The 227,800-nt window shown below is 38.4% G+C and overlaps 1 protein-coding gene and 1 pseudogene across 5 annotated transcripts; both read left to right on the forward strand.

The window, feature by feature from the left end:
* Nucleotides 1-31,709: 31,709 nt before the first annotated feature.
* LOC105496834 (lebercilin LCA5) lies at nucleotides 31,710-150,456 on the forward strand. 5 transcript variants are annotated; one of them, XM_011767446.3, is made up of 9 exons: nucleotides 96,845-96,968; nucleotides 113,039-113,166; nucleotides 115,798-116,178; nucleotides 121,483-122,012; nucleotides 141,864-142,001; nucleotides 142,964-143,060; nucleotides 143,889-144,031; nucleotides 146,242-146,374; nucleotides 147,589-150,456. In XM_011767446.3, the coding sequence occupies exons 3-9, from the start codon at nucleotides 115,989-115,991 to the stop codon at nucleotides 148,449-148,451; spliced, it is 2,094 nt and encodes a 697-aa protein (XP_011765748.2). In that variant the 5' UTR covers nucleotides 96,845-96,968; nucleotides 113,039-113,166; nucleotides 115,798-115,988; the 3' UTR covers nucleotides 148,452-150,456. The 5 variants fall into 5 exon arrangements, with proteins under 5 accessions (XP_070952918.1, XP_070952917.1, XP_011765749.2 ...); XM_071096817.1 differs by lacking the exons at nucleotides 96,845-96,968; nucleotides 113,039-113,166 and adding an exon at nucleotides 31,710-31,728; XM_071096816.1 differs by lacking the exons at nucleotides 96,845-96,968; nucleotides 113,039-113,166 and adding an exon at nucleotides 89,873-89,894.
* Nucleotides 150,457-185,148: 34,692 nt separating this feature from the next.
* Nucleotides 185,149-197,203, forward strand: LOC139363364 (acyl-CoA-binding protein pseudogene; annotated as a pseudogene).
* The last annotated feature ends 30,597 nt before the right edge of the window (nucleotides 197,204-227,800 follow it).

Genomic DNA, 227,800 nt, shown 5'->3' on the forward strand with positions numbered 1-227,800 from the left:
TTTCACTGGGTTATCTGCTCAGCTCCTTGGGATTTCTGCTCCTTTCCTCTGATCCTAGAAGTTGTAAGGGTCCCCAAAGCCCTGGACATACAGCAGGACCTAACCCTCTGACCACAGCTTATTGATCTAGGAGTGAGCACCTGAGCCAAGCAAGGCCAAGCAACATTTCTACCCTAAAGATTCAGAATTGGAACTGGGAAAACAAGAGAGCTTGAATTTGTGACATGGAAGCTCAGAGCTTCCAACATGAGAATCAGAGAAGCTGAAGAAGCTAGTCGGTAGAAAGAGAACAACAGATAATTTGTAAAAAAGAGTTGGAGATAATAGCTCTAAGTTTTAGAAAGAGTCCTGACAATACTGTCATCTAAGGGTCCGCAAACTATGACCTGCGTATCAAATGCACATGGCTGCCTGTTTTGTAAATAAAGTTTTACTGAAACACGTTCCTCTTGGTATTGTCTATGGTAGACTGACAGAGGTCATATGGCCCACAAAGCCTAATACATTTACATCTGGCCTTTACAGAAAAAGTTTGCCAATCTCTGATCCTGTTCAACCTGTTCCTATATCCCTGCTCTTGAGGGCTGTGTAATATCTCTGTATCTGTAAGTTCCTCATCTTGCTTAAGCCACCTGAAATAGGTTTTGTTTCATGGAACAAAAAGTGCCCTGAGAAGTTCATAAGCAGTCTGTGTCCAAATGTATTCTGAGGAACAGAAGGATATTGTCGGAACTATACTTCAAGAAGAATCCTCTATTTTTTCCACCCTGAATGAAAAGGTTCACCTTTCGACCTTGTATGCAGGAGAAAATGTGTTAGCAATCCAGTAAAACAGCAAGGCCATTATGGAGGTGAGACCCAGAGTCAGTAAACAAAGTGGAAGAGTAACTGAGAGCAGAACGCAATCTAGGATGTAGGCTAGAGGTCCAAGATCAACACCAGGTTATCAGACCACAGAGAGTATTAGATGCCAATCTTACACATAAGGTCTACAGATAGAGCGGGTAGTCAAAACTGAAAGATAAGACTAAGAAAATCGAGCAGGTCATTAGGCTTGAAGAAAGTGGCTCCTGTGTTGCCTAGGACTTTATCGCCTTTCCAAGTCCTGATAGACCACATGGCTAGAATGTTTTAAAGTAGGGGTTCTTGACCATTTTTTTGTGTGGGAGTAAGAGGAGTGCCAAGGACCCTTTAGTAGTCTGATGAAATCTATCGGTGGTTTCTCAAAAAAAAAGTTTCTAAATATAGAAAATTTGAAAGTATAAGATTACAAAGGAACTGTATTGCAAAACAATTACCAAAATGTTAAAATTTTGACATGATAATGTGTATGATTCTTTATTAATGTATTAAATATTAAGATTGAGTGGTGGATCAAATGGCCGTCGTGATTTTGAAGTAGTAAAGGGAAAAGATAAAATTTTGAGATATTTCCAATAATTGGAAAATATGAAAATGCCTATGATTTCTATTGGTAGCAAAGTCACAGTGTTACTGCTCTTACAAAGGCTTATTAACTACATTCATAATTGAAGGAATTGGTAAATTTCAGTTAGAGTTTAGTGAAAAGATAAAGATGTGAATTTTTTTTCTCATTCAAGTCCATGAACCCCCTAAATTCTATCAAGTCCCTTTAGGCTGGGGGTGAGGGGAGATCCAAGAACCCCAAGTTAAGAAATCATGAGGCCGGGCGCGATGGCTCAAGCCTGTAATCCCAGCACTTTGGGAGGCCGAGACGGGCGGATCACGAGGTCAGGAGATTGAGACCAGCCTGGCTAACACGGTGAAACCCCATCTCTACTAAAAAATACAAAAAACTAGCCGGGCGAGCTGGCGGACGCCTGTAGTCCCAGCTACTCGGGAGGCTGAGGCAGGAGAATGGCGTAAACCCGGGAGGCGGAGCTTGCAGTGAGCTGAGATCCGGCCACTGCACTCTAGCCTGGGCGACAGAGCGAGACTCCGTCTCAAAAAAAAAAAAAAAAAAAAAAGAAATCATGATGTCGGCCGGGCACGGTGGCTCAAGCCTGTAATCCCAGCACTTTGGGAGGCCGAGACGGGCGGATCACGAGGTCACAAGATCAAGACCATCCTAGCTAACATGGTGAAACCCCGTCTCTACTAAAAAAATACAAAAAACTAGCCGGGCGAGGTGGCGGGCGCCTGTAGTCCCAGCTACTCCGGAGGCTGAGGCAGGAGAATGGCGTGAACCCGGGAGGCGGAGCTTGCAGTGAGCTGAAATCTGGCCACTGCACTCCAGCCTGGGCGACAGAGCAAGACTCCGTCTCAAAAAAAAAAAAAAAAAAAAAAAGAAATCATGATGTCTGACTATATCTAAATCTACAGAAGCCTATTATTTTGCCTAAGAAGAAAATATGGAAAGAGACAAGGAGCCATGAAGAGTCCCTTGGAGATCTCCTACATTTAAGAATTGGAAGAAGAACAAGGAATTAAAAATAGTAGAGGAGCAACCAGAACAGTACAAAACTGAAAGAGTATACTGTCACAGAAACCAAGAGAAGAATTTTAAGTTTCAAAATGTAGAGACTATCTAAGAATGTTAGCCTGAAAGTCAAGAAAGATTATATTGAAAATAGAGACTTTCCTTGGGCAAATTTCATCACCTCCATAAGCCTCAAGTTTCTTGTCTATAAACTGGGTATAAATAATGGCTATCAATCAATATTCTAATGAGAATTAACTACCCTTGGGATATTATTTAAGTTATGCTGTATAGTGCCTGTCAACCCACAGCCCTTCTAGAGGGAAGTCTCAGGCTACCTGGTCACAGATATTTGGAATATTTGGACCATATTTGTGTACTTCCCCCGGCATGACCTATTGCAGCTTGTAATTTGCAACATATGTGACCAGGTTGGAAAATACATGCAGGTCCTTCAAATTCCTCTTTTAGGAATTTATAGTTAGAAAATTTAAAGACTAAGGCAGTTAGCAATAGAACAAAGGGAGATGGTGTGAGGCTGGGATAGGGTTGGGATGAGAAGCTTTGAGCAAGTTAAGGCAATTAAGGGACTGAAATGAGTAAAAAGAGGAAGCTAGTCTGTGGCCCAGGGAAATGGAGTCATTATGTGGTGAGAAGCTGAGACACTAACAAGGAGGATCACAGTTGTCTTGCTTCCAGTCTTAGTTTTCATGAATTCAAGTCTGCCGTGGTTCCTGCCCTTGAGTTGCTGTTTCATAATCCCCCTCCTTTATCTTGAGCTACTTTAAGTGGGTCTATTTTCTTTCAACTATTAAATCCTGACCAGAATACCTATGTAAAGCGTGGGTAGTAAATCATGCTTCTTTTATTTTATTTTATTTTATTTATTTTTTTTTTTTTTGAGACGGAGTCTCGCTCTGTCGCCCAGGCTGGAGTGCAGTGGCCGGATCTCAGCTCACTGCAAGCTCCGCCTCCCGGGTTCACGCCATTCTCCTGCCTCAGCCTCCCGAGTAGCTGGGACTACAGGCGCCCACAACCGCGCCCGGCTAATTTTTTGTATTTTTAGTAGAGACGGGGTTTCACCGTGGTCTCGATCTCCTGACCTTGTGATCCGCCCGCCTCGGCCTCCCAAAGTGCTGGGATTACAGGCGTGAGCCACCGCGCCCGGCCAAATCATGCTTCTTTAGGGGTCAGGCAGGTGACACTGATTAGGGAGGTGAGGAAGATCCAAGTGCAAATATATTCACTTCATGCAAAGGGTGGGCACCATGAGGACTGTAGCTGAAGTATTCTGGTTTTTGAATGCTGGCTTGATTTTTAAAAACTGAGCCCAGTAAACTCAGGTTTGCTCACTAAACTCACCATCTACAGGCACAGCCCTGTGGTCCTCCAGGTTTCTCTCTCCATTGTAAAGCACTGAGCCCAGAGTTTGGCACCCAATAAATCCACAAGAAGCACTAGCTGTTATCATGGTAATAGTTTATTATCATTGCTGACCTTTGTGAGAGCACTTCCATTAGAGAAGTGGAGACAGAAGCCAGATTGCAGTGTCTTGAGGACTGGAACCTGATGAGGTAATAGAGGCAATGATACATCTTTCATCTCTCCTCTTTGGAAATTTGATGGTAGAGGGAGAGAGCAAGGGCAGAAGCTATAAAGGAAATCAGGTAACATAAATATCCTTCATTAAGGTTTATCTACAAATTAAATAAAGAGTTCTTTTAAACAGTTTGAAGTCTCAACCATCCCAATTCTATTTTTATTTATTTACTTATTTAGAGACAGAGTGTTGCTATGTTGCCCAGGCTGTTCTTGAACTCCTGGCCTCAAGCAATCCTCCTGCCTCAGCCTCCCAAAGTGCTAGGATTACAGGTGTCAGCCAGCACATCTGGCCCAGATTTTAATTTTAGAATAGAATTGAATCTGACCAATAATTTTGTTCTGTTAGGGCTGCCCCGTTCTTAACAGCTCTTAAACTAATATTACCTGGCTTCCCAAGGATTTAACTTTTTAAGGGACTTCACAGTGCCCACACCATGCTTGTCACAATCACTTTCCAATTCAAAGTGGTTGTTCCTTCAAAAACTGAGTCAGCACCTTTGGCTGTCAGTGGGTGATAGATTTGTGGGAGAGGAGGTTAAGGGAAGGGGTAGGCCAGAGGGGTTAAAGAATGGGAAGCTATACCTGCGTTAATGTCACAGCTATATGACATTAGGCAGCTGGTTTAACTTGCCAATACCTCATCTTCCTTACCTTCCTGGTTGTTGCAGGGCTTAATAGAGATGATGTATGTACAGTGCTTTTTGACACCATGCCTGGCACATAGTTAGGACTCCATAAATGTTATCTATTATTAATCATGCAAAGTAAATCAGGAAAGGGCCTGCATTTGCACAAAGCATATAAATCCTATAAATATTCGTTTCATGTGTGTGATTTTAACTTTCTAAATAACAAGTATCTGGTTTTGTATAAGCCTCTTTATACAGTGCTATGTTCAATTAAAGTACTTAACAAATTCTTTTCGATGTTATTGAAGTTTAGAGGCCATAATTAAGATAAAAAGAATATTTGTGAAATGAAGCAGCAATAAAGTCAAATAATGCAGCTTGAATTTCATAAAAAGAGAACTTATCTACTGTTTTATGTTGTTTCATCAGGCCAATTCTGTCTATTCTTGATCAAATAAAATTTTAATTATCAGGAACCATACTAACCAATTCCTGAATTAAATGGAACTTTCAACATTCATGATTAAGGAATGGAGGTAAATTGTGTGTGTGTGTGCGTGGGTGTGTGTATGTATATGTGTGTATATATGTGTGTGTGTGTATATATGTGCGTGTGTGTGTGTGTGTGTGCGCGCGCGTATATGTATTTTAATAGAGACAGGGTCTTGCTCTGTTGCTCAGTTTGGAGTGTAGCGGTGCGAACACAGATCACTACAGCCTTGACCTTCAGGGCTCAAGAGATCCTCCCACCTCAGCTCCCTGAGTAGCTGGAAATACAAGCATGCGCCAGCACACCTGGCTAGTTTATTCATTTAATTTTCTTGTAGACACAGAGTCTGCGTTGCCCAGGCTGGTTTGGAACCCTGGGCTTAAGCAGTCCTCCCGTCTTGGCTTCCCAAAGTGCTGGGATTACAGGCATGAGCCATGGAGCCCACCCAGGACATATTCTTGAATCAGTTCACATTGCCCTCAACCAATAGGGTTCTTTATCCTATCTGACAGGAAAAAATACCCAAAAACCAAAAAGCACTTTCATTCCCTTAGCACCTTATTCCTACTGAAAACTCAGCAAACTGAAAAAGAGAAGAGATGGAAGGGTGATGACTTGTACAGCTGCCATCCTGCAGCAATAACAAGGAAGCTTTGAGATCTGCTGGTAGGGTAACCGCTGGATAAACTGAAGCCCTTGTGTGCAGTTCATTTCTTGCAGCTATATTCACTCAGTTTCTGCCAGATGCTATACTAGATGCTGGGGATTCAGCAGTAAATTAAACACAGTCCCTACCTTCATGGAAATTATGGCCTAATTGGGGAAGATGATACTGAACATATTACAAGTATGCTTTGTGCTTAAAGGAAAAGATCAAATATTGTTTTGTGTTCTTTATTTTTATTTCATTTTTTAATCTTGTAGGACTCTCCTAGTCATCTTTTTCTGGTTAATATATCATCTATATGTTAATCAAAAATATTAACTATAGATATTTTTATGTTTTTGATTAATACATAGATGTTATATATTAACCGTTATAATAATATATATGATATATATGATATTATATATAGTATAGATGATATATATATGATATACTGTATATAGTATAGACGATATATTTATGTTTTTCCCAGATTGCATTCCAGGTCAGGAGATGACAACACTATAACAAAATAAAGGTTCAATGTTGATTATTGCTGAAATAGTTCTAGGCAACACAAGTTACAGGGATTTCCAATACTCTGTATTTGGTTTTATTAGTTCACCACTTTTAAATGATTACCATGTTATAATAAACATAAAATTTGCATTTAGGTTATTGTTGAATTCAGAAACTATTTTGATTTCTCATAAATACACTGCTAATGAGTTTTTATAATTCATTATAATTTCTCATTATGCTAGGCATAAAGGCCATTTAAAATAATTGCAATAGAAGAAGTATAAGAAAATGTTTACATATAGATACAATTAGAGAAAATGGAAAAGTCAGGTTAAACAAACATAAAGTGTTATTGTTTGTGTAGCATACATATTTTTATTATTCTTTTTCCTGTGATTTTGAAGGGCCTACTGAATGGAAATTAAGAACATTTGCCTTTAGTGCTTTTTAACACCTTAAGCCATAAAGAGTTTAAAAAGAACAATTAAGTCTTCACCTTCAAATTTCTCTAATTTTTCCTGAAAGTAAAATCAGAGATGAGAAAAACCAGACACTTTAACATTAGCTTACCACTTCTTTTCCTCAGTTCTTTGTGTCCATCTCCATCTAATATATTCAAAGGCAACTCAAACTGCAGATATCACTCTGGTCTGTACTGCAATGAGAGTCTTTGTGTTTAAATAGCAGCTTTCAAGGGGAAAGCATTTTTGCATTAAATGGAAATAGATTTAACACTGATGTCAGGGAACACTTTCCTATAAATTCAGCCTACTCAGAAGCCCTTATCCGACCCAGGTATCATGAAGTTTGGGACAAAACGAAGCACTCAATGACAGCATTTAGTCTTTCCCATGTTAATTGCCCCCGATTGTAAATCAGACTTTTTTTTTGAGGCGGAGTCTCACTGTATTGCCCAGGCCAGAGTGCAGTGGCACGATCTCGGCTCACTGCAACCTCCGCCCCTCAGGTTCAAACAGTTTTCCCACCTCAGGTTTTTGAGTAGCTGGGATTACAGGTGCGCACTACCATGCCCGCCTAATTTTTGTATTTTTAGTAGAAATGAGGTTTCATTATGTTGGCCAGGCTGATCTTGAACTCCTGACCTCAAGTGATCCGCCCGCCTCAGCCTCCCAAAGTGCTGGGATTACAGGCGTGAGCCACCATGTCCGGCAATCAGGCATATTTTTAAAGCTCATTAAGTTTTTTATGCCCAAAGAACAATGTAGTGAAATGCCTTACTTTTAACCAGTTTACATTTGCCCAGAACACATAGCTTTTTAAAAGAGCATGCTGCTCAATTCAGTTTATTTGTTGAACACTTGCTCTTTATCGGTAACTTATCAAACTTCCTCTCTTCAGCAATTTGCAATTCTTTAAATTGGATATAATTAGTTTTAAAAAATCATCTCTCAAAACCAGAAAAAATGTTAATATGCCCTGGTAATTCCTAAAAACCCAATGACTCAAGTAGCTATTCAATACAGAAGGTATCAGACAATTTTAATTTCATTCACCAAGTTGCTAATATATCTAGACACTGTATTAGGTGCTGGAAATATGAAGATTAATAAAGCAGAGAGGTGTGTGTTGGGGGATGGAGTGAAACAGTTTTAGCTAGCACAAACTGGAATCCTGGGTAGAAGCACAAAGGGCATGAGTGAGTGGTTGTGTGAGAACCATGCAAAGAGACACAGAATCCGGGGCCTTTGAAAGGAATCTTTGAGGTATGATCTAAAGTTTACTTGCAATACGTATCATTATTGTTCTAGTTTTAGATAGTAAAGTAGAATAAGTAATAGTTTAGGAAATTAAAATCTCATCAGTGCCTATTTTCTTATAATTTGCTACATTTTGCCACTGTTCCTCAGTTAAGAGTAACAATTGTCTTTGTAGTCAAGGTTGTGGGTGGGGGAGGTGCTGGAGGAAATGAATTCTGCAGCACTAAATAGCAGCCTATCAACCTAAAATGAAGACAGGCTTCCTGTTTCCAAAATCTGCTTCAGTTCCCATATTAATTGATATATATGCAGCTGCCAGTTTGGTCAAATCTGACAAATTTCCAACAGCAATAGTGACATTTGATTCTTTCACATAACAAGATGTGTACCGGGAGGTTAAACCAGGTTTATTACATCAGTCTAACAATGTCCTCAAAGCCCACAACACTCCACTTTCCATTCTGCCATCTTCAGCATGATGCTCTTCCTTGGGCTTCTTACCACCTCATGGTTGCAAGGTGATTGCCACAACCTCAAATATGGCATCTTCATACCATCATCCCAAATAGGAAGAAAGAAGACGACAAGCAGAAAATATGATTTCCTTTTATTAGGGAGGAAGAGCTTCCCCAGAAGTACTCCAGCAGACTTCTTATACCTCACTGGTCAGATCTGGGTCACATGGCCATCTGCAAGTTGAGGCTGGGAAAGTGCATATCAAAAAGGAGAATGAGAGAGCCAGGACGGGTTAAGGTCTGTTATCATTCATCCCCTGGGACTGAAACTACTGGGGTTCTGCTAGCAAGAAAGACAACAGGGGATTAGTGGCAACGAATGGTGACTGCCACAATTATTTGCTTGGTGCAGTCTTGGGTGAATTACTCAGCATCTGTCTTGGTCAGCTTGGGCTGGTATAATGAAATACCATAAGTTGGGTAACTTACAAACAACATGAGCTTATTTCTAACAGTGCTGAAAGCTGGGAAGTCCAAGATCAAGGCAGATTCAGTGTCTAGTGAGGGCTTCTTTCCTGGTTCATAGATGGCACCTTCTTGCTGTGTCCTCACATGGTAGAAGGGGCTAGCTAGCTCTCCAGGTCTCTTTTATATGGGCACTAATCTCATTCATGAGAGCTATACCTTCATGACCTAATCATCCAGAAGCCCCCACCTCTTAACACTATCACATTAGTGATTAGGTGTCAATATATAATTTTGGGGTGGGGAAGACACAAACATTCAGACCATAGCAGTATCTGTGCCTTGATTTCCATATCAGCAAAATTGAGATAGTGATGACACCTAACTCCTAGGCTTGGGATGAGAATTAAATGACATAATCCATGCCAAGTGTTTGAGTAAGTGCCAGGTACAAGGTCAACACTCACAACTATTGGTTACTAATAAAAAGAGACATGGCTGGGCTCAGTAGCTCACACCTGTAATCCCAGCATTTTGGGAGGCTAAGATGGGAGAATCATTTGAGACCAGAAGTTCAAGACCAGCCTGGCCAACGTAGCGAGACTCCAACTCTAAAAATTTTTAAAAAGTTTTAAAAGTCACTATATTTCCCAAAGTGCTTGATTTACACCAAATTCCTTAGATTCCCTGGATAGCAAGATGTGCAGAAACAAAATTGGAAAACGTGACTTCCAACTCTCAGCAGATAATTCTTTCCATCAGACTTGTGTCTCTAACATAGTTTAGATCCTTTTTATTCTTCTCTGTGCTATCCCCCAATCCTCTCCCTTTCTCCCATTCTCTTCTTTCCCTCTTCCCCACTTTTCTTTCACATCTACTCTTTTATCTCCTTTCCCCATACAGGTTCTTTTTCTCTCTAAGGACCCCTTCCCCGTTTTTTCAGGCTGGGAAATTATCATTGCTTCACCTTCTGCTTGACTTAAAGGCTAAAAAGGATGCCAACCCTCACACAGGACTCTCCAAAGTCCCATGAAACAGTTATCCTCCGAAGACCAATGGGTGATATATTGAGAGCATGGTTAATTTATTCCGCATGTGCTAAAGCATAAGTAATTCACAAGCCAGGCAATAATAATGCACCTAACATGCATCAATTGTCTGATACACATGCCTCATTGCATTATTTTCTTTTTGCCATTTCACTCATAAAGGTCGGAAGGAAATCAGGCCAAAAAAAAAAAAATCTTTAAATTTAGCCAAATGAATTTATCCACCATTTTTAATTTTTTTTTTTTTTTTTGAGACGGAGTCTCGCTCTGTCACCCGAGCTGGAGTGCAGTGGCCGGATCTCAGCTCACTGCAAGCTCCGCCTCCCGGGTTTACGCCGTTCTCCTGCCTCAGCCTCCCGAGTAGCTGGGACTACAGGCGCCCGCCACCTCGCCCGGCTAGTTTTTTTTTGTATTTTTGAGTAGAGACGGGGTTTCACCGTGTTAGCCAGGATGGTCTCCATCTCCTGACCTCGTGATCCGCCCGTCTCGGCCTCCCAAAGTGCTGGAATTACAGGCTTGAGCCACCGCGCCCGGCCTATCCACCATTTTTTAAAAGAGTAAGACAGAAATAGGACAAACAACCTAAAAAATGAGCTTTGTAAAAGAGATTTGCAAAATAATTATCCAGCAAGAAAGAACATTAGTTTATAATTCCAGGGGGGAAAAAGGGCAGAACCAGGCTTCTATGAGAATGGTAAATGGAACACAGCAGGAGAGAAAAACAACAACAACTGGAGAATATGTGTGGTATGACCTTTGGAGATGAGCAAGGAGAAAAATCAATGTAAAGAGAATTCGCATACACACATTTAAAGCTATTCTGAGAGATCAGACACATTTGTTTTTGAAAAGGGAGGCTCTAGCTTCATTGTGCAATATTTTTCTTTGCTTCCCATTAAAAACAAATGGTGTGACTTCTAAGTGTTAGTAAAATCTCAGGTCTCTTTTTTAAAATTGCCTTTAAATTAGCACAAGAGGGAAGTGATTCCCACTTACGTCTACTATAGAAAGGAAAAGGAATAGATGTGGAAGCTAAAACCAAGGTGTATTAAAGCCACACACTTCCCCTCATTCATCCCTCTCCATCTTTTCACCTAAAGTTGAAAAAGCTCAGGGTGATGGGGCTGGAAATGGGGGAAACAGCAGCAATGAGGGTCCTGCTTATCCTCATCTCCTCCAAAGACAAGTGGAGTTAATGCGATGAATTCTCTAGGAGTCAGCTGTACCTGGCATTCTCTGCCTCTGCCCATCTGGAAAGCCTTAGCAGAAACCTCAAATGCCGATGAGGACCAGGAGGGTATAAACAAAGGCAACAAAGACAAGTAAGAAAATATAAACTAAACCACTTGTTTTGAGGCTAAATAGCAACAACAACAGCATAGGACTGCTGACTGAAGTATACAGTGACAATAAAGAATAAGGAAGGTATGTGTGTACTACATGGATTTTCCAGGATAGATTGCTAATATTGTTAGGGAGGAAAATAACAAAGCACAGAGCAGGGAAGACAGTTTGATGTCTTTTGTGTAAGAAGGGAAGGAAATTATACACACAGATATGTAATAAAACATCAAACAAAAAGACAAAATAAGTGGTTACCTAGAGGGGTCAGGAGGTGGAGAGGTAGGGAGACAAGGTGGAGGGGATATGAATGGATATGGTAGATTTTCCTAATCATGTTTTTTATATAGTTTCGAATTTGAGCTATATAGCCCAAATTCATATAATGGCTCAAACATGTTTTACCTGTTAAAAATTAAAAGTTATTACAGGGAAAAATTAAAGCAAACTAAATTTGAAATCAAACTGAAGCAAGTTATCTTAACTGCATTACACATGGGTGACTTTCGAGTGACTTTGCAACACAGCACTTTTACTGTTTATCTTTTTTTTTTTTTTTTTTTGAGACAGAGTCTCACTCTGTCACCCAGGCTGGAGTCCAGTGGGGCATTCTCAGATCACTGCAACCTGTCTTCCAGGTTCACGCAATTCTCCTGCCTCAGCCTCCCAGGTAGCTGGGACTATAGGCACATACCACCATGCATGGCTCATTTTTGTATTTGTAGTAGAGACAGGGTTTCTCCATGTTGGTCAGGCTGGTCTCGAACTCTTGACTTCAAGTGATGCACCCGCCTCAGCCTCCCAAAGTGGTGGGATTACAGGCGTGAACCATGGTGCCTGGTCTTACTATTTATCCATTTTTTTTTTTTTTTTTTTTTTTGAGACGGAGTCTCGCTCTGTCGCCCAGGCTGGAGTGCAGTGGCGCGATCTCGGCTCACTGCAAGCTCCGCCTCCTGGGTTTACGCCATTCTCCTGCCTCAGCCTCCTGAGTAGCTGGGACTACAGGCGCCCGCCACCGCGCCTGGCTAGTTTTTTGTATTTTTAGTAGAGACGGGGTTTCACCGTGGTCTCGATCTCCTGACCTTGTGATCCGCCCGCCTCGGCCTCCCAAAGTGCTGGGATTACAGGCGTGAGCCACCGCGCCCGGCTTTTTTTTTTTTTTTTTTTGAGTCGGAGTCTCTCCCTGTTGCCCAGGCTGCAGTGCAATGGCGTGATCTCAGCTCACTGCAAGCTCTGCCTCCCTGAAGGAGGTTCAAACGATTCTCCTCAGCCTCCTGAGTAGCTGGGACTACTGGCGCATGCCATTATGCCCGACTAATTTTTGTACTTTTAGTAGAGATGGGGTTTCACCATGTTGGCCAGGCTGGTCTCAAACTCCTGACCTCGTGATCCGCCCGCCTTGGCCTCCCAAAGTGCAGGAATTACAGACGTGAGCCACCGCGCCTGGCCCAGCCTGGCCATTTTCTTGTGCCAAGAAAAGCCCAGAGAATGATGGGGATATCTCAAAAGGACATAGGAGGAAGCCAGTTTGAAGAGCTCCCTCTGGCCAAATTTGGGTCAATTTGAATACCAAGATCAGTGACTGCAACTGATTATAAAAATTTAATAAGTAAAAATCGACATAGTTCATAGAACTGTTGAAAGAGAGACAAAAAAACTAATTTGCAACCGTTGAAAGTGACTGTTGCAGCAAGTCCTTATTCTGAAAATTAGCAAAGAGAAAGAATTAAGCACTTAGCCTGCCTTTTTAAAAGGAAATATAATTCATCCCCAATAGGTAAGAAGCTCTTCTTTACATAGATATGCTTGCAGATAAATAAAGGAGAAATAATAATTTAGAAAATTAGCATGTTACATTTATTAATTAAATAATCTACATAATTACATAAATATCAATGAGTGCTAATACCATCAAATATAAGGTTCCTATGGAACCGATTATTTACCAATTGCTGGCTGCTTTCCAGGAAATTCCATACTTTTACAATGGAAGGACCTGTGTGTCATCACTGTAGCCAAGTGATCATATTTCATGTCACCACTGTGGGACAGTCTGGCGTTAAGTGCCTCCTGATTGTTGCAATTTGAAGTACAAATCACCTATGAAGTATCCCTGCCAAAATAGCTAACCTAATTCCAATTCAGCCTCTAGATTGAGCTTCCAGTTTACAGGAGAAATTGGGAGAGAGTGGGGAGAACTAACATTACAAGAAAACAATCAGACAAATCCAGAATATGGCTTAATCTACCAAGCTTTGGTTTGGACTCTTCTAAAAGTCAATGTCATGAAACAAAACAAACACACCAAAGTTTGAGGGACCGATCTTGTTTAACTTGCTTCACCAAACACAACAGGTAAAACTTGATTGGGTTTTGATTCAAAAAACAAAAGTATAAAGGACCTTTTGAAGAGAAGAAAATGCTAACCTGAACAGGATATTAAACTTCAATATAAATAGGGAGCGATTGTTCATTCTCTTAGGTGTGATAATAATATTGTGATTATGTAAGAAAATGTCCATATTCTTAGGAGATGCAGAATAAAATATTTAGGGATAAAGTTTCAAGGTTTCTACTACTTAATTTCAAAAATCCAGATAGAAGTACATATAGATAAATGCAGAGTAATCAAATATGATAAAATGTTAATAATCGTTGAATGAAAGTGTTTTCTTTTTTCTTTTCTTTTCTTTTCTTTTTTTCTTTTTTTTTTTTTTTTTTGAGATGGAGTTTTGCTCTTGTTGCCCAGGCTGGAGTGCAGTGATGCGATCTCAGCTCACTGCAACCTCTGCCTCCTGGGTTCAAGCGATTCTCCTCCCTCAGCCTCCTGAGTAGCTGGGATTACGGGCATGCGCCACCACACCTGGCTAATTTTTTATTTTTAGTAGAGATAGGGTTTCTCCATTGTCGTGGCTGGTCTCGAACTCCCAACCTCAGGTGATCTGCCTGCCTCGGCCTCCCAAAGTGCTGGGATTACAGGCGTGAGCCACCGTGACCAGCCCCGTTTTTTTCATAATCAAAAGTTGAGTGGAAATTTGTATATGAATTACTAACCACTCCATGCACTTTCTTTTTGCTTCCCTGAACCCCTGAGCAGAGCTTCCCAAAACAAAAAGGGCAGTATGTGACAGGTTGAGGGACCGTGGAGGTCATCTTGTCCTACCCCTGAATGGAACCATAAAGAACAAGAGGTATGGTCCTAACTTGGTGAGTGCTGACTCCGGACCAGCCTCCTTGAGGCATTGTTATTCTTCCCAGTAAAAGAATGAGCTCTGAAGTCAGAAAAATCTGGATGCAGAGCCTGCCTGTGTGACCTCAGGCAAGTCACTTGACATCTCTGAAATGTATCTTCGTAATCAGTGAACAAGGATAATAAGCCACCTCTCACATAGTCATTATTAGGATGAAGTGAGAAAAATGTGTACAAAGGGCCGGGAACAGAACCGCCACATAACCAAGAATCTCAATGAATATTGATTCTTATTACTCCTGCCTCCAGATCCTCGCCTCCCTTTATTTTTCTGCCTTTCCTACAGTCACCCCTTTCAGCATCCACTTCATATGGGCATGTATTTAAAATGCCACATGCAGGATTATAATGCAAATGGGTTCCTGTTTCTCCTTGTGGGTGTTCTTGCCCTGCCATCTGATGTGAGTCATGCTGTGCCACTCTGCTGAGGAAGTGTCATTAATAGCTGTTCAAGGCCTCACTGCCTCCTGAACACAACAGAAGAAGGTGACTTCAGCCCACATTATTACAAAATAAGACCCTTAAGAAAGCAGGAGTGGTTTAGGCCGGGCGCGGTGGCTCACGCCTGTAATCCCAGCACTTTGGGAGGTCAAGGTGGGCGGATCACCTGAGGTTGGGAGTTTGAGACCAAGCCTGACCAACATGGAGAAACACTGTCTCCACTAAAAGTAGAAAATTAGCTGGGCATGATGGCACATGCCTGTAATCCCAGCCACTCGGGAGGCTGAAGCAGGAGAATCGCTTGAACCTGGTGGGAGGCGGAGGTTGCGCCATTGCACTACAGCCTGGGCAACAATAGCAAAACTCTGTCTAAAAAAAAAAAAAAAAAAAAAAACAGGAGTGGTTTAAAAGCAGATTTTTAAAATAAACAAATACACAATGTTAGAAAAAATATATAAAACTAGAAACTATTTGTCATTTAGATGGGTATAGTGTACTGTGTGCTACAACTCATATACAGAAAGAACCAAAGACCCTTAAAGTAAAAGCAATAATTTGTGGAGTATTTAATACCTATGAAGTAGTACACTAGGCACTTCATAGGTGTGCTGAAATCAATCCTTATAGCAAATCTGTGAGGGAGGTATTCCCCTTTTATACATGAGAACACTGAAGCTTAGAGAGGTTTGTCTAGTAAGTGCTTTATCTTGTACGGTGTAGAACCACATTTGCATCTGGGTGCCCCTCCAAAGCTTGCATGTTTATTAACCAGTAAGGTGCATCAAGCTATAGAGTTACCCTGAGCAGAAGAGGCTTCACAGAAATCACTGTGGTGACAATGGTCCAGCTGAACTCTTGTTATTTTTTTCAAACAATATCAGCCTGGAAGTTCAGTCAAGGCTGTAAACTTATGGTGTAGTCCGGCCCCACTCACTGATTGGCTGAAACAGAATCTCCTTTTGATCACTCCCACCCTCAGAAGTGTGATCTGTTGTGAGTCTCCCAAACTTAAAAATAACCAAGGGACCTTATGGCCTCCCAAGCAGTGGGATGCTTCCAACCAATCAATCCAAGACTGCGTGAGTGCTGGTGTCAAGGTTATTGTCCATTGCAGGATGTTGACCGTGAGTCCTCCGGCTGCCTCTGCTTAGTGCCTGTATCAGTCACTTACTCAAGCAACCTTTGGGCTGAGTCCTGAGAAGGAACTCAGATGTGCTTATCTGCAGCAGAACCCCCTCCAAGGGAGTAAACTTCTAGGTCACCTTGGGCCAATTCCACAGCTCTTTCTGTTTCTACTCCCCGGGTCTCACCAAATCAGAAAGTGGCTTTTGGCCCTCCTCTTCTCTGTGTACCTGGCTTCTGTCTGTCCTGGGTTTCAGTCTCAGTCCTTTCTGAAACTACCCCTTTCCTCTGCTGTGGCCACTGGCCTCTATGACCCACAAAACATACACTTTTTTCCACCAATAAGCCTGACTCAGAGTTTGTCTCAGCTTGAATCAGAGGCTCCTAATACTAGCAATTAGGAGTGAGGGCTTCAACATAGGAATTTGGGAGGACACCTTTAGTCTATAATACTGTGCCGGCACCACATCGGGGAAGTCTAATGATTCTGCATCTGCCATATCTGCCTCCCAAGCTGTGTACTCAAGGCCCAAGGGTGTCCTCCTTAGGAGCACCCTGCAGCTAAAGTCTGAAGTCTAGTCCCTCCTCAGAGCAGGGCCCAGTCTTGTAGAGATCCCAGCAGGGTCCACAGTGTACTCTCTCCTCCTGGACACTGCCCTGGGGAAATCCCTTTTGTAATCCAGAGGGAGGCTTGCTCTCCTTCTCCTCTCCCCCAGGCCTCTGCCTCTTCCTCAAACTGTGTCCTCTTCCTTGGGTTTGGTTCTTGGACGACCAAACCCAGGAGAATCTAAAAACTCTTCTGCTACCCATCATGCCCTGGACCTCTCCTGAGGCAGTGAAACAAGAATGAGAAGTGGGCAGGGATAGAGAACAGAAAACGTTTTGGAAAAAAACATAAGCGGATGGTTCAGACTATCACTCAGCCACAATATTATGCAAAGAATATCTGCTCAATACACAGTACAGCAGGGGGCTCCTCCTCTCTCACTGCCCCATGGCAGGGGCACTGGGACTGGGGCCGGAAACTCAGGTCAAAGTCGCCCCTGCTGCACACCACTTAATGCCCCAAACTCACCTTCCTTCAGGGAAAATACGGAATGTCTTTAAAAGAATCAGGTCAAAAAATGTTGCTTTTCAGGCCGGGCATGGTGACTAACGCCTGTAATCCCAGCCCTTTGGGAGGCCTAGGCAGGTGGATCTCCTGAGTTTAAGAGTTCAAGACCAGCCTGGCTAACATGGTGAAACCCCATCTCTACTAAAAAATACAAAAATTAGCCAGGCATGTTGGTGGGCACCTGTAATCCCAGCTACTTGGGAGGCTGAGGCAGGGAGAATTGCTTTGATGCAGGAGATGGAGGTTGCAGTGAGCCGAATGGCGCCATTGCACTCCAGCCTTGGTGACAAAGTGAGACTCTGTCTCAAAAAAAAAAAAAAAAAGAAAAAGAAAAAGAAAAAAGTTCCTTTTCAGGAGTAACTGAAGTCGAATTATCTGACAGGTGGGGTTTTCAAAGTTCACACAAACATTGTTTCTGAAGTTTATACAAAAGCCTTATCTCTAGAGTATGAACACTATCAGGTGTTGAGAAAGGGTATAACTCTACTCATTTCCCTAAAATGTCCCCAGAAACTATGGACTATAAGATAGTACATACTCTAACCTATAATATTCAAAAGTGAGTCCATTTCACTAAAATAAATGTAGCTCTTTCTTCACTTGGTCATGACCTCCCTATTTCAGACATTTGAGGCACAAAGGCCTGCTTCAGGCACTTGAACAGTTGGATTTTGATGCAGGTTTTGATGCTTGAATAAGAATGAAGAGATGCCCTTCAAAACTTCTCTCCTTTTGAGCTGCAGATTCTTTTCATTTCTGATTCTAAAAAGGACAGCCTGGTAAAGTTGTTTATCAGCTGTGATCTAAACAGAATGTTGCTTGTCTTTGGGTCTAACCAGCCTGTAGAGGTGTCCCCACACCCGCCCTCAGGGAATGAAAGTCCTAGGAAGACTAGCCTTCCACAGTGGACAACCCGAGGAGCCCTGGGGAAAGCCTCCTTCCACAAGCTGCTGGAGGCAGGGTCAGCAGTCGAGTGTCTCTGAGGGCTGCTCCCTGACCTTTATGCGGCCAGGAAGGATGCAGATGCATGTGAATGAGATTGGGCAGTGCCTGCTGAATTCGTTAAATCAATATTCTGTGCACATCCCACTTAATCAGTAGACATAGTCTGGTTCTGTGCATTTTGTGGATAGCTGAAGGATTTTTGTGGCAAATACTAAACATTGAGCAAAGTGGGCTTCTCTGAAACCAAGTAGGTTTTTGAGCTGCGTCTTTCTGCTTTCAGTTGACGTGAGCTCAGGAAATGGGAATTGATTTTAATCCTAGGCAGAACTTAATTAGAGAGGAAGATTGTTGCCAAAACACCCCAAGCTTCATTTCAAAGTCAAATCAAAATGATTTTTGTATTAGTCACTAGTTCGGATTGCATAGATGCTCCAGGTTTGTATTTTAGCAGCACTGTATCAGAAAGTAGGTAGCCTTAACTATTCTTATCTTTGGAATCCGTTAAAATTTTCTTATCCACTTATTGTCAGATCTGTGATAATAATCTGGAAGTTCCCAGATAAAGGTAAGGTAGGGAAAATAAAACCATCATGGGGAATGCTGGCAGAAATCAGTGTAGGCTATAATTGAGATAATAGAATTTAATAGACTGCACATGTTTGTTCTCTCCCATGCATGGTGAAGTTTTTGGTTTTTGTTTTTTGTTTTGAGATGGAGTCTCACGCCGTTACCTGGGCTGGAGTGCAGTGGTGCCGTCTCAGCTCACTGCAACCTCCGCCTCCCGGGTTCAAGCGATTCTTCTGCCTTAGCTTCCCAAGTAGCTGGGATTACAGGCACCTCCCACTGCGCCCAGCTAATTTTTAGTATTTTTAGTAGAGACAGGGTTTCACCATGTTGGCCAGGCTGGTCTCGAACTCCTGACCTCATGATTATCCCGCCTTGGCCTTCCAAAGTGCTGAGATTACAGATGTGAGCCACTGCGCCTGGCAGTGAAGTTTTAAAAGTCTGGGTCCAGCCTTGTCTAACATCACGGACTTGCCATTATAGCTGGTATTTATCAAGCCATTCCTAAACCAGGCTCTTTACATACAATTAATCCTCATAGAAAACCAGTAAGAGAGGCTTAGTGTTACCTGTTTTACAGACAAGAAGACTGAGGTTCTAAGTGATTAAGTGACCCATCCAAGGTAACACAGCTAGTTAATGGCTGAGCTGCTACTGGAATCTGGATTTGCCCAACACTGGAGTCTATGACTGAAAATTTTCAAACTAGAGACTTCAGTTATATACGTAGGGTCAGGCGTGGTGGCTCACGCCTGTAATCCCAGCACTTTGGGAGGCCGAGGCAGGCGGATCACTTGAGGTCAAGAGTTCAAGACCAGCCTGGCCAACATGGCGAAACCCCACCTCTACTAAAAAATACAGAAATTAGGCCGGGCGCGGTGGCTCAAGCCTGTAATCCCAGCACTTTGGGAGGCCGAGGCGGGCGGATCACAAGGTCAGGAGATCGAGACCACAGTGAAACCCCGTCTCTACTAAAAAAAATACAAAAAATTAGCCGGGCGCGGTGGCGGGCGCCTGTAGTCCCAGCTACTCAGGAGGCTGAGGCAGGAGAATGGCGTGAACCCGGGAGGCGGAGCTTGCAGTGAGCCAAGATCGCGCCACTGCACTCCAGCCTGGGCAACAGCGTGAGACTCCGTCTCAAAAAAAAAAAAAAAAATACAGAAATTAGCTGTGCATGGTGGTGGGCTCCTGTAATCCCAGCTACTCAGGAGGCTGAGGCAGGGAGAATTGCTTGAACCCAGGAGGCGGAGTTTGCTGCAGTGAGCTGAGATTGCGCCATTGCACTCCAGCCTGGGCAACAGAGTGAGACCCCACCTCAAAAAAAAAAAAAAAAAAGTTATATACTGTAGTTAACTTAAGACCAATTGATTTAACCTTCATTAGCTAAAAGGAAAAGCTGTCATTAACACTGAAAATAGCAACAACTATCATTTTTTGGGTACCTTCCTCGTGTCAGAAATATTGCTAGGCACCTACATTCTTATTTCATTTAAGCCACAAAACATCCCTATATACTATACATGTTTATAAATGACAACAAAACTCCAAGAGTTTCACTTTTATGGAGCAGTTCAGGGTATACTGGGTCCCACATAGGAAGATTAGAGTATGGATCCAAGTTTAGGGTAAAGCTGGTGTATAAAAATAATAAAATCATAGAATTTTAGAGCCAAAAGGGATAGTCAAAATGATAAAGTCTAACTTTCTTACTTTTATATGTGGCAAAACTGAGGTTTAGACCCCTGCCTCCCCCAAACCACACACCAAATCCAAGACTGGAATACAGGCTCAATTCAATGAATCAATTTTGTCTTGAGTTCCTACTATGTGCCATACATGACCGTGTCTCTATCTCCCAAACGCAGGGCTTTTTTTTCTGTCAGAGGTTGTGCAACAGGAAGGACAAGGATGGGGACTGTGCAGCCAGGACGTTCAACGTAAGTTATGGGACTGACCACAGTTATGGACCAAAATGTTCAACCTGCTCTGCGGCAAGTGGGGAGGAGCCAGAGCCAGAGCATCAGGTATAACTTGATCCTAAATGTGAATGTTGAAACTACCGTTTTGAATTACTTTTGGAGTGGCTTGTCTTCCATGAAGTGAAGTCCAAGCTTTTTGATTTGATCCTCACTGAACCCTAGGGTGATTTATTTTAATGCAGCTAATAAGAATAATGAGAAACATCTGTTTCTATAACAAAGGGCCATATTCATCATGTTAGTGACTTATGAACTGCTATGAGTATTTATGAAGATAAGAGCAGGCCATGTTGTGCGTAACGCAGGCACATGTGCAGCTTCCTTTTGGCTTCAAGGGTATGAGACCTCTCTGTCTTTCCAAGCCGAAAGCATGAGCTCCTGAAGCAATTTGTTTATGAGACTCTTTTGACTCTACTCTAAACATTGGCACATAATTCCAAAAATTATGTTGAACAAAAAAAAAAGTATGACTGAGAAAAAGTGAGCTCAATGAGTTCAGAGGCTATGCAAGGTTATATGACTAATTAGTGGGAACCACGGACTTGAGGCCTCCATCTAATTTCTATTTCATTCTCCCAATTTGCCTTTTTGGAATCTTTCACCACTATCAAATAGGATAGTAATAGTGTGCCTTCCTTTTCTCCAGATAAGAATGTCAGCAAAATGTCTTGCAATATTTGAAGAAGCAAATGTAAAGTCAGTGTGTGGAAAAGCAGTTATTATCTCAAGCAGCATATCTCTAAAACTATAACAGGTTGAAGAATGATATTTCTAAAATTTTTCAATTTGACATTAGAAATATGCCTTCCATATGCAAAAATGCCATAATAAATCTATTTGTTAGGATACATGAAAAATGAGATTTGAATGGCCTGCCTTCTTTGGTCAGTTAAACGCAATGGCTCTTAGCCAGCCTCATCTAACTCTGTGTTCACAAGCCTATTTTCTGCATTAGTTAAAAATATGACTGTCTTTATAATAAAGGTAACCAGGCTGAAACAGGACTGATTCGGTGTTTTAGAATCCTGACAACTAATGGGAATATAGCTATGTATTGCTTGGATCAGTATGGCTATTGTATCTACTGTGTATGAATAAATAAAAATTGCTACTGGATAAGAACTATGGCAGTACTTCTTTTGAACTCAAAACTGTCTGAGCTCAACAGAACTCAGATAGTTCTATTGACTTACACATGCTGTGGGGCTGGGGATGAGTGAGGCCAGACACACAAGGAGCTGAGGAATGAAAGAAAGACACTTCTCTAATTGAGAGAGCCCCCTGTGAGCAGGGAAGAGGGCAGGGCTGGTGCAGGTCAGGACCCTGAGTCTGGAAAGATAGGGTACATTCTTGCATCAAAGCCAACATCAGGCATGATCATCCCTCCTTTTCCAGTCAAATTCATCTGGATGTTTGTCTAATAGATAGGCAAACATAGATCTTTCAAATAGTACATTCTTACTTCCCTTTACATACATTTTCCTCTTAAGAAAAATTCATTTTGCAGCCAATGATACCTAATTACTTTGACTATCAGCACGCCAGCCTCAAATACATATCTCAGTGTCCAATGTCATGCATGGAAAAGGAGCTTATCACACAAGGGAAAATTATGTTGCTTACCAATGAGGAGGCACCTCTAACACCAACAGTCAATGTATGTTTAGTGTAAATGATCAACTTTAATCTCCACCCTGCCTAGTTCCAGTTCTGCTGTGAGGCAATGTGTTAAGACCATGGAGTGCTACACCCACAGCCTCCCAGCAATTTTGCAGGGTGTGGAAGGATTGGTTTTGCCACACTGTTAGTATAGAGCTCTGCATTTCAGCATTCTGTGGGGGCAGTGTACCCAGAGTACTCTTGCTAGGCATTAGACAGTCACTTGGGCAACTTAATTGCATAGTTTCCAACTGTGTCCTGTATCTAATGAATCAAAATTGGTGGTAAGGGGAATGAAGCAGGTGGGACACGTGTAGTTTCAGAAAACACGCCAGGGGGTTCTCATCTACAGGCAGGATGAGAAGCCAGCTTCCTGGATTGAAGTCTGAAAAACATGCAACAAAGATTTCATATGTCACTTTTGCCTCTGAATAATAATCGCTGAGGCATTCTAAGAATCTTTATAAAACTATAATGCCCCATGTTACTGCCCTCAGTTGAATTGTAATCTTTTTGGAGGAAGTTCTGTATCCTATTAAGTCAGAACTTCTTGGAACAGTTACCATGTGCCAAGCCCTTTGTACAACACAGTGGGTTAAACATGTTTCTTGTCTACAGAAAGCTAATGCTGAATCTACACTGTGGAAAATACCACTTTCATATATGAACAATTAGATAGGAATCTAGATTAAAGGAGCAAGATGTACTGAAGGGATGATCCTGGTACATCTTGGTCCAGGTGCTGTTGGGGACTGTCCCTCTAGGAGGCCAGGGAGGCCTCTCCTGCTACTTCTCTTCCTCCCAATTGAAGAAACACCTGAGGGTGCTGATATGGTTTGGCTCTGTGTCCCCACCCAAGTCTCATGTTAAATTGTAATCCTAAATGTTGGAGGAGGGGAGTGGATCACGGGGGCTGACTACCACCTTGCAGTTTTCATGATAGTGAGTGAGTTCTCACAAGACCTAGTTGTCTAAAAGTGTGTAGCACTTTCCCCTTAGCTCTCTTCCTCCTGTTCCTGCCATGTAAGACGTGCCTGCTTCCCCTTCACCTTCCTCCATGATTGTGTTTCCTGAGGCCTCACCAGCCATGCTTCCTGTACAGCCTGAGGAACCATGAGCTGATTAAACCTCTTTTCTTTTTCTTATTTTGAGATGGAGTCTCGCTCTGTCGTCCAGGCTGGAGTGCAATGGCACGATCTCGGCTCACTGCAACCTCCATCTCCTGAGGTTCAAGCAATTCTCCTACCTCAGTCTCTGGAGTAGCTGGGATTACAGATGCCCACCACCATGCGTGACTAATTTTTGTATATTTGGTAGAGATGGGGTTTCCCCATGTCAGCAAGGCTGGTCTTGAACTCCTGACCTCAGGTGATCTGCCCTCCTCAGCCTCCCAAAGTGCTGGGATTACAGTCATGAGCCACTGCATCTGGCCTCTTTTCTTTATAAATTACCCCGTCTCAAGTAGTTATAGCAACATGAGAACAGACTAATACAGGCGCAGTGCATCTGCAGTGGGTACGGCTGTCCCCATAAGATTAGGATGTGGCAGCATGGAAGGGAAGAATTGAAGAAAGGCTGGAACATCTAAGAAGGCCATAGATCTATGGGGTAAGTACGCAATAGGACTGTAGGTTAAAAGAAGGGAGGGAGATGGTGATAATGAAAATAGAAGAAAAGGAAGTAACAAGAGCCCAGAATTCTGCCTTCTGCCTGGTACATTGGGAGCTCAGCATGTGTGGTTTCCCCAGCTGTGCGTTTTGAGTGTAATAGTCCAGGGCTCTGCTATCCATCCCTGGATCTGGCCACTACACTGCTAGTTTTCTTATTTGTTCATTCTCTATTGCAAGGCTGTGGTTTTGAAGCTACAGGGAATCAGTGGGAGATAGGAAGCTCCAAACTGCAGAAAATTGTAGGACCAGCTGAACCAAACTACATTTACTGAAATCACAATGACCTGGGAAGCAACCAAGGCTTATGTGGGAAAGGGTACGTTGTGAAACAGGTTATTTATATTCTCATAAAACCATTGCTGGGGGAAAAGGCGAATGGGGTTCTGGTAGTAAAGTCAGCAGTAACATCCCTTAAAAGGTCTGAAGAATTCTAAAAATGTACTGGGAGGAGTGTTTCTATTCTAATAAAGAAGCAAAATGTGTTTTCCTTTTAAACAACCAGGAGAAAAATATTTATGCCTATCTCAAAATTGGAGCCCAAAGTTTAGTTTTGAAAATAATGAATGTCTAAAGCTGAAATTGTCTTCTAAAAAAAAAAAAAAAAAAAAAAAAGAAAGAATGCACTGGTAAGTAATAGCATTACTCATACAATGTATATTATTAGCAGGACTTTCCATCCAGATCTTAGTGTATGAATAAATCACAAAAGTTGTGAATTTATATAAACTCACCTGAAAAAGGAAATTATCCTGAATTTACATGACAAAAAATACTGTGTCAAGTACGAATGTGGGTTTTTGATTTCTAAAATGCCAAAGATCAAATTTCCTTGGCACATTTAACTGGCACATTTGGTTAACCTGTGACATTTTAACCAAAAAGCACGCGGCTTCTAAAGGGTGTGCCAGCCAGCCAGGCAGACACCAAGGGCTCAACAGTTTTTCTGAGGTCCCTGTGTTAGTCCCAGTTGTAACTACCCAGCAGTGTTCACCATAGTACGAGAAATTTAATGTAAGCATAGTTGAATAATCTAAATTCTTCCAGGAAGGGTATCTAACTCTCAATAGGGAGAAAATACATTTTTCAGAGGCATGAGAATACAAAAGAAGGTAGCTATAGGTGTGTTTATGACTAAGAAGAGTTAGTCATGCATGCCCCACCACCCCAAACCTATGCATGTCCCACCACCCAAACCTAAAAATCTCATGTAAGTATTGCCCTAAGACTTCAGGCATTCACAAAGCCTAAGCAGGGCCAACTAGTCCTTTTCCGCTGGATGCCTTGCAATTCCCACCAGAGATCAACAGGGTGCCAGGTGGCTTGGGAGCGCTTCCTTAATCAGTCACTTCATCTGGCCATGTCCCACCTCTGGAAAGAGCCCTTTTGCCCCTTAGTGTCAGTTTCCCAACTTGCAGAGCCAGGTTTAGATGACTAATCTACTAGTACTGTAAAATTTCTGTCAGGCCTCTGAGCCCAAGCCAAGCCATCACATCCCCTGTGACTTGCACGTATATGCCCAGATGGCCTGAAGAAACTGAAGAATCACAAAAGAAGTGCAAATGCCCTGCCCCGCCTTAACTGTTTTATTCGGACCTTGTATCTTCCATTTAGTTTCTCAATTCATCCAAAACCGTATCCAGGCCATCACCAATCATTCTATACGACAAATGTTTCTTCTAACAACCCCACAATATCACCCCTTACCACAAAATCTTCCTTCAGCTTAATCTGTCCCACTCTAGGTTCCCACACTGCCCCTAATCCCGCTTGAAGCAGCCCTGAGAAACATCGCCCATTCTCTCTCCATACCACCCCCCAAAAAATTTTCGCCGCCCCAACACTTCACACTATTTTGTTTTATTTTTCTTATTAATATAAGAAGGCAGGAATGTCAGGCCTCTGAGCCCAAGCCAAGCCATCGCATCCCCTGTGACTTGCACGTATACGCCCAGATGGCCTGAAGTAACTGAAGAATCACAAAAGAAGTGCAAATGCCCTGCCCCGCCTTAACCGATGACATTCCACCACAAAAGAAGTGAAAATGGCCGGTCCTTGCCTTAAGTGACGATATTATCTTGTGAAATTCCTTTTCCTGGCTCATTCTGGCTCAGAAAGCTCCCCCACTGAGCACCTTGTGACCCCTACTCCTGCCCGCCAGAGAACAACCGCCCTTTGACTGTAATTTTCCTTTGCCTACCCAAATCCTATAAAACGGCCCCACCCTTATCTCCCTTCGCTGACTCTCTTTTCGGACTCAGCCCGCCTGCACCCAGGTGATTAAAAAGCTTTATTGCTCACACAAAGCCTATTTGGTGGTCTCTTCACACGGACGTGCATGACAATTTCATTATATTATTTTAAGTTAGAAACCTCTGGATTATTTTCACTGGAAATTAAAATGTAATTAAGTTGACAATTGAATGCTCAGAAAGAAATGAGCAAAGTAAAAATTCCTACCAAGATTGTTATTTTCCAGACAAAATTTGCTTCCTGGTATCTAACTCTGCCATAATGCCTTCAGTCGCTTGTGTTTGTTTCCTGATACACTCAGCAGGGATAATTTCTCTTTTGAATGCGTTTAATCAAACTGACTAGAGCGACAGCACATGTTCAAAGTTTTCTTTGCAAAACTCACATTTTGACTCTCACATATGGAATACTGCACTAGCAGTCAATTGATAATAAAAATGTTTGTCCAACTTCTTGAATTCCCATGCTACAGATTTCATATTGGCACTTAAAATCTGAATTCTACTCATTCATTGAATTCATTCTCCACATTTAAAAATGTACTATAAATTTACCACAACTTTAAAAATTCAAGATAGTTTTGGATAATACTCTGAAGAAACTTATGATCTTAATCTTTGTCTAAATAGTTCCTGAAGCAACTTCAAGAACAGGGAGTGGGAAACTAAACTGCAATAAAACCCAATTATGAAGGTATTCATTTATATGATTAATAGTTCAATAATTTATTTTTTTTCCTCACAATTGTGTGGGTTGCCTGGGTGGTTCTTCTGTGATCTCTTCTGACATCACTCAAGTGGCTACACACCTAGAGCAGATGGGCTGCGGGCTGGGTTCACCTGGAGCTGTCAACCATAGCACATTGGTCTTACAGCCTGTGGCTACTCCGCATAGCCAGCTTGGGCTTTCTTACAGTGTGGTAGTCTCAAGGCAGCATTCTTAGAGGCAGCATTTCAAGAATGTGAAAACAGAACTTTAAAACCTTTAAGCAGAAGCTATAAGACCTGCCATATTTTATTGGTCAAAACAAGTAACAAGGTCACCCCAAATTCAAGGGGAGAGGAATTAGACTCCACCTCTTAAGGACAGAAGTGGCAAAATCACCTTGCAAAGAGTTGTGGGATGGGAGATACTGATGCAGCCATTTTTGGAAACCATCTAGTACACTCCACCTCCTACCTAAAATAATTTGCATTCCTCTCACATGTAAATTGTACTAATCATCACCTGCCTCCACGGGTACAACCTATTATGGCGTCTACTCAAAGTCCAAGGTCTAGTCATCTCAGTCAGCTGCTAGTGTAGCGGGATGCGGTTCCCTGTGTTCCTGTGTGTGCTCAGATGTGCCTTCTCTCCATCTGGAAACCAGTGAACTAAAAAGACAAGTTATCTGCCCCCCACCCCACACTCAACACACGATGATGAGGCAAGGACAGGAAAACTTCTGCAGACAAGTGATTATATACTGTGCACAACTGGGGCCCTGAAGAGAGAAGAAAATAACCATGGGGAAAGAATGGGGAGGTACCGCCCTCAGAAAGATGGATTAGGAGTTCATGCAATCTTCTGGCAAGGGATCATCATGAAATCGCCACCATTTCCTGAGCGTTTGCTCCTGTCAAGGCCCTGGTTTGGAACACTCTCCACATGCTTTCTCATTTGACCTTCACCACAAATTTAAAGAAAGGTACCTACCTGATAATTGAGAGAAAAGCAAGCTAAAGTTAGACAACTCACATAAGCTACATGGCTAAAATGTTTGGAGGTGAGAAAGTGGAAGGTGGCTTTGAACTTCCTAGCTTGGGTTTTAACTGTAGTAGGGAAAGCAGAACATGTAATAGAATGTGGGAAAGGTGAATTAATCTTTGTCCATGTGGATTTTGAGGTGCCTGCAGGCTATTTACAGAGAAGAACTGAAAATACAGACTTAGATTGGCATTCAGGGGACTCTAACAGTATTTCTCTACAAACATTGAAAAGTGGTCAGGCCAGGCATGGTGGCTCACACCTGTAATCCCAGCACTTTGGGAGGCTGAGGCAGGTGGAACACCTGAGGTCAGGAGTTCAGACCAGCCTGACCAACATGGCAATAATCCATCTCTACTAAAAATACAAAAATTGGCCAGATGTGGTGATACACACCTGTAATCCCGACTACTCGGGAAGGTGAGGCAGGAGAATCGCTTGAACCCAGGAGGTGGAGGCTGCAGTGAGCCGAAATTGTACTACTGTACTCCAGCCTGGGCAACAGAGCAAGACTCTGTCTCAAAAAAAGAAAAAGAAAAAACAAAAGTGGTTTGGGAATGAAATGCTGGCAAAACCCAGTACCTGCCTAATTCTTGCTTGTCGTAGTTCAAAGTTGCTTATCTATGACCTGGCATTTCTAATGTATCATTGTGGCCCACAGGTAGGTGGGAAGATTCAGGGCTGATTTTTCTGCCAGTTGCGATACCACAATTCTTATGCCAGATCCCGTGACGTTACACAAGAAAGCTCTACTTCTGGTGAGTGATATGAGTTTAGAATATTCTCACCTCTGTGCGAGGGAGATTGCAAAGGCCTACACTTGAGAAAAATTAGATTTATTTTTGGTAAGTGAAAAGTCTCTGTGAAGGACAGACCTTGTGTTTTAGTCTACCTTTGGTTTAATTGTAAATCGATTGCAATTGAAAGCATATATCAACTGCTGTGACACTGCCTAGTTATAAATTAAATAAAAACAATAGCCTCTCGAGGATTAAAAATCAGGGCAATTGCAGTTCTTCAGATATTTCTTGATACCCTCAAAGGAAATTGTTCTTGCATCCTAGAAAGCTTCTCCTGGAGGTAGATATAAAGAACAGTTGTGCAGTGTTTTATTTTTACTTAGAGTCACCCTTTTAAAAAATAATAAAAATAACTGGTTTCACTGTAAGGTCCATTTTAATTTTTAGCTGGTTACTAGGTTATATAACCCTTTGGTGTAGGGTAGGCAAGAACACAGATGGTACAGTGTTTCCATAGCAACAGCACTTAGACTTGTTTTCTGCCTGTCAGTTTTTTTCAACATCATATTCCTTTTAAGCAGAAGCTCTCTGTCTCTCACCCTTCTCCCTCTCCCATTTTTCCTCCTTTTCTGCCTCTCCTCTTGCAATCTCCTCTTCTAAGCAGTCTGTCTCAGAAGACTAGAAAAGAATAAAGACATTTCAGAAAACTTTCTTCTGGGTTTTCAGTCTTTAAATTATTCAAAGTTTAAATATGATTCTGAATAAACTATGTTTCCAACATAAAACTGCATTACTTATATGTCTCTCCTTTACTTATATAGGAGGATGAGGCAATTATAAGGCTGAAAGTTACCAAAATGAGACCATTTTTCTTAACCTTTGAATTGAGACAAGATCACATAAGCCCAAATAGGTAGGCATGTATCCTTAAGGACTCCTGGAACAGATTCTGATACTTCTTTAGGTAAAACTAACTTTAGCCACTCTCACATTAAGTGCCTTCCTTGACTCTATCTCGGTGGGCTCTTACTTAAGCACAGTAATTACAAATCTGGAGCCTGCATTCCAATTTGCCCCTCTGTAACATTCCTAAGCAGATTATCTGACAAGCGCACTTTGGATTTCTGCACTTGAAAATCAGATCTTTTGTTCTCTCTGAATCTTATCTATGGGCAGAAACTACATTTTATCTGTTGTTTTCAGAATGTCACCCCCTCAGGGAGGTCTTCCTGGACCCTGGTTATTCTCTTAGCTCCCTGTACACTCCTATAATTGTAAATTATATATTTTTTATTTGATGACTTGTTTATTCCCTGTCTCATCCAGTAGACTCTAAGGTCTATGAGGGCACAGACCATTTTTGAAATGTTTAATATTGTGTTCCTAGTATTTTATAAACAATTTGGCTCATTGTAAGCATTAAAGAGATTTTCAAATGAATGAATGTTTCCTTTTTAATAAACTCATTTTAGAATTTTGTTGCAAAATAAAACCGAATTGGTTTTTTAAATTCGAAGTGTTGGTATGGTTTCTGTTTCCCTTTTTACTTTGGAGGCTAGGAAGCTCAGAGCTAAAGCTATTGCTCAGTGTAGCTACTAAGCTAGCATATTTGTTTCCTGTTTTTTTTTGGTGGGGGGTGGGGAACTTGATTTTTTTCTTTACTATTGTAGTTGCATTTTTTTAAGCCATCTAAACTACTTCTTAAAAGCAAGCAATGCATAATAAATAAAATAAATATAATAACCTTCATAGTAAAAATGAATTTTCAGGGATTCCCCCTGAGAGAATGATGTATATTATGAGAGGTTAACTCTGTTAAATACAGACATGAATGGTGACCAAATAAACTTTAAGTGGTAGGAAATTAAAAGGGTTTTTTCCTCTTTAGCTGAACCAACTGAAGAATGTATCAAGTGAGAATAAGTATGTATTATACGTTAAACTGATCACATTTACCAACAAAATGGTTTAACTTTGTTTTAAAGAGTGAAATCCACTTGAATTGCTGAAGCATTACTTTACTAGATTAAAAATACATATTTCTGCAGACACACTTAAAAGTCCTTCTCACCAGGCAAGGTTGCTCATGCCTGTAATCCCAGCACTTTGGGAGGCCAAGGCAGGTGGATCACTTGAGCCCAGGAGTGGGAGACCAGCCAGGGCAGCATGGTGAAACCCTGTCTCTACAAAAACATTTTTAAAAAAAATATTAGCTGGGTGTGGTGGTGCATGCCCATAGTCCCAGCTACTTGGGAGGCTGAGGCAGGAGGATCACCTGGGCCTGGGGACATCAAGGCTGCAGTGAGCCATGATTGTGCCACTGCCCTCCAGCCTAGGGCACAGAATAAGATTTAGTTTCCAAAAACAAAAAACTCCTTCCATCTGTGGTCTGTAGCGTTCCCTGCTGCCTTTTTATAAGGAAGAAAAACTTGTATAAAAATCATGATTCATGGGTTTAACCACTTTAGGTAAACAGTGCTGCCAGATGATCCTGGTTTGCAGACTGAGGACATGAAATCCTTCAACTGACAGTGAGAGTTGTTTAGAGTTGATGGTGAGAAAAGAGAGAGAGCTTGAGGGGGGACTCCTGAGACGATTTTAAGTATCACGGCTAGAAGAGGAAGCTGTAGTGAGGGAGCAAATCAATGACATCAGTGTCACCTGGGAAGATGGTGCCACAGTGAGGATTTATTAATAGAAAGGGCAACTGGGTAAATGTCACACTTAAAAAATAAATGATTTAGTGGCAAAAGAAGCTGGGAACCTACTTCAGGTGAAGGAAAGAAGTGCTTTTCTCAGCAGTAAGGAAGATAGACAGTGTCTATATTCTGTGCCTAAAGGGACGGGAATGAAAATGAGAAGAATCAGTTTGGTTTTCTCCCAACTTCCAGGTAAGCTGGTGGGGGCTGGTTAATGTGGATAATGCAGGTTCTGAACCAGATTGAGAATGGAGCGTCCAGTGGCTTCCTCTGTCCCTATGCCTGGTTCTGTGGGGCAGGAGACTGTAGTGAGGGGCAAGTGGAGACTGATCTGCCTTCTGCCTACTGTGACGTTTTCCTCTCTGCAGAGCAAGGGGCAGAGTGTTCACCACACAGAGTCACATGCTGTACCTGGAAAACACTCAACTGTCAAGCCCCTATTTTGCCCTACCTTCACTTTCTTTCTGTGAATCTGGGCTCATGGCTAAGCTAATAATAGGGTGCATTGGTTTTTTGTTTTTGTTTTTGTTTTGAGACGGAGTCTCACTCTGTCGCCCAGGCTGGAGTGCAGTGGAGCGATCTCGGCTAACTGCAAGCTCCGCCTTCCGGGTTCACGCCATGGTCCTGCCTCAGCCTCCGAGTAGCTGGGACTACAGGCACTCGGCTAATTTTTTGCATTTTTAGTAGAGACGGGGTTTCACCGTGGTCTCAATCTCCTGACTTCGTGATCCGCCCGCCTCGGCCTCCCAAAGTGCTGGGATTACAGGCGTGAGCCACCGTGCCCGGCCAGGGTGCATTGTTTTTCAGGAGTTAAATATTGCGGGTGAATGGCAATTATCTGGGCCAGTGGCAAGAGAGTTAAAAAATTTTAAAAAGGCCGGGCGCGGTGGCTCAAGCCTGTAATCCCAGCACTTTGGGAGGCCGAGGCGGGCGGATCACGAGGTCAGGAGATCGAGACCATCCTAACTAACCCGGTGAAACCCCGTCTCTACTAAAAAATACAAAAAACTAGCCGGGCGAGGTGGCGGGCGCCTGTAGTCCCAGCTACTCGGGAGGCTGAGGCAGGAGAATGGTGTGAACCCGGGAGGCGGAGCTTGCAATGAGCTGAGATCCGGCCACTGCACTCCAGCCCGGGCGACAGAGCGAGACTCCATCTCCAAAAAAAAAAAAAAAAAAATTACAAGACAGTTGTAGGTAAAGAAAGGCAGATTCATTAGTGAAAGTAAGAAAATATGTTGCAAGGTTGCAATGGGCAGAATCAGCACAAGAGGAGCAGACTGCAAAGAAACCAAGGCTTGCTGGTGATTTTATAGAACAGTGCTTGTGCTGAGGAGAGCTTTCAGCAGTACTGTTAGTGCCAAGGTTGCAGTGAGCTAACTTGCAGGTGTCTGGTGATAAGATGGGTGCAGGACGACAGTGAGTTATTTGCTGAGGAGGGCCATGTGTCCTGGGCCGTGAAGAAAGGCGGACATAGCTTGTCTGCTTTCTCTTTTTGCTTTCTCCTCAGTCCCACCAGCCTAACTCCTTTTCCCTAATTAGGACTCCATACTAAGTATATAATATACCCATATTTCCTGTGGATTCTGAACCAACTAAGTGAAAACAAAAGCTGGTGTGTAAAGAGTATTTGGTTTGTTGTGGTGGTGTTTCTTTCCAGCCATTGCCCTGCGTGAATAGCATTCAATTTCTATTTGCAGAATGTCCTCTCCCCTGTTGTAGGCAGTTTTGATGGAACAATTAATGAGATGTCTTCCCTGTCCTAGCCAATTGGATCCCTTCCACAGCTGACAGACATTTGGGTTGTACTCAGTGTTTTGCTGTCATTAAAAGAGCTGCTATAGGGCCGATCACCTGAGGCCAGGAGTTTGAGACCAGCCTGGCCAACATGGTGAAACTATATCTCTACTAAAAATACAAAAATTAGCCAGGCATGGCAGCAGGCGCCTGTAATCCCAGCTACTGGGGAGGCAGGAGAATCCCTTGACCCGGGAGGTGGAGGTTTCAGTGAGCTGATATCGCGCCACTGCACTCCAGCCTGGGTGACAAGAGCGAGACTCCATCTCAAAAAAAAAAAAAAACCCACAGATCTGTTATAAATATTATTACATGTCTCTTCATGTTTAGTGCAAGAGAGGGTATTTGCTGGGTCACAGAGTATACAAGTTGTTACTAAAGTATTTTCCATAGTGGTGTTTCTAATTTGCACTTCCCTAAGAAGTGGATGAGAGTTCTCATTGTTCTGTGATCATGCTAACACTTAGTATTTTCCAAAATCTTAATTGTTTCCACCTGTCTACAGTAAAATAATACATCGTTGTTTTTAATTTGCATTTATCTGATATTGAATGAGGTTGAGCACTTTTTATTTTTTATTTTTATAACTTCATTAAGATATAATTAATCTACCTTATAATTCACTCATTTCAAGCATACAGTTCAATGACTTTTAGTTTATGCAGAGCTGTGCAACCATCACAAACAATTTTAGAATATTTTTGTCATGCCCAAAAGCAACACTGTACCCATTAGCAGTTATTTCTCAGTCCCCCTCAAGTTCCTCTGCCCTGATGACTTTATGTCTCTATAGATTACTTACTGTGGACAATTCCTATAACTGGAATCATATCAGATATGATTGTTTGTAAATGGCTCCTTCAACTTACTATAAAGTTTTTAAAGTTTATTCGTGTTTTAGCACATACCATTACTTCCTTCCTCTTTACTGCTGAATAATCTTCCATTGTACAGATATGTCACATTTTATTTATCCATTCATCATTTGAATGTTGTAAAGAAATACAACATATAGATTGTTTCTTCTTTTAGCTATAATGAATAATGTTGCCATGAACACTCGTGTACATATTTTTGTGTGGATGTATATTTTTATTCCTTCTGGCTATATACTTAGGAATGGAATTGCTGAGTCATGTCATGACTCTATGTTTAACCTTTCGGGGAACTGCCGGACTATTTTCCAAAGTCGCTGCACCACTTCATATACCCACCAGTGGTATATGAGGGCTTCAGTTTCTCCATATCTTTACCAATTTATCTGTCTTTTGATTATAGTAATTCCATGTGAAGTGATAGCTCAGTTTGGTTTTGATTTACATTTCCTTTATGGCTAGTGATGTTGAGCATCCTTTTATGTGATTATGGGCCATTTATACATCTTCTTTGGAAATATGCCTATTCAGATCCTTTGCCCATTTTTAAATTGGGTTGTCTCTTTATTGTCAAATAGAGTTTGTAATATGTCCTACATACATGTCTCATCAGATACAGAATTTGCAAACATTTTCTGCCATTTGGTGGGTTGTCTTTACACTTTCTTGATGGTATTCTTTGAAAGACAAAAGTTTTAAATTTCCAGGATGTCCAATTTATCTCTTCTCTTCTGGTGCTTGTCGTTTTGGTGTCATATCTAAGAAATCATTGCCATCTTCAAAGTCATGAAGATTTTTGCTTATGTTTTCTTTCTAGAATTTTGTAATTTCAGCTCTCAGGTTAGATTTATTTTGACTTAAATTTTGTATATAGTGTTAGGTATGAACTTCATTCTTCTGCATATGGATCTCCAGTTGTCCCAGCACCATTTCTTGAAAAGACTATTTTTTTCTTGTTGAATTATCTTAGCACATTTGTTGAAAATCAATTGACCCTAAACTTGAGGACTTATTTCTGGACTCTCAATTCCATTCTACTGATCTATATGTCTTTCTTTTCCCTCCCTCCCTCCCTCCCTCCCTCCCTTCCTCCCTTCCTTCCTTCCTTCTCTCCCTCCTTCCTTCCCTTCCTTCCCTCCCTCCTTCCGTCCTTCCCTCTTTCCTTCCTTCCTTCCCTCCCTTCCTTCCCTCCGTCCCTCCCTTCCTTCCTCTTTCCTTCCTTCCTTCCTTCCTTCCTTCCTTCCTTCCTTCCTTCCTTCCTTCCTTCCTTCCTTCCTTCCTTCCTTCCTTCCTTCCTTCCTTCCTTCCTTCCTTCCTTCCTTCCTTCCTTCCTTCCTCTTCTTTCTTTTTTCACAGAGTCTTGCTCTGTGCCCAGGCTGGATCACAGTGGTGTGATCTTGGCTCACTGCAACCTCCACTTACCTGGTTCAAGCAATTCTTTTTTTTTTTTTTTTTTTTTGAGACCGAGTCTCGCTCTGTAGCCCAGGCTGGAGTGCAGTGGCGCAATCTCGGCTCACTGCAAGCTCCGCCTCCCGGGTTCACGCCATTCTCCTGCCTCAGCCTCCCGAGTAGCTGGGACTACAGGCGCCCACAACCGCGCCCAGCTAATTTTTTGTATTTTTAGTAGAGACGGGGTTTCACCGTGGTCTCGATCTCCTGACCTCGTGATCCGCCCGTCTCGGCCTCCCAAAGTGCTGGGATTACAGGCTTGAGCCACCGCGCCCGGCCGGTTCAAGCAATTCTTGTGCCTCAGCTTTCTGAGAAGCTGGGATTATAGGCACCCACCACCACACTTGGCTAATTTTTGTATTTTTAGTAAAGACGGGGTTTCGCCATGTTGGCTAGGCTGGTCTCAAATTCCTGACCTCAGATGATCCACTTGCCTTGGCCTCGCAAAGTTCTGGGATTACACACATGAGGCACTGCGCCTGCCCTATATGTTTTTCTTTATGCCAGTACCAAACTGTTTTGACTACTGCAGCATTGTAGTAAGTTTTGTAATTGGGAGGTATGAATTTTCCAGATTTCCATTTTCATCTGGAATCTTCTTTTTCAAGATTGTTTTGACTATCCAAGGTCCTTTGAATTTCCATATGAATTTTAGGTTCAGCTTGTCAATTTCTGTAAAGAAACCAGCTGGAATTTTGATAAGGATTGCACTGAATCTGTAAATCAATTTGGGAATACAGTCTGCCACCTTTACAATATTAAGTCTTCCATTCTGTGAACACAGAATGTCTTTTCTTTTATTTAGATATTCTTTAATGTTTTTCAATAAGGTTTTGTGGCACATTGCAATGGTCCATGCCTTTGGGAGTTCAAGGTGGGAGGATTGCTTGAGCCCAGGGGTTCAAGACCAGCCTGGGCAATATAGTGAGAACCCATCTCTACAAAAAATTTTTTTAACACATCAGCATAGTGGCACGTGCCTGTAGTCCCAGCTACTTGGAGGTGCTGAGGTGGGAGGATCGTTTGAGCCCAGCAAGTCGAAGCTGCAGTAATCTGTGATCACACCACTGCATTCTAGCCTGGGTGACAGAGCGAGATCTTGGCCACCTTTCCACCAAAAAACTCCCCAAGGTTTTGTAATATCAGAGTATAAATTTTGTACTTCTATTAATGTACAAGTATTTTCATCTTAAATATTTTGTTCTTTTGATGCTATTTTAAATGGAATTGTTCACTTAATTTTATTTTGTTTATTATTACTATATATAAATATAGTTGATTTTTGTATGTTGATCTATGTCCTGCAACCTAGCTGAACTCACTTATTATTAGTTCTAATAGTTTTTTAGTGGAACCCATAGGATTTTCTAAATACAAGATTATGTCATCTGCAAATAGAGCTAGTTTTACTTCTTCCTTTTCCAACTGGATGCCTTTTATTTTATTTTCTTGCCTAACTGACCTGGCTAGAACATCCAGTACAAAGTTAAATAGAAGTAGCAAAAACAGACATTCTTTTCTTGTTCCTGATGTTAAGGGGAATACAACCAATCTTTTATCATTAAGTATGACGAAAGCTGTTTTTCATAGATGCCCTTAATCAGACTGAGGAATTTGCCTTCTACTTCTAGTTGATTGAGAGTTTTTATCATAAAGGGTGTTGAATTTTGTCAAATGCATTTTCTGTGTCTATTGAAATGATCATATGGTTTTTCTTTGGTCTCTTCTATTAATGGATTTCAGATATTGTTTGGTCATTTTAAAATACATTCACAGGCCATTTGTTTTCTTCTCTGAAATACTGTTAATGTCATTTTCCCATTTTCTACTGGATTATTTGTCTTTTTCTAACTGACTTGTAAAAACTTTTAATATAGCCGAGTATCTTTATCAGTTACTTCCTCCAAATTTGTAGTTCGTTCTTTCTCTCTTTTAATGACGTCTCCTGATGAACAGTAGATTCTTTTTATTTTTTTTTAAGATGAAGTTTCTCTCTTGTTGCCCAGGCTGGAGTGCAATGGCGTGATCTTGGCTCACCGCAACCTCCACCTCCTGGGTTCAAGCCATTCTCCTGCCTCGGCCTCCTGAGTAGCTGGGATTACAGGCATGAGCTACCATGCCCGGCTAATTTTTGTGTTTTAGTAGAGACAGGGTTTCTCCCTGTTCATGAGGCTGGTCTCAAATTCCTGATCTCAAGTGATCTGCCTGCTTCAGCCTCCCAAAATGCTGGAATTACAGGCATGGGCCACCATGCCTGGCCTGAACAGTAGATTCTTAACCTCAGTCTTATAAAATTTTGAAATCTTTGCTCTGTGGTTTGTATCTTGGAGATCTATTTACAAAATCCTTCACTTCCCAAGATAAGCACATGATCCTAAATTGTCTTGTAAAGTTTTGCCGTTCATGGTTAGACCTCTACTTAATCTGGAATTAATTTTTTTATGTTAAGATGTGAGGTAGGATCAGATGTCCTGTTTTCCCATGTGAGTATCCAGTTGTTTTGGACACGATTAATGTAGTCCCTCAGATTTGCTAAGACTCCTCCAGGGTCCTCAGTTGATGGCTCTTGGGGAGCTCCTGATAACTCCATGGCTACCGAAGCTGCTGCCTCATCTACCAACACTGCCAACTGTCTTGACCTTTCCCATAGAGAGTACCAGCTCCTGCATAGCCCCCATCTACCCATTGCTGTGGGAGCACCAGTGGATCTGGCACCCACGCCCAAGTGAAAGGAACACATAGTGTCTCTGGCTCCCTATGCCACTGCCCACTGTAGGGGAGGCAGAAATTTACATGTAACTCTCTTAGTACTTAGTTGGGACAGAACCTCATGGTAAAAGACAGATTCACAAGATAATTAATTATCATTATTATTAATACTTGCAGTGCATATCATGCAGGAGAAGCCTCAACAAAGAGTAACTCTAAGCAATAGCTTAAAACTCCTGCTCATATAGCATCTTCAACCAAGAACAATAACTTTGTAGAGAAATGACAGGACAAAGGAAAGCAGTTCTAAATAACATCTTGAAATTTGTCTTCTAATTCAACAGTATAGTTTTCAGCTTTACTAAATTCTATATTTTATTCCAAAATGAAGACATTTTAAATTATAATATTTACTATTTCTGTTAACATAGTCAAGCTTCTCTATTCTTTGAATACATTAAACATTATTTTATCATCTGTGTTTGATAATTCCAGTGTCTGAAGATTTTGGGTTTTGTTTTGTTTTGTTTTGTTTTTGAGACAGAGTCTGGCTCTTGTCACCCAGGCTGGAGTGCAGTGGCACTATGTCAGCTCACTGCAACTCCGCCTCCTGGGTTAAAGCTATTCTTCTGCCTCAGCCTCCTGATGAAGTTTTAAGGCCTAATTCTGCCATCTCTTGTCACTGTTTGCTGTCATGTCTTTTTTTTTTTTTTTTTTTTTTTGAGACGGAGTCTCGCTGTGTCGCCCAGGCTGGAGTGCAGTGGCCGGATCTCAGCTCACTGCAAGCTCTGCCTCCCGGGTTTTTACGCCATTCTCCTGCCTCAGCCTCCCGAGTAGCCGGGACTACAGGCGCCCGCCACCTCGCCCGGCTAGTTTTTTGTATTTTTTAGTAGAGACGGGGTTTCACCGTGTTAGCCAGGATGGTCTCGAACTCCTGACCTCGTGATCCACCCGTCTCGGCCTCCCAAAGTGCTGGGATTATAGGCTTGAGCCACCGCGCCCGGCCTGCTGTCATGTCTTAATTTCATTGGCATTTGAGATGGTTAATTGTAAATGGCTTTGTCTATATTGAATATTTTGAGATTTTGTTGAAGGATTTGTGTTTATATCTGCTAGTTACCTGGGGCAATGTAAATTGGCACTACTTTAAACTTTCCTCTTGAGGTTTTTCAGAACATACAGCTTCCATGAAAAATGACTACAAACCTCCCTGAAGACTGAACTGTATTTTCTAATATGCAATGTATTTTTTCCCTCCCCACACCAGGATGGAAATTGACTGGTTTCCTCATGGTCTCCTGCTATCTTATTGCCTACTCACCATTCAATGAAGGGTCCTTAGAGGTCCCATGTTTATGCAGGTGTCTCTTTTTAGACTCTTCATCCAAATAGACTAGGCTTTACCTTCTGTTTCCTCAGCCCTGCCTCTGAAGCTGTCAAGGTAGAATTTCAAAATATCTGGGACTGGGCAGAATCCTATAGAGAAAAGCTGGCCCATGTTACCTTGTCCCTCACCCCTGACACCACTGGGTAGGGTTTCTGCTTTAATTTCATTTTTGGCCTCTATGAGTTTCTGCTTCTTGTATAAACACACATGTACCATAAACGATAGTTCTTGTATGTCTCTAGCATTTTCACTGTTTTAATTGGAAAAGTCATGTATTGTTTGTAGTCCGCCACACTGCCTTCAATGAAGGTATACAGTTGTTTAAAAATTGTCATTAGTTAACAACATTTTAAACGAAGATTTCCATGATAATACAGATTTTCCAACTTCTCTTGAAAAATCATAATGTCTGGCAACACTGGGCTCTCATTTGCCCAAAGAGCTGGAATAAAGTAGTATCTGGTACCCATTGAGAGGGTTTAAATTCACCCATTTGTAAACATCTCAATCACTGTTTATTGTTCTGCACCCAGCAGAAGGTATTTGAGTTTGTGATCCATGCAATTGAGAGAGTGGTCTAGACCTCGACATACTGAATTTTATTCTGAGCTCTGCTGCTTACTGGCTACATAAGCTCAGAAAATTCACGTAACTCTTGGAATCTCAGTGTCCTCATATCTAAAATGGAAATAGTAATAGTACCTACCTCATATAATGTAAGGTAAGTATTAAAGGACGTTATGCATGTCTTTCAATTCTAAGTTTGAAATTTTTAAATTGGCTTATATGGTATCCCCACAATCTGATCCTGCCAACTTCTCCAGCCTCATTTCTATGCTCTCCCTTTTATTCTATGCTCAAGCAAATGATAAATCTTTTCATTTTTATCTTGACTTTTTGTATTTATATATGCTGTCACCTCTGCCTAGAATACTGCCTCCTCCCACACCCCAGGCTAATATCCATTCATACTTCAAGATTCCACTTAACTTTAATTCCTTATGGGTACCTCCTCACTGTCTTAAGAGTAGGCTAAATCCCCTATATATAAGCTCCTACTTTCACTTTGTAATATATATCACACTCACAGTTTCTTGTTGTACATCTATTTCTCCTGTTGAAATGTGAGCTTTTTGAATACAGGATCCCTATTTGTCTTGTTCATCCTTTTATTACTGAGGCCCAGTCAAGGACTGGCACAAAGTAGGTCGTCAATAAAGGTTTATGGGATTGAATCAGATAAATGGAGCTGATATTATCACACTGCCTTGTCAACGCTCCTCTTCAAGCACAACATCAAAATAAAGTACAATCATTCAGATATGACCTTCTGGCATCGAAAGCCTCTTAATGTGTTCATATTAATGGATATATGTACACCAAGATTGTGCTAACATTTTTGTTTTCATATCTTTTATCATCTCTATTAGAGAGGTAACTGAAGGAAAAAAGTAGAATCAGTGTTGTTATCTTTATCTCTGAAAGGCAGCACTTTCTCGGGCTGTGCGTAAAAAAATACTTAGAGACATGAAAGACCTATGAGGTCATGAGTTTCTCTTCTTAAATGTATATTTTTAAATCTTTCAGCATCATCATTATATAATAATACCAGTGTGAGGATTAGACAGGTATCAGCAGGGTGTTTAGTTGTGTTGTTATTTTGGTTGTTCATGAATCTGAGATAGAATTCTGAACAGTAGCTCTTGGCTAAAGTGAAGTATATGTACATCTGCTCAAATAGATTAAATCTCCAATTTCAACCACCTCCTTTGGTATGAAAAAATTCAGATGATAGGGCCGGGCGCAGTGGCTCACTCCTGTTAATCTCAGCACTTCGGGAAGTCAAGGTGGGCGGATCACAAAGTCAGATCGAGACCATCCTGGCCAATATGGTGAAACCCCGTCTCCACTAAAATACAAAAAATTAGCAAGGCATGGTGGTGCATGCCTGTAGTCCCAGCTGCTAGGAAGGCTGAGGCAGGGGAATCGCTTGAACCCGGGAGGCGGAGGTTGCAATGAGCCAGATTGCACCACTGCACTCCAGCCTGGCGCAGAGCTAGACTCCGTCTCAAAAAAAAAAAAAAAATCAGAAGATAATTTGAATAAAAAGAAGAGAAGGTAGAATAGGAAAGTATAGAAAGTGTGGGGCACAGTGGTACACGCCTGTAGTACCAGCCACTTGGAAGGCTGAGGTTGGAGGATCACTTGAGCCAGGAGGTTGAGGCTGCAGTAAGCTGAGATTGCCACTGCACTCCAGTCTGGCAACAGAGCAAGACCCTGTCCTAAAAACAAACAAACAAAAAACAAAACAAAATAAATATATATTATTCCAATGTTGTAGTTCTTTTTCATTCCACTCTTTTGTACTACAATTATGCTTTCCATCATAAACGCACTAAACAATATTGAACCTAGCATGGCCATTTTAAGTTCTCTGGGGACCCAGGCACTCTTTCTCTGAAGACCCAATCTCTTCAACTTAGCAAATATATTTAAATGAACCTATTGCATCCATAAATCATAATAAACACTTTTTTCTTTAAATTTGGAACATTAATAAATTTTGCTCTTAAATGATCTGATTATGATTGGTACTGTAGAATGATTGACTAATTTATCACACATCATCAAACATACTTGGAAATTTTTGCCAAGTAACTAAATCTAAGTTACAAATGGAATGAAATTTTGTTAATAGTAAATTAATAAAATCAGTGTATTTTATATTTTGTAACCATTAAATGAATCGTTCATTAGTTTATCTTTAGTAGTTTGTTTTTCTGTTTTGGAATCAATTATACTTGGCCTCTCATAACCATGGGTTTCACATCCACAGATTCAACCAACCATGAATCAAAAAAAAAAAAAAAAGTGTGCGTGTGTGTGTATATATATATATATATTATATATAGGATAATTTCATCTGTACTGAACATGTATGGACCTTTTTTCTTGTCATTATTCCCTAAACAATAGAGTAAAACAACTATCTACATAACATTTACATTGTATTAGATATTTTAAGTAATCTACAGATGATTTAAAGTACAGGTTATATGAAAATACTACATCATTTTATATAAGGAACTTGAATATCCTTGGATTTTGGTATCTGCAGGGGGTCCTGAAACCAAACCCCTAGAGATACTGAGGGATGACTATAATTCTTTTTAAATTCTCAAACATTTCTGAATCCTGTGAGCAGCTAATCAGCCCTTGGTACAGTGGCTATATGACTTTGGACATAAGAATTAATACCTAATTGCTTCAGCTGCCAAATTCTGATCCTGGTTCCATCCCAAATATACTCCTGGGAAGTGCTCAGGTTCGATGTCATAATCTTTTCTTTATTTATGATACAGTCACTTTATTAATTGTTGTTAATAATACCTATGTGGAAGCAAATCATTTGTTCTTTTCTTCCTTAAATAAGGACATATCATTGATAATTTTATACACTTTAAATAATTAATAAATGGTTAAGGGGATCAGAACATGCTGCCTCCAATTATGACACTTTGGTGTATTAGTTATTTTGAGCTGAAGGCAATTGAGAAGCAGCAGATGCAGGAAGGGCTCTCTGAACTTCCCTTTTCTACCTAAAAGCAGGGCATACATTTCCCAGAATGAAAGTGCCTTTCCTGTACCAGGAAGAGCAGAACATTTTTATCAGCTGAGATGGGGAGTTAACAGCAAGATGAATCTGTACCAACTTACTAAAATAACCCTTCTCTTCCATTAGTTTCCTCCATATATTTCCTAGTTGCTTTCCCATGATTTACTGCTCTAGCCCAAACTTCTTTTTTTTTTTTTTCCGAGACAGAGTCTTGCTCTGTCACGCAGGCTGGAGTGCAGTGGTGCAATCTCAGCTCATTGCAACCTGTCTCCTGAGTTCAAGCGATTCTCCTGCCTCAGCCTCCCAAGTAGCTGGGACTACAGGCGTGTGCTATCACGCCCAGCTAATTTTTTTTTATTTTTAGTACAGACAGGGTTTCACTGTGTTAGCCAGAATGGGCTCGATCTCCTGACCTTGTGATCCACCTGCCTTGGCCTCCCAAAGTGCTGGGATTACAGGGATGAGCCACCATGCCCAGCCAGTAGACAGGGTTTCATCATATTGGCCAGGCTGGTCTTGAACTCCTGTTCTCAGGTGATCCGCCTGCCTCAGCCTCCCAAAGTGCTGGGATTATAGGCATGAGCCACCACACTCAGCCCAAACTTCTTATTTCTTTGTCTTATTGCAACTCCAAAATTTATCATTCTTTGTTAAAATTGCATATAGGCTATCAGATCTAACTGCTTTTTCAGATCCTCATTTCTGACACACAAAGCCCTCTATATACACATAAAAATATTGACATCAAATAAAATGTGTATGCTTTTCTCCTGTTAATTTATCTTTTATCAGTTTAATTCTCAGACCAGCCATAGAACTTAAGAGAGTAGAAGAAAGTCTTTCCTGCCCTACAATGGTAATATCTAATACAAAGAATACCCTTTTATTAACACACATTTATCAACAAATTCTAGAATTTCTTTCCTCCAAAATTTTGGCAGGGTAAATTGTTCTACTTTGTTGAAATTAACATATGTATTAAAAATGTATCATTTTCCCATGCTTATTTTGTACTTTTTGTCTTCACTGACCCTTGCAGCCTCATGATTAGGCTTTTTGGACTCCAGAGATAGGTTCTTAGGGGCACCAGAACTGTCCTCAGTGTCCATTGGAGTAACAGCTTCAGGACTGTCATTCTAAGATCCACAGTTACTTCACATCTTCAGGTTCTCTGTGGTGGCTAGGCACCCTCTACTTTCTATTTCTGCATTATCTTTTTTTCTGAATATTTTCAAATGAGTAACTCCTTTTATATAAAAAATTCTCCAAGTTTTGGAAAAAATATAGAGAAAAAAGTTCTGATTTTATAATTTTCTGCCAGATAAGCTAAAATTGGAAAGAGATTACTATAATCATAATACAGTTGAATATGTAGGAAAATGTTGAAAACAGGTAGAAAGTACAATGACAACACATTGCGGGGGGTTCATTCAGCCACCTATGTCAGGACCACCTGGGGGTCTAGATTAAAAATGTGTCTTTTGGATTATCCCCTAGAACTGAGTCAGATTTAAGTTACATTTTTAATCTGCTCCCTGGCATTTCTGAAACATTCTATAATTTGAGAACTGGTAGAACTTGCAGTTATAGACACCATTGGCCCACACCACACCTTTTTTGCCCTGCACCCTTTCAAAAGCATAAAACTGTTTCTGCATGGACTCTATTCCAAGTCACATTTGCAGTGTGAAGAAGGGTGATGGAAGAGAGCATTTCCTCCTTCTGACCACAAAGGAGAATTTCCTTTTGAGGCTTCCAGGCCTATGATTCCAGACGATGGGCCTTAGTGGAGAAGGGCAGAGAACAGCCAGTCTATTCATGTGGAAAGAAAAGTGTAATAATTCCATATGGTTTCCTCTTCTCATGACATTACTTCATTGTCAGAGTCGCTGTAGACATAGAAATGATTACAAATTTGTATTGCCTTAAGTGTTAATCTGTTTTATAATCTCAGAAAGCCATTCTATTTATTTTAATGCAAAAAGAGATTAATGCATATTAGAACTTGTTAAAAGTATGACTTATAAATTCTATGTTTTATTTAGTAAACCTATTCATATGTAAAAGGTAAAGATAATAATTTTCAAAATAAATGATGATTCTGATACGAATGTCTTTAGAGCAGAAGTGTGTCTGCTTTTGGCTTCCCTGGGCCATATTGGAAGAAGAATTGTCTTGGGTCACATGTAAAATACACTAACATTAACAATAGCTAACGAGCGAAAAAAAAAAAAAAAGTCCATACAAAAATCTTATAATTATTTATTTATTTATTTATTTTTTGAGACAGCGTTTTGCTCTTGTTGCCCAGGCTGGAGTGCAATGGCGCAATCTTGGCTAACCACAACTTCCACCTCCCGGGTTCAAGCAATTCTCCTGCCTCAGCCTCCCGAGTAGCTGGGATTACAGGCATGCACCACCACGCCCGGCTAATTTTGTATTTTTTAGTAGAGATGGGGTTTTTCCATTTTGGTCAGGCTGGTCTCGAACTCCTGAGATCAGGTGATCTGCCTGCCTCAGCCTCCCAAAGTGCTGGGATTACAGGCGTGAACCACGGTGCCTGGCCAAATCTTATAACATTTTAAGAAAGTTTATGAATTTGTGTTGGGCTGCATTCAGAGCTGTCCTGGGCCACATGTGGCTTGTGGGCCACAGGTCGGACAAACTTGCTTTACAGCTATATCTTGATTAAAAGAAAAAGGAAAAAAAGAAAAAAGCAAAAAATCAAATTACATCTTTCCCAATGATACAAGGTAGGAAGAGATGAATGTGAAGTATAACACTTAAGAAATACTTCTTAGGGACTTAGCCTAGACCTTAGAGAGTGAGCAATATTTGAATTCATAGAAAATAGGGCACAGATCACTGACATAGAAACACAGGTCTGGCGTACTAGAGAGTCATCGGGAAACTGAACTGCAAGGGTAAGTGTGAGTGTGATTGTATTGGGAAACAAAGATCAGAATTAAGAAAAAACTTCAGGAAAACAACACATCAGGGATTTTATCTCCAATTTTAATCTCAATGCCTCTTATTTTATTTACAAAATATTTTATTTACAAATTTTATGTACATTTCATAAATGTTAGAGATACAAAGTAAATGAAGAAGACTATTTAGACAAATGTTTTCCTGACTTGCTAAGAGTTTGCCATTTATCTTTTTTTTTTTTTTTTTTTTTTTTTTTTTTGAGACGGAGTCTTGCTCTGTCGCCCAGGCTGGAGTGCAGTGGCGCGATCTCGGCTCACTGCAAGCTCCGCCTCCTGGGTTTACGCCATTCTCCTGCCTCAGCCTCCTGAGTAGCTGGGACTACAGGCGCCCGCCACCTCGCCCGGCTAATTTTTTTTTTTCTATTTTTAGTAGAGACGGGGTTTCACCGTGGTCTCGATCTCCTGACCTTGTGATCCGCCCGCCTCGGCCTCCCAAAGTGCTGGGATTACAGGCGTGAGCCACCGCGCCCGGCCGAGTTTGCCATTTATCTTGAAATACATAATCAATTTTTTTAAATTTAAAAATTTGTTCACCATTTAAAACATGAACAATCTAGTGGTGTACAAAATGGAAGGAGAAGAAATAAGGCTATAGGCTTGAAAAATCATATACTGTGCAAATTTTCAGACTAAATTGATGGGAAAAATATCCAAGTTTGAAGAAACTATTCATTGTGGCCCCTCTGACTGTCAAACATGTTCCTTGGATAATAAATCATATAACGACCCTTTATATAATGTGTTTTTATTTAAAATTATCCTTTGTTTAGATTTAAAAAAAAAAACGGTGGGTAGATTTGATGAAATTTGATGAAATATGGTATATTTGTTCACAAGTATGGGTATATCTGTAAGAGAGAATCCTATAGAAACTGCTGGGTTGAAAGACACATGCATTTAAAACATTGACAGATTCTGCTAAACTATCTTAAAAACAAAGCCAACTGAAGAGTATCCATTTCCCCACACTCTCATCAACACTGGACATTACCAGTCCTTAAAATTTTTCTCATCTGACAGGCTCTCACCACTTCTTCAATTCGGTGTCAATCCAGATGATTTGATGGGATCACTCAAATTATCATATGTTCCTCTCTATGTGTAATTGGCTCAAATCTGCATCACACTTCCCTAGAACATGGGCCTTGGGACCTACACATCTTTCTCCTCCTAAGGGAAAATAAGGGGTCATTTTCCCAGGGGATGCAGGTGAGCATCATGGACTATCAGGACAGGAGGGGACCTCTGACACTGCCAAATGGAGGGGGTTCTGAAAGGCATTCAGGAAGGTCCACAGTGTTGCATTCATGTGGCAGTGGCATCTTTTATATTTCCATTTGGAAATATAACAATTAAAATAATCCTTTAGGATCCCCCACTACCCATTAAAATGCAAACACTTTGGAAGCCTCTGAATGCATGCTCACCGGTACATGAAGCATTCATTCCTTGAACACAAGATATGCGTTCATATGACAGCTGCTTGGGTGGCTTCTCATGTGGGCTTTGACTACTCTACAGCAATATTTTTAAAAGTCATGTGGTGCTTAATATATACCCATAATGAAATGCTGACTAAAAATAGAAAATAGGAAACGTTTGCTTGAAAAAAGTAAAAATAAAATAAAGTTAAATGAAGACCATAAAATGATAATTCTACAATTTTGAACCAAGACAATTTTCTTTCACTAGACCTACAAATTGCATTCAGCCCATCAGATTGTTTACATGGCTCATCATGATGTCTCTTGTATCTCTGAAACCAAAGTCAAAAAGAGAAAATTTAATGACCATTAGATCTGATTTGGACTCTTGTTATTAGAAATGAAGACCAGCCATTACCCACATCATGCTCTTTGCACTTGCATACAGCAGTCTGAACCCTTCTGTTTTATCTCATCATTTAGACATAAAAAATGAAAGTAATAAAAATAAACCAATTTTTTTAAAAAAATGCAAAAGGCATAAATTCCAAACATTCTAGGCTACATGTGCACGACGTGCAGGTTTCATACATAGGTATACATGTGCCATGTTGGTTTGCTGCACCCATCAGCTCATCATTTACATTAGGTGTTTCTCCTAATGCTATCCCTCCCCAAGCCCCCCACTCCCCAACAGGCCCTGGTGTGTGATGTTCTCTGCCCTGTGTCCAAGGGATCTCATTGTTCAATTCTCACCTATGAGTGAGAACGTGCGGTGTTTAGTTTTCTGTCCTTGTGATAGTTTGCTGAGAATGATGGTTTCCAGCTTCATCCGTGTCCCTGCAAAGGACATGAACTCATCTTTTTTATGGCTGCATAGTATTCCATGGTGTATATGTGCCACATTTTCTTAATCCAGTCTATCATCGATGACCATTTGGGTTGGTTCCAAGTGTTTCTGTTGTAAATAGTGCTGCAATAAACATACGTGTGCATGTGTCTTTATAGTAGCATGATTTATAATCCTTTGGGTATATACCCAGTACTGGGATTGCTGGATCAAATGGTAATTCTAGTTCTAGATCCTTGAGGAATCGCCACACTGTCTTCCACAATGGTTGAACTAATTTACACTCCCACCAACAGTGTAAAAGCATTCCTATTTCTCCACATCCTCTCCAGCATCTGTTGTTTCCTGACTTTTTAATGATTGCCATTCTAACTGACGTGAGATGGTATCTCATGATGGTTTTAATTTGCATTTCTCTGATGACCAGTGATGATGAGCATTTTTTCATGTGTCTCTTGGCTGTGTAGATGTCTTTTTTTGAGAAGTGTCTGTTCATATCCTTCCCCCAGTTTTTGTTGGGGTTGTTTGTTTTTTTCTTGTAAATTTGTTTGAGTTCTTTGTAGATTCTGGATTCTAGCCCTTTGTCGGATGGGTAGATTGCAAAAATTTTCTCCCATTCTGTAGGCTTCCTGTTCATGCTGATGGTAGTTTCTTTTGCCATGCAGAAGCCCTTTAGTTTAATTAGATCCCATTTGTCAATTTTTACTTTTGTTGCCATTGCTTTTCTTGTTTCAGTCATGAAGTCCTTGTCCATGCCTATGTCCTGAATGGTATTGCCTAGGTTTTCCTCTTGGGTTTTTATGGTTTTAGGTCTAACATTTAAATCTTTAATCCATCTGGAATTAATTTTTGTATAGGGTGTAAGGTAGGGAATCCAGTTTCAGCTTTCTACACATGGCTAGCCAGTTTTCCCAACACCATTTATTGAATAGGAAACCCTTTCCCATTTCTTGTTTTTGTCAGGTTTGTCAAAGATCAGATGGCTGTAGATGTGTGGCATTATTTCTGAGGCCTCTGTTCTGTTCCATTGGTCTATATCTCTGTTTTGGTACCAGTACCATGCTGTTTTGGTTGTAGTATAGTTTGAAGTCAGGTAGCGTGATGCCTCCAGCTTTGTTCTTTTTGCTTAGGATTGTCTTGGCTATGAGAACTCTTTTTTTGGTTCCATACGAACTTTAAAGAGGTTTTGTCCAATTCTGTGAAGAAAGTCATTGGTAGCTTGATGGGGATGGCATTGAATCTATGAATTACTTTGGGCAGTGTGACCATTTTCATGATATTGATTCTTCCTATCTATGAGCATGGAATATGCTTCTATTTGTGTCCTCTTTTATTTCGTTGAGCAGTGGTTTGTAGTTCTCCTTGAAGAGGTCCTTCACATCCCTTGTGAGTTGGATTCCTAGGTATTTTATTATCATAGTAGCAATTGTGAATGGGATTCACTTATGATTTGGCTCTCTGTTTGTCTGTTAATGGTGTATAGGATTGTTTGTGATTTTTGCACATTGATTTTGTAATCTGAGACTTTGCTGAAGTTGCTTATCAGCTTAAGGAGATTTTGGGCTGAGACGATGGGGTTTTCTACATATACAATCATGTTATCTGCAAACAGGGACAATTTGAGTTCCTCATTTTTTCCTAATTGAATACCCTTTATTTCTTTAGCTTGCCTGATTGCCCTGGCCAGAACTTCCAACACTATGTTGCATAGGAGTGGTGAGAGAGGGCATCCTTGTTCTGTGCCAGTTTTCAAAGGGAATGCTTCCAGTTTTTGCCCATTCAGTATGATATTGGCTGTGGGTTTGTCATAAATAGCTCTTATTAGTTTGAGATACGTTCCATCAGTACCTAATTTATTGAGAGTTTTTAGCATGAAGTGCTGTTGAATTTTGTCAAAGGCCTTTTCTGCATCTATTGAGATAATCATGTGGTTTTTGTCATTGCTTCTGTTTATGTGATGGATTACATTTATTGACTTGCATATGTTGAACCAGCCTTGCATCCAAGGGATGAAGGCGACTTGATCGTGGTGGATAAGCTTTTTCAATTTTGTTGATCTTTTCAAAAAACCAGCTCCCGGGTTCATTGATTTTTTTGAAGGGTTTTTTCTGTCTTTATCTCCTTCAGTTCTGCTCTGATCTTAGTTATTTCTTGCCTTCTGCTAGCTTTTTATTTTTATTTTATTTTTTTTTATTTTTTTTTTTTTTTGAGACGGAGTCTCGCTGTGTCTCCCAGGCTGGAGTGCAGTGGCGTGATCTCGGCTCACTGCAAGCTCCGCCTCCCGGGTTCACGCCATTCTCCCGCCTCAGCCTCCCAAGTAGCTGAGACTACAGGTGCCCGCCACCACGCCCGGCTAGTTTTTTGTATTTTTTTTTTTTAGTAGAGACGGGGTTTCACCATGTTAGCCAGGATAGTCTCAATCTCCTGACCTCGTGATCCACCCGCCTCGGCCTCCCAAAGTGTTGGGATTACAGGCTTGAGCCACCGCGCCCGGCCTCTGCTAGCTTTTTAATGTGTTTTCTCTTGCTTCTCTAGTTTTTTTTTTTTTTTTTTTTTTGAGGCGGAGTCTCGCTCTGTAGCCCGGGCTGGAGTGCAGTGGCCGGATCTCAGCTCACTGCAAGCTCCGCCTCCCAGGTTTACGCCATTCTCCTGCCTCAGCCTCCTGAGTAGCTGGGACTACAGGCGCCCGCCACCTCGCCTGGCTAGTTTTTTGTATTTTTTAGTAGAGACGGGGTTTCACGGTGTTCGCCAGGATGGTCTCGATCTCCTGACCTCGTGATCCACCCGTCTCGGCCTCCCAAAGTGCTGGGATTACAGGCTTGAGCCACCACGCCCGGCCCCCAACTCTCTTCTAGCTTGTATGGTTTCTGCTGAGAGATCCGCTGTTAGTCTAATGGGCTTCCCTTTGTGGGTAACTCAACCTTTGTCTCTGGCTGCCATTAACACTTTTTCCTTCATTTCAACCTTGGTGAATCTGACAATTATGTGTCTTGGAGTTGCTCTTCTTGAGGAGTATCTTTGTGGTGTTCTCTGTATTTCCTGAATTTGAATGTTGGCCTGCCTTACTAGGTTAGGGAAGTTCTGGATAATATCCTGAAGAGTGTTTTCCAACTTGGTTCCATTCTCCCCATCACTTTCAGGTACACCAATCAAATGTAGATTTGGTCTTTTCACATAGTTCCATATTTCTTGGAGGCTTTGTTCATTTCTTTTTACTCTTTTTTCTCTAACCTTGTCTTCTTACTTTATTTCAGTAATTTTATCTTCAGTCACTGATACCCTTTCTCCCACTTGATCTAATCAGCTATTGAAGCTTGTGCATGCGTCACGAAGTTCTTGTCCCATGGTTTTCAGCTCCATCAGGTCATTTAAGGTCTTCTCTACACTGTTTATTCTAGTTAGCTAGTCATCTCATCTTTTTTCAAGGTTTTTAGCTTCTTTGCAATGAGTTTGAACATCCTCCTTTAGCTCAGAGAAGTTTGTTATTACTTACCTTCTGAAACCTACTTCTGTCAGCTCATCAAAGTCAATCTCCATCCATCTTTGTTCTGCTGCTGGTGAGGAGTTGCAATCCTTTGGAGGAGAAGAGGCACTCTGATTCTTAGAATTTTCAGCTTTTCTGCTCTGGCTTCTCCCCATTTCTGTGGTTTTATCTACCTTTGGTCTTTGATGTTGGTGACCTACAGATGGGGTTTTGGTGTAGATGACCTTTTTGTTGCTGTTGATGCTATTCTTTTCTGTTTGTTAGTTTTCCTTCTAACAGTCAGGTCCCTTAGCTGCAGATCTGTTGAAGTTTGCTGGAGTTCCACTCCAGACCCTGTTTGCCTGGGTATCACCAGCAAAGGCTGCAGAATACCAAATATTGCTGCCTGATCAGAACAGCAAATATTGCTGCCTGATCCTTCCTCTGAAAGCTTCATCCCAGAGGGGCACCCGCCTATATGAGGTGTCTGTCGGCCCCTACTGGGAGGTGTCTCCCAGTTAGGCTACATGGGGGTCAGGGCTCCACTTGAGGAGGCAGTCTGTCCATTCTCAGAGCTCAAAAGTCATGCTGGGAGAACCACTGCTCTCTTCAGAGCTGTCAGACAGGGACATTTAAGTCTGCTGAAGTTGTCTGCTGCCTTTTGTTCAGCTATGCCCTGCCCACAGAGGTGGAATCCAGAGGCAGTAGGCCTTGTTGAGCTGCGGTGGGCTCTGCCCAGTTTGAGCTTTGTTTACCTACTCAAACCTCAGTAATAGCAGACGCCCCTCTCCCAGCCAGGCTGCCACCTCACAGATTGATCTCAGACTGCTGCTTCATGGTGTGGGACCCGCTGAGCCAGGCACAGGAGAGAATCACCTTGCCTGCCAGCTGCTAAGACCTTGGGAAAAGCTCAGTATTTGCGTGGGTGTGCCCCGTTTTCCCAGTTAGTCTGTCACAGCTTCCCTTGGCTAGGAAAGGGAAATCCCCTGACCCTGACCCCTTGCACATCCCAGGTGAGGCAATGCCCTGCCCTGCTTCAGCTTGCCCTCCATGGGCTGCACCCGCTTTCCAGCCAGTCCCAATGAGATGAACCAGGTACCTCAGTTGGAAATGCAGAAATCACCTGTCTTCTGCGTTGATCACACTGGGAGCTGCAGACCAGAGCTCTTCCTATTTGGCCATCTTCACCTTACATCCTTTGTTTAGATTTTAATGTAGATATAGCAGCTTTACTTTTTTGTCTTTATTCATTTTTAATTTTTAATGTCACTTTACCTTTCTAGTATGTTAAACTAGATCAATGGACGAAATGCTAACAATACCTTGATTTCCTTGGAAATTTTATTGGTTAGTCTAAGGATAAATATCTAGAAAATTTACCTGAGCATAGTATAGTAAAGGGTTTAGTATATATGTCTATATATCTTAAATTTGCCAAGAGTTTAATACTAAGGTTTTATCCCTTTATATTTTAAATAGCTCATTGTGCCATGAAAGGGAATTGGAGGAAGAGGAGAAAAAAGGAGAAGAAGAACTTACACTACCTGATTTCAAGACTTACTATAAGGCTGCAGTAAACAAGGCAGTGTGGTATTGGCATAACGCTAAACGTATAGATCACTGAAACAAAATAGAAAGTTCAAAAACATACACACACATATATGGTCAATTAATTCCAAGGCAATTCAATTGGACAAGATAGTTTTGTTTTGTTTTTGTTTTTTTTCTTCAACAAATGATGCCAGACAACTAACAACAAGTTACTTTTTTAAAAAGAGAGACAGAGAGAGGAAAGAGAACCTCCACTTTTACCTTGTAGTATGCACAAAAAATAACTCTAAAATGGATACTAAATTTATAAATATAAAAGCTAAAACTACAAACCTTGTGAAAAAATGTACACTGAGACATGCAACACATGGATGATTCTCAAAAACATTATGCTGAGCAAAATAAGCCAGACATCAGAGAGTATGTAAGGTTCAGTTATAGAAAATTCTAGAAAAAACAATTCTGATCTATAGTGACTGAAAGGAGGAGCCAGGTTTGGGATGGGGAATGCCTTAGAAGGGGAATCAAAGAAACATTTGGGGTTATGAACATGTTATCGAGCTTAATTATAGTGGTGGTTTCATGGGTTTATAAATTTTTCTTTTTTTTTTTTTTTTTTTTTTTTGAGACGGAGTCTTGCTCTGCTGCCCAGGCTGGGGTGCAGTGGCCGGTTCTCAGCTCACTGCAAGCTCCGCCTCCCAGGTTTACGCCATTCTCCTGCCTCAGTCTCCCGAGTAGCTGGGACTACAGGCGCCCGCCACCTCACCCGGCTACTTTTTTTTGTATTTTTTAGTAGAGACGGGGTTTCACCGTGTTAGCCAGGATGGTCTCGATCTCCTGACCTCGTGATCCGCCCGTCTCGGCCTCCCAAAGTGCTGGGATTACAGGCTTGAGCCACCGCACCCGGCCCGGGTTTATAAATTTTTCAAAACTTATCGACGTGTGCACTTTAAATGAATACATTTTACTGTATGTAAATTTCAATAAAGTTGATTTAGCAACAATATAGAAAACCAGATTTAGAGTATAAGTGCAAAACACAGATAAATATAAGACCTTAAAAAGAATCAAGAAAAAAATAAAGTATTGATTAGACCCAAAGCTGACTTTTCAACAGCAACAAAAAAAGGAGGACAATAAACTATCTCTCGAATGCTACGAGGAAATGACTGCTAATCAATCCTTGTATGGCTGACTTAAGATTACCATACAAGAAGAATGATGAAATGTAGCCATTTTCAAATGAACAAAATCTAAGAGCTTTTACCACTAACAAATTATTACTGAAGCACTTCTGAAGAAGGAAACCACAGGAAGAAGGAAAGTGAACACAGAGAAACACAGTGAGATTCAAGAAGTATTTGTGTTCAAATATAGTCTTAAAATGTGCTTATGCCCAAAAAGATTTCATAAAATGATATTATTCATAATATTGAATTTGGGAAGTTTTACTAAAATTATGTAATCATAAAGCAGGACAAAAATAACTAGTATGATAGGGTTTGGAATTAAGATATTTTAAGATCCTTGCATTGTTTCAGGAATAGGCTATTATGGTGATTAACTTTGGCTTTGTTAGTTACACAGCAATGTTTTAAAACAATAAAGGGTAATTACTAAAAGGGCAAAAATAGAATTTCTAACTTCCTTTGGGAAAAAAAACTTATAACCTTTTAATATATCCCTAAGAAAATAAAAAATAAACAGCAAATGCAAGACAGGGAGCAAAAAGGAAGATGCTAAAAACATGACCAAATATCAGTAATCACAACCAATGAAAATAGACTGAACACACCAGTTAAAGACTCAATTTGAGAACAGATAAAATATTTTTAAAAATTTAGCTATATGGGAATTTTCTGAAACAAAGAGTTAAATAACATGAAAGTTTAAAATGGAAAAGGATATAACAAAGCTCAGCTGCTATATCTATGTTAATATCTGAAAAAAATAACTTTAAGTAAAAAAAAATTATTTGAAGGGTTATTTGATCTATTATCCAAAGGATATGTTTGACAATGAGAAAGGCCACTCAATAATTTATCAGGGGCACAGCATAAACCAGGACTGTCCTTGGAAAATAATTATTATTGGGCCTAAATAGCATCATTATATGACATGAGAAGGTACAATTCACAGGAACATTTTAAAAATTTTAAATGTGTATAAACCTATCTTCTTAACTTAAAAATTGACAAAATTATAAACGATATTAATAGTAGACCCATCAATGTAGTATGGGAAATTTTAACTCAGTTCTCATAGAAACTGATAAATCATTCAGACAAACAATCCAGGATTTTAACAAACAAGAGATACCGGTCAAAGGACACAAAATTTCAGTTAGGTGGGAGGAATAAGTTCAAAAGTTCTATTATACATCATGGTGACTATAGTTTTTAAAAAAAGAATTGAAAACTTCATCTAAATGGATATTGTGGTTGATGAGAGATGGCTGTAGTTCTTTGATATTCTTCCCATTGAGAGGTGGGTCTTCTTCCTTCCCCTTGACTGCTTAGATCAATAAAGTACAGTGGAATTGATGTCATACTCCTTTAGGGACAAATCTGTAGGACTGTCAGCTTTCATTTTGATTTTTGGTTGACCTGAGATGCCATGTAAGAAGTCCAACTACCCTGAGACCGCTATGCTATGAAAAAATCCAAGTTAGCCACCTAGAGGGGCTGTGTGGAGAGAAGAGAGGGATGTCCAGCCAGTCCTTAGCTGTGCCAACCCCCAACCACCTGAGTGATCCCAGCTGGGCCCCAGATATCAAAGACCTGTATTTGCTGTGCTTTGAATAAATTTCTAATGCCAGAGTCATAAGATATACTACTAACAAATTGTTGTTACATCACTGATTTGTTATTGTAGTAAAATGTACATAACATTAAATTGTACCATTTTAGCCATTTTTAAGTGTACATTTCAGTGGCATTAAGTAAACTCACATTGTTTTATAACAATCACCACCATCTATCTCCAAAACCTTTTCTTCTTCCCAAACTGAAGGACCACTAGATTTTAGAATAGTTTGTTATACAGAGAAGAAAACCAGGATATCTTACCCCCCAAATGTTTCCTTGACATAAAAATTATTTTTGAGCTGAAGGCAATTAAATAGCAACAAAGAAAGGAAAATCTCTCTCTATCCCCCGCTGTTCTGCCCAAAGACAGGATGTAAATTCTCCTTTACTGGAGATAACTTAGCAACTTGTTGAGGAATTGATTTTCTGGCGAGAAGACACCAGAGAATCTGCAAACAAACCTCATTCCATTAGTTTCTCCCTATATATTCCCTTCCCACAGTTTCCCACCTGTGGAAGGCTAAAACCACTTGCCTTTGTCCTGTCATTTCTCCACAAATTTGTTGTTCTTTGTTGAAGATGCTGTTAATAATTTAAGTTAGAGTTCTAAATAACTGCTTTGAATTACTTTTCAGGCAGGTTCCTCCCACATGATATGCTCTGCAAGCATGAATAAACTCGTTTTTCTCCTTTTAATCTGCTTTTTGCTAGAGATGTCCTAGCTAAGAATTATAACGAGTTCAAGAGAAAAATTATTTTTCTTATTCAACAACAGCAATAGATGACTCAAACAGACACATATAGAATCTTGTACCTAGTAATTAGAGAATTCAAGAGGAAATACACAAATAAAACATACAAAGGTTGCAAATGAAGAGCTGAAACTGTTATTTGCAAATAATTAATTTCCAGAGAAAACCCAAAAGAAACTAATGACAAATTGTTAAACGTAATAACACATTCAGCAAGTTTAAATGCATGAAAATCAATTGCATTCCTCTACATCAACAATAGTTATACAATATAATTTTTAAAGTAACATTTAAAAACAAAAATAAGGTATAAAAAATGTATCGATAGTTGTGCAGACTTTAAGAGAAATTTATAAGCCTTTATTGATACTTTAAAAGAGACCTACTAATATATCATGTATGTGGATACAAATACTCGGAACATAAAGATATCAATTTTCCTTCAAATTCATCACAATTCCAGATTCCACCAAGTTTTTGTTTTGCTTTGTGGACTTTAACAAGGAAGGAGTCATTGGAATCCTTCCAAAGAAATGAGAGAACAAAGGGCAAAAATAACCAGGTCACTCTTGAAGAAAAACTACAAAATGGGACCTCGTCCTGATATTAAGACTTAATAATAAAAATATGATAATTACAATAGTGCGGTATTAGCAAAAGAATAAGAAAAAAGAGAACAGTGGAAGGAACAAAGAATCCAGAAACAGATCCAGGCCCATATGGAAACTTGAGATTTAACATCAGTGGCACTGCAGATCAGTAGGGAAAGAGAAACTCTTTAATAAATACTGCTGAGATGATGGGTTCTATACAGAGGGAAAAATAAAATTGGATTTGTACCTCACATGATGTACAAAATCTGCCTAAAGTAAAGACCAAAATATACAAAGTAAAATCTTCAAACTTTTGGAATAAAGAATAGATGGATATTTTTGTGCTTTCAGAGTTCGGAAAGATTTTGATATCAATAAATAGAAAATGAAACCTTTAAGGAAAAGATTATGAATCAATTAGACCACATTAACATTTAAAATGTCTGTGGATCTAAAGACACTGTTTTAGAAAGTGAGAAAAGACAAACTAACTAGAGAAGACATTTGCAATGCATATTGGCAACAAATATTTAGTATACAGTATGTGTATATACATATAAAATGTCTACAAATCCCTACCAAAAAATCAAGTAGCAATTAACATGAACACACATGAAAATGCTCAATCTCGCTAGTAACAGAATAATTGTAAACAAAAATAGGCCAGGCGCGGTGGCTCACGCCTGTAATCCCAGCACTTTGGGAGGCCGAGGCGGGCGGATCACAAGGACAGGAGATCCAGACCATTCTGGCTAACTCGGTGAAACTCCGTCTCTACTAAAAATACAAAAACATTAGCCGGGCGTGGTGGCGGGCGCCTGTAGTCCCAGCTACTCGGGAGGCTGAGGCAGGAGAATGGCGTGAACCCGGGAGGCGGGGCTTGCAGCGAGCCGAGATCGTGCCACTGCACTCCAGTCTGGGCAACAGAGTGAGACTCTGTCTCAAAAATAAATAAATAAATAAAATAAAATAAAAATAGATGCCATTTTATACCCATAGAGTTGGCAGAAATGCAATCTGATGATACCAAGAGTTGGAAAGAATTTGGAGCAGCAAGAACTTTAATATATTTGTGAGAGTGTAGATAAATTGATATTACTACTCTGAAGAGCATGCATTACATACTGCGTGCACAAAGATACCATATGTGTACACAACGACATCATCAGGTGTATTAACGAAAGCCTAATGAAATCTAAACATCTATCAACATAATGAAGAAATAAATTGTAGTGTAATCATACAGCAGAAAAAAAATGAGCTAATACTAAATGCAATGTGGTATTCTAGATTGAACTCTGGAACAGAAAAAGGACACCAGTGGAAAAACTGGTGATATCCAAATAAAGTTTGTGGTTTAGGTAATTACAACATACCAATGTGAATTTCTTAGTATGGACAAATGTACCATTGTTGTGTGGGATGTTAACATTGGAGGAAGTTGGAGGAATGGTGTATGGGAGCTCTCTGTATTCTGCAACTTTTCTGAAAGTCTGAAATTATTTTTTAAAAAGTTTATTTTTTAAGAAATGAATAGAGCTTCTTAGATCATTATGGGTAAATCTCATAAACATAATGTTGAGGAAATAAATTAATTGCAGAAGACACATATAGTATGTAACCAACTATATAAATTTAGAAGTATTGATACATTATGTTTTATTTAATGATACATATGTATATAGTACAATTTTATACATATACTTAAATGATAAACACCAAATTAACTATGCCACAAAGGTAAAGGGACTTGGTTATGATCAAAGGGTGTTACCAATAGATTTTAAATTTTTGCATTGTTTAATTTCTTAGGTTGGGTGATGGATATGTTAATTAATTTGACTGTGGTAATCATTTTACAGTGTGTATATATATCCAATCATCATGTTGTACACATTGCATATATACAATTTCTATTTGCCAACTGTACCTCAATAAAGCTGGAAAGAAAAACCTGGTAAGTCTGTCTAGGTTATTTGTCAGTGGTGACAAAGCAAAGCAGAACAAAACAAAACCAGAAAAAAGTAATTTTGACTTCTTACAGGTTCTGTGTTTATAATCTAACAAAAGCAAGTCATCTTAAAAATAATACTGATTATTTCTTTTACAATGTAAGATGATTTTACTGTATGTAAATAGATAAACAAGTGGCAATGTCTTATAAGGAGAAAGGAGAGACGTTCGTTCAGGAGAATGTGCTAAGGTTAGGGACAGTTCTCTACCATACACAAGGCCTTGTAGAAACTCCATCAGAGACAGAATATCAGCATTAATGTGCTTTCATTCTTGATTATAGAACAAAGCTCTTTTAAGGTTTATTCTGAACTAACAAGGCATAAATTTTTATATCCAGCAGTTTCCTATGCGGGAGAAACAACAATAACAACAAACAGGTTAGTTCTACAAAATGCAGTTATTCCTTACGTAATTTTTGGAGGGCTTTGATTTATTTTCAATTTGTTCTTCCATTTGTTGCCACCAGTACTGAGGCTCCACCTAGGGCCCTTTTCTATAATTACATTCATATTCGTTAAAGCTAATCTCCTCCTTTACGATAGCAATATGTAAAACAGTTATGCAAGTAAAACAGACTGCTTGAGTCTTTGTGTTTTTTTCCCTGAATCTAATATATAAAAATTAGATTTTCTCATTCCCAGGAACTGACCCACTGCTAAGGCAGTGAACCACCACGGGTTCTTGCCAGGCAAGGAAGTGGTTAACATCTTATCTCTAGCCTTGGAACATTGCCCTTCAGGAATGCAGCCTGGTTACCTTTGAAACAGGTGGTCCCCGCTCCGGCTCCGGCAGGGGTGGTAAAGTGGAGAAACAATTACCTTCTTGTGAATCACAAGGAACTGTCAGCCAGGACAGATAGAGGAGGCTTAAATTATATGGAGGCAGAGAAAGATCACAGGGCAGACCTAAAGAATTTGCTTTAGAAGTTACAACATGACATTTAAAATTGTGGTTGTCTTCTTTACCCTTTATATTTCTGTGAGTTGAGTTTTCAGTATTTTACTCCCAGTCCAATGTGCAATTTGTTTCTTGATTCCATATCTTTCCAGCAGTGAGTAATGCAAAATGATTTGAGCTAGCACTCCAGAGTGTTTTGACTCACACCTGCCATCTGCCTGCTTAGTCACCGTGCAACCATCCCTGCCCTAGATGATGATTTTTATTTGATATAAAAACTGGCAGGCAACAGTTGTTGTGTTAGGAGATTTCAGGATTCCCAGTTTTCTTTATTCTTGTAATGATAGCAGCATGGCACATTAATGTTTGAGATATTCACTTGGCTTTTCCTTGTAACTACCATATGTTCCTAAAGATATTTAGTGTGGGGAGAGTTGTGAAAAAGGAAGGAGAAAGGGATTATTTTTTAATGTTATTTAAAAATTGTAGACATGAAAACCATTTCTACTCAGTACAAAGCAAAGTAGAAATCTCTCAATTTATCCATAATCTCAGCCCTCAATTTCAACAAAACTATCCTGACTTTCTGCATGTTCCCACTGCCAGTCTTACTCTATACAGTTTGGGTGTAAATTCTCTACAAAGGAAAATACAGGTATAAAGAGAGAATTCCCTTTACATACAGTCATTGGAACCAAGCAGACACTGGGGTTAAAGAGACTACTGTAGATATGCATTCAGACAAGTTAGGCAAAGAAACCCACTTTAGAATCAGGATACAAACCGGAAGCGAGGTTATTTAGCTTAACACATATGTAAACCAAAAATAAAATTCTAAGCCCCCTAGACTCAAGGGCATTTCAAAGTTAACCTGAAAAAAGTTGTTGGCCTGAAAAAGTTCAGGCCAAGATGGGATGGGAGCGACATGCCTTATTTTACCCTTCCCCCTTTGGAATTCAGGCACGACTGACCAGCATTAACATTAACACAGAGACCTTAAGACTAACAAAACGGACTCTTCAACATAACTGATAGCAGGCCGTGAAAGAAAATTAAAGTACTTTACCCCAAAATATATTTCTTTGAAATGCCCTTGCAAAGTTGTCTCTTGGGAGAATCTCCTTCCATTACCAGGTCTTTTTCCTGACCCAGGAGAGAATTAAGTAAGAGTCTGGCACCTTTTAAAGTCTGATAAGAAACATTTACAATCTATTCTCTCTGAAGCCTGCCACCTGGATAAGAATAAGAACCTTGTTCTCCGCAACCCCATATCTTAACCCAGACACTCCCTTCTATTCATTCCAGGTCTTTGGGTAATCATTCTTTCAACCAATTGCCAATCAGAAATTATTTGAATTGACTTATGACCTTGAACTATCCACCCCAAGTTTCAAATTGTCCCACCTTTCTGGACAGAACCAATGTACATCGTACATCTTATGTGTATTGATTGATGTCTTAAGTCTCCCTAAAATGCATGAAACCAAGCTGTAGCTGGACCACCTTGGGCACATGTTCTCAGAATCTCTTGGGCTGTGTCACAGGCCATGCTTACTCATATTTGGCTTAGAATAAATCTCTTAAAATTTTCTACAGTTTGACTCTTTTCATTGACACATATTATACATAGTAATGAAAAAAATCATTTTTAATTATATTTCATACATACTAAGAATATAAAATAAGCATGTACACTATAGATAAGAAAAATAAAATAAGCCTGCTTCTACCTACCACTCAGCTTGAGTGAAAACTCTTACCACAATAAAATTCTTAGCACAAAAAGATAAAAAGTTAATTTAAAAAGAGTGAAAAACGAGACAAGAATGAAGACTCTAACATATTTGTGAAGTGTCCTTCTGTGTATCCACCTAGCATCACCACTCCTCTCAACTTACTCCACTCCTTGCTTCCTGGGTAATCGTTATCTTGAGTTATGGGTTATCATTCCTTTAATTTTTTTTGTTGTAGTTATAAAAATGTATGTATTCCTGAATAATGTGTTTGTTGGGTTTTGCATGTTTTTGAATTTCATATAAATGAAACTGCAATCTGTATATTCTGTCACTTTCATTTTCATCAGCTTTATGTCTGAGAGAGTCATTCACGTGGACACATGAAGCTATAGTATATTCATTTTCACTGCTATATTTTAAATATTTCATTGGATAAATATACCACAGTTTATTTCTCCAGTCTCCTGTCAGTGGTCCTTTGTGTTGCTTCCAATTTTCTACTGTTAAAAACAGTGCTGCAATAAATATTTTAATACCTGTGTCCTTTTGCACATATGTGAGAGTTTCTATAGTCTGGGATGTATACCTACATGTGGAATTGCTGGGTGTTAGGTGTGTGCATCTTCAGCTTTACTAAATACAATCAAATTATTCTCAAAGGGGGTTGGACCATTTATCCCCTTATTAGCAGTATTAGCAGTTCCTGTTGTCCCTAACCTTCACAAGCAAGCTGATTTGTCAACTTTAAAAATTTTGCCAAAGTTTTGGGTACAAAATGACATTTCAGCCTTTTTCTGAGTATGAATGAGGTTGGACATCTTTTCATGTTACTAGTCACTGGTTTTCCCTCTTCTGTGAAATGTGTATCCATAGTCATTGCCCATTTCCTATTGGTTTCTGTGTCTTTACTGGGGTTATAAAAATATACAGAATATTAGCATTTTATTCTAATTAACATGTGTTAGAAATGTATTCTCCTAGTCTATGGCTTGTCTTTTGTATTTTCACATTTTTTATGGTGTCTTTCAATAAACAAGTTTTAATTTTGATAGTTATATTTATCTCTTTTACTTTGCAGATTCTGCCTCTTTTTTGTCTTAAATCTTTTTGTAACATACAGTTGCAAAAATAATCTACTTTCTTCAGCAACTTTTAAAAAGTATAAATAAATTCCTGTCAGAAATTTATTTTTTGGTTATGATGTGGGTCCTTGTGGAAAATGAATTTTCCAGGCATTATTTATTAAATTGTCCATTTCTTCTGCACCTCTCTAAAATTGCAGCCCAGTCTTCCTTCACATATGTAAAGGCCTGTCTCTGAGGTTCCTGTTTTTGTCTCACTGGTATATTTACCTATCCTGTACCAGTAACACACTAGTGAAACTTTAAATAATACTGGAAATATTACTGGCAAATTATCTCTACTTCTATATGTACATTTCTTCTTCAATAGTGTATCGGCTAACTTTTTTCTCCCTAGATATTCTTGACCTTTTGCTTTTTTTTTTTTTTTTTTTTTTTTTTTTGAGACGGAGTCTCGCTCTGTCACCCAGGCTGGAGTACAGTGGCCGGATGTCAGCTCACTGCAAGCTCTGTCTCCCAGGTTTATGCCATTCTCCTGCCTCAGCCTCCCGAGTAGCTGGGACTACAGGCGCCCGCCACCTCGCCCGGCTAGTTTTTTTGTATTTTGTAGTAGAGACGGGGTTTCACCGTGTTAGCCAGGATGGTCTCGATCTCCTGACCTCGTGATCCGCCCGTCTCGGCCTCCCAAAGTGCTGGGATTACAGGCTTGAGCCACCGCGCCCGGCGACCTTTTGCTTTTTTGAATAAATTTTAGAATTAGTTTATCAGATTCCACAAAAATGATTTAATAAACTTTTTCTGAAGATTTAGTTTCATTCGTTATAATTTTTCTATAACATAGACTGAATCTACACAAGTAAGAGGTAAATAATTTTAAAGGAGTGTGGAGAGATTAAGGAATGAGTTAACTTGGTGACCTAAATCCTAAAAAATTTAATTAGTGAGATTTCATTTTGCTTAAAAAACATGAAACATCACAGCCTATAGGAAACCAGCTAAAATCAATGAATCTTTTTTTTTTTTTTGAGACGGAGTCTCACTCTGTCCCCCTTGCTGGAGTGCAGTGGCCGGATCTCAGCTCACTGCAAGCTCCGCCTCCCGGGTTCAGGCCATTCTCCTGCCTCAGCCTCCCAAGTAGCTGGGACTACAGGCGCCTGCCACCTTGCCCGGCTAGTTTTTTTGTATTTTTTAGTAGAGACGGGGTTTCACTGTGTTAGCCAGGATGGTCTCGATCTCCTGACCTCGTGATCCACCCGTCTCGGCCTCCCAAAGTGCTGGGATTACAGGCTTGAGCCACCGCGCCCGGCCAAATCAATGAATCTTAAATATTTTATCCCAGCTTCCCAGCTAGCTCATTTAAAAATCATGCCTATCGTGGGAGAATTTAAGTTCCAATAAAACTAATGAACAAGTATTTATTCGTAAGCAATTTGTTTCTTTCTTTTTTTCTTTTTTCTTCTTTCTTTTTTTCTTTTTTTTAGAGACAGAGTCTTGCTCTGTCACCCAGGCTAGAGTGCAGTGGCACAATCATAGCTTACTGCAATCTTGAACTCCTGGGCTCAAGGGATCCTTCCACTTCAGCATTTTGAGTAGCCACTGTGCCCAGCCAGTTTTTAAATTTTTAGTAAAGATGGGGTCTCACTATGTTGATCGAGCTGTTCTTAAATTCCTGACCTCAAGCAATCTTCCTGCACTGGCCTCCCAAAGTGCCACCACACCTGGTCCCATAAGCGATTTTTATGTACCTGGCCCTGTTCTAGATACTATGGAAAATATATAAATGGAGTAAAATATAATTTTGGTTTTCCAAAGACTTATAATTTATCATGGAAACAACTGACAAACGATAAAATTCCAAACTTTGTAGTTCTGATTATGAGCTATTGTGGAATAAGGTATTATTTTTGTTCTGGACATATTACTTTTGGGACAATAGAATAATATATATAACTGGAAGCATGAAGTGAGAACGTACTTGATATGTCAACTAAGTTTTTAAAAACTGAAATTATAGTGGGGTATCAGCCTGAGAACTTGAAGGCGGCCCTATTTGAAAGGGGCATGTTTGAGTGTAACTCGAGGTCCAGTAGGGACTGCTGCTCAATTAAGGAGGTTTAGTGTATGAATTTGAGTACCGATAATAAGCCAGGTATCATTCTTCAGAATTCCATGCTGTCGGCCAGGTGCTGTAGCTCACGCCTGTAATCACAGCACTTTGGGAGGCCGAGGCAGGTGGATCACAAGGTCAGGAGATCGAGACCATCCTGGCGAACATGGTGAAACCCCGTCTCTACTAAAAAAAAAAAAAAAAAAAAAAAAAGCTGGGCGTGGTGGCTGGCACCTGTAGTCCCAGCTACTCAGGAGGCTGAGGCAGGAGAATGGCATGAACCCGGGAGGCGGAGCTTGCAGTGAGCTGAGATCACGCCACTGCACTCCAGCCTGGGCAACAGAGCAAGATTCCATCTCAAAAAAAACAAAAAAAAGAAGTCCATGCTTTCCTAGAACTCAGAATCTGGTAGGTACTGAGATACTCTTGGGAAATAACTATTCTAAGGTAGAAGAATATTGAACACAGGTTCTGGGCTGAAAGAAGCAAGCTCTCAGCTTCATTTCTGCTCTACTTTCCACCCTCCTCTACCCTCTATTCTCCTCACCCCAAGACTAACCTTGACATACCACTCATGTCAGTTAATACTAGAACTGTAGAAATGTGAAGGGAATAGGTAAGTTCTGAGAAGTAAGTTGCACTAGTCTGCTTCTGGAAAGAAATGTAGCAGGAAAAAGCACCAGTAATGATCAGCTGGATAGAAGGAAATGAGTGGCTGCCTTGTGGCAGTTGAGAGGATTATTTCATGAGCATGAGTGACATGCCCCATACAGACTCCCATAATTTGTTGGGGGAAGTTTAGAGAAGAGAAGTAGAGAATTTTGGATTTCTCAAATATGCACTGTATCCGTGAATCTCCCTCTATTGGTAACAATACCATATCCCCAAAGGGTGTTTGTAAATGTATGTAGGCATTATTGTTTACCACAGTGATTGTGGAACCATATAGGCATTCAATGTGTTGGGACTGGGATAATAAGCTAATGCAATGCTCAGAACAATCCCACACAAGGAATTACTTTTCTGCCTAAAATGATAATAAACAGTGTCTTTATTGAGAAAGCGTGCATTGTAACGATACCAAATAACAGGATAAACTATAAGGTTGTACTCCAATTCTCTCTTTGTAATATTTAGATGTGTGATAAATAACAAAACGTCAACTCCATTTATTATTAATTTTTAAATAAAATATCATGGCAGTAAATAATAGTAAAAAAACACAGAATTTGCAAACTCAAGAAAGCACAAACTAGTATTAAATTTAAAATTTAAAAATTAAATAAAATGCAGTACTATTATATATCCTTAAAATTTCTCCTGCCAGGAATAAAGGTCATTGAGGGAGCCTAGTTGTTATTGAATTCACGTTCTGAAAAGAAGGGAATTTTCTCTTTTCCAAATCCCAAGAGAATGGAGATTAATACAGAAATTCAGAGAATAAAGTATTTAAATTTATGTGATCTGTGCTCTCTAATTCCAGAGAAAATAATCTTTAAATCACTCCAAGAGGAGCATTCTCTTTCTCTTGTGGAGGGAGAGAAAAAAGAGCAATTATCTCAACTGAACATATTCCTTCCTTCCTAAGTAGGTTTGATATTATAGCCTCCTGTTGTTGAAAATCCATTTCTTCCTCGTTCTTCTGCCAGGGGAAATTCCATTTCATTAATCTAAATGGGAATTTTCAGAATAAAAATAGAGAAAAAAACTTATCCAGAAAAAGGGGAAGATACTAAGCCAGAAGCAGCGGCAGATGTACCAGGAGAATATTATGGGTCAGATATCAAAGAGAAAGTTCACCTTTAACAGCAAAAACCATAATTTCCAACCTATTTTAATTGCAAAAGTGGAATGCATATTCTAGCCCTTCATACATAATGTATCATTTTATCAACCATCTTGAATGTTAAAAAGATTCAGACCTGTAAAACTCTTGTGTATTTTCTGAGAAGTTTTTAAAATGAAAATATAGTATATATTTTAAGTTAAATAACGTATAAATTGGAAGTCTCTCCTTGCTGAAATAATTTGGAGAAAAGGGAAGAGGGAAAGGTATTTTGGAAAGCATACTAACTTGGAAGCCAGATAGCTCAGGATCAAATCCTGGCTTTACCACTTGCTGTGTAACTGGGCAAATTTCTTAGCATTAATTTTCTAATGAAGCATCATAGCAGAAGTAGTAAAAGACACAGAATTTGCAAACCCAAGGAAAAAAGTACAAACTGCTGTTGAATTTTTAAAAATCTAAAAATTGAATAAAATACAATCAGTTTTATATTCTTAACATTTCTTCTGCCAGGCATAAAGTCATTGTCTTTTAAATTCTATTTACAAATGTAATAGTTCATTTTTCACCTCATTTATTTTATTACACTACTTTCTGATATTCAGCTAGCAGCAAAATTGGTACTGCCCAGAAGTCTTGTTTTTTTTCTTCAGACACACAAGTCATTAGATATATTTTTTGTTTTCCAAGTTACCACAGGTGACAGTTTTATTTTCTTTCACTACTATTCAATATGAGTTACCAGCTTTCCAGCCTGCCATAGCAATCTACTTACTTCTGTTCCAGCCTCTGCAAATCATTTGCTTAACATTTTTCCAGTCTTTGCTAACGGTTTTTTTTAAAAATAATTATTCTAGTCTTTGCTTGTAGCCTTATTGCACAGCTTTTCCAGCTTCAGCATCAGCTGCCTAGTCCTAAAGCCACTGTCACACATTTTAGACATTTGTCGTGGCAAAACCCCATTTACAGACACAAAATTTTAATATTAGTTAATTTTTGCTTATATCACTCCAATATATAGTCCCTTAAAAGCATAATCATTGATTAGCTCACAATTCTGTAGACTGGCAATTTTGGTTGGATATGTGGATATTCTTTTTTTGGTCTCACCTAGACTCACTCATGCAGCTGCATTTTGCTGTCATCTGGGGTCTGACTTTTCATGAATGGCCTCACTCACATATTTGGTGCGTGGCTGAAGCTACAGGGGCAATTGGGCTACATGTCTCCAACCTGTGGCAGACTAACCTGGGCTACTTTACAGTTTCAAAACCAGCAAGAGAAAAGTTTCTATGTGTAATCACTTTTCTAGTCTCTGCTTGTGTCACATTTTCTATTTTTCCATTGGTCAAACAAGTCACTTCACTAAGCCAAGAGTCAGTGAGGGAGGTGGCTGAGGGATGGGTGGTAGGGACTTAATATAGACCAAGCTAGGCCGGGCGCAGTGGCTCACGCCTGCAATCCTAGCACTTTAGGGAGGCAGAGACGGGGAGTTAAGGAGGTCAGGAGTTCCAGATCAGCCTGACCAACATGGTGAAACCCCGTCTCTGTTAAAAATACAAAAATTAGGCTGGGCGCGGTGGCTCAAGCCTGTAATCCCAGCGCTTTGGGAGGCCAACGCGGGCGGATCACGAGGTCAGGAGATCGAGACCATCCTGGCTAACATGGGGAAACCCCGTCTCTACTTAAAAAAAAAAAAAAAAGAAAAAAAATTAGCCAGGCAAGGTGGTGGGCACCTGTAGTACCAGCTACTCAGGAGGCTGAGGCAGGAGAATGACGTGAACTCGGGAGGCGGAGCTTGCAGTGAGCCAACATCGTGCCACTGCACTCTAGCCTGGGCAACAGAGCTAGATGCCGTCTTAAAAAAATAAATAAATAAATCAGGCGTGGTGGCGCTTGCCTGTAATCCCAGCTACTCTGGAGGCTGAGGCAGGAGAACCCCTTGAACCCGGGAGGCGGAGGTTGCAGTGAACTGAGATCACGCCACTGTACTCCAGTCTGAGCGACAGAGCGAGACTCCATCTCAAAAAACAAACAAACAAACAAAAATATAGACCAAGCTTGTCCAACCCACAGCCAGTAGGCTGCATGCAGTCCAGGATGGCTTTGAATGCAGCCCAGCACAAATTTGTAAACTTTCTTAAAACATTATGAGTTTTTTTCGCTATTTTGTTTTGTTTTGTTTTGATTTTTGGTTTTATAAAAAACTTATCAGCTATAAGTTTAAAAAACGTATCAGGTTTTATAAAAAACGTATTAGTGTTAGTGTATTTTATGTATGGTCTGAGACAATTCTTCCAATGTTGCCCAGGGAAGCCAAAAGATCAGACATCCCGGTATAGACAGTATGAAAAGGCCTTCTGCTATCATTTCTTTCTGAATTCCTGTGCTTGAAAACGTAAGTGAATGAGTAGGTATGTGGTCAGTGTGTGTGTTTCTATTGGAAAAGGAGGATGAGGCATAATAAAGATTATCTTTTAAGAAATAGTGGGAAACCAACATTGATCTGGTTACTTACTCTCATCTCTATGCCCCTAAACACAGATTTTTTTTTTTTTTTTTTTTTTTTTTTTTTTTTTTTTTGAGAGGGAGTCTTGCTCAGTCGCCCAGGCTGGAGTGCAGTGGCGCCATCTCGGCTCACTGCAAGCTCCGCCTCCCAGGTTCACGCCATTCTCCTGCCTCAGCCTCCCAAGTAGCTGGGACTACAGGCACCCGCCGCCACGCCTGGCTCATTTTTTGCATTTTTAGTAGAGACGGGGGTTTCACTGTGTTAGCCAGGATGGTCTCGATCTCCTGACCTCGTGATCCACCCGCCTCGGCCTCCCAAAGTGCTGGGATTACAGGCGTGAGCCACCGCGCCCGGCCCTAAACACAGATTAAGTCTGAGAAGCTAAAGCAGTACATTTCCACCTAAAATATTCCAAATACCTGACCTAGGAGTTAGTTAGGGACCCATTTGTTTAATAGTTGCTAAACTTATTTAAGTGGATCTAAAGAGCACTCTTACATATTAATATTTTTGTGATCATATTTTTATTTTATTTTATTTTATTTTATTTTTTTTGAGACGGAGTCTTGCTCTGTCCCCCAAGCTGGAGTGCAGTGGCATGATGTTGGCTCACTGCAAGCTCTGCCTCCCGGGATCATGCCATTCTCCCGCCTCAGCCTCCTGAGTAGCTGGGACTACAGGCGCCCGCCACCGCGCCTGGCTCATTTTTTGTATTTTTAGTAGAGACAGGGTTTCACCATGGTCTTGATCTCCTGACCTTGTGATCCGCCCGCCTCGGCCTCCCAAAGTGCTGGGATTACAGGCGTGAGCCACCGCGCCCGGCCTGTGATCATATTTTTAAACTGATGCTTTATAATACTCGTAACTGTCTTGTAATATAGGAAGTATCATCTCCATTTCACAAATAAGGAAACTAAAATTATATATGTGTATACATATGTGTGTATGTGTGGTGTGTGTGTGTAATGGCTTCCCCTTACTTTTGAGAGTATTTCTACAAAACTGCACAACTGTCTTACTCTGAGTTTGTGAGAAGGTACAGAAACTCTAATAAACTTACTCTTCTAGTTCTAATAAAAAAATAGATTGTTGTAGAGATAGGAAGCAATACCACAGAAAGCAACTGCAGGAAGTAATCAGGCCTTGTAGACACTAGAGAGCTGTGGGCTAGCTTCTCCTTAATCTTGATCCTTTTCTGCAAGCATGTTAGTTTCTCCTTCCCCATGCCTTCTACTTCTACTTGCGTCTACGACTTGTCGTAAAACTCTGACCTCTACTCAAAGTTCAGTACTCCAGTTTAAACCATCTATGTCTTTTAGTTTACATTGTCTAGACAGACAGAATATGACTGGCTCAGCTTGAGTGAAGTTTCCACAGGTGATCCACTTAGATTAATGGAGGGGCAGGGTCACCGAAGCACAAACATGACTGCCCAGTTCCATCCCGTCAGCAGAGGTGTGCAAAGGGCAATTTCATGGCAGAGTATGCAGGTGGGGAGGCAGTGGCAGTCATCTCAAATGCAACCATGAAACAGATCTGAGAAGACATGTTGCTCAATCCAAGTTCAGTGTAGTAAAATCTTTATTTTAGTTTATTTAGATGCACGTTTGCTTTCCAGAATACAGGGTGAATTTCAACAGCTAGTCCCAAGATGTCTGGAATTTTACACTTAGTGGTACTACTTTTTATTTGCATGGCATGTTCACAAACTATTTTGTAATTGAAAGAATTGTGATAGTCAATTAATGATTACGACCATATTTTCAACCATATTTTCAATATATTACAACCATACATAGTTCTCTATTTTCCCAACTGTAACATGTACACAAAAGAAATACACCTTCTCCCACCAAATGCTAGGCTATACACATATTGATGACATGTTGAAAATATTTGAGTTATTATTAAATATTAAAATTATTTAATTTTAGTACTATTAAAATTATTCAATGTATTTAAAAATATGTATTACTTATTATTAAAGAATGTATTGCTAACATTAATTTTATTTCTTCCACTCTTCTTTTTAAACATGGCTACTAGAAAATGTTAAAGATATATGTGGCCTGCGTTCAATTTCTATTGGACAGTGCTAATTTAAGCCATTTTGAGTTGTATTTTCTGCTCCTTGCAATTAAAAAACAATACTCACACATATGCCATGTGAACTAAAATATTTTAAACATTTATTTCATCCAAAATTCCCACAAACTCAATAAATTAAATTTTTATGTCTGTTATTTTCCCATTTCACAAATATTGATGCCATAATCTTACAGGTGCTTCTAGTTGTTGTCTTTCTGGACAAGGTCTTGCTATATTGCCCAGTCTGTAGTGCAGTGGCTATTCACAGGCACGATCATAGTACATTACAACCTTGAACTTCTGGGCTCAAGGGATCCTCCTGTTTCAGCTTCCTAGTACCTGGGACTATAGGCACACACCACCACACCTGATTCCTGCTAGCTATCTTTATTCAGTCTGATGCTACTATATGTTTAATAACTCTACTGTTATTAGGTTACTAATCCTTCTACTGTTAGTAGGTTAATAATTCTTCTAGCCTCATTTCAGTTATGCTAACCTTTATTTTTCCTTTTTATTTGTATCTGTCCCCTTTCATTAATCACAATGTCTAAACTGCTTCCCTTACTGAATTTACACTTTGTTTAGGTCATATTTGAAGATTACTTCTTATTATTAGGTTTTAGTCCCCTCAGTTTCCCAGAATGGTCTATGCTTCCTCCCACTTTGATTCCCTTCCTGAACCACAGGCAAAACTGTTTCCTCTGAAGTTCCTTCTTCTTCTCTTCCTCTTCTCCTCCTTCTCCTCCTCCTTCTCCTCCTTTTCCTCCTCCTGCTCTGTCTTCTTCTCTTGCACACTCTTTCTCCTATTCTTACCTTTTATTTAGAAACAATTTCAAATCCAAAAAATTTACAAGAATAAGAAGAGTACAAATAACACAATATACCCATTACTCAGATTCACCTATTGTTTACATTTTACTCCATTTGTTTTACATTTGTGTAGTATACATCTATTATACATAAATCTTTTTTCTGAACCATTTAAGAGGAAGTTGCATACATAATGGTCTTTTACCCCTAAATATCTCCATGTGTATTCTCTAATAGGGGTATTCTCTTATATAACTGGAGTATAATTATCAACATCAGTACATTTGTCATTGATGTAACACCTTTACTTTTCCTTCTAACTTTGTCAATCTACTCAATCATGTCCTTTATAGCATTTTTATTTCCTCCAGTAAAGGATCTAGTCTAATATGAAGTATTGTGTTTAATTGTCATGTCCCTTTAGTCTCTATTCTTGGAAGAACATTTCCATAGTCTTTCTTTGTCTTTTATAATATTGACACTTTTAATAGACTATGTTTCATTTGGGGTTTGTCTAATGTTTACTCATTATTAGATTTGGATTATCCATTCCCAGCTGCAATGTTGCATGAGTGGTGTTGAGTCCTTTTCCAGGTACCACATCACACTGCGAGACACACAATGTCCACCAGTCTCACCAACCACTGTGCCCAGCTAATTAAAAAAAAATTTGCAGAGATGGATGGGGTCTCACCATGTTGCCCAGGCTGGTCTCAAACTCCTGGGCTTAAGCAATCCATTCGCCTCAGCCTCCCAAAGTGTTAGGATTATAGGCGTGAGACACTGTACCTGGTCTATCTGCAGGTCTTAAAGCATATTCTCACAGATTCCTTCATAGTTGTTAATGGAAAAAGTGGTAACTATACAGTGGAAAAATCGGAGAACACCTGGAATGGACAGGCCACTGTGCCTGGCCGTTTCAATAATTTATATACATTAATATACTTATTTCAGTGCTCAAATTGTCCCAGATTTGACCAGTGGGAGTTCCCTTCAGCCTGGCTTCTATGTCCTTGTGACATGTCCTCTTCTCTGTCTCCACCACCTCCTTCTTCTCCTCCTCCTGCTTCCTTTTGGTGCTGCTTACTTTCTGGCATATTCAAATGTTTCAGGTTCATTTTGTGCTTACTCTGCCCTAGCCCTAAAACCAGCCATTATTCCTAGAAGCCCTGATTCCTTCTGTGGGGAATGGCATCAGAAACCAACATCTGAGCACTAGGTATGCTTGGTGTTACTGGAATATCTTCCCCCAGCTATTTTTTGTATTTTTTTAATAGAGACAAGGTTTCACCATGTTGCCCAGTCTTGTCTCCAACTCCTGGGCTGAAGCGATCTGCCCTCCTCGGCCTCCCAAATTGCTAGGATTACAGGCGTGAGCCATCGCGCCGGGTCAGTCTTTCTTATTTCACAGAAAACTTATGTAGAGTTTTTATTTGTTCTAAGTAAAATATATGACTCTATATAGTGTATTCTGTTGTTTAAATGTCTTCAAATACATTGCTTCCTTTCAGAGCAGGATTTTAAAACCCTTTCCAATAGGATGTTAAAAATTATATTTATATGATATATTTATATAACTATAGAAAACTGGGCTTGATGCCAGGATCTAGTGCTATCCAATGTATACAACATCTTAAGCAATCACCTATTTATTTTACAGTGGTTGCTGGCCCTTCTGTGTATATATGACCTGTGCCCTAACTGTGCTGTCTCCAACAGTCCATCCATCTCTGGAGCCAAGCTGTCAATAGTTTAAGCAGCAGGTTCTGCACACATCCTCTTAATCTGTTATTCATTCCCCATGGTTATATCTTCTCCTTCCTTGCATGTATCACTTATTCAAGTGAAACTCATTTGACTGTCACAGCAAAATAATGTGCTAACGTATTTAAATTAGTTTTCTCTTTTAGGAGATTGTATTTATGATATTAATTTTTATGGTGAACATTTTCTTCCTTGATAGTTACAAGAAAAACAATAGCCCAGTTAGATATGAATGATCATAAGTTCTTGAATCAGTGAGGTTCACAATAATAAACTGTAAAATACTTCATAGTCTGTCCATTCCAGACTGATTAATTCCGAACTCCCTGCAATTAGGGAAACTTCTTCTGGGAGCATCTGGAAAAAGTTTTGCCTTCCAAGTGAGACATAAAAATGAGTAGCTATCTCATAAAATATTAAAATTTACTTAGAAAAAGTCATTCTCTGGACATCTAATATTTGCTGGCTGAGGCAAGGTTATATCCTAACAAGCATATTCACTACTAATTATAATGCACTTTCTTGTACTGCTCATTTAATCCAAATGTAAATACTCCAAACATAATTACCTTTGGAAGACTATTGCATAATATTGGGATGGGAACATTGCCAGTGGAATAGCTCCAGTTTTTTCATTTCTTTATTAATAGTTCCCCACATTTTTTTCCCACATTACTGATGTTTTTTAAAAACCTATACTGGATGCTTTTTGCTGCTCAATTAGTTTAAATCTTTTGTGTTTTAATAATAATTTCAAAAATTCAACATCTTCTTCATAGTCACAAATTAATTTTTCTTGTCATGAGCTACTCAAATTATCATGAATTAGGCAAAGGAATTATGGATAGGTTTTAATTTTAATAAAAATTAAAACGTGAACAATTATAATTCTGTATTTCCTTTTTCCAATAATCTTATTTATGATCTATAAAAATTATAAAAATATAAATTGTAGAAACTTTTAACATTTTCTGTTTAAAACCAAAAAATTTTTATTTTTTAAAATCAGTTTGTTGAAATATATATAATACCATTCTACTTGGTCACCTCGTAGTCTACAGTTGTGCATGTGGTCAGGGAAGAAATACAAATTGACGTTTTATCTTACATGTTTTTTCCCATAGGCAGAAAAGCATGAATTGTCATAAAAGTATATATATACGTTTTGGATTTCCAGAAGTACTTTATTTTTTCTTAAATCACATGTTTGACTTTTTAAAAGTGAAATATGTTCAGAATATACAAATCAGAACATATATTTTAAGAAGTTTTTTTTTTTATTTTTTTTTTTTGAGACGGAGTCTCGCTCTGTCGCCCAGGCTGGAGTGCAGTGGCCAGATCTCAGCTCACTGCAAGCTCCGCCTCCCGGGTTCACGCCATTCTCCTGCCTCAGCCTCCCGAGTAGCTGGGACAACAGGCGCCCGCCACCTCGCCCGGCTAGTTTTTTGTATTTTTTTTTAGTAGAGATGGGGTTTCACCATGTTAGCCAGGATGGTCTCGATCTCCTGACCTCGTGATCCACCGGTCTCGGCCTCCCAAAGTGCTGGGATTACAGGCTTGAGCCACCGCGCCCGGCCTTAAGAAGTTTTAAAATTCCCATATTCCATTCCATTATCCGAAGACAGTTAATGTTTTTGCATATTTATTATACTTTAATAGGTTTCTTTTTACAAGATGTTATAATATACTTATTTTCCCTCATTATTGTAATTTTTACAAACATTCTTAATATTTTCCCAAATTAAACCATATTTAGCATATTTAACCACATTACTACTCAAGATATCTTCACTTTTATAAATAATTCTGTGAGAATTGTGTGCTTGTATATTACAGGTTTTGTTTTTAGGAAGTTCCTTGAGGAAAATTCTAAAAGTGGAACTACTGGGTTAAGGGATACAGTGATTTTAAGACTTTTTGATATATTAATAACAAAAAGCTTAAATCAATTTATACTCTCAAAGAGTATAAGAATACCTGTTTTATTGCATCATTATCAGTATTCAGTATTTTTGTTCTTGAAATATGAGACAATTGGAGAAATAAAAGAGAGATCTGCTTTGATGTTGGTAAGTTTTTGAAGTTTTCTAATGATGTTAGACTTTCCTACTTTTGCTAACATATAGTAAATTATCTTTGGGTAATTGTTCATAACGTTAGTTAATGTGTTTAGTGGAGACTTCGTATATTTAATAACCAATTTATGTTATCTTTTTAGACTAACGTTTTGTCACATGTAGTGTATCTGTTTTCCTCAGTTTCTTGTCTTTTAGATGTGCTTGTATTTTTGTCATAAATTCTAATTTTTAAGATCAAATTTGTCAGCCTTTTTTGAGTGTAACATCTTTCACTACTTTAATTTTAGAACGTTTCCTTCTTGCAGAAATTTGATAAATATTTGCTTTTATTTTATCTTCCTTTTTATATTTTGAATTTTTATACTTCTTGAGTTCACTTGCTATGTGTCTGATAAAATGGTATGAGGTACAGATTATAAACAAAGTTGCCTAAGCCCATGACATGTCCCAGAATCATTTAGTGAATGATTTAGTGTCCCAGAATCATTTAGTGAATGATCTTTCTGTTTTCTTTGATTTGGGAAGTTTACTTTATCATATATTTTTATTTTTATGTTGTACTATTTTTAAAAATTTCATAGCACTATAATATTTTAATATTTGGATATGGTACATCTTTCTTCATAATTATTAATTTTCATTTTAAAAACATAGTTCTGGCCGGGCGCGGTGGCTCACGCCTGTAATCCCAGCACTTTGGGAGGCCAAGGCGGGAGGATCATGAGGGCAGGAAATCGAGACCATCCTGGCCAACATGTTGAAACCCTGTCTCTACTAAAAATACAAAAATTAGGTGGGCATGGTGGTACGCGCCTGTAATCCCAGCTACGCGGAAAGTGAGGCAGGAGAATCGCTTGAACCCGGGAGGCGGAGGTTGCAGTGAGCCAAGATCACACTACTACACTCCAGCCTGGTGACAGAGTTAGACTCTGTCTCAAAACAAAACAAAACATACCTTGCCAGTTTATGCGTCCAAGTTTATGCATCCAAGTACATTAAGATTTTTTTTTTCTTTTTTGAGATGGAGTCGTGCTCTGTCACCTAGGCTGGAGTGCAGTGGCACCATCTGGCTCACTGCAACCTCTACTTCCCGGGTTCAAGGGATTTTCCTGCCTCAGCCTCCTGAGTAGCTGGAATTACAGGTGCCCAACAACACGCCCAGATAATTTTTGAATTTTCAGTAGAGACGAGGTTTTGCCATGTTGGCTAGGCTTGTCTTGAACTCCTGACCTCAGGTGGTCCGCCTGCCTCAGCCTCCCAAAGTTCTGGGATTACAGGCGTGAACCACTGTCTGTGGTCTTAAGATCATTTTAAAAAGTTTAATAAGATGGTTTTTTTTTTTTTTTTTTTTTTTTTTTTTTGGAGACGGAGTCTCTCTCTGTCGCCCAGGCTGGAATGCAGTGGCCGGATCTCAGCTCACTGCAAGCTCCGCCTCCCGGGTTCACGCCATTCTCCTGCCTCAGCCTCCCGAGTAGCCGGGACTACAGGCGCCCGCCACCTCGCCCGGCTAGTTTTTTGTATTTTTTAGTAGAGACGGGGTTTCACCGTGTTAGCCAGGATGGTCTCGATCTCCTGACCTCGTGATCCGCCCGTCTCGGCCTCCCAAAGTGCTGGGATTACAGGCTTGAGCCACCGCGCCCGGCATAAGATGGTTTTTTAAATGCCAATTAGCCTATAAATCAGTTTGGGATGATTTAGCACCTTTATTCAGTTTTCCTTTCTAGGAATATGGTATAATTTTAGATTTTTTCTTTATGTAGGTCACAAAATATGACTGTTGTGAAGTAAATATCTTTTATTTTACATTACCCAGCTAGATATTGCCAGACATAAATAACAGTATCTGTAATAACAATATTTATGCATACAATACTATTGCCAAGTATATAATGATAATATAATAATATCCACATCCATTGGCCTTGGGGTTTATTAAGAAACTGTCTAGTTTAATTTTCAAAACAAACTGAGGAAGTAGTCATTATATTTTCCATTTTACAAACAGGGGAACTAAAACCTCGGGAGTTTAAGTAACTTGTACCAATTTTCAACTTCTGAGTGACAGACCCAGGTCTCTGACCCCTGACTTCAAAGTCTGTGCTCTTAGCAACACCAAACTGCAATATGAAAGCTATTGAATTTTATATTTTTAACTTATATTCCAATTGACTGGATTTTAGGATTTAGAGAAAAGTACATTAGAATTACAAATTTCAGATCAGCATTCTTTATTCTCTATTGCAGACTCCTCAATAAATCCTCTATTGAATTTCAAAGAATACTCCAGAAACAAGAACCCTCAAATGACTGTTAGTAGAATTTGTCAAGAGAAGCTTAGAAAGTCTTATTAATATTTTTGCATACATTATGTCCCTTAGCAAAAACTTTATGATTTGGAAATTATATCACCTCTACCCCCTGGAATTTCTTATATAAAAAGAACTCCTAGAAATTCCTACTTAATTTTTTAAATGCATTAGATAACCATCATAATGATATGGTATTAATACACCTACTGTGGTCACAACAGGAAAAATAAGAGGGAAGGACAAGCCACTGTTCTTCAAAGGCCATTGAGAATCATACTTGTGAGCTGAAATTTCTCAATAACATGGCTCGATTGACTACATAATTTTAAAAAGTGATCCTTAAGAAATAGATGGTGATATATATGATAGCTTATGAATAATACTGTAGTATTTATTCAGGATGAAGAGTCCTTAAAAAATGGGGTCAGACCATATAATTTTCTTTTTCTTTTCTTTTCTTTTTTTTTTTTTTTGAGACAGAATCTCACTTTGTCACCCAGACTGGAGATAAGTGGCACAATCTTGGCTTGCTGCAACCTCTGCCTCCCGGGTTCAAGCGATTCTCCTGCCTCTCAGTCTCCAGAATAGCTGGGATTACAGGGACGTGCCACCATGCTAATTTTTGGCGTTTTTTGTAGAGATGGGGTTTCATCATGTCAGCCAGGCTGGTTTTGAACTCCTGACCTCAAGTGATCCACCTACCTCGGCCTCCCCAAGTGCTAGGATTACAGGCATGAGCCACCACACCCGGCCCAGACCATATAATTTTCTCATAAAACTGTACATTATCAGAGATACTTCATAGAAAGGAGGAAAATGGCTCTCTCATAAAATTAAGTCTTCTGACTCTCTCTGGTGTTCTGATGGTGCCTGTTCATTAGGGCTGCAAGAATCACCCTTCTTGTTTTTCTGCATCGTTTACTTGCTCATGCAAGTGGTAAAAAATAAAGAAACTGAAACCAAAACGTACACTACCAAGTTTTGTGTTTCTTCACCGGAGCCACAAGTATGGATTATTTTTACTGAGATGATGAACTCTTTCTTCTAAACCCAGTTATCTGGACATGTGTATATCTTGCCTAAAGCTGAGCTTTTGTGATTTTGAAGAGGTTCACTGGAATCCAGTCTCGCAAATTATTTCCATATTAATTCTTACTAACAAAACATACAAATACCATTTTCCTTAACATCCTGCATTTTTGATCAGAATAACATTGGGATTGGCAAGTATAAGCTCAGAGGCCATGCAGATGAGATGTTAACTTTGTTCCTTAACTTACTCTGTCTTTTCTTTCTGCATTTGGTTGTGTAGATTATGTAAGTGATTCTCATATAGGAAAATTCCAGTGATGACTGAAAAGCAGCTTCCATACTAAAACTTGAATACTCTTTGGGAGATGGACTCCTTTCTAATCTACTGCAATCACAATTAAAAGGGTCTAATTCACCAAAGCAATGAAGGAGTTGGTTCCGAACCCTAGGACACAGGGTCTTATGCTTAGAGTAACTGTAATCTGAAGTACTGCTTAGCATGATGAGAACCATCTAACAACACGAAGACCAAATAACCAGTATAGTATGCTGAGAAGTTAATTGTGAAATTCTTAATATGCAGAGCCCCTATTTTGACATCTGAGAACTTTCCCAAAGGACACTTGGATTCTCCTAAACCAATGCTTTTTAAACTTTACTGTGCATACAAATCACCTGGAATCAAGATTCTTATTCTGTAGATCTGGATTAGGATCTGTAAACTAAAAATAAAGTCCTAAACCCCCTCACCGACTGAATGGACCCCCTTGTGTCCAAGAGGATCCCAGAAGAACCTTAAAACTGAGTTCCTGGCCATGACAGAATGGGAGGTCAGACACACCTCATTATACCCTCCCTCTTTTGTGGTTTAGACACAAAAACTGACCAAGATCAATGTTAAAGTAGAGATCATAAGACTTACAGAACAGAATCTTGTTAGCAATAAGATCCCAGATTATAAACAGGACCAAAGGCCATGCCAGTCAAGGGTTAAGTCACACTCCCCTAAACTTAAACTGTGTTCTAACTGCCACAAGGTTTTTCTTTTTATTTGGCAACTAAACAAGCACTGACCTAAAGATAAGCAATGTTAAAACAATTACAGCTCATCCAGTTCACAGACATGAATGGAACCCCTGTTCCATCAGCCATAACTACAGCTTTGATTGGACAAGAGACTGATTTCAGTAACTTTCTCCTCATAAGAGGACCACTGACCATGGACTGGCTCTCGACAGTTTACAGAGACTGCACGCTCACATGCCTTTGTCCTGAAAAGACTTTTATTTTTTTCTTTTGAGACAGAGTATCACTCTGTCACCCAGGCTGGAGTACAATGGTGCAATCTCAGCTCACTGCAACTTCCACCTCCTGGGTTCAAGCGATTTTGTGCCTCAGCTTCCCAGGCATCCAAGAATACAGGTGCTCACCACCACACCCGGCTAATTTTTTGTATTTTTAGTAGAGACAGGGTTTCTCCATGTTTGCCAGGCTGGTCTCAGACTCCTGACCTCAGGTGATCTACCCACCTTGGGCTCCCAAAGTGCTGGGATTCCAGGCGTGAGCCACCATGCTCGGCCTGAAAAGGCATTTTTACATATAGGGCCTAATTGTAATATATTTAAGTGTTAAGTCTCCACCACAAAGTAAACATGGGTGGTATGTTACATGTATGTTTGTTCAATTCTGTAGGACCACCTTCATGAATATTCACAGCTCCTCCTGTAACCAGTTGAGCATGTATGTTTAGCCAAACTCTTCAGCATAAAGCTCCTATCCCAACCCCTCCTCCTTCAACGTGCCTTGGTCTTGGCTGGAGGCATACCTCCTAGCCTGCAGGAGGGCCACCTTGCAGGCTGTAACTCTTTATAAGAAATAATCTCCTCCTCTCCTTTTCTAAAATTATAAAAATTATGCTATTTAAAAAAATTTTTCTGATATTATGAGTGATTCACATCATTGATGACACTGCTTGTTTGTGGATCTCACTTTAGTAAGTGAAGTCTTGACCAAAAAGATTCCAGCTGACTTTTAGACAGCCCACTGCAAAGTCAATCATGGCTCCCTGAATATTTCAATACTGTCTACTGCTCTTTATATATTAAATAATTTGGGAGTGAGGTTTTATAATTCCATAGAACTTTTACATTGATTAAAACGTCCTTGCAGCCGGGCGCGGTGGCTCAAGCCTGTAATCCCAGCACTTTGGGAGGCCGAGACGGGCGGATCACAAGGTCAGGAGATCGACACCATCCTGGCTAACATGGTGAAACCCCGTCTCTACTAAAAATACAAAAAAACTAGCCGGGCGAGGTGGCGGGCGCCTGTAGTCCCAGCTACTCGGGAGGCTGAGGCAGGAGAATGGCGTAAACCCGGGAGGCGGAGCTTGCAGTGAGCTGAGATCCGGCCACTGCACTCCAGCCTGGGCGACAGAGCGAGACTCCGTCTCAAAAAAAAACAAAAACAAAAACAAAAAAAACGTCCTTGCAGCTTGTAATGGAAAAAGTCCATCAGGGGTATTAGAAATATTCCTTCAAAATGTAACAAAAATATCCTTCAAAAGTAACTCTTTCAAATCTTGGAAACATTGCAAGAAAGTGGCCTTCACCTGGGATCCTTGAAATGGTGGATATTTCTTTATTTTATTTTCTTTTCTTTTTTTTTTCTTTTTCTTTTTTTTTTTTTTGAGACGGAGTCTCGCTCTGTCGCCCAGGCTAGAGTGCGGTGGCCGGATCTCAGCTCACTGCAAGCTCCGCCTTCCGGGTTCACGCCATTCTCCTGCGTCAGCCTCCCGAGTAGCTGGGACTACAGGTGCCCGCCACCTCGCCCGGCTAGTTTTTTGACTTTTTTTTGGTAGAGACGGGGTTTCACCGTGTTAGCCAGGATGGTCTTGATCTCCTGACCTCGTGATCCGCCCGTCTTGGCCTCCCAAAGTGCTGGGATTACAAGCTTGAGCCACCGCGCCCGGCCATTTTCTTTTCTTTTATTTAGCTTTCCCCATAGTAGACTGGCACACTGCTCTTTGATGTTCAACTAACATTGCACCCTTGACCATTGACTTTTGTAGGAAACCTTGGCTGGTTTTGTGAGAAAATATAGTTTTCTGGGGCATTGGTAGGAAAATATGAAAATAAAGGCACAGAGACAGATACCATGATTATGACACTGAAGTACAAGTGAGACAGGTTTGCTGGGGACATTAATAGTTCAGCGAGCACCAAGGCTGCTGTGCAAAGGCATCTCCTATGATGGCTATTACTTTCTGATCATACTCTGCACTAACCACACCATACTTGGTGATCATCCTGTAGAAGTAAGTACTCAATACCTTGACTCCTTGACCAAATAGGAATAGCAGTCAGGTGATCATGAAGCTAACTCTATAAGATCATGTCTAGTTGGTGGCAGACATGATTGGTGAGGTCAAAACCAGGAAGCAGTGATCTTTTTCTTTTCGTTTTAATCTCTGTGGTGGTCAGATTTTTATCTGGTTGTGATAAATAAGAGAGGAAAAAAGGATCTGAAGCTCTCATTATCTACCTAAGCAGAGGATTACATTAGGAAAAAATCCAGGAGTGGCTTAGTAAACTCTATGGCTGGCCAAACTTTCCATTCCAGCAGACAGTCAGAATTTATTCTTTCTGATATGGGCTCCAGTTTCTTTCCTCCAGTTCCAGTTTCTACTTTTTCCTGTTACCAGCAGCTGCAAAAGTCCAGCCTTTCCTCTTGACTTCTTTAATTCTCCTCCTTTCATCTAAATATTGCTTCAAATTATTTATTTATATGCATGAAACTTAATAGCAAACCCATGGTCATGACATTTTGTTAATAACTATTTATTTTCTTTTTTTTTTTTTTTTGTTTTGTTTTTTGAGACGGAGTCTCGCTCTGTCGCCCAGGCTGGAGTGCAGTGGCGCGATCTCGGCTCACTGCAAGCTCCGCCTCCTGGGTTTACGCCATTCTCCTGCCTCAGCCTCCTGAGTAGCTGGGACTACAGGCGCCCGCCACCGCGCCCGGCTAATTTTTTGTATTTTTAGTAGAGACGGGGTTTCACCGTGGTCTCTATCTCCTGACCTTGTGATCCGCCCACCTCGGCCTCCCAAAGTGCTGGGATTACAGGCGTGAGCCACCGCGCCCGGCAACTATTTTTTTCCTTACCGTGGAAGTAATTGAGATAGAGAACTTGGAAAATGCAGAACTGCAGAAAAACAAGAAAAATTTTTTTGGTCCATAATTCTTACTAATCAAAAAAATCACTATTAAGATTTTAGCGTATTTCCTCATGTTTTTCTCTTATTATGCATTTAAAAATTTGTTTTTAATCAAGGAAACATTAAAACACAGAAAAAATTAAATGGTACAAATGTGTCTGTGTAAAACTCTCCTTACTCCCACAGATAATCATTTTTGTCAGTAGCCCACTGAATGTTTTTAAAGAATTCTTATTTGTTTGCTTGTGGCGGTTACTCTTTAATCTAAAATAATGTATTTCAATTTTATTTTTTAACTTACTAATTTTAGACAGTATCTATTAACTCACTGTTATAAAAGATGAGGAGATTAGGATACTTATAGGTATTCCCCACCTTCCTCCTCCCTGATTTTTGTTATTTTTAAAAACAGTTGTTAGGCTTGCTTGGAGCATCTATTTAGCCCTACTACACACCTCAGCTATATGGTATAGCCTATTGCTCCTAGGCTACCACAACTTGTTAAGCATGTTATTACTATACTGAATACTTAGGCTACCAACTTGTTAAGCATGTTACTATACTGAATACTGTAGGCAATTGTAACACAGTGGTAAGCATTTGTGTATCTAAACATATCTAAACATAGAACACGTAGGGTAAAAATATGATATGAAAGATAAAAAGTGTTACACCTCCATTATAATCTTATGGGACCAGTGTTGACTCTGTGGTCCATTGACCAAAACATCATTATATGTTTACATTGGTGACAGCCTCATCTTGAACTGGCTTTTGCAAATGTTGCCTCTGAACTTGAATTTCTCTGGGCCTCTTTTGAAAAATGTTCCTCTTACCTATGAAATTTTGGGCTGTAAGTTTTTATTTCTTGGTTTGCTCCCTTAGTCTGATTTTATTTAGTTTGTACTTTCCAGAATTTCCTTGAACTTTTTGTGAACTGCTGTCTTCATTCCATGCCCCTCATCCTTAATGTTATGTTTTTAAACTTTACAAATGCTTTTTATTTATTTCATGGCGTTTCTGTCATTTCACGGAGACTTTGGGAAACAGAGGATTAGAAATGTGTTCAGTTGGCCGGGTGTGGTGGCTCAAGCCTGTAATCCCAGCACTTTGGGAGGCTGAGACGAATGGATCACGAGGTCAGGAGATTGAGACCATCCTGGCTAACCCCGTGAAACCCTGTCTCTACTAAAAAATACAAAAAACTAGCCGGGCGAGGTGGCGGGCGCCTGTAGTCCCAGCTACTTGGGAGGCTGAGGTAGGAGAATGGCGTAAACCCAGGAGGCAGAGCTTGCAGTGAGCTGAGATCCAGCCACTGCACTCTAGCCTGGGCCACAGAGCGAGACTCCGTTTCAAAAAAAAAGAGAAATGTGTTGTTTACCATTTGGTGACACTACAAATAATTTCCTCTATATGGCCATTGCTTGGTTTCAGTCATTTTGTTATAAGCTTGATATCTTATTCATTGGATTAATTTATATCTTAATAAGAACAAAGTCATAGGATCATATTGATATTGGCTCTGATGCCAGGGACCTGAAATCCCCTCATCCCCTTCATCTTTGTTTTCTATAGGCCCTTCCTTTTTTCATTGTTTCCCCTATTAGATCCAGACTTGCTCTAACCATCTACTTATGTGGTTTCCATAAACCACTGTGCAAAAGCTGACGATGAGGAGTAATTATGTCCCACCCCTAGTTTTTACTACTTTCACTTACTTATATTTAAAAGATATTTATTTGTGGCTATCCAGCATTGGACCCTGTTCTAGGTGCTAGCCATATGGTAGAGAACGAAAAAGAATTCCTGTCCTTGTGGTACCTACATTCTAGAAGGCAAGGACATGTTATTTCCTGTAGTACTACAGCCCTCAGCTCTGAACAAATTGGCAAACACTAGAAGGATAAAACATGCAGTGCTGCCAGCTTAGTAAACACACATAATCAAAACTCCCGCTGGCTGAGCAATACCTCAAACTGTCTCCTAATGAAAAACTAAGTAGTCAGAATCTCTTTGTCCAATGATCAGTCGATGTTTAATAATGAAAATAATAATCACATTTAAGGGAACAAATACTTTAAATCTTAAAATTTAAAAATAACACCAGTGTCCTATAATATAATAAAGATTAAAACATTTGGCATATATATATAATGGAACTATAAAACTATTATAAATGATACTTATGAAGTTTTTTTTAAGATGATAAAATTGTTAATTCGTAAGTGAAAATTCATGATACAAAATTATGTATGGCTGGGAGCAGCGGCTCAGACCTATAATCCCAGCACTTTGGGAGGCTGAGGCAGGAGGATAGCTTGAGCTCAAGAGTTTGAGGCCAGCCTAGGCAACATAGTAAGACCTCATCTCTACAAAAAATTAAAAGAAAAAATTAGCCAGGTGTGGTGGTGCACACCTGGTCCCAGCTACTTGAGACACTGGGGTGGGAGGATTGCTTGAGTCTAGGAAGTTAAGGCTGCAGTGAGCTGTGATTGTGCCCCTGCACTCCAGCCTGGGCAACAGGGCAAGACTTTGTCTCAAAAAATTATTATTATTATTATGTATATAGTTGGACTCTATATGTTAATTCAGCAGTCTCAGCTTCTTAGCGTATTAACAAAAATTACATTTCTCCCCCCAATCACTGCTTTCAACTATGCATGGGGAACTCCAGAGTCTCATCATTGAAACATTTCGGACACATTCTATAATATTCTGATTACTTTCAGTTTTTGAAGTATAGTCCAGTTTTAAAACTTCAGTCTAATTTCTAATTCAACCTCTTTTATTTCCGCCACAACCGACTGATGTTGGGGAGCAGTCTCTCGTGGAGGGAGAGGGAATGGATCCAGCTTCTTATGCAAATGGCCCTTGGTTCAGGGTTAGGGAGGCAACAAGGGCCTCACTCTGGTTTAGCATATTCAGGTCAGATGCCAGTGCATCAAGGCTTGAGATGTTCTCCAGACAGGTCAAGTGTGGTGGGTGCCTTTGGGCAATGCTCAGCTTTACCCAGCACCCCTCTGTCGCTGTGAGGAAAAGAAAGACTTCCCTCAGGTCTACACCAGTAGTGTACCTCCCAGTTTCATCTCTGGGTTGTGCTCTTTACCACCCAGCAGCCTCCTGGGGTGGATCATGCTCCTCTGCTTCTCCTCTAACTCATGGAACCATAAAACCTCAGCGGTCCTTGCCATGTCCTTTAAGGTCACAGAGAACCAGACTGTGGGTAGTCTGGTCTTATCCTCTTCTCAGGCATACTATGTCTTTAAGCCTTAATGGCAGTGGTTTTCCTACACCCATCTTCAGAAATTTCTAGAATAGAAACAGGGAATAGTCTCTATGGATGCCTCATGAACAATGGGAAACTCTCCCAAGAACTGTCTCAAATGCTTTAGTCCAATGGTAGCACAAAATTACAAAACGGTTTCAACTTAGGCTGGGCGCAGTGGCTCACACCTGTGGTCCCAGCACTTTGGGAGGCTGAGGCGAGTGGATCATGAGGTCAGAAGGTTGAGACCAGCCTGGCCAAGATAGTGAAACCCTGCCTCTACTAAAAATACAAAAAATTAGCCGGGCGTGGTGGCACGTGCCTGTAATCCCAGCTACTCAGGAGGCTGAGGCAGTGAACCCAGGTGGAGGCTGCAGTGAGCTGAGATCATCGTACTCCAGCCTGGCGGCAGAGCAGGACTCTATCTCGAGAAAAAAAAAGAGTTGCTAGTTAGCAGGCCTCAGGAAGGGAGATGCCAATCTCCTCTTCTTCAAAGCACCCTATGAATTGCTATGAATATTTTCTTGGACTTCCTACTCTCAGCCCCATCCACTCTCTCCTTGGGAGAACGAAAACCCTCTCCAAAAAGCCAAATATGGTTTCTTCCCTTCTTTCCCATACACAGACCTCTCTTACGGTGAAGTAAAAGTGAAGAGAGGAGTTTCCTACGGTGATGGTTGCTGGCAGTAAGGTTGGTTATACACTTTTTAATAAACCCTGGTGGGAGGTTTTGACTCCTAATTATTTATGGCTCCTTAGAGAATGTTCTCAGCTTTGGGTAGTAGCCACAATTCTGAGGCAGCAGGAAAAACCCCACTAAGCAGGAAGTAGGAGAAAGAAGACTGAAGACACTTTCAAGCTTAATCATTTTTACCCCCTTATTTGTATTATCTGGAAACAAAAGTTTTTAATTCATCCAAATATTATGGTTTTCCTAAATATCTTTGGCAACATCATAGTGTCATAATGTTAGGGTCTACGTGGGTTCTATTCCCAATAATTTATTTTTGTGTTATGGATTAGACCAAGGCATGTGAAATTGCTACCCTGTTCTTCCTTCCCTGTTGCGTGGTCCAGATATCATGATCTCAACTCTACTTGTTTCACTTGTACTATTGATTACTTTTTTATTTTTTTTGTTTTAATGGAAGGAAATTTTACATCCCTGGAAAGTTAGTGTTATTTATAAATAGAAATTTATATGAAAGTTGAGAAAATGGAAACATTTTAACTAGAAGCTATTGCTTACCAAGGTTGTATGCAAAGTCAGCCCTTTGTTGTTGTTGTTGTTTATTAAAAAAAACAATGACAGCATGATAGCAAGGTGCTAAGACTACCATCAGGCTTAGGTTTTCTCTTTCCTAAATGCAGAAAGATTTGAAGTCAATGTTATTTAATAATTTCAAGTACCATTAGTGTTAAGTGGCCAGCGTTTTGGACGACACAACTTTGTCAATGTTTTACAGTTTCCATTGTTTTCCCTAGTATTGTGCAGATCCTCCATGCTTTACTTAGCCTAATAGTTACTTATGTACATGTAGTGAGAGGGAACTAAACAACATCTTTTAGTTTCTTTTCTGTTGGAATCTTACTTCTGAAATTATCTTCCTATTAATTATGAAGACAAAATTTTCAGGTGATAAGATCAAAGATTATTTGAATTTACCAAGGCATAATAATGGTTAAAGAAGAAAAAGAAAAGAAAGGGTAAAAACATAAATATGTTAATTCCTCTTTAATAATTCAAGATTTCAGTGATCTGAAAGTATTGGGAAAAGTCACCTGAGTAATAAAGCATGCATCATTTGACTGGATTAAAGTTCAAATCACTGAAAAGCAGCTTATTTTTCATCCGTCACCATGGATACAAAAGGACAGCTGAAGTACAGGCATCTGACATCACAAGCATGCCCAAACAGGCCTGCAGGGGAGCTGCAGCAGCGCCACAAAGGACAAAAAGAAAAGCGGCCAGGGAAGGGGAGGAACTCGCAAAGGGAAACAGGTCATTGTTAAGATGATGAGTCAGAAGTTGGGTTGGGAAGATTAAATACAGGGAGACATGAGGCCAGCTGAGAAGCTTGACGACTTCAGCATTTGTTTACATTGACCTTTCAGTACCCTTCCTAGCCAGAAATAGAACTAGAGGGAGACCAAGACACTGTATCAGATCAGTTGCTACTCAAGCAGTAGTTTCTGTAGCTTCTTCTATTTTCTTCTTATTTTGTGCTTGGGCTTTAATTTTAAATAATTTAAAACATTTAAAATTTTAAACATTTAAAAATAAAGTTTTAGATATTTATTTGCCTGGCTCATCTAATGCTAAAAATAATCCCTAAAGTAGCTGAATACTCCAAATAACAGCTTAAAGAATCAAAGGAACAGTATGTGCTGCGCAACAGGAAACGGTAAATATTGAGAAAAATTGCTATTTTAGGTGTTGTTACTCATGAAGAGACACAATTTCTATTTTGGTTTATTTTTGATTTTTACTAACTTAAATTTTTTTTCTTATCAAAATGCAGCACATCTATTCTCAGGTTGCTGGGTAGTACATAAAGACCCAGACAGGAATGCTGGATTCGGAGGTGTGCTGGTAAAGGTTTAACAAGCGGCTCTGGGGAGGCTATGATTTGTAGCATTTGTTGGTTTCCATGGTGTAAATATTCTCACCATGGTTGATTTTGAGCTACCAGGGTGACATCAATTGGCTTGCAAAATTTCTGAAAATGTAACAATTGGCTTTTGCAAGCTGGAACCAGCTGGCTCCAGCACAGCAGTGATTATTCCAGCTCTGACACCAGCTTGGGGTGGAATTTTAAGCACCTCACTGGGCCTCGGTTTCCTTATCTGATGAAGGGGTTGGAGCTGGGCTTAATCTTTGGTTGTTAAAACTCCATTGGCTTGCTCTAGTTGTAAGCCGGTCCAACCCGCTTGATTTTGTCGTTGTTGTTGCTCTGTTTCATTTTAGGCTTTTAGCAGCCGGAAAAGCCATGGTTTTTAGTTTCTGTCTCTAGTGTTAGGCAGAAGAGGGATGAGGAAGGGGCTTTACTGGCCAAAACGGAAACAGGAACTGAGAACCCATGACTGTATTCTATCCCCTGGACACCCTTGCAGGGTGATTTGAAAGAGGATTCTTGGGGGCCACTTATGGAAGAGGGTATTTGAGAGATGCTGAGTTGTTAGGGTTCTAATTCCTCATAGACACTTCAACTTTGCAGGGCAATTCTGATTTTAACTAGCAGTTTTGTTTTATATTTATTTAAAAGGTACTGTTTGAAAAGAAGGGTCTCTTAGTAAGGAAAAAATGACATCAGAAGATAACTTGAATAATTGATCATAAAGGCCCTCTTATATTTATAAACAACTGACGATTCTATGAAACTAAAAATGTGAATCAAACACCAATATACTGATGTCTGTAGAGTACTTGAAGTGTTTGTCGGAGGCTCCTCAGATGAGGCCTATGAGTATGTATGTGTGCAGACTACACAGATTGTAATCCACTTGTGCCCCTCACCTCCCTGCTGCTATGCCTCCTTCAACAGAGAGACAATTACTATGTTTTAAATATGCTTCTTATGTTTTTAATATGGGGTTTCCATATAAGATTTTACTTGAGAAAGGGTTCTGCTGCAGAAAGTGGGTGGGGGATTAAAGACAACTGACTGATGCCATTTAACAAATCCAGACACCAAGCTTTAAGAAAGAATGCCTTATCCTGTGTTTCACAACTAGTAAGAGGCAGAGCCATGTATGGAATTCAGGACTCTGGATTTCCAGACCAGCAATATTTTCCTTTTTGGAAGCTTGCTACCTGGGACCATTACTTTCTATTATATACCTCTGGGTAAATAATCTAATCCTGTGTTGTCCAATAGGTTAGCTACCACCTACATGTGACTACTGAGTACTTGAAATGTGGCTGGCCTGAAATGAAATGTGTTGTAACTGCAAAATATATACTAGGTGTCAAAATCTTAGTATAAAAAAAGGTGAAATATCTCATCGATGACTTTAAAATACTGATTGCAAGTTGAAATAATTTGGATATTAAATATTAAATAAAACTAACCTTACTTTTTAAAAACTTATTTTATTTATTTTTGAGACGGAGTCTTGCTCTGTTGCCCAGGCTACAGCGCAGTGGCACGATCTCTGCTCTCTGCAAGCTCTGCCTCCTGGGTTCATGCCATTCTCCTGCCTCAGCCTCCCGAGTAGCTGGGACTACAGGCGCCTGCCACCACGCCCGGCTAATTTTTTGTATTTTTTTAGTAGAGACGGGGTTTCACCGTGTTAGCCAGGATGGTCTCCATCTCCTGACCTCATGATCCGCCCGCGTCGGCCTCCCAAAGTGCTGGGATTATAGGCGTAAGCCACCGCGCCCGGCCTAAAAACTTATTTTAATGTGATTGCTAGAGAATCTAAAATTAAGTGGGTGGATCACATTCTATTTCTATTAGACAAATCTGATTTATCCTCAGGGTCAGTTTCCTCATCTATATTCTATTTCTCAGGGCTGTTTAAGATCACAAGGTCATCTTCATGAAAGTACTCTGTAGAGTGCCAGGCAAATATAAGACCTTATTTCAACACATTTTAATTCTTGTGTGGTCATCAACTGTTAGTTGTTCTCTGTAAGATGGCAAAAGTTTTGTGGAGGATTTTTTTTCTTTTGCTGTTGTTTACATGGGTTTTTTGGGGGTGGGAGGAGAAGGAGGAGATAAAGTAATGGTGTACGTTGCAAACATAGTAACAAGCACATTCATTTAGTCTCCTCTTTTATATTCAGTGAGTAAAAGACACATTAGACTAGAGCCAATTGTTGCCTGACAGGAACAGAGACATTGAGAAGGAACTTCTCCCTAATGCCCACCTTCCAACCTCTCCCTAAGTGCCCCATTTTAGCAGAACCTGCTGATAAGCCAACTAGCAAGGGTGTCTGGGAAATGCAGTTTGTTGAGTCCTAGCTCCTGCACCTTAAAGTAGAATATAGAGGCCAGGTGTGGTGGCTCATGCCTGTAATCCCAGCACTTTGGGAGGCCAAGGTCGGTGGATCACCTGAGGTCAGGAGTTCGAGACCAGCCTGATCAACATGGTGAAACCCTGTCTCTACTAAAAACACAGTATTAGCTGGGTGTGGTGGTGCATGCCTGTAATCCCAGCTATTAGGGAGGCTGAGGCAAAAGAATCGCTTGAACCCAGGAGGCGGAGGTTGCATTGCAGTAGCTGAGATTGCGCCATTGCACTCCAGCCTGGGTAACAAGAGCGAAACTCTTTCTCAAAATAAATAAATAAATAAGTAAGTAGAATATAGAAAAGCCAGGCTAGGATCTGAAAAACAAAAGGCATATAACTGGCACAACTGCAGTTCAACTTTGGCACTGGTGTAAGTGGTGGTACTCAGTAACTTCACGATGGCCACCAGCAGGAGTTGCTTGGTCTTGGAGAGAAGAGGGATAGATAGACTGTTGCCTGGCAGAGCAGTGGTCCTGGTATCTTGCCTAGTGGGATGCCCAGTAGAGGTAGGTATGTTTGTAAGTATGAGACACTCTCTAGGAAGTCCCAGAAATTATTGGTGGGGAAGTCTTTGGAGGGGTCGGGTACTATAAAGCAGAAGCAGTCAAATAGTAACAAAATTTGGTTAATCTCATCTGTATTTACAGACTGGGGAACTTATAATTACAAGAGTTTTTCTTAAACAAAATGTGAAAACAGGCCCACCAGACTGATCTATGAACCTATTTGAATAAAATTATTATCACTTTTGGGGACATCTATTAGCTTTGTCCAGTATTTCTTCTTCTAGTAACAGCATTCCAGTTTTCCTTTGGAGAATCACCTCACTATTCTGAGTGAACATGAAAGATAAGGGGACTTTATCATATTCTTTCCCCAAGCAAACACTTGGCCACAGTAATTATTACTAGTTTATATTCAGGTGTGGGCAGTCAGAGTTAATACCATGATTTCTGCTGGACCAATCAGGAAAGAGATATTCTTTTTCCATTGGGGTTCCTAGGTAAATAGAATGTAAATCTGGAGCATTCGTGGTCATACCTGGAAGGGAAAGCCTGCCTTAAATGAGACCAACACATAGAAAGTACATCCAAGAGACAGAGAAGAAAAAATTGTAATGATATTGAGCACTTGGATCCAAACGTAAGTGGAACTAGGTCTACTAGATGTTTCTGTTATACAAGCCAATGCATTTTTTTTTAAGCCATTAAAAAATTGAGGTAAAATTTACATACAGTGAAAAGCACATGTATTTTTATATATTTTGATGAGTTTTGATAAAGGAAACTTTTTTTTTTGAGATTCTCATTCTGCCACTCAGGCTGGAGTGCAGTGGTGTGATCTCAGCTCACTGCAACCTTCGACTCCCAGGTTCAAGTGATTCTCCTGCCTCAGCCTCATGTGTAGCTGGGTCTACAGGTATGCACCACCACGTCTGGCTAATTTTGTATTTTTAGTAGAGATGGGGGTCTCACCATGTTGGCCAGACTGGTCTCAAACTCCTGACCTCAAGTGATCTGCCCGCTTCGGCCTCCCAAAGTGCTGGCATTACAGGCATGAGCTACCATGCCCGGCCGGAAACTGTCTTTAACTACCATGTCAGTCAAAACAGCATATTCACATGACTCCAAAAATAACTTTCAGTCCCTTCCACTCGATCCTACCTCCATCCCCACAGTGAATAACTGTTCTAATTTTTTCCATTTTAGATGATTTTTGCCTGTTTTTGAATTAAAATTTCCAAGCAACATGACATCAAGAAGTTAGATATAAAATTTTTGAATTTTATGTATCACATTTCTGTAAATTATATAAAATTGTGACGGTGCTTTTCTTTTTTTTGTAGAATGGTATGAAATAGACAACTGAACTTTAGCTAAGGATAATTATACTTACGTGCTTTCCAAAATACTATATATAGTATGTCCCCCCTTTACAAATGATGGTTATTGTAATTTCTCTGTCTACAGTTACGGAGTCTATTTATCTACCTTTACTTTTTTGAAACTTCTAACAATTCAAACTTGGCACTAGTTTCCCCAAAGGAAATGAAAATAATCCTACTAGTAAGCATTTGTGGGAGTATTTTAATTACATTATATCAGCTATATCATTGCCATATTGCGTTAAAGAGGCCAATCGAAGTCCTACAGAAAATGAACATTCAGTTAGCAATACAGCAAATCTGGAGATATAGCACTATCAATGACAGAAGGCCAGGCATATTAAAAATAAAACACCAAAGTGCTTAATGACCATTGCAGAATTTATTTCATAAGTAAAATCTTTAAAAACAAGAAGTCTGATTTCTGTTAACTATAATTTCAAGCGGCAGAAATATAAACGTGGTTTGGTTAACTTTGTTTCCTTTATTTCTGAAAAGCAGAATCCTGTGTGGCAGTGAAATAAAATGTCAAGTGGTATCTTAGAAAATTCTAGCCCTATCAAAAATAATATATAAAACCATATAATATCATAAAACTTTTACAATTGTTTTCTATTTTGGGGTAACCTTTTAAAACAGTAATTCAATAACTAGTTTTTCTGTAAATTTATAAATTTTCTGGTCTTTTTTCAAGGTCAAACTGATACTGTTATTTCGAATATGAGGGGGTGACTTTATTTACACTGTAAGAATCCTGAGAATATGTTACACACAACTAGACAATTTTTTGGACTCTCCCAGCGTTTTAAATATTTTCTTGCTTACCAACAACTTCTTAACCTGTAGGTGAAACACACTGAAGGCACTAAATCTGAAACCACGAAATTTGGAAGCAGACCTAGGCTTGTACTCTGGCATTGCTACTTACTACTTTAGTATCTTGTGGTAGATACGTTAACTTCTTTAAATCTGCTTTCTCAAGTATAAACAATGAATAACAATACCTGTCTGGAGTCATGAATGAAGATGGAATGAGATTATACTGCCTGGAGCATTCGGAGGGTTGAATAAATGGTGGTTTCATTCTCTGCTGTTCTTCAGCAATCCTGATTTGACGCTTCCGTGACAGGCATTTGTTTGTCCACGTAAATATGGCATGTTTCCTGATTCTTCCTAGCATCTTCCCTTATAAGTAATCCACCCATACATTTACATGTTAATTCTAACAGAGTCCATCAGTGAGCTATTTTAACAGAGTGTCAGCAGAGATAGATTAAAGAATTGATGAAAGGTAATTCAGTGCAATTTAGGGATTACTCATCTTATTTTCACTAACAGATGACTGCCATCTTGTACAGATATATTTCGCATACAGAAATTTACGTTTAATCACAATATTGTTTGGGTGGGTTAGTCTGTAACTTGAAGCATAATGTATTGACAGGATAAAATGAAAGCTTTGAAACAGTGCAAAGGTGGAAAAACGAGGTTAAGCAAGAAGTAGGAATTACCAATCTTCATGGTTAGAAGATTCATTGGGAAGCATTTGCCTTCAAATATTAGATTCTCTAAAGAATGGTGGTAAAGGCCAGTGAGCAATTAACCGCCAGAGTAAGTATTAAACCACCTTGATAATCAGATGGCTTGGAGCATTTAAAGCCCTCACGAAAGAGGATTTTTTTTTCACCTCCCCTGTCTCCAGCAATTAATGCCATTTTTAAAAGAGAAAATATGTCACACATCAGCTCTCAATAGGCTACTGACATGCTCCTCAAAACGTTCCTTAAAAACAAAACAAAACAAAAAACTTGTGTGCAGTATTTCAGATGCCATTCCACCCCAAACCCGTTCCAAAACCTAAAAATCACTTTCAAGCCAAACTCACGGCTCGTTGGTGATTCACGGCCAGGATCTCGAGGCAGGAACATTAGTGCACTCACCCCGTATCCTCCTGAATCAGCCATTTCGGTAAGAAGACCCAGAAGCACTTGCCGTTTGTTTGTAATTTGTTGACAATTTTAAAGCAAGTTATTTCCCAAAGGAAATCTAAGCAATTAAGTGTTTTACATTAAGCAGTCGCCAATTTTACAATTCATTTCATGAACCCACTTTGTCCTCCGCCCGCGTCCCTCTCAGAGCCCGCTACGCTCAGCAGTCAAGCCTTAGCACAGCACAACCCATAGGAGCCTGGCGCGCTCCGCGCTTTGCCCCAATTTCCCTACTTGGGGTCTCCGCTACAGCTAGAGCAGTCGGCCAATAGAGGCCTTTTCCCGCACTTGCCGTCCCGCCTTCCAGTTCCACTGAAGCCAATAAAAAGGGCCGTCTGGAGACAGAGGCCAATGGGAGCTCGAGTAGAGTCATCATGATTGGCTGCGGTCTCTTCGTAGTGCAGTCTAGGCCTCCACCTCCGTTACCCTGGAGCCCAGGTTACGGCCGCTGCCACCCAGGATCCGCGGTCCTCGCCCCTGTCCCATCCCTGTGTTCAAACCTCACGCAGCCTGGCAACCTCGGCACCCGCCCCGCAGCCTCCGCAGGAGCCAGGCACCCACTCTTTGGCGGCCAGACGCCGAGGCCCCAGGTGGGATTCGGTCCTAAGAGGGAAGGCAAGAGGCGGGACGCCGCATCGGCTCTGCGAAAGAGCTGGCGGGTTGGAGGTGGGCTTTGAAGTGGGCGTGGAGACGGCGGGGGAGGTGGAGGTGCGAGGTGATGCTGGGGTGAAGCGTCTGGGAGCTGGCGAAGGGGCGTTCTTGGATGGGGGCCTGCGGGTGGTTCTTAAAGCAGGGAAGATGAAAGGATTAGCGACGGGGAGGATTTAGGGACCGCGAGGAGAAGGAAGACCTTGGAAAATGAGTAAAGAGCTCGCCTCCTGAGAGGGTCCCGAGGAAGGGAGGTTGACCGGCACTGGGGGGACTGGGAAGTTAGGAGGAGAGGAGCTGGGAAAGGGTATTTACTTCCAGGGACCGGGAAGAGAAGGAAGGAAGCAGGCGGATCTAGAGAAGGGGTTAAGAGTTATTAAAACAAACAAAACGAAAACCTTGGAGGCCCGTGGAGACTCAAGACTAGAGAGGAGGGGCAGGGCCAAGGGCCAAGAAGGAAAAGGAGGCTTTGGTAGCTCTGGGATAATAATAGATGTGTTATTATTAGAGTGGAAGGCCGTACTTGTCCAGGCTGTGATATTTCTATACATCCTTCAGGGATGGGATGAGAGGAATAAAGATGGTTAGCAAATAAAAGAAAAAAAAAGTGCCTTTTTGGCACATTTGAGTTGGAGTGGGTACTCAGATACAGTATGTTTACGTTAGATAGACCGTGGGATAGTGTTTAACAGTGAAGAGCCCTGGTCCAGTTCATCTGATATAAACCCCTTTTTTGTTCACTTCGTTCTTTGGAAAGCGTACTTGGGCACATATTTATGCCCGTCCTTTATCTTCACGTTAAGAACTTGCATTAGCGATGTCTTTGGAATCAAAAGTCATTTAAATTAGTTTTTGGGAGTGGCTATATGTTTTTTAGAATGGTAAAACCGATGTTTCCAGTTCTTTACTCATTCCCTCTTTCTTTTGCGTGGTTATTTTATGTTTTTTTTTTCCAGTTGTTCCACATTTAAATTCTATATTACAATTTTAAATATTTCACTTTGTGATTTCCTGCATGTTAGCTAGTATCTTTATCCAAATAAGTTATAGGAAATAATTGTTTGTTTTGATTCTCTAAGTTGACAAAGTATCGTTTTAAATATCAAAAAGTAGTTTGTGACTTTGGAAAAGATATTTTTCTTCTTCTGTCAGTCATATCTCTTCCGTTAAACGTATTGTAGAACTATAATTCTGTAGGACACAATGGAAGCCCATTGAAATAAAGATGCTACCCTTCTCTTGGGTTCTTCTTCTGCCTGTCATTCTTCAACTCCTTTGTGGGATCTTCTTCCTCTGCCCACCATATTTCATTATTGTTTTTCCCCATAATCCAGTCTTCTGTCTTCTTTTTTTTATTCTGTGTTCTTGGCTGTGTTCTTCCTCTCCTTTGGGTTACACTATTTGTGTTTTATTAACACTCTCCCGATTTTTTATTTCTGATCTGGAACTTTTGAGTTACTGTCAAACTTTTGTAGCTAATTTTTGGTATTTCCACATAAATTTCCCATTCATAGGCATCCCAAACTCAATATGTCCAATATTGAACCCATCACCTTTCCCTGCCAAAACTGTCCTGCTTGAATACCACATTCTCCTAATTTTGCAAGCCCCAAACTTTGGAATTTACTCACGTTCTTCTCTATTCTCATACTTCATAATTTGTCACCAAGTGTAGCTTATCTTACTTGAAAAACATTTATGAATCAATTCTGTACTCTGTATCTCTAGTTATACTACCTTCAAAACACTATCTGTCAGTGATTATCGAGACCAATTGATATTCTTCCTCCAGCTTTCCTGCCCTCCAATTCTTGGATTGGAGATGGATCTTTGCAAATGTCAGATCTGATAATATTAACCCTACTGGAGAGCCTTGGTTACCAACCTTTTTTTTTTTTTTTTTTTTTTTTTTTGAGACGGAGTCTCGCTCTGTCGCCCAGGCTGGAGTGCAGTGGCCGGATCTCAGCTCACTGCAAGCTCCGCCTCCCGGGTTCACGCCATTCTCCTGCCTGAGCCTCCCGAGTAGCTGGGACTATAGGCGCCCGCCACCTCGCCCGGCTAGTTTTTTGTATTTTTTAGTAGAGACGGGGTTTCACCGTGTTAGCCAGGATGGTCTCGATCTCCTGACCTCGTGATCCGCCCGTCTGGGCCTCCCAAAGTGCTGGGATTACAGGCGTGAGCCACCGCGCCCGGCCACCAACCAACTTATTAATGACATAGAGATTCTTCTTGTGATATTATCTTCTACCCCATCCAGTCCCACTTATTATTACTTTAGCACTACTCCCCAGCCAATCCCATCCTTTTAAGCTAGCATTGTCCATTTGAAGTAGAATGTGAGGTATATCCATTTTTTCAGTAGACACAATAAAATACAGATGAAATTTTAATAGATTTTTAAACCACATATATCCAAAATATTATTTTAGCATATGTCAATATAAGAAAGATTATAGACGAGCTGTTTTATGGTCTGTTTTATGTACTAAGTTTTCAAAATTCCACATGTATTTTACACTTACCGCATATGCCAATTCTGAATAGCTACGTTTGAGGTGCTCAGGAGCCGCTGTGTTGGACAGCACAGTTTTAAAGTATTTGCTGTTTGGTGATATGCCATGCTTATCTAGTGCCTTTTACTTTTGCAGATGCTGCATCCTCTTATTGAAATAGGGTCGTACTTCACTGTCTTCTTTTTCTAACCTCATTTACCAACCCACTGTTCAAACACACACACTCAGGAAATTATAATTGTGCTTAACCTCTGCTAATACCGTAAGACTCAATTTAGGCATTATCTTCTATAGAAACCTTCTCAAACTCCCTCTGTCCTCTAATCTTAGTTTTGAGTTTACTAAGCTTCCTCTGCTTCCTTTTATCATTAGTACTTATAGACTGTCGTATTATTTTTTTTTCTCTCTTGGTTGGGAATCACTTAATGGTAAGGGATCAGTTGTATTTTACTCATTTTTGTATCTTCAGCTCCATCTATAATTCAGTGCCTGACACTTCGTAGGTGTTCAGTAAATGTCTTACAAATGAATGAATGAATGAATATTGTATGATGTTTTCATTTGACTAAACTTTGGGAATATATACTGTACTTAAGATGCTTTAATTTGATCTATTGTTTAAAGTGTTTAAAATAAGCTGGTTATGTCTTACATTTTAAGTGTAGCATTTACTGTGACCTGATTGATCATATTTGATCATACTTTAAATCCAAACTTTATTTTTTGGTTTTATTTATTTTTTGTTTTATTTTTAACTAAAAATAGTTTGGTTTTTAAGCAAGATTATGCAGATAAGTAGCAGAATAAGGAAAATGCTTATAAATACGTGGGGACATGTATTAGAAGAGTGGAGAAACTTATTTCTCCTTTGCGGAAGAGAAACAGTTGTAGTTTTCTACAAAAACTAACTGCTTCTCTTCCGCAAAGGAGAAAAACCAAATGTAGCAATATGGTTTTTACTTTTATCTCATCTTTTTTGGGGGGAGGAGAAATGTCCTTGTTTATCTTTCTTAAGTTTATTTCCATTTTATTTGCCTAGTTGTCTGTTGTGTGAACTCTTGCTGGCAGCAAAGGTAGCCAGTCAACAATGTTTTATACAAAGAAGCTGAGCACGGGGATATGTCAGGAAATTAACAGTTTATTGATTTTACCGTTTTTTCTTAAAACTAAGATTGTTTACTTAGAGTCAGATGAATTAGATACCATTATAATATTTATATACAATGGACTCAGTAGCTTAGATTTGTTTTCTGATTCATTTGTAATCGGAGATAAAAGAAACTTCTAGCACTCGAGGATCTTTAGGTTATCTTTTTTTTTTTTTTTTGACCTGTTATGTGTAATCTATACTGTTTGAGACTTTTTACTTTTTTTTTAAAGGAGAGTTTACTTTTGGATGAGCAATGTCAAGAATTAGATTTGGTAGCTTTCTATTATTGCTGTAGTAGCATGTTTAGCCAGCTTTAGGAAATAAACAATTCTTAGGAATTGAAATTGGGTGCAAGAATTATAATTTTCCTTTTTTGCTTTTATCTAGTTAATTCTTTGATTATCATTGAGAGGGAACTAATGGGATGCATACAAGTACTCTTCACTCCCCTACTCCCCCCCCACAACAAACAACTATTAACTGACTCATTCTTGGTTTAAATTAGTGCAGAACTACACATGGAGTATAAATCTTTAGTGTTCTGTTCATCTAAGATCACTTTTTTCATTTAAAAAAAAAGAATGGGCCGGGTGGGGTGGCTCACGCCTCTAATCCCAGCACTTTGGGAGGCCGAGGTGGGCGGATACGAGGTCAGGAGATGTAGACCATCCTGGCTAACACAGTGAAACCCTGACTCTATTGAAAAAACAAACAAATTAGCTGGGTGTGGTGGTAGGCACCTGTAGTCCCAGCCGCTTGGGAGGCTGAGGCAGGAGAATGGCGTGAACCCGGGAGGCGGAGCTTGCAGTGAGCTGAGATCGCACCACTGCACTCCCGCCTGGGCAACAGAGCGAGACTCCGTCTCAAAAAAAAAGAGAATAATTACATTCACTCAATAGTATTATGACTACATTACATTAGTCATTACATTAGTGAGAAATTATTGTTGTAATTGCAGGTGAAATTCATTTTGTTTGAAGCCTTATTAGGTTTTCAGTTATTTAAAATTAACCTGGAAAAAAATATTTCAGCTTTAAAATGGCAGTGACTCTGAGCAAAACTTTTTGATTTGCTGACTTTTCTCTCAGGAATTTTAGAGATTTAAGTTATTCATATGCAATTATTTTGAAAGAGGGAAGATTTAATTAACATTTTTTTTAAAACAAAAAGGAAAATTTTATAAAATGGAACTTAATATTCTATTTGAAATAACATTATAATCATTCATTTCACAAATAATGAATGGTGGGTGGTGTGTTTACTATGGTGAACTAAACAAACAAGATTTCTGTCTCACGGGTCATATTTAGTAGGAGAGGTAAGACAATAAATGTAAGATTATTTCCAGTAGTAACAAGGTCTGTGAAGAAAATAAAGCAGAGTGATAGGATAGAGTGACTGGGCTCACTTTAATAGAAGATTGTCAGGGAGTCATTTTTGAGAAAGTTATGTTTGTGCTGAGAACAGGAAGAAGAGAATGAACCACTTTTGTGAAGTTCTAGTTAGTGCAGCAAGTACGAAGGCTGTTGGCAAAAATGGTTTATGTTGAAGGCACAAAAGAAGGTTAGCTTACCTGAAAAAGGAAATTTGAGAGGAAGAGTCATGTAAGGATAGAGAAGTAGACAGAAGGGCACGACTTTGTATGAGTTTGCAGGCCTGGTTAAGGACTCTGACAGCCATAGGAGACCATTGAAGTGTATTAAGCAGGAGAGCAGTGCTGGTCTGATTTCTGTTTTGAGTTGCTTTTTCTCACTGCTTTGTGAAAAACTGACGTGAAGCAAGGATGAAAGTGGAATATCAGTTAGGAGGTTATTGCAGAAGTCCAACAGAGAAAACGTGGATGTGGATTAGATTCACATGACTTAGACTAGAGCAGTAGCACTGTGGATAGTAAGAAATGGTCAGATCTGGAATATAGTATGGAGATTTAAAGTGTCTGGTTTTACAGATGGTTTGGATGAGAGATGTAGGAAGAAGGAATCCAGGACGATCTTTAGATTTGTGTCATGAGTAATTTAGTGGATGGATTTACCATTTAATGAGATCAGAAACATAGGAAAGAGTTGAGGTGGAAAAGGGACAGATAATGATTTCAGTTTTGGACATGTAAATTTGAAATGATTTTTAGATATCCAAATAGAACTGTCAAGTAGGAAGGTGAATATATGAATGTGGAAGCCAGGGTAAATGAAGTCTAGATGAGATCACCTAAGGAGAGAGTATAGATAACATGTGCTACACTGTGTATTCCAACATTTAGAGATCAGGAAGAGGAGGCAAATTCAACAAAGGAGACTGACAGGAGACAGCCAGTGAGGTAGTAAGCAAACCAGGAAAAGCAAGTAAGAGAATTTTTAGGAGGGAAGGAATGGTTGGTTATGTCAAACACTGCTGTGAGGTTAAGGACCAGTAGGACAGAAAATTGGCTGATGGTGGGAGGAGATGTGCAAAAGACGAAATAAGAAACTTGGCTGATGGTTTTAGGAAGGTGAATGTCATTTGTGAGCTTGACAAAAGCTGTTTCAGTGGAGTGGTGGAGATGAAAACCTGACTAGTGTGGGTTCAAAAGGAAATGTTTGGAAAAGAAGTGATAGCATTCTAGGTTAAAGATTACTCTTCAAAAAACTATTGGAAAATTGGAGTAGAGAAATTGGGTTGTAGATGCAACAGAACATGGAATCAAGCATCAGCTTCATTAGCACCTCTTCGTTGATAGGAATGATCCTGTAGAGAGGGCACAATTGCAGAAACACAATCCTTGACATTGAGAGGTAGTATGGGAAAGAAGATGAGTAAAAGTTTAGCTTTAAAAAGGAGCAGAAATGCTTCTTCAGTTTTAGCAGAGTTGAGAGGGCAAAGAGGATGGGATAGATAGAGGTGGAGGTGGCTTCAAAGATGAGGTAGTTATCATCTGATTATTATCGAAATACTGAGTAGGTCACTCAACTAAGACTCAGAAAACTTATAGTCTGTTTCAAGTTTTACTAACTGAGCTTTCTGTCCTTGGACCAGTTGTGAACTGGGTAAGTCATTTTGTTTTTCTGGGCCTCAGTTTCCTAAATATTTGCAAAGGAAAGACTTGATTTCCTAGGGTCCTGTCCAGTGGTAAATTGTTATGTAATCCTGTTAAGCCGTAGTAGTTTTTATTGCTTTATACATTATAAGAAAACTTAATAATTATTTTCTTTACCTCATCTTTATCTATTTCTCTTTTTTTGGTCTAATTTTTTTATGTCTTTTCTTTTTTATTTAACTTATATTCTATTTGCCTGTTTGCTTAATTGAGCTATTTTTCTGAAGTGCTATTAGCCAGGCAGCTACAAGTTTCTAGAAGGACTAAGGACTAAGTTTTTACAAGTGAATTTTCACAAGTGTCTGAGTTTCCATTCTCTAGGAAAGCTAAGTTATTTGGGTTGTTATATTTCCTAAGGATGTACTTGCTTATTAAAGGCAATGGTGAATTGTGAGATGATATAAGTATTACACATAGGTTAGAAAAACCTACCTTATTTCACAATAGAACCTAACTAATCAGAAGTTTAGCAAAGAAAAGAATATATTCTCTAGTGCCCCTGGGGCTGTTCTTGTTATCACTGTGAGAAACATGCTCACCTGTTTAAACCCATCGAATGGAGTCAGAGGCACAAAGAACAGTGAAAGTGATACTTTTAATAGTTGATACTTTTATTTTTTATTTATTTATTTATTTTTTGAGACGGAGTCTCGCTTTGTCGCCCAGGCTGGAGTGCAGTGGCCGGATCTCAGCTCACTGCAAGCTCCGCCTCCCGGGTTTATGCCATTCTCCTGCCTCAGCCTCCCGAGTAGCTGGGACTACAGATACCCGCCACCTCGCTTGGCTAGTTTTTTGTATTTTTTAGTAGAGACTGGGTTTCACCTTGTTAGCCAGGGTGGTCTCGATCTCCTGACCTCGTGATCCACCCATCTTGGCCTCCCAAAGTGCTGGGATTACAGGCTTGAGCCACTGTGCCTGGCAAGTGTTGATTTTTAATAGTAGTTTTGCAGGATTGGGTGTCTGGTAGGCAGGCACACCCAGGGCAGCTACAGCAGGTAATTTATCTCCTAGCACACAAGTTCCTCCCCCAGTTCTTCACTGGTCGAGTACTATTGTGTCCGCAGTTGGTTCCTTCTAGTGGGTTTGTGGTCTCGCTGACTTCAGGAATGGAGCCATGACCTTCGTGGTGAGTGTTACAGCTCTTAAAGATGGCATGGACTCAAAGAGTGAGCAGTAGCAAGATTTATTGTGAAGAGGGAAAGAACAAAGCTTCCATAGCATGGAAGGGGACCTGAGCGGGTTGCTGCTGCTGGCTGGGGTGGCCAGCTTTTATTCCCTTCTTTGTCCCCTCCTATGTTCTGTTTCTGTCCCATCAGAATGCCCTTTTTTCGATCCTCCCTGTGATTGGCTAGTTTTAGGATCCTGCTGATTGGTGCGTTTTACAGAGTGCTGATTGGTGCATTTTACAATCCTCTTGCTAGCTACAGAGCTCTGATTGGTGCATTTTACAATTCCCTTGCTAGCTACAGAGAGCTGATTGGTGCATTTTACAGAGCTCTGATTGGTGCATTTTACAATCCTCTTGTAAGAAAAGTTCTGCAAGTCCCCACTTGGCCCAGGAAGTCCAGCTGGCTTCACCTCTCACTATGGGGTTACAATCTTCCTGGACATTGCGTAAGTTTTATACCTCTTATAAGGTTACCCTTATAAGGATACCTTATAAGGCTGATAGATTACACCATCCCCTTCCTTTCTTAAATTTCGATTTCCCAATAACTAAACTTTCTTCCCTTTTATTGGCTGACCCCTCCTCTACATTCTGTTCACTTATTGTGACCTTCTATGTGCATAAGCCCTGTGGTTTGTTACATTTGCAGGTTGGCTGCCAGTGCTTAGATTTATCATGCCTTGAAAGTGGACCATTTAAAATGTTTTCTCACTAATTCACTCCTCTTTTCTACTTACTTTCTTTGGTTTCATTTTTATTTAAACCCTTCTGGTCCTTGAATTGCTTTAGAAGTTTTTAACTTTTTTCTTTCTAGGAGAGTGAGTTTAATTTGGTTTCTAATAGTAGCAGGTTATTTTGCTGGTAAGTTATGGGCATTTGCTTATTAATAGCTGTTTTAATTAATCTCTGTGCTAGTCCCCTCACAAGGGATAATACAACATCCCACTGCTGTTAAGACTCCTGCCACAATTATGAGAGATGTAAGGATTAAAGCTACCATGCATTTCCATTTTTTAAACCAGCCTTCTAGCCAGCCCAAAAATGAGTTATTAATTCCAGCATTTTCTGCCAGTTTGTTGGCTAGAGTTGTTAGTCCTTGTAAAATTTTTGTGATGGTTACATTTGGGGCAGTATTGTTAGGAATGAAAGTATAACATTTCCCACCCAGCATAACACATATGCCCCCTTCTTTTGCTAGTATTATGTGTAGCGCAAGCCTATTTTCCCAGACCATTTGGCTGATGGCATTTAACTGGCTAGCTACCTCTTTGAGAGCGTCTGAGTATAATTGATGAATTTTTGTTGATTATAATCGATGTAGTTAATCTAATCCACATTCTTATTAATAGTTGACCACTAGAAGAGTGCTGACTTAAACCTAACAGGTATTTGGTTTCCAGCCTTAAGTTGATTAGGTATCTCCCTAGGGACTCCTGTTAACACATATATTGGGCTTAAAAGAATTTGTTACATCTTTTCGGTTTTTATGGCCATGTGTATTTTTGAAAATCTTATGGAATGTCAGGGTGAGGGGAATGGCCAGTTGGACTAAAGCACAAGTCCCGGTCCAATCAGATGGTAATGGGTTAACGGAGGTTCCTTTTCCCACAATATCACATGATGTTAGCACCGGGTATGTGGAGAGCTGAGTGATTGCCATTGCCTTACCACTGATGTTTAAGATGTGGGTGCAAGTTGAGGATTCTCCCATGGGCTTATTGAACTCTGTCCCCTGCCTAGAGAGACAAGAGGAGTGGTTTATATTCCCCATAGAGAATGAGGGAATTGCTCTGGGATTTGACTTCCGCAATGCAGGAAAGAGCAATAACAGACTTTTCTAAGTTTCATTTTCCTATGCATCCTTGTTCTGGTATAGAGCCAACATGCAACACATCCTTCAGGATTGATCTTTTATCCTAGGGGAAACAGAACCACCTTTGCCTGAGGTTGTTTTGCAGCACACTCTAGCAGTTACTCTTGTTGAGGGCTTGTACCGAAATTTTGACCCATTCGACCCAGGCATTCACATCCCTGTACCCTGTCTCAGTTTCTAAGGTTTGCCTTAAATTCTTTACCTCAATTATTTTTACCCTTTTAGGGTTATTACTTGGTGGATTAAAGTGTTTATTGGGGTTTGGAGTTGGAGTAGTCCCCGGCAAATGGGAGGTTGAGTTTTTGATTTTTGAGAACAAATTGCCCTGGGGGTCTTTCCCTGTGATATCTGCTCCTTGCCCATATACCCAAGACGCTTCCTTTGGTTCTTGGTTTAGAATGGCTGGATTGTTAATGGTGATGAGTATAGGATTGCATTTTAAATTCTGGCAGTTATTTGGTGGGGAGCCCTTGGGCAGATGTAGTTTATTCTTTAAGAGTCTCCAACTCGGAGTTACCCACCCCGTGTTTACTGTCCAACCCTGAAATTGGGTAGTTTACCATACATCATCCCAGCTGGGGCAGAGTCATGCACTACTGTAACCTGTATCTGGTTAAGGGCAGAGATATTTATTTGCCTATGAGAGCTGTCTCTGATTTTTCAAATTCCCACAAAGTAAGACCAGGCAGGCATTAAATCTTATAGTTTGGAGTGCTACCATCTTGGTTACATTAATTACCAACTTGATTGGGTAGGGAGGAGTTCCCTGCCAGTTTCCATTTTGACCTTCTGCTTTTTGTACAGTAGCCCATTTTAGCCATATTAACTTCCAGACATGGGGCCAGCCTATGTTTTCTTGTTAGATTTTTTTTTAGAGTTAACTTTAAGGGTTCCTTAGGTGACCGATGCACCTTTTACTGTTGTTTTCCCCTCCCCTCCCTTCTGGGGTCTGTTTTACGAGTGCCTTGATTGGAGTACAGTGAATCTGCTGGCGTTCAGCTGTTTGCATGGCTGTTTCAGTGCTTAGGAGCACTTGATGGGACCTTCCCAGCTTGGGTGGAGCTTACCTTCTTTCCAAGTTTTAGTCAGCATCAAATCACCAGGCTGGAAGTGGTGAACAGCAAACTTAAGAGGCGGAGTTTGAGTTAGAAGTCCTTTCAACCTAAGGGATGACAGGGTGGAGGATATGGCCAGTTTATAATTTCTTAAGAATTGATCCTTGGTTTCCATAGTAGGGAGATTTGTAGCTCTGCCAAAATATAGGAGCCCATATAATAACTTGTAGGGGGACAATCCCAAGTTTTTTCCTGGGGCTCTTCTAAGGAGTGCTATTGGGAGACATTTGGTTCCAGGCATTTTAGTTTTTAAGGTTAGTTTAGTGATAGCTTTTTGAGAGTTTGATTTATTCTTTTTATCTTTCCAGAGGAAGGGGGATGCCAAAGGGTGTGAGTATTCCATTTAATTTGTAAACCTTCCATAATTCCCTTTAACACCCTTGAGGTAAAGTGACTCCCATTGTCTGAATTAATATTTTTCACCAGGCCAAATGTAGGTAAAATTTGTTTTAATATTATTTTGACCACATTCCCGGCAGTGGCTATTGGAAGAGGAAAGGCTTCCACCCTGAGGGAAAGGTGATTTATGATTACCAGTAAATACTTTAGTTTTCCTGCTTTGGGCATTTCTGTGAAATTTACTTGAACGCTTTGAAATGGTCTTAGTTCGGGAGGCCTTCCTCCTGTGGCCTGTTTTCTAATCACCTTTTTGTTTACCCTTTGACAAGTTACACAACTTCCACATACTTGTTTACTGAGGGCATAAATCCCTGTACACCCATAATTCCTAAGTATTGCATCACACAGAGCCTGGAGTCCCCAGTGACTCCTTAAGTGTAATACAGACATTAGTTCTTTTATTAGAGGTTTACTCACACTAGCTTTCCAAAACTGTCTACTGTTATCTTGGCTGTCTGCTCCAGCTTGTGGCTCCTGCCGCCCCCACACCTGCAGCTGCACTCCCTGGCCTGCAAGGCCAGTTCTTAGTTACAAAGTTAACTTTCACGAGACCTTGCCCTACTGGGTCCTCCGGATCTAATCCGTAGTATTTTTTCATTTGATCGCTGAGCCTCTGCAGGAATGCAGAGGGAATTTCCTCTTTTCTTGTTGAATTTCAAATGCCTTTGAGACATTTTGTGTCCCAGGAGTGGACTCTTTGATCTCTTTAATTATTAGTTTCCTGAGGTTCTGCATTTGGGCCCAGTCCTGGGATTGTGATTATTCCAGTTGGGATTGACATTTGGAAATTTTTGTTTGGCTGGCAAGACTGTTTGCCTGGAAGGGTGTTGCCTCTCCCAGATGGCTATGACCGCTTTCCTAATTATTCCCTTTTCTTCTCCTGTGAACAGGATATTTATGATAGACATTGTTTTAGCCCAGGTGTGAAAGATGGGTCCTAGGAATTGGTCCAGCTGGTCTGCTAAACCGAGGGGATTTCCTAGGAGTGGTTTCATTTCTTTCTTTTTTCTCTTTTTTTAAGTATAAATGATCAACCAGAAATTATCTTCAAATAAATAAAACCAGAAGTATGGTTTTAAATAAAAACCCAAAATAAAGAAACAGAAAAGCTGACACTATATGAAGCAGAGGTAATTCTTGGACCAGAAGAGACTTTAAACAGAAAATGTTTATGTAGTGTTCTCAGAGAAAAAAAAATATTACCTCGGTAATGCAAGAACAGAATAATTATTTTAAAAATCGGAACAGGAAAGAGTTCTTAGAAATGAAGATATTGGCATAATTTTTTAAATGATGGTCTAGAAGATAAATTGAATAAAACTCTTTGAAAATAGAAGAAAAAAAGCAGGCTTATTAGGAGAAATTTCAAAAAGAAAATGGAAAAAAAGGTTAATTACCTGAAAAACAATATAAGAAAACCTCTGGTGCTTAAAGATACAGATTTCCAGATTGAAAGGAAGAGGGGGAGAAAGGGTCCCAACACAACGAAAAAGGCTCACTGGTATTCATGTTCTTGTGAAAAAGATAACCTATAAAGGAATGAGAATCTATTTTAGTATAACTAGAGTGTAAATTCCCTAAGGGCAGGGACTTTTTGTTCATTACTGCTACATAGAGCTCAAGAAATATATTTTGAATAAAAGAGTGACTGTAACATATGTGTCGCAAACAATGCTGATATATTTTGAATAAAAGAATGATTATAACATATGTCTCACAAACAATGCTGAGGGTTTAAAAGACAGTGAAGCAGTGTCTTCAAAGTTCTGAGAGAAAATAACCTAGAATTTGGAATGTATGAAAAGTAATAAGTGTGAGGTAAAATAACAACATTCTCAGGCATGCAAGGACTTATAACATTTACTTCCTAAACCATAAACTCTTTCTGAAGAAGTTATTTAAGGATGTGGACCAGTAAAATGATGATGGAAACTAATAAAGATGACATGATCTAAATGAAATAGTGCACTAACTCAGGAATTTAATAAAAGTAATTCCAGAATGACAGCAGTACAATAGGTCTAGAAAGTAGTTGGTTTAAATTAGAATAGGAAATTCAAGGAAAATGTCCTTAGGAGGAAGAATGGAATGGACTTAGGGCTATTGGTAGATTAAGAAGCTGGTAGGTATTAGTGATATAAGAAATGTTTTTTCCCCTTAATAGGAAAAAAAGACAATTAGGAATTCTAAGAGAAAAACCATGCATAACCAACACGTAGTTGCATGTTGCAACCGTATAAAATGAAGGGTGAGTTAAATCCTCATCTTTCATAGTCTAAAGTTGCTAACTCAAGATATAGTGCACACATAAAGGTATAAGCCATTAAAATGGTTGTTTCAGGGAGCAGGACTTGGATAGTGGGGCATTGGATATTTCCTTTATTTATTTATTTTTATGGAACTATGTGGATATATTTGGGGGCGGCAGGGAGAGGACACTGTTTGTGTGTTCTTCCCCTTGTCCATAGAAAGTTGGTGGGCCCCTCAGATTTAGATAGGATAGGTCATAGGAAGCTACTTCTGCTATGCAAATGTAAACAGAAATAATTTTCATCTTTACCATATAACCAACTTTTAATTATATTACTGGAATTTAAACTGAAAGTTGTTGACAAAGAACATCAGTTATAATTTACTGAGCATCTCATATGTATTGGAATTGCTAATATAATTGTTGATATTTACCAAGTTCTTACTGTGTAATAGTTATTGAATTATCCCATTTAATCCTCACAAGAATTCTCTAAAGTAGTTACTAGTAATATTATCTTTTTACATATTAAAAAATTAGACTTACATTGAGAGGTAAACTCTCCAGATTTACATAGCTAATGAGTACCAGAGCCAGTTACTTGCTGTTATCATTATCCTTTTCTTCTAGACAATTTTTTTTTCATGTATAAATATTTTTTCACATAATTGCAGAGTGAAAGATTCAGGCTGATTTATGTATATTTTTAATATTAGTACTTGCCATAGGAATTGTTGATTTTAGATACAGTAACTAATTTTGAGACTGAGATTGCTAGATACATCAGAGGTAAAATCAAAGTCAAGTGTTTTTTTGCTGTTTAAAATATTTTTCTAAAGAAAATATCAAATACAGAATTGGAAATATTAGAATAATGAATTCAAAAGTCTTCTATCAGTTTACATAATCGTCAACTCATGGTCAATTTTGTATCTCTACCCTTACCCATTTTCCTTTGGGTTATTTTGAAGCAAACCTCAGACAATTTTATTTGTAAATATTTCAACATATATCTCTAAAAGATAAAAATTCTTTTTTTTTTTTTTTTTTTTTTTTTTGAGACGGAGTCTTGCTCTGTCGCCCAGGCTGGAGTGCAGTGGCCGGATCTCAGCTCACTGCAAGCTCCGCCTCCCGGGTTCACGCCATTCTCCTGCCTCAGCCTCCCGAGTAGCTGGGACTACAGGCGCCCGCCACCGCGCCCGGCTAGTTTTTTGTATTTTTTAGTAGAGATGGGGTTTCACCGTGTTAGCCAGGATGGTCTCGATCTCCTGACCTCGTGATCCACCCGTCTCGGCCTCCCAAAGTGCTGGGATTACAGGCTTGAGCCACCGCGCCCGGCCCCAAGATAAAGATTCTTTAAAAAGATAATGACAGTATCAATGTCTCACCTAAAACACTATAATTCCTTAATATTAAATATGTGGTCAGGGCTGGGCATGGTGGCTCACATCTGTAGGTCTGGCTACTCAGGAGGTGGGAGGATTGCCTGAGCCCAGGAGTTCAAGGTTGCAGTAAGCCATGATTTTGCCACTGCACTCCAGTCTAGGCAACAGAGCAAAACCCTGTCTCTAATAACAATAAATAGTGTTTAAATTTTCTTGATTATAATTTTTTAATACAGCTTATTGTAATCAGGATTGAAATACTGTCCATGGATTGCACTTGGTGGTTGTTTCTTAAGCCTTTCTTATTAGATAAATACCCTCTTCTCTCCTCTCTTGTTCTGCTTGCAATTCGTTCATTAAAGAATCTAGTTTTTCCTGTAGAGTTTGCTACAGTCTGGATTTTTTTCTGATTGCTTCCTTGTACCTTGATCTCGTACTTTCAATGTCATTTACATTTAGAGGCTTCATTAGATTCAGATTCAGTTTTTGTGGGGAGGAGGGAACATTACTTCAGAGGTATTATTGTGTCCTATCAGAGACATGGTGTCTGGCTGTTACTTTTCTGGAGCAATACAGCCATTTATGATCATTATATAGCTTCATTATTTCTTTAGGAGTTGTGAAATGTCACTCGTCTAATTCTGTCATTTTAATACTTTGTTTTTTGTTTGTTAACTAGAATAATTCCATAAAGAAATACTTTCCCCTCATCTAATATTTTGTTATTTTCAGATAATAGCTTTTTAAGAGTATATTATAGCAAGATGCATGTGTGATTTTTTTTTAATGTATAAATTTTTAAATTAAATGAGATGGTTTCCTAAAATCTTCCAAAGGTGAATAATTAGGTTTTTGTAAAATATATGAACTCAAGGATTTAAATACTTTTGATATGTTTAAATCGTTTGCTGATTATAATTCGTATTGATGACAAATTTGCCTTGTCTTTGGCAAGTAGTTCCTTGAAGTTGGCTCCTGAGTCTATTTGACTGACACTCCATCAGTAGTGTCTGATAACTTCCTTGCTTTCTAGTATGACCAGACTGCTATATTCTTAGATTTATTTTGTGTGTTTCCTCCCTCAGAAATGGAATCAGGCGTTTCACGAGGAACTTTAGGTTCTTTCAATGGGAAGTGGCATATAGACACTACTTCTGGGTTCTAGGAATGTTCCTAGTTTTTTCCTTGTTTCTGGGATTTTTCAGTGAACAAAGTGAGTAAGTTTTTTAAAAATAAATAAAAGCCATCATAAATTCATGCTGTCACTCATAATTCAAATTTTGAATGTCAAAGTTTTAAAACTCACATTACTTTATATTTAATTCTTCCATGTTGAAAATTCTAGTGCCCAACTGCACCAATAATAATTACTCGTTTGTTTTATTTCACAGTACATGTGTATAAGTGTGAGAATAAAATATCTGAGTAGCAAAATATGATTCTTCGAATGGCTTTAAAATTTTTTTTACACTTTTTTTTGGTCATTATGTCTCACTAGGAATATAAAGTCAAGTTATTGTGTTTTAAAGTCATTCGAACTGGTTAATTTATGTAGTTTTACCACCAACCATGTATATAGATTGATTTATCTAATTTTATTTTGATTTATGGGAATTGCTTTTCAAAAATCTCATTTCTAAAAATTATAATTTCCAATGTTAAATTTACAAAAATTATATACAAGGAAGCCAAGCTTCTATCCCTTTCCCTAAACTCTGCTTCCTTCCTTCCCCTGTAGCTGTGTTTAGTAAGCTAACTACCAGCACATGGGGCTTCTTAAATTAAAATTAATTAAAATTAAATAAAATTAAAATTAGTTCTTCAGTTATACCAGCAACATCTCAAGTGCTTCATAGCCATATGTGGCCAGCCACCATCTTGAACAGCACAGATTATAGAACATTTCCATCCTGGCTGAAAGTTCTGTTGGACAGAACTACCCTAGCGAACCCATTCTATTTTTCTTAATTACTTGATTTCTCCTTCTACTTAAAAATATAAAAAATTACATATGTTACCCTTCTTCCTTGATAAATGGTAGCATACTACGTGCTTTGTTTCCATCTTTCTTTTCTCTGTATATCCTAGAGATTACATCATACTGTGAGCAATACACAGAGATAGTCTTCATTCCTTTAATAGCTTCATAGTATTACATATACTTCATTGTGTGGATGTTTATAATTTGTAAGACCAGTTCTTATTGGTCATTTTATTGTTTTAGTTTTCTACTTACATTAGTGCTACAATAAATAGTGCTGCCTTGTGCATGTCCTTTCATATGTTATTACTAGAAGAACAATACTTTTAATACTAATTTCATCAATGGGATTTTTGTTTCTTCTAAATTGGATTATAAAAGTAATCTAATTTTGTTGTGTTAGAAAACCAGAATATGTTAATGGAGAGAGAAAATTATCCAAAATCCATGTTGTCAGGCAGGCATTATTTTGGTGTTCGTGTATTCCTTGCTTTGGAAAATGTTTTCAGTTTCTGAATTCAGATAAGAATAATAGTGTTTTCAGTTTTTTTTTAAAATGAATATGTGTAGTTGAGATCATACTGTATGCACTGATTTGAATTTTTTCTTTGCGATAATAGTATAAGCATTTTCCTTAAATACAAACTTTTTGTAAACATTCTCAGTAGGTTCATGATATTATGCTGTATGGATTTGTACAATACTTAGTTATTCCTCAATGATTAGGCATTTAATTTGCTTTCATTAAAAAAATTGTACTGTATTGCATTAAATATTTGCACATAACTTTTCTCCTAATTTTAGCATTATTTTATTGGAATCCAGAAATTATTGTATTAAAGGTTAAAGCATAATTAAAGTGACAATACATTTTGCCAGTGTTTTTCCAGAAAACTCTGTGGATCTTTTTCTGATAGCAACTCTGACAGCATTGAGTGTTATTATTTTGAAAAATCTTTAATGATTTGTGTTGCCTTTTTGGAGTCTTATATATTTTGCCCATTTAATTTTTTATCTCATATTTTTCTCAAAGGATGATATATTTATGTATTGAAGATGATAATTTTTTTGTCATGTTTGCAAATGTTTCCAATCAAGTATTTTTTCTTTTAGTTTTTAAAAAATATACTTTAGTTTTACATTTTTGGTGTGGTCAATCTTGGATATTTTTATTTATTCTTTTTTCTTTTCCTTTGTCCTTTTTTTTTTTTTTTTTGAGCCAGACTCTCATTCTGTCACCAGGCTGGAATGCAGTGGCGCCATCTTGGCTCACTGCAACCTCTACCTCCTGGGTTTAAGCGATTCTCCTGCCTCAGCCTCCCGAGTAGCTGGGACTACAGGCATGCGCCACCACACCCAGCTAATTTTTGTATTTTTAGTAGAGATGGGGTTTCACCATGTTGGTCAGGCTGGTTTCGATCTCTTGACCTCATGATCCGCCTGCCTCAGCCTCCCAAAATGTATTTATTCTTATTAGCAGGTTTATCCTTTATTATCACCATTACCTCCACTCCCACTGCCTCCCTGCCTAAAAAAGAATAAACTGGTAATTTGATCATTATTGTCCATTAAAATTCAGCATTTGTCTCTAGTATAACTCTTAAAATTAAACAGTCAACTTCAGTTAACATTTATTCACAAGTAGTTGTATGTCAGGTACTTATTATCTGTCTAGGCTGTGACAGTCTGTAGTTCCTCCAAATACTGTAAATAACTTATCTGTGAAAATATAGATAAATTGTAGCCTCTTTTAAAAATTGTAAGCTATATATTATTTTGCTTTTAGTGTCTTTCATTGTAATTAATTGTAGAAATGACGTAGAGACTGTATGATAAGTCTCCTTTCCCCTTCCTTAATTTCAGGGCAAAAAAGTTTATCTTCTGGATGCTAATGTGAATTGTGGTCTACAAATACATTGTGGAGAAAATAGATTGCACAGAAATGAATATTATCAGGATCTGAAGACTGTGAAAATGTTTTTCAGTATTGTCATAGTCTCCTCTGGAGAAAATAATCTGTGAAACTATGTGAATAGAAACCATTTTTCAAAACAATGGGGGAAAGAGCAAGAAGTCCAGGTACTGATCAAGAAAGAAAGTCAGGCAAACACCATTGTTCTTATTCATCTGATTTTGAAACGCCACAGTCTTCTGGCCGATCATCACTGGTCAGTTCTTCACCTGCAAGTGTTAAGAGAAAAAATCCTAAAAGACAAACTTCAGATGGCCAAGTACATCACCAAGGTAAGTTTTCTTTAAAAGAGTCTGATGGACCTAGAAGACTCATTTTGAGTGCTTAAGGAAAACGTGTATGAATGAAACTCTTTTATTAGTATATATGTTGTTGTATACATGGAAGTGGGTTAATTTACATTTTATAGATTATATACTTATATATAAATGTTGCTTGATGGTACTATTAAATTTGTTATATTCAGAGTCATACAATATACAGAAGGAAACATACCTAAGCCTTCTCAGTTTGTTTTTTCTTTTTCCTAAAGAAATGCTTGTCTTGGGGTTTCCGAGATACTGTAAAGGCAAAAAAGTTTATAAATCATATGTACCTTTTTGTATCTTCATTTTTTGAAAGTAGAAAAAGCATTGATATAAAGTGGTTAAGGGACATTTTTAATAGATTGAGTAAAATTGCTTCCTCTATGTAATACAGTGTTTACTGTAAAAATTCAAATTAAACCTAGGAATGGAATTGGGGCCTTTGGTGTAATTTGCTTTCTTTTGAAGTGTGTTATAATGGAAACTGGATTAATCATTAGAAGTCATTTTTGTTATTAAAATATTACTAGAATGGAAATAGGCCTTCATACATATTTGACTATATAATATTCTACAAATATCTGCATCTCAATAAATCTCTGGTCAAGAAAACCCCACTGTAGTTAGTAACAAAATATGTAAGGTTTACAAGTACAGCGTAGACAAATAAGGCAAATGAGATAATTATAGTACCTATTAATAAAAGTAGCACAGCAGTAGCTTAAAATGGTGAGAGTTTAGATTGCAAGGCAGGGAGTGATAAAATTGTGGGTGGAAAAGGGAAACAAGGGACCACATTATGAAACACCTTGCATCCTGTGCTAATGTATTGACTATTTTTGTGGGGAATAGTTAGCCATTGAAAGGAGTTAAGCAAGGGCATAATGAAGTTTGCCTTTATAAAATTTTTATTTCAAAAAATAATATTTGCTCATTAAAAACTACAAAGAATGTGTATTCCTTTTGAAAAAAACCTTTCATGGACCCCCAGTCTAGCTCCTCAGGGATTTCCATACTTCTAACCATTTATAACAATTGGGAACCTTTTTCTTTTTCTTTTTTTGTGAGTACAATGCTTTGTTGTTGGTGGTATTTTGGTCTCTTTCTCTAAATCTGTCTCAGTGAGGGGCCTGTTATGATTTTGTAGTTGAGAGCATGATGTCTTTTTTTTTTTTTTTTTTTTTTTTTTGAGACGGAGTCTCGCTCTGCCGCCCAGGCTGGAGTGCAGTGGCCGGATCTCAGCTCACTGCAAGCTCCGCCTCCCGGGTTCACGCCATTCTCCTGCCTCAGCCTCCCGAGTAGCTGGGACTACAGGCGCCCGTCACCTCGCCCGGCTAGTTTTTTGTATTTTTTAGTAGAGACGGGGTTTCACCATGTCAGCCAGGATGGTCTCGATCTCCTGACCTCGTGATCCGCCCGCCTCGGCCTCCCAAAGTGCTGGGATTACAGGCTTGAGCCACCGCGCCCGGCCTGAGAGCATGATGTCTTATTAAACTTTTGCTGTATAATTAAGAACTAACAAAACAGATCTTAGGGTTGAACCTTAGAAAATGCCTGTTATTCTGAAGAAATACTTAGGGTATTATTGGTAAGGAATAGTTTAATTTTTTTCTTCATTCCCCGGAAACAACTTAGGAGGCCAATTAAGGAGTTAGAACTTTGTAAGCGTTACCTTATTTGAGAAGATAATTGAGAAAAGCTGTGAAAAGCAGTCCAGCATCAGCCAGAAATTTTCAATTATTGTCTTCAATTTGACTTGTACTGTTTTCTGTTTTACACTGTCCTTTGAATTAAAATCTGTGATAATTAGTCTGCCTTAGACCAAGTAACAAGACCAAACTGATATGTTTCCGTAAACACTAAGTTAATTTCTCTTGGTTTAATTTGCAATCAGTATAGACTAACCTAAGGACAAAACAAATGTGATTAAAACAGTATTTTAAACGAATTTTCGGGTTTGCATGTTCGATAGCATATTCTTCCTTCCCCTTCCTTAATTTTCAGCATACTTTGTTTTTTTGCATAAAATTCATGCTGCATCAGAATTTATCATGGCAAAATTTATTAAGTTTTAGTTTTACATGTTCGTTTACTATGTTTATTCTTTGTTTTTTCAATAATATAAACATATCTTGATTTTTTTGGTGGATGCATAATTTATTTTTACTACATTAAAAAAGTTAGTCATATTATTTTTAACACCTGAAGGAAGAAAAAGCAATTTTCTACCCACTTTTTAGGAGTGACTTAACAAGGAGAGATGAAGAATGATATACACAACAATCATCTTTCTTCTTACTCTTATTAACACTTGATAGTTTAAAATATTTTGTCTTGATAGTTTTAAAAATGAAAATAAAAAGGTAGATGAAAGCTGGAAATATTTGTGAGTTCCAGTTAATGGTCAGTTTGTAGTTATAGAATATGCTAAAAAATTTATACTCAGAGTTTTAGGATGTCAGAAAGTTGGTTGTGAAAACCGTTTTTTATCTGACTCAAAATTTTTATCCTGATTCTTATATTATTAGGCTTTAACTTTTCGTATAAAACAAGTTGCTCTGTGGGAAGTTTTGTTTTATAAGCAGTATAATAAAACCATATTTGGAACAACTGACATTCATCTTCATATATAATTATTTTTATGTATAAAGTTTCTGTCATTCCAAGAGCTGAGTACATATCCCATAATAGCGTATATATACCAAAATTCCATTAACTACATATCTTGGGAAAGAAAACTGAAATGATGGACATTTCAACTTTAAAATTATATTCTAAAGTAATGCTGCCCACTGGAAGTATAATGCAGGTCACAAATGCAAGCCACAAATGTAATTTTATATTTTCTAGTAACCAGGTTAAAAAAGAAAAACAAATGAAATTAATTTTAATAATGTGAGTATTATTTCTACATATAGTAAGTATAAAACATTGTGAAATATTTTGCATTATTTTTATTTTTGAATCAAGTGTTCAAAATCCAATGTGTGTTTCACAGTTATAGCATATCCCAATTTGAGCTATCCATATGTCAAGGTTCTCAAAAGCTGTGTGTGGCAGTGGCTACCATAATGGATAGCATAGTTTCAAAGTAGCAATAATTAAGTACTCCCTCATTTCTTTTTATTACTGCTTCCTTTCATGTATTCAGTCATTTATAGAGCTGGAATCCCAAATTGATACACATTCAGAACAGTTTCTATAAAATCTTTTATCTTTTTAATGAAACTTTGTAATGTTAAATTATGAAAATTACTTGTTATTCTTTACTTATTTACAAAATGGAATCAAGTATCCATGGCTGATGAAATGGGGAAGGAAAGGTTGGATCTTCTAGTGTTTCTCGAAACTTTTGCACTCTGGAATGCGTTTTCTCCTTGAAAAAAAAAATGCAGTCACCATGTAGATTAAAGATGATTATTCTTAGCAGACTTTCAAATGCCTCTTTTAAAGGGCTGGTGCTCTGAATATTGAGGCTTAAGTTTAATGAACTTTTAGTAAAAATAAAAACATTATTTCAAATTTTTGAGAAATGTGATTTAAAATGTATTCTTTAAAGATTTCATATACTTACATTTTTTAGGATGTGATTTTTTGTTTTCATCTCAAATTAGGTGTTTTTGATTTGAACATCACAGAAAAGATATCTTCTGAGAAAGCATTTAGAAACACACCTGTACTTCTGTTTTCCATTTTCAATCACCGATAAATGGAATATTCTTATTACTAACAGAGAATACGTAGAACATTTAACTCTCCCAACAACCTAGTTGTGTCGATGACATTGTCTTCTTTCTATGGGCTGGGTAAATAGACTTGGAAAGGTTTGATTGAATTGTCCAAATAGTTAAGTGATAAATTTGAGCCACAAATCTCACTGTATAATATGCTGTCATCCTGTCCCCAGATAAAGTTGTAATTAATGTAGAGAAAACATACATTTTCTTTTCCTTGTTTTTTTTTTTTTTTAGTTTTAAGTTCAAGGACACGTGCAGGATGTGCAGGTTTATAACATGGGTAAATGTGTGTTATGGGGGTTTGTTGTATGAATTATTTCATCACCCAGGTATTAAGTCTAGTATCCATTAGGTATTTTTCCTGATCTGCTCTCTCCGCTTGCCCTGCACCCTCTGATAGGCCCCAGTGTGTGTTGTTCCCCTCTATATGTCTATGTGTTCTCATCATTTAGCTTCCACTTATAAGTGAAATCATGTGTTACTGGTTTTCTGTTCCTGCGTTAGTTTGCTAAGGATAATGGCCTCCAGCTCCATTCATGAACCTGCAAAGAACATGATCTCATTTTTCTTATGGCTGCATAGTATTCCATGGTGTATATGTACCACATTTTCTTTATCCAGTCTATCATTGGTGAGCATTTTGGTTGATTCTATGTCTTTGCTATTGTCAATAGTGCTGCAATGAACATACATGTGCATGTCTTTATAAGAGAATGATTTCTTTTCCTTTGGGTATACCCAGTAATGGAATTGCTGGGTCATGTGGTGTTTCTGACTTTAGGTCTTAGGAATCGCCACACTGTCTTTCACAATGGTTGAACTAATTTTAACACTCCTACCAACAGTGTATATGTGATCCTTTTTCTCCACAACCTTGCCAGCATCTGTTATTTTTTTTTTACTTTTTAATAATAATTCTGACTGATGTGCGATGGTATCTCATTGAACCCCATTAAAAAGTGAGGAAAGGACATGAACAGACACTTTTCAAAAGAAGACATACATATGGCCAACAGGCTTATGAAAAAAAGCTCAACATCACTGATCATTAGAGAAATGCAAATTGAAAATATACATTTTCATATTTCAAATAATGATCCCAATATCTTGGCACGAATGACTTGAATATCACAATGTTTTGTCCAGTGTTTGTTATGTACCACGCTAATGCTGATGATGCTGATTACACTCATGTTTGAATTCTGACTTGCCGTCTTATCTAAAAAGTTAAAAATGGTTAAAGCTTGACACTGCTGTCTTTTAAAGCGATGTAAAATAATTCTGTATAAACTATTGGGATATCATTTTTGGTGGATCAGAATATTTTTTACCTTTCTTAAAATATTGCACACCTTTCTTAATAGAAACCTATTTAGAGCTCTAAATAAAACTTGATCTTTTACTAACATTGTAAAATCCTTTCTTAATGACAAAAATAACTAAAGAATGTTATGGACCCACTTGTGTTAGGATGAATAAATAACACTGCATTTGGTATAGCTTTCACTTTACATTATTCCTGTTTCTTTTTTAGCCCCTCGGAAACCAAGCCCTAAGGGTCTACCAAACAGAAAGGGAGTCCGAGTGGGATTTCGCTCCCAGAGCCTCAATAGAGAGCCACTTCGGAAAGATACTGATCTTGTTACAAAACGGATTCTGTCTGCAAGACTGCTAAAAATCAATGAGTTGCAGAATGAAGTATCTGAACTCCAGGTCAAGTTAGCTGAGCTGCTAAAAGAAAATAAATCTTTGAAAAGGCTTCAGTACAGACAGGAGAAAGCCCTGAATAAGTTTGAAGATGCTGAAAATGAAATCTCACAGCTTATATTTCGTCATAACAATGAGATTACAGCACTCAAAGAACGCTTAAGAAAATCTCAAGAGAAAGAACGGGCAACTGATAAAAGGGTAAAAGATACAGAAAGTGAACTATTTAGGACAAAATTTTCCTTACAGAAACTGAGAGAGATCTCTGAAGCTAGACACCTACCTGAACGAGATGATTTGGCAAAGAAACTAGTTTCAGCAGAGTTAAAGTTAGATGACACAGAGAGAAGAATTAAGGTACCATTTCTCCAGCTTCTAATTGTACTTTCTTGGGATGTTTCTTATTGGGCATTTTTTTTTTTTTTTTTTTTTTTTTTTTGCGACGGAGTCTCGCTCTGAAGCCCAGGCTGGAGTGCAGTGGCCGGATCTCAGCTCACTGCAAGCTCCGCCTCCCGGGTTCACGCCATTATCCTGCCTCAGCCTCCCGAGTAGCTGGGACTACAGGCGCTGCCACCTCGCCCGGCTATTTTTTGTATTTCTTAGTAGAGACGGGGTTTCACCGTGTTAGCCAGGATGGTCTCGATCTCCTGACCTCGTGATCCGCCCATCTCGGCCTCCCAAAGTGCTGGGATTACAGGCTTGAGCCACCGCACCCGGCCTTCTTATTGGGCATTTAATGTGCTCTTTTAAAATTGCTTATTGCAGTTTGATATTTGCTTGGAAATGAAAACTATTTTTAGTACTGTTTTCTAAGTAAAAGATTCGGGAAAATTTAGTATTTTATATTTAAGAGGAAGATGCAAAAGATTGTGTACATTAATGAGCTACATGTTGACTGATGGATCATAGTCATTTTGGGAAAATACTCTATTTGTTTATCTGATTGTTTCTCTAAAATTGGAAATGACACTGTAATAGCCATAGTATATAAAACTGACCTTTTGGGGCCACTGTGTAAGAAATGCCACATGAACAATGCCTTCTGTTTTTATATCTATGCACATTGTCTGTTAAAGATTAATTATAGTACATCTTTTTGGACATGATCTGCACCTACTCCCCAGAATGAAAAAACTGTTAGAGCGTGGGTGGGAGACTGTTAGGACTAACTAGTCTGAGAATACAGCAGCTCTTTTAAAAGTATTTCTTTCCTGAATGGAGAGAGGAAAAGAGTCCTATCCCATGACTTTTACACAGGGAACTCAGTTGCCACCTTCTGTGTATATGTATCAGACAGAAGCCCTGAGTCAGGTTCTGTTGCTTAAAATTGACAAGTAGTTTGGAAAGCAAAGGTAAGAAAAAGTATGGCAATAATGCTTGCTGTGAGAGTGAGCAAAGGAAGCTCAGAACTATAAATAAATTAGGTTTCTGCAGTATATTAATTAGATGTTTTTAATACATGGCATGTTGTGGTACTTAGTCTATATAATATGCCATGCCCATTATACCAGTGCCATGCCCAGGGACAGGGACTCATTAAATACATGCTGTACATCAGTGGCCAGAAAAAGCGCCTATTTTTTTCCTCCAAAATTTGCAATTATTGTCTTCTGTTTCAGTGCACAGAAGATATCCTATTATGTAGATTCCAGTAATGATCAGCTCACAGTGCAAAGCAAACAAACTATTTTTAAGAGCCACTTACCCATGAAGTAGGGTAGGAGTGGGGACTGAGAACAGTTACCATAAACAACCAATAACTGACATTTTAATTATTTTTAAAGGGAAGCATAAAATGTGCCACATAATGGATTTTAAAATTAGGAAGAGCACAGATTGCTAATTAATAAATATGATAAATAGCTGAGTGTGTATATAAAACTACATATAGAGAACATGAAATTGCAGTGCATACACACACATATACAACCATATACTGCAGTTTTCTCTTATGTGAAGGGGATTGACAGGTGGTGGCGGGGGAGAAGAAAGAGAGAAGAGATAAGAAATGGGACTGACCCTGTGGATTCTGAGTTATACATGGAGGTGAATTATATGACTGCTCACTTGGGAGCATGAAAATCAGTCACTTATAATGTTAAGTCTTTGAAGTAGTTAACCATATAGTGTCCTCATTTTTTTTCATATTGGAAGTTTTTTAAATTTTTATTTTGAGCTCATTGTAGATTGCCATGCAGTTGTAAAAAATATGTAGAATAACTATAATATTACAGCCAGGAAATTGGTCGTGATACATACAATTCATCAACTGCATTCAACTTTCCCTAGTTTTACATGTATGTGTATTTAGTTCTGTGCAGTTTTATCACATGTATAGATTCATGTGACTACCAACATAGTCAAGATATAGACCAATTCCATCATAAGAATCCCTTGTATTTTGCCCTTTTGCAGCCACAGCTACCTCCTGCCTTTCCCTCACTAACCTATGACATCAGCTAATTTGCTCATTATTTCTCTAATTTTGTCATTTCAAGAATGTTATATAAATGGAATCACACAGTATCTAACCTTTTGACATTGGCAGATTCCGCTTATACATTCACTCAAATGGTTGCATGTATCAATAGTTCCTTTTTTCCCTGAGTATTCCATGGTATGCACCACTAGGGAGTATTATGGTACATCCTGTTGAAGGACATTTGGTTTGTTTCCAGTTTTGGGCTCTTGACTAATAAAACTGCTATGACCATTTATGTGCATATTTTTGTTTGAATATACATTTTAATATCTCTGGGATATGTGCCTGAAAGTGTACTTGCTAGTTTTATGATAAATCTGTGTTTGATGATGTAAGAAACTGCCATTCCATTCTTTTTTTTATATATACTTTTTTTCTTTGCTGTTTTTTCCATTTGTAACAATCATCAGAACATTCTCTTTTCCAAAGTAGTGGTACCATTTTTTATTGTCCCTCCAGTAGTGTATAAGTGGTGCAGTTTCTCAGCGTCTTTGCCAGCATTTGATGTTAACACTTTTTAAAGTTTTAGCCATTTTGATAGCTATGTAGCATCATCTCATTGTGGTTTTACTTTGCCTTTCCCTAATGGCTAATGATGTTGAACATCTTTTCATGTGCTTATGTGCCATCTGTAGATCTGTGCATTTCATTCATATTTTCTGCCCATTTCCTAATTGGATTGTTTGCTTTATCTATTTTTGGAGAATTCTTTATTATAATCCAGATATAAGGTATTTGTCAGATATGTGGTTTACAAATGTTTTCTGCCATTCTGTAGCTTGTCTTGTCATCCTTTTCACAGTGTCTTTCAGAGGAGAAATTTTTAATTTTGATTTTTGATGTGGTTCAGTTTAGCAGATATATCTCTTGTGGATTGTGCTTTGGTGTCAAGTCTAACACGTCACCTATCCCTATTGTCCTTTGCCTGTTTGTCCCAAAGATTTTCTTCTATTTTTTCATCTCCCAGCTTTATCGAGGTGTAATTGACAAATAAAAATGGATTACTTTTAAGGTATACCACTTGGTGTTTTATAAAATTATGGTTATGGTTTTATGTTTTATACTTAAGTCCATGATTCATTTTGATTTAATTTTTGTATAGACTGTGAGGTTTAGGTTGAGGTTCTTTTTTGTTTGTTTGGCTTATGGATGTGTAGTTACTGCAGCACCATTTGTTAAAAAGATATCCCTCCTTCATTGAATTGCTTTGGCACTTTTGTCAGTTGGGCATATTTTTATGGGTTTATTTCTGTAGTCTCTATTCTGTTCTATTGATCTGTGTGTCTATTCCTTTGTTGTTACTACACACTCTTGATCACGTACAGCATCCATAATAAACCTTAACATTAGAGAGACTGATTCCTCTCATGTTATACCTCATTTTAAACATTTTAACTGTTTTAGCTACTCTTGATCCTCTGCCTTTCCACATAAATTTTAGAATAAGCTTGTCTACATCTACAAACATCTTCCTGGAATTCTTGTAGTAATTGCATTAAACATAGATCAATTTGTGGAGAATTGGTATCTTTACTGTGTTGAATATTCCTATCTTGAACATAGTATGTGTCTCTATTTAGGGAATCCGATTTTTTTCATCATTATTTTGTAATTTTCAGAATACAAATCTGTATATGTTTTAGATTTATACCTAAATATTTTATTTCCTTTGGTGCAATTTTAAATTGTCTCAATTCTTACTAAATTAGAAAATTACTTTTGAACTTTTATTTTTGAATTTCAAAACTTATTTTTGTTGTAGAAGTTATTTTCACAAGGAGTTAAGAATGTTTTGTGCAAACCAAGGAATGACTTGGTTTTAGAAGTTTACTCCCAAGTTTTAGAAATACTGGATTTATCAACTGTATACCTCAAAGTTGGGTTGGTACATCTAAACTGCTTCATTTCTGCTATATTGGAATCAATATTTAATATGTTATTATGAACCTACTTTTTTTTTTTTTAAACAGAGTCTCACTCTGTCCACCAGGCTGGAGTGCAGTGACATGATCTCGGCTCACTGCAACCTCCACCCCCCAGGTTCAAGCGATTCTCCTGCCCCAGAGTCCTGATTAGCTGGGATTACAGGCACACACCACCACACCCGGCTAATTTTTGTATTTTTAGTAGAAATGGGGTTCACTCTGTTGGTCAGGCTGGCCTCGAACTCCTGATCTCAGGTAATCCACCCACCTTGGCCTCCCAAAGTACTGGGATTACAGGCGTGAGCCACCACACCCAGCCAGGAACCTACTTATCTTAACCCAATAATTTCACATCAGCTGTTGTACCATAGTAGCTCACTTGTTATTTGGGGGGATAGGGGGAGTGTAGCCAGCGCAGCCCACCTGAGGGTAATTGTTCTTTACTTTTTAACCTCCTTTTTATACTTCCTAAATGCAGCCTCTGGTTTTTAACACATTTTGTACATCTTTCAAGATCTCAGCAGTCAATCCAGAATTTGAAATATTTACTATTGAGTTTTTTACTCTACTGCAAAATTCAGCTTTTGTTTTTGTGCCTCATTTTATTTTTCAAATTTTACTTCAGCCAACACTATTGATCCTTTCTCTTCTAACTCAGGTATAGTCAAACCACTAACTGATTAAGGGAAAAAACCCAGAAACTTGATTGTGATGTTTCATTTTGCCAATTAACTAAAACCCAAGAAAGTCCTGGGTATCCTTTGAAATTACAGTAAAATCTTAGCAAAGATCTCCATTATTGTTAACTTCTATGATGTTCTTTAGTAACGATACTTGTCTATGTGGTGTGTTTTGTTTTGTTTTGTTTTGCTGTAACTTTTTGTTTTATTTTAAGATAAAGCTGGAAATTGTGTCAAGCAGCTTTGTTTATTTGTTTATAGCTTGTCTCATTCCAGGATTTCAGGTCACAACTCATTCTTCTTGCTAGTTGCAATTCCTTCTTAAGTGAGGGCGGTGGGGGTGGATGAAGCGTCTTCAAGGTTATCTATAACTAGCTGAGCTGTGAAAAACTTTTCCCCAGAACATCAACCTGTAAGTTGGGTACAGGCTTATTTTGTTAGTTGATGGAAGTGACAGAATGCACAGAATCTTAGTAATTTACGAACGGAGTAGTTTAGAAATGGATAACTGGTTAGAGAGGTGAACAACCAAAGGTATCTGTGGGGGCAACCACCATGACAGTTGTCTGTCCTCCTTCAGAAATTACAGCCTATCTTGTAAGATGTGGTTTGCTCTGGTTCCAGGCCATAGACCAGGGATGGAGAAATACTTGATGGGATTAAACTTCCTGAGCTCTGTACAAAGGGCAGACAATTACCTCAGTCTGTATACTTACTTCCTTACTTACAGTTGACTTTATACCTTTATTTTGGCTTTTATATCAATAAATTTATTGAATAAAGTCCTGTCAATGTATCAGCCTCAATTTAATATTTTGTCACGTGGGATACCTATTAACTTCCTCAGGAATGGCACCAGGTTCAAGAGGCCGAAAAAGAGATCCAGAGCCAGCAAATGAGACATAAGGTTTACTGAGGGTAACGCATACAGGGTGGTCCAGTGATGGTGGGCTGGACGGTAGAACTGCCACCTCTTGCAGAAAGCATGCAGTTTATATAGCATTTTCACTTAACCTCCGCCCCCTAACAACCTCCACCTGGCAACTTCTTTTAACCCAAAACAGAGTCTGGATTCCCTGTATGGCCAGCGTTCCACAAGACAGGCCAGGGACTCAGATGTTCCTCACAGGTAAGGAATGAATCTCTTGGGTTGGCCACTGCTTGGAACTCTGAACACACATTCAGGTGTGCCTGCCATACAGGATCATTCTCAGGGTGTGCTTAAGTTCACTTTTTGCTGTCAGGTGCATCTACCATACATATACATTTGCCATACAATATTTAAATAAAACTGTAACACATGTACAGCCTAACTTTTATAGAAGAAAAACATTTTTTAGTTATATAAAGTAGTGGTTTTCAAACCTTTGCTCTCAAGACCCTTTTATAGTCTTAAAAATTATTGACACCTCCCCCCTGCTTTTGTTTATGTATATTTAGCACATTTGAAATAAAAATCGAGAACATTAAAAAATTTATCTTAATTCACTTAGTAATAAACAACTCATTATATGTTATAAGATCTTTTAACAAAAAATTCTGTATTTTCTAAACCAAAAATAAATGAGGACAAGAGTGGCATAATTTTATATTTTGAAAATTTTTTTAATGCCTGGCTTAATAGGGGACAGCTGACTGGGTCCTCATATCTGCTTCTGCTTCAATCTGTTGCGTTATGTTGTGATTGATAAGTATGAAGAAAATTGAGCCTCTTGCAGATGTCTAAAGTAGTTAGAAAATGGAGGAGTATTTTGGTAGCCTTTTCAGGTAATGGATAGTCTTTTTTGGTATTATGCTAAAGCTTAACAAGTGATTTCTTAATGGTTAGTTGCAATGTGGAATATGAAACCATATTAATGAGCTTTTTGTATTTGGATACACTAACATTCATTGATGGTCTTTCAATGGATGTTTTACATCACGCATTGGTCATTTGGAAAATACTGGTTCACTTTCCAAATGTGTATATGTTTCAGTGGAGCCTTTGGAAAACTCCATTGTATACTCATGACACAATATGAGTGAAAATAGCAAATAATATCCTAGTATTATAAAATAGTTTTGACTTTGAAGACCTTCCAAAGTGTCTCAGGGACCTTTAAGGGTTTTCACATCATTCTTTATGAATCACTGACTTAACATAGACAGTTCTTTGTTAGAAACTTCATTAGTAATTCCCCTAATATGCAGTTTCTTTTAGTGACTGCAAGACTGCACCATTTCTTATTGGTCCAGAGACTGGCTTCAAATAGGGGCTGAAGGTAAAGGCATCAATTCTGTCCTCCTTATAAGAAAGACAGTGTTGGGGTTGTGTTCCTGATCAGGGATGCAATAGCAGATCAGTCATAGCTATGACCAACAGTGTGTCATAAAGCAAATATCATGAAAGGTGACTATCATAAGAAACCATAATCATGAAATGGGAAACTATCTTCCAAGCATTGTGAGATCATAAATGTAATATTATGTACATAATTATTAAAAGGGCTCCAGTACTATAGGGTACACGTTTAGTACATATAAAAATTCAACTTTTTTTAACATTAAGTTGGCACAGAGTGAGTTACTTTGTTAGAAAAACAAAATGAAACTATTAAGACTTTCCTTTTTAAAAAATGTCTAAAGATTTTGGGGAGTGCTTGAGTATCATCATACAGCTCAGTATCATGGAACTATGAAACGAAGTTTGAATAAACTTCTTTTTCTTTCAGTAGATTTTACTATAAGAGATTGGTATTCAAATTCTCTTGACCCTAGAGCTGCCCTCAAGTAGGTATAAGTGTTGCTTATTGATAATATTGCCTCCATGTAAACCACTTTCAAAAATAAGAATTGAAATTCTTCCCTTTACTTACATTATCTTTCCTTTACTCTTACTAGTTTATCTTCCTAGATACAGCATTGTCTTCCCTTTACTCTTCTTAGTTTATTCAGAACTGGAAGTGAACTGTCTAGTATTGGGCCAGGCAGGATCACTTTCCTTTATCTTTACCTGCTATATTTTGCTCTAGTGGCTTGGAAGCTGCTCTGAAGCTTCAGAAACCCAAATCCAGAAGCCTGCCTTTGCCTCTCCTACCTGTTCTGCATTTATCTAACAAATGAAGCTAATTAGTACAGAATAATGGTCAAACCAGGTTAGCCCTGTTCTTGTCTAACTCTGAGTTTGTACAGTTCTCCTAACCTCCAGGTTGAAGTCTTTTCATCTAAGAAATTAAATGGAATGATTTCTGAGGTGACATTCAGTTCTGAAATCTGATAAGTCTAAATTCATACTTTCAAAGCTTTCATATGCAAAAAGTGTTTTTAACATAAGTCCTTATTATATCTATTATTTAATGTTGGAGAAATGAAAAATTCCGATTGTTGAAAAGAATAATTGCCTAGAAGACAAAATATCATTCATTGAGATTCTGCTAATTTTTATTGTATAATCAAAGAACCGCCTAGATTTTATTATTTATGTATATTTTTACCTTTTCTGGAGGGAGAAGATTTACAATGAAATTATGAGATTTATGATTGAAGGATAAAGCTTAAAACAGTTTCAGAAAATAAGCTTTGCAGTATCCTTAGAAACTACCCATTTAAGTGGAACAACTGTTAAGGCAATTTTGTGTTAATATTTAAGATAACCTTCCCATTGAAAAAGTAATACAAGCACTAAAACAGGGATTAAAATTTATACAACAGGATAGACAATGAAACATCAGTTTTCCTTCTATGCTGTGCTTTGCAAGCCCCTTCCAAAGAAACAGTCACTGTTAAGAAATTGTCGCTATGTGTGCAATCTCATATCTATATATTAATGTCCATTTTTCATTCTCTTACCACAGATGGGAGTATACCATACACATTGTTCAATACATTTTTTTTCACTGAGAAGTATATTTTGGCACTTTTTACATATTTTTATGTTATATGCATATATTTAGATAGATATGTGTGTGTATTTTTACACACACACGAAAAAATCAGTCTCATGCTTTTTTTTTTTTTTTTTTTTTTTTTTTGAGACGGAGTGTCGCTCTGTTGCCGGGGCTGGAGTGCAGTGGCAGGATCTCAGCTCACTGCAAGCTCTGCCTCCCGGGTTTACACCATTCTCCTGCCTCAGCCTCCCAAGTAGCTGGGACTACAGGCGCCCGCCACCTCGCCCAGCTAGTTTTTTGTATTTTTTAGTAGAGACGGGGTTTCACCATGTTAGCCAGGATGGTCTTGATCTCCTGACCTCGTGATCCGCCCGCCTCTGCCTCCCAAAGTACTGGGATTACAGGCTTGAGCCACCACGCCCGGCCAGTCTCATGCTTTTTAAAGGCTGCATATTATTCCATTGTGGAGATATATCATAATATGATGAACCCTTTCCTTATTAATGTTAAAGTTAAGTTTAGCCTAATGCTGTCTTCTTTCATATTTTAAGTTTGTCCTAAAAATTTCTCCATACATAGCAACCTATAATCTAACTGGATATGTAAACAGACAGTTAGCTACTCTTGTACCAGTCACAGCCAATCACCAGTGGCCAACTATTCAAACTATGTTCAAGTAGTGCAGACACCAAGCTGTAACCAGCCCCCTTGATTCTTTACCTCACTTCTGTGTTCTATATGTCACTTCCCTTTTTCTGTCCATAAATGTTACCTGACCATCTGGCAGCAGTGGAGTCACTCTGAACCTATTCTGGTTCTAGGTGCTGCCCAGTTTGTGAATTGGCTCAAATAAACTCTGCTCGTGTGTCTAAAGTTATTCTTTTAACATTAATATATATGTTGGCTTTTGTTTTGAGGTAGTATAAAAGATACAAAGCATTAAACATTAATTTTTATTTGTATATGGTAGTATACTAATGGAAAAACCCTGGAAGAGGAAGTCCCTGGGTCAGTAGAGCATTTTAAAATCATTTTTGGCTATTAGTTAATATCAGGACTCTAAAGAATGGTGCTGGATAATAGTTGTTCTTGGATCAAAGTTAAATTCTTCATTTTGGGAGGATTAAATTGGCCTTTCTTGTGGTTATTATCATTCCACGAGATTCTAGAGCATTTCCATTTTTTGTTTCCCATCCCCTAGGCATTTGTGTTTTTATGAAAGCATCTTTAATATGGAAACATTGATGGACTTTGCTAACTTAGTTGAGTTACAAATTATTGGCTTAGAATTCAAGGTCGAATTTAAAAAATTTAAGCTTATATTTTAATTAGGCTATTAATTAGACTGTTAATACCTACCCTTTAACCTATTAAGTTCCCAGTGGAACTTCATACACACACACACACACACACACACACAAACAGACAAGTTTCAAATTCTGGTTATACACCATTCCAGCTTTATGATGTGTGATACACCACTTAAATTATTTGAACCTTAGTTTCCAGTCTGTAAAAGTTTGCAGGTGATCATAAACAGGGTTAGGGATAAAGTTCATAATGAGTCTGGCTCAGTGCTTGGTACCTACTGGACACCTAATTTATAAGTGGAAAAAGAGAAATGTACTAAGAGTACATTAATTAAAGGTAAATACATTAAAGCATGGTAGCATTCTTGAGTTTGAAAGGCCCGTGGAAATAATTTAGTGCAGTGGTTTTCAATTTGAGCTCAGTGGACTTCAAGAGTTCTACTGTTTTTTAAAAAAAGTTTGAAACTACTGATTTGGTCTGTTGGTTTTTCAAATTTTGACAGTTCTTCACAGGCAACCAGATACAACTGAATTGTTCTGTGGTAGTGATTGACGAGTTATGTTACAGAGGGGACTTCAGAAACTCACATGCCTAACAACTTGAAGCAACCTCTGAAACACCTCCATGGGGAACTCTCTAGTCCAATGCAAGCATTGAACTGTTGAGGAAACTGAGAGATGTTATTTGCCTTCCTCTAGGTCACATAGAATCAGATAGGTCATGGCCAGGCGCAATGGCTCATGCCTGTAGTTTCAGAACTTCGGTAGGTGGAGGCAGATGGATCAATTGAGCTCAGGAGTTGAAGACCAGCCTAGCCAACATGTTGAAACAAGTCTCTACTAAAAATACAAAAATTGGTCATGTGTGGTGGTGCTCACCTTGTAATCCCAGTTTCTCGGGAGGCCGAGGCAGGAGAATCGCTTTAACCTGGGAAGTGGAGGTTGCAGTGAGCCGAGATCATGCCACTGCACTCCAGCCTACGCGACAGTGTGAGAATCTGTCTCAAGAAACAAAATAGAACAACGAAACAAAAAAGACTCATATAGGTCACTAGAAGCTTGTGTTTGGGAGTAGAATTGCAGTATTCTGTCTTCCGTTGCTCTATTATTTTGTTATCATTTTAGTAAAATCCTTGGAATTTTATCATGTTTAAATGCTGAGTAATAGGTTCCTCTTATAATAGTACATTTTGTGTTTTTTCATAGTTTTAAATGATAGCAGGAATTAAAATATTATAATTTTGGTTATTTTATCAGCATCTTCTGATGAAATGATCTAAAAACTATAAAAGATACAAATTGTTTTTTCAAAGTCTGTCATCATGCTAATTCTCTGTATATCATTTGCTGAGCAGAAATCACTTCTAAAATCTGTTGTATTTTTGGTGCTAACTAGTAAATACTGTGGAGTAAAATCTATGTTGGAAGACAAAAGCTCAGGGTAAGGAAAGGCAAAACACTTTTAAAGAAAACAGATTTCATTAAAGAAAACAGGTTTCATTAGAACAAGAACAAGATCCATTACTTAGGGCAGACTTGTAATGTACAGAGGAAGCATAACTATTGGATTATGAGTTTGCCTCTATCTTGTCCTGCTCAAAGCAGATGAAGAAATAGTAAGACACAGATAGCTCATTTAAATTAGCTCAGTCTCCAGATTCAAATGAATTATCCTCCAGAGGACTGAAGAACCTTGCAGATGTGATTCCAGAGCCATTGTCATTGTACTTTGGAGAGTTAGGAAGACTAGGAGAAGTGAGAAAGTAAAAAAAGGCAAATACCAGTGTTTTCAGAGGCAAACAGAGATAGGTGTTAGAAATTATCAGTGAGTGAGCTTGATAGAAATCTCTACCAGGTTTTTAAATGTTTTGGAAAATATTGCTTACTTAGAGCTATTTTTACTTTCTTCCCCTCACCCCCCTCTTAGGATTACTAGAATGGTGCATGAAGATATGCTATGTCTACTATGTTCTCCTATGTATATATACTATATATTACACATCTATATTCTATACTATATACTACATACTATACCATACTATACAGTTATAGAATATACAGTTATAGAACTGTATATATTATATAGAGAGAACTATATAGAACTCTATATATTATAGAGAGAACTATATAGAACTCTATATATTATATAGAGAACTATATAGAACTCAGTATAGTATATACAATTATAGAATTCTATACAGTTATAGATGTGTATAGTATATGCAATATATTAGTATACAGAACATGCAATATGCTATATACAATATATTATATAACTGTATATTGTATCAATTAGCATATAGTAGATATAATATGGATAGTATGTAGGGTAAATTCAGTAAGCCTTTCATGTTTGTATTTTAATGGAGAATTATGGACTGGTTGAACATAGTGTTAGAAAGTTTTACAATTGGATCAGTAATTGTACCCAAAGGCTGCAGGTAAATAAATAGCTGTCAACTTGAAGAGAAGGTTTCTAGGTGGGTGCTTTCAAGTGCTATGTTAGGCTCTGTTCCTTTCAGCATATTTATCAGTGAATTTGACCAGGTTCCTTAACAGCACGAACAAGTCTTATTTGATTTTGTATTTGCAACATTTGGCACTCTGTCTGGCATAAAATTAGTGTTTCTTAAAATAATGAATGGATGGATATGTTCTTGACAGGTTCAAAAACAGGAGGCCCAATGAATTTGATGGATGACAAGATCAAGCTTGATCCCCCTAGGCTCAAAATCTGGCCTAAAATAAGCAAGATAAAATTTAGTCAGGTTAACTGTTTCACCTCAATTTTTTTCCATCTATTTTATGTGTACACTATGGGGAGCCCTGGATTAATAGTAACTGAAGTTAAAGCATAATTTTTTAAGTATATGAACCTGTAATTAAATGGCCATTTAAAAAATTGGAAGGGAAGAAGTTAACCAAGTATGGTGGTACCTTCGTCCTAAGAGGTAATAATAACTCTAATTTCATTGGTCAGATCACATCTAATAACAAGTACCAGATTTTAGGTAACAAACTGACATGTGGAGAGCAGACAGGATTACCAGGGAGTCAAAAAACTGGCATAAAAGAAACAGTGGAAGAAACATAAAATCATAGAAAAGATAAGGAAAAATGTTAACTTCCTTCATTGTTTAAAGGGCTGTCACATGGAGCAGGAGAAATAGATTTATTTCCTGAAGGCAATACAAACCTAATGGATATTACTAGAAAACTGGTTTCCACTCATTCAAAAGAGCTTCCTAATAATTGGAAGTGTCCAATAATGAAATCAGTATCCTTTGATTATCAAGCTTTCTGCTACCAGAAGTATTTGTGCAAAGATTCAATGTCTACCTTCTAGGAATACTGTAAAAAGGTATTACTATAAGGTGGACTCATGACCTCCAGGGTCCTTGCTTACACAGGGATCTGAGTCTTTAGAATTGAGCTATAACAATACTGAACCGATATTAAAACAACTGACATTGATAGACTTATTTTAACAAATGCAATATTGGTATTTAAATCTGTAATTCTTTACTAATTAATAAAAAACAAATGAAGGTAAACTTATCCTTTGTGTTAACTTTCAAAAATTGTTAAATTATATTTATTTCCACTAACAAGATAGAATTCTGTGATATGTCCTTTGGAAAAAATGTTAAGTATTTTAAATTTTATTGTATTATTAACATATTTGTTTAAAGATGTTTTGAAATTTACAGTAAAAGTGGGGGAAAAATATCCATAGTCCTGCCAGCCGAAGATAACTACTATTTGCATTCTCTTCTTTATCCATTTAGTTTATTTAATTTCTTAAAGTACTTCTGATTTTTTTTATGAAATATTTTGAATATACAAAAAGAGTATTTAAAACATTCATGTACCTACTTGATATTTTGCTATTTTTGCTTTAGATCTTATTTTTCTAAAATACATTGATGTTTCCCTGTATCCTTTCTCCAAACATCCTTTTTCTACTCTCCCTGCTCAGAAGTAACTACTATTCTGAAGTTGTTAGATATGATTTTTCTAAGCATTTTAATTTTTATTTAAACGTATTTTAGAAACTTTTTATTTTTTATAAGTAGTACGTGTATATATATTTTTTAATTAGAGAAGAATTAAAAGATAAAATGAAAACATTCTCATTCTTACCACTCAGATGTCACCACTTTTGGTATCTTAGTGTGTATCCTTTTGGATCTTTTTCTGTGAATTTGTGTGTATATTTATGTGTAAGGAAATTTTCTTCTACTACTGGCTTGCTAGGGTTTTTGTTTTAAATCATGGATTGTTTTGAATGTGAAACTACTCTCGTTCTTTGCTTCTTGGGATAGATAGGTGCTATTTAGTTGTGATGCAATTTTTACACATTGCTGAATTCCTTTTGCTAGTATTTGTCTGGGACTTTTGCAACAATATTCATATTTTGGAATGGTGTACGATTTTATTTTTCCACTATTGACATCAAGATTATAAAAAATCTCATCAAAAATGACAGAATTTTTCCTTTCTGTTCTCTTTTACAGATAATCTGTTTCTTAAAATTTGTTAGATTTCACCACTGAAACCTTCTGGATTTAGTCCTCATGTGGGAATTTGGTTTTGCTTTTTTTTTTTCTACTTAATCTTTTAATTTTTAACAGTATTTTTAATTTTAAAAAAATTTCTTCTTAGTATTTTAATAGTATTTATTAGTTTACCATTATTTCTTGCATGTCACCATTCTTCATTATTGTTCCTTCAGGGTTCACTTCCTTTCTTAACTGAAATACATATATAAGTGAGAGCTTCTGACTGGCAACACTGTTTAGTATTTGTCTGAATATATTTTATCTTTACTCTTCAGTGATAATTTCACTAGATCTTGCTGGATTCCAGGTTGACAGTTATTATCATTTGGAACTTGAGTATTTTTTAGCCCTGGTATTTTTTTTTTTTTTAATGCATTCTTACTGAGTTCAATGGTTTCCTGTTTTGCTCCAAAATATTTAGGGGGGATAGGATTTTCTTAAATTAATATTTTATATGGAAATAATTTCAAGCTTACAGAGAGTTGCAAATCTGAAAATAGTACAAAGAACACTCCTATACAGTTTACCCAGATTCGTCTGTTGTTAACGTTTTATCCCATTTGTCTTATAATATGCATGCATGCTCTCTTATGTGGTCTCTCTGTTATATGCATATATACACAATTTTTTTTTTTAACTATTTGAGGGTAACTTGGATACATCATGCCCCTAAATACATCAGCATGTATTTTTTAAGAATAGGGATTATGCTCTTATAGAACCATAGTAAAATTATGGTTATACTGTGATTTACACTTATATAATAATTTCCTCTAATCTACTGTCTGTAGCACAATTTTTTTCAGTTGACTTAATCATATCTTTTTTTTTTTTTTTTTTTTTTGAGACAGAGTCTTGCTCTGTCACCCACGCTGGAGTGCAGTGGCACGATCTTGGCTCACTGCAACCTCCGCCTCCTGGGTTCAAGCGATTCTCCTGCCTCGGCCTCCTGAGTAGCTGGGATTGCAGGTGCACACCACCACGCCCAGCTAATTTTTGTATTTTTAGTAGAGATGGGGTTTCACCATGTTCATCAGGCTGGTCTCAAACTCCTGACCTCGTGATCTGCCCGCCTCACCCTCCCTAAGTGTTGGGATTACAGGTGTGGGCCACCACATCCAGCCTTCATCATATCTTTTATAGTACTTTCTGTTCTCCAGTAGGACCCAGTCTAGGGTCAAGTATTATACTGAATTGTCCAGTTTTCCAGCCTTCTTTTATCTGGAACATTTCCACATACTGTTGTTTTATTTATGACATTCACATTTGTTGAAGCATACAGCTCCCTACCCCTTTTCATTTAATAGAATATCTTTAACTTTGTATTTCTCTTATGTTTCATTGTGTATAGACTGGGGTTTTTGTGTTTTTGGTGAGAATACTGAATAGGTAATATTATTTTCCTTCTTAAGATATCACATCTGGAGCCACATGATGTCTCCTGACCTTCACTAGTGATGTTAATTTTGATCTCCTAGCCAAAGTGCTGCTCAACTTCTCTAACATTTACCCATTAACTGTTCCTCCTCTTATAGTGAAATCAATAATCTGTCCATGTGGAGCTGCCTTAAGAATATTTAAATATCTTATTCCTCATCAAAATTTAGCATCCGTTGATGATTCTTTTCAGATCCAGTCTTTATCATGATGCTCTTTCCAACTTCATCTCTCATTATATCTTTTTTTGAGACGGAGTCTCGCGCTGTCACCCAGGCTGGCGTGCAGTGGCCGGATCTCAGCTCACTGCAAGCTCCGCCTCCCGGGTTCACGCCATTCTCCTGCCTCCGCCTCCCGAGTAGCTGGGACTACAGGCGTCCGCCACCTCGGCCGGCTAGTTTTTGTATTTTTTAGTAGAGACGGGGTTTCACCGTGTTAACCAGGATGGTCTCGATCTCCTGACCTCGTGATCCGCCCGTCTCGGCCTCCCAAAGTGCTGGGATTACAGGCTTGAGCCACCGCGCCCGGCCTCATTATATCTTCAATTCTGGAAAATTCTTAACTTTTTTGCTTCTTTTGTTCATCAGTTTGCTTTTTCCTCATTTTGTCATTATCTTTTAAATTCTTATTACATTACAAAAACGTTTCATGAAGAATATGGATAGACAATAAAGATGAAAATTAACTTTAGTAGTCATCAAACAAATACAAATTAAAACAATTGTATCCTTCTTTAGGCCAATCTGATGGATTAAAGAATTACAGTATCCTGTTACTGTAAGTATCTAGTGAAATAAAGGCTATTAGACTTTCAAAGAGAATGTAAACTGTTACAACCTTTTCTAAGGGCATTTTGGTAATGCTTTTCAAAACCTTAAAATTGTACAAATGTCTATCAACCCAGAAGCTTCATTTTTCAAAACTGATACACTTGTTTTTACTGTTTTTTATTATCTATAAAAAATTTTAATGCCTTTTTGTACTCCCTCCCTTTTATCAATCCCTGCCCACTACTCCTCAGCTAATCTACTTTTTGTCTCTATAAATTACTTGGCATTTTAAGAATTTTATATACGTGGAGTCATATAGTATGTATTATTTTATTCCTGGTTTCTTTAGCAAAACTGTTTTGAGTTTCAAAAATGTTGTTGGAAATATCAATTGTTCATTCTTTTTTATTGCTAAGTGGTGATTACCCTTATTATATACATATATATGACATTTTGTTTATCCATTAGTCCATCCCATTGATGGACATTTGGATTGTTTCCAATTTTTAACTATTACAAATAAAGCTGCTGTGAACATTCATGCAGAAGTCTTTGTATAGACACTGGCTTCTTTTTCTCCTGTGTAAAGACCTAGGTGTGGAATGACTGTGTTATATATAGTAGATGTATGTTTTACTGCCCAACTGTTTTGCAAAATGGTTGTACCATTGTACATTCCCAAAACAAAAGTGTATGAGAGTTCCGGTTGCTACTCATCCTAGCCATTTTGTATGCTCAGTTTTTCCAGTTTTAGATATTCTGATAGATAAATAGCATTGTTTTATTGTGGCTTTAATTTGTATTTCCTTTATAAGTTACGATATTGAAGCATTGTTCTATGTGCCTATTTGTCTCTGGATATCTTTTTGGTGAATTATCTGTTTACATACTTTCTCCATTTTTTGCTGAGCTGTTTGGTTTCATGTTACTGAATTTTGTGGGACAGATATAGATGTTTAGATGTAATATACAGTTGACCATTGAACAACATGGGTTTGAACTGAGTGGGTCTACTTATGCAAATTTTTTTTTATCAATAAACACAGTCGGCCCACCATATCCACAGGTTCCACATTCCACAACCAAATGTAGAAATAAAAGTATTTGTAGTGTGTGAAACCTTTGGATGTGGAGGACTGACTTTTTTTTTTTTGAGATGAAGTCTTGCTCTTGTTGCCCAGGCTGGAGTGCAGTGGCATGATCTTGGCTCACTGCAACCTCTGCCTCCCGGGTTCAAGTGATTCTCCTGCCTCAGCCTCCCGAGTGCCTGGGACTACAGGCACATGCCACCACACAGGCTAATTTTTTGTATTTTTAGTAGAGACGGGGTTTCATCGTGTTAGCCAGGATGGTCGATCTCTTGGCCTTGTGATCCCGCTGCCTCGGCCTCCCAGAGTGCTGGGATAACAGACATGAGCCACTGCGCCTGGCCCGACTTTTTATATACTCAGGTTCCACAGGACTGACTGCAGGACCTGACTATGCCTGGATTTTGGTACACAGGAGTCCTGGAACCAATCTCCTACAGACACAGAGGGATAACTCTATACATTTCTTCATACAAGTCCTTTAGCACAGCGGTCCCCAGCCTTTTTGGTACCAGGGACTGATTTCATGGAAGACAGTTTTTCCATGGACGGGGTTGAGGGGGATGGTTTCAGGCTGAAACTGTTCCAACTCAGATGATCAAGCATTAGATTCTCATAAGGAGAACACAACTTAGAACCCTCGCGGGCACAGTTCACAATATAGGGTTTGTGCTCCTGTGAGAATCTAATGCTGCTGCTGATCTGGCAGGATGCAGAGCTCAGGCGGTAATGCTCGCGCTGGCTCACTGCCACTCACCTCCTGCTGTGCAAGCCCGGTACCTACCAGGCCACAGGCCAGTAGCATTCTGTAGCCCAGGGGTTGGGCACCCCTGCTTTAGCAGGTAGGGGATTTGCACATATTTTCCCTAGTCTGTGGGTTATCTTTTCATTTGCTTAATGGGACCTTTCAAAGGTCAGGAGTTCTTGATTTAGATAAAGTCTAAGACATTTTATTTCTTAACATTTACACTGAGGAAATAATAAATGATTAAAGTTAGATATATTAGGATGTTCACTCTAGGAAAAATTGGAGCACCCTAATATTGAACAGCAGAATTTAGTTAAGTTATGATAATCTGTAAAGTACAATACTATTCCATTGAAAAAAGATTGTGTTATTACAGTAGATTGACTTAGGGATTTATGGTATTATTTACTGAGAAAGATACATAAAAGTCTCAAATTATATACGTCAAAATGTTGGCAGTGATTATCACAACGTAATGAGATTGTAACTGCTTTTTATTTTCTGTTTTTCTTTGTGATTTTATTTATACTTATAATAAACATTTATTTATCTATCTATCTGTCTATCTATCTATCTATAAGATGCTTTAAAAAAACCCACAAATTAGAAATGGTGTCTTGACAACTTAAGTTATTTTAAAAGAAAATATTTTAACATAAATTATTTTATAAACTTGATGGAACATGTTTGAAGACCATGGATGGAAATGGCTGTTGTTTTTATCTAGAGATGTTTTACTGTAGATACTCTCTGCAGCTTTGGTAGTGCTGTGTAATTTTATCTGTCTTGGTATCTTATTATTTGCCCAAGCAATGTGTGTGTGCTTAAGGTTTTTTTTTGTTTGTTTGTTTTGTTTTGTTTTGTTTTAAGATAGTCTTGTTCTGTCACCAAGGCTTCAGTTCGTTGGCACAAACTTCCAGGCTCCAGTGATCTTCCCACCTCAGCCTCCTGAGTAGCTGGGACTACAGGCATGCACCACCATGCCCAGCTAATTTTTAAACTCTCATAGAGATGGGCTCTTGCTTTGTTGTCTAGGCTGGTCTCAAGTGCTCCTCCCTTCTGTGCCTCTCAAAGCGCAGGATTATAGGCATGAGCCACCATCCCATCCTTAAGAATTTATTTACAAATTACTATGAACAACAGATAGGAATAATAAGCTTGATACCTTACTAAATTGTTGGTAAATCTGTTTCCTAGGTTACGTACATGAATGCTATGCCCAGTCTGATTTGTAGGTCTTGGACAATACCACTAAAAACATCATTTTGACACTGCTATGTGTTATGTTTTATTGTTGGATTTTTTTTAAAGGAGTGCTTTTTATGTATTTATACATATAGGAACTATCAAAAAACCTTGAGCTGAGTACTAACAGTTTCCAACGACAGTTGCTTGCTGAAAGGAAAAGGGCATATGAGGCTTATGATGAAAATAAAGTTCTTCAAAAGGAGATACAGCGACTATATCACAAATTAAAGGTAAATATTTTAAATTGCGTTATGTTGTCCATAATGTGTATTAGATGAAAATTAAATATTTTAAAACACTAAACATTACTATTCATATTTGTAAGTTGGTACAATATAATTTACAAAATTCTGATATTGTCTTTAGTACTTAGAAAAGGTTTTTGGTATAATCACTATAACAAAGTGAAATTAAAAACAAAAACAAAAAAGGTGAAACACTGAATACACCAATAGAAATGATGTAACTGAAGTAAATTGTAAAATCATAGAAGAAAATTTTGGGAACTAGAGCTTCACTGTGTTGCATGGTTGAATGCAGTGTTTTTCCTCAGATCACCCAATGATTTATTATTTTTGAAGTTGTTTCAAATGATGCCCTTCGTTTTCACAGTGTTTAGAGAAAGTATTCAAATTATTTAATTTTGTTAAAACAGGCATTTTTCATTCTACGTTGAAGTCATCAATGAGTTCTAGGTAGAATGAAATTTTGCACAAAATTTTGTGTAAAATAGTGCAAAATTATACATTATCTTATGTTTTCTTTTTGTTAATCAAATTCTCAGAAAAAGCCACAGCCCCAAAATGCTCAAGTATGCCTGTGTTTAAAAGAGTGGTCTAATTTTTAACTCATCAATATTTCAGAACTTACATTTGAGAGATACTAACTAAATTATTTGTCTCTGTGTCTCAGTTAAGACAATACTAGCTATATCAGGTAAGAATGGGTAAAAAATGAAATTTGCCTTAATTTTTTAAATTTCCAGGACATATTAGACGTTTTCGGGAAAATTATTGCTCTATCCTAACCTCAGTATACTAGAGACTTTTTTTCTATAGTTTGATAGTTACAGAAGGAAGCTGAACCAGGTATCTTTCAATATGGTAAGAAAATACCAGATGACAAAGTGAGGGGTTTTGGTTTGTTTTAAACTGAGACTCTACTTCCTTAATTATGTTGTGTTTGTTTTCAGGAAAAGGAGAGAGAACTGGATATAAAAAATATATATTCTAATCGTCTGCCAAAGTCCTCTCCAAATAAAGAAAAAGAACTTGCATTAAGAAAAAATGGTATAGTAACTATGATTGTTCACAAACTGATATTATTGCTATTATTTAGTGATAGTACAATAATTCTGAAATAGAAGGGAAGGAAAAGAACCTCATTGAAATATATTTAAAATAAATGTATTTTTTGCAATTTAAATTTCTGACAGTTTTCAGAAATTCTTTTCAGTTTTCTCTGGTTTTTTCCCCTGAAGAGAGGCTGTTAAAATTGTTTTACATAACTTTTTGAAATTTCCTTATTATAATTTTTTTAATGTTTTTGAAAATATACAAATATACCCCAAAGTAGAGAGTAATATGATGCACTTTCATTTATGTATCATGTAGCTTTAACAGTTATACTTTTTACCAGTTTTATTTCATCTATTTTTTTCTACTTTTCTCTAGAATATTTTAAAGTAAATCTCAGATGTCAGTTGATTTCACCTACAAATACTTTGTATTGTTATTTGTAGTTTTACTTTCTTTTTTAACAAAACTGTAATTTCCCTCTTATGTGAATTGCAAGATTTTAAAATATAAACATTGTGAAACTTAAAGCATTTGTAGTCAGAATTCTCCCCAAATCATACAATTGCCAGTAAATCCTAGAAACAAAAATAGTAATAGTGAGTATTAAGCTGAGCAAAACATACATTATATTTATATAATGAATATATATAAGTGAATATATATATTCACCATTTAAATGAAGTGGTGTGTTTAAATGTACATGTATATATACACACACGCATATATATATGTGTGTGTGTATATATACATGCCAGTTGAATTCCATATATTTTGGCATTATTCATTGTAATAATATTTTTAAAATAATTTTCATTGTAGCTGCATGCCAGAGTGATTTTGCAGACCTGTGTACAAAAGGAGTACAAACGATGGAAGACTTCAAGCCAGAAGAATATCCTTTAACACCAGAAACAATTATGTGTTATGAAAACAAATGGGAAGAACCAGAACATCTTACTTTGGTGAGTTTAGCAGTATTATTATGTACCAAATTCAGTATGAAGTTATTCCTAAAAACACAATATCAAACATTTTAAAATTTCAGTAATGAAGCTAGTACTATGTCTATGTGAATATGCAACTAGCCTTTTTGAACGGAAAGAGGTATTGTGTATTTTATAAAATTCTTTTGGCTTGACTCTTTTAGTTTACATCACATATTTCAGGTGCTTCAGAATGATGGATTGTGCCTCCTGGTTGGGGGCAGAAGAGAAGAATTTGCCTTCTAAGTTTCTCTTATGTACCAAGATAGTCTTGGAAAACCCTCAGTACTTTTATGTTTAGTAGCAAGTAATAGTAGTTTTCAAATGATTTCTTAGAATTTGAGTAGGTTTAATTTTATTTTTGGTCTCCTATATAGGAGAATTTTACATGGTAACTGACTGAATAATGAACAAAGTAATTGCAATGGAATCTGATCTTATCCTGGTCAAATTAGAGTGGAATTCAGGGGGTCTCTGTTGGACTTTCATTTAAAAGGACCTCCATTCTGAATCACTGGAAAGTCTCTTTCTCTAAGAGAGTTTCATCTTTAATGTTTACAGCTTAAACTCCAAAGAAAACAACATATCGGCAACCTAGCATATTTCATACAATGGTATATGTTTATACCTTATAAGTTTCCCAGTGACCCTGAGCTCTCTTCTTGAGGTATAAAACAGAAAGGATGGACTGATTTGATTTCTCTGTATATTCTAGCTTGTTTATTTATTTTTGCTTGATAATTCATACAAGTTAGTTGTATCTGCTAAGTGTGTTTCTGTATTTGTACTGTCATTGAAACTAGTCATGTTGATTTGTCTTTTTGAGATCACAAAGTGAGGAATGACAAAGTAATTATTAACTTTAAAAGGACTAAAAAAATTGGTCTTTTTATAGTATACATTCAACAGAAGGAATAGAAACCTGGAATAGTGAAAAGAGTGTAAGAGTATGAGAGCCTTGGAGTTAGCTCTCATTCTAGTTAAATTCTAACATTTTAATTGTGTGACTTCTTGGAGCCTCAGTTTTCTCATCTGTAAAATTAGGGTGGATTACTTTTCAGGGTTGTGACAATGAGTAATCATGCAATTTTTTTTATTTTTTATTTTTTCTTTCTTTTTTAGTCACATGAAATTGGAAATAATCATGATGTTTATAAAGCTCTTTAGACTGAACCTGCCACTCTGCCACTGTAAAGGGCCTCACCAAATGGTAGCTTAGAGTACAAGCTAAGTTGCTATTGGAAAAAGAATAGAGTGGCTCAAGTGAGAGAAAAATTTCTCTCTCTTGTAATAGACTGAAGTCGGTTGGTAGTTGACAGTTGGTAGACAGCTTCGTTTCATGGTAGTCATCCCCTGTCTTGTTGATCTTCTGTTTTGAAGAGTGTAGCCCTCTTGTGTGTGGTTGGAACTGGCTTACCACCCCTGTGGGAAAGGGCAACGAGGAAATGGAGGGCAAGCAGCATTTGGTTTTATAAATGTGATCTGAAATTGCACATGTACTTCCACTCCCCTTCCATTAGTCCTTTCTAGCTGCAAGGGAAGGGTAGCAAGTGTAGTCTCCAGCTAAGCAGCTATATGTCCTGCTAAAACTCACAGGATTCTGTTGCTAAAAGGAAGAAGATGAAAATGGATACTAGACAAGTCTTTACTAATAATAGATATTTCACTTTTATTAAGAAAAATCACACCATAGGAAACAAGGAATTTTAAGTTTATAACATTTTTATTTGATTTGAATATTATAAAATATATTAATTGGAGGCTTGGACATAGTATTGTCACTGCTCATGTTACAGTTCAACAGCATCTTAGTTGATTCGCATGGTTGGCAAATAGCCATTACTGGTTAACTGAATTAATCAGATTTTTGGTGAAAATGCACAAAGCAAGGATCCTTCTAAAACTTGTCTCTTCAGAACTTTATGCACCATTTTGGCTTTACTTCAGTTATACTGGTTCTAATACGTCTTATAAATGCTTCTTTACAATTTTAATAGAAATAATCCTGTGTGGTTTTGAAGCATTTTTCAAGGAGTGGTAACTTGTGATTTACTGATTTATTAATTGAAAATCTGCATTAAGTTTTAACTTAGTTGGTAATCATGTTTAATGCATAAATCTGTATTGTTTAGTTCCCCCCCTTTTCTATAATTTGTGAACTTGCATTTTTTTTTTTAAACGTATAATAGGACTTGCAGTCTCAGAAGCAAGATGGGCATGGAGAAGCAGGGATTCTAAACCCAATTGTGGAAAGAGAGGAAAATTTTGTTAAAGGTGAAGAACTCCATGTCGTAAAACAGGAGGTTGAAAAGCTGGAGGATGGTAAGAAAAAGAATTTGTTTAAGCATGTGACAAGTCAGCATTCCTTGGGAAAGAAAGAGTGAGCGTCCTCTAATATCTTCCAACTTAAGTGTGAATTGGTTAGGTAGAACAAAGAAAGGTGGATACAGTGGTAGGGGATGGCTTATCAGGAGCTGTACACATTTGAATAATGTTATTAAGGAAAGAAAAAAATGGAACACTCCAAGTCATTTGCTATTTAGGGTTAGGGAATAAGGACGAGTTGCATTCAGAAAATTCTGATGAAGTAGAATTCAGATGCCATTTACTAAAGTTACTATACTTGTAGTGTTCTTACATATTTTAATATTTTTAATTTTTTCATTTGGAAGTAGTTTCAAAGTTAAAGTTGCGAGAGTAGCTAAAGAACTATTTGTGAGTGAGTTGTGTATCTCATGCCCATACCTTTAAATACTTCTATGTATATTTCCCCAAACTAGGACATTATCTTAGACCATATTCCAATGTAGTTTTCAACTTCAGGAAATTTAATTTTGACGCAACACATTAATCTATCATTCATATTATTTTGTCAGTTGATACAATATTGTTCTTGATAGCATTTTCTTCCTTCTGTTACAAGATCATGAATTGCATTTAGTTTTCATATCTCTTCAGTCTTCTTTAATCTGGAGATTTTTGTTACACACACACACACACATATATATATGTACAGAGAGGGAAAAAGAATGTGTGTGAGAGATTAATATTTTTGATGAATATAGACCCATTTTTAAAAACAGAATGTTCTTCATTTTGGGTTTGTCTGAAGTTTTCTCTTAATTAGATTCAAGTCAATGCATCTTCTGTCAGAATATCACATAAGTCATATCTCAGGATATGACATCCAAAGGTTTCATTTATTTTTAAGTGTAGAGTCTTTACTCCATCTATCCATCCATCCCCACCATACAGCATTATGTTAGTTGTAAAAAATAGGCAAATAACCTTTCTTCTCTACCAGTATCTTGAAGAACAAATTTTTTTTATAAATGAGAATCTTAAATGCAATGTATATTAAATATATTATTCTCTGTTCCCAGAATATCAAGTAAAAATGAAATTTATGATATCTTTTCTCACTTGACTTATTATACCCAAATTAAATATGGTTGTTTTATAAAACTTGATAGTTTTCCTGTTTAAAAATACTGACTGTTACAAAATCCCATTAAAAAAAATTTGATTTCATACAGAATGGGAAAGAGAAGAACTTGATAAAAAGCAAAAAGAAAAGACATATTTACTGGAAAGAGAAGAAAAGCCAGAGTGGGAAGCTGGAAAGTACCAACTAGAAATATATCAAATTCAGAATATGGATAAATTGCAAAGAGAGGAAGAAGAAAGACTGAAGAGAGAAATGCTACTTGCTAAACTGAATGAAATTGACAGAGAACTCCAAGATTCTCGAAATCTAAAATACCCTGTTTTGCCATTGTTACCTGATTTTGAGTCAAAACTACACTCCCCAGAGAGAAGCCCCAAAACATACAGGTTGTCTGAATCCTCAGAGAGGTTATTTAATGGGCATCATTTGCAAGACATCGATTTCTCACCTCCAAAACGAGAAGGTCAAAATTCAGGAAATGTTAGAAGTCCAGCCTCCCCTAATGAGTTTGCATTTGGTAGCTATGTGCCTTCATTTGCAAAAACATCAGAGAGGTCAAATCCATTTAGTCAAAAAAGTAGTTTTTTGGATTTCCAAAGAAACAGTATGGAAAAACTTAGTAAAGATGGTGTAGATTTAATTACAAGAAAAGAGAAAAAAGCTAATTTGATGGAACAGTTATTTGGTGCCAGTGGTAGCAGCACCATTTCCTCCAAAAGCAGTGACCCAAATTCTGTGGCTTCCGGTAAAGGAGACATTGACCCTATAAATTTTCTCCCTGGGGATAAAGGCAGCAGAGATCGAGAACATGATGAAGATGAAGACTTTTTCCTCAATGAAGGAAGAAGTTTTAATCCAAATAGACACCGATTAAAACATGCAGATGATAAACCAGCAGTAAAAGCAGTTGATTCTGTAGAAGATGAAATTGAAGAAGTAGCACTGAGATGACTGACTGGAGTATACATTTTTCCTAATTGTAAATATTGAAATATTTTAATACAGTGTTTATTATAAACATTTACACTTTTTAATGCTACAACGTCCTTATTAAGGAATGATTTTTAGTAGCTAAATACAATGCAGTTAAAAAGAAGTAGATCATACATACACCACATAGATAGTTTGCCAAGAATGAAGGAGGCTTTTTTGAATGAAACCAAAAATAAAAATGTATCTTGAAAAATGAAATAGATTTTAACTCTTCAACCAGTGCTATGGCAAGTTTAACTGCACTGGAGGTGGTATTCCTTTTCTACTTTTATCCCTATTTATGTATTTTTGATCATATTCTCATTGAGCTAAATACAGTCTTCCCACTAATTGTTGAATGAAAATTAAGGGTGAAAGTCTGTGTTGGGAAGTGTAGCTCCAGATGGTGGAGAACGAGTGCTTCTTAGGAGCCCTTCCCTTTATGGATAGGGCCAGGGGTCCCTATCTTACATGGCAATGCTGAGCTACTCTTGAATGATAGCAGTCACAACACTGGGATTTCCCATTCCTCTGAAAGTACCCACAGCTAAACACTACTCATTTCCCAATTTCAGTATTTACTGAAATCACTTACCTACAATTCTGTTAGAATATTACATTGAGTTCAGAAGACATTTCTCTGTTTGCAAGGACAGTTGCTGTCTGTCATAGCCCCCAGAAGCTTGGATACAGTGTAATTCCTCTCCTTGTTCTCCTATATTCTTTGTATCTCAGTGACTGGGTGTAAGATTTCATGCCAAATGCAAGGAGTAGTAGAAATACATACCAACTACAAAGAATAGAAGAAACTTTATCCCAATATATTACAGAAAGATCTTCAGTTCAATTATGTTTCCAGAGTAATGTAATTTGGAAATGTTAATGCTTTTAAGATTTGAACTTGTCCTCAAACCAAGGAGACAACAATAGTGTAATACTATTGGACTTACAGGGCTAGTTTTAAAGTAACTTTGTAGAGAAGATTTTTAGACATAGGACTTCTGCCTTGCTGACTAGAGTGGATAGTTTTCTGTTTAAACGCATTGGTCTTTTGGCTGTTTGTAATTCACTTTGGCTTATAGAGAAGTTGATGAGCTTGGATCATGCTGGGTATGATTGGTCTTTAAAAAGCAGTAATATACCACCAACCAAGGAGAAAACACTGTTAAAATGAAGAGTGGTGGAAATAGTGTGTTGGGAAGAATAAAAAATTTAGATTGGCACTTATTCTAAAGTCAGCTGTTTTTTTCAAGAATTTACTAGCGTTTGCTCGTAGTATGATTTCTGATGCCAGACATACATACTGATGAGGGGAAGGCATTACTGTGTTAATTCTGAGTTCTTATAAATGCATATTATTGAATTTCGTTGCATGACTATTTATGAAGACTTACCTGGTTAGGTCTCCAATTAATAGATGTACCACCTATCATCTTCTAAATTGTGTTCCTTTCATTTATTGGGAACAGAATATCTCAAAAGTGCTATACTATATTAAAAAGTTTTCTTAATAGATTTGTACATCTGATATGTGTAACCATTTACTATAATATGTTGCAAATCATTCTAATATATGTAAAACAATATTATTTGTAATGCAGTTCTTGGTAAAATATTATGTAATGTTAATTTTGTTCCTAGCTGCTAATTTTTCTGCCAAAAGTATTCTAATTTTTAGTTTGTTTTAAAGGCTTTTAAAACTTTTTAGCTAAGTTTTTTATTCAGGTCATTTAACCTAATTTTTTGCTTTTTTTCTACCTGATGATCTCTTTAACCAGATGCAAGAAGACAGAATTATTAAAATTAAACCTAAAGTTAAGTTATAGATGTAAAGGCATTATGATATTAAGCATTAAAATTGGAAATTAAAATGTACAAAACAGGGTTTTCTTTATGAACAAACCTTAGAGGGTAAATTGTTTTTTTCTAAATGTCATTAAATTTATTTGTACTCAGAACTCTTACTAATAAAAATTAAAAATGTACTATGACTCTTTATTTGAGTGATATCTGAAGTTACTTAGAAAATATGTAATGGAAACAGGACCTGCAGGGTTAATTTTTGTTTCATTATACACCTTTTTTTATGTTCAGTATTTTTAGTTGAAGTAGATGAATCTGCTCTAGATCAGGTTAGACAGTATGCTAGTCTTATCAGATAATTATAGTTTTAATTAATCCTTTCACCGTTAATGGCTATCATAATGGCATATATTGCTCATATTTTTTTTTACAAAAGGTGAAGGTAAAGAGGATTAAATTGAATTGTGAAATAAACACAAATTCATTCCATGGCTGACTTGCAATTTTTCTGATCATCCTCTTCCGCCTCATTTTCCAAGATACTCGACTTCTGGTATCCCTGACTAATTGTTAGTTGGATAGAGCATGTAAATCTCCCTGATGAAAATGGGAAGGGAAATTTGTATTATGGGATAGTATGGATTTTTTTAGAATTAAAGAAGTTACCATAAATTGTGACGAATCTGCCTTAAAAAGTTTTTCCCCTTCTACACAAAACTTTCCTCTTTTATGTTAAAGTCTCCTTTTATATCACTTGAAATTGCTCTCCTTTTATTTAGGAGTTTTTTGTTTGTTTGTTTTTTGGGTTTTTTTTTTTTTTTTTTTTTTTTGAGACAGTCTCACTCTGTCGCCCAGGCTGGAGTGCAGTGGCACAATCTTGGCTCACTACAACCTCTGCCTCCCAGGTTCAAGCGAGTCTATTTAGGGGTATTTTAAAAAATTAACCACTAGTGCTTCCTGGATGCCCTAGACTGTGTTAGATGGCAGGAGAGCGTAGAGAGTAAACCAGACAGGCCCCTGTCTTCACAAAGTGGATGAAGGGCACAGTGAGCCAGACTGCACGAGTTTCCATCCCTGCTCTCCCACTGTTCCCTGTGTGTCCTTGGACTACAGCTTGCTCAGTTGTTACTGGTCTTTAATTGTACTACTTATGGTGGTTATGAGTAAATGAAATACTTAGGTTTATGCTTGGCAGGTGCCTGGCACATTATAAGCACTCAGTAAATATTAGCTGTTATTACCATGACTTACTATGAGTTTCTTGTAGGGAAAAAAAAATGAACAAATAGAATACAGGTATGAATGTGTAATACATTAATGCTATACTCTGAATAGACATAAGCAGAAAAAGCTTTTAAACCTCCAAATTATCATAAAACTTCTGTACTAAATATATTATGTCTTTTTTATCTGCACTTAAAACTCTCCTTCCTTTATTCAGTATTAAATTTGGGAGGGGAACAACACACACTGGGGCCTGTTGAGGGGTCAGGGATGAGGGGAGGGAGCTTAGAGGATAAGTCAGCAGGTGCAGCAAACCACCATGACACACATACCTATGTAACAAACCTACACATTCTCTACATGTATCCTGGAACTTAAAGTAAAAATAAATAAATAAAAATAATTAAAAAATTTGCAGTAAGATTGATGAGTTTCTTTCCTAACCCACAGAAGAGTGAAAAAACTAAACTTTGAAAGGATTTTCTAAAGACAGGTTCAGTGACATAAGGAGAGGTGAGAGTTAACAGCTTCACAGCAAACAAAATCCAGAAACTTTCCAACCCATAGAACTTTTGGGTTGCATAAATTCATACCTCAGCTGTCCCTTAATCTCTGTGCGTATCCTTGGATAAGTTACAAAACCTCTCTGCACCTTTGTTTTCTTCTTTATAAAACAGGGCTAATTAGAGTGCCTACCTCATAGTAATCTAACCTAATTAACTCGAAATTAATACAGGAAAAACTGCTTAGAACCAGAAGCACTTGAACGTTAGCTGCTATTGTTGTTTTGGAAAGACAGTAATTGCGGAGAGCAATTATTTTTGCTGAATGCCAGCCATGGCAGTTGGCGTTTTTTATGTGCTTTATTCCTCACAAAGTTTTTCCAAATAAGTACTGTTAGTCCCATTTTCAGTTACAGCTAATAGATTGTGATATATGTTATAGGTTGCCCATGAGATTACACAGGTAGTAGATTACATTCAGTAGCCTCAATATGAGAACTCTAAAGAAATATTTTAGAAAGAGTTTTGTTTTAGTACTTTTTATTTTTATTTTTATTTTTTTTTGAGATGAAGTCTCACTCTTGTCCCCCAGGCTGGCATGCGATGGCACAATCTCGGCTCGCTGCAACCTCCACCTCCCGGGTTCAAGCGATTCTCCTGCCTCAGCCTCCTGAGTAGCTGGGATCACAGGCACCTGCCACCATACCCAGCTAATTTATTTTGTATTTTTAGTAGAGACGGGGTTTCACCATGTTGGCCAGTCTGGTCTCCATCTCCTGACCTCAGGTGATCCGCCCACCTCAGCCTCCTAAAGTGCTGGAATTACAGGTGTGAGCCACCACACCCGGCCTAGTACTCTTTAAGTGGTGACAGAAACCCAAATCAAACTAGCTTAAGCAAAATAAGGAAATTACTTTTGTCTCAAATCCGGAAAGCTTAATAAAGTGTGGTTGGATCTCTAGGTTCGAATAATAGTACTTACTCTGTCCACTGCTTGGTCTCATTTTCAGAGAAACTTTACATTTGATAATGTTTCAGTTGTTACAGTTGGTAGCCTTGAACCCACATCATTCCTTCATCTGGCATGCCCCTTTTCCCACCCCCCACAAAAAGAAAGTCTAGTCTGGCAGAAGTCTGTTTGGCCCGAGGAATGCTGTGTGCCCGGCATTAAGGTTGGTGGTCTTGTGCAGGGAAAGGATGGATCCCTACTCTTACCCACTTCATGAAATGAACAGGATTTTTGTGGAATGGAGGAGGCATGGTTCCCCTGATGAAGGAATTTTTGACATAAAATATTCTTTTTTTTATTAAAAATTTTAATCAAAAAATAATATGGAATAAAAATAATAGGGAATAAACATTAAAAGTTAGTTACTTGTTCAGCACTCCTTATTCTACCAGGAATGAGGCATTTTTCTAACAAGATATGATGGGGTTGCACTGTGAAGTTTATTGATTATTAAAGGGTGAATGATGTATCAGCAGGAGGTAAGATGGATATGATATCTACATTTTAGAATTCATAGAAAAGACTTAGAGACCCAAATATGTATTTTCCATACTAAATGCTACATTTTTGAAATACATATTTATATATAAGCGATTATATTCTATCTACCTCAATCTAAGATAAAATAAAAATTAGAACTCAGCAATCAGAGTAGAATAGTAAAAACACTGACTTTGGAGTCAGAAGTTGGGTTGGAGTGCTTGCCATTTGCTAATTACAACTTTTGTCAAATAATTAACTTTTCTTAACATCTTCCAGAAGTGAAATAGAGGTGATCCTATCTTACAAGGTTATTGTGAAGATTAAATGATGTCGTGTATTTTTTTTTTTTTTTTTTTTGAGACGGAGTCTCGCTCTGTTGCCCAGGCTGGAGTGCAGTGGCCGGATCTCAGCTCACTGCAAGCTCCACCTCCCGAGTTCACGCCATTCTCCTGCCTCAGCCTCCCGAGTAGCTGGGACTACAGGCGCCCGCCACCTCGCCCGGCTATTTTTCCGTATTTTTTATTAGAGACGGGGTTTCACCGTGTTAGCCAGGATGGTCTCGATCTGCTAACCTCGTGATCCACCCGTCTCAGCCTCCCAAAATGCTGGGATTACAGGCTTGAGCCACCGCGCCCGGCTGACGTCGTGTATTTTTGAGAGAAGAGAATAAGTAACATGATGAAGCATGTCAGTAGAGGGAGAGCATTATCTATTTAAGCATTAACTTCTGTATCAACACCCAAAACTTTTTTTAAAAACAACAGAAGCTTGTTAGTATGGAATCTTAAAAACTGCACTTGGTATCTTACCTCATAATCTGCTGTCTTTGATCGAAGTGGGACTCTTCTTTACAGACCCATACAGAGGTATTCCATAGAGATGCTTTGATGCTTTTGTGGACAAGCAGCCTGTGGCAGATGCAGTTTTACACACATAGTTTTACTTCACCAGCGATTTCCATGGAGGGTAATAGATACAAATCAGGAGCCCAGACTGTGGTCTGAAGACAGAGCATTAGAATTCAGGCTGGTCTCCCTGCCAGTAGAACTACAGGGATTCCTTAACTACCATGGCCAAAGGTGACTGTCTTTCTTCTCTCTTTAACTGACCTGAATACCAACTTTCACATTTCTGGTTCCAGTTGGTACTGATCCTGGTTATGTATACTTTTTGTGCAGTCTGTAACAGGACATTATAGATGTCAGATTTTTTTTTTTTTTTTTTTACCTTGCTATAAGGAACCCAAGAGTTTTTTATATAGGCAATCGCTGCTACTGAAAACTACACCTAGAAAAAAAGGTTTATTTAAGGCTTTGTTTTGTTCTATAAGAACTTCCCCCCGAGTCTTAAATTTAGCCTCAATATTTGCTCCTAATCTCTGTGATACCTGTAATATTTACTCTCCTAAGTACTTACACTGGAACTCCAACTAATCACGACAAACCTTCATACTCTTTATCTAAAATAATTTTCAGTAGAAAAATAGGATCAGTACAAACAAAGAACATAGGCCAGGAAAATCTGTTAGTGTTAATACTTTACACATTATGACCAGGGTCTAGAATATAGAAAAATGGGACCCATATTTCTGAAGTCTAGTTTTATAATGAATATCATGCACTCCTTTATCCTAAGGCAGAAAATTGTGGTGTTTCCCTGGACGGGAGCTAATGTTTTCCTCTTGAAGAACAGATTCAACATCATTTAAATAAATTTACTTTATACTTTTGGCAATAGCTCTCAAAGTATGACCTCCAGAGCTGCAGCAATGTCCTCTGGGAACTTGGTAGAAATGTCAGTTCTTGCCAGGTGCGGTGGCTCACGTCTGCAATCCCAGCACTTTGGGAGGCCAAGGCGGTTGGATCACCTGAGATCAGGAGTTCGCAACTAGCCTGGCCAATATGGTGAAACCCCATCTCTACTAAAAATAGTAGTGGCGTGGCGACGGGCGCCTATAATCCCAGCTACTCGGGAGGCTGAGACAGGAGAATCACTTGAACCCAGGAGGTGGAGGCTACAGCGAGCCAAGATCGCTGCCATTGCTCTCCAGCCTAGGCTACAAGAGCAAAACTCTGTCTCAAAAAAGGAAAAAATAAAGAAAATAAATGTCATTTCTCTGGCTATATTCCAGACCTACTATATAAGAAACTCTGTGGGTAGGGGCCAGCAATCAGTATTTGAACAAGCCCCCTAGGTGATCCTGATGCAGCTCATTTGAGAACCACTATTCTAAAGTACTACTCGTTGGGGTGAGTAGGTGTTCCTTTATGTACAGAAATGGCTACCCTGGAAGGTTCTTCTATATTTAAATCTAGCACTTAGGGCTTGTGATCACAATGAGCAGGTGCAGTATATGGACTCATCTTTGCCTCCTCACACTGCACACTGTCTAGACTGGAGAGAAGCCACTGTCTTTTTTATTTTGTGACTGAACCAGATGTGATCTGTAACTGTCTGTTCTGCGTGGTTAACATGTCAGAAAATTTGAACTAGTCACGAAGGAGGAATTCTATTGGAACAATGAGCACCAAACAGATTGGGTAGTTCATGTAGCATTCCTCCATTATAACCTATGATTCCCAAACTTTCAGAAAAAGCTTCAAAACATTATTCTTATAGCATTCCCTCAAGAAGAGCAAATCAATGTGATTTAAATTTGACGTTCTTTGTGAACATTCATTTTTTTAATGCAACAAGTTTAAGTGTTCAGGTTTTTGAAAGTTTGAGATAAGTATGTGTGAGTGTGTGTGTGTACTTCATGGTCCAGTCAAGTAGTTTCTATGCTTGAGCTTTAAAAAATATTAAAATTATCTAAATTAAATTAGCCAATATACAGGGAGTATTTCAAAAAAAGAAAAATGAAACAGAATTAAGTATTCCTGCTTCTCATGTATCCATTCCTCAGTGTATGTGAAGACAAAGGTATATAAACAAAAATTCCTACATACATCTAGAGGAAGTGTTTATTTACTAACTCAGTCAATCATGTTTGGATTTTGTTTGCTATATAAAGTCTTCATATGTCTTTCTTTGGCTTTTTAAATTTTTTTTGTCTTACAAAAACAAAACCCACCTCGTCCAGAACAGACCTGTTTCTGTGTAATGTGTTTATATGGTGCCAAGTACCAGGCCATATAAAATATTGATATTGATGATGGAGTGGGGGAGGGCTAGGAATGAAAATACATCTATTTCCAAATGTAGAAGAGAGAAGCATATTTCTCCAAGGCTCAGGTGCCATAAAATGCATCTCCACTAGGAAATGTACAGTCTGACAGGCCAGTGAAAATATAGTGGCATTGCAAGTTTTGAATGTATCCGTAAAAGTGTGATTACCCCAGTGTAATTTTGGCTCTGGGACTAGCAATCTCTTAGAGTAATGAATATATTGGTTTTGACACCCCCACTGGAGTCATAACTTCATCAATTTCCTTGTTACTCTGTTTATTGATAAACATGCTCCAGAGTAAAGAGTTCTCATTTAGTAATGAAATTTTTCTCTTCGTACCCTTCACCAGTATTTCTCATTTTCAGCTGTAGCTTAATTTCTGTTTCTAAGTGTCTTTTTGATTAACTGCAAAGTTTGATGGAGTCCAGCAGCATTAATTAAATCAGTGTACATTGTCAGTTAGGTATTTTTTCCTAGCTGCTGAGAGGTTGCTAGGATATTCTCTTAAAGATACAATTCTCTTGATTAACTGCAAGACCCAGATTGCCCAAATAACATTTTTATTAATTCATAAAAATACAGGTGAGGATTGCATTTAAATTTGTAGCAAGGTAAGTGCTATATATCTCCGGATGCTTTTAGTATTGCAGAAATGTGTTTAGGTATACTTATAAACAATGTGTTTTGAATAACAATCAGGAGACGGAGAATTAGTCATTTTTATTTTAGGGAGAGTATTTCTTTGTGTTGCTCAATGTATATGAATTTGAAGCTGAAAAAGTTCTGAATTTTATGTCACCATTGGCAAATACATCTCAATTGTATCTATAGCTCTGCAGAAATCCTATTGTGATTATCATGATTATTATTTATTGGTATAATTGATTTCAAAATTTTATATAAATTGGAACCATTGTCCCTGGTTGATTTAGTAAAATAAAATCAAGAAGCGTATGAAGAAAAAGAGACATTCACCTATAATAGTTTGATGTGATATGGGTAGTTGTTTCAGAGGTTAAGGACTAGCAAATGGCTTTATCTGGGTGACATTTTTTCTAGCAATTGTTTTATGGCTAAAAAGTATGAAAATAACTATGCCTGATTCTACTGCCCATCTTGCAGTTGTACATTAATTCATTCATTATTAAGCATTTATGGAGCTCCTATTATATAATGCAATTTACTAGAAATCATAAGAGGATTTTTAGATGGCAATATGACATGAGATTTTCATTTTGAAACAGGCACTTCTATACTGTTGTGGAAGATTAAACAGTTTAGGAATTGCAGATAAGAAATAATGAAAAAGTCAGTGGACATATACTATATAGAAGAATGATGGAGTTATTTATGAGAGAGAATTGATACCACTTGGTAATCAATTGAATGTGGGAGAGAGGGAGAGAAGAAGCCCCCAGTAACTGAGGAGATGACAGGGACACTGACTGAAATGGAAACTACAAGAAAAACAGATTTTGAACGTTGGAGTTGATGAGTAGCTCCGTTTTAAACATGTTGAATTTGTTGTGGGATATCCATGGACATGCCTAGCAAACAGAAAGATCTACACCAAAGATCTTAATCATACATATGTGGAATTTTTAGCCATGTGTGTGCACAAGGTTACCCAGTGTGTAAAAAGCATGAATACAAACAATAATAACAAAGAAATGATCATGTCAAACAGCTTCAACTTTGGAAATGGTTTTCCTAAAGCTCATTTCTCCCTGTTAATTCTGAGTTTCATAAATATCTGAATTGTACAGTTCATTAAGTTCCTGGCCCTTCGTCATTCTCCTCTCTCTGCAAATCCTTCAAGATAAAAAATGTTTTCTTTAACAGGGGAGGCAATCAGTTTTTAAACATTTTTAGGAAAATGAGGAATTTTTTTATTCTCAAAAGGCTTTGATCCTTGTTTGCCTCTGCCAAACTTGCCAAAGGGTATTAAAGACATTTTAAATTGTTTTTTCTATTTGTGCAAAAGAGACAAGCTGATAGAAGAAATAGACAATACAGATAAACAAAAGAACAAAAAATTAACCTAAAGTTCAACCAACTCATCCAAATGCCATTTTTGGTGTGTGTTTGTGTCTGTGTATGTATGTGTACACTTCTGGACTTTGTATCTTGTTCTAATTAGCCTCCTTTTTCTTGTCAGCACCACATATCTTACGTTCTTTTTAAAAATCAAGCGTATGTTCTTTTTAAAAATCAAACATTTTGGCTAGGTAATACACTCCATGATTCAGAAATCAAAATGATATGAAAAGGTATACAATACATTCTTGTTCCTTTTCCTGTCCTTAATCTAACTAGTTACAAATGTACATAAATATAAAAAAAAAAAAAAAACTATTTTCTTTGGTTTCTTGAGAACCAGTGACATTTCCAAAATTTGTGCAAATACAATGTGAATTATGATTCTTTCCATCTTGTAAATATGGCATATTTTATATACTCTTGTGTACATTGATTTATTTTTTATTCATTATATTTCTTATTGTGATGGTTAGTCTATATGCCAACTTGACTAGCTGTAGTACCCAGTTATTTAATCAAGCCCTAGTGCAGAGGAGAATGCCTTGTGAAGATGGAGGCAGACTGGAGTGATGTCTACAAGCCAAGGAACACCAAGAATTGCCAGCAACCACAGGAAGCTCAGAGAGAAGCATCTTTCCTAGGGCCTTTCAACGAAATACGGCCCTGCCAACACCTTGATTTCAGACTTCTAGTCTCCAGAACTGTAAGAGAATATTCTAATTTCTGTTGTTTTAAAGCTATCCAGTTTGTGGTAATTTGTTACAGTAGCCTTAGGAGAGTAATACAGTGATCTTTTCATATCATTACATAAAAAGCCTCTTCACTTTTAAGAGATAGCTTCATACTAATCAATTTTTATGGATATACCAACATTAATTTACCAGTCTTCCTGTGATAGGTATTTGGGTTGCTTCCAGTCTTCGCTATTACAGATAATGCTTCATTAAATGACATTGTACATTAGTTTTACATGTGTGTAAGTATAGCTGTAGGAGAAATTTCCAGAAATGGAATTGATGGATCAGAAGGTATATCATTTGTTAGTTTAACAGACACTACAATATTATCCACCATGGTTTTAACCAATTTACACACTCATCTGTATAAGTACCTTTTATGCCCTTTTGATAGATAGCTCAATATTTGTAAGGAAATTTGCATTTCCCTTAATTGGAGATTGCATTTAAGAGTCATACAATTCTGAACTACCTATTCATATTCTTTCCCCATTTTACCATTAGATTATTGTTCTTTATCTCTAAGATTGAGTTATATGTTGATATATTAGTCAATTACTTGTGATGTGACTTAAAAACTTTTCTTCCAAATCATCTCTTATCTTTTGATTTTGCTTATTGTATTTTTTCTTTTTACTGTGCTTACTTTTTTATTTTATGTAAAATTTATCAGTCATTTATTTTTAATCATTCTAGGGTTATAAAAGGATTCTCTAATTTTTATCTAACATTCTAAGTTTTATTTTCTATAGAGTTTATACATATATATATACTGTGAGATACAACTTTAACTAATTTTTTCCAAGTGGCAATCCACCTAGCCTGATACCATTTGTTAAAAAGCCTATCTTTTGAGTTTGATTAGAAATTACACCTTTATTATATACTAAATTATTTTAGGTATTTGGATCTATTTCTGGAATTTTTATTCTGTTCCACTGGCTGCCTGTTTATTCATATGCCAGTATCACCCTATTTTAATGTTTGAAACTGTAAAATATATTTTAATATTTAGTGACACTAGACTCTCCAACCTGTTACTCATCTCAAGTTTTTCGGAGTTTTCCTTTATGTATACATTTTGCCTATAAACTTTAGTATCATTTTGTTTAGCTTTTTAAAATAACATTTTGGTGCTTTCATTTAAATATTAAATCAATGCTTTTATAATGTTTGGCCTACTTCAGTAATGTTTTAAAGCTGTGTTGTAGTTATTCTTTTTGTATAGGTCTTACACATTTCTTGTGATTCTGTCAATTTTTAATGCTTTGTGTTGCCATTGTTAATGTGGTCTTTCATATCTTATTAGTATTTGTATATGTAAAAGCTATTTTTTGAGTTTTCCAGGTACATAATAGTTTTAAGTCCTCATTTCCATTTTAAAGCTCTCTAATTCCTTTCTCTTGGCTAATTGCATTGGCTTCTTCCTCCAGCACAGTATTGTATAATAATGGTGATGGCAGTCATAATTGTCTTGTACATATTTTTTAGTTGGTTTGCTTTCTCCTCTTTTCCCTTTAAGCATGATGCTAACTTTTGGGCTGAGATAGATTTATTATGTTAGGCAAATATACATCTTTTCCCATTTTACTTGAGTATTTATAATAAAAAATGGCTGTTTAGTTGTTTTTCATATACTTTTTTGGTGGCCATAGAGAGACAATGATTGTCTCAGTGTAACGTGGTGAATTATGTTAGTAGAATGTATTTCTGTTTCTCCTTGTAATTTCTGTAATGGTTGCTTTATTCAATATGCAGGAGTATTATTTGATGCATAAAAGATTCATAATTATATCCTCACTGTAAATTGTGCCCTTTGGCTTTAAGAAAGTCTTTATTTTTGTAGATTATTGCTTGCTTTTTGGTCTGAATTCTACCTTTTTTGATATTAAGATCTTGATTCTATTTTTATTTTAAGGGGTGCCTGCCTAGTATTTATTTTTAACCTTTCTGGATCATTTTCTTTTAGGTGTGTAACTTGTGTAAAACACAAAGTTGGATGGTTTTGTGATCCAGTCTGAAAATCTTTTTTTCAATGTGTAAGTTAAGTAACTTGACATTTATTGATATTCAGATACGTTTGATCTTTATTCTGTTGTATTATTTTATGTACTCTGCTTTAGCAGTTCTTAAAATATCTTTCACTATATGATTTATCTTTTGTGTGTGTGTGTATTTTTTTCTGATATTAAGAAAAGTCTGTCGGTTTTTTTCTAGTGCCTAATACCCTTGATCTTCTATTACTTTGGGCAGTATCTATAAGTTGCATATTCGGCATTGTTGAAAATAAGCATGTTTCTTTTGCATGACTCCTTCTCTTCAACAATAGATTTTAGATGATAATATAATATTATCTTTCTTATTCGTTATACTGTTAAGTATTTTTATATTTCTACTACTTGGTTTGTCAGCTTTAAATGATACCTTTCAACTCTAAACTATTACAAATAAGGAAAGCAATATACTTATTTTAGCTCCTATTTTTTTTCTCCTTTTTCTTCCCAACTTTTATTAGTTTAGTAATTTTCACACCATCAAGACATGAAACATTTGCACTCTGTTCTGATACTTTATTCTGCATTTGCTTTAGTCTTTATTCTGTGGTTAAATATATTCGGTGCTTGTAGGCAATCTCATTGCAGTAACGTCTCCAGTCATCTCTCTGTTATTTGACGTTCATCTCACCACAGAGAAATTCTTGTTGCCATCTGACTGGTGAATTTGGCTCCAGATACCACCCTGATGGTTTGCTTTTCAGGACCATACTTGACTGACTTATGTTCCTGGGAAAGGGAAAGGTAAGTCTGAGACAAGAGCTTGTGTACAAGTAGTAGGCTGGGGAAGTGATCCCAGAAAGTGGAAGTGAGGGGCCAGAGAAAACAGGGAAAGGAGGGAACTCCAATATGTGTGTGCATTAATGAATTGATAAGGACATTCTGAGGATTGTACTGTATGTGTCTTGGAATTGTCTCCTCAAAAGACAAAGGGGAGAAGTATTTCTCCATTGACTCCTTCTCACACTTCCTAGTTGATAATCCATGAGTGCTGAGTATGACTAACCCTTTAGGTGAGCTGCTCTGTGCACAAAACAGTTTGCAAACTATGTGGAAATATTTGCCACAGATATAACTGGAATTAGAGATGAGACCAAGAGGATGTAAGGTGGTACACAGGAGGCATCTGATACAATTCCAGTATCTTAAACTGTGATTTTAATTAACTCTTTGACTAGATGGTTAAGATTATTTTATATTTCAGATTCATTTTAAATTTTATTTTGTCATTATCTTGTATTGTTAATTTCTGATTTTATTTTTATAGTTAGAGAATATGGCAAGTAGAATTGTTACTTTTTGAAATTTATTGAGATTCTATTTGGAGCTTAGTATATGATCAATTTTGCAGTTTTTTTTTTAAATGAATACACGAAAAGAATGAGAACTCTCTGTAGAATACAAATTTCAGTTCTGCTCTTTGTCCTTTTGCTCAATTAAAGATTGAAAGAGAGCATTCATTTCCCTTTTAAAATGTTATTTTGTCAGCCAGGCATAGTGATTTACTCCTGTAATCCTAGTACTTTGGGAGGCCAAGATGGGGGGATCACTTGAAGCCTGATCAACATACTGAGACCCTCCATCTCTATTTACAAATAAAAATGAAAATAAAATAAAATGTGATTTTGTCAATTTCTTCTTATATATTTCTTTAATGTATTTTCAATAAAGTTAATGGTCCCCATTTTGGAGGTTTGGAGGGTGTTAATTACTCACAACTCTTTCCTTTCCAGTTTATAAACTAATTGAGAAAGATATGCAAATCGGATTGGATCAGATGAAGTATTAGCTTCCTTGCCTGCTACACTGAATTAGGGGACTTCTGTAATTCAGGACTGAATTTCTAGCCAAAGCAGACTTTCCACTACTTACTCACTTTATTTAGTCATAAATAAAGGTAGATGAGAAAAGGTAGTAGCCACAGAAGTTTTAAATCGTAGGGATAGGAACAACAATGTGATTGGAAGAGCACGCTCGGGAGTATATCTTGAAGTCGTGTCTGCATAGCAAGTACACTGTTTTACTGTTCACTGGATGGCTTAGGTGGGAGGGCTGAATTTTTCCAAAGCCAGACTTTAATTTTACCATTGTATGATTCAGAGAGGTTTTCACACAGAATTCATGCTGTTTTCAGATGGGTAAGCAAGTGTGTCAACGAGAGGAGTCCGTGAATGCAGAATGATCCTTTTCTGATTTCACTGATCAAATAAGTTATCCCTGTGGAAGGAGCAAATGAGAGCTAAGGGGAGGGACTTCTGGAAGTACAGCTTAACATTTAACACTTATCGGGGGAGCACTCAGAGGGAGAAAATAGTATCCCTTCCCTTTGTCATTATTGTGTAATTTTTGGCAACATAAAAGTCTCCCTTTTGCTTCAAGTAAATTCTTTTACCTTGAATTTTATTTTGATGTTGACATCAAGACCCCCTACTTCTCTTTGGTTTGCATGTCTCATATTTTTGTTCATCCCTTGATTTATTTTATGCTTTCTATATGGTTTTGTCTTTGACATATTCTTATAAAGAGCATATATTTGGATTTCTTTAAAAGCCAGCATAAATCTTTTTTGCTTGTTACACTTAGAGTTGTCACTGCTGGGTTTTAACATTAATTATCTAATATTTGAAGTTCTTGATTTTTTTTTCCTCTGTTAGGTTTTGTTTTTTCTCTCTATTGATTTAAATGTTATTAATCATATAGTTTTATATTACCTCATCATTAAACACTTGTTCACTCATTTCTTTACTTCCTAAATTTTTCTATCTGGGTCAAGGATATCCCAAATCTGTTGACCCTTTCAGCAGAAGATATAAAAATTATCCTATTTTATTCATTCCCCCTTTCCCATTTGTTAGTTTTTGTTCAAATGTTATAGGAATGTAAATTCATATTATTATTATTATTATTACTTTGCACTCCCTTTCAAGAACTTGATATGCATACTAAATTTAATAACTGTATTAACAGTTACTTAAACTTTTAACTGTTGGTTTTACTGATCACTGGTTTTTCTTCTGTATCTGTCTTCACTTCGTAAATTTTGATCTTTTGTTTTTGATGTTTCAAATATTTTCTTAGTTATATTGACACTATACTTTCTCCCTCATAATTAAGCAAATTAGTATTTCCAAAATAATGACTGTCATTCTGAAATAAATTTAGGAAACACTTGGGCAAACAAAATAAAGCATGCTTCTTTATTGCAAACTTCTCAGAGTCCGTGTTACGCAATTATGGATTATAAATCTTAGGGATATGCACTTTTCCCAAATTTGATACCATGCCAATTCTTTTCGTATTAAGTATTACAGATAACTTTAATTTAGATTTTTTCTCCTTAGTAGACTCTTTGTTTACCTCGATTTTATTTCTTTATTACTGAAATGAAAATTTCAACAAAACATGTTTAGTGTAGGTCTCTTGTTTTTCCTAGTACTCTGTGCATCAGACAGTATAGTACATAAGACAGAAACCTCTAGATATTTTAAACAAAAAGGATTTAATACAGGCAGTGAGGTGCTCATGAAATTGGAAGAACTGGAGGAGCAGGCTGTACATTAGGCTTCTGGGTGTGATTCACAGAACACTGGCTGACCACCTATAGGGGAATCACTTTTCTACTATAATCAGAAGGTCACCTGACTTCAAGATGCATCATCTGGCTACAACTCAGAAAATAAAAGGCAAGAATTAGAAAGTCACTATCACCACAGTCACTGGACACCGGAGTCCAGAGTTTGGTTCCTGCTGCCCCTGCAGCAGCTGCAAACTGTATTTGCAGGTCTCCATAGTCTTGGTTGCCAGCAGAAAAATGCCCCCAAAAGCAGGAAGCTTCCAGGACCCTACATTCCAGCAATGTCATTTTTAGCTTTCCAATTTTTGATGCTTATAAAAGTACGTATTCCTGATTAATACAATCTTAGGCTACCGGGATTAACTAGACTAATGGAGGCCAAATGCCACTTCCTAACTTCTAGCTTTCCCATCTCTAAAAATCCAGTTTGTTCAATCCTTTACTCATGAATCATCACCTTTTCCCTTTCCAGGAATTTTCCACAAGGATGGTGAAAACAGGTCCCAGTGAGCAGAAGAAACTAGGGCTGAAGTTTCTCTAACACAATTGATTGCCCCTGTAATGAGTAAGACTCGAGAAATATTTTTCAGGATTTGGTTTCTTTCTCTTTTTTTTTTGAAACAGAGTCTCGCTCTGTCGCCCAGGCTGGAGTGCAGTCGCACGATCTCGGCTCACTGCAAACTCCATCTCCCGGGTTCACGCCATTCTCCTGGCTCAGCCTCCTGAGTAGCTGGGACTACAGGCGCCCGCCGCCATGCCCGGCTAATTTTTTGAAGTTTTAATAGAGACAGGGTTTCACCGTGTTAGCCAGGATGGTCTCGATCTCCTGACCTCGTGATCCGCCCGCCTCGGCCTCCCAAAGTGCTGGGATTACAGGCGTGAGCCACCACCCCCGGCCGGTTTCTTTCTCTTTATCAGAAGACCGAGTAAGCTATTGTTGCCGTGAATACTCTGGACCAATGCTCATTTAGGTAAACAGCCCCATTGACTATTACTTCCTTGTCTTATCTCACAAGACCTTCAAAACAGTTTCCCAGGGCTCCTGCTTTTCTGGACACCAAAATGCTGCTTAAATCTAGTAAAACAAAACTAAAATTTATGAGAATAACAGCTCCATTGTTCACAAGACACATCCTGGATGACTCCATAGTTCAATAACCACAGTGACCTGACAGAGGGTTTTCATACAGGTGACTTTCCTTTATGGATGTAGTACCCTTCAAGACCTATCTCCCAGCAACACCCTGCCCCATCCTGACATGTAACAGAAACCTATTATCCTGGCCAGTTTTCATAAACACCCCAAAGATTCTGTGGATATGTATTCTGAACATCCCTTGGGAGACACTGAAAGATGTACATTTACTCCTTTTCATCACCCCTAAAAATCACAAGATTCTGTCCTTTCCAGCCAAAAATTCTTATGAAGACAGTGACCATTTTAAGATATCTCCAGAAAGACCTTAGAGAGGACAGTCGAAGGGGAAGTACTTCTGCTCTCCTCCCTTGAGTGTTTGTTATTTTATCAGATTGCCTCACTGACACATGACCCAAAGGCAAGTGTGTAAGTGACAAAAAGCAAAGAGCATTAGCTTAAAGGGTAGAAACTGAGGGTTGTTCGCTAGCAGTGTCCTCAGGTCCAATTATTTAACTCCTCTGTTAGTTTCGCTAGCAGCCGATTGGGGATTATAATAACTTGCCCTGCCTAACCATGTGGAATGCTGCCCGTGCCATTTTTGTCTGTGTCCAAGTACTGATGACCATATAGTGCAGTATATTAAGAATAGCTAACAGGAGAAGTGGAGCTGGGTTGTGGCAGTGATAAGCCGCAGTTTTTCTGGGCATTAGCAGGAACACAACAGCCCCTTTCTTAGACTCAGGACTGTGGCTGATGACCAGGGCACTGAAGGCAGCTTCTCCGACGCTCACTTGTACCTAGGCTGTGTCTGTTGCCCAGGCTAGAAACATTCTTGCTTATTCATCCAGAAGCACCTATGAGCAGCAAACTTCATCTAGAGCCATTTTTCTTGAGCAGGGCCTTGGTTCCAGAAGGGAATTCTGAAAATCCTGAGAGAACGCTGCACCTCTCTTTTCCATTACACACTGGAGACTGGGCAGTCAGACCTAAGGAATCCTATGGTTCCTGCCCAGCCAGTCACTGTGCCATGCTATGGTGGTGATAAACTCCCTACATCTTTGGCTCCTCCTTTAAATTAGCCTCTTGGCTAAAAATAATAAATTATAGGAGGAGGGATTTTGTATTACCTCCTGCCCTGGAGATTTGAAGGAATCTATGCTCTCTGGGATTTCTCTTTTCTAAGAGCCATTGGAAAATCTAAATGAACATTTAAAGCCGCTTTGAACTGTAACCTGTGAAGTTCCAAATATACTGTAGGAGGCCTGTGAGTTGATGTGATGTGGTGCTAACAGTCAGCTGCTTCCAGCAGCTCCTGCACTCCTGCTGCTCTGATGACACAACTTTTAGCTTTGGTCTTATTTTGAGGAACCTGCTAAAGATGACTCTATTTGCCTTAATTCTCAGATTACTTCAGACTAATGTGTCACATCTAATTAAGATGGTGCAGTGCTGTCACCTTGCTCTCCTTACCACAGCTTCTCTGCTGAAATGTGCCATTTAACCTGGATTGTCCCAAAAGCTGGGGAACAGCTTGCTGACTGTGATTGATGCCACAGTATCATCTTATCAGGTTTTTTATTTCCATTAACTATTAACCTAATATATCTTCAAGTGTTTTAATATTCCAATCAATAAGTAGAAAAATAGATACTGGAAAATTAATTTTCCCACATAATATGACTCATGCTCCACAAGATTTTTTTTTTTTCTTGCTCTGCAATTATAGTAGCTGCTCTGCCAACCCCATGGGTTATTGTGCTGCTCAGGTGCAGTAATATATGTATAGTAATATGTCAGGGTAAGTTGTCCAATATTTTAGGGTAGGTTGTCTACAGGTGTACATGCTAAGTGTCAACCTAATCTGTGATCTTTGTTATCTGATAAAACTGGACCTGAACTCTGGAGGAAAAGTTTTAAAATGTAAAAAATGCTCTATATGTGTAGTTTTGGTAACAGAATAAATGAAGCATTTTTCATTCCCAACCATCTTATTATGACAGTAACTCTGCTGCAGCCATTAATATCTGGAGTTAATAATCTTCTGTACTCACTGACTTTGTAATGTCTGTAAGGCAGATAGTAATCGCCAAGGCTTGCCCTGCTCCTAATTGATAATAGCAATATATGGTTTTGCTCAATATTTTTGTGACATTATCAAGCTATTTGTGGATGGATCTGTGTGTATTTGAAAAATGGATAGAAGCAAAAACATAAACCACAAAATTAGATGGACAAACAAAAATACATAAATGTTTCATATCACTTTTTCTTTTCATGCTCGTATGTTTCAGCCAGGCTACACTGCCTGCCCTCTTCTAATTCAGCTAATTTGGCTATCTTTCCCGATACACAGGTTTTCAGCTATGGCCGAGGGCAATAGCTGACTTTCTCAGCATTCAGTTCTACAGATATTTTCTTCAATATAGCACGTTTTCCCAAGATATCTACTTGGATCTTCTTCTGGGGTTCCAATCTCTCCAAATCTGGGATGTCTAATCCTCTACTTGGAAATTATCCCCTTTTCCCTTTCTAGGAACTTTCCATAAGGATGGTAACAACAGTACACAAGGGGCAAAAGCAACTAGGACTGAAGTAGGTCTGCCAGCCAGTCCAGCGTTGGTGTAGACTTGTGATACTTATGACTAGGGCTGGCCTGCATTCTTTTTGTAATTTTTAATCTGTGTTATTATAAGTTACAATTAAATAGCATTTTCGTGGAATAAGTGCTGAATTAAACCTAGATATTGAATGTACCTCACATAGATTTCCTTTAGAGGGCACTATTGATTCTCTGAAACCATGGAAACCTTTCTTCATGTTTTCTTGGTAAAATTGGCCAAATTTGAAATCTTATTGGGTTTCAAATACATTCCATATAGTACAAAGTTAGTACTATACTAATTACCAATTCTATACTTTGAAGATTGTCCATGTACAGAATAAGAAGTTACACCACAATGTTGTTTGTTATGACAAGTCATCAACACAATACATATAATTCTGTATTTGAAAACTTCAACTGGTTTATTTGCTTTTGAAATAAACCAGTTCAAATGGGAATTTCCTTTTGTAACTTGATGCAAAACTTAAATTAAACAATTCAGTCTTTTTTGTTTAGAAAAACAAATTACTTCTTTGGAAACTAATGTTTCATTCTAGAAATGGGTAATTATTTACATATATTTAGAAGAAACCATATTTATGGTATTTTCATTCAGACATTCATTAACATCTGAAGATATTCTACCAAAATTTTGTTGTCACATTTGTTGTGTTTTTTAGAGTCTGCCAATTCATTGAATTTTGATAAATGCCAAAGGAGAATGCTTTTCTTTCTTCATTTTTTAAAGTTAAGAGAATAGAACTTTGGAAATTGTCTCACTGGCAGCCTTTATCTAATTAAAAAGTAATAGGAACCTAAAATACTCCAAAGCTCAGAAACATAATTTTGTGGATATAAATACATTCATATCACCATCTACTAAGGTTTGCTTAGCTTTCATATGATAAGGTACTGTTCCAACACGTATGCCAATATCCTAGGTTAGTGGAAAGCAGTTATCTCGTAAGTGTTTTATAAACAAACAGATTAATAGAAAGGTCATGTACATTCCAAAGAGAAGAAAATAGGTTTCCATAGTTTAATGAATTACATACAAATTCCTCGAACCAGCCTTTTAAACTCTTCACAGAATGGCCCCAGTTTACCTTCCTAACCTTGGCTTCCTCTACCAATAACCTAAGCTCCCAGCAAATGGCACCACCCACTGTTATTCAGACATTTGTGCTTTTCAGTATTCCTCTCTTGACTCATCCAGTCTTTTACCCAGAGTGCTTTTGCCTCCCCAAATGCAAATTGTAAAGGTCCCATCCATTCTTCAAGCAGCATTTTGAATACCACTCACTTAACTGAGTCCTCTCCAGAAGCTCCCCATCTTGTGAATTTCCATGGCTGGTTGAGTATAATTTCTGAGTTTGTCAATTTTGTTTTGTATTTAAGTGGGTTGGATGTGTTTCCTCCCTCTTTTTAGATTGCAATTTTTTAAGAAATCATTTTGGAATCTGTATCAATTCTAGTGCCCAGCATATGGTAAGGGCTCAATACATACTTTTTCAAATGAATTGGGTTAAACCAAGACATTTTTGCCATTTGTCAAATGAGGCACATTGAAAGCAGAACTTGTATAGTGTGGAATCTGAGGAATAAGGATAAATACCAGAGACATTAAAAGTGAAGGAAAAGGCCTTGGAGACTTATTAAATGTGGAAAGCAAACACTCTTATGCTCTCTCTCTTATTTTATTTTAAATTGCTGCACTTATATAACACAATTTTGTTGCCTAGAATGAAGTTCTATATGGGAAAGAACTTTAAGTCACCACCGTATCCTCAGCACATAGTCATTGGTGCAAGACAGATTTTAGATGCCCAATAATATTTGATGAGTGAACAAATTAATTGATAAAGATGCAAACCTGTCCAGCTAGAAGGACAGAATTATTACCAACAGATTAGAAAACCAAGGACAAGGGATAAGTTTGGAGAGTATGGTGACTTCAGCTTTTTAGAGATGCATAGATGAGCACCCAAGTAGAGAACACAGAGAAAGCAACTGAAAATTGGCATTGGACTTTCATTCAAAGAGTCAGACTCAAATATATAGTTTTGGGACTTACAAATTAGTTATAATTGCTGATGCCATCATATTCGATGGGATTCTGAAGAGGAAAATGTAGGGAGGTCTGTCCAAGCTATATCATTGGGGAGTACTTCTGTGGAGGTACAGGGCTGAAAGCCCAATAATGAGACCCACTGGTAAAAGGGAAATAGCAAGGATATTTTATATCATCTTCTTGACTAACCACTCTGCTATATATGATATTTTTGAATTTCATTTTTTCCTTGGTTTTACCATTTTGTACTGGTCCTTATTTTCCATACTAAATGCTATAGATTTTTTTATTTCCTAAAACACATCAGTATTTGATAGACTTGGATGTGGGCTAAAACAAGTAAAATATGGCATATGAAGCATTAATATAAAGACCAGAAGCTGAATCACAGATTGTTATAGCTGTGTGGGTCCTGCTTTGGATTCAAATAATTAATAGAATAAACTCGGATTGGATCAGATGGTTCTTAATAGTTGCTTATGCAGAAACTTCCTGAAAGAGTTTTAGTTAACTTAAAGTTGATATGAATGGCAGCTTTTGCTACACAGAGATCAAAGGAGCAAAGAGGTTTCACTGGATTCTAGCAGGCCAAAGAATACTTGGAATGCAGGGTCCACTCTGGATAACTCATTTTAAAGCGATGCAAACAACTCCTGGGCCTCCAGGTAAGTATGGTGGGGCCATGGGAGGAGTTCGGAAACCATAAAGAAAGATTGAGTGAACTGTCACCCTGAAGAAAAAAAGATTTAGGAAGAACTGGGGATTGTCTTTAAATAGTTGAACTAGTCACGTATAAAGAATTGAATTTATTCCCCACTGCTCCAGAGGGCAGACATAGGATCAGCCAGTGGAAATTACAGGAAGGCAGACACAAGTTAAGAAAAAACTCCCAAATATTTGGATCAATCTGTAAATGGAATGAGTTATCTGGTGAGTTAATGAGCAACTGAATTAAGTGATCTCAAAGTCTCTTCACCTCTAAGAGTTAATGATTTATGTTCTTCCAAGCCATGTCTAATTTATGTAAAGAGAACCACTATTAACCTGGTATGAATATCCTTTCAGTGTTTTCCATGAATATTGACATATATTATTTATTCATAAAATACATACTTTTTCTTAATCAAATAAGGAGTATTCTGTGCATACTACATTATAATCTTATTTTTTTCACTTAACATATAGTAAACTTTTTCTATGTCATTACATATTTTACATCCTGACTTTTATGGGCCACATTGTATGGATGCTCCATAATTGTGCAGCCAGCCTCCTATTTTGGGGCACTTACATTATCTCCAATTTTTTTAAGGATTATAAATAACCTATGTAATAAACCTTCATAATTTCTGTTCAGCAAAAATAGAACAGGTTTCATGAATACATCAAACAAACCAAAACTCAAACTAAATAAATGAACTAACTCACTCTTGACATTTTAAAAGCATTTAATTTTCCTTATAATTTCCTTAGCCTAAAAACATTTTGAGGCAGGAATTTTGGCTTTTAAATGTTCTATGGGAAACATATCATTCTTTGTATGTGTTGGGTTTTTTGTAGTTGTTGTTGTTACAAAATTGTCCCCTTCATGTTAAGATTGCCTCAAGGTACAAGTACAAAACATTAAACATTTAAATATATAAAGCAGAACACTTGTCTGGCAGCATAATCAATGTTAATGACAATATGAATGTATAATAATGATTTTTGAAAACGTAGGAGAAAACCCTAGGTTAGTTTTTAGTATATAGGATATGAAGTATTTTAAATTACAGTTCAGCATAATAAGTAAGAGTACCACACATAACCATACTAGACACAAATTGCATTATTTTAAAATAATGCCGTTTATGTTCCCTATTTATTTCATTCCACGATTCTGAGATAAGTGCACTGAAAGCAAAACGCTTAATTTAAGAGAGTTTTGGGGCCAAAGATCAAAAAGTAGGTGTGGGTAAGTATGAACACATTTGAAATGGTTTCCCTTTGCGAATAATTATCATTTTTGTCAATTCAAGTCCTTTTATTTTTGTGCCTTATGATTTAGTTTGACAAGTGTGTATGGGAAATAATTTATTTGCAAATAAAGCTCTTTAGCATTTATAATGTAGACATAAGCCCAAAGCTAGACCCAGTCTGATTTTTCCAAAGAATAAAAAAAAAAAATTAAGGCAGGCTACTCTTATAGAAATCTCTAAAGATAATTAAGGAAGACCAAAGACTTGAGGTGGCGAAATCTCGTTTTCTGAGAAGGCTTTCCCTGGCTAAGCATTCACTGAAGGAAACAGGGTGGCAAAGAAAGGAATCTCAAAACAAAAAGACACCTGGGAAAGCTTTAAAAGGACCTGTTCTAAGACTGTGAGGCAGCCTTACCTGAATCACATAGTCAATTTATTTAGGGTAATTTAATATTTTTAAGAACTCTCATTATTTGAGACTATATAACCCAGAGTAAATCTTCAGCATGCCCTACCCCTGGTGGAAAGGGGCAATCCCTGTGTTGCCATGGGAATCAGACTTTTAGTACTTGGCTTCTGAGGTGACTTGTATTTTTTTGTGTATTTTTTCAACTTGAGGAGACTGTCTTGCAAATAGCATTCTCTAGGGACCTGGCACCAGGAGATTTTCCCAGCATACCCTATGGCGTTTGTCAAACTTAGAATGAAGAGATGCCACTGACCCTGTTCTCACTTCATAGAACCCAGTCATTGTGACAGTGACTGGACAGCAGCAGAGGAGAGGGTTCTGGGCATAGACTATTTGGGTATAGATTTATACCTTAAAAATTTTGGAAAAGGAAGAAAGGACAGAAATTAGAAGAAGAAGAAAAAGAAAAAAGGGACAAAATGAAGAACAAAATATGTTACCTCAGGGTATAGTAATAAATTACCCATACCCAAAGAGAAAGCTGGCTTTTTCCTTGGGCCCTGGGAGGTACTCTCTAACCCCTTAGAATGTCATGTCTTTGTCTATCTGAGGGACTTGGGCCATACCAACAGTCTAACAGTGTGCTTTTGGTGGGGCTGGAGACTGAGGTCAGACACATGGGTGATCAACCAGGTCTGTTTGACTAAGCCCCAGTAAAAACTCTGGCCACCAAGCCGTGGATGAGCTTCCCTGGTTGGCAGTACTCTGTGCATATTGCCTCACAACATTACTGGGAAAGCTAATGCTGTCCACAGTATGCTGGAAGAGAACAATCAGTTCTTTGTTGGGGACTTTTCTGGACACTGCCCTATGTATCACTTCCCTTAACTGATTTGATTCTGTAACCTTTCATTGTGATAAATCAAAACCATGAATATAACAGCTTTCAGTGAGTTCTGTGAGTCCTTCTAGTGAACTATGGAAACTGAGGGTGGTCTCCAGGAACCCTGGCATTGCGTTTGGTGTCAGAAGTGAGTGTGATTTTGTGTACTGCTTCCTGACTTTTCACTCAGGATAGCAACTCAGTTCTCTCCACTGTTCTTCATGATGACCCACCTGTGAGCTTTGCCACCTTCTCCTCCTCCACATCTCTTTGGCACCCACCCACACTCTACAACCGAGCACACCCACTACTCTATAAGATTGTGCCACCAGAAGATTCCTCCTTAACCTCCCACCATCCCCCTCTAGGAGAAATTGTCTGCCGTAGCTCTTTATGACTTCTCTCATACATGAATATACTGTCATTACGCAGGCTGTTCCCTTGCTTTAAGTGTCCCCTCCTCCCTCATCCCATCTAAATGCCACCTGTATATACACTTAAGAAAGGGGAAAACGGCAATATCTTGGAAATTTTATTTGAAATAAATCTGAGGTTAATTATAGGTCAATCCAAAAATATGGTTGGAATACAAGGAGAGGCGCGATAGTCTACGGTGGGAGGTAATATCATAGAAACAATACCGGGTATCACCAGCCAAAAATTCTTTTGTCTTTTTCAGAATAAATCTAAAGTGTTATTTTATTCTACTAAGGGTCTCATTACCCAAATGATGAGTTTTGTGATTAGTTCTGTGTGCTCACAACCAGCATTATCCTCACACGTAGACAATTGGATGACGGTAGAAGAATGTTTGGAACTTCTCCTGTTGTATGTTAATATTTCAGGATTTGAGGTCTCTATTACAAAAGTACAAATTGATTGAAACATAATTTGTTCTACTGTTTTCTGAATGTATTCTTTGCTTTTTTCTCCTTTTCATTAAGTATTCATTAAGTAATACAATGAAAATACAGATTTATGCAGTTGAAACTCAATAATGCCAAAACATAGAAATATGCAAACTACCTAGAACCATCACAGTTTTGGGGTTGCTAATGGGACCATCATGATAATTCCTTGGCCACTTGCCATAATATGCACAGCTCTGTACCTAGGGCTCAAGTGGGGCCAGTAACATCAGAGACGGGTCATTTGCAGTCCAGAGGATATACTGTCACTCCCAGCTGGAAGTGGGGTGACAATATACTGCCGCAAACCATCCTGTAATGGTTTTATACTATAATTTGGATATATAATTTATAATAAAATTATAGTTATAATGGTAGAGTTACACAATGGATAATAATTTCAAGGTTTTTTTTTTTTTTGTAAACAATTCCATATCTGGCTCGCTTTCAGTGTTTCAGTTCCTTAATAAATGATCTGTACTTATTTGTTCACTAACAAAGGATCTTTATGATATTTTTGAAAGTCTTTTTTCACCTCTGTGGTGAAATGAAAGTTCTTACAATGTCATGTTCTGGCTTGAGTAGGATGTTTACAGATTTTCTTGCTGCCCTTTCATCTCAATATAGTCAAGGCAGAGAGACACCTAAAAGAAGGTTACTCTGCCTTGGATATACTGGAAGTTCTGATTGGCAGCCACCCCCTTGTACTTAGGCAAGACCCAGTTCCTCAGCCTGGAGAAGAAGCTGTAACACAGCACACAGCTCTTTCACCTCCTTGCACTTCAGAGCTGCTCCTGAGTTCACATGTCCTTAGGCAACTGTCAGGTTTATCAGATAATATATGAACAGCTGTCAGCTTTTTGCTAAACTCACCACAGCCTCAAACACAGTTCAATCTTACTCTCTCTCCAGGGGCTCTTTCTATCATATTGCTTTCCCCCACCAGCATCAGCTGCCCTCTTCCTTCTCCTGCACCTGACCAGCCTCTTCCACACCTTTGACATCATGTGTTTCCCACCCAAAATGATGCCTTTTACTCACCCCTTCTAAAAAACCTAGCAGCCCTTCAAAGCAAGCCCTAATGACCTCCTCCATTAGGAAGACCCCTCTGCTAAAACTCCTTCTAATTTTAGTTTCTCGCCTCCCTGACCTCCCGGTGAACTTACATTCATATGCTCATAAAGTGTTTAGTTGGAAGGACTTTGAAGGACTTTCAATTCAACATCCCTCTGAATGCAGGGCTTCATCCCAGCTCATGTCTGAATTGGAAAAGGAAACACATTGCCCTCCTAGACTACCAGTCTGACTTTGGGCAGCTCTCTTATTAGGAGTTCTCCTTTACATTGAGCAACAGTCTGCTACTCTGCAACCCTTGGTTTTTTTTCTCTACAGCAAAATCAAATACAATAAAGTCACATTTTTTTTTGCAAGGGTTTGTTTTTAAAGTAAGCAGATAAGATGGATTCAAAATTACTCTTGAAAATACCAGTCATGGGCCGGGCGTGGTGGCTCACGCCTGTAATCCCAGCACTTTGAGAGGCCAAGGCTGGCAGATCATGAGGTCAGGAGACTGAGAACATCCTGGCTAACACAGTGAAACACAATCTCTACTAAAAATACAAAAACTTGGCTGGGCATAGTGGCGGGCGCCTGTAATCCCAGTTACTCGGGAGGCTGAGGCAGGAGAATCACTTGAACCCGGGAGGTGGGGGTTGCAGTCAGCCAAGATTGCACCACTGCACTCCAGCCTGGGCAACAGAGCGAGACTCTGTCTCAAAAAAATAAATAAATAAAAATAAAAATAAAAGAAAATACCAGTCATGTCTATGGCCATACCACACTGAACATGCCTGATCTATGGGATCCATAAAATACCAGTCACTACCCAGAAATTGTAATAAATACTGTTTTTTATATATAGTACCTTCTTTTAGAGTGTCCATCATGGTTAGTTTTTTCTCCATTTTTAGAACAGATTTCTATTTATTTGGCTGCATTGTAGATATAGTTATTGACTTGCAATTTAAAGGCTACTTATATATAAAAACTTGTTTTTAAATACTATAATCATATTAACATAGAGATGCTGACAAGATGAAAGGCAGGGAACTAAGGTCACTGAGGTAATAGCAGGTATATGTTCACTCCAGGAGACATCTACTCCCTCTCATACATTCCAGGCTTCAACTAATTAACAGTAGGTCTTAGCAATCCCCAATTATTTTTGTTACTTTGGTCGCTTTGATGATCTCCACTGTTTATTGCTGCTCCTCCATGTTTTCACTCCTTTACCAGACAACTCTGATGTGAATGTTACAAACGTCTTGGTTTCCTGACAAAGGACATTGTTTTAGGTTTAGAGATGTCGAATTGAGGTGAAGAGTAGGATAATCAAGCAGAGATTGTCTAGGAGGACAATAGTCAGTTAAAGTTCAAGCAAAAGATCAAAACTGAAAATCTAGAATGTTGGAGCCACTCTCAGGAAGGTGACAGTCTTGGCCTCACGATTAAATTATGCAATTTCTTGGGCAGGGACTGCTTCATATATTTCTCAATCCTCACAGCATGAAAGCAGCTCAGCAAGCCCTAAACAAATAGCTGTTAGATGACATTTCAATCTAAGTTCTAGGGGACCCAGAATATAAAAGCAAGTAATTTAGAAAGAAAGGGGGCGTATATTTGAGCAAGTTACATTTTTATGAACAATACAATCACTTTTTTCTCCATACCATCTGCAAACAGGCATGCATGCCTGCACATGCACACTCTGCCCACACAGCCCTTGGAAACTGGTATCTGCAGAATTCTTCAGGTGCAAGGAGGGGGGATGTGGTGAGGGGCAGATGAAGAAGTCCTCAGGCTCCCCACCCAACCTCCAGGAGAGCAGCTCTGTGTTTAATCTCTTGTTCACATTGAACCTCCTGGTAAGACTTTCTTGGATGAAAAGTTCTGAGAAGAAGGAGAGGAAGGGTAAGAAGGAGGAGGAAGAAGTGAAGGAGCTAGAGGAGAAGGAGGAAAAGATTAAAACCAGCATTCTAGCCTACAGCAGAAGACCAATACAAAAGAGCCATCTGGGCACAAGAGGTCTCTAGGCTGGGACTATCTAAGCCATCATTTTTAGGGTGAACAGCTAAAGGATTCAACCTGCTTCTTGTTTCCACTCTACTCATCACAATCCTCATTTTTTTTACATTTTATTATTTATACATACATTGTTGAACTGACAGCATTACTATGGGGCACCACTGCATGAGAGAAAGCAAGAAGATAGCTCTCCCAAGCCTATTTTCCCACTTTGTAAAAACTAAATGATTTTTCTCTTTCCAGGGTCTGTGTAATGGCAGAGAAGTCTTCAGAATATACCTAATCTATGGTTGCTATTTAGTGAAAATTCCAAATGTCCCTCTTCAATATATACACAGAATATGTACACAACAACTGGATGGGTGGTGAGAAATGAAAATAGAAGATTGAGCAGGTATGAGTACAGGCAGGACCTGAGGGCATGGCTGAGTGCAGGCCAGGTGACTTACCTAGCTGGAGTGACAAGTGGCAGATGAAGCTGGAAAGAGAACAAACATGGGGAGCCCCTGAATGCCCAAATGAACAATTTGGACTTTATTCCTTAGGCAATGAAGGACATCATTTTTTCTCTTTTTCTTTTTTCTTATTTAAGGAGTAATCAGACGGGTGCACTTAGAGGATTAATCTGATGGAGGCAGGTGGGTGAGTAGGCCGACTCAACTCATGAGTTGTTTCTGTTGTTAACCTGCTTGGGCCTTGGTTTCCAAATCTCTAAAATTCGGAAATGCTACTTTCATAGGATTGTGGTGAAAATTAAAGAGTAGCTGTTGTTGCCATTACTGATCTAGAGACTATGTGGCAGGAAATTATGCATACAATCTCTGACATTAGACTGCCTGGGTTCAAATCCTAGTTCTGCTTGTAAACTCTATGACCTAAATAGAGATGATAAGAAGAGTACCTACATCTTAGGACTATTGTGAAAGTTAAGGTTAATAAATGTGAGGTGTTTGGTAAGTACAATGCCATTGTCCAAGTGAGAGATATAATTAGGATATTGCCAGTGGGAATGGAAAGGAGCAATTAAATTCAAGCAACATTGTTGAGATAAAATATGATGACAATTGTTTGTATGTGAAAGATAAGGAGAGTTAAGAGAACAGTGTGATTATCTTCATAATGATGGAGACAGTGGTGCTATTAACAAGAACAGAGTCAGCAGGAGCACAAGCAGGCCTCGGAGGACAATTCATGAGTTTGTTTGGGGGTTAAAAATGAGTATACTTATAAGATATCCATGTAGAGCTACTTTGCAAGTGGTCGGCATTGCAGGACTAGAACTGAAGGACAAGGCAAAGACTGGATACCTAGGACCAAGGTGTTTATGTGATAACATCAGTGGTTGAAATTATGACCTTGACTGAGACCATCAAGAAGAGAATAAAGAAAAACAAGTTATGGCAGAAGATACAAGTTTTGGGAAGTTTAGAAAAGTCTCTTTTATATCTTGTTTTTAATGTATACAATGTTATTTTTCCAGCATATTTCACCAACAGCTGGGAGGCTGGAAACAATGGCTCATGCCTGTAATCCCTGCCCTTTGTGAGGCTAAGGCCAGAGGATTGCTTGAGGCCAGGAGTTCAAGACCAGCCTGGACAACACAATGAGATGCACTTCAGTGCCAGCGGGATCAAACTTCACTCACTCTGACCTGCCTCATTGTACCGCTTGCTGGAGGGAGCACACAGGTGAGTGGGTGCAGGAGCCAGAGCTAGCACTTTTGGGCATGGGCGCGAGCGAACTCCGTGGAGGCCCTGCAGCATCTAGTTGGGGGTGCCTGAGACCCCTGAAGCCCCAGAGGTTGTGTTACTGGGCTCTTTTGGCTCTGCCATCTGCGGATGGCTTAAGTGTTAACAGCTCAGTGGGCCCTCTGCCTTTTCGCCCGAGGCAGCGGCCTTCCACCAGTGAGGGCAAAGGGCCTGTGTGACAGCCTTTTGTATCCATACTCATGGCTCCCGAGCTCTTGTCCAGTGTCCAGGAAAAATGAAGTTGCATGAGCAAATTGAAGGATGGTAAATACAGGGAAGTTTATTGCTGATGGAAGAGACCCTCAGTGGGAAAGGGAGGTGAAAAGGGGATGGGATGGGTGGGTAATCTTCCCCTCAGGTCCAGAAGTCCAGCCGTCTCTGGCTGGACTCTTCTCTGAAATTACTCTGTCAAGCTGTCCCTGTGAAGTCGAGCCACTTCTCTCTGATGTCCAGCCATAGTCCCTGACATCCAGCTGCTTCTCCTCTCTGCCCGCTCTGGGGTCTTTATAGGCACAAGATTGGGGCAAGGTAGGGCCAGGGGTGACTTACGAAAAGGCAATATTCAAGCAGGAAAACAGGGATATAAATTCTCACTTTGGGCTGCAGTCTCAGGCTTTTTGTCTTGAGAGTGGGACTTCACTAGGGACCTGTCCTTCTCTGCCTAGAATTTGTCTCACCCCCCTCCCTGTCGGTATCATGATGAATGGTTGCATAGTGCCCACACACACATTCCTTGAGACTGAGAATCAAACATGTGATCAAAGGTACCTAATCATTTTTAGTTGAACTTCAGAGGGAAGAGTAATAGCTAGGATTTCCTGTGACATTACACCTTCCATCTTGGGGCTAGGCTAAAGCTCCCTCACTCTAAGGAAATATAATCACAATGTAAAACATTTAAACTGCAATTAAAAATAATGGCTGGGAGGCCAGATGCAATAGCTCATGCCTGTAATCCCAGCCTTTGGGAGGCTGAGATTGAGGCTGGAGGATTGCTTGAGGCCAGGAGTTCAAGACCAGCCTAGGCAACATAGTGAGGTCCTATCTCTTCAAAAAAATTTTTAAAAATTAGCCAGATATAGTAGTACACACCTGTAGTCCCAGCTATTTGGCAGGCTGAGGAGAGATGTTCACTTGAGCACAGTAGGTTGAGGCTACAGTGAACTGTGATCTTGCCACTGCACTCCAACCCCGGGTGACAGAACAAGACCCTGTCTGCAACCAAAAATAAAATAACAGCTGTCAACAAAATCAAGTGTGTTATTCACACTCAGTCTTTGCCGATTAGAATTGCAACCCAGAAAAAAAGTATTAGTGTTTGGAAGCCACGTTATGTACTTGTAAGAAAGGTGCTTTCTTGCTTTTGGCCAAAAGGACTCTGCACATTAGTATTATAGTAAAGACTTGATCTCAAGGTGTTTTCATCCTGGCCAGGCACACGTGATCACTTTGCATGTAATTTACAGCAGTAGTATGTGGAAAAAAAGTGTTGATTTTATTTACTTTATTATCAGAATCTCCCAAGCTAAACGGTCTATTCAGTTGGGAGGAATTGATAAATGTATTTCCTTAGGCTTATAAATTTGAGTTATCTGCAAAGGTATAATACATCAGCTTCTCCCATTAAGTCTCTTTATCAAAACATCTTCCTTCGTTTACTCACCAGAAAACAGAAGAAGGTAGAATTAAAACTTTGTTGGTTTCTGATAATAAAACACACAGTCCAAACTATAGGAGGAGATGCACATTCCCCTTGAATTCTGCTTCACCTGCCTGACAACAAGATGAATCTCTCAGCTAGCACATGTGATGTATTTTCCAAATTATTTCTCTTTAGTAGATGCTACAAAATTGCTCTGACAACAAGTAAGACTGGCTTGTCAAAAGAAGAGGAGAGAAAATTATAATAAAAATGAATTCAGAATCCAAGGAAATTATATTTCTCCATCTCTCTTTATCAATGTTGTATGGGATTCATGGAGCTCATTCGGTACAGAAGCGAAGATGACTGTTTCAAAGAATGGGACACACCAGTGTTTTTGACTGAAGCATGAATTTGCTTCACAACCAAGTAATGTTTAATGGATAGTAATATTTTCTCGATTGAAATTCCAATAAAAATACAAGGATTTAGAAGAACATGCAAAACAAAAGGAAATAAAAAACTTAAGAAAAAGCCTTACTTCAAAAGGGAGTTTAACATTTCCTTGTATTTCTGCCTTTTGCCATGAGAAGAATGTTCCTTGATTATCTGCTGGTCCAAGGAAGATGAGTGACTCGTGTAGCAGACCTGGTCCCAACCCGCAGCCTGAGACAAGTCTAACAAATCCACAGGTGCAGAGTGAGAAATAAATGCTTATTATTGTATAACATTGAGATTTTGTGCTTGTTTGTTATGCAGTGTTATTGTGGCAGTGGCCCGCTAATGCAGCGTGTATTTTACTAGTATTGTGTCAAACTCTTTTTACACATTAGGTCATTTAATCCTCAGAACAACCCTATGTGGTAAGTACTAGTATCATCTCTACAACACAGAAAGCTGAGACACAGAAGGTAATGAACTTGTCTGACGCTCCATAGCAGTAAGTGGTGGAGCACTGGAAGGCAAGCTGCAGGCCCAGGGCCTGGGTTCTTGTGTGCTGCCCCCATCACACACTGCTCATGCTTCCATTCCCTCTCTGAAAATTCTTACTCACCCGAAGTTCACTTCCCCCAGGTTAGCAGGTGCTAAGTTTACCTTCTTTCTCCAATCGTTTACATAGTGATCTATTTATTTGTTCATACACCTTCTAGAAAATTTGAAGAACAATGGAATCATATGAAATGTCATTTGATAGGTTAAAACAGTCAAATATCACTAGCCTCATTTGATTCAACCTACCCTGCCACACATTTTTTAAGTAATATCTAAATTTTTCCATTCTAGATTAAATTGTTATAAAGATGGTAACTTCAAGAATATTGAAAATTCTGAATTTTCAAATAAAAATCCATCATACTGTTAATGTATCCAATGGAATCTAAATACCACAGTTTTTAAAATTGAGGTACAATTCACATAACATAAAATTCACCATTTTAAAGTGTACGGTTCAGTGGCTTTTAGTACATTCACAACATTGTAGAACCATCACCTCTATCTGGTTCCAAAACATTTTCATCATCCCAAAAGAAACCCTGTATCTATTAAGCAGTCATTCTCCATTCTCTTCATCTCCCATCCCTTGACAACCACTAATCTGCTTTCTGTTTCTGTGGATTGGCCTGTTCTAGACATTTCATATAAATGGAATCATGTAACATGTGGGTTTTTGTGACTGGTTTCTTTCACTTAGCATAATGTTTTTGAGGTTCATCCATGCTATAGTACTTATTGATACTTCATTTCCTTAATGGCTGAATAATATTCATTGTATAGTTATATCAATTTTTTTTTATCCTTTCATCAGTTGATGGACGTTTGGGTTGTTTCCACTTTTATTTATTATTAATAATGCTGCTATGAATGTTCATGTACAAATTTTTATGTGAACATATGTTTTCAGTTCTCTTGAGTGTATACTCAGGAGTGGAATTGCTAGGACATATGCTGAGATTTGGCTGCTTTTCTTGATTAAGTGTTCCCCTGGTTGTTGTAAGCTTTTGATTACATTCCAGGGTTCTGAAAGAGTTGATTCTGACAGTTGTGCCACTTTATGCATTGCTTTTGTGGAGGGACAGACTTTTGGAATTCATACTCTGCCATTTTTGCTGATATCTCACCTACCAGAGTAACCTGATGCCCATCTTCATCCATTTACAAAAACACATTTGTGGAAAAAAACTCAGAAAAGTCAGAAATTTTACATTGTTTCTTTTTTTCTGTCTTGAACTTACATATTCATTGTTTTTTCTCTGTAGAATTTTATCCTAATGAAATATATGTTTGTGCTTAAAAGTCTTTTATTAATTACTGTATAATCTCTCTCTGGATATATATAAATTAAATTTTAAAATTCTTTGACTATATGCTCTTGCTATTGAAAAATTTCCCCTGGATTAAATTGTAATTATAATGTTATTATAATGCATCATTAATTTAAATATATTAAACATTTGATCATTCCTATCATATTTTTTGGAAACATCTGAAATGAATGGAGCATTCCCTTCCTTTCAGTTTATGTACCTTTGGATGAGTCACTTATTGCTAAAATGAGGCAGGGCTCAGACTGTGGAAATCTCATTTACATAAATAAGTTAACAAAATAGAAACAGTTTAATTATAACGATGTCACTTATTTCTGTAAACATCAGCTGAATTGGATCAGCCAAAAACACATTATAATAAATAATAATTTTATTTTAATTTTGTAGGTGTTGGATATCTTCTATTTATCCTTCTAGATCTATACCATCCTCTTCTACCTTACTTGCTGCCTGAAAGTTGACCTGTATGGACTATATCAGCATGCTTGCCTTCTTGCTTCCAGCTGGATTTTACCAATGAGTACCTCTTGGCAGGAGATTAGAGGAAGAGAAGAGATGGTTATTTATTCTCCCAGCTCCTTCCCTGAAAAATTACGTTCCCTTTCAAGGTAATCCTATCTATACTATCTCCTTCTGGGTTCTAGTAAACTCTCCCTTATATCCTGTTAGGTCCAAAGATATTGACAACCTTCTTATTACTATTCTCAGGGTATTACACTATCTTTAGTTTCTTTACCTCCTGCTCACATTTGTAAATAGTTTATTTATTACACATATCTTGACCTTTTACCTAATACATGCCATGTGTTTCTTGCCATGTGGCCATGGGTGGTTGCCGTGACTAATTCAGTCCATCAGTGGGCAATACTGTTATGCTCCTCTTCAATTCTGTTAAAAGAAAAAAAGTATATACCACCTAACTTGTGAAAGGATTTGTTGGACCAGCACTTGTCCAATATGGTAGCCACTAGTCACATTTGGCTAAATTTAAATTAACTGAATGAAATAAAATTTGAAATTTAACTCTTGGTCACATAAACCATATTTCAAGTTCTCAATATTCACCTGTGCCTAGTGGCTACAACGTTGGACAGAGAAGACATAGGACATTTCCATCATTGCAGAAAGCAATGCTTTAGACTAGTATTTGTATAGTAAGTATGCAATTTAAAATCTACACGGGGACAACATTTATAGTTTTGAAAACCATTTACAAAATGAAAATGATTTTTCTTATATTCATTATCCCATAAAATCATTCCATTCAAAAACTATTTTCAAAAATAAATTTTTTCTTAAAAATTATTAATAAATATTATATATCTGATTTATGTAGACTGAAGCAAAATTTTTGTAAAGTTTATTTATGTTGAGTATTTGAATATTAAAAATAATATAAGCATAATGTATTAGATCGACTTTGAACATAGCTGCTATATTAGTTTCCTCTGACTGCCATAACAAATACTACAAACGTGGTGACTTAACACAAATTGATTCTCTCACAGTTCAAGACCAGAAGTCCAAAATCAAGATATCGGTGCTTCCTTCAGGGGCTCTAAGAGATTCTGTTCCTTGTCTCTTTCAGCATCTGACAGATGCCAGCATTCCTTGGCTTGTGACTGCATATGCCTCAATCTTCACATAGTTTTTCTTCTGCCTGTGTGACTCTCCTTTGTGTGTCCCTTATAGGAACACTTGTCACTGGATGAGAGCCCGCCTGGATGAGACAGGTTGCTATCCTCATCTCAAGATCTTTAACTTAGTTACATCTGCAAAGATACCTTTTCCAAGTAAGGTAACATTCACAGGTTCTGGGAATTAGGACATAAGCATTTATTTGGGGGTCACTATTCAACCCACAGTAGGGACCAAGAGTTTTTTGCATATCATATATGCTTGTGGCTTCTCTAATCAAGAGATGAGGGTAAACTGTATCTGATCTCACCTTGGGACTTGTTTTGACCAATAGAATGCAGCAGACATGACATTCTAGGACTTTTGGGTCCAGGCTTACAATGGCACATAGCCTCTGCTTTTGGTCAGAGGGAAAAAGAGCTGCTATGTGAGGAATTTCACTTATTGTCCCTGAGAGAGTGGCCACATGGAGAGAAAAAACCTCTGATGCATGAGACACTAGAAGCCCAACCAGCCCCTGAACTACAGGTAAAAACTGAAAGAACAATGGGACTATTTATGGAGGTTAGAAGACCAGTAAGCAAATTTATTATTGGAGGATGGAGAAGAATGCCCAATATTAAGCACTGAGGAAACATTTGAAAAAACTATTATGTGCAGGAATATAAAGATAGAAAATATACCTAAGGATTTTTGCGGATCTGGCTAAGCAGGTGTCCAGGCAATTTTTTTTTTTTTTTTTTTTTTTTTTAATGGAGTCTTGCTCTGTCACCCAGGCTGGAGTGCAGTGGCACGATCTCGGCTCACTGCAACCTCCACATCCTGGGTTCACATCATTCTTCTGCCTCAGCCTCCAGAGTAGCTGGGACTGCAGGCACCAGCCACCATGCCTGGCTAATTTTTTTGTATTCTTAGTAGAGACAGGATTTCACCGTGTTAGCCAGGATGGTCTTGATCTCTTGATCTCGTGATCTGCCTGCCTTAGCCTCCCAAAGTGCTGGAATTACAGGCATGAGCCACCGCACCCAGCCTCCAGGCAAAATTTTGAATGTGCAGTTGGCTTCTGATATGGTTTGTCTGTGTCCCCACCTAAGAATGTCCCTTCATCTTGAATTGTAACTCCCACAATTCCCACATGTTGCAGGAGGAACCTGGTGGGAGGTAATTGAATTATGGGGCAGATCTTTCCTGTGCTGTTCTCGTGATAGTGAATACGTCTCATGAGATCTGAGGGTTTTAAAAACAGGAGTTTTCTTGCACAAGCTCTCTTCTTTTGTCTGCTGCCATGTGAGATGTGCCTTTCACCTTCTACCAGGATTGTGAAGCCACCCCAGCCATGTGGAACTGTAAGTCCATTAAAATTCTTTCTTTTTTTGCAAATTGCCCAGTCTTGGGTATGTCTTTATCAGCAGCATGAAAACAGACTAATTGGTACCAGTAGAGTGCAGCGCTGCTGAAAAGATACCCAAAAATGTGGAAGTGACTTTGGAACTGGGTAACAGGCAGAGATTGGAACAGTTTGGAGGGCTCAGAAGAAGACAGGAAAATGTGAGAACGTTTGGAACTTCCTAGAGACTTGTTGAATGGCCTTGCCAAAAATGCTGATAGCAATATGGACAGGCTGAAGTGGTCTCAGATGGAAATGAGGAACTTGTTAGGAACAAGAGCAAAGGTGACTCTTGTTATGCTTCAGCAAAGAGACTGGTGGCATTTTGCCCCGCTCTAGACAGTTGTGAAACTTTGAACTTGAGAGAGATGATTTAGGGTATCTGGCAGAAGAAATTTCAAAGCAGCAAAACATTTAAAAGGTGATTTGTGTGCTGTTGAAGGCATTCAGTTTTATAAGGGAAGCAGAGCATAAAAGTTCAGAAAATTTGTAGCCTGACAATTCGATAGAAAAGAAAACCCCATTTTCAGAGGAGAAATTCAAGCTGGCTGCAGGAATTTGCATAAGTAACTAGGAGCCAAATGTTAATCCCCAAGACAATGGGGAAAAGGTCTCCAGGGTGTGTCAGAGGTCTTCATGGCAGCCCCTCCCATCACTGGCCTGGAGGCCTAGGAGGAATAAGTGGTTTCATGGGTGGGTCCCAAGATACCTGTGCTGTGTCCAGCCTAGGCTGTGGCTCAGGCTGTGGCTTCAGAGGGTGCAAGCCTCAAGCCCTGGCAGCTTTCATGTGGTGTTGAGCCTGCCAATGCAAAGAAGTCAAGAATTGGGGTTTGGGAACCTCTGCCCAGATTCCAGAGGATGTATGGAAACACCTGGATGTCCAGGCAGAAGTTTGCTGCAGGGGCAGGGATCTCATGGGGAACCTCTGCTAGGGCAGTGCAGAAGGGAATTGTGGTCAGAGCCCCCACATGGAGTCCCTACTGGGGCAATACCTAGTTGGGCTGTGAGAAGAGGGCCACCATCCTCCAGACCCAGGAATGATAGATCCACCAACAGCTTGTACTGTGCACCTGGAAAAGTCACAGACACTCAATGCCTGCCACGACAGCAGCCAGGAGGGGGATTATACCCTGCAAAGCCACAGAGGCAGAGCTGCCCAAGACCATGGGAACCTACTTCTTTCATCAGTGTGACCTGGATGTGAGACTTGGAGTCAAAGAAGATCATTTTGGATCTTTAAGATTTGACTGACCCACTGGATTTTGGACTTGCATGGAGCCTATAGCCCCTTTGTTTTGGCCAATTTCTCTCATTTGGAATGGCTGTATTTACCCAATGCCTATACCCCCATTGTATCTAGGAAGTAACTAACTTGCTTTTGATTTTACAGGCTCATAGGTGGAAGAGACTTGCTTTGTATTAGATGAAACTTTGGACTGCAGACTTTTGAGTTAATGCTGAAATGAGTCAAGACTTTGGGGGACTGTTGGGAAGGCATGATTTGTTTTGAAATGTGAGGACATTAAATTTGGGAGGGGAGCAGAATGATATGGTTTGGCTGTGTCCCTACCAAAATCTCATCTTGAATTGTAATTTCTACAATTCCCATGTGTCATGGGAGGAACCTGGTGGGAGGTAATTGAGTTATGAGGGTGGACCTTTCTTGTGCTATTCTCGTGATAGTGAATAAGTCTCATCAGAGCTGACAGTTTTAAAAATGGGAGTTTCCCTGCACAAGCTCTCTTCTCTTGTCTGCTGCCATGTGAGTCATGCCTTTCAGCTTTCACCGTGATTCTGAGGCCTCCCCAGCCACGTGGAACTGTAAGTCCATTAAACCTCTTTTTTTTTTTGTTACAAATTGCCCAGTCTCAAGTGTGTTTTTATAGCAGCATTTTTTATAGAAAAAGTACTAATACAGTCTCTTAGACCTACATATTATAAGGTATTGCAAAAATGATATTGACTAAAGAGGAATGATTCTAATTTCAAGTCAAATGTAGAGAAAATATTTTCAACTGAGAACTTGCTGAGTTGGAAAATAAAATATTTTCTCATTCTCACATTTTTGAGTTAGAAAAATGTTCTAAAAGTGAGAAAGGGCCCCAGGAAAAAGATAGAATTCAGGACATTGTCAATAAAATGTGACTTTAGTGTAAAGATCAAATCAACAGTGTAGTTACAAGATCCCTAATTTAACTCAGTGCCTCATCAACCTTCTCAGCTAGACAAAACAGCTTGTAAGAATTTTAAGAATATTGTTCCACAACATTCTGACTCAAAGCCTGCATTAGAGAGGGGCTTGTCTTGAAGAGATTTGTATGTGTGACTTTTTCACTTATAATTAGATTTATTTTGGATTTCGGATTTACAATTTGAAACACAGGAAGCACACTAAATTTCTTAAAGTATTATATCAGCTTGAACTTAAAAGAACATGGAAGGTGCAAAATGCACAAAAGGTCTTTTTTTAATTTCATTTTTCTCTGGGCCCTCAACTTGTTTTGCAAACAGTAGACTGAGACAGCTACCTGATGGCAAACATGGAAAATTTCCTATGAACAAAGGAAATATGATTCAGAAGGTGGAGCCCAGAGCCCCACAAACAGAAATATAAGCTATTAGAAGCAGTGGATTAGATCATCACTTCCATATAGCAAAACCGAACCTGAATCAAGAAACATTCCTTGCCTCCAGATTAGGGGACACTGATAAGATGAGCCTGACTGTATTTCAAAATTTCTATTGACTAGTGACTGCTATGTGCCTTCATTTCTCCCTTTTATAAATGAGTGTCTAATGTGGTTATTCTAGTCTGTCTTAACATTATATTGTTGGACATGGAGGTACAGATAACTTGCATTTTTGCTTCACAGTTCATATCAAAAGGAGCTACACTTATGAAATTTCATGCACATCTGTATGATCCCAATGTAGATCAAGAGACACTGGGCATAGAATTTGATATTATAATTTGTTGAGACTTTGGGAGTCTTTGGAGCAGTTGACTATAGTTTACATATGGAAGTAATGTGAATTTTTGTAGCCAGAGGGCAGACTGTGGAAGATTGTACGTAACTACAGCCAGTAAGAATTATTCGCGCACTCGCCAGTTCTCTGACCAAGAGAGCACGTCTGTTTACTCATACCTTGAATCTGCACTGAACTTGTGATGTTTTTGACAAGTTTAATGCAGCAGAAGTCATATTCTTGGATTTTTGAGCCCAGACATTCAAATGTCGTATAGCTTCTGTTTTAGCTCAGAGAGGAAACAAGCAGCTATAGGAAGAAACCATGTAAAGAGAGAGTGTGTGCAGAAAAAGAAGCCCTGGAGTATAAGAGCCTGTGAAGGGAGAGATAGAGAGGATCAGCCAGGTCCCAGCCACTTCAGTCAAACGTTTGAGAAACCTGACATGTGAGCAAAGCTATCATGGATTCTCCAGTCAGTGCACATGTTGCAGAAATGAGCTTTTCCCTTTGAGCACTGCTTAAATTCCTAAACAGCAGAATTGTGAGAGTTAAATGATTGTTTTAAGCCAATAGTGTCATGCAGGTTCACTGTGCACTGGTTACTAACTTGTCTGAGTCCAGTGAGCTAGAACAGTCACATACAAGTTCCATGAAGCAGGCTTATTACTTACAGATAGGGAGCAAGGGACAACAGAAACCTACGATTCACTATGAGCCAGTTACCCTCTCTATAGGGGGCAGAGGGGTGTCATACACCCACACCTAAGTAAATGTTTTATTTTAAAGAGTGTAGTTTACTCTGCTGGGAATTACCAGCAAAGAAAAAGAAAGTATTGAGTCCCTAGTAATTGTAGAGTTTACAAAAAGTGAATTGATGTTTGCTATTAAATAAATTATGTGTCACAAAACAACATCAAATAGTTGAATAAACACAATGACTGAGGAGTGACAGTGAGCAGGAGATTCGTATCTCTATTAAATAAAATAAAGATGATTTTTCTTGTAAATGGTCTTTTCGGAAAAACTTGATGAAAGTAAACACGGACATTTTTGTCGCTTCTTCCTTGAAACCATGCAAATATACAACTGTGACACAGGCCATGATGCAGGTTAATAATGCAAATTATCAAGCTCATTCTCACCACTGAGAATCATAAAGATGCAGAGAGAACACACATCTTAACTGATTGGAACTTCCTAGCATGGTTTCCAGTTAAATATTCTAGTTAAATAGATAAAAAACCTTTGATAAAAGTTGGTCACTTGTATAAAATAACACACCTATGCCTTCAATATTTCTTACTGATAATCTCTTTTCTTTTCCTCTGCCAATATGTCATATTTCAATTTTGACATTTTAAACCTTTGGTTTGATGAGGGGTTTTTCCACCCTGGACAAATGTATGTAGTTGGATTCAAGAAGAGTAAAAGGTTTGTTCTTGAGTACATTGGAAGGTGATAGTGGTGAGAGAGAAGAGGAGAACTACCAGAGGGATATCCTGTAGGCAGGTGTGTTTTAAGAAAGAGAACATATGGAAGGTAAGGACCTGGATTCTTTAAAGAAATTATTTAATAATTTCAACTTTTATTTTAGATTCAGGAGGTACATGTGCAGGTTTTTTATGTAGGTATATTGTGTGATGCTGAGGTTTAGGGTATGAACGATCCCATCCCTCAAACATAGTACCCAATAGGTAGATTATCAGCCCTTGCCTCCCTCCCTCCCACCTCTAGTGGTCTCTGGTGCCTGTTGTTCCCATGTTTATGTCCATGAGTATCCAATGCTTAGCTCCCACAATGCTTAGTTCTCACTTATAAGTAAGAACATGCTGTATTTGGTTTTCTGTTCTTGCTTTAATTCACTTAAGAACCTGGATTCTTTAAAGCCACCCCCTAACAAAACAAGGTCTCTTAGGGCAAGTCTGCGTATACTCTGATATACCGAGACTCGTTTGAAGAGTGCTCCCTTACATTATCTTACATTTGGTAATCAAGCTTTTTAATTGTTTATCCACAATGCGTTAATAGGTACTACACTGTCATAGCCTGCAGTGTTGATGTATTCTTTTCTGCCCAGGAAGGTGAGAGTATTTTGTGTGATTCTCATTTTTGTGACTTTAAAGTAGATGAGACTTCAAATTTACACATTTTCTTCCATCGCTCTGTGCTTTATTACATGGTTAAGTACTTTAAGATTTATTGAATCCAGGTGTTTTATTCTCAGTAATCACCAGAACTCACCTGATTTGATTATGCCAATCTGTTATTTTCAAGAATTTTTTTTAAAATATCCTTTCCCAGTTAATATTGTATATGTGGCTTTCTTGATTTAAAAATATATTAAGAAATGTTGTAATTTTATGAAAGATCATTTGAAAAAGTTTACTGAAGCATTTTTTTTCCCTTATGCTATAACAAAGCTTAATAACGAAGAATGTATTCTAGGGTAATATTTGGGGCAATTTCTAAAGCGCATTTCTTGCAGGGATCTCTACACTTTCCTCATGAATACAAAGCAATGTGTTTCTGTTTTTCTGGGCACAGAAGTGGATATCACAATGATGTAACTCCTTATTCACAACATCATTGCAGCTCCATATTAAAAACATTTTTGCTTAAATAATGAGCATTTTTGCTTATCGTAAAGAACCCACATGAGACACACAAAAAAATGTTTTTCCCAGATGGTCCTTTTTGCATTAAAATTACTAACCCAGACATCAAAAGCAAACAATAAAGTGTTGAAATATGTAATTTGGGCCAAAACAACAGAGTCTTGAACTTCCACGGGCTTTGCGATTTTAAGAGAACAGCTGGGTGTGTGCAGGCAGTCAGCCCAGCTATGACTCTGAACCTCTGTTGTGTTTCTTTTTCTATACAGTCACTATGGGTACAGTTTCCTTCTTTTGGAAATGGAAGCATGGTTATAATAATTCTTGAACTTGAGAAAGGCATAGGCATTTGCTTACCTTTTATGCAAGGGGGAAACCATTTTTAGTATTTATGGTATAGTCAGTTGTTTTTGTTTGCACCCTGCTATTCGTTTGCATTTTTGCTGGTAAAATAACCAATATGTTCCTTGAGAAACTACCCCTTTCTCCACAGACTCAGCCATGGGTGTCCCACAAGACATATAGCCTTCATTTCAAGTTGTCTAGGAATCAGCCATATGTAATCTAATCACAACCTCAGTCATTTCCCCAGGATACACCCACAGCACTGGAGGTACTGGTCCAAGGAAGTTTTGATATCAGCTGTGCACTAAGTCCAGAATGAGTGCTTCCTCCATCTGATCAAGGCCCTGACACTGAATCAGGGTCACCAATGCAGGCTCTTCTCCCTTATCACAAATTCTGTCTTTGGACTTAATTACCTTTGCTGGTCATCTTCACCAGGGCTTTGGAGGCCCATCAGGCCATTTTGACAACTCTGAACTTGAGAGTGGGAGTCTGAGGTGGACACTCACTTGAGGAGGGCTATGAGACATCATCTACTCAAAAGGCCAGAGCCCTGGGCTAGATCCCACAAATATCCAATTATCTACCCTTATCAGCTCATGGATGGTTATTTCCTTTACATTTATACCACACAAAGGACTACTTGAGGATTCCCCCATCCACCACGAAAAAGAAGCCAGTTCCAAAGGTAAGCTGACATCTCCATTATCAGAGACAGAAAACTATCAACAATTTTGTAAGGAACCTGTTACCAGTTTAAAAGAAAATAGTACTATATATACATATATAGAGTGCATCTGTAAAAGAATTAAGCAGAGTATACATATTTAATTTTAAAACTATGATGATTGCTTCCTGCTTCTCTCCTCCTCCATGGGTTCCCTGGAGTCCTTGCAAGCTGGCCAGGATGTCTCAGGCTGAGTTTGAGAAAGCTGTGGAAGATGTCAAACACCTTAAGACTGAGCCAGGGGATGATGAGATGTGTTCATCTATAGCCACTACAAACAAGCAACTGCGGGCAACATAAATATAGAATGGCCTGGGCTGTTGGACTTCAAGGGTAAGACCAAGTGGGACACCTGGAATGAGCTGAAAGGGACTACCAAGGAAGATGCCATGAAAGCTTACATCAACAAAGTAGAAGAGCTAAAGAAAAAACACGGAATGTAAGAGACTGGATTTGGTTACCAGCCATGTGTTTATCCTAAACTGAGGCAGTGCCTTGTTTTTCTAATACTGCAGATGATGGAAACTGGGAAAATAACCAGTTAACCCAGCTCCTCAAGGCTGCTCACCACAGGGCTCTAACAGATTAGGGGCGAAAATGATTACTGACCTTCCTTGAGTAGTTTTTAATCTGAGATCAATTAAAAGTGTATTCATGACTTAAAAAAAAACTATAATGAACACAGGTTTTGGATAATTAAGAAGCAACCTCAACAAGTTTCTGAGATCCATTATTATAGAAGTATGGAGTAACAATTAACAGGGCATTCTAGTTAACAGAAGCCTGAACACGAGATCATTTCTTGTATTTATTATGTATTTGCATGCACATTGCAAGATCTTAAGAAATTCACTAAGTAGTCATAACGTTTGCTGTCTAGGAATCTCGAATATGACATTAAAAGAACAGCATTTTCATGATCACCCCAGTGTAAACCTGACACTCCCCATCATTATTAACATTCCTTCAGATAATGTCTGAATTTCCTTCCACTTTCATTGTGGGTATTGGGAGGGCAAAGAGTAGAAAACAACAACTTAGGGAATGCACAAACATGGAACTGGGATTTGCAAACCATATTCAGGAAGAGACAGCTTTGGCTAGAGCAATAGTTTTAGTGATTTCATGGTTTTTAATTTTTTTAAGGGCTCTGTTTAGATGTTTCAGGATTCTTTGAACTTCCCACTGGCACATGGGGAGTGGGCATCAAGTGGATGGGGCTGTGATGTTTTTAGACACTACAATGAACTGAAGTTTGTATTTTCCCCCAGACTCATATGTTCAAATCCTAACTCCAAATGGGATGGTATTAGGAGGTGAGGCCTTTGGAAAGTAATTAGATCATGAGGGTGGAGGCCTCATGAATGGGACTAGTGCCCTAAAGTAACCCCAATTACCTCTCTGGCTCTCTTTCTGCCATGTGAGGATACAATGAGAAGTCAGCTGTCTGCAACCTGGAAGAGGCCCCTCACCAGAACCCAACCTTACTGGTACCCTGTGTTAGTCTATTTTTGCATTTCTACGAAGAAATACCTGAGGCTAGGTGATTTAAAAAGAAAAGAAGTTTAATTGGCTCACAGTTCTGCAGGCTGTACAGGATGCATGGTGCTGGCATCTGCTTCTGGTAAGGAACTCAGGACGCTTACAATTATGGCAGAAGGCAAAGAGGGAGCCAGTGTTATCATGTGTGAGAATGAGAGCAAGAGAGGGAGAAGGCGGAGGTCCCAGATGCTTTTAAACAACCAGATCTCACATGAACTAACTGAGGGAGAACTCATTTACTACCAAGGGGATGGTGCTAAACCAATCCTGAGAGTTTCGCCTCCATGATCCGATCACCTCCAACTAGGCCCCACTTCCAACATTGGGAATCCCAGTTCAACATAGATCTGGAGGGGACAAACTTTCAAACCATCTCATACCCTGACCTTGGGCTTCCAGCCTCCAGACTATAAGAAACAGATATCTATTGTTTTAAGCCACCAATCTATGGTGCCCTGTTATAGCAGCCTGAACTGGCTAAGACAGATGCTATTTTTTCCATGTTCCAGGTTTCTTGCTCACCATCCTCATAATTTGGCACCTTCTTTTCTAGTTATGGATATATTAACAGCATTTACTAGGAGGCTATCAACTTAGGGCCTGTGTTTTTAAAGTGACCTTGAATATGTTTTCTGTTATCTAGAAGGATCTCTATAGTGAGTTGTTTCAGATATGTGGGCTCTACAGCCAGAATGATGGATTCAAATACTGCCCTGCCACTTACTTGCTCTATGACTTTGAGTAAGGTAAATAACCTTCTGTGCCTTAGTTTTTTCATCAGCAAAACGAAATTAATATTAGAATCTCTCTCATAAGCTTGTTATGAGAATTAATGCACTAATACAGGAAATGGCAAATTTTTTCTGTAAAGAACCAGATACTAAATAGTTTAGGCCTTGTGGACTATGTTGTCTCTGTTGCATCTACTCAAGTATGCCCTTGTATTAAATAGAATGGAAGCAGCCATAGAAAATACCTGAATGACTTAGTGTGGCTATATGCCAATAAAATCTTACTTGCAAAAACAGTCAGTGGGCTGAATTTGGTCTGCAGGATATAGTTTGCCAATCCCTGGAATACTTGTGCACCAATACTTAGGCCCATTGTAAGAACTCCAAAAATATTAGTTTTTTTTTAAAATCATCATGGTCATTTTCATCATCATCATCATCAGCATATACTCATATACTCATTCAACAAAGGATAATAAATCCTATGTGCTAATTTTACTGTGTAGTTCTCAGTGTTGTTCAGACTTTGCTACTTCTATGCATTTCCTGCACTCAGGGGTCAGGTACTCAAACCTTCCACTAAACTTCATCTACCGACAGAAGGAGTAAAACTTCATCCCATGCCTTTCAAGTGTCAGATTTTATCTGAAAAATCCATGTAGTGTTTGCATTATACTCTATAGTATATTTATGTTTCCTTTAATACAAAAAATGATGACTGAAACCATTCATCACTGAGTAAAACTGACCATGTTTACCAAGCATCTTCTGGTTTTCTATCATATCTACATTTATACAAATTTGAGAAATGAGGCCTATGATAACAGGAACTTAAGCTTTGAGGTTGGCAATCTGCTTAGAGTTTAATAGCCTTGATATTCTATGTGGGTATTAGATCTTTCTTAAACACAAAGAAAGGGAATAAAATTAGGCAACATAGACACCAAAAAGTTCACTGAAAAATTTAGGGAACTCCATTCATTGTCTTTCACTTGGCAGGTGACAAAGTACGTGTCTGGGCTTCTGCAGCTCTGATCTTACCCTCATGGCTCCGGAGTGTTGATGATATACAGGAAATCAGCATGTGTCCATTAAGTCGTATAAAAAATAAAATTATAAAAAAATACGAAAGAGAATGTGTGTGAAAGAGACTATGAGCTGAAGCATATAAAATTTTCAATATTTGACCATTTGTGGCAGTTTCTATGGTTCAACCTAATACTTCTCCAAAGCTTGTTAACGAGCAATGGGCATAGCACTGGTTTTTAAGTGAAATATTACCACTGTAGGTCATAGTAAGAATAACACTTTCGGGCTGGGCACAGTGGCTCACGCCTGTAATCCCAGCACTTTGGGAGGCTAAGGCAGGTGCATCAGGAGGTCAACAGATCAAGACCATCCTGGCCAACATGGTGAAACCCCATCTCTACTAAAAACAAAAATTAGTTGGGCATGGTGGTGCGTGCCTGTAGTCCCATCTACTCGGGAGGCTGAGTCAGGAGAATTGCTTGAACCGGAAGCAGAGGTTGCAGTGAGCCGAGATTGCGCCATTGCACTCCAGCCTGGCAACAGAGAGAGATTCTGTCTCAAAAAAAAAAAAAAAAAAAAAAGAATAGCACTTTCAGACTGTTTAAAAAGTGCCCCCAGAAGACAGAAAATGGAAATAGAAAGCAAAAGTTAGTGGGTAATGCTGAAAACAATCAGAACATTTTATTTTTAGTAGCCTAAGGGTTTGAATTGTGATCAAGGTTCATAGTCAGAATAGATATAGTTTCAGACATTTTTGAGAAATGATCCTTGTGGGTGCTTCTTGATCCAGCAGGTGCTAAGAAATAAAACATCAGGACCAAAAGAATTAGCCTTGAGCATTGCATGAAAACACTTGGAAAGATGAAGTCCCCTGTGTTCTTCATGGCCATAAGCAAAGTGCATTTATTCAACCATTTTATCAGTGTGAGGTGGAGAGAAGCAGATGTTGTTTCACTCTTCCTCTGTTTTAATCAGTTGCCAGACAATACTCTGAAGACACATGACAAATTTCTGTTAGCATCACCATTTCCCTTAGTTAGCCAGCTTAGCACCCACAGCAGACTTTTCAGACTCTTATATTCTAACCAAGATACACTCTTTCCTAAAGCTCATTTAAATTCCAGTTCTTATCTCAAATCCTAAGTTTTATATAGGAGTGAATAAACTGGTGATGAAACCACACAGATAGAGAAAGTAACCAAACTCAATAGCACCATTGACATATGAAGAGTGTAAGTATGAAATATGCATGAAATTTTGCAACTTAGGGTACATCAGCCCTATATGAGTCTTCAGATATTAAATTCCCAGGTCTAGATCTGGAGAAATAGAAGCTCAGAGTGAGAATTTGGGTAATCAAGGAGGAAAGCAGAGCGTTTCTAAGCACATGCGAGTGTTTCTACCTGTGGATTGGCACATTTTATGTAGCCTTGGAGTTTAGATTTGCTGCCTTCATTCTGTCTTAGATTGTATGACTTGAAGCTTCAACTGACAAGGCAGAGGGAGAAAAACTAAACAGTCAAACCAGTTTCAGAAGAATATATGAAAAACTAGTCAACATTTTCTGATGGAAATCACTGTCAAGTTGACAAGAAACTTGGCCTCCCACTATATCAAAAATTTGATCCAAATGGAAAACATTTTCTAATTAAAATTCCTAAACATACACAGAAGTTAAAAAGGATAGTTTTAAAAACCCACCTATATTCAGTTTTCAAAATGTTTCCCTCCTTGCTTTATCTACCCCTTCGATTGCTGAAGTATTTTAAAGCAAATCGCAGTTGCACATCATTTCACTCCCATCCATACTTGGATCTGCATTTCCTAAAAATTAAGGATATTTTCTTTTATAACTATATTGCCACTTGGGCAAAATTTAAAATGATAATTTATCACTAAAAAATGTGTACTGACTGTTTATCTTCCTCCTCATTGCATAAATGCATGTAAGAGGAGAGAAAGAAAAATAAGGGTGAGAAAGCAAAGTGAAGCCAGGAATAAAAGTATTGAATATCAGTGTATACAGAAGGTCCCATTCTAGTCTTAAACCCAGTCACTTGCTTCACCGGGACCAAGCAGGAGGGAAACTCTGGCAGTCACAAGATTCAGTGTTTACGAAGTGGACTAGCATCATTTCTCTGGAGAACATAGCTTTTCCTGTCTGTAAGATGTGTGAGGAATTTCTCCTGGATGTCTTCATGAAGAAGATGATATGAGATTTATTGGACAATATACTTTACAAAATCCCCACAATAAATACAAAAGAAGTTTTGTGCTGCTCCTTGTTAGAGTGTCCTCATTGCACACCAAGGTCTAATGCTGAATCCAGCTGAGTAAAAGTTGTCTGACAAGGGGCCAGAGCCGTGTGTCATGTCCGCCTGGTGGCTGCCATCCCAAGGTGCAGCAGAAAGCCCATTCATTTCAAATAAGCTTTTAATCTCCCTCTCAGACTCCCAGTGTCCCAATTCCCCCATTAATAATACAGCCCTAATTTTAAAAACTTGAATCCAGCTGTTACTACTTTTAAATGCTGTTATCCATTGCAAGTGAGTGTGACACCAAATGTGTCTTCCACGTTCATTCATCATTTGTGAACTTGGCCCAGCCACTGGGTTTTTTTCCCCTGTTGTTCAGGAGGGTTGCGAATGCCAAAAGCAATCAATCTATGAAGCAAATCAATGTGAACAGCCATTGGGGGAAGAGCTAACCCTGCAGCTATCTGCTATTTTTTTTTTTTTTTTGAAATAGAAGCTGCGCTTGTCGTTGGATCTAATGACTGGAATACCCATGCACTAAAGGGACTGTCTCCCTTCAGCTTTTAGAAAATTCTCATACTCTGGGCCAGCTTAGCCGATAGTTTCCAAGCTGCAGGAACAGCTTGAGGCTGAGGGCGGTGGTCCTGCTCCGTCAGTTGTGGGAACCAGGTGGCTCCCGGCATCCTCGGCATCCTCGGCTCTCTCACCTCCACGCTGCTGCTGTTGCATTGATCCTGGACTAGCGCTCTGACTCCTGAACACTCTACCACCTACCAGCGATATCTCTGAGGATGGTGCAAAATGCAATTTATTTGTGCCCTTGGTGTGTGTAACATAGCTCATCATGCTTTTAAAGATCTCCTCCTGGCTTCTGCTAACAGCCTTTGCTTGCTTCCTGCAGTTCTTCTGTTCAACACACAGCTAAATAAACCTGCTTGACGTTGCCATCTCTCAGGAGTCCAACCAGAAAACACACTGAAATCATATACTTAGGTGAGATGGTATCAAGGAACAATGAGAAAAAACAACTCAATAACTAGGGAAAAAAATTTGAGTGCACAAATATTTTCTTGTCAAACTTTAAAAAGAGAAAGAAAACAAAAATATTTTTAGAAATTTGAACATACCCACAGTGGTAAAATATGTCCTGCTCCCACATTGCATATTTTCCTGGGTATAACATTCCTATTTTAAAATCGTAGCAACAGATCCAAGAAACAAATGTCTTTGAAAATTCCATTTCATGGAAGTGTCACTGTATGCATTAAACTTTTTTCCTACTGAAAATTATTGCAAACAGCATGAAAAACGTCAACACAGGAAACAGAGTAAAAGTAATGGACGATCTTAAAAAAACAGAGGGATAAAAATGTCCATGAAATACTATGCTCAAATGACTAATGTTAATATTTAAGTTAAATTATTCCCTGTAGGCAAGAAAATAAGATGTCCACAGAGTAATACATAAAATAATAGTAGCAGGGGAAATAAAGTTAGAAAAGTCAGTAATATATCCAGATCATTCTAGAAAGCTGGCAGAGAGACTATCCAACAATAAAATAAAATTTGTTAATATTGCAAAAGGACAGAAAATTTCAGATTACTGTTGATTTTTCCACTATACCAAAAACATCGTTAGGTGTTTTATGTTGCTTTTGGCCTGTAATATCCAGATTATCTATTCTATTTCCTGTATCACTTTGCAGACGTCTTACTTTTAATTCTGTCACTCTCTCCAATGTATATACTCATTCACTTATTTTTAGATTTCTATGTAAAAGTAAACAGTATTCGTTCATTTTCCTAAATACAGTCTTTTCTTTGGAATCTTTACTGTTAAAAAGTCTAGATGTTGAATCCGACTTTCCTGTTTTCCCGTAGACATTTGCTTTCCTAGATTCCAAAATAGCAAGTATTTCAAACGTACCTCAGCATTACTCCATTTTAATTGAAGGCTTCCTGTTAGAATTATGTTCAGCACTCTGGGAGTTACAGTACATTGAAGAAAGTCACAATTAAACAAACAAAATAAAAAATAAACTGGAGGGTAATATGTAGATATTTGTCTGCAGGAGGTGAAGTCCCAGCTCCATGTTAAAGAACAGGAAGAATTTAAGTGTAGAGAAAAGGGGAGGCTGTTTCTATGTACCAGGCTGTGTCACTGCTTATAATTGCTTACAGCCAATTCCCATATTAATCTCCTTATATCTTTGTATGTATATCCTAATAGTCCTGTTTTTCTGGAGAACCCTAACTAATACAGAGAGTGAGCTGTTTATCATTATCAGAAGGGCCTTACAGTGACATAGCCTGGCACATAGAAAGGGTGTTATGTATACCACTCAGCCGCAGAAGGGAAACCTGGACACTAGAGGGATGTCTGGCAGAGAGAGGGACAGAAAGAGTCTTTCTTTGCTTATGATCAATGACCATAAAAGCCACACTGCTGATAAAGTCCAATGCCAGCTCTAGAAGCTATTGTATCCAACCTGTCCTCTTTAGTTCCACTGGGGGAAAGCATGGTCATTTACTTACTAAATACACCCCAAACCACACCAGAAGAAATAGGACCCTGAGGTCAGGGCACATGATGAGCCACTCCAGGGGAGCCCTGAGCATGATTACAGTGTTTGGTAATGAAATGTTCCACACTACTCTAGATGTTACATTGCATATTGACTACCCAACTCTTAACACACAGAGAGCCCTTCTGGAACTCATCAGCATCTCCATCTACCATCGCTGAGTCTTTTTCATTCTAATTAAGGGTTTCCAATTCTTAATTGCCCAAATCTCTCTGGGGCAGTCTCAATACACAAATCACAGATTGATTTGTTTGTAGTGGGACAAAATTACTGTTTTCCCCATAGTTTTAAATTCTCCTCTAAAGAGAACCTATGATTGGGGTCATTCTTTATATAAAGTAGTAGTGTATTACAAGAGGGAAGATTCTGAACAACCCAGTCCGTCTGTAGACTCACCATAGGTACAGGATACCAAGGTTTACAACCAGGCTCCAAGAGTGGAATAAAGAGAGGAATGAAGATTAGAGAAAAGCCTTTGATTTTCTACTCAATATTCTAAGAAGTGAGGGTGAACATTCACTCTTTCATTAAAATCAAGCCCAGATCCTTTATATTTTTGTCAGTAACCATAGAGTATATGAATATCCTGGAAAGTCAGTTGTTCCAAGGGCACTTTCTAGATCCTCTTGGCCAGAAAACTGTCTTCCTTAAACCCAGAACCACGACTTCCACTGCTTAATCAACAATAAATAATTGCCTCCATTCTGGCAGAGCTAGATGTCTGTAGAACTGATTGTCATGCAGAAAAACCTTTATCATTTTTTCTGCAATTTTTCCAGCTATCCAAGGACATTTGCATTCTCAGTTACAATGAGTAGCAAGACATGGGGCTATTATTTTAAATTCTGGGCATCATTCTAGAAATATAGGAATTCGGAATAATTTTCTGTGGAAGGATGTCTAAGTGTTGCAGGGGTTATTTGGACATCAGTGACATAGCCTGGTACATACTTCTAGTTGAAATAGTTAAGAAGTCATATACTAGCTTCCATTGAGTTGATCCAGCTAGGTCCTAATTTTCATATCCAACCATTTTGAGAGGTAGCAATTCTTTAGAAAAAGATTGGTTCTAAGTGTCAGAAAGGACAACTCATGTCAATCTGTGTACTAACTTCCATCAGAATACCTCTTGTTTTAGTATTAGGTATGTTTGAGTTGCACACAATTGTCATCTGACTCAGTTATCCTAACAATTTTTCATTCATTTTTTCTTCTCTCTCTTTTAATGGTCAATTGATTAAAACAAGATGAACACAGAGCCTCCCAGCAATGAGGATCTCCGGGTGCACTCCCTGGCTTCTGCTTTGGCTTATCATCTAACAATCCCTCTGACTCAGACTGTCTCTCACCAAGGCTGGATTTTGGTTGCCTGTTTCTACTGTGTGATCAAGACATTGGACGTGCTCAGATCCCAAGGGCCTTTTGCTGCCCTAGACACTCCTATCTAATCAGTATGAAAAATGTCCAATGTAGTAAATGCCACTTTAATTATAAGCTTGCTTCAACTGGATTAGAATCAAAATAAGCATGCTTAAGAAAAAAATTAGATCTGAAAAGCAAAATTAACCAAAGAGCTTCAGGGACAGAAGTCCATTTCTATTTCATGATTAAGTGATTTTCTTCTGTAATTCTCATTTTAATATTCTCATTTCCACCATAAACCTACACCATCATCCAATCCCATGAGTTTTTACTCAAGTACTTTTATTCTTTTTACTTGCCTTTCTGGTATGACTTCAGATATCCTGCCTTTTTCCACTTCAGGGCACCCCTAGTTTTGGATGCAGATGCTAAGCATTAAAGCTGTAACAGTAGAGGTTAGTTAGCCATGGGAACAGTGACTTTAGAGTTAGACTTGGTTTAAAATTCTGGCTCCAACACTTGTTAGCAGTGTAATCTTTCACGCCATATTTACCCCTCTAAGCTTCAATTTCCTAACCATAGAATACTAAGAAATAATAGTTATTTTGCAGGGTAATTTTAAAGACAAATCAACCAATGTTGATACTGCCTTTGGCAAGAGGCCTGGCAAATGCAGTATACCACCTGACAAATGCTACTTGTTGATATGGGTAGGAAGATGCTCACCAGATCCATGTGTAAATCTGGAATCAGGAAGACTCAAGCTCAGACGCCATCTCTAGCACTTGAGTTGTGACACTCTGGGCAAGTCGCTTAATCTCTCTTTGTTTTGCTGGCTCTTTTGCAAAATGGAGATGAAAACACCTGTCTCACAGGTGTCATTTCTGTGTGCTGTGTTGATTAATACAAGCTTCTTCCAAAAGTTAAGGCTCAGTGGTATTTGTTTATAATAAATAAAGTGACCACCACTCATCTTTGAAATACCCTGCTAATGAGAAAGAAAACATGATCATCATCTTATAAAACTTTCCAGCAGCAGGTATTCTTGTTCTGCCCTCATGGCCATAAATAACACCTTCTATTCAATTTGTCCAAATTGTTCCCTACCAGACTTCCGACTCCAGGCCAGGATCTCTGGCACTAAAACAGGCAGAGTAATGAACAAAGTGTCCTCTGCTTTTTATGCATTCTACAGATTCGGAGTATAGTAGGAGGGCAACCAGTGCAGTTGAGCCTAGGTCAAGGATGATAAGAGACTCCAAGAAACCACAGTGGTCTATTGTTGATAATGTTGAAAAACCAGATACCTCAGTTGTTCTAAAAATAGGGTTATTTTTTCTAAGCAGATATAAAAATACCATTTAGAGGCCGGGTGTGGTGGCTCACGCCTGTAATCCCAGCACTTTGGGAGGCTGAGGCAGGCGGATCGGGTGGTCAAGAGATCGAGACCATCCTGGCTAACACAGTGAAACCCCATCTCTACTAAAAAAAATACAGAAAAATTAGCTGGGCATAGTGGTGGGTGCCTGTAGTCCCAGCTACTCGGGAGGTTGAGGCAGGAGAATGGCGTGAACCTGGGAGGTGGAGCTAGCAGTGAGCCGAAATTGTGCCACTGCACTCCAGTCTGGGCTACAGAGCGAGACTCTGTCTTAAAAAAAAAAAAAAAAAAAAATACCATCTAGAAACCAGCTGTATCATAACAAGATAAATAAAAGACAGAGTGTGATGGTTAATTTTACGTGTCAATTTGACTGACACATTAAGGGATGCCCAGATAGCCGGTAAAACATTATTTCTGGGTGTGTCTGTGAGGGTGTTTCTGAAAGAGAATGGCATTTGAACCAGTGGACTGAGGTAGCTGCCTTCGTCAATGTGGGCAGCATCATCTAATCTGTTGGAGACCTAAACAGCACAAAAAGACAGAGAAGGAGCGAATTTTTTCTCTCTCTCTCTCTTTTTCTCTCTCTCCCCCCCTCCATGAGCTGGGACACCCATCTTCTGCTCTGAAATACTGGAGTTCTTGGCCTTCTGACTCTGAGACTTATGCCAGCAGCTCCTATTGTTTCGCAGGCCTTTGGACCCAACATGAATTACAGTCTGAATTCGTAGTTCTCCATCTTGCAGATGGCATACGATGGGACTTCTTGGCTTTCATAACCATGTGAGCCAATTCCCATATTAATCTCCTTATATCTTTATATGTATATCCTACTGGTTCTGTTTCTCTGGAGAACCCTAACTAATACAGAGAGTGAGATGTTTATCATTAGCAAAAAGGCCTTGTGACAGGTATACTATTGTCCCTAATTATTTGCTGCTACTCTCTGTGAGAAGACTATACTTCTCCACCCCACTGATGGCAGGTTTGGTCACATGACTTGATTTGGCAAGTGAAATATGAGCAGTATGCCACTTGCAAACAGAATCTTTGAGAGCCACTGGTAATTCTTTGCTCTTAGACATTTCTTCAAAAAATCTTCTCTAATGATTTCCTTATGCAGGGCAGAAGTCCCTGTTGGACTTGACTGGACTCTTCTTGAGAAGGTTGCAAAGATAAGCTAGTAGTATGCTTAGCATTTCACTTCACAATGTGGGAGCACGGCATCCTCAACTTTGGTTTTCAGTCAACACAAACTTACACACATACACACACACACACACACACACACACACACACCCTCATACATATTTATATTTATATGTTCTAGACTGTTGAGTAAATTCCCTGTCTTTTGTTATCCTCTGTGAGATAATTTAACTTCTTAATGCAGTTGGAAAATGTGGTGCAAATGATACTGTCGTAAATGAAAGAACTTCATCAACCTCCAATTAGAAGTTGAATATGTGAACAGCATAATAAAATAGCCCATTTTAGTAATCTACAACAGAAATTAGTTCAGGGAAGACTTTATTGAAAGGATAAGACTAACAAGCCCTAATTAAATGCATTTTTAAAATATTTCCTTCATTTCCGGACCAACACTGTCCAGTAGAACTTCCCGCAATGATGGAAGGATTCTACATCTGTGCTATCTGATATGGTAGCTACTAGCCACATGTGGAGTACTTGAAACGTGGCTAGTGCAGCTCTGAAGATGAATTTTAAATTAATTTACATGAAATTAGTTTACATTTAAATTTATATAACTCCACATATGAATAGTAGCTACTGAATTAGACAGTGCACCCTAGAGCCTGCATTGAAAGAGTATCTTTTCCTAATAACTGAAGTGTTCTTTATGTTGCTATATTTGGAACTGAGAAGCTTATATGTATGTATATGTATAAGCTTATATCCATATACATATAGACTTCTTAATTGTATGCACACACATCCACATACACACACACACACGCACACCCATGTCTATATCTTTCTAGTTATCTATTTATGCAAGTACCAGACAACCTTGCCCTTTTTTGTTTAGGCAACCATAGTATGCCATTGCAGAGCCAAGAAAGTATTTCCTGTTTTGTTCCAGACTTCCAGGGAGTACGGGTACTCCCATTGGAGATCTAATCTAGCTTTAGGGAGAAAATCTTACAGAAAAGTATTTCCTCAAGATGAAATTTGCAAAAATGTCGTACCACATTTTAGAATCATAAGTCAAAGATGTTCTTATTCAATCCATCCATTGATCTAGAAAGAACTATTCCCAAATTATCCTGACAACTTACAATACTATATTAACAAATCTCTATAATTTAGTTCCTCATCTTTTTACCAGAAATTAGTTCTTCAAGTGACCAGATTTTAGTTGCCCCAATCCTTATATTGAAAATGAACTATATTTTTATTTCATTGTATAATTAAAGGAGTTTATGTACCTCATTTTAAAGGAACACCACTGCAAAGGTATGATGTTCTGAAATCTGCTGTAATTATAAGAACATGGGATTTAGAAAATACTTTGGGTTGTGAAGATGTAATTATTTGGGAAGCCTGGAAAGTTGGATGCAGGTCTACTATCAGGGACATTTAGACACTGATGGTCTTTACTATGTGTGGATATGACCTTCCTGGTAGACTTTCTCAGGAAGCAGAGACCAGGGAAATCCTTGTTAGTCAGGCCATATTGGTCCTGCCTCAGAGAGTTTCTTTTTCCTTGGCTGACTAACTAAGACATGTAATCTATTCTTAATGTGGGTGTGGTGTGTTCTTTTTCACTTCATTATAGAGCATCAGAAATACCTGATTTTACTTCCTAGTGTCAATGTGAGAATTAATTCATCTATAGGATTTAGTATAGCAACTAATATCCTGCCATCAATAAATAACTACTGATTTTTTAATTGAGTTTTAAAACTAAAATGTAATTTTAACTAAAAAACAGAAACACTTCTAAGAAGCATACGATCTTTTGGAATAAAGTAAAGGGCTATTCATTAGAAAAAGACAAAGCTATACCAAGCATACTGACAACAAAGCCATCCCCAAAAGTAAGATTTTAGTGTTCTATTAAAAAGTAGAATATAATGGAACGACTCAGTTCAAGATCAAGCTCCTTTCTATGGATAAGGTAGGCACTAACAGCATTGACCTTTATTAATATGAGAAAAAGAAATTAATGAATATAAAGCAGGAAAGCTGAGACACTCTGAGGTTTCCATGAACTGCTTATGATTGCTCACATGCCAGACTCTGGAATATTTCCCATATTTCATCTCTAGTTTCCCTCGGCCCAGCTGAGTGTAATTAATAAAGCTCTAAGCACCTGCAAGTAGCTCCCAGAAGCTACAGAGAAGGTAACCTTCTCTGTAGGCTATGGCAGAGAATGCTAGTTATCAAGTCTTACCTCCATAAAGGAAGTAATGCCGTCAGTAGGATTAGTCTCAAATAGTCATTGTGACATCTTTCACTTGGATCTTTCTCAACTTAGAAACCAGGTTTTGAAAATGTTAGTACACTTTCAGAAACAAACCTGAAGAAGATAGTGACATTTTCCAAAGTAGCCGACCAGCATCATAACCTCGCTTAAGTAATGAAGAATTCAGACTTGTAACAGAAGAATATTAAATGTGGGAGCAGCTATTTTTACAATGTTTAATGTAAAATGTCTATCAATCTTATATTGATTATGTCTAATGTTAAATACAATACATCAAGATTATTTCTGAAAATGTAAATAGAGCAGGAATCAGAAAGAGTGGATTTATCAGGATTATGTTTTGTATTTGTCGTGCCTTTATTCCCCAGGAAAAACATAAAACTCTCTGCAGCTAAAGTGTCTACTTGACTGCCTGATGATGATTAACATTTAAGAATTTGCTCTGGGGGAAATAAGGTGGAAATTTAAATAGTGTTGCAATTTGCCATTAGTGCTGTCTTTCGCTGTCTATTTCCAAATGAGGACACAAGTAAAAGATAGTGGGGAAATCGCATGGACTATATAATATTCAGTACAACCCTCTTCCTCTCATTGATTCTGTAGGTACATGCTGGTTTAACTGCATAGATGACTTTGTTTTCAAGCTGTTAATCTTTAAAGAAACTTTAAATCTTCCTTATTTAGCAAATATTCCTATAGTCTTTGGATGCAAAGTGTCTACATGTACATGTAGTAGACACAGAGATATATTTTATATTCATCAAACAGAATATCAATTCATTCCGAGTTGCAGAGTCACATCCTCTAAGAAAGCATTGACTCTCCTGATTGCTGATAATATACATCCCTCCTCCCTTGATGGATTATACCATCTAGTCCCTTTACTTTTGAACCCCAGCAAAGGGTCTACTATCCTATGAGATGAATCTAATTAAATTTTAGGGCATACTCAAGTGCTAGAAATAAACAAAAGTAAGACAAGAGCTCACGTATAATAACAATAGTAATCCCCACAGCAGTCATTTAAATTAATGTTTGTAATCAAGCAACGTAAACACCATAATACAAAGGCAGAACTAAAATCAGCATTCCACCCTATAAAACAGAGGGTGAGGGAGAATGCTGGTAATATTGACAAAGATACTTTTACTTTACCCATGTAAACATCAGACTGTCTTGTTCTCCCTAGGCTTGCTTTTCATTCTTTGGTATGACAGTTCTGATTCTTCAGCCTCCCCATGAAGAAAAGAAAAATTCTCTTGAAGCTGAACTAAATTCATCAGCAAATGAAATTATATTCACTTGATAAAATGCTAAATGGAAAAGGCAGGTTTATTTTAAGCCGTCAACAGGCTGTTTTAGTTAATCATGCACAGTGCAGAAGACAGGAGTTTGGTTGCTAAGAAAATGTTTGGCATGTTTCCATGAGATCCATGTGACATGAAATGCATCTGTTCATTTCAATAGTGAAATAGAAAAAAATAAAATAAACAGTGCAGGGTATATTTGGTGAGTAACTGTGGAACACAAGGCCGAAATAACTTCTGTGTTGTCAGTTTATTCTATACAATCTTATTGTTATGACGTTAGCCATTTCTTATAATTCAAAAAAATTTAATAGTGATTTTTTTTAGAAAATTAATACATATTCATTGTAGATAAATCAGAAAATACAAAATAAGAAAATTAAAATCTGCCATAACACACACAAATACCAATATCTATATTGGTATGTGCATAGCAGGGGCTTAATATTTATTTGCTAAATGAATTAATATATATTTTACTTATAAATATGCGATCATACTGTAATACTTTTATAACCTGCTTTCTAAATTAAAAGACATCATGAGCATTTTCTGTGTTATTAAGTATTCTTCTTTAGCATAATTGTAATAGTTTTCATTATTATGGAACCAGTAAGTTATCTGGAACTCCTGCAAAATTTCTTCAGTAGCCAGGAACTGAATGCAAGCGTCTTCCCAGTAAGACTGATAACTGTGGTGCTGATACGATGAAATCTGAACATGTTCAACATTTTTTTACTGGGATGTCATACATATTCTCTGATTACTGAGCTAGTAAATGGAATCTCAGCTGTCCTGATTGTGTGTAATTCCGTCATTTCTACCACCAGATAGAGACCATCACTGCTTACATAGATAACATGCCATTCACATCCAGGTGTACTAATGTGAGAGAGAATGGCCAAAGATAGTAATGAGCTTGACACACCCTTGCACGCTATTGTGGTCCTCAGAGTGAAGTAAGAATGACTATTGACTTCCACAACATCTTCAAGGTTGCTGCTGTGAACAAAGAGGCCAAACAGGAGAGTATTAAGTCACCACGTGGAAGAATATGTTGATTAATGAAGCTCTTAATTACATAGTCCAAAATGCTGAGAAGTTCAACGCACACACAGAAAAGGAGAAGCAGAGAAACATAGTTGGTATCTCCTAAGAACTCTAAGAACTCACTTAAATCCACAGTCTTCACTAAGGGCAAGGTGGAAAATAAGAAAATTTAAGGTCAGAACAATGATGGAGGGCAAACACAAGATTCTTGAAGATTCAATAAAATCATTAGCTAGCTGAGCAAGAACCAGCCTGCTGAGAAGAAGAATCTGAGTATCAGCAGAAAAGCTGGAGAAGTCTGCAAGATCATCCTCACAAGCTGTTATCAAGGAGCTGAAGACATATCAAGAGAAACGGCTTACCAGGGGCAGAGCTCCTCTGTCACAAAGTGCCTCATCTGAAGCCACTATTAAAGCGGGTGACCATGCTGACCAGAAAGAAAGCACATTTCACAGACCTGCTGTAAAGTTTAAATATGTGACTAAGTCAGTTCGGTGGCAGTTTAAAACATATTTAAACATAAATTAAGCTGTAGATAAATAGATCAGAAAATGTGTAATAGCTCAAACAAAATAGAAGTTTATTTATTGCTCACTTAACAGTTGGAGGCAGGTGTTTCCTGGTTGGTGGACGTTTCTTCTCCACTTAGCAACTCAGGAACACAAACTCATTTTGCCTTCTCTTCGTCGAGGCTTCATATTCATCATCCACCTCCAGTCAGTGAAAGGAAAATGAGAGCTTGGAGGTGGCACACCTCCTTCTTTAAAGCTTTGTCCCAGAAATGGTATTCATTACTAGAACTCAGTCATGTGATCTAACTGCAGGAAGGCTGGGATATGTAGTCCAATTGTGTACTCAAGAACAGAAAATGGTTTGGTATGGAGGGGAGAAATAACAACCATTATCTGAGGTTGCTTAAATTTGGTCATATTTTGAATACTTTAGTACACTCTGGCAGTGCTGTAAATAAGCAAAAACTGAAATCCGGCACCCAGATTCTGATTGCCACCAACTTCGTGTAATTTTTTTAAGGTATATAAAATTCATGTGTCGATGAATAAGGATCCATTTTAAATTGATACTATAAAAAACAAGTGGAATTTCTGGGTCAAATGTCCATACAGAATTCTATGGCTTTTCGTTAAGTCATATCTAATTGACCTTGAGAAATTGTTCAATTTACATTCTTACCTGCAGTAGGTGAGAGTAGTTGCCTTCTGTGCTGTCATCCACATCACTGTTAACACTGTATACAGCATTTACATTTTAAAGTTTTTAAGAGACACATTATGATATGGTAACTGAGAGCACACACCCTAGAGCCATACTGCCTGGATCCGAATTCCACCTTGTCCTTGTTCTTGAGACCAGAAAGGTCTCAGTTTTCTTATCAGCAAAATAGGGTAATAATAGTACCTACTTCATTAGGTAATATTCATCTTTGTGAGGATTAAAGGAGTTAATATGTAAAATGTCTTGAATAGCACCTGATGCATAATGTCTAATGTCCTATGTTTGCTGTTATCATTTTTAATCTGTCATACATCTTATAAGTATCTGACGCATAATAAGTCTTATGTTTTTTCTGTTATCATTTTTTATCTGTCTTATATGTTACAAGCATTTTCTTCTGCATATTGCTTGTCTTTTGGCTTTATTTATAAAGCATTGCTTTTCATACAGACTTTAAAATGCTTTTATGCGGTAAACAATATCTAGACTTTCCTTTATAGCTTTTGTACTTCCAATTGTATCTTGTAAAGGTCTATCTCTCCCTCTTTTTTCAAGTCATTCATGTCATGTATATGTTTTTTAAATTTTTCCTTACTGTCTTAGTCTGTTGGTATTGCTATAAAGGAATATGGGAGGCTGGGTAATGTATAACAAAAAGAGGTTATTTGGCTCATGGTTCTGGAGGCTGTACAAGAAGCAGGGCACCAGCATCCGCTTCTGGTGAGGGCCTCAAGGAACTTCTACTCATGGTGAAAGATAGACAGGAGCAGGCATCACATAACAAGTGAAAGGAAGAGCTGGGGGAAAGAAAGGTCCCAGGCTCTTTTTAACAATCAATTCTTGTGTGAACTGGTCGAGTGAGAACTCACTCACTACTACTTGGATGGCATGAAACCATTCATGAGGGATCCGCCCCAAGACCCAAACACCTCCCACTAGGCCCCACATCCAACATTGGAGATCAAATTTCAACATTAGATTTGGAGGGGACAAATATCCACACTATTTCACTTGTTTTCAATTATTACTGAAAGCACAGTTTTTGGTGATTGTTTTGAAAAAGTCCTATCATTCTTTTTCCTTAAAGTTTCTACATTAGGGGTTTGCTTAAAAAAACCCTTGCCACCCATTTGCAGTTTAATTAATTTACTAACAATTGATATAAGTAAAGATATAACGTTGCTTTCTAAATTGTTTTCTAATTATCCCATCATCCTTTATTATTCTGTGCTCTGATTAAAGGGGCTGGTTGAAGGTTGGTATCTCCCTCATTCATCAGAGGTTGACTTGACTGAAGCCACATTCCTTGTTTTGTTTTAGAGTCAGTTAAGAGATAGGTCTGTATGCACAGACAACTCTCAATTACCAGCCCATAGATAACCCACTTTGGAGATCAATGAAATAAAAAACCAGACTGAAAAAATCATCTCAGCCTGGGCTCTTCACACTGCTTTCTACTGGGCTCTGCTCAGAAATGCCAGCTAACTTTAACTTTACATATGTCAGCTCGGAAGAACGATTTTTTAAAGGTATATAAATGTTTTACAGAGCTAATTACAAGTGAGTTTGGAAATTTCTGCCATCTAGCTATCTGTGCATTATGCTCTTCAATGATTACAAGTAATGGAAAGCTGAATGTTGTTTTTGAAAAAATGAAAACCACATGTCATTCCCGGAATCAGACACTGCTATGATTTTATAGAATGAAATCAGAAGACAGAAGGGACTCAAGGAAATTTAACAGAAACAAGTCACCCAAAGTAGACATAGATTTTTGACTCTGAAATGTAGAATTAGTCAATCAACAGCCCATAAAACTTTTTCTATAAGACCCCTCATTTTCATGGAGGGCTCAAGTATTCATGAGTATTCTATGAAAAAGCAGTTCAAAGAATCTCAGATGTCATCACAGCTTTTTTTAAATCCAAAATATCTTAACAAAGGTATGGACCTTGGACTTTGAAACCTAATCTTGGCTTGACACGGGGGCTCACGCCTATAATCCTGGCACTTTGGGAGGCCGAGGTGGGTGAATTACTTGAGGCCAGGAGTTCAAGGCCAGCCTGGCCAACATGGCTAAACCCCATCTCTACTAAAAATACAAAAATTAGCCAGGTGTAGTGGCATGCCTGTAATCCCAGCTACTCAGGAAGCTGAGGCATGAGAATTGCTTCAATCTGGAAGGGGGAGGTTGCAGTGAGCCAAGACTGTGCCACTACACTCCAGCCTGAGTGACAGAGCAAGACTGTGTCTCAAAAAAACAAAACAAAACAAAACCCAAAAAACAAAAAAATCTGGTCTTAAAATAATTATCACTCAGTTATGGTTTACATCAATGCTTCGCAAACTATCTAAGGTGAAGAACCAGGGTTTTTTCCCATCAGAAAGAGAATAGTTCTGTGAAATATAATATAAATTGCTAGAAAGGTGAAATGAAAATATAAACAAATATAAAAGAAGCCCATTTGTTTATTATTAGATTTAGCAAACATAAAATTACTATGTCAAATTGCTAAAACAGTTTGTAAATCTAACTTTTAATTTCTGCTTTTATTTCATTGACAACCTAGTAACAGTCAGCAGGCTGATGTGGGTCCACGTACCACACTTTGAGCAGCACTATTCCATGCCATTTCTGGCCCAAACCAATGCATTTTTCAAAGCTAAAAGCTCCTATGACATTAGAGAATGGCGAAGAAAAAAAACAATTTAACTGTTGCATATGTAACTAGAACAAATGTTACAACTTCTTTATTCCTGTGATCTTGTTGTAGAGTTTCCAAAACATGTCTTTTGACCTGATACTTGGTTCTGAATTGATAAAATTATGATACACTTGGAATCCCTCACTCTGTAAGTAATGTCTAAATCCTAAAGTGCTGCTTGTATAGCATATTCCCTTTTCCAACTGTAATTTATTCAATATTTGTTTTCTACGTCTAATAACTTTTTAAAAAAACATTCAATGCCCATGAATTTAGTGCCATGTGGGATGGTACGTTACATGAAGCTTTACATTCTGGTTTTACTCCAAGTAAGAATTCTCCGGGTTCCCTTTGTTCTATGGTTTCCTAAATTAGGAACTCTTGGCCTCTTAGGCACTGTCTCAGGCTTTCTCTTAAACACTGAAAGGACTCCTTGGACTCAAATAAGAGCATTCATGGAGATCATTTTACGAACTTCCTTTCCTCTACCCTTACTCCTGCCCTTTCAGCATCTTTTGTTTTGTTTCTGATGTATACCGTTCAGTATTATTAGACTGGGGAGGGTACTAATAACCACAGTTATGTTATCAAACTGTGGGGAGCTCCATTTCTTGACTGTTCTTCAAAAATGTGAACTTAATCTTCTCAAGAAAAGAAGCATCCATTGTTATGCAGTTTATTTTATGCTATGATAACTGCATTTTACTGTTTAGACTTCAAATAGAAATTTTCTTCAGCAGTATTGCTTAATGTAACAAAATATTGGCCTTTAGAATATCTTTAAACATTTGTAGAGATGGAAAAAAATTAAACCATTTATTCACCTAGGGTATAGTTCTTTCAACCACCTTTGATTAAAACATGTTTAGAAAAAGTCAGTTATGGTTAAATAGTAGGTAAAAGAATTAAGCAAAATTTTAGTGTCAAGTGTTCAGTAAAATGTCATTGCACACTGTTGATTTTATCACAATCCCTCTTAGCTCACTGACCTTACCGACAGCTCTGTCTTAGCATTAACCTAGTAGCTGACCTTGTTTTTTGTTAATTGCCATCCTCTTTCACTCCTTAAATTTGTTATACTATTATTTTAAAAAAGAAAAAACCTGCTAATGTAAAGGTTCACATTTACCCAATAGATACCACTCTGAGCGCATTTATATGCTAATCAAAATATATACTAAGCATGGTTATACATATTAACAGCAACTATAAATAGATAATTTCTAAGCCCTACCCTAGATAAGTTTTAATTACTCACCAGAAGGATAAATTCCATTAATAGTCTTAAGAGTTTCTCTGGCCGGGCGCGGTGGCTCACCCCTGTAATCCCAGCTCTTTGGGTGGCCGAGGCAGGTGGATCACCTGAAGTCAGGAGTTGGAGACCAGGCTGGCCAGCATAGTGAAACCCCGTCTCTACTAAAAATACAAAAATAGCCAGGTGCAGTGGTGCATGCCTGTAATCCCAGCTACTCGGGAGGCTGAGGCAGGAGAATCACTTGAGCCTGGGGGCGGAGGTTGCAGTGAGCTGAGATTGTGCCGTTGCACTCTAGCCTGGGCAACAAGAGCGAAACTCTGTCCAAAAAAAAAAAAAGAGTCTCTCTTGGTCTGCTTCAGAGAAAAAATTGTAACAGCTGGAAGAAAGAAAAGTATCTGAATATCCAGAAACAAGGCTTTCCCCTGGGATGGGGAGAGAGGATGAGAAGACCATGGTGGAGTCGACCACACATGCCTGGATCTATTAATTAGTAAAACTTGGCTCCAGTGTCAACAATGTTATGACCTAAAAGGCTTTAGGCAAATGATAGAGTTTATGTCCAGTCCCAAGGCATCCTCCTGTTTTCCAGGACCTGTTCTACCACCTCCATGAGGTATCCCATCTCTTCCATCCTCCTTCCTCCTCTGGGACCTTATTCCTTTCAATATCCTGGATACATGGCTGCATAGAAATCAAGCCTAGGGAGCATCACCATATTCTTTTATCTTGTTCATGAAAAAGCGAGGACACTTCTAAAGCATTTCTAACCAATCCACACATCTTCAATACCTGGAATTTCACAAATGAAAACCTACTTCTCACATTCATTTCACTAATTATCAAAACCTCTCGTGTTTGAGATAAAAACCAAGGCACCTATAGCTGCCTCTGAAATTTAGCGTTTTGATTAAATGCTACCAAAAACCATTGCTAGAGTATATATTTTCAATTCGAATAACTGCCTGCCCTAGGGTCTGGATTAAAATGAAATAGAATAAGTATTTACGCATAGATTGTTTGTTGAGGTATTTTAAAGTAAATTACAGGCCACATAGCACATTCCTTTAAAAAGTCAAGCTTTGTGAAACAGGATTACATTTAGGATGTTCTCTTGCTCATTTCCTATTCATTCTTAACCCACAGCTTTCCAGCTTCCATCCCTACTATCACCTTGAAGACTCCTGACAAGGCCCTTTATAACTTGGATGCTAAACCCAGTGTCAAGGTCGCAGCACACTTCCTGAGAGAGACTTTTAAAGTATTAATGTTCTTTTCTGTAATTTTAGGCAAAGTCAAACATATCTCAATACTATTTTTCCCTTGCCATATACTCTGAATGTTTTAACTATAATTTTGAAAAACCTTGATTCAGGTATGAGACAGAAGAGTCTGGAAAAGTAATTAAGTGGAATACACCATGCTCATTATACAGCAAATGAATTTCAACCCCCATGAAATGACCCCCCCCCAAAAAATCCATTTATTTCATTAAATCCTCAAGCTCTTCTGAAAGTGCTCAGACTGATGACCCAAACACATAAAAGCACCTGAAGATAATGATTAATAAATGCCTCTGGAAAAAACATAACTAGTAAAGATTCTTTTCTTTTATGGGCAAGTTAGGGTCCACATTTTTCTAGCAAAATTTGTAGAACAGAGCCTACTAATTGTTAACAACAAGATTCTTTCCTGTATTAAATGTGTAATATTTTCCTGTACATATCAGTTTTAACTTCTCTTCAAATACTCTAGACCGAATAAAAGAATTAGAAGTAGGTGGTATGTTCATAGAGGCATTTCTAGGCAGGCAATGGTTATGTTATAATACATACCGTTCTGAGGCTGTCTGAGTTTTAATTGAACACAAACAGGAAATGCACATTTTTCCACTCAACATATTTGAGTGCTTTCCCTCCCATAGAATGGAATGTTGGGAGTGCCTTTATTTTCATTCAAATGGGTAATATATATGTGCATGAGATGTGGGAAATGCCACTAGTAATAACTGAAAATTTAACTTGAGAAAAGCGTCAGTTGCAGGGAAATAAGAACAGATTCAGAGTGGTTTTGGGAAGCTGCCAAATCGTGAGTAGAAACATGTTAAAAAATCCTTCTCCTGTTTTTTCTGACACTCAGAATTTTGAAATCTCCTTTGATCATCTTTGAAGCAGCCCCACCGTTCCCAGAAAAAGCTGCAAGGAGCAGAAAGGATAGCTGTGTGAGTGAAAGTCATCCTTTAGGAGGGAGAGAGATTCAGATTCTGATTCAACTAACATTTAGGGTGTTCCTGGTAAGTTTCAGACACCATGTTTGGTGATTTCTCAAATAGTAACATGTTGTTATTATGTACTATTGTGTACTTGTATTCAAATATCCCAGTACAGGAAGGGAATAAAGAGAAAGTGTATAAGTGCATATATATTTATCTTTTTCTTTTAGATTATGTGTATATATGATATGGGCAGGAGGCAGAGAAATACTGAGTAGAGGTGGGTGGTTTCCCAGCAAAGGCCCCATTCTCGAGCTGGAAGCCCGCGGCCCTAAATTAGAACAGGTATTCCTGTTTTCGTGCCCAAATTTTGCCTTTTGTCCGGCCACACACCTCTATTCTATACCCATATAAACCCCAAACTCCAGGCTCCATGAGAAGACAAACAGAACAAAAGAGCAGCAGAGAAGGAGAGAAGAGAAGGAGCATCTGAACGTCTAGAAGAGTTTGGCTGGGGATGGTTGGAGAGCAGATCGGCCACAGGACAGCCAAATTTCAGGGGAAAATCATCTTCCCAACCCATCCCCTTTTTAGTAACCCATCCATCCCATGGAGCCACCTCCAGCACTCAATAAAACCCCCACATTCACCATCCTTCAAGTCCATGTGGGACCTGGTTCTTCCTGGACACCAGACAAGAACCCGGATACCAAGAGTGTACTGAACTGGATAACACTTAAGTCCTCTGTGGATGGCACAGCTAAAGGAGCACTGTAACATGCCCACTGGGGCTTTGGGAGTTGCAGGCACCCACCGCTAGGTGCCACCGTGGGATTCGAGCCTGTTGTACATCCTGTGAAGGAGGTCAGCGAGCTATCCCATTTCATATGTATATATACACAGATGTGTATATATGTATGTATATATTCATTTAACAATTCCAGTGATTCACCTATTGTTTTAATAATGAGTAAACACTACTGTGGAGTTTATACCTGGAATAGGTTTAGTAAAAAGTGGAGGAGTCTACTCTCCCTTGGCTAATCTCAGTTCTCATACAGTGAGCATCTCTCTGTGTACACAGTGACGTGGGTGTTTAAAGATAAGTATTTTTTCATATAACATGACCCTTAAACATCAGCCAAATTTCCCTCATACTCTCTACTGAGGAATTAGTAACTTCTTATAATGCCGGAATTAAAATTGGTTGTGTTCAGTAGCCTGGCCTCTAAGTAAGGGTTTTTTTTTCCCCTAACATTTTGAGTTTAGAGCCTAATTCTGATGAAAAAAAAAAAAATTCTTCACTGAAATCTGTTAGTTGAACTCTCAAAAAAACCTTGTGAGGATTAAGAGGTCTGTTAACAGTTAATAACCACGTTACTCCATCTGTGGCAGTAGCCTTCCCCTTTCTTCAGGGAACTGCATCATCCGGACTCCAGCCTCCTGGTTCAGGTAAGGACCGGTCATTATGGCTTCCTGCTCCCTGGCCATAAGGAAGGTCGTGTAACTCCAGATGACCCAACGAGAGTGACCTTTTAACCTGGTCCCTGTGACTGGTCCAGGGAAACACGCTTGAGGCTAGGTCCCTCAGTGTCCTCTCTTAGAGATTTTCTGATCGAATTGACAGGAAAGAGTTTTTCTGGCATCTCTCATGAGGTTCTGTGAATATGTTATCTTTAAGTGTCTGCATGCCATGTCCCCACTTGATAAAGATCTGTACATATGAAACCAACACTCAGAGAGGAACAGAGATGTGAGAGGGTCCTGTCAGCATCTTTTGTGCAGTCAGCCTAGAGGCCAGATCCTGCCCTGCTCCTGCCCAAGGCTTATCTTATTTTGTTTTTCATTCTTTATTTCAGAATCCTAATTGTTGCTCCTTTGGCCTTAAGGTACTTTCCTCCATGGATGATTCAGTATTGCCTCTGCTTCACTGGAGAGAAGAGCTTAGTCCATAGGTAAAATAACTTGCTAGTAAATGACAGAACCAATCAGTTACTAGAACCAAACCTATGTGAGGTACAACATCAAAGTTTACAAGGCTGAGATTCCCTGGTTAATAGTGATTTTGTAGATTGGGACAAATTTTATTTTTTTATTTTAAGGGAGAGAAACTCCTTTTCCATTTAGACTCTGGCAGAAAGTCATCTTAGAGGAGATCTTTTTCTGGGAAAAGTCAGTAAAGTGAGTCCCCTTCTGTTATGTAAATGACAACAATAAACACTAGTTCTGGGGGAACATAAGACAGAAACTTCGGGACTCCATGAGGGCTTAATTTTGTAGACTCTTGTGAACCCATTTATAAAAGCTTAATGCTTTCTGAAAAGGAAAAAATCGAGACTCAACACTTGCTCCCAGAGATTCAAATTTAGGAAAACTTGTTGGGGTAGATTGGAATGACCCTGACCAAAATCCTAGTCAGGAAAGAACAACAGGGCCTTTGTGTTGCTGAACAACAAGCAATTTCAGCTCTTCCAGATGTGACTAATTAGATGTATTCACTCAGCAGTTTTTCACTGAGATGAGGGGACAACTCAGGACCAGCTCTAAGCAGTGCAGATCACCACCTAACGGGAGGGTCATTTGAATTGACTGACATGCCGGCCTCCCTTAGGATCTTAAATGCCACCCACTGAAATCATTTTTCTTGGGATCTTCCATGTTTAGGGGGCTACCCAAACCCCTGGGTCAGTATAGGGAACCTAATGACAACAATAGACAACAGTTAGTGAGTCCTTCCATGTGTCAGGCCTTATGATAAGAGCCTAACATTAATGTTCACTACAACCATATCTATGGTATTATCTCTTTCACCCCCATCATTCTCACTCCCTTAACCATGCTTTGTGTTTTTCATAGCATGTACCATTGCTAAAATTATATATTTATTTGTTTTATTTTTTGTTACCTGACTCAAACTAAAATGTGAGCTCTATGAAGAAAGAACTCTGTATTGTTAACCCTTATAGGCAGGTTGCTGGCAGACAGTGGGTTTCCAATGAAAATTCATTGAATGAATGATGGTATTACGTGATTTTATTATAAAAACCTTATGGGGCAAGTTTTTGATGGGTTAAGTAAATTGTACAAGATAACATTGCTGGCAAGTAACAGAATCAAGACTTGAATTCAAGTGTGTATGACTCCAAAGCCTTTGCTTTGAGCCACCAAGTTATTCTGGCTCCCAATATACAGAAGTGGTGGCTGGGGTACCCAGAGCATTTAGTAAGTAATGGAAGGAAACAATGAGAGAGGAAGATTAACTTTAGTCATGTTGGGGAGATAATATATTTTATCCTCATTGCTCATAAATTTGTACTTGGGATAGACCCCTATAACAAAAGACAGATTAACAAGAGAAAAATAAGCAAATTTACTAATGCATGAAGTGCACATCATATGAGAGAAATCCCAATGAATAGTAACTCAAAGCAGTGGCTTGGAACTCTGGCTTATATAGCATCTTCCGCAAAGAACGAAAAATTAGAGAGAAATGCCAGAATGAAGGAAAGCAGTTCGGGGCTTCCGAAGCCAGAAACTGTGGAAGATAAATAAAACTAATGAAGCAACATTTGATTTCAGATTCCCCTGGCACTGTCTCTAGGCTGATAAGAGTTGTCTCCTGTAAGGGAGAATATCTATACTGTTTTTAGGCCGAAAAGGGGAAGATAGAGCTCTTCATCCATTTGCTGCTTCATAGTTACCTTTAGTTCAAAAATAATTTTTATATCCATGAGGCATATTTGGGGGTGATATATTCTGGTTTCCTTCACCTACTTCACACCTCTGCCCAGGAACTGGTCTTGCCACCAATATTTACTAAAGCATAAGCTTTGAGGTTAAATCCAAGTTCCAGGGGGCCGAGGCAAGCGGATCACAAGGTCAGGAGATCGAGACCATTCTGGCTAGCATGGTGAAACCCTGTGTCTACCAAAAATACCAAAAATTAGCCAGGCATGGTGGCAGCGGGTGCCTGTAGACCCAGCTACTTGGGAGGCTGAGGCAGGAGAATGGCATGAACCTGGGAGGCAGAGCTTGCAGTGAGCTAAGATCAGGCCACTGCACTCCAGCCTGGGTGACAGAGGGAGACTGTCTCAAAAAAAAAAAAAAAATCCAAGTTCCATGCCTGATTCTCCCTAATTAGGGGCACTTAAGACCACCTAACGTCTCAGAATCAGTTTCTTCATCTGCTATCTCCTAAGGGTTGTAACAAGATTTAAACATAATAATGATGGCAATGAATGTAGAACAGTTGCTGACTCAATAAATTCCAAATAAATAGTAGCAGTGATCCCAAGGACAGAGATTGGTTGTCACACAAGGAAATGGCCCAGTTCTCTTCTGCCTCCAGCCTGCACTTTGCTGGGTTCCAGCCAGTACTGCTGACGGTCATTTGCTAACTGATCAGCTACACCATCCACTTATATTAGATCCTTTTAAAAAACTCTTCCTGTTTCCTGATGATGACCCTAGATATGCAATAAGATCCCAAATGTGAATACTTGAAAGGGCCTTGCTTACAATGAATATAATTCTGTCACAACTACCCAGTGGAAGAACTATTCCTTCTATGAAGGAGTGCCAGCCCTCTGCTCTGCAAACCAAAGAAAGTTTTAATATGTACTTTCAAATGTCTATGGAAAACATCTGGGCTTGAACTATTTGGAGATATTTACTCAGGGCTATCACAAGGAGCCAGGAGAAGTACACAGTCTTCTGACAATTAGTTGAAGAGGCGTTTACTGCTGTTCTTTCATACTGTAACAGATGAGGTCATCATTCATATGTCTATTTCCCTTGCTATGTATCTTCTCTAATTTTCAATCATGAGGACCTCTTCTTGATGTCAAGAAATGTTACATAATACAATCCCTTCCCAAAAGCAGTGGTCCATTGACTGAGGAAATACGTTATGAAAAACTGCTATAGTGAATTAACTCAGAATGGAAATTTTATGAATCACATTAACATCTATGTATATTTGGAAAATGGTAGTACATTTCTGCGTGTAACATTTCAGCTATCCAGTAAACAGCCATCCAGGAAACTAAGAATCCCTTGCATTAACATCCTGGCGCCACAGAGACCTACATCCTGCAGGCTGGGAACCAATGTCTAAAGGTATTTAACTGAGAGTTTGGAGAAGAAAGTACCACAAATTTAAGTTGAACATTATCTTTCTGAGTGGTCTATAATTCTACTAATGACTGTTGAATTTAAAAATCAAAATAATGATAGGCTGACTGTAAATAGAATTTTGTTTTTGAAACAGGAAAAACATGAATTTCTAGTTGCTTTGGAGTCTAATATTTAACTACGATAGACTGATCTAAGCCTTGGCAGGATATGAGACATAATTTGAAACCATGAAGGTATAAGCCCAAGGGAACAATGTGTATAATGCTTGAATTATGTTCAAATGATCAGGGGGATGACCAGGGGGATTTCTTTATTAAAATTATTGAACAGGAAAGTGCCTTCAACCGCAATATAAGAGGCAATTTGCAATTACTGTTCTACTTTTCCTCCACTTTCCATTTTTATTTTAGTGCACAAGCAGTTTGTGGTAAAATCAGCTTTTGCATCTCTTGGACTTATATTTTTACAGGAAAAGATTTACTTTAGTTTTCATTTTAATGCTACCATGTAACAAATTGCTCTAAACATTAAAAAAAATCTGCTTTCTGGTCTCTTTACTTCCTTTTTGTCATTAAATGATTAGGAAGATAGCATTGTAGAGATCTTAAAGATTCTGAGGATGAAACATATATTTATGCTACATTAAGGAAGTGAAGCATTTCTTAAATCAGTACTTTAAAAGTGGAGTCAAATAAAATTTATTTATTTTAATCTCTTTGGGTTGATTTAGCTCTGGGCTATCCAAAAATGAATTTCTTAATATGAGAAATCACTGTTCAAAATAAAATTATGACTTTGAAAATTACATACTACAAGCCCTAGAATATAGTGGCACTCAAAAACTGATTATTTTTCATGGGCTTGGGAATAAAAATGCTACTATTTGTTCAGTTAGTATTTTTTCTTTACTTCAAGACTTTTGTTTTAGAATTAAAAGTTAAGTTCTAGAAAAAATGTTTCACAAATGAACATGAAGCAAAACAGTGTATGACAGTACTTTGTAAATTAAAAGGTAATATTGAGCCCATACCCATCAATATTTTAATGAATGCCTGTATCACAAAAAGGTGTTGACATTCATTTATTCCTTCATTTATCCATTCAACAAGCATTTGTTAAGTAATAGGAATTCTGCTGTGTGCTTAGGATTCAGTTCTCACAAGGCAATAGAGAAGCCTTGCATTTTAGGCTCTGGAACCTACATTTGAATCCCAGCTTTGTCCCTTACTTATTGTGTGACTTTGGGCAAATTATGTGACCTTTCCATGCCTTGATTTTGTCTTCAGTGAAATGAAGATATTAATGACATTTAACTCATAGAGATGTTCTGGAATGGTGGTTTATAACCCACCTTGGCCGTGTGTTAGAATTACCCAGAGAGCTTTTTAAAAATACCAATACATTCCTCAGCTACTACAGTTCTGGTGAAGTGATAACAGAGACTTGGACTCTGACAGCCAACCAATAGTGTCATCTTGAGAACATCCAGTTATGGTATTTCCTGACTCCCTCAAGAGGAGCCCACTATAGGCTTGCAGGTGGAGTTTTGACTAATCATAACTTTCTCCATATTATCCTAAAAGAATATGAAAGGGCCGTAATCTTTAGATCAGGCCACATCCTATAATGAGGAGCCAAAGAACCTGGTTTGTTTGTTTTCCTGCCATGAATGATAGCTTGATCCAAGTAGATGTGAGAACTATTTCATTAGATATTCCACCAGAGGAGAAACTTACCAAGGATTCAGTGGCAATTTGTGTGGAAGATTTATGTCATCAAATTCAGAATGCCACCATAGCAAATATCACCAATGCTGATAAAACCCGTATTTTGGCACCAAAAAGCTTTCTCAGGTCTGCTCTGACACAGAAATAGCATACAACATGTCAGGTTCTCTGGACAATGGTACTGATGTCTGAAGGATGGAAGTAAAGTGTGAGGAAATTACGTATGCAGACTCACCTGTGCAACCCCCTTGATTCAGGGTTCAGAAGCAAAAGCATCCCGTGAAGTCTAAGCCAAGGACATTGCAGCTGGGGGAGAAAATGGCTCCATCCTGAGCTCTGAATGAAGCCTCAGTGGTGAGTAACTGATTCCCTAACACCCCTATATCTGGAATGACTAGGCCCGAAATGATCAGAGTTGCTGAGAACTCTATGAATGTCTTCCTTTTTTCATGGATATTTAGTGAGGCATTGAATTTGTTTCCTATGGTTGCTGAAACAAATTACCACAAACCTGGTGGCTTAAAACAAAACAAATCTATTTTTTTATACTTCTAGAAGTCAGAATTTAGAAAATGGGTCTTATGGGGCTAAAATCAAAGTATTGGCATGGCCACATTCCTTTCAGAAGCTCTAGGGTAAAACCCACCTCTTTGCCTTTTATAGCTTTACAGGCTGCCCACATTCTTTGGCTTGTGGCTCCTTTACATCTTCCAAGAAGCAATCACATTGTGACCTGTGCTTCCATGGTGATATATCTTTTGATGACTCTCCCGCCTCCCTCTATCCCTTATATGAGCTCCTGTAATTGCATTGGGACCATCTGAGTAATCCAGAATAATCTCCCCATTACAAATTCTAAATCATATCTGTAAAGTCCCTTTTGCCACATAGGGTAACATATTTACAGGCTCTAGGGATTAGGATGTGGACACAGGCATCATGGGACAAAACATGGAATTACAGAGGTCAAGGCAAAGTTAACCTTCAATGCTGAGGGAAGAGTAGGGCAGGGTGACTTGAACTTCTCCCTCTCCCTCCTTTGACAGATGTTGAGTTTGATATATTTAGAATGCAGAGCAGATAAAAGAATTGTTAGTCTGTAAATGCTAAGAGACATACAGCTTGATGATTTATAGAAAAAAATCTCTTAGCTTTTATAATATTTAATAGTTCTTCATTTTTATCATTGAGAAGCAGGTTAAATTCCTCTTCCTTTAGTCTCCTATAGAGGCACACTTCACCCTAGAAACAAAGTGCAGTGTGTAGGTTATAACTAACACAGCCTTCTCTTATCACTCTGCTTACTATTGCAGAAACTGATTGAAGAAAGGGTTCCCCAAACCTATTTGGTCTGAAATACAGTTGAACCCAAACTGTATTTGAAAATAATCCTTACCTGAGAGTAGGCATGTCCTTGCCTGTGCCTGCCAGTGATGCACGGTATTTTCTCAACCCCTTCACAGGACTTGCGGTAAGGGTGCCTCATTTACTCAGCCTGCCCTGCTCAACCCCTCTCAGGAGGGAGTGTGCAAGCAAACGAGTGTGGAACCAGAGTGAGCAAGTGCAGGAACTGGTCAGCGGCCCAGCAGGAGCAAACTCCATTCACTTGGGTTCACCAGGCTCCACCTGTCGCGAGAGGGAGCGTGCGAGCGAACAAGTGCAGGAACCAGCTGGTCCCTTCAGTGCTGGCAGGAGCAAACCCCACTGGCAGGAGCAAACTCTCTACAGGCCCCCGGGACCCCAAGGCCCCAGAGGGTGTGTCACAATGCTTTCTTTGCTCTGCTGCCTGCAGACAGCAGTGTGTTTTCGGCTCAGTGGGCCTTTTGCTTTGTCACATGCAGTGGCTGCCCTCTGCCAGCAAGGGCAAAGGGCCAGTGTGACAGCCTTTTTGGGTACTCATATGTGGTGCATCCCAAATTCTTGTCCAGTGCCCAAGAGAAATGAGGTCACATGGACAAACTGAAGAATGGTGAACGTGGAGAATTTTATTGAGTGATGAAAGTGGCTCTCAGCAGAGAGGGAAGCTGGGAAGGGGATGGGAGGGGCAGGTCACTCTCCCCTGAAGTCAAGCTCCCTCTCTGCCTCTGTCTTCCAAAGTCAAGTTGCCTCAACCAGCCACTGTCTCTGAAGTTAAGTCACCTCACCCTGATGTCCAGCCACTTCTCCCCTCTGCTGGCTGAGTCTGGGATCTTTATAGGCACAGGATGGGGGGCAGGGCAGGCCATAGGTAGTTTTAGAAAAGGCAACATTTGATTCAGAAAGAACCAATCAGGAGAGAGCAGGCACACACACGGATGGAAATTCTTCCTTTGGGCCACGGTGGTTTCAGCTTTTCAACTTGAAGGTGGAGTTTTGCCAGGGACCTGCCCCTGTCTGCCCAGAGTTCTCTGCCTTGGTCACAATTACCAGCACTAGGGAAGTAGGCAAAACAAATGGCAAAGCTTTTCCAACCCTTCCATGACTTTTAAATCTGCTGTTTTAGATATTCTTAATAAAAAAAGTACTGATTTGTTTTAATTGTTTCGAGCCTTCCGTATGAGTGAAAAATTATACTGTGGATTGTCTTTTGAACCAGGTAAAAACTGCCCCAAAATAGCCTAGTTTCAAATATCAGGCTTTAAATCATTTTGTTTTGCTTTTTAAATGAATCTTTCTCTGCTGAGCCATAGAGGTCAGGACAGAATAGCTATTTGAACCAGCTATTCTGAATAGCTATTTGAATAGCTTCAGAACTAATGTGCTTTTTCCAACATCTTTAGGGAAGCAGTGTATTTTACTCCCTGCATGTGGTATGCTATTGTGCACTGTGAAGGCCTGGATTACAATTCCTGGTTCTCACAGTGCACAATAATGTTTGCACACTGGAATTCATCATATGTGGGGCACAAAACAGCCAAAGAACTTGGCAGATACCATCCAACTTGTGAAATAGAAAGAAAAATCAATGTAAAACACTCCAGCCTATTTGTTTTCTCCCATCCCCCAACATATGATTGATTCTGATCCTGAATGATTCTTACTCTCTAACATTGGGAAGCATCTTCCAGATCTCAACAGCCTGTGAATCTGCGTACATGACCCTCCTCCTCCTGGGTCTAGGAAACCAACCTTGACATTCATATTATTTCTTCTTCGAGATTCTGAGTTGACCTTGAAAAGTCCAGAACTCGGGCAGTCGTCTCCCAGAGCCACCCTGGGCATCTGTTCTCTGCTAGACAAGCCTTGTCCGTGCAACCTCCAGAGGAAGGCTTTCAATCCATCCCTGAGTTTGAGCCACACTCTGGCTTCCCACACCCAGGATCCTGGCCAAGATTATTTGAAGACATCTAGA

Source organism: Macaca nemestrina, chromosome 5 (genome assembly GCF_043159975.1).
Source record: "Macaca nemestrina isolate mMacNem1 chromosome 5, mMacNem.hap1, whole genome shotgun sequence".
NCBI classification, from domain to species: Eukaryota; Metazoa; Chordata; class Mammalia; order Primates; family Cercopithecidae; genus Macaca; species Macaca nemestrina.

Bases quoted from the DNA above. Each gene is read 5' to 3' on its own strand.
- LOC105496834 (XM_071096817.1), top strand. From the start codon at position 115,989: ATGGGGGAAAGAGCAAGAAGTCCAGGTACTGATCAAGAAAGAAAGTCA. The intron at 142,002-142,963 runs GTAAATATTTTA...GTTTGTTTTCAG, and splicing joins GACTATATCACAAATTAAAG to GAAAAGGAGAGAGAACTGGA. The intron at 143,061-143,888 runs GTATAGTAACTA...TTTTCATTGTAG, and splicing joins ACTTGCATTAAGAAAAAATG to CTGCATGCCAGAGTGATTTT.